This window comes from Balaenoptera acutorostrata, chromosome 15, assembly GCF_949987535.1.
Source record: "Balaenoptera acutorostrata chromosome 15, mBalAcu1.1, whole genome shotgun sequence".
Lineage (NCBI taxonomy): Eukaryota > Metazoa > Chordata > Mammalia > Artiodactyla > Balaenopteridae > Balaenoptera > Balaenoptera acutorostrata.
The window spans coordinates 85,126,768-85,359,636 of NC_080078.1; the positions used below are offsets into that span (position 1 = coordinate 85,126,768).

Consider the following 232,869-nt stretch of genomic DNA (forward strand, 5'->3'; position numbering starts at 1 on the left):
GAAAGTTTGAGCACAGCACCTGGCAGGGAGCGAGGAGGGGTCCGGAGCAGCTAGAAGCAGCCCCAGAGGTTAATAACGAGAAAGAAACATCATGTCTGAGTCAGACAGAGAAAGGGGACGGGAGCCGCACAGTCACAGCAGAAATGGGGAGACGTGGGGCCCCGCCAGCACCCCTGGGGACGCCCCCTCCCCCTGACAGCATCGCAGGGGTCGGGGTCTTGCTCTCCTGCCCACAGTCCAGAGCTGGTGGCTCCACGGCGGTGCCCAGGGACACCAGCAGAGGGCAGTGACAGCCAGCAGACAGACCAGTTCAGGAGCACACGTGTGCCAACCCAGAAACGCAGGGGTGGAGGGCACAGGGGCTTCCCCAGGGCCCCGGGCGACAAGGGCGAGTCTCGGGGATGCCTGGACGGTCAAGAGCAGAATTCAGTGCCCACCAGGGGCGAGCACCCCACAGCCAGAAAGGGCGATCCCTGCCCCGTGGTGGGCAAAGGCACCAGCTGCAGATTAAGCCTCGTCTGCTCCTTCCCCCCACCGCCCCGCCCGGGCCCTGACCCCGAGGGCCCAGGAGCAGCGGGTGGAGAAGCAGAGCAGCAGACAGAACAGCAGAGCAGAGCGGCCGCTTCTCCAAGACACGGCTCCTGTCCCTACCTCCCTCCCCAGCCTGCTTCGTCGGGTTCTCGCCTTGGCCTCTTCCTCCTCGCCCCCAGGTTCCCTGCAGGATCTCACGTGGTCCCAAGACCCCTGTGCCTTGGAGACCCAACGTGGGTGCCACCTCCTCCAAGTCCCACCGCCTGAAACTCAGCGCGTCCCCACGGCAATCAGCACCCTCACCCCCCCACGCCGCTGCCCACCCACCGTGCCCCTCCCATCAGCAGCACCTGTTCCCCGATCCCCAACCTCCCCCTCCCACCTCTTCCTCTCTCCCGCTGGGTCAGCGGATCTCCGAGGACACGGCCAGGCCCTGGACCTCCTCTGTACCACTTTCCCCATCCCATCAGCACGTTGTCCTGTATATTCACAGATTTAGTCGACTGCTTTTCTGCAGAAGAGAATTTCCCCTTCTCTTGAACTTCACAACTTTTCATTCGTTAAATATCTGCTGGATGCCTTAAAATATACAGCTTCATTGAGATAAAATTCACATACCATAAAGATCACCCACAGAAAGTACACAATTCAATCGTTTTGAGCCTTTTTACAGAATTACCCGGCATGACCGTAATCTCATTTTAGAATATCTTCATCACCCCAAAAGGAAACTCCATTGGCGGCCACACTGCATTCCTCCAGCCCTAAGCAGCCAGTGATCTGTCTTCTGTCTGTGGATTTGTCTAGACTGGACATTTCGTGCCCATGGAATCCTACAGGATGGGGCCTTTTATGACCGTGTTTCACTCAGCAACATGTTTTTGAGGTTCTGCCTTTTAGATGCCGCCCACAAGGCTGCGGTGTTAAACCAGACGAGGTGAGGCCCTCCCCTCACGCAGCTCCCCTCTGTGAAGGAGACAGAGACAGAACAGTAAGGACACCCCAAATAATTCACTACCGTGTTGATAGGAGAGCCAAGGGGTACTCCAAGGAATGTGCCAGGCCGGTGAGGAGGAGCAGGCAGGGCTCACCGCCAGGAGACTGCAGAACGGGAGGGTGGGTGGGATTAGCTGGCCAGAAGAGCACCCCAGGCAGAGGGAACAGCATGTGCAAAGGCCCTGCTCCAGGAAGGAAATAAAAGAAGGCTGTGTGCCTGGGACACGCGTGCAGAAAGGAACGTGGCCCAGAATGAGATCCACAAGAAGTCACGGGGTGGGGAGGGGGGTACTTCCCTGGTGGCACAGTGGTTAAGAATCCACCTGCCAATGCAGGGGACACGGGTTCGAGCCCTGGTCCGGGAAGATCCCACATGCCGCAGAGAAACAAAGCCCATGCACCACAACTACTGAGCCTGTGCTCTAGAGCCCATAAGCCACAACTACTGAGCCCGCGTGGTACAACAACTGAAGCTCACGTGCCTAGAGCCTGTGCTCTGAAACAAGAGAAGCCACTGCAATGAGTAGCCCGCACACCGCAACGAAGAGTAGCCCCCACTCTCCACAACTAGAGAAAGCCTGCGCGCAGCAACGAAGACCCAACGCAGGCAAAAAAATTAAAAAATAAAAGAAGTCACGGGGTCGGTGGGGGGGAGACTTGAAACCTCCCATCAGGAGCTTTGGCTTTATCCGAAGAGCAATGGGGAGCCATCGAAAGTTCAAAGCAGAGGAGAGATATCACAAATTTGATTTGCAAGATGGTTCTGAAGGCAGGGCTGGGTGAGAGGCTGGGCGGCGGAAGGGGAGGGATGATTTGCCACAGGCCTCGGCGGCAGGCTGGACGTAGGGGTGAGTCAGAGGAAGGGGCAAGTGGGGTTCCATCCCAAGTCGGGGCAGGGGAGCTACAGCAGCCGGCGGGACGCCCAGGGCTGGGCACCATTGGCTCAGTATCCCGCACGATTCTTGGCCAAAGCAGCGGGTGGCTTTCAGGCCCCAACCTCTTTACCTAACGCAGCTCGGCAATGAACTTTCCCAGGCTGCTCACCGGCCCCTCCGTGCTGCCGGGTAATTCAGAATGCAACTGGCCCGCTCCTCCGGGCGGCGGCCACCTAGCTATTTCATGTCCTCAGCAAATGGGCACCACTGTGAAATGACGTTCCGCTCTCGGCCAATGCATTAAACCTAGGTGTTTTCTATAACCAGCGCACCCTGCGCCTGCTTTAATTCCCAAATGATTTTTCTATCCAATTTATTGCCAGGGCTCGATTCAATCAATACTGGCAGGGATTCAGCCCGCAGAGGCGTCTGATTCATGCATGCAGCTGCTCCGGGGACCCATGGAGCTTCTGCTTCTGCACCACGGTGCCCCCCATCCGCCAAACTGATGGGCCTGCCCCCCCGCAGGGCTAACCAGCACCAGTGTCCAGATGACCAACCTGAGATCTGTCAGACCCTCCAGATGCCGTAGACACCCTCTCCCTGCCCAAAGGGGCCTGCAGTCCTGCTCCTGAGCTGCCCTGGGCCAGCCCTGACCTTGGGACTCCCTGGGGGAAGAGAAGTTTCACAAACTACGAAGGCTTTGCGTTAATCTGGACAGAAAGACTCTGGGCAGGGGGAAGGCATACGTGCCCTGTATGAATTGGGTCTTATTGCACTAGGGTCAGGGTTTAAATTAGATCCTTATCTTTCACTCTGGACATATAAAAACAGGATGTGGGGTTTCTTGTTCCCAAGGATTTAGCAAAACTTTTGCTTAAAAAAAATTGAAAAAAAATGCCAGAGATCTTTTTCCCTTCCAAAAGAAGGGTCATGGGGTCTGAAACCAAATGTAAGAGGTGAAGGTCTTCCCTCTTGAACTTGCTCTGGCAAAAGTTCAATAGAATCACATCCTCTGGTTCTAATTCTAAACTTCCTGGAGGAGGGACAGCAGGCCAGCCTGCTCAATCTATAGCCTTTCTCAAAATAAATCACCAGCAGGTCACGGCTGCAGTACTTATTAAAACATGAAATTAGTTGACAGCCCCATGTTTTTCACTTCCCCTCTCTTTACACAGACTCAGAAAGGCCTTTAGGCAGGGAGAACTGTTCATCTAGTACTAGATAAATGCCTTTAGGGGCCTGGCAAGCCGTGTAAATGGGTGGCAGGGCCAGGTGGAAGAGGCAATAGGGAGCGGTAGAGGACGAGGCAAAATCAGGAAGGCGGCAGCTGCTACCCTATGCCAGTCGTTGCCTGGGAGGGGAGACCCAGACACCAGGGTTCTTGGCCTTGCCAAAGACTCTAGTGGCCCCCAAAACAGGCACATACGTCCTGTGCCATTAGGCTATGAAAGGACCAAGTGTCCTGGGACCACTGGTATCTGATCAGTGACTATAATCCCACCCCACAGAGGGGCAGAGTCCATAAGACTGACCAAAGCTCAATTTACCACCATCCCAAAGGGATAAAGCTCTGGGTCCAAATTAAATTTGCATAAAAATAATAGGTTTTCCCTCTTCTTTCTCCCTCGTGACCCTCTTCCTAGTGTGGGAACCAAGCATTTGGTGCCATTGCCTCTGAGCCAGAAGGATGCTTCAGGAAGCAGAGGAAAACTGGAGTCGGTTCTCTCTCTGTTTTGTTTCAAAAGTCTCATCCACAGAGCAGGGCGAGAACTCGGGGAGAATGGAGCTGGCAGCAGGTCTGAAGGAGAGAAAAGCTTCCTAGAAAACTTGCCCTCCCACCTCATCCATCCCTGACATGGGCAAAGTTTACCCACAAGGGGCTGTACAAGGAGAGGGTCCCTTTTACCAGGAGCCCCCTTGGAAGGGGACAAGCCCCCCACAAGGATATGGCTGCCCGGAGTATCTAGGCAGAAAGGATGTGAGTCAGCCTCCTGGGGCTGCTATGGCAGAGGAAGGGACAGAAGAGGGGTACTGGAACTCCAGGAGGTCACGGGAGTAGCAGGGCGGGGTCTTACAGCTTCCTGAGCCCCCAAGTTGCCCCAAGTGGTGTGAGACCAGCTCCCTGTGTCCACCGTCCCTGAGAACAGAAGGAAAAGGGCCAAGAGAGAGCAGGAGTCGTCAGGACCCTGCAGACATCACGAGGAAAGGCTGGGCAGTCATCGCACGGACCAGAGTCTGAGGGTCAGACAGGACCACATGTCCCAGCAGAGACCAGCTGCCCAGCCCTGACGCCCAGGCGTGCCACAAATGCCCTGGGGCAGAAATAAAAAGTAAAGTTTTCCTCCATCTCAGGCAGCTGGAGGACTTGGACCAGACCCGCACCCAGCGGTGCTGAGGCTTTCTTAGGGTGATGTTGCCTTGGTGTGAACGTGATGGAAACCTCAAGAAGAGCCGCAGAGTTCAAACTTCAATGCCCTGCAAACCCCCCCGGGGATCTCGTTAAAATGCACATGCGGATCAGATGGGTCTGGAGGGGAGCCCGAGTTCTGCTTTTCTAACAAACTCTCAGGTGGAGCCGATGATGCTTGCCCAGGGACTGTGCTGCAATGAGGAGGTTCTAGAAGGTGCGAAAGGGGACTTCCCTGGCGGTCCAGTGGTTAGGACTCCGCGCTTCCAATGTAAGGGGCGCGGGTTCAATACCTGGTCTGGGGAACTAAGATCCCACATGCCGCATGGCATGGCCAAAAAAAAAAAAAAAAAACTACTTCCTAGAAGGTGCTAAAAGAAGACCCAGAATCCACTGGCAGAATCACAGGGGTTTGCCCACAGGCCTGAGTGCTGGCCAGGGGCTCCAGGCCACCCCACTGGGTGCTTCTGGTGCCTTCTCCAGAACTGCACACCCTGGAATTGAAGGTAACTGAAAAAGCACAAAATCTCCATGTTTAAATGTGAGTCCCCAGCCATAAAAAAAGAATGAAATAATGCTATTTGCAGCAACATGGATGGACCTAGAGATTATCATACTAAGTGAAGTAAGTCAGAAAGAGAAAGACAAATACCATATTATATCACTTACATGTGGAATCTAAAATATGACACAAATGAACTTATTCACGAAAGAGAAACAGACTCATGGACACAGAGAACAGACTGGTTGCCAAGGGGGAGGGGGTTGGGGGAGGGATGGATTGGGAGTTTGGGATTAGCAGATGCAAACTATTATATATAGAATGGATAAACAACAAGGTCCTACTGTACAGCACAGGGAACTATATTCAGTATCCTGTGACAAACTGTAATGGAAAAGAATGTGAATATATATATAACTGAATCACTTTGCTGTACAGCAGAAATTAACACAACATTGTAAATCAACCATACTTCAATAAAATAAATTTAAAAAAATAAAAACGAAAAAATAAAATGTGAGTCCCGTGGATTGTGGTCATGACTGCACAAGTCTGTAAGTTGACCATCAAAAGATGAATGGATAAACAACGTGTGGTCCATCCATATAGAGGAATATTCTTCAGCCATAAAAAGGAATGAAAACTGATACATGTGACAGCATAATACGTGGATGCACCTTGAAAACATCACGCTAAGTAAAGAAGCCAGACACCAAGAGCTGCATATTGTACGATTCCATTGATAGGAAATGTCCAGAATAGGTAAATCGACAGCAACAGAAAGATTAGTGGTTGTCAGGGCCTGGTGCGACAGAGGGATGAGGAGTGAGTATTTAATGGGTCTGGGGTCTCCTTTGGGAATGATTTTGGAACTACAGAGAGGTGTTGGTTGCACAACTCTGTGAATATAATAAAAACCATTGAACTGCATCCTTTAAATGGGTGAAGTGTACGGGATGTGAACTAAAAATCTCAATAAAGCTGCTTTTTAAAAAAGCAGATGGGAGGACAAATTTGGGATGATTCCACTTATATGAGGTACTTAGAGGAGTCAAGTTTATAGCAACAGAAAGTGGAATGGTGGTTGCTAGGAGCTGGGGGAGGGGGAAAGGGAGTTAGTGTTTAATGGACACAGAGTTTCAGTTGGGGAAGATGAAAAAGTTCTGGAGATGGATGGGGGTGATGGTTACACGATGGTGTGAATGTACTTAATGCCACTGAACTATACACTTAAAAAGAGTCCAACTGGTAACTTCCAGGTTATGCTTGCTTTACCATAAGAATAAAAAAAATGGTAGCAGGAACAGGTGTTCACAGGGTGAGAAGGGATCATCTCAAAATTACTCTCTAGTCCAAAGGAGGAAACAGAACTTCCCAGTGAGCGGGGCAGCTGTCAGGACCGCAACCCCAGGCTTGAACTTGGCATCCTGATGGTGGAACCAGCCTGAAGCTGATTCCCCCCGGAGGTCCCACATCCAGTTCACAGGAAGGCAGGGGACAGGGGACACGTTAAAAGACACCACGGAAACTGGCCTTGCCAAGGACAGTTGTGTCACCAAGCTTGATGGGCTCTCAGCAGCTTTCAGCTCTGATGCCCACGCCCTCCGCCAGCCCCCAGCATTTCCCTCCTCCCTCACCAGCCCCTCCTCTCCTTGCCTGCTGGCTCCCCTTTGCCTGAGCCCAAAACAGAGGAGACCCTCGGCCTCCCTCCTCTGTTCCATCCACAGCCCTCTCCCTCCTGGTTCCCTCTCAGATCTACCTGCTTGCTGACAACCCCAGAAACAGGGGTCCGGTGAGTGTCTCTCCTGTGAGCCTACCCACAGCATCCCCGTGGGTGCTGACACCTCAAACATACCCGCTGGAGGGGGCGAAATGGTACCCCTGGAAAGATGTGTCCAACTGGAGCCTCTGAATGTGACCTTATTTGGAAAAAGGGTCGCTTTACCCCCCTCTCCCATTCCCGCACCTCCAGCACCTGCCGGCCCTACTCCATCCTCCCTGCCGTCACCACACTGGTTCGGCCACTGTCCTCTGGCACCTGGACACCAGCAATACCTCCAGTGATCTGCTGGCTCCCACTGCTACCCCCTACAGAACAAGGGCAAGACCATTTCCCTGCAGGCCAACTGGACACACGGAGGGCAGGCCAGGGGGCAGGTGACGTCTCTCCCTCCCCAAGAGCACCACCTGACCTGCAACACAGAGGCCGAGGGAACAGTCAGACGGAGGAGGAGGGCAGGTCTTAGGGGGTCAGCAGGAAATCACCACTGGGAGAGGCCCAAGTGGGGACCTCCAAAACCCACTAAGTGCCCAGTACCCGCAACGGAGGGACTTTGGGGGCCTGGGGAGAGCCACACACGGCCCCTCTAACTTCCCCCAGCATCCCGGGCCTACCCCCCAGAGACACAGAAACAGCTGGGCAAGTGCAGAGCTGTGGAGGACAGAGCCTAGAGGCCAAAGGCCCAGGGCCACCAGCCAGCCGGGGACAGCCCTGAGCTGGGGGAGGGACAGTGGAGGAGATGGTGGTTTCTACTGGGCCCAGGCTGGATTTTTTAAGACTTGCAAAAGATGGCTGTTGATCTATAGAAGTAAATAGCCAAAGGATCTAGTAACTCCCTGAGGCAGGGAGGGGAAGCCCACAGGGTGGGTGTGCAGGGCGACAGCGGAGCAGCAATGAGACCATTCCCGGTGGCCTGCGATCAGAGCGGCCTGGAGCCCTGTCACACGTGAGGGCTCAGTCACGGCATCTGTTGAACGCAGGGCTGGATGGCAGGTCAGTCACCTCGCCTCATCACCAGCACACCCATCTGTCTAAAAGTCCAGGGCTCCAAGCTGCAGGGGACCGATTCATTTCTTTTCAAAGGAAGTGGCTTTGCTCCCCAAGCCTCTGTCACTGTGGGGCAGGAATAATAACACCTCATGGGGTCTTTACAAGAAGCAAATGAGGGCTTCCCTGGTGGCGCAGTGGTTGAGGATCTGCCTGCTAATGCAGGGGACACGGGTTCGAGCCCTGGTCTGGGAAGATCCCACATGCCGCGGAGCAACTGGGCCCGTGAGCCACAATTACTGAGCCTGCGCGTCTGGAGCCTGTGCTCCGCAACAAGAGAGGCCGCGATAGTGAGAGGCCCGCGCACTGCGATGAAGAGCGGCCCCCGCTTGTCGCAACTAGAAGCCCTCACACAGAAACAAAGACCCAACACAGCCAAAAAATAAATAAATAAATAAATAATAATTAAAAAAAAAAAAAAGAAGCAAATGAGATACTTTACAGGCTGGCCTAAGCAGACCTGATGCATTTTTTTTTCATCATTTCAATAGAATTCCTAAACCATCATGAGATGAACCAGGTATGAAATATACTGCAGTCTGCTGAAAGGTGGAAATAAATCATGAAGTTCTTTGAAGGTGTAATTTGGTAAAAATAGCAATTCTGATGAGTGCTCATTTTTAATCTCAGCCCTTCTCTGGGTGCCATGGCTTACACTTTGGGGGAAATATGGAGGATCTTGAGTTTAAAGATACCTAATTTAGCAAAATTCTTTCTTGCTTTTCTTGTTGCAGACCCTCCTGGGTGATAAGACATTAATTTAAACATTCATGAGAGTTGCAAGGAAAGTCCTAGATTTTTCCTCCCTTTGGGGGGTTAAAAAAAAAATTTATCTCTAAAGCTGGCTGGCTCTTATTCCTGACCCTAAGACCATTGGTGAGCCCCTGAAGGAAGAATGTTTGGGGGGTTAAAAAAAAAATTTATCTCTAAAGCTGGCTGGCTCTTATTCCTGACCCTAAGACCATTGGTGAGCCCCTGAAGGAAGAATCTTTGGGGGGCCGTATTTCTTTCTAAAATTCTTGTACCATTAATTTTCTGTGAAAATACTATCCACATAGTTACTTTTAAAAATATCCTATACTATGCAAAGATCAAAACAGCATAAAAGAATCGAATGGAAAGTCCTTGGGGTATAATGTCTAAAGGGAGAGGAGAAAATTAAATGCAACAGGATCTACAACCTGCACAGGGGGCTCTGGACGTACTCCCGTCTGGATGGAAGGAACTTTCGGGCGCACCAAGTCCATCCGCGGTCTCGCTACGACACCTGGTGGCCGCCGCGTCCGCCCACCTGAGGCGGCAGCGCTCAGCAGCGCCACCTGGCGGGCGCCCTCGCGCTGACCCTGGGAGGCCTGGAGAGAGTCTTTTTTCTAAACCAAAGACTGAGATTGGAAGAAAATGCGCAGGCCCCCCGGGGACCTGTCGTGCTGAGGCTCTGATACAAGCCGAGCGGACGAGGAGGTGTCGGTGGGGTTTGATTACCTGCTCTCCATCCTGCGTTCTGTGCTGCCTGGTGGTGCCCAGCCCAGTGGTCTGTCCTGGTGAGGCTACGGGTGGGCACCTCTGCGGTGCTTTGAGAGAGTGCCAGTATTTTCTGCGTTTTACAAGCAGACAAAGGGGCCCTTAGAGAGGTAACCGAGGTCACAGCCGCCAGGAAGTCCTCCCAGGCCGGCTGGTTCGCGCCTGGAGAAGGATCGTGTTCTGTGATCAGGCAAGTTTAATACTGTCAGGTGCTTCTTAGAACCACGGTCTAGGGTCAGGCATTCTCACTCTGCCTTTTACATGCTGTGTGACTCTGGGCAAGTTGCTGACTTCTCTGAGCCTCAGTTTCCTCAAATGAAAAACAGGCATGGATGGACCAGACCGTGTTCAGTGCCCCTCAGCACCAGCATCCCTGGGAATTTGTTAGAAATCTCAGGCTCTGCCCCCAAACTACTGAATCCAGGATCTCGGGAGGCAACGCCCAGCAATCTGTGTCTTAATAAGCACTCCCTGGGACTGATTTGCACTCAAGGTTGAAAACCTCTGGCCCTCAGGATTACTGAAAAGATTAAATAATTCATGCGGAATGTCTGGCCCGGGATAATTGCTCAATAAATGATTGTTGTGATTCTCAAATTTTGGAAAGCTCAGGTGGGAGGTGGGTTCGCTTCTTTTCCTTTTTCCTATTTTTTTAGTTACAAATGTAGGACATGCTACTGAACACAGAACTGCTTTACGACCCAGGGATTCCCCTCCTGCGTATGTACTCAAAAGAAACAAGTATTCAAACGAATCTTATACACCCATGTTCATAGCAGCATTATTCACAATGGTCAAAAGGTGGAAACAATCCAAATGTCCATCGACTGACAAATGGATAAGCGATGGAATATTCTTCAGCCATAAAAAGGAATGAAGCACTGATACACGCTACCACGCGGATGATCCCAGAAAACATCACACTAAGAAGCCGATACATAAGGCCATATTGTATGATTCCATTTATGTGAAGTATCCAGAAAGGGGCAAATCCACAGAGACAGAAAGCGGATTGGTGGTTGTCTAGGGCTGGGGGGGAAGGAGGAGGTCAGGGGGACTGCTACTGGGTCCAGGGTTTCTTTCTAGGGTGATGAAAATGTTCTGGAACTAGATAGGAGTGATGGTTACACAACACTGTGAATGCACTAAATGTCATTAATGGCAAATTTTATGTTATGTGTATTTTACCACCATAAAAAAAAAAAAAGACAAGACAGGCCGGCTGTGCTAATTCATAGCTGTGTAGAGCAACCCCGCGGCCCCAAAGTAAGCAATGCTAAGAGTTTATGGATCTTCGACATCATTCTTTTTTGCTCAAATAAAAATGTGCTTAGGTGCACATTTATCGGATTTGCCTCCTTTTTAGAATTGTAACTCCATGAGCTCATACACATTTCCTAGGCAACTTGCTGTTTTTCACTTAATGACACATCACAGACACCCCTCGCGGCTGTCCCTTGGCCTGGACGTACAGATCAAGTCATTTTTTTTCATAGCTGCAAAACGTGCCACCATCTTTCCCAGCGGCGGGCATTTGGAGTGTTTCCAGGCACTCGCCACCAGAAACAGTCGCCACAAACATTTGCACATGCGTACCATCACGGAGTGGGGCTTCGTCTCTGTAGGACGGATTTACAAAGTGGGGTAGCAGGGCCTTCTGAATACCTACTGTCCAATCGAAGTCCGGCAAGGCTACAGGACTCTACGAGCTCCCCTCTGCAGCACTAGAGAGAGCCGTGTCCCAGACACCCGTGTACACGCGCACACATGCACATCAGCACCAGGTGTTATCAGTATTTATCATTTTTTCCAATCGCAGATTGACCATGCACATCCACCCAAGGGGTAGAAGGGGATATTGAATTGATGCGTTGATTTGATTTGACAACTGGGGCGGTTGGCCTCCCTGTTACGTGCCCAGGTTTGGGGGATCCATGGACCCTCACAGGACATGATGAATGTTCTCCCCAGAAAATGTGTGTTCTGTGGACAAGTTTGGGGGTTCCGGCACAGAAGCTGTCCGGGAGCCCCTCTGGCTGAGCCCCACTCTTGAGTCTCCAGTGGGGCACAGACTGCCGCAGCTCTGACATTTCCGATGAACACAAACAGCGGTGTTTTTCTAAATGTTAATGGGTTTCTGTGCCCTCTGCTGGATGCTCGTGTAGTCAGTACGCGCTGCAGAGGCAGAGCTGAGAGACTGGAATTTTCCTCTCACCTTAGAGCTTTTTTTTTTCTCTTCTCTCTCTCTCTCTTTCCTGCAGAACTGGCCCTGGATTTTTAAGTTCAGATGACTTTCTGGACCCTGTACTTAATACTAAAATCTGCAAGTTTCAGGGAAATTATTTATCTCCCACTCTAGGAATGATTAGTTCTGGATGGAGGCTCTCATTGTACAAGGTTTGTTGAAAATTTATGAGGCTCTCTGGACACCGGGAGTGTATTGATTCCCAGTGAGTAAACATTTTAAGCAAATTAATTGGTGGTAGTAATAATAATAATAATGGATACTATTTTTCAAGAGTCTGCTCTGTGCCAGGCATTTCATCCCTCCGATGATGACAGGGGCAGATTTTATTACCCGAATGTTACAGACGAAGAAACTGAGGCTCTGAGAGATGCAATTGCTTGGCCCAATGCCACCCAGCCAGCAGCGGAGGAAAATTCTAAATGGCATCTGCTGGACGCCAAGCCCGGGCGCTTCCCGAGGACAATTCACATTGCTCATCGCAACGGGGCTGAGAGGGAGATGATGGGGGTCCCTGTGGAGGTGACAGTTTGCCCCGAGGTCACATACTAGTTAGGAGTGGGAAAAGGAAAAGAATCCCAGCCCACAAATATACTGAAAACAAGATGATGTTATTAAATCCTGGCAAAATACTGTTGCCTGTGGAAGGCTGCTCTATTTGCGTATCTTATAAAAGCTCCCTTTTCGCAAAGGTCAGGGGGGAGTCTGACTTACTAACACCAAGCGGAGACTTTCCTCTTGTCGGAATTAAAAGGATTGAGAGCGATTTGAAAAGGGAATAACTCTCACCCTACGTTTCGGTGGCACTTACTGCAGCGTCAGGGCCGACTAAAGTCCCCTGAGGTGCCACCAGTGGGTGCCCTTCGCCTCCCTGGGAAAGTCTGGTTGGTGACCACGCTTCAGAGAAGGGAGCGTCCAGGCCTGAGATGGAGGAAGGACTCAGTGCAGCTGAAACCCCCCGGACGAGTCTTTGGAGAGAGATGGCCATGCACCCAAGCCCTGGGCGGAGCTGAGAGACCCCGGGCGGCCAGGGGTCCAGAGGGACAGCCAAGGCAGATGGAAACACGGTGGGGGCGCAGCTGTCACCGTCTTCCTTGAGCGAGCGGTCGGCCTCTCCAGAGGGGCTCCGCGGTTCCTGAGGGCTGTTTTCCAGGCTGACATAAGGCACACTGGTGAGCAGTGTCCCTGACGGAGGGGATGCTCAGGGATCCTTCTTCACGTGGCCGCCGGGAAATCCAAGGACGCTGGACAGCACTTTTCCGGGGGCACTGAGCTCAGAGGTCATCAGTCTCACGGTGATCAGAACTCGAGAACCCAAGAAAGGCACCAAACGGTTCTCCTATTTGCCCCATCCCCCGTCGATCATCAACAACTGAGCCCATGACTTCAGAAGGAGTCTGCAGTCAAGCTCTCAGACGAGAAGAGCTAGCATGTACTGAGTACTTCCTACCTCCCAGGCCCTCCCAACAACCTTAGGGACCAGGCACCATGACCACCCTCCAATCCCCTGTACCTCAGAGCAGTAGGGAACGTGCTCAAGGCCACAGGGCAGAGTCACCAAGATGCAATCTGGGGTCCAAGCCCTGTATGTCCACACTACCCCAGCAGCAATTCCACTCTGGCAACCGAGAGTCCAGCTTTACGGGAGATACACAGTAAGGAGGAGGGAGAGGGATATTATACTCAGACAACTGACAGTAGCTCCAAAGAACTTCAAATGTTGAATAAAATTTTCTGCAAAGTGTAAGATGATGGCAACCAATTGCAAATCAACTCTTCTGAGGCTATGGACATATTTTATTGAATAGGTGATACAGGCTTGTTTGAATATAATAGCTAGAATGTTAAGATTGTCTAAATGGAAGAGCCTCCAGGACCTACAGGACTGTTTTAATGACCCTGCCACAGACCGAGCAAAATGTCACCATGGAGAGTATGGAACTCACCCAATTGCCGGCCAAGTGTTTAGTTGAATTGGGGGTGACAAAGACAGAGGGCTTCCCTCCAAAGTTTTGGTGACAAATGTCAGGCAGCTGGCTCTGCTAACAATAAAGACAGCAGAGCAAAGCTCCCGGAAAACACATGACTCTGAGTCACACCACTTGTTAAGTTAAAAGGGTGCCCAGGTCCCCCTGCCAACACACCTCATTAGCTAAATGAACTGACCCCGCTGGATGAGGTTATTTAATATCTGCCTATTGACTTTGGAGAACGTCTGCCGCAAACAAGATCTCAGTTTTGACACTGTTGATGCTGAGCTGTATTTTTTTTTTCCTGACTATTATGTGTCAAACAGATTGCTGAGCTGGGTCCAGCCACGTCCACTGAGTGTAAAGCCACGTCACCAACACGGCTCTTACTTGCCATGACAGCGGGAAATGCGGCCAATTAATGTAAAAGCGGAATCCAGTTCTTGGGATGTAAGTCAGAAAGAAGGGCGGCTGGGATACAGTGCCATTTTCCAGCACCTTAAAAAACCGAACTTCAACGGTCGAGAGTCTGTTGCCACACAGACTGACTCCGGAAGCTGTGTCAGGATATAGGGCTTCAGAGAAACACGCGTGGCCACGGGTGGAAGGGTGGACAACACTTCCCACCCGGCAACACTCATGGCCATTCCCGCCCTGTGGCTTCAGAGCTGGGGAAAGTTCCAGTGAGTCTTAGGTTGCTTCTACCCGTTTCCCCAGTGAAATGAGTTAGTTTGACGATGGTCGGCAGTCCCATCCATGTGCCTCAAATCTCCTACTCCTTTTGTTCCGTACGCTGATCTTAAAATAATTCAAGCCAACGCTTAAAAATCAGGACTTAGATCAACAAGCCAGGTTTCCAGCTCTGGGAAGCTCTGCAAAGATCTAGCTGCCTTTGGCTCACCTTTCTGCTGCAGCTGAGTCGCGGTGCCCCCTTCGGACAAGGGTGCGCGTGTCAGTCCGCCCCAGTCCTCACCCCTCCCTCTCGGCTCCCACACCCAGCTCACTCACCCACAGAGAAGCTTTTGTGGGTGTCAAGCCTAGAGTTCAGCAGAGACACTGCCCCACAGTAGGGATGCTGGAGCTACCCGAGTTCTAGCAGGAAAGGAGAAAGCTAGCGGGAGGGGCGTGCTTGGACCTTTGGGGATGGGACAAAAGGATCTCAGATGCTCCTCAGGTCATCCTGGCTTCTCCCCCAGCCCCGCCTCAGACTCAGGCAGCAGACCCCTCCAGGAAGGTTCAGGAAAACTTCTGGAACATTGCTAGCTTAGGGAGCATCTAGTGCCATGAATTTTACAAACTGAAATTCACAGGTCACACTGCCCACGACCTGGTGACTTTTGCCTGCGCTGGTTTTGTACCGTAACAGCAGAGCTACTCTCACCACGGCTATTACCCCTGTTATGCCAACGCATTAGATGGTGTCCAGACGGGAGAGAAGGTAATTGGTTCCCATCACCCCAAGCAGCGTTACTGGATACAATGAACAAATAGCTCAAAATTAAAGGCTGGCGTGGGAGCCTGTTAGGTCTGTGATGGATTTAGGAAATGAACACAAACTCACCCACTTCCATCAATACCCTCCTCAAGTCATTTGCAAATAGGACAGATGGTTTCGTACCTGATTCAGAGGAACTGCCACGTTTCCCGGCCTTCCTCCTCACCCAAAGCCACTGGCCACCGTGGATCTGAACTCAGGAAAGTTACGCCAAGTCAGAGCTGACATGCAAACATTCCCAGGTGGAGCTACGTTTTGTTCTCCTTCTTGGATCCAAACCCGGCCTTGACTCTCCGAAAAGTCTTGTTCACGACAGGGTCCATCGGGTCCTTTGTCCCCAGCTCCACCATCCAGTAGAAGAGGAACATCCGCCGCCTGCTCTGGCTGCGGTTCAGGCGGCAGGCGAGGGACATGGGCGTCTCCCCCTTGGCATCTCTGTCGTTGATGGAGGCCCCATGTTTGAGGAGGAGGCTGATACAGTCCAGCCGGCTCATTGCTGCAGCCACGTGCAGGGGCGTCCTGCCCACGGGGGATCTGCCCTGACAGTTGGCCCCTGGGAAATAAGAAAGTTGGCTGAGGGAGGGCCCCCTGCTGGCAGGAGCCAACCTTCTGGAGACCCGTTCAAGAAGAGAAGCATGGGAAGGGCCGGGGCTGGAAAAGGAATGCTTGGAAGAACGAATGACCGAGTGCACGGAGGGGGGCACTGCTGCATCTCCCCCCTCCCACCCGGCATCCAGCACTGCCTTCCCCCCCACCCCATGCTTCTCTTACGGCAGCCAATGACCTTCCTACAATGCCTGTACCACTCTCCCGCTCAAATCCCATTGTTGGCATCTACCACCCTTGGGGTAATGTTCTAGGTCTTTACTGCTCTATCTCACCCACCCCCCCTTATCACTCCAGCATTACCCCCCGCCGTGATCTTCCCCCCACCCCATGCTCCGCTTACACCAGCCTTCTGGTTTTATCCCGTCAATATACCTGCTCCCTTATCCTGCCCCAGAATCTTTGCACATGCCATTCCCTTTGCTAACAATACTCTCATCCTTTTTTTTTTTTTTTTTCTCCTGGGCTAACTCTATGTTTCTTGAGGTTTCATTCACTTCCTCGTGAAAACCTTCCTTAGCCCTCCTCCCCACAAATCCCCCTGCATTTGTTCAGCAGACATTCTGCGTCTCCAGAACACGCCATGCACGACTGACCATGGAATTAATTATTTGTAATAATTTGCTGACTTCCCTTCATAAACTCCACAAGGGCAGAAAACACACTTGTTTTGATCACTGCCGTTTTCATCCCCGGCACGTAGCATGACGCCTGTAGAAGACAGGCGCCTGGGAAATGACAGATGATGGGCAGCCTGACTCATGGACAGACTTCACTTCGACTGAATTCCTCACTGCCTCCTGCAGATGGAGGGGCTAATGACAGGTGTCCAATACGGACTTGTTGAATTGAACCAAATTCTGGGTAACAAATATCATGACACAGAAAACAAGGCAATTCAATTACGTGCAGCTGACATTTTGGTAGCCAGTGTTTATGAGCTATGGCTGGTCGGTGAGGTAGTTTTAAATAGGTTCCCACAACACTTAGCCTCAGCCCCGGCACCTCTTCACAGCCACTGTCTGCAAAGGACAGAAAACTTTGCAAAGCTGGCTGTAATTTTTTAACTGGTGCTTTCAAATACATCACAGTTCCATCAGAGTAAAAATGACTTTTTATGAGCTTAACGGACTGCTGGGTTGTGAAAAGCCCATATTTCATCTTACAACAGGAGAAGTGCAGAAAGCAGTGGAGGAAGGAGAGGAGGAGAGTCAGAAAAACCTCTACCCATCACAGACGTGCGGCCCCAGCATCCTGCCCAAGCATCTGAGATGCTTTCCCAGCTTGGTTGGTGGAAGAGGGGGAAACAACACAGAGAGCCTGGGCTCAAGGCCGAAGGCTGGGAAGGAAGGGTTTAACTTGGAGGCGAGTTGATATGGGAAACCCTCAGATGAGGCCCAAACCATTGACCAAATACCACATTCTTCCTTTTTCCCGAGGAAGCCAGTGGCCTGGGATGTCTGCAACTGTGTCTACTGTTGGTGAATGATCTACACCTCAACCAGTGGGCCTCTTCTCCCAAAAATACTCTACATCCAGGGAAGATAAAATGTACTCCCACAGAACCTCATGCAAAGCCCTTTAACTCGGAGACAAGGCAGGCTAAGGCTTCTATGTCTATGGACAGAGAGAGAGTGAGAGTAATTGCCCTTTGGTGGAGGAGAGATGAAAAGAGGTTTTGGGGCAAATTCAAAGAGCTTGGAGAAAGGAGACTGGCTAGCCTGCCAACCACCAAGGCGGGGATGCCGGTTTGGGGCTAGACCCCTCGGACCACTGCAGAAACGGGACTTCGGGTGGGGAAGAAATAACAAACGGGATGGGAATATCCCCAGCGGAGTGTCTGGTCGGACGCAATAAACCAGGAAGCCCGGTGACTTGGTGTCCTGAAAGGTCCATCTTCCTGAGCCCCGGCCAAGAGAGGGGACACAGCCTCCGATAAGCATGTCCAAAGACCCCCTCAGACAGGGACTGAGAGGCCCGATGGGGACCTCGATTGGTGGTCGACAAACTTGGGTCCAGGAAACCATTACTGAAGGGACCAGAGGGCAAGCCACTGTGTCCCCCTTGCCCTCAAAAGAACCCCACTCTTGAACGTACTCGGCTGCTATCAGAATTACCGTGTTCTAGAAGGTACTGAACAGCCTCTGAGTGACCCCTGTGTGAGGCAACATAGAGCGCCATGAACGCTCTCTGAGAAATCCACTTCTTCCACTGCTTGTCATCAAAATGCTGCGAATTTGTTGTTCGGTAGAAAGAATCTTCGGCAACACCGAGGCAAGACAGCTGGGCGAGATAAACAGAGTTACGCACGTGAGTCTGGGTGATTTCAGAAGTGCAGATACACCTGGCTGGTGGGTGACGGGACGCTCTGGAGGGAAAGTTTGCTCGGATGCCACATGCAGGCTGGTGATGGAATCAGACAGCGGAGAAGCTGGAAACGAGCCAGGGGAAGACATGTAACTCTCTCTACACGTCCAGGAAATACGAATTTACCATCAGGCAGCCTCGGGAGGCAGGAAATTCTTCCTGTCCATGTTTTGAAGAGAGAAAATAGCTTTTCTGGGTGTCCAGAGGAAGGGGGTTACGGCTCTGAAGGAAGACCCCAGCCGACACGGTACGGCCTCCCCAGAGGGGCACAGGCTTCTCTGGAGATGTGATGGATCCTGGCCTTCCGGTCTATTTTTGGGCCCATTGTCTCCGTTAACTTTTGGGACACTCTGAACTCTGCTCCCAGGTGAATAACAGCCCCGGGATATAATCATCACATGGAGAATTAAGGCTCTGAGCACAGGACGACGACTACGGGCTCCGACAGAGAGGAACCGGTCGCAGATGTGCAGCATCCGGTGCGGGGCGAAGCGGGATGTGAGGGGCCCCCAGCGGGGTGACAGCAATTCTGGCTCAAGAGAGGAGGGACTCACCCATCACCCATGTCCAGAGCAAGAGCCAGAAAGTCCAGGCACGGACACAGAGCCAGAGGGGAAGCAAGGGAAGGCAGGGGAAGAGGAGAAAAGCAGGAAGGAACCAGAGGGTTATGCAAACAGCTGGATGGGCCCCGCCCTTCCTTCTAAGGCTCAGGCTCCAGGGCAGCAGGGTCCTGGAGCGGTCCTGGCCCCGCCTCCCCCGAGCCCACTCCCCCTTCCCAGACCTAATCCCAACCCTCCTCCCACATCCAGCCTTCCCTGATGCCCATCCCAGCCAGAAGTAAACTCTCTCTCCTCCACAAGCTCATAGCTTCTCATCCGAATTTATTTTCCAGAAAGAACACGCACTTGCCCCCTTGTGTCTGAATGATTCATCTTCACTGTTGGGTAGACACCCTGATTTCCTCCTCTTGCCTTCCAACTCCCACCCCAGAGCCCAGCTGAGCACCCAGCTCAAGGCCTGGCCAAGAGTTAACGGCACCCACTGTGTTTCCAAGTCTCTCCCCCTTGGGTGAGGGCAGACCCCCCCGGAGGACTTTTTGCAGCATTGAACACTCTGGGCCACACGTTTCCAAGTTATCTGGCATTCTCCACTGTTAACTTAGGTTTTCAACTTTACAAAATAGATACACGAATAGAAAATGTGCTGCCCTGGTTCCTTTTGGGGCGGGGTGAGTGGGTTACAAATCACAGCTACGTGGATACAGTGAAATCGCAAAAGCCAAACAGCAAATGGAAACACTCGATTTGATCATGATGACATGAGTCCTTGTTATCTTTTTTCTCTACTCTGAAACTTTTACCCAAATATTCATATTAAAGACTAAGCGAATCCCCCCCACACACACACGCCCACAATTTACAGCTGGTTCATGAAGTATAATATCCATTTAAAGAAGCATGAAAACACCTTACTGGAATCCCCTTCCACGGCCGCCAAAACCAGTTCCATCCATCCATCATAATGCCAGATACGTAATGAAATAATTCCACCAGGAACAACATCGTGGAACTTCAGCGTAGCGTTATCCATCAAAATTCCTGCAGGGAATGATTATTTTCTTTAAAAAGAAAAATCGGGCATTAAAGATAAACTGTTAGGGCTTCCCTGGTGGCGCAGTGGTTGAGAATCTGCCTGCTAATGCAGGGAACACGGGTTCGCGCCCTGGTCTGGGAAGATCCCACATGCCGCGGAGCAACTAGGCCCGTGAGCCACAACTACTGAGCCTGCGCGCCTGGAGCCTGTGCTCCGCAACAAGAGAGGCCGCAATAGTGAGAGGCCCGCGCACCGCGATGAAGAGTGGCCCCCGCTTGCCACAACTGGAGAAAGCCCTAGCACAGAAACGAAGACCCAACATAGCAATCAATCAATCAATAAATAAATAAATCTTAAAAAAAAAAAAAAAAAGATAAACTGTTACACTGGTTTAGTTAAGAGATTATCTGACCTTGGGTATCACAAGGATAATTTGAGAACCTTGAGCACTCTCATTTGATGACCCCGCATTTGTCTGTTTGGGGTTATTGATGCTTTTTAGAAAATTAATTCGGCTTAGCTCAAAGAGAAGCCAAACCAAAAGAAAAAAGAAAAAAAGGCAACGATTTATAAAATTCTGTAATTGTAACTTGACCTATGGCAAAAAATTACATGAGTGAATAAAAGTCATTTCAGGAGGCAAACCCTAAGTAGAGCTACTTGACCTTGAAGTAACTATATTACAGTAGATGTGGCACAATGCGGTTATACAAGTTATAGATGTTAAACTAAAATACTAACTAGTTCTAGTTAATGTTGTCATCAGTTAGCTTAAAGAGGTAATAATGACAAAAATTTGTTGGATCTTTCAAATTGTACTCTGTGGCAGCATTTCTCAACCTTGGAGCTCCTGACATTTGGGACCAGATGACCCTCTGCTGTGGGGTCTGTCCTGGGCATTGCAGGGCGTTTAGCAGCAAACCAGGCTTCTACCCACGAGATGGCAGTAGCCCACTCACCTAACTGTGACCACTGAAATGTCTCTAGATGTTGCCAAATGGCCCCTGGGGGACAAAACTGCCCCAGTGGAGACCCTATGGTAATATAAGCATCTCAGTGACTTGGGATGGAAGAGCTCCTTTCTCTGTTTGGGAGGTTCTCCCCAAACAGCCCCTTCCTCATACGAAAGAATGGGGGCCGGGGGGTGGATCCACTCACACTTCCTAAATTCAGACCCTTTGGGGAAGACCATCAGAATTAGTAGAAGAGGACTGTGGAACATTTTAAGAAAAATGCAGTTGTTTTCAGTTTACTTTTTTAAATACACACACTTCTTCCTACATGGCCACCTGTAACCTAGCTGAAGGATAACACAGTCATTTGTTTTCTCCAATAAGCAGTGCCAAGAATGGAACCTCTCAACTCTGCCCAGGTTGGATTATCATGTATTCCGAGTAGAATTCATGAGTTTTTTGGTGTCATGATTGAGTGATTACTGAGTGCCTGTACCCAGCACCCACATTCTTTAATCCTCACGACGAGCCAAGTTCGTCCTCTCCGTTTGCCGCAGGAGCGGACGGAGGCTCGCGTGGCCGGCGAACGGCAATGCTGGGACCCCAGACCTGCCTTTCCTCGGGCACCATGTGACGCTCACTCTAGATTCTGTTGGCACCCTTTGGTGCCCAGCAACTCCAGACGGTGGATGTAAACGCGGAATAGCGATTAGCAAATCTGTTAATTAGGGTCTTATTTGTGGTTCTAACACAGAGAATAATCAGTAATTAGTCTAAGTAAGACAACTCGAAGACTTGCTAACAACTTTGAAAAAAATGGAGCAAGGCTGTGTTTCCTTCCCTGAGAAAGACAAGAGCACAATGCACACATGCTAAACAGCTCTTAGAGAAATCAGAGCACATTCTCCTTTTACAGGCAGGCAGCAACTGCCTTCAGCTTACACGGATACTAATTATCACCAGCTAAATAAATTATTAGAGTTGACAACAGACGTGGAAAAGTGACCCGCCCCTCCAGGAAGATGTTCACCCCCCCTTTAGACTTGTGTCTCTCAGGGTTTTCACACACATTATCTCATTTGATCCTCCCTGGCAACCTTTGAGGTGGGTAAAGAGGCATCAGGCTGGCTATTTATCAGTAGAAGCCCAAATTTCTTCTATTGACGTAGTGTACCTTCTCTCCTTGTTTGCCGTCAGCAGTAAGGATGGCAACCAAGCTTGAGAGAGGTCAAGCTTCTAACAGTTGCTAAGTGCTTGCTGAGTGATAGGATTGTGACATCAGTGTAAAGCCACCCCATCCCTCTCATTCCCTCTTAGCTTTCTTGAATTTATTGCTCAGCATAGCTCATCGGCAAAAATAAATTAACGGAAGGGGTGCCAGACATCTGTAGTTCAGGACACATAATTTTCGAATTACTTGTTTCGGAACTCTTACTAAGTTCTTCCATAGCTCACTTCACTTTTAACACATTAAGTACAGGAACATCTCTTTCCCGATAAAGCCTCGAAAATGCTCCGAAGCATCTTCCAAATACCCCTATAGCAAAGCAAATACATCATGAAAAATGCTTAACCGATTTCCAAGAGGGCAAAGGAAAGGATTTTGGCCCTCAATATACCTTCTGAGTCTCCCAAGTCACTTCTGCCTAAAGGGGGACACGGTACTGAGAATCCTAGAGCTAACGGGGCTCTGCTTTACAGATTAGGAAACTGAGCCCTGGAAGCGCAGGGCCTGGGAACACGATCCTCATGCAGACAGGCTGCTGTCAGACCTCTGTCTCCATGGCTTCCTGGCCCCTGCAGTATAACGGCAGTCTCTCTGCAATATCGGCTGTTCACTTTCTCTGTGCAGCAGACCAGGGAGTTTTTGATATCTTCGTTTTTTTTGAAGTGTTTTCGCATTGATTCCAGCCGGGTGGGGAGATGTCGGAGCCTGGGGGCTTTGATCCTGCTCTCATGTCCTAAATCCTGTAGGGGTCGGATCGGGACAGCCAGGTCCCCAGGCTGAGGGAAGGAGACCGATGGAGGGAGAGATGGGGCTCTAGGGCCCTTGCCCACCACGGGGTGCCTCCCCCATGGGATTTGTCTGGACAGGGGGCCTTGGGGTCTTGATTCAGTCACAGTGAGCTTTGGGCACTGGGTTTCGATTCCGGTTGGGCTAGCTTTGAGCTCTTGACATCACAAGGGCGCAGCTTGAGATCGAGGTTCTGATACGGACTGGATCAGTGCCAGTATACTTGGGTTCAAACGTGGATAGGGTTTGTTTTGAGATTTGGGGTCCCAATGAAGGCAGAGTTTGCTCTGGATTGGGGTTCTGATGAAGGCAAGGTTTGCTTTCTGTCTGGGAGTCCTGGTATGGGAAGGGTCTGTTCTGGGATGCAGAGTCCTTCTGTGGGCAGGGCTTGTTTTGGGATTTGGGGGTCTGATGTAGGCCTGGGTAGTGTGGCAACTGGGGGTGAGGAATCAGACAGGTCTGCCCCTGAATTCGGGGGTCTTGAGGATGACAGGTTCGGCTCTGAGACTTGGAGTCCTAATATAGGTGGGGTTTGGTCTAGCATTGGGGGGGTTCTGGTGCGGATCAGGTTGATGAGGGATTTGGGTTTTCAAATACAAGCGGAGTTTGCTTTGAGTTTGGGCGCCCTCGTGTAGGCAAGGCTCGTCTTGAACTTTGGCTTCCTTACACAGATACGGCTGGCTTAAACCTTGGAGTGCCAGTGTGGACGTGGTTTCTGTGGAGGTTGGAGGTTCAGATATGGGTAGACTGGACTTGAGTTTGGGGTCCTAGAGGGGGCAGTTTGTCTCACGTCTTGGAGCCCTTCTGATGACACTTGGCTTCGGGTTCTGCTGTCGTCATGGTGAGCTTGGGAACTAGCTTTCAGATGTGGGCAGAGTTAACTTTGAATTCAGGGGTCCAGATGTGGGAGGAGTTCACTTTGGGCCCCGGCATCCTTACATTGACAGAGATGGCTGATGGATTGGGGTTCAGATGCACAACTAGTTGAGCAGAGTGGGGCTCAGCACTGGGTGTACCTGCTCTGGGATCTAGGGTCATGATCTGGGTAGTAGGCTTCATGCCCTGGGATTTAGGTTTCTGTCGTGAGCAGGGGTCACCTGAGTATTGTATTTGAGGTTCAAACGTGCATATGGTTCGTGGAGAGATGTGGGGTCCTGAGGGCAGAGTTTGCTTAAGGCTTTAGTGTCCTTGAGTCTACACGGTTGCTGGGAGGATGGCGGGTTCGGATGGTCACATGGTTAGCCTGGGGATTGGTGGGTTCAGTCTTGGGCAGGTTTGTTCTTGGTTTGGGGGCCCTGAAGTGGGCAGAGCTTGTTCCGAGCTCTAGAGTCCTTGCGTGGACACCGCTGTCAAAGGATTTGGGGTTCTGAGGTAGTCATGGCAACCCTGGAGAGTTGGGGTTCAGTCTTGGGCAAGTTTGACCTGGACTTGGGGTCCTTGCACGGATGTGGCTGGCTGGAGGGCTGGGGCGTCTGGTGTCCCACAGCCCAGCACAGGGACTTGACGTTTAATTTCATCTGAGGTCCTGACACGAGCAGCTTTGCCCTAGGCTGTGAGGTCCCGCTGAGGACAGGCGTTTCAGGCTTGAGGTCTTGTGTGGCACTGCTGGCTTTGGGACTTGGGTCCCTGATGAAGACGTGGGAGTTTGAGGGTCTGGTGTTGGAGGGTGCTGCGGTGGCAGCGTCTGTTTCGGGATTCGGGGTCCTGACGTGGACAGGGCTGGGCTCAGGCTGGCAGGCCAAACCAGACAGCTGGCTTTGGGCCTGGAGTCCCAGCACAGGCACGATTCGCTTGCCGATTAGGGTCTTGCTGCGGACACGGTCTGCCTGGAGATTTGGGGTCTAACGTGAAGCTCGGCCTTTCTGGAGCTGGGAAGTCCCTCTGTGTCCAGGGTTGGCCTTTCCACCCGGGGTTTCAGGGGGGTGGGGTGTGACATCTGGGGGTCCTCCTCTGGGCGGGCTTCCCTTCCCCCACTGCGGGTTCAGAGGGGCCTGGGCGCCCCGGGTCGAGGGAGTACACGGGGCCAGGAAAGGGGTCGGGCAGGGGCCACCTTGGTCCAGGTACTGGAGCCGCTGGAGGTTGAAGGGAATGCCGGCTATTAGGTCCAGCTCCTCTTTGAGCTCCCGCACCGTCATGTCGCTGCGGCAGCCTGTCACTCGGAACATCTCCCCGGAATCTTCCAGCAGCACCCGCAGGGCGAAGACGTCGGAGGCCAAGCCGAGCGCCAGGCTCACAGCCTGCGGGTCCCCGACGCGGCTCCGGCCTCGGGCGCGGGCGCGGGGCTGCGCGGGGAGGGGCCGCGGAACGGCCGAGTCCGCTTCCCGCCCGGCCGGCCGGCCCGCAGCGGGGTCCGGGCGAAGGGCGCCCCCCGGCGGCCTCGCCGCCTCCGACGCCGCCGCCGCCGCCCGGTCCCGGCCGCCCGGCATCGCCGTCCCCGCCGCGGAGGCCCCTCCGGGACGGCCGAGCCCCCAGCGCCCTCAGTGGGCCGACGGGCCCGCCGTTAACCAAGGCGGGGCTCCACGTGGACGCGGGTGATGCGTCTGCGATAAGGCGAAAGGGCCCGGGCGCTTCTAAAACACCGGGAGGCTGTACTGAGATCCATCCAGAGGCCTGGCCGAGGCCGCGCGCCCCGCAGACCCAGCACGGCCGCATCCCCGACTCCTCCTCGCCGCTTCCGAGCTGCTCTCGCCGTCAGTGCCTTGAACCTGGAAGACGAGGCGGCTCGTGGCCGTTGTTAGGCAACTGTGACCTCCTCTCCATGTCTGTTTAAAATACAATCATTGCACAATTCGGGGCCAACTGCCTGTAGGAATTATGCGTGAATAACGCTCTAAATCATCTTTGCATGCGTCGTCTACAGAGGGTGGTAAAGTGCAGAGTTTAGCCATGCTTAAAAATCGTTATTTCTTAGCATGAAGGAAAAACCCAACATTGCAGAAATATGACCCCTTTCAAGCCCATCTGGGCCCAACTTGATAGTGAAAAAACCTGATATTTGACCCCTCTGGAAGTGGGAGACAGACCTTCCTGAAAATTTGCAAAGCTACATCAAAATCCGTCCATGTTGAAAACGTTCTCGAATTCTTGAAGTGAGAAAGGTGCTAATGAAAACACTTAGCAAGGAGGAAATGTCCACTTGGGGAAAAGCTGAGATGGTCCTATTGTTGAGACGCCTCTCAAGGCAGCTGTACCTGTGAGAAACTATCTCGTGCTTTTCCATTAATTCACCGGAGGAGGCAGAGTGCTCAAGAAAACAGGAAGCTTACCTTCAGTGGTCAAATCAGACACTCAACACTGCACCTAAGAACAATTAATACGTGAAGACCTAAACTGATGCAGAAGCTACAGGTGAGAACAGCAAGGGCAACCAGAACAAGCTTAGAAAAATCTCAGTTGTTACCAAAGAAGAATAAAATGCAAGCTTTCAACATACTTTTTGCAGAGAAGTTAGTCATAAAAATACCTTTCCACTGGAAAGGCATTCATATTAAATTATAGAAGAATTTTAACACATAAACTGAACATTTTAAGGTTAGATTATTTACCAAAGAGTCTCAACAAACCTCTACCAGCACATCTGACTCAGCAGGCAAATCCTACACATCACAACACCAACTGACTTTTTTTTTTCCTTAACGGAAGATGAAGCTCTGCACAGAATACAAGATTCCAGTTGAGTAATTCTACTTGCTGCTAGATCAACAGATTTTAACAACACGATAATCTCAATTTCTAGGCAATAAAGAAAAATTAAAAATTGCTTGTTACTGAAGCAAAATACCTCCATCTATTTACTTTAGGCAAGTACTAAATACAAGATAGATTGATTTTTTTTTTTTTTCTTTCTGTCTTAATATGTAGTCTCCAATGTATTAACTCACTCTTTGCTGAAGTTGTCAAAATGCTATCCTGGGTTGCAATGTGAAATTCTCATACATGTGCCTTATTTTCTTTGGCACGGTATAGATTCCTTCCTTTCTTTTTAAAGAGTCAGCCCAGTGGAATTTGGGGGAGGGGAAACATCCTGTATACCAGGAAATTCAATATATAGCTCCAGAAATTTTATCTTTAAAAAAAAAAGAAAAGAAAGATAAGAAAAAGGTCCAAGGGAAGAATGGAAACAGCTAGCGTGCCCTCTGCAGCTAGCTCTTGGACCCCGAATGGGCTGCTCTTTCCTTCCCTTATGCTTGCCTTTGAGAAGATAAAAATATAAACAAGAAAAATAACTTCAGCATACATGTGTGCAGAATTTAATCAACTGTCTATAGAGCCTTGGGTTATTAATTAATGCAAAACCTGTTTAAATTCTAATTCTCTTAGTCTACATTTTAAAAGCACGAAATCTAAGTTCTGTGTACTTAGATTTGAAGAGTATCATAATTTAACCTCCCAAATCACCGGTATTTGTGGCCAACTATATAGAGTGATCAGAACTATGATTTCCTATTTTTTGTTAAGATTCTAAAGCATCAGATATAAAGTCAATATCCATGCATCTCAGTGATCAATTTCCCCCCACTCCCAAGTTCTTAAACAAATGATAATATATCCATATAAGAATGAAAATCTGGGCTTCCCTGGTGGCGCAGTGGTTGAGAATCTGCCTGCTAATGCAGGGGACACGGGTTCGAGCCCTGGTCTGGGAAGATCCCACATGCCACGGAGCAGCTGGGCCCGTGAGCCACAACTACTGAGCCTGCGCGTCTGGAGCCTGGGCCCCGCAACGGGAGGGGCCGCGATAGTGAGAGGCCCGCGCACCGCGATGAAGAGCGGTCCCTGCACCGCGATGAAGAGTGGCCCCCACTTGCCGTAACTAGAGAAAGCCCTCGCACGAACTGAAGACCCAACACAGCCAAAAATAAAGAAATAAATAAAGTAGCTATAAAAGACCTTTAAAAAAAAAAAAAAAAAAAGAATGAAAATCTTTCTGCTTTATGCCTTTATCAAAGGCCAGTACCTATCTCTATGGAAACAGTTCCCGCAAGAAGAGGAGGGGGTGAGTGCTTGAGGAAAAGTTCCGAGTACAGTTTACAACAAAAGTACGATATTAGAAAGATGGCCATAAATCAGTCGTTAGTAGATTTCTTTAACTATCACATTTTTCAAAAGTAAACACATTGGGCTATATTTGCAGCAACTCAAAGTGGAGCATAAATTTAAATGATGTATTTGCTCTGTTCACTGATAGGAGGCTAATCTTACATTAATATATTTTCTTCCTGTCAAGAGTTATTTACATATGTACAGTATTTCAGTTAAAAATAAAATATAATACCATAAACTATATTTTATAGGAAAGCATGAGGGAAGCCAAATATACAAGTCTATCAAAGACTTAAAAGCTTCTAATAACGTACTTTATTTTGGGGGGGGAGGTGTTGGCTGGGGGTTAAATAATATAGTCTGTAATAGAGAAAACAAACCGCTCACAGGCAGTCTGATGCCATGGAGGTCCCCCCCACCCGCCCCCTCAGTGAGCCACCTGGTTCTACAGCCTTTTCACAGATTTCCTGATCAGGCAGGTAGGGGCACAGAAGTGCAGCACAGGCCGGGCCACCTGGGGCTCCTGCCCGTCCCAGCAGAAGTTCCTGTGAGTGCAGATGGGAAAGGGGTCATTTGAGCACACAACATCAGAGTTTCAGAAATCTTTCCTCCCTGGGCAGGTACGATACAATCAGTTCCCCTTCAGGGAGTGGTGAGCAGCATATGCCACACATGAAATGACCAGATTGTGAGTGATCGCAGACTGGTTAATTCTGGTTTTCTAGCATGGTAGTGTCTATACTATTCCGCCGCTTTGGTTCTAGGGTGGCAAAAAAGGAAACATCTTGGTCCCAGTCAGACTGCAAAGCTAAGACAGTCTCTTCAACGACTTCAAGATGAGGGTTACCGGCATTTCTAAAATACACTAAAGAGAGAAAAACATGAAACTAAATCACATGTGCCGAGAACTGTGTTCAAAAACACACTCTGGTTTGGGCTTTTTTTTTTTAAACCACGTCTCAGGACAATAAACCATTTTTCATAGAGTAAGTCCTTTAAAATGATAAAATTGCTTGAATCAAAGAGTATTTCCTAAATTTTAAAGACAAACTTCTAAGAATAGGCATGCATATTTTTTCAACTATAACTAAAAATCTTTTAATATTATCTTTTCTTCCCTCCAGTACAAAAGAATTGGCAAGATAGAACACAGGAAGCGGGGAGCAGGTTGCTGGCCAGATGGGGTGGAGGATGGGAGGGAAGTGGCAACAGAGGGATATGCAGGGCGGGAGTTAGGCTGTTCTCCTGAATATGTGGTGTAGAAGTCAACTATCCAAGGGACACAGTCTTATATTAAGTCCTGTTCAGGTTTAAAATAACTGACTAGGTTGGGGTATAAACTTTTTCTGACTGACTACAAAATTAATACCATTAAAACCTAACCATAGTTAATGCTTAAATTGACTACCTTTCATAATCTGTCTCTGTCATAACTTGAAGTTTATAAAAGCTTCCCTCATTTCTAGAAGACTATGTAATATTTTGCATTTCAGCATGCTTATTAAATATAAAACTGAGCTATCTTAATTCTTAGTCATTTTATAAATAACATAGTTTATGCATAAAAATTAACATATCAATTTATATAATAGATCTGAAGTACGCTACCACACAATTTGCCACAATTCCCTAAAGAGGAGATTTAGCTGCTGCCTGATGAAGTTTAAAATCCATAAGCTCGGGCTTCCCTGGTGGCGCAGTGGTTGAGAATCTGCCTGCCGATGCAGGGGACACAGGTTCGTGCCCTGGTCTGGGAAGATCCCACATGCCGCAGAGCAGCTGGGCCCGTGAGCCACAATTACTGAGCCTGCGCGTCTGGAGCCTGTGCTCCGCAACAGGAGAGGCCGCGATAGTGAGAGGCCCGCGCACCGCGATGTAGAGTGGACCCCGCTCGCCACAACTAGAGAAAGCCCTCGCACAGAAATGAAGACCCAACACAGCCAAAAATAAATAAATAAATAAATAAATATTTTTTTTAAAAATCCGTAAGCTCAGAAAAATGGTCCACGTACCCTTTTCCAACAGTGTCTGTCTTAGAGCTTTGGCGAGCAAAACCCTTACATTTGGCACAGGATCTGATGCAAGGCTTAAAAGGCTGGGGAGTAAGTGTTCAACAAACTGGTCCACAGGGATACACTCCTCGCTCACCACTGCCTGTGATGAAGAGAAAGCCAGAGCCGAAAGACGGACCTTTTTCAATAGTGACCAGCACAGTTTTTCTAAAAACATACACTTCTGTAATTCCAAAGAAGTAATTTCAGGATCTTTTGGTCTGAGGAGTGTCTGTGTGTGTCTGAATTTTAAAATCTCAACCACCGAATTTGGTTAGAAACATAGTTAGCACTTTTATAATTCATTACCAAGCACTGGGGTACAAGTGGTGCAATATTTGGTGGGGGAGGCAAAGGCTTTGGAGTCAGACAGGTCCAGGTTCAAAACCTAACCTGGTCACTTCTAGCTTCGTGGCCATGAGTAAGTGGCTTCACCTTTCTGGGCCTCGGTTTCCTCACCTGTACCATGGAGTAGCAATGGGGATGGCAGATCATTTTTGCAAAGGCTAGCGTAGCGCCCACCAACAAGGGTTGGGAACCTTCACCCCTGTTACTCACCAGAGCTCAGGCTTTGAGGGCAGGGGCCACGCCTATCACATGACAGCAAAATCCCAGACCCCAATTCAGTGCCCGGCCCTCTGTGAACAAGTAGCATTTACTGCTGCTCTACTTACAAAGAGTCGTACGTGGATTCTCCCATTTCATTCTCATAGCCAGCCACGGAAATCAGACTGAGCCTAGTTTTACAGGTGAGTCCAATGTTGTGGTCATACCCAAAGGCCCAAGACCCACAGGCAGCAGCAAGGTGGAGGTTCCAAGGCAGGAATGTGGATTCTAAATCCTGTAGCTCTCCCCACTACAGGGTAACAACAGCAGCTGACATGTACTAAGTGCCTTCCAGGTTCCTGGCACCGTGCTCGGTTACTCAGACGCGTCAGCTCACTAAAGCCTCAGGGCCACACCAGGAGGCAGGCCCGTGCCACAGGAACTCCATTTCACAGAACACGGAAAGGCCGTGCAGAGAGGCTGCTTTGCCCAAGGCCACCCAGCACGGAAGCAGTAGACTCAGGCTTCAAAGTAACAGGTTTTGACTCCAAAGTCGGCCCCCCTAACCTCCAGGTTACGACCTCTCCCTGCATTTAAATAGTAATCCATGTGCCCAACTGGGAGGTTCTCTTGGCTGAGGACACTTTCCTTTTGTTTGTGTTATTGTAGGTTTTCTAAATCTTTAATGAAGGCACACCAAAAAACGGATTTTTCTTGAACAAAATTAGTTGGTGCCTTTTCCTTCTGTTTCATCGCAGACTGTCTAAATCTCAGAAAAAGAATTTAAAAATAAAAGCAAAAATATCTCATTTACCCTTTCTCTGCAAAATAATGGGCAGCACTGACTTCTTCATAAAAGTCTGTGGTATCAGGCCTGTGGTTTGTGACTTTGGCACTTACCCTGCCCCCCACTGCCCTTCTGCAAGTAGATGGCCAAAGTACCCCTGTGATACCCCTGCAGGCCTACAGGGGGCCCTGTTGAGTTCTTCAGTAGGGAGGCCGGGTGGTTCCAGGGGAGGGAAAGGGGGCTGCGGAGCCAGGGGTCAGGCAGAGCCCGATCACAGCTTTACTGTGTTACTGACAAAGCCGGGTGACAGGTACATGCAGGTTCATTCTACTGTTCCTCTACCTTTGTATATGATAGACCGTGTGCATGAGGAAAAGTTAAAACTGCTAAAGTAACACTTTAGCAGAAAGAAAATCATGGCTTTACACTTCCTGGGTGATCTTGAGCAAGTTACCTAACCTCTCTGGGCTTCAACTCCTTCAGCTAAAAAAACTGGTCTAAAAGTACATGGGGGGCTTCTCTGGTGGCGCAGTGGTTGAGAATCTGCCTGCCAATGCAGGGGACACGGGTTCGAGCCCTGGTCTGGGAGGATCCCACATGCCGCGGAGCAACTAGGCCCGTGAGCCACAACTACTGAGCCTGCGCGTCTGGAGCCTGTGCTCTGCAACAAGAGAGGCCGCGATAGTGAGAGGCCCGCGCACCACGATGAAGAGTGGCCCCCGCTTGCCGCAACTGGAGAAAGCCCTCGCACAGAAACGAAGACCCAACACAGCCATAAATAAATAAATAAATAAATAAAAATTAAAAAAAAAAAGTACATGGGTGTACCGAGCTCAACACCTGGCAGACCTTACTATTAGGAACAGATGTAGGATGAGATGCCCGGCACACAGAGGCAATCAAAAATGTCAGCCATCCTCCCCAGCCAAACATAAATCACGCCCTCATTTCCGAGATGCTAGGTAGAGAGGGTGACCTGAGGAGTTGACCTTCACCTGAAAGAGGTGAAATGGTCTCCGAGCTGCCCTACTGCTGTGCTCCTCATGCCACCTTCCTCCTTCCCTACTGCGGTGGGTGCAGTCAGGATGAGTGCACAGAAGGGCTGGGTAACCCTGCGCAAGTCCCTTTGCCAAACTGGGTTGTCACAATCTCCTGTGAGATAAGGGGGTTCGGTCCGCTGCTCCCCAACTTGCTCCCGAAGTTCCTGGCTAGTCCTCCAGGGCTGAGATCCTTTGCCTGGTGCTGTGTGTTGATATCACACGGCAAACATACGCGCAGGGTAGATGCTCCCCCCAGGCCCTGCTAACCTGACAAATGAAAGCAAACGCTTGCCTTCCGACCCACTTAGAACAGTGCCGGAACCTTAGGATGAGTTCATTGATGAAATTTAACCCCATCGCACTTTCACTGTTGGAATAGAACTTCTGCAGAATTGCTACAACCTGTGAAAAATATTAGAAGAGCGAATTTAGAATGCTGTCATCTACTTGAATTATGAATACTACTCTACATGGAAACTAGACATTTTGATGCACCCTTCCACCTTTAAAACGAATTTATAAGCACGGGAGAAAGTCATTTTTGTCACAGTGATCATTAGAACACAGAGGAAAAAAGATGTTTAAATATATGGTGATACACACACACACACACACACACACACACACACACACACACTCACACCCATAAAACCCTTCATAAAAATGAAATGTAAGAAGGGACTGGTGTTAGAAAAATACATTATTAATCTTAAGATTCCAAATTTTAGAAAATGTCCCCTTGCATAACAACTAAATCATTACCTTTCAGAACTTGTCATTTTTATAAAATTTTAGCACCATCATAGTACCTTAGTAAATATTTTCAAATGAGATTTTTTTTTTCCTCAGTATTCAGCTGGTATAAGCCCACATAAAACAGGATCGGCTTTTCTTTGCTGGAGTTTTTGCTCACTAACTACTTTTCTACAAAACAGTGCTGGAGAGTCAACCCAATCTGTGTTGAAAAGAAACACTAAGCCATTGTTTAAAGAGTTTCATACACAAGGTGATTTATCCACAATTTTCATCTCTCAAGCATACTGCTTAACAAAAGAGCTATCTTACATATTGATAAAACTATAATAAGGTTCCTAATTTCAAAACTTAAAAGTTGGACAAATTAAGCCCAGAAAAAAATAAAGAAGTTAAAATGGAAGAAACATAAATATTCCTTTTTCTAAAAATCATAAACAGAAAAGGTCATGGATTCCTTACTAGCTTGAAGGAGATCCACCGAACTTCAGAAACTTTATCTGCACACAACTTTAAGGCAATATGCACTAAATAATCATAAACATCATTAGGATTATAGAGTTCCAAAATCAGTATCAGCTGTCTGAAATTTAAAAAAAAAAAGAAAGAAAGAAATTGTTTTGGGGTGAAAAACACATTATCAACCTCTCTTTATTCTCATTTCATTTTATAGATAAAAATAGCCAGGCTGGGAGATCAACGGAAGCAGAAAGCTGAGTGAAAATGGCCACGCAAAGAAAATTGGGGGGAAAAAAATCTTAATTCTTCATCTCTCTCTCACACACAAATCAAACAGAAAGGAAATAAATTAAACTTTGTAAAACAGAGGCTGAGAAATTTATGAATAGGGATTTAATATTTCAACTTTAGGTTATCAGTTCGAAAGCACATAAAACTTTAAAAATCAGATAACATAAAAATAGCCAGGACGCTGAAGTTCCCAAAGATCAACAGATCAAGGGAAAACAAATGAGATTTCACTGTCTCCACAGTGTTCCTGAAGCTGCAAATTAAATTTTCTGCTTTTGCTGGCCGGCTCACGCACTGTTCACGAGCCTTTTTCAATCCAACAAGGTCCACCTGGAGAGAACGGGAGCACGAGCTCTTTACTCCCAGGGAAAAATTCATAAGATGGCTGGTGGGAAAAACCTACTACCAAAGCTTTCACTGTTTTCTAAACGGGGAAGGGGAGAAGGGTATGAAAATAAATGGCATTATTTCCACACTGGCAAAGAAAGGAAATGAAAAAGAGATTGGAAGGAAGCTAGAACCAAAAGCCAGGAGTGCCGGTGAATACTTTCATATCAAAAAGCACTGTTTTCAGAAAAATGATACCACTATCGTGGGCATGGAAGCACAGAATTCATATCAGTGGCTTTGGCTTCAATAACCACCGCAGAGATGTTAGTTAGATAGCCCGCGCTCGGAGATAACGCCGTCGGGCGAAGCGAGCTGAGCCGAGCCGAGCCGAGCCGAGCCGAGACGGCCCGGCCCGGCCCGGCTCGGCCCCGGGAAGCAGGTCACAGCAGCCAGCACCGGCTCCGGCTCTGGCTCCACACCGTCCCCGTCGCTGGTCCCGGGTCCCGGGAAGCCCGTCAGCCGGTCCCCAGACCCGACTCCGTCCCCAGTCTCCGGTCCCAACCCCATCCCGGGGTCCCCAGTCCCCGGTTCCATGCCCATCCCTGGCCCCGACCCCATCCCCATCCCTGGCCCCGACCCCATCCCCATCCGCATCCCCATCCCCATCCCCATCCCCATCCGCATCCGCATCCCCATCCCCATCCGCATCCCCATCCCCACCCCCAGGAAGCAGGTCAGCCCGGGCCGAGACGGACCTCGCCGAGTTCCCACACTCAGCCGCTAGAGGGCACTATGCTTTCATGGAAAAAACGTGGGCCTGTTTTTTCCTCGGTTCTCTGAGAATATACGCCGGGTACATGGCATAATGACTGAAACCTCAATCTCTCAAATTAAGCATAATGATTAAGGATCACAGCAAAGAGGAAATCTTTTAGTTTGCCCCTGGCATCGGCCAAATCATAACCTGAATAGCCGCAAAAGCCTGATGGATTTCTACAGGGAAGACAATTATTTGAGAGATTGCCAGTTGAGGGCAAGAAAAATGAAAACTAGAGATACTGAAATAAATCTCGACAAGGTGAAAACTAAAACCCAAACAACAACACCACAAACAAATCCACTCAATACTGCGGAAAGCACATTATACACCTCGGGATGGAGAATTATTTAAAGTGACACTTTCACTCTTAGAATCACTAAAACCTTGAACATTCCTCCTGCTGGCACAAAATGGGGAATGAAATAACTCCTTCACACACAAAATGATGTACAGATCTGAGCCATCTTGGGGGACGTTTTTATTAAATAATCGCTTCATCTGGGTTAGACCTTTTCATATCTCTCACTGTAACATTATTTTCCCTAGTGGCTGAAGTGTATAAACTGCGCTGTGCCCTTACACAGAGGGCTACACTCAGAATGTTCAAGAAAGCTTTGGCAAAAACTGCTCCTATTAATAGGAAAATACTGAAGAGCGGGTGATTCATCTTTCATTGGGTCTGAATAAATTGGCTTACAGAACAGCACGAGGCTCTAATTCCAAAGTGACTCTCGCCCCGCCTGCCTCTGAAAATGAATGTCTCCCCAGAGACTGTGGTATTTGTGACTTAGAGCTTTGGAATTCAGTTTATCCCTTAATAAAAACATAATCTCTTTATCCAAAAGAACACTCCTACTGCTACTTTAGAAATCAATTATAAGGTAGGGAAATGAAGAATTACTCCGTCTAACTTGCCTTCTCATAACCCCAACCAGGCTTTACTTACTCTGCCAATCCGTATCGAAACCTCCAATTCCTGCTGTTATCGGTCACTACAAATTCTTGAAGCTGATATAGATATTCTCTCCTCTTGTCTCCATGAAGCAACTATTTTTTTAAAATGTATATATAAGTAAAAATACATAATCCTTCAAAATGTCCCCAAATAGACTGCTTTATTATACTTCAGATTATACATTTGTCACCGGCCAGAACCGCGCATTTCCCTGACGCCTTGTACTCCATTACCCAGTGTGGCTGTGAATTAGCTTTGCTGTTAACAGACGTCCAACGCATCCCTGACTGCTTCCAACCTTTCTCCCCTGGTTCGTGTATGTGCTTGTGTGTTTCTACACACCCCCTACTCATCCTTCTTTCACAATTTCCTGCCTGAAAAAAAACCAAGCATGTGTGTGCTCAGAAGATAATGCCCCGGCTGCTTCCCAGGGAGGCGGCACCGCTCGTGTGCTCCTGCACCAGACAGGAAAATCTCCAGCGGTGCGGCATGCGCCAGACTCCGTCAAGGGCAGCTCCTGGTCATGTGGACGCGAGTAATTAGTTTCTCTAGGTCATTTTTAAACTCTTAGTTTTACGCTCATCATTCCTCTGGGGTGGGGGCAGGCGGGGGGGAAGGCAAGAAGGGAAGCAGCAACATCTTGCAAGAAAGAGCCCTTCATGCAGAACTGAGATTGGATTTCAGCTGGGCTCTTCCCTTAGGTGACCCCGGGCAAGTCACACGCCACCCGGAGCCTGGTTCCTTCTTTCTCAGAGTGTGCTGGGCCATCTGTCTACCATCCTCCATGCAATCAGAACTCTAAGGGGCAGGAAGATTAGGAGGAAAAATAAAAATATTTACCCATCACTGAAAGAATGCCCACTTTAAGATTTTGGATGATATGCTTCAACTGAAGAAACCCAGACAGCTGTTTCTGGTTTTTTTTCCACTGATACTTTACATATCCAGGGTTTGAAAAAATTGTATTGGGACTTCCCTGGTGGTCCAGTGGTTAAGAATCCACCTTCAAGTGCGGGGAACGCGGATTCGATCCCTGGTCGGGGAACTAAGATCTCACACGCGCAGGGCAACTAAGCCCACACGCCGCAACTACTGAGCCCGCGCACTCTGGAGCCCACGTGCCACAACTAGAGAAGCCCGGGCACTGCAACAAAGAGCCCGCACGCCGCAAAGAAAGATCCCATGTGCCGCAACTAAGACCCGACGCAGCCAAATAAATCTATAAAAATTGTATTGAAGAGGGGAGATGTTTTTGTTTTAATCCTTCTTCCTACCTTTAGAAAGTCATACAGGTGTTTCAGAACTCCTATTCGTACTTCATCCAGGTCCTTTAAAAATCCATTGAAGATGGGCAGCAGGTCGGCAGCCGTTAACTGATCCCCAAGGATCACAGCCAGCTCGTGGATGGAGAAGGCTAGGGTCCGAAGGACCTTCCACTGGGGGTGCGCAGAGACATACGGACCACAAAAGGCAAGCATAGTTCAGTGTTATCAAGAGCGTAAGTGGCATTTGTGGAGCCAAACTGATACTGCCAGGGGTTGACCACTTAAAGCTTCATTTCATCAAAGACCAGTAAACAAGCCAATGGCGGCCACATAAAATACAGCTCAGCGAGCAGCCTTGCCGCAGCTTCCCTTTCTGCCTAATTAGATGACCCATCCTATTCTGTGCCTGCCCCTGAAAAGGCTCCTTTTACCTGCACGTCGGAAGCCAGCGTCTCGTACGTATCTTTCAGGCAGTGCCAATTCTGCCTGCCCAGGGTCAGCGCCACCCCCAGGAGGCTGTAGGCACAGTGTTTGGCTATGTCGGTATCGACAGTCTGGGCTCGAGCTGGGTCGGTCATGGACACGTACTGATCTAGCAGGGGCTGAGGTATTATATCCTGGGAAACAGAAGAGAAAGGGAACCATCATGCTTGCAGTAGAGAAGGAGAACACTCACGAAAGACGAGGACATTGGAACTTGGAGGTGAAAACAGCAAAGCGGGAGTATAAGAGGAACAAGAGGCCTTCCCAAAGCTTGGGGCTCTGGATCGCACGATCTTCTTGTTCGGCATGTAGTGAGTTTTCAGCTTGGTCTAAAGTTAATGAGCAGTGGCCCCGCTCATCTTTTCTAAACTGGTCCAACACTGGATATCACAGAGCACAGTCTGGAATATCAGCGTTTGGCTGGTCTGGTACACGTGGCTCTGGAGGATGCAAATTAGGTCCTCTCTTCTTATTAACTGCCCCCAGCACCTGTGGCCGGACCCCCTACACTCTGCTCACTGCTACCTTTTTCCAACTGATGGGATACTGCCTTCATAAGACATCACCCACTTACCTTTTTGCTCTGCAAGGACAAGGGGATACAATAACGAAAAACCTTTACGAGAACTTCCATAGCACTAGAAGCTAATCCGCAAGACAGAACAAAACCAAACACAGTTCAACAAAGGAAGCTGTCGAAAACTTTTCAGACAAAAAAGGAGCTAAATGGCTTGGATAAACAGACACTAAATATTAATGTATACATGCCAAATTCTTTTCTCATATTAGATTTGCTTTATTAAAATACCTTCGAGATTGTTCAGAAGACTTTAAACAACACTTGAGAATTTACTTTTTTTAAGTGGGAGAGGAAGTATCAGCGCACAGATTATGTCATTAATATCGAGGGAAGAAAAACATTCGGTTCCAGCAGCCGTTCTTAAATTTAACTTCCAGAAAATGTAGTTTTGGGTTGCTTTTCTTTTCAAGGAACGAACCTGTAATTTAGATTTATCCTCTTCAAGTGGGCTGCAGCCATGCCTCTGGTCAGTCTCCAAGCGGTCACTGGTTCCACTGCCAGGTTCGCCTGGACCCTGCAGAGTTGATCGGGCACATTACCAATGTAGCCCAAAGAAGGAAGCTGTCCTACCACTCCCCCTTCAAAGAATCCTCTTTCAAGGCCAAAAATGACTTCTGCAGACCAAGACCAGAGCTCCCCTGAAGTCAATGGTATCCCTCCAGGTGTGAAAAAATACATTTGCACAGTTGTACATGATACCGTACAGGTCAGTCATTTCAAGTGCATTTTAATTTCAAGACTGCTTGAGGCCCTTACAAAAGACAGGCTCTTGCTGGTGAGTACCAACAACTCGAGTCTGTATTTACCCTTCTTTAGGCCCCAGGGTCCCGGGTGTGGTTAGCTGATGCCCTTAGGTAACGGTCGCATGTTTAAGGCAGAGGCCACTCCAGAAGACAGGGCGAGGTCTGCAAGAAATGGTGAAGAGCGCCTCCAGCATTTCTCAGGGATGAGAGAGTACAGCGCTCTGGACTCCAGACAGAGGATGGAGAGGCGGCGGGTTGCGGGGACCCATTTAATATGAGTGAAAAGATGTGGCTGATGAACGGGTATTTACTTAGAAAACTGTTCTCAATTTTCACAGGTACAAATACCGCTAATGTTTGCTGATGAACCTTTACATTAGGTTAACAATTAAAATGAGCAGGGCCATCCAGCGGTGACATATTGGTCTCTGGTCGTTGATTAACATTAACTGAGATGGACCTGACCTTCTCCTTCAACCATAACATGGATTTCCCTACTTGCACTTGAAATGTCATACTGTCTACCAGCTTAATGGATTCTGACAAATCAGCTCAATATATGATCCGGGAAAGTCGATTAATACACCAATAGATGCTTGGTTTGCTCTGAGGCACACTACCAGAACCTTCAATTCCCAAGGTTTTCACTGAAATGTACTGCTTATTTTAACAGAGGACATGATAAAACAGAAATATTTTGGTATGATGACCTAAGACCCCAATTTTTCCAAGTTCATAAATTCATATAGCTTAATAAATAATAAATCGTTATTCTTCTTCTAGGAATTAATTTTATTCCAGAGTCTTTAGTGCCATAGTTACATACAGCACTAATTCCAGGAGCCAAGTTAAGGTTTAAGTAAACCACCCCAAGTCAAGGCAACCCCAGAAGGAATTGGGAGGTCATTTCCCCAGAAAACCACCTGGCAGCCAAAAGAGACAAGTGGGAAAAAACAGGCCCCACCTTCCCCTGGGCATCTCGGGACCCAGTTGGTGCACGAAGATGGCGGAGTGGGAGCTGGGCCAAGGTCAACGCAAGGGCCGAGGGTGACCAGCCTCCCAGCCTCACCTCCTCTTCTGTCCTCATTGCTTAAGCTCTGAGTTTTTTTGTTTCTTTTTCCTTCTTTTGCAACTAGAAGCATCCTGACTGATCCCTTAGGAACCTAAGAGTCAAATTCAAGAGCCCTGACATCCCTCGCCATAAACCAAAAGCCCAACTGTACAGGCCCTTTTAAGATCCTTCACTCAAGACAGCCAACTTGGAGGAACCTGTTCTCCCTTCTCCTTTTTCGCTTCTGTATATGACAAAGAAGCCCGAACACCATCACGTCTCCCACCAAGGTAAACGTGACCACGCCTTTCCACTTAACACAGGTGATTTTTATACTCCAGGTAACAAAGGTAACAACGTGAGCTTTCTTGCCTATTTTTTGAAGCAAATCAGCAAAACAGGATATCATCTCATTCCCTACTAATCAAAGGCAACCTTAATAACCCTTGAACATTTTATATTCAGGCTTTTTTAATTCGTCTTTTGTTTAGCTTCACTGGAGCAGACCAAGGGGGTAAAAGGAGGCGATAAGTTAGTTTAATCACGGACATCAAAATATAAACTGTGTGAATGGAGAAACAATTGGTATTCTGACCTTGGAGACCACAAGTTTGAAGAGATTCTCCATCGTGGCACACGAAAATGAGAGGGTGCCCACACATCATGACTTTATGATCACAGACCGCTTGCTACTTTTAATTCGCTAGTCTCACCACTACCTGTGAAGGACCCCAGCTCAGAGGGGTCCACGTGCGAGTTTAGCAGGAATTAGGAAGGCATCAGAGCCTCCTACCACGAGCGAGCTGGAAAGCTAGAGACACTCAAGGTGAGAAATAAGTGCCAGGCTTCCTCCTCGCCCCAAACACGGAGTCCCAGCCTCACGGGGGTTGGTTCCAGACTAGAGGAGAAAACGTAGTGAGCTACTTGGCTTCTCAAAATCTCCCCTCCAAGAAACGGCATCCAGCACCACTCCTGAGCAAGCACGGGTTAAAGGAGGCCCACAGGACGGGCTGGAGGTGACGCGCAATCTCAAAGGTCACCGTCAACTTTACATTCTAGGAGTTGCATGAATTCACCTTCCCTTGCTACTAGAAGATGTAAGCGTCGGTTTAGCAGTGAAATGGAGCATTTAGACGGTTAATCCCCCCCAAAGAACCAGGTTGTCTTTGGAGACGAGGGAAGGTGCTTTTGGTCTCCCCACGTTTGTTTTGTGGAGGAGAGTCGGGGTTATCAATCACCTGATTGATTCGTTGTCTAGTTATCCAAAACATGGCCTTAAGAATAAAATTAAATGTGCCATTTATCATTTCTGCCAGGATATATTAATAAAAGAAAATGCAGCTTTGTGATTTCCGTCACCTCCTCAGCGGCTGAGGGCGACGGCAAAGACTCACTGTGCTTTGTAATGTCCTGGCCGCGGCGAGCTCGTTCCGCGCTGGTGAAGCCGACGGGGCCGGCTGACCGCCAGGGGCTGGGCTGGGACCTGAAATGGACACCTCCTTGAGCCCTTCTGTCGGCGGGCGCTCGGGCTCATCCACAGAGTCTAGCTGTGCGGCTCTCAGTGCAGCTGACAATACCTGAACTTGAGCTGCAGGAAGAGAAGTTCCAAGAATTTTAATAACTTTATTTGGTTTGCAGGGATTCACTCACAACAAGACAGGCTGGACGTGGACGCACCGCACAAGCCCTCCCCTTCCGGATGTCAGTCGCCCGGCGCGAGCTCTCACCGAGGTGCTGATGTTCACGGCCATTAACTTCATTCCAACTAAACGCCAGCCACACACAGAGCATCCAACCTGAACTTGAAAAGCCTCAGTTAGGAAAATCAGAGTTCAATTCCATCATCTTTCACAGAAAGACAACACGATGTTCCTGAACGCTGCTGTCTGGGAGGCCCAGCAACCGGCGGGGCGGGGGGGGGGGGCACCTCCCATTTATAAACCAGGGCGGCCGTTGCTCTGCCACACGCACACACGCGCACGCGCATGCTGGGATCAGTCCATCCCCGTCCACACCGACGAGTGAAGACCGTGTTCACCCAGCCCGGAGCGCTACTCGTTCTTTCCGTCCACAGCACGGCTATTCGAGACCCTCCTAACAGTGAAGACGACATGGTTCACGTGCCTTTCTGTAAAAACAAACCGATGTTTCCATGTCTCCAGCCTCCAAACACACACACACACACACACACACAATACTGCCTGCATCCTGTTTTCTACTAGTTCAATTCAACAAGAGTCCTTAAAACGTTTAGAGCTTGCAAGGGCTCCCCACTGGGCCCAGGGCAAGGTGCCACCTCCTTGGTGCACCCGAGGCCCTTCCCAGGGGTCTGAGTGACATTTTCAGCCATGGCCAGTTCACAAATACCCAACGGGTAGTTTACTTCTCAATCTTTTGGGGTCCCAGATCCCTCTGAGTGCTGATGAAAGCTGCGGGTCCTTCCTCACAAAGAAATTAAGTCTGCATATGCACACAAGATTTTACAAACAACAATTTCAGGGAACTGGAAGGAACCTCTGAAACTCAACCCTCGACTTCTCGAGATGATGGAGTCCTGGCCGTCGCCTAAAGCCCGTGTCAAATGTCAGCTGCTCTGTGAGGTCTTCTCCCAGATGCTTCCTCCGCCCCCAGGAGGGACCGGCTTCCTGCCCTGTGCGCCCACCCCTGCCCCAGCCCGTGCCACTCCCTATGCCGGGTGGTTGTTTCCATAATCCCCTCAACCAGACCCTAAGGGCTTCACGTGTCGGGCATTACTGCCCCAGCACTCAGCCCGGGTCCAAGCACTGAACAATGCAGCTTTAGAAATGTGTTTTCCAAAAACAGACCTTTGTCTGTAACAATTAGAAGCGATATGTTACATGTGCTCATTCCTTCAGCAAACACTGACTTAATTTCCTTTATAAATTTAAAGACAAAGAATAATCACAGGGCTAACTGGATTTTCACATTTCCTTTCCCGAAAGCTTCACAAATCTTTGCCCGGCAACAGCAGCAAGTGTTGTTTTTTTCCAATTTCCCCAACTCAAGGAAGAATACAAATATAGCCCTGTTTAGAGAAAGAAGAGGCATGATGATGGGTATGGACCGCAAGGCCTGGCTCCCGGATCAGACGCTCGGTGGGAACACTAGTCACAAAATGAAAAACACCCCAAAGAAGAAGTTGTGCTTTTCCTGGCTGTACAAAGGCAAAAACCTTAACGGTTTAGGGGAGTTAATAGGCTCCAAAAGGAGCACCATCCTTGGCTGTTCGTAACCAGAAAGGGCACTGTAACACGGCAAGAGATAGAACCGTGTCCAAGGAGCTAATAAAATTTCCACTGCTCCAGACACGCCCAAGAACTAGCCGCTTTTATGGGAGAACCGGTTCGCACGGCTGAAAAGCAAGGAGGCGAAACCCTTGCAGAGACCTGCAACAGCAGGATCCCGGTGTGAGGGCTGTGCGGAGACTGGGCCAGGCACCCCTGTGGTGGGTGCGCGGGGTCGATCGAGGGAAGTACGCACACGTGGAAAGCCACACACGGGCCCGGGTGACACACAATCCGGAAAGATCCCCTTTTCTCTTCCATTACCGCGGACAACAGTTACCCTGCACATCGGATCGTTCATCATACGCTCCTGCAAACCATCCAGGACTCTCTGAATCTCGCTCCTAGCCACACAGCTCCGGTGCACGGCCTCGGGTGTGCCGCCACCTTCCTGCTGCGGGCCAGCCTCGCTCAGGAGCAGCTCTAAGTCCTTGCTTATGTCAGGGAGAGGAGTCCGCCAATAAAGGAAATTATTGAAAACGTCCTCAGGACCGCCCGGGCGGGCACCGGAGTCTGGTCCAGGATGGCTGTTGACGGGGAGGTCGTTAACACTGGGGAGCTTCGTGGCCTCGGGGGGGAAGCCTGGTCAGCTCGCCTCCAGCCAAGACAGAGTCTTCCGTTGGGTTCTCCACCAGGCCACTGGAGGAGCTACTGACGCACGGGAAATTGCTGGTGTCTGTGGACGTGCCTTCCATGGGTAGAGCTGGCTCTGCCTGGCCCGGCTTTGTGGAACTGGTTTAAATTGAGGGAAGCAAATTTTTAGCACCGTGTAACAGACCGGAAGTAAAATGGGAAAACATCAGATCCCCATCCTTGCGAGGCCGGTCCTCCTCTCTACCTGGCTACCCAACCTCCCGTGTCTTCCGGTGCCGGAAGTTAATAACCGCACAGAGGATAAGAGGTCCAATCAGTGCCCTCTGCCCCACTGGGAGTATTACAAGCACTGAAAATGCCACAGGAAGGTTCACCCCATCCCTCCATTACGTGCAAGCGGTGCATTAGCCCTGGCTTCGGCGGGCACCCCTTCCGTGGCGAGATTTCATGCACTCACTGCTCGTCAGTACCTCCACCAGGGGGCAGGCATTAGAAAATAAAAGGTGCTAGAGCTGCTAAGAACTGGCTATTTGTGAACCGCTTGGAAAGTCTTGATGAGGAAGATGCGGCACACGGGGCCTGACCTTCAGCAAGAACTCAATGAATTTTGGTGGAGAAAGATGGAGAGAAGGATGCACCAATCTTACGAAGCATCCGTGCCATCCGAGATGTGAATCGCCTCCTCTCACACTGCTGAGGAGGAATGTTCGCAATGGAGAGATGCTTGTAAAACTACCTCGAATGGCCTGCTTAGTACACACCCATCGTCTTCTGAGGAAACAGGAAAAAACCCGAGATCAATCACTAGAACTTACTAGAAGAACAGTGTGGGCCTACTAACGGTGAGTCAGGAATGTCACCATCAAGTGCATGAAAAATCCTACGGCACAAAATTCTATTGGGGAGACTTCACATTTTCCCTGTGTAAATTATCCAAAGAACTTCATTAATCAAAAAGTAAGAGAAAATTTTCTTTATAGGTTATTTAATCACGACTCTGAATGAATATTTTATCTAAATTTAGGAGACACAGTAGCTTCATTATTTATAACCCAGTAGTCATGTTTCAAAATCATTATTGCAATTACTTTTTGCTTCTTTACATAATTAAAGCTCTAATATTCCATCTTGCCCAGAAGGTCACTGTTACTAAAACTCCAGACAAGATAATTGCTAGAATTTTAGGTGGATGCTTGAGGTGAAGCCGGGATCCTGATAATTATCCCAGCCGAAACTTACCAGGCTGAGGACATGTTACCATGGCTGCCTGCACCCGGTGACCCGGAGGTGAAATCCGAGTCCGAATCCGGAGCCGGTGGTGCCGTCTTCTCGAATATAAAGGCCAGCCCTGGAGGGGTCGGCAAAGGTGAAGATGAAGGGGCCCAGGGACTCCAAGGCAGCCTGGCGCACCTGAAGCCAGGGAAGAAGGGCGCGGCGGACGCGGTGTTGGCCAGGTCTGATCCCAGGCTGAACAGGTGGCTGATCACCAGACAACTCACCGTCCACCACATTACGTCTAAGCAGATGTATTGCTTTCTAAGGCAGTCCCTAGGTTCCAAATAAACTATGTTTCAACAGAAAATCAGGAAAAATTTAGTGCCATCATGTAGTTTGTATGCTTCCAGAATATTAATTCTACATCAAATAATTCCAGACTTTGTAAAGCACCTGAACAGACCTTATTAATCATTACGGGCATGTTTATGATCATAACAGAAAAGGTAACAATGCAGTTACAGCTCTCTCCGTCTCATTTCTCATTTCTGTGATATTCGTTTGCTATGAATGCCGAGGTGTGTGCCACTTTCTTACTGCACACCAGGCTTCTGAGATTTTAGGTGCCCTAATAATCCTCACAAAGTCTAAATACGCCAATCCGTTACTGAAAAGACACAGTACACGGTGCCAAGGCCAAAGCCACACCCAGGCCTGCCAGTGGCCGCATTCACCCATCGACAGGGGTCGCTGATCAGTGTGATAAAGAGCGGCGAGAGGGCTTCCTGGTGGCGCAGTGGTTGAGAATCTGCCTGCCAATGCAGGGGACACGGGTTCGAGCCCTGGTCTGGGAAGATCCCACATGCCACGGAGCAACTGGGCCCGTGAGCCACAATTACTGAGCCTGCGCGTCTGGAGCCTGTGCTCCGCAACAAGAGAGGCCGCGAGGGTGAGAAGCCCGCGCACCGCGATGAAGAGTGGTCCCCACTTGTCGCAACTAGAGAAAAGCCCTCGCACAGAAACAAAGACTCGACACAGTCATAAATAAATAAATAAATAAATAAAAGAACGTGAATTTCTTTAAAAAAAAAAAAAAAGCAAAACTAGGCTATTCATTAAAAAAAAAAAAAAAGAGCGGCGAGAGCCTGGCCCGGCGGCCCTCGGGGGACGTGTTGTGGGACACGGCCATGAAGCACTCCGCACAGGCTTTCCTCATCCCCCACGCGTTGTCCGAGCAGAGCTCAAAAAACTTCGGGAGCTACCGAAGCAAACAAAACCATGCCACTCAGACTTGGTCACCCGAAGGAAGGGCACACCTGTTTCAATGATGTAGTTAAGGCAGAGCCGTAAGTTAATGACACAAAAGGGAACTAGATACGAGTCCAAAAGGAATCGTCTGAAACAAACAGAAATTAGGATAAGTAACTTCCTTTACCTCTTAATCCTAGTAAATGACTTCTTTAAATTCAACAGGATAATACAGAAAACCTCCCCCAGGGCTGAATGACTGATATGCGTTCTGTGGACTGTAGAGAAGAACTGTGAATGACTTTGAAATTGTGGCTTCCCCAGCTAGCGGCCCCACCCAGGCACCTCGGTCTTTGGCTGGGGCACTTAGTGGAAGAAGGCAGACTGTTAAAACCTGATGGTACCACAAATAGCTCCAGGCCACGGAACACAACCTGTGTGCAGTGGAATGCAGTGGATGGCCATCGCCCTGGATATACACGGTTGTGAGTCCATTTACAAGTTCACGTCAGTCCTCCTCGGTGTGACCGTAAACGTGCGGCGCTTCAGTTAAACTAGCTGTATTCCAGCCACGCAGGCAGTACGCCCTGTCACGTAAAAGTGGCAAGTGCTTACTTAGCACAGTTCTCTGGGGGCCTGGTACTGGGTGGGCAGTGGAGGAGCAAAGGTGAACGTGATGGAGTGAAGGTCCCTGTCAGCAACACAGCAATGAGGCGTTGGGGGGTGGACATGCAAGTACTCTGAACAGAACGCCATGGAATGCTGAAAAGGGAGAAATCAACTCTCTCTGACCCAGCGGGTAGGTGAGTCCAAGCAGGGAAGGAACTTGACAGAGGCAAATGCACACGCAAGCTGGGTGTGAAGTATGAGCAGGGTCCCTCCGCCAGGCAGGGAAGCCTCTGGAAGGGGACGGGCAGTAATGAGCAGGGGCAGGGAGGTGCACAAGAGCAGAGAGCTGCAAGGCCCTGAAGAGCCCCCAGCTGCCTGGTGACGTGGTTCTCCAGACTGCCGTGCTGAGAGTCACCAGGGACTTCAGCGAAAATACAGACCCCGGCCGTGCCCCCTTTCGCCCTCCCTGCGATTCAGATGCACGACCGAAGGTCAGGGCGGCGTTCAGACCCGAGGGAGGCGACTGGAGGTGAGGCAGGAAAGGTACTTGTGAAGGGAACTGAGGGGTCAACAAGGGTCTGGATTTTAATCTGTAAACCAAGAAAACAATCCCACGGGTTCTGAAACCCAGGAGCAGTGTTCTAGAAAGAGCAGTCGAGAAGGGACAGAGAGTGGCTTAGACAGTGAGAGGAGACCAGGGGAAAGTGACCGGTGAGGAAGCGACAGCAGAAGAGTCCCCAGGAAAGAGGACGGGGCCTGCTCCCGCTCCATCCCACACACCAGCTGCCTGAGGCTCAGAAGACATGTTAGCTTCAGGAGCCAAGAAACCGGAAACGGATGGATGCAAAACTGAGCTGCCATTCCAAAGTAACAGACTCATAAATACAAAACGTCACCACTAATTTCAAAAGTGCCCTAAGAAGTGCATCAGCAAGTACAGTTGGCATTAACGTCACATACCAAAAATTTCTCAGTGGTTTCTTGTCTGACAGCATGACAAATATCACCAAAATTTGTGGCACATACCTTAAAAAGGCAAAAGGCGTACTCATTATTCTCAGATTTCCTTTTGTCTTAACAAACTGTGAAAACTAACAAGCAGGAGCCTTGAGAGCAACGACTCCTCTGGTCGGGCAGCGAACCAGCACTTCCCGAGCCGGGTGCCTCCACTGCACTGGAAGCGGAAGATTTACAATAGAGCACCACACGCTAGGACACTGTGGCTCCTAATCATCTCAATGCGTAATGCTTTTGCTTAGCACTAGAGCAAAGGAGACCCTTAAGGTTCTCTGCATGGTAAGTGAGACCTAGCTCCTTGCCGCTGCATCACGAGGGGAGACCGCAGGGAAGGTGGGCAGCTGCACAGCAAGGCGGACGGTGAGGCTGCTCGGGGAGGGGGCTGGCAATGGTCTTCAGAAGGAAGAATATGACAACCGAGTGACGAGCGATAAACGGGGAGGGCAGTGCAGGGGGTGCAGTTGGAAGGTACAGCAAACATGCGAGGGTCCTGGAGCCAGTCCGCCCCAGTGACAAAAGGCCTTGCACGCCTGGGCCCCGGCATCGAAGCACAAGCCAGCAATGTCTCTTCCTCCTGCGCCCAAGAGGATTACCCTCATGGAGCCGAAACCCTACATCTCCACAGATGCCCAGATGGCAGGGAAAACTGGCGACAGTGTTCACTGTTTTCCTTACACAGTTCACACTGGCCACGTTTTTCATCCGGACTGTGTCTACTGAGGAAGTCCGGGCACTTTAAAGGAATCAACTTTGAATCGTTTTTAACTTTTTGAATTTTTCAAGTTTTGAAACTGCACGTTCCCACCTTCCAAACTGGAAAGAGCTTCCCATCACCACACAGCTCACAGAACTGAGGGAGCTGCAGGCGTTCAACTGTGCTCTTGCTCAGCACTGACGCCAGCTTACAGATTATCTACAAATAACAAGAAAACTTGGGTCACTTGGAATACCAAAGCATAAATATCCCACGTATCACTAACTGGATTCCGAAAGCTAATCTTAAAAATATTGCCAAAATACCCAAGAGGTCAAAACAGAGAACACCTTCTTTTGCATTTTGTCAAGTTATATCAATAGAAGGCCAACAGTTTTCAAGTTTTACTCAGATATGGTTTGTCTAAAGCTGAAGAGTTACCATTTGCCAGGTGCCGGCCATGTGCCTGACACGTGAATGAACAATTTACGTTGTGCATTACCTCTTTCACGTTCCTCAAACCCTATGACATGAGTATCATTTATCTTCATTTTTCCAGATAAGAAAACTAACGCTCAAAGAGGTTAAGTCATGTTACCAAAACCAAAGAGTAGTGAGGTGGGACATACAGTAACAGCTGGACAAAGCATAAAAGACGGCTCACAGGCGATCACTGAAGACCAACCAAACGCTGGTGGGGACTAAAGGGAAGCAGACCCTTGACAGGGGAAACCACACTGGGTACAACATGCACTGCTTGCTGCTGCCCTTCTGCCTGGGGCATCCTTCATTCTGTACAGCCACACGGGGTAGCTGGACTTCCAAGTAAAAGCTACCGTTTTACTGGCTTGAGAAGTCAGAGGACAGAGACAGAGGTGGCCAGGGAGGCTGGAAAGTGAGGGTAGAAATCCTGGGAGGGAGGGAAGGATGGAGGGAGGGAGCTAAAGAAGGGAGAGCCCCCACCTCCAATTAAATCCTACTCTTATCCTTGGCTGAGCTCAGCACCACGTGGGCACAGGGGAGATGGTGAGTTTCACAGAGCAAAGCAATAGCTTGAAGGCAGAAGGAGCTGTGTGGTTTCAGCTGCTGAGAAGTGCAAAGGAAACAGAATCTGAACTGTTTGCTAGAACAAAGTCAACAGTCTTCAGAGGAAAAACACAGAATCCAGAGTTTCTGCAATGTTTCAGCGAGAAGATATATTAGTCACAGACGTGAGAACAAATGGGAAAATGTGACTTATATTCAAGAAAAATCTCAATCAGTAGAAACAAATCCACAGAAGATCCAGATGTTAGAATTAGCGGACTTTAAAAGGACTTTAAAGAGCTATTATAAATATGTTCAAGAACTAAAAGGAAAATAGAGTCATAACAAATGAACAGATAGGAAATCTCACCAAAGAAATGGAAACTATAAAAAACAATCAAGACTTCTGGTAATAACACAGTAGCTTGGTCAGACCTATGCTCTTACAGATAACAATTACAGAATATTGAAAAAAACAATCATTTAAGAGTACTGGAGAGCAACCAAAAGGCAGAAACTGGAGCGGAGGCTGTCCTTAGAAGATGAACTGCAACAGGAGAAAGTTGCAAGTAAGGTCCAAAATCTGTGTCTATATTTTGCTGAGGTCTTTGGCTGCTGCTAAACTACACATATATGGGGAGACCCCAGGGACCCAGCAGAAAAGCAGCAGCCAGAAACTAAACAGACTGAGCAGAGGCGTCAGCTGCTGCTCACCACAAAGGAGACAGCTGGGAGCTGGAGATCAGACAAGATTACTGCCTGCTATGTAAAAAATCACTTTAGAGAAATAAAACAGAATCCAGAATCTCTGTAGTGTATCATTTTTAATGTCCAGTATTCAATTAAAAATAACTATGTATTAACAGGAAAAAGTGACCCATAATAAAGAAAAAAGCAATCAACGGAAATCAACACTAAGATGATCCAAATGTTGCAACCACCAGACAATCACTTTCAAGGAGCTTTTATAAATATATTCAGGGATGAGAAGAAAATACAAGCATAAGGAACATATAGGGAATCTCTACATCACAGAGATATATAAACTTTAAAAAAAGGTCAAAATGGGGACTTCCCTGGTGGTCCAGTGGTTAAGAATCCGCCTTCCAATCCAGGGGATGCAGGTTCGATCCCTGGTCAGGGAACTACGATCCCACGTGCCGTGGGGCAACTGAGCCCACACGCCGCAACTGCTGAACCCATGTGCTCTGGAACCCGTGTGCCACAAACTAGAGAATCTGTGCACCACAACGAAAGATCCCGCCTGCCACAATGAAAGATCCCACGTGCCGCAACTAAGACCCAATGTAGCCATAAATAAATAAATAAATAAATAAATAAATATTTTTTTTTAAAGGTCAAAATGGAAACTCTAGAGCTGAAAACCACAATAACTGAAATAAAAAATTTAATGGATAGGGCTAATAGCAGATTGGAGATGACAAAAAGAGTCATCAAACTTAAAAATAGATCAATGAAGATCACTAAATCTGAACATCAGAGACAAAAGTTACTTAAAAAAACAAAACAAACAAACAAACAAACAAAAACAGAACCTCAAAGACCTATTGTTGGGACAATATCAAGGGTCCCAACTTTATAAGGCCCGGACTGAAAGGAGAAAGAGAGAAAAAAAGCACCTAAAGGAACAATAGCCAAAAACTGCCCAAATTAAGTGAAGGGCATCAGTACACATATCCAAGGAGTTTAATAAACGCAAAGCAGGATAAGCATTCACTCTGCAAAGATAAGGAGAAAAATCTCAAGAGCAGAGAGAGAAAAAAGGATATTTTCTACACAGGAGTACGATATGAATGACAGCTGACTTCCCCAGGAGACAAGAGGATGATATCTTTAAAGTGCTACAAGGAAAAACAAAAACAAACCTCAATTCTATATCCAGTAAAACTATCATTCAAAAATGAAGGCAAAATAAAGACATTTTCCGATTAAAACTGGGAGATTTCATCAGCAGCCAACCAAATTAAAAAAAGGTATTAAAGGAAGTTCTTCAGGCTGCAGGGAAATGATACCAGATGGAAACTCAGACCTAGGAAAGGAAGCAAGAGCACCAAAAATGGTAAAAATGTGGGTATAAAGGACTATGCATTTTTCCTCTTTTCTTACTTTCTCCCAGAGATAGAATTGTTCAAATCAAAAATTATAATACCACATTACCAGGATCATCATGTGATGTACATGTCATAATGTATATGACAACCACAGCACAGAGGAGGAGGGGGTGAGGGGAACTACGATGTTGCAAGGTCCTACATTTTTGAAAATCCTCAATAGAGAAATTAAAGTGCAGTATACAAAAATATCCAATTAGCCCGAGAAAAGGCAGAAATAACAGAAGAACAAATGACACAAATGGAAAAACAAATAACAAAATGGCAGAATTAAATTCAAATATATCAATAATTACATTAAACATAAATGGAATAAACACTCCAATTAAAAGGCAGAAACTATCAGACTGGCTATAAAAGGAAGACCAAACTCTATGCTAATGAAAGCAGGAGCATTTTAAATGTAAAGACATATAAGGTTTTGAGTAAAGAGATGTAAACAAATATACTATGATGGGCAGTAAGCATAAGAATGCTGGAGTGGTTATAGTAATATCACAGTGGACTACAAGATACAGATTGCTACCAGTGATAAAGAAAGTCACTTGTTAGTAAAAGAGTCAATACATCACAAAGATATAAACGTTAAATGTGTAGCTTTAAACCCTTAAAGTAGACAAAAAGGTAGGCTGAAAAATATTAAGCTTCCTCATTAAGAAACTGGAAAACTACAAGCAAATTGAACTCAAGTAAGTAGAAGGAAGGAAATAATAAACAGTAGAAATTACCAGTATCATAAATGAAAGGGATAAAACTACAGATCTTCCAGGCATTAAAGGGGTACGGGAATATTGTAAGCAACTTTATCCCAACAACTTGATAAATTAACAACTTAGATGAAATTAATAAATTCCCTAAAATATACAACTTACCCAATAACCCAGGTGAAATAACAAGTCTGAATAGCCCATATCAGTGTTGAATCTGTTATCAAAAACCACCTCACAAAGAAAACCCTAGAACCAGAGGTTTTACTGCTGAATTCTAACAAATATTTAAGGGAAAAATAACACCAATCTTAAACAAAATCTTTCAGAAAATAGAAGAGCAGGGAATACTTCCCAACTCATTTTTTGAAGCCAGAATAACCCTGATTCTAAAACCTGACAAAAACATAACAGGAAAAGAAAATTGCTTACAATAGTCCGCTTGAATATAGATGTGAAAATCTCAACAAAATGTCAGCAAATAATGGAAAAGGGAACGCTCTTCACAGTAGAATGACAGCTGGAATCATCAGTGGACGCTAATACTAGTGGGTGAAAGTTTGATGAACAGCAAACTTGTGTAGCTGCAAAGTAACTCCCCTTATTATGTCCAGAGGGGAAAAGCTGTGCAGAGAAACTTGGCAGACAACACCTCTGTCTAAGTCACCAGAGTTAACGTCATCAATATCAGGACGAACTGAAGTCCTGGGCCTCCTAACGTGACACATAAGGACACAACATTACTTCAAGGGCATCCCGCCAGAAATGCAGAGCCTGAATCTAGTCATGAGGAAACATAGGACAAACCTAAATTGGGAGACGTTCCACCAAAGCAACTGGCCTGTCCTCTTCCAACATGTTAATGTTAACAAAATTCAGAGAAAGACTCAAGATCTGCCCCAGGTTCAAGGAGACAGAGGAGATGTGACAATTCAGCGCAATGTGTGATCCTGGACAAACGACAATATTTGAACATGAACCATGGATGAGATATTAGTATTGTATCAGGGTTAAAATTCCTGATTTTGATCAGTGTACTATGGTTGTTTAGGAGAGAATTTCCTTGTTTTTAAAAAGGAAATATGCACTGAAGTATTTAGGAGTAAAGGGGCACAATGTCTCCAATTTACTCTCAAATGGCTCAGAAAAATACACACACATATGTGTATGTATATATCTGTGTGTGTGCACAGATGTGTAAAGAGAGAGGATGTGATTAAACAAACAGAGGTAAGTATAAACCACTGGAGAAGTGGGATAAAGTGTGTACAGGAGTTCACTCCTGCAACTTTTCTACAAGTTTGAAATTAAGACAATGAAAAATTACCCCCAAAAATGTTTAAAGAACTCTCCCATCCCCCCTCCAAAAAAAAGAAAAAGGGAAGAAGAAAGGAAAGAAGGAAGGACTTCCCATCCCTGAGGTCTGCTCTGCCCACTGCACTGCCTTTTTTTTTTTTTTTTTTTTTTAAAAACAGCAGAGCAAGCTCCTGGTTAGCAGTTCACCCACTATTGTACTTGGAATCTGCACATAGCAGACAAGAGGGAAAAGAGAACCAACTGGGGTGGGGGAAGAGGAAACTATCCCCGCAACACAAATGAGGAAAAGGCTGTTGTCTTCCGGATTTAGAAGACACATATTTCTGATCTGATTCTCGGCAGAACCGCACAGAGTGACAGCCACATAAATGAGCCGCGAGGCTTCGTATCCAGGGTAACGGGCAACTAAAGAGGGCCCGGCATCTCCATCCACCCTCTCCATCTGCCACGCCCACACAACCTTATCACTACCCGTGTGCAACAAATCCAGGATCGTTAAAAAGTCAGCACGCCGAGTGACAAGAAATGACATTCCCGTGGCCCTGGGAACCACTTGTATGCAATGCCGATCTCTGCTCGGTTGCTGGGAACCAACTATTCTTTATAGCACACAACCACAACATTCTTTTTAAATAAATGCACAAATAAAAATGAGCTCAAAACTAGGAATGACAACAAAAAATGAGGAAGCCTTCATGTGAAAACGTGTTGTGAGAGAAAAAGAGGCTTCTGACAATTAGTTATAATCTCAGAATGCTAATGGCCTTCCTGCAAGCGAGAGGAATTATAATTGGTCTCCGGTGGCCTGTTTATGCTGTCTAGATATAATTACAGGATACAGAGCTTCCAGGTTTTACCAATTCATTCATTCAACAACTAACATTTATTTAGTTCTGACTCTGGGCCTGGCACTGTGCTGGGTGCCGAGGGCAGAAAGACACCTGTTGTTTAAGAAGCACACTACTTTGAAAGAGAAATAAACAAACAAATGAAGTTCGCAGTTCGATTGCTAAATGACAGAAGACAGATATGAACCAAGCCTCCGGGATGCGTGAAGGAGGGAGTCGCTAATGTCGCCTGGCATATTAGACAGACTTCACAGAACAAACCGCATTTATCTGAGAAACCAGGACATAAGAAACCAACACATAAAACACATAACCTGCACTGCATAACTCAATTTTACAATGCCCAGGACATGTCCAGTTGGCTAGCTGCGATTCTCTCAACCATGTATACGCTAGGGTTGCTGGCATCAGAATCGACTGATTGTAACTTCCAAAGGGAATGCAAAGGCTAACGAATAGATGCACATTTTGTCTACAGACGCACGCCGTTTCCTCGGAGCAAGAAGCAGTTCCTTCAAAACGGCACTGTTCCGAGAGTGTGTGCTTATGGACATATGGACGTAGCAACATTCACACCATATGGCTGCAAAGAAAGCCCAAAATACAAGGGCCTCGGAGCAGCGCAATTTGCTTCTTTTCTCACCTGTCACCTCCTCACACATACATGTTGGTTGCCGCAGTGTGTGGGGTGTCACTCAGACCAGCTAAATGAAAGCGCTGTCCTCCTGGGGAAGCTCTGCCAATCCCACACGTGGCCTCTGCCCCCTGAAGAATGAAATCCACTCCCTATCGTACTGTCATTTCCGAGCTGAAAAGAGAACAGCACCCTCCCTACTCCAGGACTCTGGGGGCCCAAGGAGTGAGACCCCCTCCAAGACTCCTTGACCTCCAGGAAATAAGGGAAGACAGAACAGCTCTGGGTCTGACGCAAGCACACACGGGCCAGGCAAGGAGCCCCAAATCCTGCTTCCCTTGGGGACCTAAGGGAGGAGAAGTGGCAATCTTCCAGAAGTGCCCTGAAACGCAGATGTGCCTCTACCTGGGGAGGGTTCAAGACCATTTCTGTTCTTTGCAGCCACATTTACAAGCTTGCACATTTCAAGTAATGAAATCGGCAACCCACTTTGAATAAAAAGTACAATTTATGTGAACTAATTTGTTCTGCAAGTGAAATGTGAAGAGAGCTTTTTGAAGACTTGTTGTATTTTCCAAATATTTTCACCAAAAGAAAAGAATAATATTGCTGACAAGAATGGAGTGGTTGGAAACAAAACAAAATAAAAATCATGCAAAAACGCCTTTAAAATTATTTGTCATGGTATTTGGCAGTCTTTAGGGATAAGATATTTGGTTGTCAGCTGTAGCTTTGGAAACTAGCCTAACCAACTTTCAAATGAAAAAGAAGATCTAGTTGGCAAAGTTTACCGCTCAACTGCCAAATATCCCAACTAAATGATATTATCCAGGTTCATTCTGCAAAATGAATTTAATTTCTTACAGGGAAACTTGAAATTTATCAAAGAACCCTGGAGAATTTGAATTTTAATAATCAATTATTCTTCAGCCTGATTCATCTTATAAACATATGGAATATGCAAAAAATTAAATTAGTTAAAAAAGCCAGACCTTTAACTCATAGTTGAGGATAACTTTTACATAAATGAAGAATAATGACCAAATGTTCTGATGCTGTGTTACAAATTTTTAGCTCCATGGTGTATAATGTTTCCATTTTGAAAAAGAAAAGAATTCCTTTTTCGAACATCATTCTTTCTCAACCAAGAAAACGACTGTATCTTATTGTACTCACAATTAAGGCTTAAGATTTTGTAAATCCTTATGTATTCTCCTAAAATGCTGGAACATTCCTGGAGCTGTTTAGTTCTGTGACGCCAACACAAAGGGCCGGGCGGTGCAGCAACCCCTGCCTTGGTCCCTGGGGAGGCAGCAGCAGCCACGGAACACAAGGTGGCCTTGGATGACCTTCCCCTGACCCACGAAGGAGAAGCCCGAGGACAAGCTGGGGTCTCGGTCTAAGGGCGGCACGTGAAGGCCAGCACTGGATCGTCAACAGCTAGTTTGTGAACAAGGGTTCCAGAAGCAAGTAGAAAGTCCTTGCTTGTATAATCACTTCATAATGGGTACAGAATCCTACAAACCCAAGGATACCACAAAATTAACTACTAAAAGTAGAAGACATTCAGTACTTACACTCTTCCTTTCATCGTCTACCTTTAACTGACAAGAGCACAGAGACTTGAACACAGCATTTCCCAAACTGCTGTAAACGTGATGGGCACATTCTTCAGATACTCTCTTATTTGCTGACATACCTAGTTTAGTCTCATCTTAACTTATAAAACAGACACACATGTCCATTAGATTTCTCTTTTTTAATTGTCCAAGTACCACCTAAAAGCATCTCACATACCACACTCGGTTCCTTACTTTGGGAAACAGGGTCCATGACCCAAGCTGGCTCAAGGCTTTACCTAATAAATCTCAGCATCTTGCCCAGCAGAAGTCCAGGCCAGCTGCCTCACCTCTGCCCGAATCACTCTGATTTCCCAAGCTTTGCCTTCCTGAAACAATTGGATATAAGGATAATCACTTCCAGGACAAGCTTGGATCTGAACTGAGAACTTCCTCTGACGGAGGCCACACCACCAGCTGCCTTGTTTATGGGAACAGCGCTGCTCAGCACTGAACGCCCGTGACGCTTCCCCTCCCGCACACGCCGAGTTGTGGGACAGTCTGCCGAGCTCGGGGCTGTCGCTCCCCAACGGACTTACACTCACGGCTTCTGCTCTGTACTCATCGTCACTGTCAGGGGCGGAGAGCGCCAGCAGGACTGGACACACTTTGCTTTCAGTATCGTGCTGGAAAATTAGATCTTGTTCCAGAAGAATCAACAGCACCTCCTGACTTGATTTTCTAACCTGGAAGAGGCAAATGGTGAAACACAGCATGAGCCAAAGTGTTTTCAGGATCAAGACCAAACTCCCTACGGTGAGTGCCAGGCCGGCCCTGCCTCCTTCCCCCGGCCCTGCCCCCGCCCGCCCCACCACATGGATCTTCTGGCCCTTGGGTCACTTCCTCCCCCAGGCCTTAGATGAGGCCGCCAACGGCACCGACTGTTCCTCTGCGCTCAGGCCACACATCCCGTTCCCCACTCGGGTCGGGTTCCCCATCTACACTCTGACGGCGTAACCAGGCTTGCGCTTTGCCTTCACAACGCCTACCCCAGATTTCTACACACACACACACACACACACACACACACACACACACACACGCGCGCATTTTTCCTGTATGATGACACGTTGCTGTCTGTCTTCCCACCGCAGAGGGTGAACTTTGAGAGTGGGTACCACGCAGGCAGGGGGTGGGAAAATGCGGCGCTGTCCTCCTGACACTCTGTAAAGCCCTGGCGGGAAGGACCTGCCCTACGAGGCGGGACACACGCACAAAGGCTGCCGGGGCCAGAGACGGAAAGCTGGGGAGCTGCCTGCTCCTCACCGCCTGCACCGGGTGAGTGACCACCGGAGCTCGAGGGCTCCTAAGAGGCTAGAGAGAGAACATTTTGGGGAAGTGAAGGCACAGGAAATTACAATTTGTAGAGCAAGTAATGAGACTGGCAGCTCGTCGCAGTGATGGGGAGGCAGGAGAATAGCAACGGGACCCAGAAACGTGTAGGCAGAGTCGCAGGTGATGAGACAGGAACTGGTTATGAAGAGGCGAGCCTGGGAGACTGGAACCCCGGAGGCCTGCCAGCAGAAAAGTTTCTGAACAGGTGGTGTTGTTCTAAGCCACCCAGTTTGTGGTACTTTGTTCTGGCAGCCCCAGGAGACTAACACCGCAAGCAGGAAAAGGGGAGAGGACAGCGTGCTCATGAGCAGAGAGATGAACGCTGGGGAGAAGTCCCGGGTGACAGCATGGGGGCGGCGGGTGGATGGCGGAGTGTGAGCCTGAAGGGCCAGCGAGGCTGGAGTGGGAAAGGCTTCCAGGTCCCACTAAGACTTCTGGCAGCTACTCCGGCACCGTGGGAGCCCCAGGGTGGAAAAGCAGAGGAGTGACAAGATCGTCTTGGCCTCAGTGAGGGTGACAGTTTAGAAATCTCGAAGGGTTCTAAATGCTGAGAGCAGACAAGGGGCTCCTGAGCAGCGACGCTTCCGGCTGTGACCAGGCATGGGCTTGGGGGCAGGGGACAGAGAGGAGAGGGGGTCCCTGCACGCATGTGGTCACAGGAAATCAAAGATGACCCGGGATCTTTGCCTCCAGGCACCAATAAATAAAACAGAGAAAATAAGACTGAAGGTAAAGAGAACAGGTCTGGGCGCTGGAGGAGTTGAGCTCTGCGGATCTGATGCAGTAGATCTCTAGGGAGAGCCAGCCACTGGGCTTTGGGGGAGAAGGTCAGCGACGCACCAACTCCGGAGGCCTGGCTGAGATGCGGCATCTAGTGTTCGCACGCACAGGGACCTCCCCAGGCCCAGGGGAGCAGACGAGACCCGGCACGGTGAGAGAAGAAGACCAGACAACAGCCTGAAGGGCGGGCGAGGACCAGGGCTGGTGATGGAGACTGGGGAAGACGCAGGCAGGGAGGGAAAAGGCGGGGGGACACTTCCGAGCCCAACAGGTGACACTGCAGTGGTGCGAACGCTGTGCCTGACCTGCGCTGTGCGATGATGGCCAGTGGGGCCTCCTGGGCAGGGGATCAGCCTCTTGGAGGCGCAATCTCTTCACCTGTAGGAGTGGGCAACGATAGTACCTATCTCACAGGTGGCTGTGGGGATGAAACGACCTCATATACATAAAGGACAGTGTCTGGGGCATATCGGGACGGAGCAACGTTAACTGCTGGGTGGGCGTCCAAGAAAGGTTTCTTCAAACCCGCAAAAGCAGCTATAACAGTGGCAAATGGGGCAAAAGCATCAAACAAAGGAAAAAGGAAGTCACTGGACCAATAAATGGTGAAAAAAATAGAAATGCAACACCATAAAATAGTCCAAATGAGTGACCAAGAGCTCTCTGGATCAACGGGGATAGATCTTAAAAACAGGGAGAATAAAAGTAGGTGGCAGAAGGGAAAGTACAGCCTGATGTCATTTATGTAAGGTTTTAAAGCACCCGAAACAAGACACTCTCTTATTCAGGGCCACTTACACAGGCGGTGTGACTATAAAACCCAGCATGGAAGGGACACACCAAGCCAGGGTGGCAGGTTCCTACAGAAAAGGGAGAAGGGAGAATGGGATGGAGGAGGGGCCCAGTGCAGTTTTCACCATATCTGCAACCTATAAATAAAAATAAAAGGGTTTGAAGCAAAATTGCAAAATGTTAACATTTGTCAAATATGAGCAGTTAGGGATATGGGTGTTTATGACATAATCCTCCCATGTGATTAAAATATTTTATGAAATTTTAAAAATTAAAACTATTTTTGAAAAAACCCAAAACATCAGATTTCACAATGAGATTAGTTGAGTCCATGGCAAGATACCTCTCACTGGCTTCGGGACCACCAGGTGCAGTGCAGCGAGCTGACCCCTGAACGGGAGCCCACTCAGGGTCAAGGCCACAGTGCAGACACTTGGAAAAGGAGTGATGGTGCGCTCAGGGTCAAGGCCACGGGACACAAAGATGAGGGAGACTTAGGCATGATTATAACTGAAAGAGAAAAGCCAACGAGAGAGACTGGAAAATAAGCAAGCTATGAACGAGAGATGGGACCAAAGAGGGGAAGGAAGACATCAGACTGGAGAAGGAGGTCGGACGGCCGTTCCCCTAAGACAGAAGGCAAGGAGCCTAGGACAGCTATGTTACCAAAGGGAGAGTTTACAGCCAGTGCAGTTCCAAATACCTACCAGCTACCAGACCCTTTGCTAGGTCACAGCGATAAATAAAGAAGACCCAGGTCCTAGTGTCAGGGGCTCAGAGTCTAGAATGGGAGAGAAACTATTGGTTACAATGTCCAGTAGACCTGGGCAATCCCAAAACATACACCAGATGAGCCTCATGAGCCCGGGCTCCCAATACACACAACCACGCTTCTCTGCACCTCGGCTTCCTCAGCTCTAAAACGAGGATGAACTCACCAGCATGCCCACTCTTCCCGAGATGGTTAGGAAGAGGAAACAAGAGCATGGTACGTCACACAGCGAGAGCTCAAGAAATCGTAGCTGTTAGCCATCGAGGCAGTCATGGTGATAATACTGCTATCGTGCCCAATTTCGTGAATTTTATACCTCACAGGAGTCACTGCACGTTCAATGGTCATGAAAAGTACCTGATGGTGAACAGAGAAAGACAGCCTGTCCCGAAATGCAGGTGCTGGATGGGGCCTGGCACACCCACTGCCTCAAGCAGCAAAATCTTCGCCTTTGCCAAATTACGAATCCTATCTCATCGGGGACCTTCAGGCATGCCGAGCAGCCCACACAGTGGATATGTGAAGGGTCGGCATCTGTCAGAGGGAGGTGGGGACCGATGGGAGTAGAGAGGCGTTTGGAAGGAGCCAGGAGACCAGCAGGAGTGGAAGGAAAGGACTGGGCGGATGCCCGCGGTGTCCACGGCGGGATGGGGACGGGAGGCCCACGGAGGAGGCCGGGCTGTGCCTGAGGGCGTTAAAGAGTCTGGAGACTGTTCAGTAAGATGTGACTTCATCATATGTCTGTGTTTAAAGACGACAGGAAGGGCAGAGGGGGTGTCTCAAGAGGTTATGTGTTTGTTACGGAAACAAAGGAGACTTGGGTCTAACTAGCTGTAGGAGATGAGAGAAGGAAGGATTTGGATGGTTCCCAGGTTGTGGCTCTGGGGAACTGAATAAAGTGGATGGTCGTTCCATTCATTGAGAGAGGGGATGAAGACTGAAGGCCTCTATTTTCTCTGGCACGTAAAATGCAAGGTCACCGGCTAGGCGCAAGGCAGGGCGAGGTGAAGAGGCTTGATGAAAGTGGCAAAGGTCTAAAAGAGCTGCCAAGGATAATGTGAAAAGCAGCTGACGAGGGACAAGTAAAAGGATTGCCAGGCAGCACTGCAAGTCCAGCGGCGACTGGAACCCATAAATTTGCAATGGCCCCGATCAGTGCACGATGTGACTCCCCTACCAAGATGGGAACCCAGGACGGAGGGGGCCGGTGGGCTGGGGGCAGGCGGGCGGGAGCATGGTCCAAAGGAAAGAAATGGAGCGTGATGGTGGAGCCGGCCAAAAGGGCAGGATGAGAGAGGGAGCGGCTGAGGAAGAACAGGAAGCAACAGCAGGGCACAGAGGGAGTCGGGGAGCCAGAGGTCTCCAGGGCAGGTGGGCTCAGGGTGGTGGGAAGTCAATGGTGAGAGAGTGGACGACATCTTCAGGACTTCAGAGAAGGCAGCTCTGGAGACCCCAGGAAAGGAGCGACCGAGGTACAGCAGAGCGGAGGCGGGCAGTGGAGGTGCGTGAACAGCACAGGCCGACAGCGGGGAGAGCCCGCTCTTGGCCACGGACACGACTCCTCAGCAAACACAGGCTGCGTGTCAGGAACCACGCCAGAGCCTGGGACCAAAACCACGGCTCCTGCCTCCCTCCTCTGGGATCGAATGTAAGACAGCGATACACGACAGAGGCCAAGGACGTGTCAAGTCCCCCAACCCAGCATAACTTCATTTTTAAGAATGTATCCAAAGGAAGAAGAAAAGCCAACAGAAAAATAAAACTGCACCTTTTGTGACGCTCACTGCATCTACGGGACACAAAAGCTGAAAGGAAGCTAAGCATTCAAAAAAATTAAAAATATGAAGATTATGAAGGTGTGAACAACATCTATGACACACAGACGAGCTTCCTCGGGTAGAAAAATCCGTCCTACTCATCTCTTCATCCCCAGCACGAAGCGTCATGCTCAGCTCATAATGGGCACTCAGAAGCTGTCTGAACAAATGAATGGATGGAGGAAACCGCATCGCATTATGATTAGACCTATGTAGGAAAACATGTAAGCACCCGGAGAAGAAAATGCGAAAATAATCAAAATACTGATGACAGGACAGGGGAGGCAGGATGACTTCTTTCCTTATTTAAAACCATGTTTAATCCCATCACACTGTCGGATAGTCAAAAGTGAGTATTTGTTCTTTTAAGAATGCTTGGACCAAGGGAAAAATACAAGTCAAAATTGTAGACCTTCTTGGCAATGACAATACAAAAACTTGGCATATCATAAAAAAATTAGTGGAAATCCATCCCCAGAATCAACTGACAGAAATGACACAAGGTTACTTGTTGCAACAATTTTAACGTGGCAAAGGGCAGACATGACCTAAGGTCTACGGATAAAGTACAGTGGAGTGAGTGCTCTGATGCTGGGAAAAGTAACGAGGACGCCTTTCCTCGCCTGTCATGGGCTAATCTCCGGGACACCAAGATAATGGGAAAAGCAAGGGACAGAGCACCAGGGACAGTATGCCACCTCACATCTGAGAAGGGAACAAGGCGGTACAGGATACAAGGACACACGTGTATTTGCTTAGAGTTATTTGTGCATGTGTATTTTTTAAAAGCAAGAACAAACCAAAAGCTAATAAAAATGGCCATCCATAGGGGAGAGAGAGAACGGGGAGGGAGACAGGAGTAGAAATCAGATTTCTCTAAATGTACTTTCTTTTACAGTTCTGCCTTTAGAATCATGTAAAAACATTTTAAATAATTACAAGTCTAAATTAAATCAAAATGTAAAAGCTAAAGCAATTCTTAAAAATGAAAAATAAATGAAAACAAATGAGCCTGTGTATCAAGATGGCAGCTTAACCACAAAAAGAAGGGTTAATGCAAGTGACTTTAAAACACAGTAATATTAATATGACTGTGCATCTCTACTGGGAGATAGCCTAAAAGCAAAAAGAACTGCAAAGAAATCTTAAACTATATCCAGTAATCCTACCATGTTGTTAGTAATAATACTGGTATTTTTATTTTAGATACACACACATACACATCACACATTAATACCATGAAGAAGGAAGATTTATACTGTGTAAAAAACAAACAAATAAAAAGATACAAATATAAAAATCAAGTAAGTAAAAGCCCTATAATCCTAAATTTGAGTTGGAAATATCAATATAAACTCATGAGGAATTTTTATTTTTTTAAGAAACTAAATTGCTCTGTCACTAGAAGCCATGACCACTCTTGCAGCAATGAGCATCCCTGGTACCCACATTCTGGTTTCTTATTATTATTTCCCTCATAAAGGAACCAGGGCTCCTTGGAGAAATAGCTGATTCCAGGTAAAGTGAGCTAGCAAAGTCTACTGGATCACATTAAGAAAATTCAGGAGCCAGCTTGAAGGGTTACCTCTGGTCAAAACTAGGACAATTTGATTATTAAAAAGAATAAACTCTACAGTGGCTTAAAACATATCTAATATGTTAAAATTCAGGAGTTCATAGTAGTACTCAAAATAAAATTTTAAAACCTAATTGGTAACCTTGTAGATTATTAGGATACCAACTGATTATTCTAGAAACTGGTAAATAAAGGGGAAATGTAAATCATTTAACCTGTCTCCCATAGACAGTTTTTCAGAGTTACCAAATAGCTGAGGGGGAAGTTCTTTATGGAAGAATTCCAGCTATTAAATTAAGAAAGAATGATGAGGGATTCCCTGGTGGCACAGTGGTTAAGAATCCGCCTGCCAATGCAGGGGATACAGGTTCGAGTCCTGGTCTGGGAAGATCCCACATGCTCTGGAGCAACTAAGCCCACAACTACTGAGCCTGCGCTCAGAGCCCGTGAGCCACAACTACTAAGCCCGCGTGCCACAACTACTGAAGCCCACACACTTAGAGCCTGTGCTCTGCAACAAAAGAAGCCACCGCAATGAGAAGCCCACGCATCACCACAAAGAGTAGCCCCCGCTCACCGCAACTAGGGAAAGCCCGTGTGCAGCAACGAAGACCCAACACAGCTAAAAATAAATAAATAAATAAATTTATTTTTAAAAATGAAGAAGAAGGAATGATGTTGATAACAGATACACACTACTATATATAAAAAAGATAACCAACAAGGACCTACTGTATAGCACAGGGAAATACACTCAGCATTTTGTAGTAACCTATAAGAAAAAAGAATCTGAAAAAGAATATATATACATATGTATGTATGTATATATAACTGAATCACTTTGCTGTATACCTGAAACTAACACAACACTGTAAATCAACTATACATCAACAAAAAATAGAAAATAAAAGAAGGAATGACGGAATTAGAGCATCACAATTTTGCAACCTCTAACAAAATCCCAGATCTAGGTGATGATCACCAATGGTTGATCACAGATTGATGAGGAACTCTGTCGTAAACAGATAAGGCTGACAAAACCTAATCCAGTGACCACACTGCTTTCGTGCTTCCTGATTTGATGCAGCAGGAAAACACAGCAACACCTAAAAAGTGTTCTCACTATACGATACAAAAATCTGAGTCTGACTGAGCCTCTAGACTTCACCAGTTTGGAGGAAATGCTGGGAATAGAGGAACATCTCAAACAACACTGGAAATGCAATCAGCCGGATCCCAAATGTGGGAAATCCTATAGGACTAATGACCTTTTTTCCTCAACAAATTCATAGCAGAGGAGGAAGAACTGTTACAAATTAAAGGGGATTTAAAAGACACATCAATCGAATGCAATGTGTAGACCTTGTGTGTATTCTGATTTGAACAGACTATCTGCAAAAAGCAGATTTATGACAAAACTGGGAAAATTTTAACAGTCACTAGATGTCAGATGATATTAAGGACCTACTGATAGTTTTTATACTTGTGATAATGGTACTGTCGTTATGGGGTTTTTTTAAGTGTCTGTATTTCTTAGGGAGCAATACTAAAGCGTTTACAGTTGAAAGGTCTGGGAAATGCTTTTATCTGGGTTGGATTTATCTGGGTAAGATAAATGAAAAACGACTGGTCAAATGTTAATGATAGTTGGAGCTGGGTGGAGAGTACATGGGCATTCATTTTAATACTCTCGCCACGGCTAGGTGTGTTTGAAAATTTACATAATAAAAAGTGAAAAAAAAAGAAATATGACAATAAGAATGCGTGCCACCTACCTTCCTACGTGATTAAAGAAACTGGGCACAAAGAGACCTTTCGTTCTTGAGTCGCTTAACTCTAAGCAGCTGTTTTCTGAATTATGAATATCAGCTAAAATAAGACGAAAGAGAATTTGCTACAAAGACCTTAAGGTTATAATTTTTCACACCTGGTTGTCTGGATCTGTGAGGCAGCGCACCACGATGGGTGCGAGACGTTCAGATAGCACCACTGGAAAATCGGATCTGTTTTCCTGGAGAAAAATGGCAACAGGAGGAATTTGTTCCAGCAGCTCAGCCCGCACTGTGGGCTCTGCAGCAATAAAAAAAGGAGACAAAGAATTATATAAGAAGAAGCCAAGCATCTTATACAGTATATATTGATAGTTTTCTAGCTTTTCTTACTAAAATACTTCATCAAGGAAATTAGACAAATGCAGTTTAAAAACCATTTCCCATTTAGAGTATTTATGCTACAGACAAGCTTAAAAAGCTGATAAGCTATACAGCAATATAAAAACATAAAAAGAAGAGAGAATGACAACTCTATTATAACAAGCCATATATAAATCAAGGAGGGAGCAAGAGGTCTGCATGCCGGGCCAGCGTCCAAAACCCATTACAACTAATGGCATATATGTGAGACCTATGGGTTGTGCTGATTTAAATTCCAGCCAGAATGTATACATTATAAATAGTTCTTTCATAAATGCACTCCCCCACAATCCACGCACCCCAATTATTTCTAAGGCAAAGCATTAAACAAAAGAGTGGCTCTAGCTCCAATATACCACATTAAATTTAACACAAATATATAATTGCTTCAGCACTGTAAATGGTGACTCATTTACAAAGAGAATCCATTTAAGGACTCAAAACATTCACTTGGGCCTTTTTAAAAGCATTGTGTCATACTCATATGAATATTTTAAACTAATATGGGAGCTATATGGAAGAGCTTATTTTTCTATTTTCGGTTAAAATGATCAAAATCCAAAGCAAGCCTAAGATTTTGGAAACTTTCTGAAGCTGTTCACCAGGCATCATAAATGCAGGGTGGTTAAGGGGTGCAGAGCAGCCGTCAGTACTGGCAACCCCACTCATCACTCACGTTACTCATCTCGACTCTGTGTGTGTGTGTGTGTGTGTGTGTCTGTCTGTGTGTGTGTCTGTGTGTGTGTGTCTGTGTGTGTGTATCAGGTGGTGGGGGGATGGACAATGTCTTAGTGTCTACCATAAGGCAGTGTGCTTTTCTTCCAAGACAGCAATCATGGAGAGGTATAAAGAGAAAGAAAAATCAAGATTAGCCTACAAAGATCACAGGTGGGGGAACTAATGACTGGGATTGTTCTAATCCAAAGGACTTCTTTTGATTTGGTATTTCTTAGCAACCAACAGTCTGGCAAAACTCACAAAATACAAAAGGCCTAACTGCCAGGGCAAACAGCATTCATAATCCTTAGTCATTCTAATTTTCTAAAAATAAGGATAATTTGATGCCAAATAAGATGTCCATTCTTCATGACAAAATCCATTCATGGGTAGACACTGCTTAACGTTTACCGATTAACAAACAGGTTTTATTTTAATCAGCTATCAAAGCTTATATACAATTTCTTGGAAATGTACAACTTAAAAATAAAAGTATACAATCCTTGTACAAACCTGCATCTTCTGACAATCTGACCATGATCTCCACTACCGTTATGAAGTCTTCTTCATTGTTACTGAAGTCCCGGAAGAGATCAAGCAGCCCTCTGGCAATAATCTGACTGTGGAAGCGAGAAAGGGTCCATACAGTTATGTGTGCTAATTCCGGCATGTGCTACGAGCAGGTAGTACAATCATGGGGGAAAGGAAAGTCAGCCACCTCCGTCCAGAGGGAGAAGACACGGTCAAGGAACATCCAAAGGTGGTCAACATCCTGTAGGAAGGGGACCCATATCCTCCAGTCTGGCAGTCACTGGAGGTAGAAACTGTCCACCTGCACAAAAGAAAACCTTTTTCTCCTTTTCTGACTGATTCTTCAGGCCTAGATAGACTTGGAAAAGAGGTCCCATGACAGCGGGAGGGAATTAAGTGACCAATAAAATGCAGAAGGAAAAGGTCCAAAGGGACACCCGATAGCCATCTCAATCTCGAATGGCCTCTACCCTCTAGGTGTCAGTAGCAGCCTCCTGGCTGCCCGCTCCCCATGATGTGACAATCAAAAATGTCTCTACAGGGCTTCCCTGGTGGCTGGTGGCGCAGTGGTTGAGAATCTGCCTGCCAATGCAGGGGACACGGGTTCGAGCCCTGGTCTGGGAAGATCCCACATGCCACAGAGCAACTGGGCCCGTGAGCCACAATTACTGAGCCTGCGCGTCTGGAGCCTGTGCTCCGCAACAAGAGAGGCCGCGATGGTGAGAGGCCCGCGCACCGCCATGAAGAGTGGTCCCCACTTGCCGCAACTAGAGAAAGCCCTCGCACAGAAACGAAGACTCAACACAGTCATAAATAAATAAATAAAAGAACGTGAATTTCTTTAAAAAAAAAAAAAAAAGTCTCTCTATATGGCCAAATGTCCACTGGGGGCACAATCACCCCTGGTTGAGAACCACTGCATTAAAGGATGCTGGGCAAAAGGCATAGGGAACTCTCTGTACCATCTTTACAGCAATTCTGTAGATCTGAAGTTACTTCAAAATAAGGTTCAAAGACAAAACAAAACACAAAGACCAAAAAAAGCCACAATGGGGTAACACTACCCCCACTAGAAAAACTAAAATTATAATAACAATACCTAGTGCTGACAAAGATACGGAGCAACAGGAACTCACAGATTTTGCTTGTGGGAATGCAAAATAGCACAACTGTTATTTGGAATGCAAATTGTTATTTGGAAAACAATTTGGCAGCTTCTCAAAAAGTTAAATGTACACTTATCATTCAACACAGCAATTCCCTCTTAGGTATGTACCCAAATGAAATAAAAACATATGTCCACACAAAGGCTTGTACACAAAGGTTCATATTAGCATCATTCATAATAGCCACAAGATGGAAAAAAACCTCAATATTTGTCAGTTGGGGAATGCACACACAAAACACAGAATATCCATACAATGGAACATGACTCAGCAATAAAAAGGAGAGAACTGCTGGTAACAACAGGGAGGAATTTCAAACGCATTTTGCTAAGTAAAAGAAGCCAGCAGAAAAGACTGCACATCACATGATTCCATTTATAGGAAATTCTTAAAAAGGCAAAACCTTAGCATCAAAAAACAGATCAGTAGTTGCCTGGGCCAGCGGTGGGGAGAGAGGGAGAGACTGACTGCAAAGAGGCAAACAAGGAAACAAGGGGCTGATGGAAATGTTCACACTTGACCATGGAGATGACTGCATGAGTGCACACCTTTACCCCAAATTCACCTCACTGGACGCTCTAAGTGGGGGGATTTTATTGCATGAAAAGTATGCCTTGATAAAGGTGTTTTAAACAAAGGCACTGATGAGGGGAAGAGTCAATGGGATCAACAGTGGCTAATGGTGGCCTGGAGGCCTTGGTGTGCCCGCAAAGAGGGACTGGCGTTCCTGATGGGTGTCTTGGAGCAAACGGAAAGGAGCCTCTGCCTGCCTGTCTGCTCCTCTGGGTACCTGACAATCTAGAAATAATACACGTCTCTGTGTCATTTCTGGCCAAGCATCAGGAGAAGAGCTGAAGTCGAAAACCCACCTTGATTTTCAGAAAAAGATGACTAGAAATGTGGAATTCAAAGAGGCATCTTTTGGCCCAGCATACTACGGGAAGAAATCCATCAGCTCAAGCCTGCCCGTGGAGAGACTTATACCACCCCTGGGATGAAAGGTCGAGATCTGGCAGCCAGGAGGTTTGGGGAAGCCGGAACAGACACTGTAAAGTCCCTGATTACATTTCACTGGACCACATTCATGGCAGCCTCCCGGGGGAAATCAAGCAACTAAGATCCCCAATCTGCTTGTAAGGCCATAGAACGGATAGACAGAACTGCATCCAGCCTCAAGTGGTCACAGGAGGCTTGCCCTCTTAAGGAAAGCAAGGAAAGGGGCAAGAGAGGGCCCTGAAGCAGGGACACATCCACCGCTGTGAATGCAGAATGCGAGAGAGCTAGAGACGCAAACAGATTGGTGCTTTGGCGCCAACACTTTGGCTGCTTGATGTTGGAATGACCTGGAGAGGTCACAGCGGGTGAGCAGAGTCCAGAAGCATCAGAGTCGATACTTGTGTCAGCTGTGCTAATGACATGTAAGAACAGTGGACGACTGTGCGCCTCGGGCAAGTGTGAGGAGCCTAAATGAGATCACGAGATCGTGCACGTGAAGCTCAGAGCGTGGCACCTGGCACACGGCGAGTCCTCCAGCGCATCAGCCATCAACCACGTTACGATACAAGCAAAGAATTGCAATCAAAATGTCTATCAAAGGAGGGAAGCTAAAATAAATTATGACGTAGCTATACACTGGCATACCATACAACCATTTTTAAAGGTACCTATAGAAATGCACTGAGTTAGAAAGAGGCCCATGATACATAAAATGAAAAAACAAGAGGAAGAATTTTACATACAGTATGAACCCATTTCTTAACAAAAATTATGTTTATGCATATGTGTGCAATACATGTACATATAAACACACTCATATATACGTACACTCATTTAGGAAACGTGTGGAAGGATATACACTGAACAGCTCGTGGTTACTATCTAAGATTATAGTGGGGAAGGGAGGGAGACTCTCACCATTTAACTCCTGAAATTGCTAAATTTCAAAGAGCATGTATTATTTCCGTGAATTTTTTTTAAACATAAAGAAAGAGGATGGCTTGATTTCACATGGCAATGTTCCCTGGAAATGTCACCATGGAAGGAACCCTTGGTGTCTCTGTCCCTTCTTTCCCTCACCCACTTATGCAGTTACGACCATGAGTTTAGCCCCACTGGCTCTGGACTAGGGGCAGGAAGCCTGGGGTACAGAGACCAGCAAGTTCCAGGTCCCGCTCTGAAGGAGCTCACAGTCGAGGCCAGTAAGGAGGCAGGAAAATTGATGATGACCAACAGTGATGAGATTCTAAAGACAGAGAAGAAGGACGTGGAGGAACGAGGCAGGGAGATGAGCATGAAGATGAGCAGGTGTTGGGCAGGGAGACGCAGAGGGGCGAGGTCTTCGGCCGCCGATGTCGGAACCATCAGACGAGGACTCGAAAATAAGTCTGATTCACGTGCTGCAGGTCACGGGAAGAGCTGGACATGCTGGGGCAGTTAGGGAATACGGGGACTCTCTGTACTTTCTGCTCAGTTTTTCTGCAAACCTAAAACTGCTCACAAAACTAAAGTCTGTTAATTAAAGAAAAAATTACAGTGAAATAAAAACCTTCCAACAAACAAAAGCTGTGAGAATTCATTGACAGTGGTCTTGTGCTAACAAGAATTGTTAAAGGAAGTTCTTGAGGCAAAAGGATATCTGACAGAAACGGACAGTTTACAAAAAGAACTAAAAAGCACGAAAATGGTAAAAATGATAGCAAATATAGAAAATATTTTTTTCATTTTAGTTGCTTTAAAAAGATAGTTGACTCTCTGAAGCAAATATAGTAACAAGGTATTGTAGGGTTTGTAACTTGTGTAGAGGTAAAATGTAGGAAGACAATAGGGGGCGAGGAAACAGAAGTCCACTGCTGTAAGGTTCTTATACTGCATCCTGCACTGCATGAAGAGTGGAATAATTTTACTTGAACAGTTGGAATAAGCTAAAGAAATATACTATAATCCCTAGAACAACCAATAAAAAATTTTAAAAGAGGTATAACTAATAAGTCAATAGTGGAGATAAATTGGAATTATTAAAAAACTCCTTCGATTTTTCTTAAAAAGCAGGAAAAGAGGAAAATACCAAGAAGAATTGAGACAAACAGAAAACAAAGTGCAAATAGAAAAAAGTGCAAACAAAGACAAACAGAAAACAAAGTACAGTAGATTTAAACTGAACCATATCAATAGTAACAAATGTAAATGAGGTAAACATTCAAATTAAAAGGCAGATTGTTAAACTGAATAAGAAAGCAAGACCCAACTATATGCTTTCTACAATAACCAGGCTTTAAATATAAGACATAGGAAGGTTAAAAACAAAAGTATGGGCAAAAATATACTATACAAACACTAATCAAGAGAAAGTGGGAGTATATATATTAATATTAAACATAGTAAGCTTCAGAAAAAGGAATATTACTAGAGATAAAGAGGGACACTGCACACTGATCAAGAGATCAATTTATTCAAGAACACAGGGCAATACTAAATGTGTACACACCCAAGAACACAGCTTCGAAATACACAAAACGAAAACTGTTAGAATTGAAAGAAAAACAGATAAATCCATGATTATAGTCACAGATTCCAACATTCCTCTCTCAGTAATTGACAGAACAAGAAGACAGAAAATAAATAAGAATAAAGAGACCTGAATAATGTTTTCAAACAACTTTTCAAGTTGACATTGATAGGATACTCTTCCCAAAAACGTTTGGATGCACGTTCTTTTCAAGCACACATGAAACATGCAACAAGTTAGAGTAGATTCTGAGCCATAAAACAAATCTCAGCGACTTGTAAAGAAGAGAAATAATACAAAGTATGTTCTCTGACCACAAAAGACTTAAACTAAGAATCAAATAACAGAAAGATACCTGAAAAATCCTCAAATATTTCTAAATTAATCAATATACTTCTAAATGACTCATTGGTCAAAGGAGAAATCATTATGGATGTTAAAAATACTCTATACTAAAAGGTAATGAAAATACTGCCTATCACAACTTGAGGATGCAACTAATATAATATTTAAGTATTTATAATAATTAATATAGTACTTAATAGCAATCTTAAAATGTAAAATGCAGATGTTATAAAGGAAAGGCCAAGAAAGTAAAATGTTAAGCATTCCTCACAAGAAGAAAAAGAACAGCAATTAAATTCCCCCCCCCAAGAAAACTCCAAGGAAGAAAATAATATAGATTAAAAATTACTGAACTAGAAAATGAACATATAACAGAGGAATTCAAAGACAAAACTTGATTCTTCAAAATAACTAACAAAATTGATAATCCTCTGGTAAGAATCATCTAGGGAAAAAAAAGAGAAAAGGCAACAAGAGCCAACAACAGGATGGAAAATGGGGCCATACTACAGATTTCACAGACAATAAAAAGAAAATTACCATTTTCCAACACACAAAAGAAAATTACCATTTGCCAACAGACAATGAAATAACAGATCTAAGTGATGATTATTTGTGACCATTAAAATCATTAGAAGAAAGGTTGGTAAGGAATTTTGTAGTGAAAGAATCGAACACCTGAGCCCACTGCTCAATATTAACATCTCAACCAGCCCTTGTCTCCCGATGTTTTGTAATAAAAAGTACACAAGACAACATATGAAGTATTGTTTAAAAGAAAATTGAAGCAGAATCTAATCAAGTCTCCAAGTTTAATTTTCAGTTTACAGAAAATACAGAGAACAAAGGAACACATGAAATTACACCATGAGAATAATAACCACCAAATCCAGAATGTGGAAAATTCTACCAGACTAATGACCCCTTCAAGAGGGACTTCCCTGGTGGCGCAGTGGTTAAGAATCTGCCTGCCAATGCAGGGGACACGGGTTCGATCCCTGGTCCGGGAAGATACCACATGCCGCAGAGCAACTAAGCCCATGTGCCACAACTACTGAGCCTGCGCTCTAGAGCCCATGAGCCACAACTACTGAGCCCACGTGCCACAACTACTGAAGCCCATGTGCCTAGAGCCTGTGCTCCACAACAAGAGAAGCCACCGCAATGAGAAGCCCGCGCACCGCAACGAAGAGTAGCCCCTGCTCGCCGCAACTAGAGAAAGCCTGTGTGCAGCGACAAAGACCAATGCAGCCAAAAAAAAAAGACTAATGACCCCTTCAACAAATAAATGATGTAGGAGGAAGATGACAGGGAGAATCAATTAGAGAGTAAAAGAGATTTAAGATCAAAAGGAAAAAAACTATGAACAAAAAAAGACTTAAGAGACACATATACCTAATGAAATGTGTGGACCTTATCTGGATCATGATTCAAACAAACCAACCATAAAAAGGCATTTTGATGGACTTCCCTGTTGGCACAGTGGTTAAGAATCCGCCTGCCAAGGCAAGGGACACAGGTTTGAGCCCTGGTCCGGGAAGATCCCACATGCTGCAAAGCAATGAAGCCCACGAGCCACAACTACTGAGCCTGCACTCTAGAGCCCATGAGCCACAACTACTGAGCCCGCATGCCACAACTACTGAAGCCCGCACACGCCTAGAGCTCGTGCTCTGCTACAAGAGAAGCCACCACAATGAGAAGCCCACGCACCACCACAAAGAGTAGCCCCCGCTCACCGCAACTAGGGAAAGCCCGTGTGCAGCAACGAAGACCCAACACAGCCAAAAATAAATAAATAAAAATAAATAAATAAATAAATAAATTTTTTTTTTAAGGCATTTTGAGACAGTCAGGGAAAATTGAGCGTAGATCAGTAGACTGGAAGGCATTATTAATTTTGTTGAGTGTGATAATGATACTGCAATTAGACTGCAGTCTTTAATGGATAAAATGACATAATATCTTAGATTTCCTTTAAAATACACCAGCAAAAGAGCACAAAACTTCTACAGAGAAAATTTTATTGGGACATTAAAGGAAACCTAAATAAATAGAAAGATATACCATGTTTATGGATCGGAAGTCTAAATATTGTAAAGAGGGCAATTCTCTCCAAATTGATGTACAGATTCAATGCAAATCCAATCAAAAGCCTAATAGGTATTGTTTTTGTTTTGTTGTATTAGAATCTGATGAGCTGATTTTGAAATTTATATGGAAATGCAAAGGACCAAGAAAAACAAGCATGTCAAAGAATGAAAACAAGGTGAGAATTCTTTCTCTATCAAATATCAAGACTTCCCACAAATCTATAGTAATCAAGACAGTGTGGTATTGGCTGTGGGGAGACAAACCAGCCACTGGAAAAGGAGACAGTCCAGAGAGTCATGAATAGACACTGGATTATAACAGACAAGGCACTGGGGAAAGGACATATTTTTGGTCAGTGGTATTGTGACAATTAGGAAAATGAAGCTGGACTCCCCCCCGCCTTTCACACAATGAACAAAAATCAATTTCAGATGGGTTACAGACCTAAATGTGAATGAAAGAAAAAAAAAACTAAAGCCTTTGAAGCAATATAAAAGAATACGATTATGATCTAGGGGTAGAAGAAGACATTTTAAAGACACTTCAAAATGCACCAAGGATAAAAGAAAATGTTGATAAATTTAACTACATTAAAATGAATAGCTTCTGGTCACCAAAAGAACACCACAAATAAAGCTAAAACATAAGCCACAGAATGAGGGAAGATGTCTACCATACACAACTGACAAAGGGTTGAAATCTAGAACAAACCAAAAAACTCCTACAAATCATTAAGGAAAAGACAGGCAATCCATCTACCCCCTACCCCAACAAAACATTTAAACAGACACGTCACAAGAAATTCAGATGTCCAACAAACGTATGAAAAGGTGTTCAAACTCATAAATAAGGAAAGTGTCAATTAAAATCACAAAGCGATATCGTTATATACACTACATACTACCAGACTGGCCAGAAGTTTAAAATCTGGCAATATCAACTGGCAGATAAAATGTGGGGCAAAGGTGGGCGTGTAAATTGTGGCAACCACTTTGGAAAACTGGTACCGTCTACTAAAGCAGGAGATAAGCCTACCCCATCCCAGAGTCATTCTTCCCTGCAGATATAAAAGCAGCATGATATAAACTTCAGACCTCACTGCGGATTTTAAAAAACTCTTAGTGGTTTTTTCTGTAAAATAAACGACCTATACTCTTCAAAATGTCAACAATACCAAGAGAGGCAAAGAAAAGCTGAGAAACTGTTAGAGATTATAGGAAACTAAAAAAACACGAAAATTAAATGCACTACATGATGCGGGCTTGGACTCTGGACCTAAAAATCAAACAAACAAAAATCCTGATATAAAGGACATTATTAGGACAACTGGCAACATTTGATTAAAATCTACATATTAAATAATAGTATTGTATCAAACTTAAATTTCTTGATTTTGATAATTGAACTGTGATTATGTAAGTAAATGACCTAAGTCCTTGTTCTTAGAAAAATGCACACTGAAAGATTTAAAGGAAAAGTAACACTAAGTGTACAACTTACTCTCAAATGGTTGATAACCAAAAAGGAAAAATACAGAGAGAGATGTAAATCAAATGTGGCAAAATGTTAACAAGGTGACAAATCTGAGTAAAAGATATACAAGAATTCTTCCTACTCTTCTTGAAACTTTTCTAAAAGTTTGAGATTATCTTTTAAAGTTTAAAAATAATCTCCTAGCAAAACAGAAATATAAACAAATATAACCCAGAAATATAAATTTTCTTAAGCTGATGAGAGGTAGCTACTAAAAAAATAAAACAAGATAGGAAAGGAAAATATAAAACCATCATTCTTCACAGGCAACATCACTGTAGTATGTAGAAAACCCACAGAATCCACAGGGAAGTTATTAAAGTTAATAAGTGAACTTAGCATAATCAATGGAGACAAAATCAAAATATAAAAATCAATTCCATTTTCATATGTCAACAACAATTACAATATACCTTTTAAGAAATGATACAATTTACATTAGCCTAAAAGATCAAATACCTAGAACTAAATCTAACAAGATACAAAAGATCTCTACAACAGAAAACCATGTATTATAGTTTTATAGTTATTTATATGTATGTTTATACATGTATATGTATATATGTGTATACACACACACACACACACACACAGGGAAAGTGAAGAAAATCTTAAAAAATGGAAGGAGTAGAAAACTAGATATTGTAAGGATATCAATTCTTTACATATTGATTTATAGATGCAATGCAATTGCAGTGAAAATCCCAGCAGGTTTTTTTTTCTAGAAACTGATAAACTGGTACTAAAACACACTTGGAAATGCAAAGGGCCAACAGGACAATCTTGAAGAACAAAGTGGGATAGCAAGGTATCAGGTAATCTCTCTGATACCAAGACTTTGATGACAAAGTTGCAGTAATGAGGACGGTGGGGTCCTGGTGCGACGACAGATACACAGCCAATGCAGCAGACTAGAGGGTCCAGAAACAGACACCTGACTGAAGACAAAGGTGGCAATGCAGAGCAGAGATCAAAGCGCTCTCCATAAACGGCCCTGGGTTAACTGGAGACCACAGGAGGGAAGTGAAACCTGACTTCTCCCTCACATCATACCAAACAAGAAAAGCAATTCCGGGTGGACCGTGGCTCCCAGTGTGAACGGGAAACAACAAAACTTCAGGAAGACAGTGTAAGAAAATACGCTAGTGGCCTGGGGGGAGGCAGACGTCTCTTACACAGGACATGAAAAGCACAGACCCTAAAAGAGAAAGCTGCTAAATTGTGGACTACATGTCTCAATGAAGAGCGGCTCATTAAAAGACGCCGCTCACAGTACCCTCACTTCCCCAGCGGTAGATCTGGGATAATAATGGGGCTCGCTCAGTAGCACTTGCTGCGAGCCTTCTATGATTTAACAGATGTAAAAGCAGAGACTATAATTTTTTAAAGGAGTAGTAAGAATAGACAGTGAGTAGGAACCGGTCTTAACAGAACCTGTCCTTCAGGGAAGGGATGCGGGGCGGGCCGGGTAGAGTCCACAGGACTGTCAGGGTGAGAGGGGGTTTTTAAGTGGAAGGAAAGGGCTCGTAGAAGGGGTGACAAGGAAGAGACAGAAGACGGAGGGAGACGAGAGAGCGCCTCCTCCTCTGAGGGAGGAGGGAAGTGCCGGCAGATGCAGGTTTGGGCGGATTGGGAACTGAAAGGGATGCCTTAGTCTCTGCTCTCCTCCTGAAGGAAGAATCATGGTCGTCTGCTGAAGGGAAGAGGCGCGGGCTGAGCCCGGAGGAGGGTCCTGCCAGCACCATGAGCAGTGACCGCAGAATGTGCAGGACAAGTGGCACAAAGGTCCCTGAAGCCCAGTGCCATCAAGACACAAGACGGGCGCGCAACGCACTGACCCATGCTTCTCAATCGCGGGACACGTTTTACTTTTCTGAGCACCGTACATGTGAAGGAAAGCCAGTTAGCAATCCTAATTATTTAAATCCCATTAAATTTCACCACCGTCTCCTTCCTGGCTTACCGGGTGGCCAGTAAAACAGCAACAAGAATAATGGGAAAGCCTAATAACGCAGTGTTGTTCAGACAGACTCCCAGCATCCAGGGAACAGCCCGTATTCCACCTCCTCCACGCATCCTGCAAGGCTGTCACAGACGGGTGGCCGCCAGTGGCCCCTTAACCGTACACAGGCCAGGCACAGCTTACCGGCTGAAGATGTTGCCGCTGAAAGTGTACTTCTCCAGGCGAGCAAGTGCAGGCAGGTTGTCCTGGCCCAGAACGTCCAAGAAGGCTGTCACCCTCATGCCGTCGCACGAGGGACCGTAGTCCTCAGATCCATCTAGAGGGGAAGAGGGGAACCACACTCGTAAGTGCGCACCAGCTGGGACGGGTCACACCTGGGCAAGACGGGGCCAGTCGCACGCCTTCTACTCTCACAGGCCCTCCCGGCTGAAGCCCCTGAGTACCGCAGACTTGACAACGCGTGGAAAATGCAGGGGGCGGGCTTATAAACCAAGGGAAGCATGATGAGACCAGAGCCTTCGAGAAGGGCCAAACGCCCTCCCTTCAGGGCTGCCAGTCTGATGCACTCTGACCACCGCAGATAGGACCCTCTCCGCCATCTGGGACACAGAAGCAAGCGAACAAAGCACTCGCCCCTATGAAAACTGGCCACCGAGCTCTACGCGAACACATTGAAAACGGTCGAAAGAAAAAGAAGTTTGACCCCTAAGCAAGGATCTGATGGCAAGTCCTCGGCGCCGTATCTTGTCTTGGCCTAAATGTCCTCACTATGCAGCTTCACCCACTCCGTGACAGCGAGTCCCATCAACCCTCAGCCCCGGCCTGGCAACGCCCGACCTGACCCCTCCACGTGGATGTCTAACGGGTGCCTCCAACTCACTCTGGCCAAAAAGGAGCCAGCTGTCATGCTGCCTCTTCCTCTCCAAGCCTGCTCTCCCCCGTACCCCCAACCGAGGGCAGGTATCCCCTCCCTCCAACGTAACGCCAAACGTCCCTGGAATGGAATGAATCCCCCAACTTCTATGTGTTAGCTGCGTGACCAGAGTAAGTGACTTAACCTGTCTATGCTCCCATATTCTAACATGTAGGGTGCATACAAAACCCTACCCTTGCCCGGTCCAGATGTGGGAACAAGGGAGTTCGTGCATGGCAAGACCAGCGGGATCTGGCCCCTCATGATCTGGCCTTGACTCTGGCCACCACCCTCTACGCACCCACGCGTCAGGGGTGGAAAGGCCTCCCTCCTACCCCCTGCACTGCAATAGCTGGGCGAGAAGCACTACTGCAAAAAAGCAGAGGGTTCCTATGTGGCAGATAGAAAAACCACGGTTAATTTAGGCAGTAACTGATAACAGCTGAAAACAAGAGATGACAAGTTTGCGCCTAGGTGCTTACTCTTCTTTGAAACATTAACCACATTTTTTTTCTCAACGAATTCTTTTAGGCTAGTAATTAGAGCCTATTAAAAATGTACAGTGTATAACAGTTACCCAGAGAATTCTAACACAGAATTAGACGTTTGTAGAAACAAATGTGTGTGCCACGATCAACGACGTCATTGTCCTGCAGGGTCCCTCCTGGGAGCACCAGGCCCCTAACCACAGTCACGTGGCATGGGCTATTCTCAGTACCTTTCAGGACCCAGGAAGAATATGCAACCTCCAACCCACAGACAGTCACGCAGCACTGCGGGCCCGGCCTGGAGTGGGCTTTAGAACACCGGGTTCAAAACAGACAGCTCTGGGACCTGATGACGTCCACAGACATACATGCCCTTTTCACACATACAACTTTTCATAAGGATCAGGTTTCAAAACATCCTCTGAGGCCCAACCGTGTACTTCATGGGTTAAGAACTCCTGTTTTAAAGTAACAGAAAATATTTCTTCAAAGAACTCTGCTTATCAGAGACCTAAAGAACTTAGCAATTCATTCTACAAAAGAATAATCGTTATTAGAGAACATGAATGATTCTACTACACTAACTGTAGAAAACTACACTAACTATATACATGGAAATAAAAGCCATAAGCCATAAAATACTGGATAATAACTAAACTTTATAGGTTACTTCCTACAGGCCAGGAACTGTGCTAAGAGCTTTCTGTATAGCAGTAGTTCACGAAACCCTGACAATAACCACATTAGCCCATGTTTCCGTTAAGAGAATTGAAGCTCAGAGAGGTTAAGAAGGTTGCCGAAGGTCACGCAGCTACAGAGTGGCAGAGTCAGAATCTGGACGCAAACAGTCGGACTCTAGATGTTGCACTATGCCGTACTGCCAGAAAGGAAGCCGAAATTTTAATTTTAATTTTCAAAGAAGTCCCTCCCTCCTCCCTGCCCGGGATTCAGCCACAGTGGCGTTCGTTCCCTTAGTTCTTCAGACACACCGAAAGCCTTCATCTCGATGATTTTGTACGTGCTGTTCCCACTGCCTGGGACACTGTCACTCCTTAATCGCTACGCCCTACCCCAGCCTGGGTGTCAGCGTCCAACAGAGCCTTTCCCTGACGTTTGGGGGAAGGCCGGTCCCTGGTTACAGCCTCTCCCGGAGCTGTGGCTCTCCCGCCCGTCCTGACGCCGCCACAGAGGTGCTGGCACCGGCTTTTGTGGCCGCTCGTGTCTGTCTCCCAGCAGCTCTGCCCGCTGCGTGGAGGGGCTGTAACCCCAGCACCCAGGATAGTACCTGACAAGTAACAGGTGCTCAATAAAAAGTAGTGCCGTGAAGGAACACCAAAAGAAACTTAAATGAATGAAAATACTGAATTAAAAAAAAAAAAAAAGAATGTTATAATATAAAATCATAAAGAAGCAAGAAGGAACCTTAGCACATGCCTTGATAAATTCCCTCATTTTATATTCAGAGCCCCCAAAGCCAGCAGCAAAACCTGGAATTCTTAGAACCTAAATGTTCTGCATTCCGGCCCAGCGCTCTTTCAAGAGATGTGCAGAAAGACCTACTGAGATGGAGGCTGAAAGCACAACAAAGCCAAAGGCAAGGGTTATGGCCGCCAAGGCAACTGAAGGAAGGCGAGAGAGACTTCTGTTTCCAGGCGAGAAGGGAAAAGACCTGCAAGGTTTACACAACTAGAAAACCAGGAAAAATATCAATGACACAAAAGCTTCCAGGCACTAGACAACAAGCAGCCCAGCACTAGGACGTCCCAGAGAAGATCTCTCCTTGTCACAAACAAGGAGAGCCCTGAGGCGGCAGCGGCTGACCGCCTAGAGTGTTCTCAGCTGCAGAGCAGGAAGCGTGAGGAGGCCAGGGGACGGGAGGGAGCCAGAGAGACCAGCACAGCAGCCCCCGGAAGATAAACCACTCGTGCGTTGCTAGGAAACAACTGCTTTAGCAGAAGTTGACACCCTATGGCCAACATTTAAGACCTACATACAGGTAGGGCTAAGGCACTAGATTTCTGATGCTTATACGGGGATAAAAAATATGGGTGGTGAATTTGAAACCAAGACCCCAATATAAGCCAATTGTGGAAAGGGGGTTACAGTTAAGGTGGGAGTAGGGTAAAGGACAGTCACCCCTGAGAAATCAGAACCACAGCCTTGCATGACCTATGGGTGTAGAGACCAGATTTACACGACTTGCAAAGTGTAGGCGCCTCACACTGAGCAACTGGGAGGACCACTGTCCAGATTTATTCCAATTGCAGGCATCCCTGCTGAAGCAAACAAGCTGTTCAAAAGAGACTTACAATCCAATAAGCATGCACCTTCATAAAACAATCCCTGCTGAAGATAAATATGCAATAAAAAATTTCAAACTATACATGGTTACAAACCATCAAGAGGAAGGGTTAACAGACACAACAAATGAGAATTTGCACCCCAAGATTAGAGATATTAGAAAAAATCTGAAGTACACTGTCAAATAATTATGCATAGAATGAATAGGATTTTTAAAGTAGATATCATAATGAAAAAAGAGGAGAGTGCAGGGTGGGAGGAACAGGCATATTTGAAAAAGAACCAAGTAGAAATGAAAAACAGAGACAATTTAATTAAAAATTCAGTAGCTGGCTTAAATAGCAGTTTCGACACAGCTCAAGAGAGGGTTAGTGAGCTGGAAGATTGATCTGACAAATCACCCAGAACACTGCACAGAGAACTAAAGAGTTGGAAAATACGGGACAGCAATTGAGGCACATGAAGAATGGAATGCTAAGGTCTAAGATAAGTCCAGTAGGAATTCCAGGAAGGATTAGTGAAAATAGGAAGATGCAATATTCAAAGAGATAATGGCTAACAATTTTCCAGAATATAAAAGATGAATATTCAATTTGAAGAAGTACAAATCCTGAACTGAATGATTAATAACAAATCCATACTTAGAAGCACTGTAGAACACCAATGGCAAAGAAAAGCATCTAAAGAAAATGGAGAAAAATTAAAGATTAAACCCCAGACCTCTCACTTAAAAGATGTCAGAGGCATAACGTATGAGTTGAAATAGCTGGTTCTGAAATCCAGCTCTGCCTCTTAGAAGGTACCTACTCCAGGTAAATATCTCACCTCTCTGATTCTCAGTTTCTCACTCTAGTAAAATGGATGCCTACCTCAGGTGACTGTTGTAGGGTAGGTTAAATGACAGTAGATGGACAGATAGATATAGTTATACAGCATGCAACACACATAAGCGCTTTAGAAACGTCAGCTGCTGCTGTTCTTATGGCTAAGCCACTGAGCGCATTATGTCACTGGTATTGTTTATGCTTCTACCCACCCCCCCACCCCCAGAGTTCAGAGCAACCACAGCAACTAGAAAGTGTGTTGCTGGGGTCGGGGGGGGGGATTCGAGAGGAAGCCCTCGTATTAAACTCATCCCAAACACTGGTTGACCCCTAAACCATGCTCCTGTGTGGTAAACTCCAGCATAGCTGAGGCTAGGAGAACTGAAATGAGATTTGGGGTGCTATCCACTACAGGAAAGACAGTGGGAACAGCTGGACCTCAATTTAAACGCCTACTGAAATAAAACAAAACAGAACAAAGAAATCCACACTCTTTGGAGGCACATAGCAGAATTCAGAGATTTTTACAGCACATGATATTCACTATATCCAGGTTACACTCCAAAATTACTCAGTAAACAGAAAACTTGAACTAGCTAAAAGAGAAAACATCAAAGCATATTGAAAGGATCCAAATTTTGGAATTACAGACAAGGATTTTAAAACAACCATTATAAAATGCTTATGGATATAAAATATGCCTATGATGAGTGAAAAGATAAGAAATCTCATCAAAGAAATGTTAACTATAAAAAGACACGAAATAAAAATTCTAAAATTGAAACAATATCTGAAATTTTAAAATGCACTGAGCAGACTTAACAGAATGGAGATGACAAAACAATGGCCAAAAATTCCCCAAACTCAGTCAAAGAAACAAATATATAAAATCAAGGGTCTCAGCAAACCTCAAGAAGATAAATACAGTTGGCCCTTGAACCACACCGGGGTTAATCCAAGTATAACTTATAGTCCGTCCTCCAAATGCGTGGTTCCTATGCATCCACAGATTCAACCAACCACAGACCATGTAGCACTGAAGTACTTCTTACTGAAAACAGACCTGTATATAAGTGGGCCTGCACAGTTCAAGTCCAAGTTCTTCAAGAGTCAAGGGTACACAGAAAACCACACTTAGACACATCACAGTCAAACTGCTGATAACCAAAGAGAATCTTGAAAGCAGCAAAGAAAAACAAAAATTACATACAAGGAGTAATGATCTGAATGTCCCCTGACTCCTCACCAGAAATAGTGGAAGCAGAAGACCGTGGAAGCACACCTTTAAAGGACTGAAAGAATAAACGTCAATCCAGAACTTGACATCCAGTGAAATATCTTTCAGGGAGAAAGATGAATGAAAGACACTGTCAGACTAAAAAGAAACCAAAAAAGCACACACACTAAGAATTTATTTTTTAACACACCCTTTTAAACATTGCCAGCAAATGTGGACTGCAAGAAATGCTCGATGAAGTCCTACAGGCTGAAGAGGAGTGGTACCACTTGGAAACTTTACATTCAAAAGGAATCAAAAGCATTGGAAACAGTAAACATGTGGGTAGATGTTTTAAAAACTATTTTTCCTCCTGATTTCTTCAAAATACACACAATGGTTTAAAGCAATACAAATCAAAACTTATAACTTCGTATTGGAGAATTTATAGCACGTAGATGTACTATGCAATAAAAACGGCAACATAAAGTAGGAGGGTAAGAAATGGAACTATACAGTTGTCAGTTTTCAACATCTTACGTACAGTGGTCCATTATTAACTCTAAGTAGACTGCTTCTGTCTCCACGGCTAGACTTGGAGGCCCTTACGCCCTGGGACTACGTCACATAATGCCGGGTACATAGCCTACACTTAATACATAGCAGTTTCTGTAGAAGTCAGTCTCCCAAGACTTTGACTACCTGGATTTAATTCATGAGAGTCTAACAGCCCCTGAGAAGCTGAGAGAATCTAGCTTCCACCAAAAGAAACATGAGGCGCAGCAACTAGCCTAAAGCCACCTGGAGCCGCACGCACAGCGAGTTATCAAGAAACCAAGACGTTAATTCATTCGCCTCTGCTTGCAAAAATTAGAGGTCTTAGTTTCAGCAGAACGCAGGTCAAAACTATCACATAACTGCTACGATAAAATGAATACATTTCAACATCCAATATAAAGCGCATGAGTTCATCAAAAGTATTCCACCATCCTAACGATGAATATAGTAGAATTAAATTTTGGTAATTCATATTAAGTAGGTAAAGAGGGGCAGAGGGAAGAAAGACGTGTAAAATTCACTGGAAATAGTAAGAAATCTGAATTACAGGGATTTTCGTTTTGTTTTAAGAAGTGGAATTACAGTTTTAGTCCTGTACGGAACAAAGAACCAGATGATCGCACAGTTACCTCTCTGGGAGAGTTCTGCCAATCAGAGCCAAAGAGGACCGGCCTCCTTTACATCCCTGGTCGGTCACATACTCTCCAACTGCAGCTCTGACCTCACCAGCGAGGCTGCAAATGCACAGCCGTCACCTGGCCTCACTACGGACGGCTCAGGACGGCACGTCCCCCAGTGTGGCACAGGGAAGGGACGTTAAATATCACTAAACTACACAGTGGGAAAGTTATTCTCGTCTCAATTCTCTGATTAATCAAAGAAAGTTTCATTTCGACTAGTGTGTCTTCAACCCTTCCCTAAAACTGGTTCATCTTCCTTTCGAATACAGAACAGGGCTCACACTCAGAACCCTTAGCAGACAACTGTGTCTACCTAGAATTTTATCATGTTATTTTACTTCTGTCTTATGATATTTTGGTTAAGTTTCATGTTGAGCAATTCATACAAGTTCCCCAAAATGTGTTTAAATAAAAGAAGTTATTTGATACAAAGAAAAATACAGGTGGTATATAGATACAGCAGAAATAGGAAAAGCGGTATACAAATGACAGACTTCTGAAAAATACTGGATTGGTATAATCCAAAGGACAATATTCCCCACTAACAGCATCACATTCATATGTGAATAATAGTGTCTTTTACTCCGAATTCCAAATATAGGTAAACATTGTCCTTTGTGTGGATCAACATCCTGGCCCCTTTCAAAATCCCACTTGAATCCAAATTGATAAGATTATCAGTGAGACTATTACTATTTACTTGTAAATGATGTATTAAATTTTTTGAACTACTCCATAAAAGCACCAGCGTTTACTAAAATGTACATGCAAGGCAGATTTGGAGCCCCTTGCCACAAAGGGAATGAAAACAGCCAGCATTATCTTCAACGTCAACTCTGACAGCAGTCTGAACAGATACCATGATTAATAACCTCTTCCCATGACATTTTAATGTTGTTTTTTTTTTATTAAGTCTTCAAAGACAAACTAAATCAATCAACAGCTGATGAACTATATAATAACAGAGCAGGGTTTCTCAGCCTCAGCGTGACTGGTGTGATCACTCTCCGACGCGGGGCTGTTCTGTGCATTATAGGACGTTCCGCAGCCTTCCTGGCCTCAACTCACTGGATGCCAGAAGCATCCTCTCCCCACTTTGTGAAAATCAAAAACGTCTCCAGACACTGCCACAGGTCCCCAGCTGAGACCCACTGTGAAAATAAAAGCCAGGTGCTACCTGAGCAGCCCCTGGTGAGTGGATGGTCCCATAAGGGAAGGGGCTTCATGTCAGCAGGAATGACCTGGCCCCCCTTGGCCTCTCTGACCTCATCTCCCACCCCCCTGCCCTCTCCTCCAGCCACGCAGCTCCTTGCTGTTTCCCCATGACCCCGGTCACGTCCCTGGCTGAGGGCCATCACACAGCCCAGCACTTCCCTCTGCCTAGAAGTCTGCTCCCCAAGATGTCCTCTTTGATAACTTCCTTCTTCTCAGTAAAAGCTTTGCTCACTCATCCTCTCAATGAGGTCCACCCTGACCACCTGATTTTGAAATTGCATGCCTCCCACCTACACCCCACCGTACCCTGATCTACTTTTCTGTTTTTCCAGCGAATGTATCACCTTCTGACACACAGAACGTTTTCTTCCCACGTCTGTTTATCAGCTGGGTCCACCCCCCAATCCTCCACCATTGCACCCAGGGCAAAACTCTTTTACTGACTCCTCAATATGCCTGGCACACAGTAGGCAATCAGTAAAAGCTGCTGAATGAATGAATGAATGAATAAATGGTAAAGATCTGTCAAGCTAGCTTGCTATGCCTGACAGTGGCAGTAACACATAAAATGACTCCTGCTCCCAGAAAGAATTTTCTAGAATTTACATTTCTAGCCACCGCTAAGAGGGCAAACAGGCAACTGTTCATGGAATGAGGAACAAAGGTCTATGGACACGGTGATATCAGGAGCAGTCGATTATCCTGAGGAGCCACAAGTCCAGGTCATCCACAAACATCAGGAATCTTAAGCATTCAAGCTAGAAATAAAATATGAAGTAGGGTATGAATAATGCCTTGTTCAAATTTTTTCATTATATTTTCTTACATTTGAAAAAAAAAAGTTACCTACTCCACTCAAGAAAGCTTAATATAATACAGAAAAGCAAAGCCTTCTTAAGAAAATAGTCTCTAATACCTTCAAGCCTTCTTGGCTCACTTAAAATATTTTAAAAACAATACTGATCACGATCGGCTTCATTTGCTGTCTCCGCGATGATGGACTTTTGGCAGCAGCTGCTTTCTAAGTTTCTGCCACGTATGAGCTTCACTGGCAAGTGTGCACAGGACATCACGGACCCTTTACCAAAAATGACTAATAATTTAAAGCTAACAAAGACCAGCACGGGAAAGGCTGAGAAGTGCTATTTGACTTGTAAGGGTAGGGGCCCCCTCCTGCCACACCTTGTGCTCAGCACCCCGCCCCCAGCTGCACACCCACGTGTCCACATGTTCCCCGAACCGTAGGGTCCACGAGCCTGTGGCTCTGGGGCATCTCAGGCAGCAGCTCTGGCTGCCGCCTACCCTCCAGGGGGATGGTCCAAGTTAGAAAACCCAGCCAACCAGCTAAGAGGTATAAAGCTCACCTCCATCCAACCAAAACCAGAGTGGTCCTGAAGCAGTAGCCTTAAGCTCACCCAACCGAAGATGAGGCTGGCTCTACTTCAATGAGATACTGACCAGTTTACAAAGTACAACAGAATTATTATCCTTTGACCCTGATGCTAGACGACTAAGTAAAAAACAAGCGAACGGACAAAACCCTCTTCCCTCATTAACTGTGTTTCTGGAAGCCACAACCGTGGGGGGGAAAACGTCTTTCCCTTTCCCAGATCCTCCTCAACACTAACTGGTTACTCAAGGGTTACCTACCAAACATAATGCACACTGTCAGTACAGTCATCATCTAAAACAGGCTGGGGGGGCTTCCCTGGTGGCACAGTGGTTAAGAATCAGCCTGCCAATGCAGGGGACACGGGTTCGAGCCCTGGTCCGGGAAGATCCCACATGCCACGGAGCAACTAAGCCTGTGCGCCACAACTACTGAGCCTGCGCTCTAGAGCCCTCGAGCCACAACTACTGAGCCCGCGAGCCACAACTACTGAAGCCCGCGCGCCTAGAACCCGTGCTCCACAACAACAGAAGCCACCGCAATGAGAAGCCCGCGCCCCACAACGAAGAGTGGCCCCCGCTCACCGCAACTAGAGAAAAGCCTGCGTGCAGCAACAAAGACCCAACGCAGCCAAAAAAATACATTAAAAAATAAAAATAAAAAATAAATAAAACAGGCTGGGGCGCAAAATAAGTTGGATGAGGTTGCTCTGGCGAAAACACACAGGGGACCCTGAGCACGTGCCCGTGTGTCAGTGCTTTTCACAAGACACCAACCTGTCTTAAACCAGGCTAAGTATGAATTAACGCTTTAAGTATAATGTTAGGTGAATGTGCTTTACAGGTTCAAAGTACAATAGATACAATCTAATCAAAAGAGAGAAAGAAAAGAAATTTTACAGGTCATTCTGCATCACAAAAAGGATCAGAAGATCTCGTACAAAAAACAGAAGGCGTGTTAACAGCAAACCCATCACAAGCGTCCTCTCCCCACCCACCATGGTTAATTTCAGGTGACAACAGTAAACCATAATTCAACATTCGACAAGAGTACTGGCGGTTCAGAGATGACAAAGGCATGGTCCCCAGACTCCAAAAGCTCCCAAGGGAACAAAGATCTTCCCACACATAACAACCCACGATACCCCGGTGGCAAGAGCCATAGGGTACAGGTGTAAACAAGCCAGGGAGGAGACCAGCTCTGCTTGGAGGAGGAAGGAGGTGATGGGAGATGCTTCCCTAAAACAGCAGTGATATTTGAGTTGGGCCTTGAAGATCGAGTAGGAGTTTACCACACAGGAAGAGAGAGAGGATCTGGGAAAGGGGAAAAGAACATTCCAGATGAAGGGAAGAACACAGCAGAGGAAAGTACACTGGCTGTCTGCTGCCTTTGAGGGGTTCGGGAAGCCAGAGATTTCTCACGAAGCCACCAAGCCCTAGCTGAGCAGCCAGCCCAGAACTGGTCTGAAGTGGAAAGGTGAGAAAAAATAAACACAATAAAACATGTCCAATGAGATAACTTTATTGGCCCAGACATGAACAGAGGTAGAGACGGAGGCAGAATGTTAGAGCACGTCTATCCCAGCAAGCATTTTCATTAAGAATCCGTTCTCCAGGCATCCCCAATATTTACGATTCTCCATTCAACATGTCATCCTGTCACTATAACTCTGTGTGAGATACGCCACCCTGGGCCAGCCCAATTATCCATACGATCCAATATTCTGTCTCTAACACAGCACTAGGGGACGTTGGTTGGGAGAAAACATGACAGATGTGACCCACTGTCTGTGTCCCCTTCAAAATGTTAGAAGATTGGTGGATGGTGGCTGGGAAGGAGCCTAGCCTTATTTGCAAAATGTGTACTTAAAAAAAAAAAGGGAGAGAGAGAGAGAAAACTGTATTAATGTAGAACTTACGTAATTGATAATTCTTGGCGCTTCTCATTAGCCACTCTTCGATGAACAATAACTAAGTCTCTGCAAGGCCTTATATGATTTGGGGGGAAACTAGAGTAAACCATCCATTAATGTATTATTTAAAGTGGCTTCATCCTTCTTGCTAACAGGCTTATAAATACTAATGCAGATTCTTAAATTGGGACTATTTCTAAAAGCTACACCAGACAAACCCAACCCACGTGAAAGATAAAGAACGTTCTTGCTTCTTCACTGACTTTGGGGGGGGCGGGGGGCGGAAGGTGGAACTGACCCCTGCACACGGCAGGTCTTTGCTGACTTAACTAAATATCAATGGCAAGCTGCGCAGGCAAACTTTCTCCGTATAAACGCCACTCTCTAACGAGACCCACGCTGATTTATTAGCTCCTGTATGAGCGGATTGGTCCAGCGCAGAATGTTTTGTATCGCAAATCTTCGAGGGCTACTGATGGCTATTACTAGCACTACGCAGTGGGCTGGCTGAAAAGACCAGCCCAGCTCACGAGCAGCCATCCTTTCTATACTATGCATACATGGAAATTCCTCTTTGATTTGTGGCTTTAATCACAGCTTCCAAAACCCGTCATTATTTATGACTCTGACTTTTACACTGACGGTCAACGGGAAACACTGACTCGGGTTCCCTGATAGGCAAGCACTCTGCAGCTCCAAGCCGCTCGTGGGCTCCACTGTGATATTATACATCTCAATTTTCCTGCCAACCCACCCAGCTGGGGACAGAGCTGGAGGAGGTGTGGGTGAGGGGGCCAGACTCTACTCAGTCTGATGGATGGAAGAGCACTACTGAAAAATGCAGCGACTTCTCCACTCAGACTTGAGGCAGATTCGAAAAGGAAAAAAAGGTTGCAAAACAAAACCCACAGCCCCTGGGGTGAGTGTATGTGCGTGGGGGGCTCTATTTTCCTACTGTTCAAAGTATTTGAGACAATCAAGCAACGCTGGCCAACATTACACCACTTTTCTAATGACCACCTTGGCCAAACTGCCAAGAAGGTCGCCTTCCTCTTTCTGGAAAGAAGCAAACTCCTCCGCGGATGCACCGAGTTCCACGCCTGTCTTACACAGTCATCACCCCGCCATCACCCTCTCCTCCTGCCCCCTGCCGTCTCCCCCTTTGCACGGACTCCTTCCCCCCATCCATGGTTATGCTCTCCCCTGTGCCTTGATCTTAAAAAGCAATTCTTATTTTTTTAACTGAAGTATGCCATTCGCACAGAAATGTGCACAAAAAGTGTTCCACTTGACTAACTTTTTAACTGAACATGCCTGTGAAACCAGTCCTCAGCTCAAGAAAGACAATTTAACCAGCATCTCCAGAAGCCCCCCACACTCCCTCCCACTTACTGCCTTACCCAAAGGGGACCACTCTCCTGCCTTCTACATCAGATCAGCTAGATTGCTGTGCTTGTTTCCGTACTCTGTGTAAACAGAATCATCCAATCTATACCCTTTTGTGTCTGGCTTCTTTCACCAACCACTATGTTTGTGAAGTTCATCCATATTACTGAGTGACGCTGTAGATAATTCACTCTTATAACTGCATAGTTTTCCATCGTGTGAACATCACCACAATTTATAATCCATTTTACTCACGATGGACATTTGGGTGGGTTCTAGTTTTTGACTATTAAGAATAGTGCAGGGCTTCCCTGGTGGCGCAGTGGTTGAGAATCTGCCTGCCACTGCAGGGGAAACGGGTTCGAGCCCTGGTCTGGGAAGATCCCACATGCCGCGGAGCAACTGGGCCCGTGAGCCACAACTACTGAGCCTGCGCGTCTGGAGCCTGTGCTCCGCAACAAGAGAGGCCACGATAGTGAGAGGCCCGCGCACCACGATGAAGAGTGGCCCCCGCTTGACGCAACTAGAGAAAGCCCTCGCACAGAAACGAAGACCCAACACAGCCATAAATAAATAAAAATAAATAAATAAATAAATAAATAAATAATAAAAGATTAGAAACTGGGAGACAGATTAGAGTTTAAAAAAAAAAAAAAAAAGAATAGTGCAACTATGACCCTGTCTTTTTGAAAATATGTGTTCACGTTTTGTGGGCAAGTAACCAGGAGTGGAACGGTTGGGCCATCCAAATCCTTTTTCTTTTTTTTGAAGGTTGCCGGAGTAGATATAAATAATGCAAAGGTGTTCTGGGCTCTCTTATCCAAGAAGAAAAGCAACTGACTTCAACCCCTCCAACCCCTCCAGCTGCTTCTTCTCAAAAGGGTCTGTTTTCCCGGCTACGCTGGGAGCTCCCAAGAACGATGACCATTCCCCAAAATGCCCAATGGCCAGCTAGTGTCTGGAGTACAGTGGGTGCTCGATGCATGACCACTGAGCTACAGGCAACATATCCTCAACTTCCCAATGCCACTCATTCTGGCCTGGCTTCTGCCCCCTGGCTGCACTGGAAAGGTTCTCACTGAGGTCACTCACCCACTGCCCTCCTTGGCCTGACCCAACTCAACCGGCACCTCCCATCTGTGCCATCTCTACGCGTGCCTTCCCTCTAGGTGGGGGCAGCTCTGGGATGGAGCCCAGGACTTCTTCATCCCTCTGTCCCCAGTGCCTCCCACAGGCTGGTGCCTGGGAGGAGCTGGAGAAACATCTGTTACCTGGATGAATGCCTTTCCAAACAGGGAAAGCAACCACTTGCCCTCATCTCTTATTTTTTTTCCTCATCTGGGTTAAGGCTAAGTGGTGTTCTGAAGCTCAAAACCACTTTCTCTTTCATTAGCTAGGTTTTGTTGTAAAATTTCTGCTTAAAAAAATCTTCATTCGTGAGGTAGAAAGCCATATAAAACTCTCTTTTTAAACAGAGACAATTTCAGGCAATCTCTGATGTTCATCTGTTTGTCTCATAGGAAGTGGAAAATACAGAACAACAAAAGTAAAATGCATTACGATGATCAGCCGGGAAGCACAGTTGACTCGGCCCACACCATGCTGACTCTCCTGTTCCTTGCTCACCCTCATCCTGTTGGGAGGAGACAGGTACATGCTTTTAATCCCCAACACACCAACAGGAAAAGGGAGACGTGAAGGCTGAACAACTTGTCAAGGGCTCCTCAACAAAGCAGGGGCTGTGCCGGCCAAAGTCAGCTCTTCAAACTGAGCCCAGTGGGAAACGCAGCCTTTCAGGTTGGCTCAGCTAAATCGACAGACTTCTGGGTGCGGACAGAATGAAATCAAGTTTCAGAGAAAGACAAATATATGATACCACTTATCTGTGGAATCTAAAAATATGATACAAATGAACTTATTTACAAAACAGACTCACAGGCATAAAAAACAAACTTATGGTTACACCAAAGTGGAAAGGGGGGAGAGAGAAATTAGGAGCTTGGGATTAACATATACACACTACTAAATATAAAATAGATAACCAACCAACAAGGACCTACTGTAGAGCACAGGGAACTATACTCAATATCTTGTAATAACCTATAATGGAAAAGAATCTGAAAAAAGAACATATATATAATACATATATAATAAAAAGAATATAAATATATGTATACACAACTGAATCAGTTTGCTGTATACCTGAGCCTAACACGACATTGTAAATCAACTACACTTCAATTAAAAAAAAAAAAAAATCCCCGCCCCCCCCCCCCCCAAAAAAGGAAGAAAAATGAAATCAAGTTTGATTTAGAACAGAGGGCCAAATCCAGCCCTGTGTTTGTAAATAAAGTTTTATTAGCAAACAGCCATGTTCATTCATTTATGTATATCTGTGAGTGCTACCAGGCTACAGTAGCAGACTTGAGTGGTTATAGCAGGCCTTCTGGCCAGCAAAGTCTAAAATGTTTACTATCTGATCCTTTACAGAAAAAAAAATTTGCCCATCTCTGACTTGGAGAATAGTCTGATGTCTGGATTTTGTTCTATTTCCCAACTATTAGCACATTCAAGTTCCTGTTCAAACTATTCCACTCAACAGGGAGGTCTTTACTTTAAAAAAAAAAAAATTGACAATCTTTGATTTGAGTTTATATAATAGTTCAGAGAGAAGGTTCAATGGTTTGGTTTGGGGCTAAAGTTAGTCTATTTTCTCTGCTTGGCTGTGGTCCTCAAGCAGAACATTTTTACAAACCTGGACCAAAGTGGGCAGGTGAAATGGAATGCATTCTGCTCTGGAGGATGTCTTTTATTCAAGCTTGAACATACACCACTCCTTCTAGCATTAAGATTCAAAGAGTCTATCTGTATCCCTCTCACTTAGCTAATCCCATTTTCAACAAAGGTCCAGATATTATTTGTTGGCACCTACCTTTTCAACATCAAGTTGGAAGAAGTATACCTTCTTCCAACTTCTTTCATAGATACCTCAAAAACTAAACATTTGAAAAGAAATACACAGTCCCCCAAATACTAATAGATTCTCCAAGTCTGTCTTTTGAAGCTAAATGCATCTTACAGTAACATGGCAGCTGACTTCAGAATTGAAATCCAGCTTTAAACTCTTCATGTAGATGTTTGATCATATATGAAACTTTCATCTCATTTTTAAAAACTTTCTATTAAGGAAATTTTCAAACACATGCAAAAACAGAATAGTATAATAAACCCCACACCCCTAGCAACCAGTTTCAACAAGTATAAACATTCTGCCAATTTTTCCCACTCATCCTTCTTCCCAACTTTTTGATTATTTATTGCTTGTTGCAGCATTTTCAAAGCAGACCTCATACATTAAATCATTTCACCCATAAATGCTTATTTGTTTCTGTTAGATAAGGTCCTTCTCCTTTGAATAAAACTGTGACACCACTATCGCATCTGACAAAATTAATACTGATTCTTAATATAACCTAATACCCAGCCCAAGTTTAATTTTCCCCAACTGTCTCAATAATGTCTTTTCTTTTCCTTTTTTTTTTTTTTTTTTTAAAGATTTATTTATTGATTGATTGATTGCTATGTTGGGTCTTCGTTTCTCTGCTAGGGCTTTCTCTAGTTGCGGCAAGTGGGGGCCACTCTTCATCGCGGTGCGCGGGCCTCTCACTATCGTGGCCTCTCTTGTTGCGGAGCACAGGCTCCAGACGCGCAGGCTCAGTAGTTGTGGCTCACGGGCCCAGTTGCTCCGCAGCATGTGGGATCTTCCCAGACCAGGGCGCGAACCCGTGTCCCCTGCATTAGCAGGCAGATTCTCAACCACTGCACCACCAGGGAAGCCCAATAATGTCTTTTCATAGCTGATTTGTTCAACTAAGGATCCAAATATGACCACATATTGTATTTTGTTGATAGGTCTCTTAGGTCTCTTTATATCTGCAACAGATTCCCCTCACTTTTTTTTCACCCACCACTGGCACACACTTAAATTCCAATTGGCCAAGCAAACCTTACCAGGAGTAATACCTCTTCAGCCTCCACCTGCTTTAAGCAACCCAGACGGTCACAGGACTTTAAGCCGCTGAGGCACAGACGCATCCAGCTCCACCTTCTACGTGCAATCCACCACCGGGACCACTGTGCCAGACCATCCCACATACTTTCTGCTCTCAAGAGAAGGAATTTAGATTGCTTCAGCAAGCTAATTCACTAAAATTAAATCTTTTCTGTGCTGCAATGACCCGAAGACTCTGAATGATTTTAAAAGACAAGGCAGCCTTTCATTATGGCTTCTTTTTGAAGTTAGCCAATTTAATCAAGAAATCACAAAGTAAATCGGACAAGACTCCTCATCCATTATCACTACCAGTAACGACATTAATTGATCTCCTAGATTATGGAGGACACTGGGTGATAAAAAAGGATGACCTATGTTCCTGCCCAAAGTGACTTAGAGCCTAAATGGAGCGGTTATCCCATCGTTTAGACAAAAAATGCCCAAGAAGGACAACAGACGGAGAACCACCCCAACCAACGTCCATGCTCCTACCATTAGCTTAAGAATATTTGTGAGGTCAATCTGTGTGATGGAATAAAAAAAGCAAGACTCAGAGGAACAGAGTTGGATTGCTAGTTCTATCATTGATGACCTGTGCCATACTGGATAAGTCAGTTAACCTCTCTGATTCTCAGTTTCATCATTTGTAAAACAGGAATAACCCCACCTACTTCACAGAGTAGCAGCCCTTAACACTGAATCAGAAAACCGTATACGAGTGCCTAGCAATAATGATGATGGCTAAAATAATAACAGTAATAAAATCATTGAATGTAATACTCTATGCCAGGCACTGGGCTAAAATGTTTTATGTGTATTGTTTCATCTAATCCTCATATCAGTCCTATGAAGCATCTCCAATTCTTATGTCATTTTCCAGATGAAGAATGTGAACAGAGTGACTGATCTGCTCACACTGACTCAGCTAAAGGCAGGAAGTGGGTTACAGGACCTCAGGGTTCTTGCTATCAATCACAGCATGATAATGCCTCCCAAATACCACCCCAGTAAAGTGCAAAGGTGGGACCCAGGGCTGCATAAATTACTGGGGGGGGGGGGACAGGCCCTCCTATCATGGCTATTAATCATACCAATTATATTGTAATTTCATAGGAACAGCACCCTGAAGCCCCCACCCCTGCTCAAGAAAAGAAGCCCCAGGAGGCTCCCAGAGTTGCCCTACCCATGGCATGGGTGTGTTCAGAGCCATAATGCTGGTGTTCTTCCTTACTGGGACGAGTCTTCAGCAGTCTGCTAAAGAGTATTCATGGCATTCTTTATTACAAGTCTCAAACACCCAATATTTGTACAAACAGGGCCAAAGTAAAATCAGAATTATTTTTTCCTATATAATCTCTTCCTTTTTGTACATATATACAAAAAAGACAAAAGGAAGCCAGCTGCCACAAAAGAAGTCCAAATGCCTGCCGTCACCACGCTGTGAGAAGCCCAAGCTAACCAAGTGGAAGAAGCTCCTGGAAGAGAACTGAGGCCTTGACCTGCAGTGCCAGCAGATTTCCTGGCCAAGAGCCATGTGAGGAAAGCCATTTTGGACCTTCTTATCTTCCCAGAGTTCAAAGAGAACACACGAAGCTTCTGTATCACCCAATGCACAGAATTGTTAGAAATAACAAAATGCTGTTGATTTAAGCCACTGAGTTTTGGGGTGGTTTGTTAGATAACTGAAATAGCCAGAAATCAGCTCTTCCAGCCAGGCCAAATATCGAATCTATGAATGAGAGGTGCCTTAACAGCAGCCTACTGTTGTTTATCAGGAGAAAGGCTACATTCCTTCCATTCAAAGATGCCCGCTGGCCGAAACATTCAGCTCTGTAAACCTGGGGCCAACACTGTACTTTGCCCCACAGTGTTAAATAATTATGAATAATGATCACAACAATAATAACGGCAGATAATATTTACCCAGCGTGTCCTATGTACAAGGCTTCACGCTAAGCCTTTTATTATTTAACCTGCGCGGAAGCCTTTTGAGGTGGACTTCTATTATGCCCATTCTACAGATAAGGCAATGAGGCTCCAAGTGGTACAGTGACTTGGCCAGGATCACACAGCCAGTAAAGAGTGGCTCAGGACTTCACCCTCTGGCCATCGGACTTTAGGACCCATGCTCCTAAACATTGGCCCCTTCAAGTGTCATTCTACTTTAATAAAGTTGCCTCCTTCTAAAAGAAATAATGTGTATAAAGGGTTTAAACTGTGCCTGACCTATGGTGTTTTCTGTAAACACCAGTTCTTGTTAGTAGGAAACTTGTAGATAGGGAAGGGAAGAGCACAGTAAGCCCCCATTAATGTTGGCTATTGTGATGGTTTGTACAGGCCTCCATCAGCAGGCAGCCCGGCGTTTGGTAATTGTCTGTTTACAAGTTGGCTCTCTCCCTGTACTGGGAGCTCCCTGAGAGTCGTCACCGTTTCGGGTTCGAGTTCGTAGGTCCCGGGCTCCACGCATGGCCGGCCCAGAACCCGCAGGTGCTCAAGAAATGTTTTTTGAATGGAAAGGAAATGCTTCAGTCACCATAAATGCGAACTTGCATTTCCAGGAACACCTTCCCCAGCCATCAGTCCTTAACGTGATTCTAAAGGAAAGGGCAGGAAGGGACAGGTGAAGGATACCCACCCAATGGGCTCCTAGGGATGAGACGGAGCTGGGCTTGTGGCCCAGACACTGGAGAAGTCTGTGCGAGTCTGTGGCCGGCCACACGGGGAGCCGGACCTCCCAAACTCCCCAGCACTCTGAAAAGTCCCAGGGAAAAAAGTGGAGACCCTGGGTGGAAGCCCCCGACCCCCAAGGTGGCCACGCCTCCTCCCGCCCGGAATCACTAGGAGGAGGGACTACCCCCCCCCCGCCCCTCCCAGGACGCCGAAGGAGGAGGAGGAGGAGGAGGAGGAGGAAGAGAAAGAAAGTGACTGGAAGTCAGAAGTTTCCCAGCAACAAAAATCCTCCCCATCCTCGGCCGCCCCGCCCAGTGAGGAGGGACCGCCACAAGTGAACAAGGCAGTTGGGGGTCCCGCTATTTTGGGCCCAACACGGAGAGCCCAGCCCGTAGGTCCGAACCCGGCCTTTCGTGCACCCCGAATTCTATGAGAGGTTCCCAGGGAGGGGCGGGACGCCCCAACTGTTACTTACAATCGTCTAAGTCATCCTGCAAGTCCACAAAGTACAGGGGGATCCCTGAAAACCAAGAGACACATAAGGAGTTACAAGGGGGCTGCGGCAGGCGGGCTCAGGGGCGGGCGGGGGGGTCCCCGGGCCTCGAGGGGTGGTCCCGGCTTGGGGGGAGGGGGGCGCCCCGGGAGTCCAGCCCCACTCACCCGCCATCTTGGAATGGGCCTGGAGGCGGGGCCGGCGCGCGAGGGGCGGGGCCATAGGGAGAGGGGCGGGGTATCTGGCTTCGGGCCCCGCCCCTCGCCGGCGGCCCCGCCTCGAGCTTCGCGGCGCCAGCTGGCCCCGCCCTCGCGGCGAAGGTGGCTGCCGAGGTGGGCGGGGAGGTCAGGTGACCCGGCCGGCGTCCCAAGATGGCGGCAGCGGTGGCGCTTGGGAACCCGCGGCACCGTCCCGGCTACTGAGGCGGGCCCCGCACGGCTGGTGACGGACGGGCCAGGCCGAGGACCGGCGAACGGGCGGCCGCCGCCTCTACGCGCCCCGCGGCCGGGGCTAGGCCGTGCCGCGGCGGCGCTGGGGGATGCTCGTGCTGGGCCGGGCCTCTCCCTCCTCAACTTAGGGCGGCGGCGGGCCCGCGCCCCTGGCTCCCAGGCCATGGCGCTGAGGGAGCTCAAAGTGTGTCTGCTGGGGGTGAGTGGCGGCGGGCCGGCTGGGAGGGCCGCGGGAGGCCGGGCGGGCCGGGGACCCGGGCGTGCCCACAGCCCCTCTGCCCCTTCTCCCAGTCTCCGTGCGGGACGCCGCCTACCTGACCCGGGACCCTCCCTCCAGCTCCCCCCGCCCCGGGCCGTCCCGCCCACCTGGCCGCACCGTCCTGAAGGTTTTGCTGGCGGGAGGGACCTTCCCCCTCGTCCCTCCCTGGAGCCCAGGGTCTCTTCCCGCCCCGCAAAAGGTGAAGAGCCCTCCCTGCCTCTCCATTGCATCTGGGTTAAGGGCAGCTCTTAAATAGCTTCCCCAGGTACTCGTTAGGAGTTGGCCAAGTCTTTGCAGAGTACAGCCAGTAACAGGTCTTTAGGTTTTACGAGCAGCAGTAGTCTCCTTTGCCGTCTGCCTGGTGTTTTTGAGCTTGTGGGATACCTCTGACACTTCTCACAGAGTTACTTTCCTTGGGGCGGGCGGGGGGACATTCAAATCAGGAAGCCCCAAAGACCAGTTTGAAGCTTCAGCTTCCTGACTTGTCAAGGCAACTTTGCTATTTCAGAGCATACTTTCTGAAATTGGTGTTCTCTTGCCTCTGAGTTGCTGCTTTAAAGACTGAAAAAGATATCAATAACTAGTCTTCCCCCTTCCTAGATAGGGTGGGGCTGGGATTTATCAGGGGTTACTCAGAAGTAGTTCAAGAGTTCATAGTTCACTTAGACTTATTATAAAGCAAGTGAGTTTGTCACTTTGCACAGTAAGCAGAAACTTTGGATCTTTCAAAAGATCCTGTCTCTTAAAAACTTGGAACCCCTCTCCTACAATACATTTTGAAATCTCCTAGTTACTCCGCTGAATTTTTATGAAAACCTTTTTGTGTTTCTTAACTTCTAAAATTTACCTATCTGGAATGATTTTTGCAAAATCCTGAACTTAGGGCACAAGGTAGTTTTTGGTGTATGCAAGCAGGTAAAACTTTTTCTTCTTCACCTCTCTCATTCTCTTTCAGGATACAGGTGTAGGTAAATCAAGTATTGTGTGGCGGTTCGTGGAAGACAGTTTTGATCCGAATATCAACCCAACAATAGGGTAAGAGATCAAGTTTATTGAAATGTGCATCTAAAGGTGTATTGAAAAGTCCATTCAAATAAAGGCTGTGTTACAGGGGTTAGGCATCCCCATTTTAAACTCTAGTGAATTTGGAGACAGTGGTTCCCATCATCTCTAGAAGAACTTGAAATGGTGGAGTGAGGAATGATGTGTTTTAGGAAAATTGTCTTTTGATTTGTGAGGAATGAAAACTTCAAAATGAAAGTATGAATTAAAGTTTTACTTGTTAGGATATACATAGAGCCTTCGATCTATGAATAGTAACAGCAATTACCCCTTGAAATAAGGCAGAAGAAAACAGTTCCTAATACTTTTTTTTCCCCCGGCATGTCACCTAAAAGATATTTTAGGTGGCTTTAGTTCTTCGTAAAAAATAGTTTGGGGTCCAAACCCTTCTCACACGTTCCAGCACTGCTACTACACATTCCACTAGCAGTAAAGAATTAACAAAGTAATGTCAAAATGGAAGCTTTTTTCCGGGTATCTGGGTCTTAGAATAAGTGCAATTGACTGGCGGTCGGTTTTCGACTCTGTGAGAAAACTTTTCAGGCTGTTTAAATATCATAATATTAATACTTTCTCTGTGAGAAGTTGTGTTTGGTGGGTTTTAATACTTTGTTAGGCTTGTAAGACTAGAGAGCTGCTATGCAAAGCCCCAGTCGAGTGGTTTCTTCCACTTAAAGAAAAATTCTGTTCTGCCTAATCGGGAAATATTTTACAGCATACACATACACACTTGAAGGCATCAAGATGAAACAGCCCCTAATTCTCTGAAATTAAAATGCCTTTCAGTGTCCTTCAGGAAAGAACTGGGTATGTCTGCATGTTTGAAGTGGGAACTCATCCTCCTCTGGGCCTGCCTGTCACTGCCCGCGTGGGAAAGTGAAGGGGCAGGAGGTGATAGCAGGTGGTGCTGGTGACTCAGTGAGTGACACACCTCACACGAGGCAGCACTAAAAACCCAAACGCCAGCTCGGTTAGAAGCGCTGTCTCACCAGAGAAGAGGGGAGGTGGAGGGTCTCCCTCAGGCCTGTGGCCCGGTCCTGGGTGGCCAGCCCTCCCCGTCCCACAGGCGCTGGGGTTCTTCACCTCCCCGAGCCCCGCTCTCTTCACCAGGCGGTCCAGGCGCACGTCTCACAGGGAAGAGGATCCGAGGCTTCCCCCTCGTCCCTTCCACCGTCCTTGTTTCTCTGTCCTCAGCAGGTGTCCTTCTCCTTCAGAACCAACCCCACGCACACCTGAGCTCTGGAGCCCTGCCTTCATCAGGTCTCCCCTTCCTTCCCCAGCCCTGCCTTCTTGTCGGAGCCTGCAGACACGCTCCCCGAAGACAGGGCCGTCCCCCAAGCCTGCCAGGCAAACTGGGGGCTCCGGAAAGAGGACTTCCTGGTTCCTCATCTGCTGCTTCTCAGCCCCTGCTGTCTCCGTCCCACCCCACCGTCCCACTGAAACCACCCTCCCTCAGTACCTGTTTCCATCTCATTGCCAAAGCAACGGCTTTTTTCTTTCTTTATTCATTCACTGAGTGCCTGCTGTATGCTAGACTGGGGGCTGGTGATTTAGGCCAGGGCTCAGCAAACCGTGGCCGTTTGACCCACCACTTGATTTTATAGATACAGTGATACGTGACACATCACACCGTTCATTTATATGTTGTCTGCACCGCTTTTGGGCTACGATGGCAGAGTTGAATAGTTGTGACTAAGACCCTGTGGCCCGCAAAGCTGAAAGTATTTACTGTTTGGACCTTTTCAGAAAAAGTCTGCCAGCGCCTCCTGCCCTCGTGAACCTCTCCTAGGAGGAGAGAGCCATATTCTGTGACTAAAGTACAGGAAGTGATTTCTTTGACCATGTTCTGTGCTCCGAAGGAGGAATGTGGAGCGCCTGTGAGAGCCTGTAGCAGGGCCTCGCCCAGGCCCCAGGGCATGACTGGCTCCTGAGGGGAACAGTGAGGGGGTGAGGCACTTGGAAGCCCTGACATTTCAATATGGAGAGATGAGTGGACTGTATTTCAAAAAACAGTTTTTGAAGAGTGGAAGGTAACTGTCGGCGGTGTTGAGGGCAGTGAGTAGCACGGGGGACGGCAGGAGCTGTGAGGGTGGGGGACAGGGCACGTTGGATGGGTGGCCCAGAGGCTGGGTGGGCAACAGGGCCAGGCCGCGGACGTTCTTCCTCTCCCTGGGTCCGTGACATCCCCCTCAGTCCTCTCCCTGCCCCCGCCCCACACTGTGTCCTCCTCCGTGCCGTGCCTTTCCCAAACACTAAGGGGCTCTGCGTATCTGTGACGGAGCTCATAAACTCCCCATCAGAGGCCCGGCCCTCTGCTCCTCTTTCCGTGGACCTTGTGGAAGAGAAAAGGACCAACGTGTCCTCAGGTACCCAAGCCAGCAACCTGGGCATCCTTCTCAGATCCCCCTCCTGATGTCCCCTCCCCTCCCTGTAGCCAGCATGAGTCACTAGCTCCTGTCCAGGGCTCCTCCTGAATATCCTTCCATACCTGTTCTGTGTTGACTTCTAGACCTTCATCTTCCCTCGTGGTGGTTCCGACATGGACTCTGCCGCCTGCCAGCTAGTTAACCCTGAATCCGTTTCCCCATCAGCAAAATAATAGTAATACTGGCACCAATTCCATATTGTTAGGGGAATTCCATGAGATACTGTATTTAAAATGTTTAGCTAAATGCCGGGGACACTGGGGCTCAATACATGATAGCATTGTTGTTTTTAAAAATATTTACATCTTTTAAAATTATTTTTATCAAAGTAATGTGCATGTAGTTTTTTTCTGTAACAATAAGGCTTATAAGTTAAGTATAACAGTCCCCTGGTCCACTCTGACTCACTCCCTAGAGGCAACTACTGTTGTGATGTTGTTTAGCTGTTTTTTCTGATCTTTCCTCCAGATTTTTTCATAACATGCATATACTGCTAATTCTTGATCCCTTCTCTCTTCTCCCGCACCCCATCGCCCAATTTTAGGCATTATCTACTGATTGTTTTCTTGAGAGATGGGAATTTAGTCATCCTACTTCTCCACCTCCCTCTGCTCATCTGCCCTCCCTCCATCTTTCCAGCAAAGCACTACCACTGAGCGTCAGTGTAGCGTTTAGAATGCAGGCTCTCAAGCCCGGCTAGCTGCCTTCACATTCCAGGTCTAACACGTAGTCGCTGTGTGTCCTTGAGCAAATTATTTAACCTCTTTGTGACTAAATTTGCACATTTGGGAGAATAAGTTGCATCTCATTACAGAGTTGTGAAAATTGAGTTAAACACATAAAAATTAGTTAGAATGGTACTTGGCATATGGTAAGCATTTGTTGTTTCTTAGCAACTGTTATTTTTTAATAAGCCTCTAACACTATAGGTTTTTTTAGACTTTATTTAAATGGAATTAGACCAGTAGGTATTGTTTTGTATCTACTTATTTTATTCAAACCTCGTGAGATTCATCTATGTCATTTCATGTAATAATAGTTTATTCTTTTTCACCTCTGTATAGTAAGTATCTCACTGGATAAATATACCACAGTTTATTCTACTGTTGGATATTGTGGTTGTTTCTAGTCTGAGGCTATTACAAATAATTCTGCTCTGAACATTTTCGTACGTGTCTTTTGTGCCCATATGTATGGAATTTCTTTGGCAATTGGCAGTGGAATTCCTGGGTCAGAAGGAATATGTATCTTAACTCTAGTAGCTACCTTGTAAAGTATTGCACCAATTTACATTCCTCCCAGCAGTGTTTGGGAGTTCCGGTTGCTCCATATCAGCTACAACATTTGGTATTATCAGTCTCAAATTTTAGCCGTGTTGGAGGGTGGGTGGTAGTACCTCATTCTGGTTTTAATTTCTGTTTCCCATATGACTAAAGCTATTGAACACATTTTCATATGTTTATTGGTCATTTGGATATGTTGCCTGTTTGAGAATCTTGTTCATTTTTCTATTGGGTCATCAGTCATATCCTTATTGATTTGTAGGTGTTGTGTATGTATTCCGGATACTAGTCATTCGTTGGTTCTGAGTATTGCAGATATTTTCTCGCACTCTGTGACTAAGGTTTTCACTCTCTGAAAGGATCTTTTAATGAAGCGTTGTTGCCTTTAATATATCCATTTGATCAATCTTTCTCTTTATGGTTAGTGCTTCTTATGTCCTTTAAATAAACTTTGATTTACCAAGGTCATGAAAATACTCTCCTGTTATCCTATAGAAATTTGGTTTCACTTTTCAGATTTAGATTTAAATTTTACCTGGAATTAATTTCTGGATGAGATGTAAACTAAACGTTAAGTTGTGGGGCGTTTTGGCTTTTTTTTTTTTTTTTTTTAATTCCAACAGGGTTATCCAGTAATCCTCATCCCCTTTTTGTTTTTTTAGACCGTCCATAATTCAGTGTTCTATGCTGAGCCGTGATTGTCATAAATTGAGCATCTGTATTTATAGTGCGCTTTTTATGGATTTTGTATTATATCCCATTGATCTGTGTTTTTAGTTGACTTTACTGAAGTATAGTTTACATGCAATAAAATGCACCCATTTTTAGTGAACATGTTGATGAATTCTGACAGATTTATACACCTGTGAGATCACCACTGCAGTAAAGATGTAGAACACTTCCATCACTCCAAACTGTTCCCTTTTGCCCCATCCTGTACTCATCCCCACCCCTACCACTGGCTCCAGGCAACCACTGATAAGCTTTCTGTCACTATAGATTATATGGAATTTTAAAATTTCAATTGTTTGTTACTAATATATAGACATAAAATTGATTTTTACGTATGGACCTTGTGTTGTATGACTTGGCTAAATTCAGTTAGTTCAGGCACCTTTTTAATAGATTCCTTGGGATTTTCTTAGGTGCACAATCATGCCATCTGTAATAGGCAATTTATTTCTTTCTTTCCAATCTGTATGCCTCTTATTTCTCTTACCTGCCTTAGCACATGAGCTAGGACCTCCAGTACTGTGAGAAGTGGTAAGAGCAGAAATCCTTTCCTTATTCCTAATCTTGGTGGGGGAAGCATTCGGTCTTTTGCATTAAGTTAGATGTCTAGGCTCTACGTTTTTTTTATACGTGCCCACTATCAGGTTGAGAATGTTATCGTCTATCCCTAAATCAGTGAGTTTTTTTTTATCAAGAATTGTGTTGAATTTTGCCAGGTGTTTTTTTTCATCTTTTGAACTGTTCTTATGCTTTTTCTTTTTCAGTCTTAAAATAGTGAATTACAACAATTGATACTAAAATATTAAGCCAACATTGCATTCCTCGGATACATTTCACTTGGTTAATATGAATTTTTTAATACATTACTGAATCTGATTTACTAAAATTTTGCTAAGCATTTTTGCCTCCATGTTCATGATGGATATTGATCTGTAGTTTTCTGTAATATGTTTCTCTCGTTTTGGTATCACGGCCTCATAAAATAAGTTGGGAAGTGTTTTTTCCTCTTCTACTTTTTTGGAAGAGTTCATGTAGAATTGGTATTTCTTCCTTAAAAGTTTGGTATAATTCATAAATTATATCCATTTGATCAACGGATGAAGCCATCTGAGCAAGGAGTTTTCTTTGTCAGAAAAATTTAGCTACCAATTCAGCTTCTTTAATAGATAATGGGCCTATTCATTTCTTCCTGAGTAAGCTTTGGTAGTTTGTGTCTTCTTTCAAAGAATTTGTCCGTTGTATCTGTTTTTTAATTTATTGGCATGAAGTTGTTCATAATATTCCTCTGTTATCTTTTTAATGTCATTAGGGTCTGTCCAGCTATAAGTTTAGCAATTTTAATGGTCTTCTCAAAGAATCAGTTTATTTCATTAATATTTCACTCTTTTCCTTGTCATTGATTTTTGCTTTTATCTTCATTTTTTCCTTCCTTTGCTGATTTTGGCCTAACTTCTTCTTTTTTAGTTTTTTAAGGTGGAAGTTTGTAATATTGATTTTTTAAAGGCTTTTTTTATATATGCATTTCCCTGTGAGTACTGGTTTGAGTGAATCCCACAGATTTTGATACATTGTGTTTTCATTTTCATTTAGTTCAAAGTATTTCTTTCCCTTGTGACTTGTTTGACCTGTTAGTTGTTGGAAGTATGTTTTCTAACTTACAATTATTTGGGAATTTTTCCAGATATTTTCAGTTAGTACTGATTTGTAGTTTAAATCCGTTGCAGTCGGAGAACATACTCATTATTATTTCAAACCTTTTACATTTGACATTTGTTTTATGGTCTAGAATGTGGCCTTCATGAATGTTCCATGTGCACCAGAAAAGAATGTATTCTGCTGCTGCTGTGTGATGTGTTCTGTAAACGCTAAATAATCAGCTTGGCCAATAGCACTGTTCCTCCTCTTCGCATCCTTGCTGATTTTTTTGTCCCCTATTTGAAGTGAAAGGAGTGTTTGAAATCCAACCCTAATTGAAGATTTGTCTAGTTCTGTTTTTAGTTTGATCAGTTTTTGTTGATGTTTTGAAGCTCTTATTACTGACTGTACCTACAGGTAGCGCTGTTATTTTTCTTGATCACTTGACCTCTTCACTATCATGAAATGTCCCTCTTTTTCCCTGGTAACAGTCCTGATTCTGAATTCTACTCGGTCTCATATGAATACAGGCTCTTCAGCTCTCTGTTGGTTAGTGTTTGCATATCTTTTCCCATCCATTTACATTTAACCTATTTGTATCTGTATATTTAAAGTGAGTTTCTTGCAGACAGCATTATGCGTACTGCCTTTTATTTGGAGTGTTTACACTTAATGCTGTCTAATACAGTAGCTGCATGTGGCTATCTGAACTTAAGTTAAAATTTAAAATTCAGTTCCTCAGTCACACTAGCTACCTTTCAAGTTCTCATTGTAGAAGGCTCTGTTGTATAGTACTGGTTTAGACCATTTTTATTTTTTGTAACTATCAGTATGGTTTGGCTTAAATCTACCATCTTGCTGTATTTTTCTACTGCCCATATTAATGGTTCCATTTTATCTTCACTAGTGGCTTGTTAGCTGTACCTCTTCTATTATTTTAGTGGTTGTGCTAGGATTTACAATATACTTCTTTAATTTGTCAGCCTACCTTCAAATAATATACGGTTTCACGTATATAGTATTAAGAACCTCCTTACAAGAGTATACTTTCATTTCCCCTCGCTCATCTTTTGTGTTATTATTGTCATATATTTTACTCCTGCATCTTATAAAGTCCACAATACACTTATTTTTTGCCTTAGTCAGTGATCTTTTACAGAGACTATTAGTCTTTTTTCTGGGTCCTTGTGCCAGTGTCACAGTTTCTTAAATCCAGTATCTTTGTAATAAGTCTTAATGTCCAGTAGTATGAGTAGTTCTATTTTATTCTTCAGTAATTTCTTGGCTGTTCTTGGCCTGTTACATTTCCATGTAAACGTTAGTGTTATCCGTTTTCACACACACCAACACACTAATCCCCACTGTGTTTTTGATTGACATTCCATTGAATTTATAGATTGGTTTGGAGAGAAATGACATCTTTATGATACTGCATCTTCAGTATATGCACATAGATTATTCTTCCATTTGTTAGGCTTCTTTATTTTTTCTGAGCATTTTTTTCTGCTTTTTTGTATAGTGGACTTGCACATCTTTCGTTAGATTTAATCCAGGGGGTTTGATGTTTCAGTGCAGTTTTCTGCTGTCAATGTGCTAAATGGTATTGCTTTGAAATAGCTTTATTTCTAAAACTTAAACTGTTTGTATCTTTTATTGAGTTGAGTACGGATCTGCAGTACAGTGTTGAATAGAAATGGTCATACTGGGTATTCTTATCTTATATTAATCTTAGCAGGAAAGCTTTTTCTGTCATACCATTAAATATGTTTGCTGTAGGGTTTTTGTACATACAACTTATCACATTACAGAGTGTCCTTCTTTTTATCATATGCTGGAGTTTGTTTGTTTGTTTGTTTTTTAACATGAATAAGTGTGGAATTTACCAAAAGATTTTTCTACATTTATTGGCTTGATCCTGTAATTATTCTTTTATGATGTTAATGTGGTAAATAACATTGTTGAATTTTCATGGAGTAAATCCACTTAGATTGTGATATATTTTTCTTTTTACATATCACTGGCTTTAGTTTACTGTGTTTTTTTAGGACCTTTGTGTATGTTTATGAGTAAGATTATCATGTAATATTACTTTCTATAATGTACACGTCAGATTTGGTAGGAAGGTTTTGCTTCCCTTATAAAGCTAGTTGAGAAGCTCTTCTATGGAAGAGTTTGTGTAAAATTGCTCTTATTTCTTCTTTAAATGATTAGTAAAATGCATGTGGGCTTCAAGTTGTCCTTGTATAATATAGTTTAAGGAGTCAATTTCTTTCTTTTTTTTTTAATAATTTTTATTTTATTTTTTTATTTGATTGCGCCGGGTCTTAGTTGCGGCTCGCTGGCTCCTTAGTTGTGGCACGTGTGCTCCTTAGTTGTGGCCAGTGAGCTCCTTAGTTGCAGCCAGTGGGCTCCTTAGTTGCAGCTTGCCAAATCCTTAGTTGCATCATGTGGGCTCCTCAGTTGTGGCAGGCGGGCTCCTTAGTTGCAGCTCGCCAGCTCCTTAGTTGTGGCATGCGAACTCTTAGTTGCGGCATGCAAACTCTTAGTTGCAGCATGCGAACTCTTAGTTGTAACATGCATGTAGGGTCGAGTTCCCTGACCAGGGATCAAACCCGGGCCCCCTGCATTGGGAACGTGGAGTCCTTAACCACTGTGCCACCAGGGAAGTCCCTCAGTTTCTTTCACAGTTGTGAGATTATTGATTTTCAGATTTTCTATTTCTTCTTGTATTGATTTTGATAGATTGTGGTTTGGGGTTTTTTTTAAGGATTTTCACTATTTTCATATACTTTTCCCAATTTATTGGCATAAAGATGTTAAGACTTTATACTTTTTATATTTTACGTATATCTCTTTTACATTTCTGATATTAGTTTTGCCTTTGGTCAACTCTACAGTATTTCTCTTTTTTCATTAATTCCTGCTTCTATCTTTATAGTTTCTGTTCTGTTCAATGTGCTATTCTTTTTCTAACTCCTTGAAAGAGATGATTATATAACTGATTTTCAGTCCTTATTTTCAGTTGTATTCCTTATGTTTTAATACCTTAGCCATGGCTTTTGCTGGATCCAAGTTTTTGTATATCATCATTTCATTGTCATTCATTTCAAAATATTTTCTGATTTTAATTATGATTTCACCTTTGATCCCAGTGTCATTTAGATATGCGTTCGTTGATTTCCAAATATAGGGAAATTTTCTAGTTAACTTTTTTTAGTGATTACTGGCATAATTGTATTGAGGTCAGAGAACATATTTAAATCCTTTAATTTCTGATGCAATTTGCAATTTACCCAGCATATGTTGATTTTGGTAAATGTTTCATATGTGTTTGAAAAGATTGTATACTTTGCAACTGTTATTTGCCATGTTCTGTGAGTGGAATTAAGTCAGGTTTATTAATCGTGTTCATGTCTTCTGTTTTTTCGGTCTACCCAAATCCATCAGTTACTAAGAGACTTAGTGGGTTAAAAATCTTCCACTATGCTTGTGTATTTGCCTGATTATCCTTTTTGTTCTGTCAGTTTCACTTTATCTGTTTTGCAGCTACAGTAAGTACTTACAAATCTGGAATTTTGTATCTTACTGATAATACAAACCTTCTAACATTCTGAAATGTACTCTTTAGCTCTGGGAATGCATTTTGCCTTGAGGTCTAATTGTGTCTTAATATAACAAGACTATTTCCTTTGGTCAGTATTTGCATGGTGCAACTTTGTCTCATCCTTTTGTTTTCTAACCTTTCTGTATCTTTCTGTTTAAGGTGGGTTTCTTGTAAGCAGCTTATGATTTGAATTTGATAAAATACATTCCATATAACCACCACCTAATCAAGATCCAGAAATTCTCATCACCTCAGAAGGTTGTTTCTGTGAGTCCCACTTCCCATAAGTGACCACTGTGCTGACCTCAGTCACTATGGATTAATTTGCCTGTTCTTGCACTTCATGTAAATGGAATAATACAGAAGGCACTCTTTGGTGTCCTATTTCTTCCCCATAAAACGATGTTTTGGAGATTCAACCATGTTGTTGCATGTATCATAGTCCCTTTTTTTAATTGGTGACTAATATTCTCTTATATGAATAGATCACAGTTTGTTTACCCATTAGTTTTGGGCTATTATGAATATAGGTACTCTGAAGATTCTTTTAAAACTCTTTTTGTACACATAGGTTTTCATTTCCTTTGGGTAAGTGACTAGGAATCGAATTTCTAGTTCATAGGATAGGTGCATATGTAACTTAGTACAAAGTTGCCAAAGAGTTGTCCAAAGTGGTTGTATCATTTTACCCTCCCACCCGCAAGGTATAGAAGTCCAGTTGCCCTACATTCTCACCAGCAGTTGTTTGTCTTTTTAACTTCAGTTATTCTAGTGGATATGAAATGGTATCTCATTGTGCTTTTAGTCTGCATTTCCCAGATGACTAATAATGTTAAGCATTTTTCATGTGTGTATTTGTCATTCATATCTCTTATGAAGTCAGTACTCAGGTCTTTTGCCCATTTTTACTTGGAGTTTTTGCCTTATTTCTTACAGACTTGTAGAAATTCTTTACATATTACAAATAGAACTCTCTTGTCAGGTATATTTATTGTGAATATTTTCTTCCATTCCGTGGCTTGCCTTTTCATCTTCTTAATGATGTCTTCTAATGAGGAGTTTTAATTTCAATGAAGGCCATGTTATCAGTTTTGTCTTCTTGGGTTCATGCTTTTTTGGTCCTCTCTAAACAAGCGCTGCTTGCCCCAAGTTCGCAGTGGTATTCTCCTATGTTTTCATCATAGTTTTAGCCTTACTTTTAGTTCTCTGATCCATCTCAAACTAATTTTTCTGTATTCTGTGAGGTAGAGGTAGGAGTCATTATTTTCCCGTGTGATTATCCAGCTGTCCCAGCATCATTTGTTGAAAGACTTTCTTTTCCCCATTGAGTAGCATTGGCGTCTTAATAAATTATAATATTGAGGCTTCTGATCCACGAACATGGTGTCTTTCTCCATTTACTTAGGTCTTCTTTAATTTGTCTCTGCGTTGTTTTGTAGTTTTCAGTGCAGGAGTCTTAAGAGTATTTTTGTTAAAAATTTTTCCTAAATATTAATGTTTTTTAAACTATTGTAAATGGAATTGTAATTTTTTTATTTTATTTACAATTGTTTGTACCTGTATATAGAAATACCACTGATTTTCGTATATACTTTAATCCTGTTAAATTCATTTATTCTGATAGCTATCTTGTAGAGTCCTTAGGTTTTTTTTACATACATGATTATGTTGTCTGAGAATAAAGTCAGTTGCTTCCTTTCCTTTTAATTTTTTTCATACCTTGCTTCATTGGCTAGGACCTCTGGTACCATATTGAATAAAAGTGGTGACCAACATCCTTGCCTTTTCCCAATCTTAGTGGAAAAACATTCAACGTTATACTATTAAGTATGATGTTAGTTGTAGGGTGCCCATTATTAAGATAAGGAAGCTTCCTTTTTCTAGTTTGCTGAAAGTTCTTTTAAATCAAGAATGGGTCTTGAATTTTGTCTTAATACTTTTGTGCATCTATTTAGATGACAATATGGTTTGTTACCTCCTTTTTTCTGTTAATGTGATGGATAACTGTATTCCTTATCAATTGCTAAGTAACAAATTATCCCAGTACTTAGCAGCTTGAAACAACAAACATTCATTATCCACATTTTCTGTGGATCAGAAATCAGAGTGGCTTAGCTGATATGGTTCTGGCTCAGAGTCTTCTGTGGTGTTGCAGTCAAGATGTCCCAGTCAAGGGGCTTCCCTGGTAGCACAGTGGTTGAGAATCTGCCTGCCAATGCAGGGGACACGGGTTCGAGCCCTGGTCTGGGAGGATCCCACATGCCGCAGAGCAGCTAGGCCCGTGAGCCACAGCTACTGAGCCTGCGTGTCTGGAGCCTGTGCTCCGCAACAAGAGAGGCCGTGATAGTGAGAGGCCCGTGCACCGTGATGAAGAGTGGCCCCCGCTTGCCACAACTAGAGAAAGCCCTCACACAGAAACGAAGACCCAACACAGCCAAAAAAATATATATATAAAAATAAATAAATATATTTAAAGAAATTGCCAAACTATTAAAAAAAAAAAAAGATGTCCCAGTCAAGTCAGGGCTGCAGTCATTTGAAAGCTTGGCTGGGGTTGAAGGATCTGCGTCCAAGGTGGCACACTCACACGGCTGTTGACTGGAGGCCTCAGTTCCTCAGATCTTCACCGTGTGGGCCTCTCCATGGGGCTGCGTGAGTGTCCTCACAAGAGGACAGCTAACTTTCCCCAGGGCAAATGACCCAAGGGAGAGCAAGGAAGAATCTGTAGTATTTTTATGACCCCTTAGAGGGGAGTTACTAAGCCCATCCCAGACTCGCAGGGTACGGAATTAAGCTCCGCTCTTGAAGGAAGGAGTATCAAAAGGCAAAAAATGAACATATTTTGTAACTACCACAATTACATTAATTGAATTTCAAAAGTTTAATCATCCTTACTGTAATAATGTTGTGAGTAAACATCAGATAAACTCGGATTGAGAAACGTTTTACAAAATGACGGGTATATAATCTTCAAAAGTCTCAAAGTTTAAAAAGTCAAGGAAAGACTGAAAAGCTAACCCAGACTGAAGGATACTAAAGAGTCATGACAGCTAAATATAGCATGTGTTTTGAAGCAGATGTTTTACCAAAAAGGGATTTTTGAGTTTACCAAAACTCAAATAGGCTCTGAGGAATAGATGGTAGTAATGTGTCGGTGTTAATTTCACAGTTTTGATTATCTTATTCTGCTTAGGCAGGAAGATAGTCTTGTTTGTAGGAAATGTCCACTAATGTTCAGAGGTAATGAGGCAACTTACTCTGAAATGGCTCAGGATAAATAACTTCTGTACCTGTAACTTTTCTCTAAATTAGAGACTGGTTCAAGTTTGTTTGTTTGTTTTTAATGATGGCTATTTTACTGTAAATAAAGACATTAAAAGACAACCAACTTTTATCCCCCCAAATGTCATTAAAAGACAGCTGGCTGCTTGGTGTAAAACAGTATAACATTGAGCTGTTGACGCACTCTTCACCTTACACGCCAGCTCTGTGAGCCTGGGTCACCCCCCCACCTCCACCGCATGTACCTACCTGCTTGGCCCACCTAATTTAAGCAATTCTGAGATTGAGTAATTATTCAGGGTAGGAAAAAAGAGGAAATGCAAAACTCATTTCTTTTTATTTTACACCCATATTACCATTTCCATTGCTCTTCCTTCCTTCCTGAAGAATTGAGTTTTCATCTGTTGTTATTTCCCTTCAGCCTAAAGAACTGTTTTAGCATCTCATGGATTCTCAGGGCTACTAGTGACAGATTCCCTCAGTTTTTGTTTATCTGAAAAGGTCTGTATTACATCCTCACTTTTAAAGGATATTTTTGCTAGGTAAGGATTTCTGGGGTTTTTTTTCCCCTTTTTGTATTTTGTTTGTACAGCGTAATGATTTGATATGGGACCATATTGTGAAGTGATTACACAGTAAGTGTAGTTAACATCCGGTCACCACACACAGAAAAATTTTTTTCTTGCTATGAGAACATTTAGGATTTACTCAACAACTTTCAAATATACAGTACAGTATTATTAACTATAGTTACCAAGCTGTACGTCCCATGGGTGAAATGAGTGAAGATGTCAGAGGTACACACTTGGAGGTGTAATGTACAGATGGTTTTCTTTCAGCATTCTGAATATAGTGTTCTACTGTATTCTGGCCTCCGTGGTTTCTGCTGAGCGGCCTGGCATCGTCCATAGCACTGTTCCCCTGTAGGTAACATATGTTTTTATCATCTGGCTGCTTTAAGATCTCTTTATCTTTTTTTTTTTCTAATTAATATTTATTGGAGTATAATTGCTTTACAATGTTGTATTCGTTTCTGCTGTACAGCAAAGTGAATCAATTATTCATATACATATACCCACTGTTTTTTAGATTCTTTTCCCATATAGGTCATTACAGAGTATTAAGTAGAGATCCCTGTGCTATACAGCACGTTCTTATTAGTTATCTAGGGTCTCTTTATCTTTCATCTTCAGCAGTTTACTGTTGTGTGCTAGGTGCTTGATATACTCTGGGGTAACTGAGTTGCTTGGATTAGAAATATGATTGTTTGGGATATTTTCAACCATTATTTCTTTAAATATTTTGTCTACCCCATTCTCTTGCTCCACCTATAGGATTCCAGTTACTCCTGTATTAAACTGTTGGATATTATCTCGCAGGTGACTGCGGCCTGGGTTTTGTTTTGCTTTGTTTCCATCTTTTTCTCTTTAAGGATCGTGTTATTTCTGTTGATCTGTCTTTAAGTTCGATTGATCCTTTCTTCTGTCTTTTAAGCACATCTAGTATATTTTTTTCACTTCAAATACTGTCTAATTCTAGAGTCTTTGTTTTTTATATTTTGTAAGCTTATCTGTTCACTCAATATGACTCTTTGTCTTTAAGTCCTGATTATATTTCTAATAGCTTTTAAAGCACATGTCTGCTAGTGCCAACATCTGGATCAGCTCAGGATCTGTTGCTATTTACTCTTTTTTCTCTTGACCTTGAGTCACATGTCTTTGTGTATGTAGTAGCTTTTCTTTAATTACTATTGTATACTGAATGCTGCAGAGGTATGTTGTAGGGATTTTCTATTCTCTTATCTTCCGGGCAGTGCTGAGTTTTGTTTTAGCAGAAAGTTGAACTGTGGGCTAATCACCTTGAACTTGGGGAAACATGCTTTTACACTCTGTTAGGATGGTTCTGTTGGATTGTTGCCTTCAGCCTCATGGCAAATCCTTATTCCTGGGACACAGTCTTTACTTCTGAAGGGTGGCCTACCTGGCTTTTCACTCAGGGTGCTCACTGGGCCCCTGTAAGTCGGCAGGATTCAGACTTCCAACTCTTTCTCCTGCAGTTGGCAGCAGCTGAAATCCTGCTCAGCTCTTTCAGCCTTCCATCGGCACTGTCCTTGGAGTCTCCCCCACACATGTGCGGTTCAAAGTCACCGTGGGTCTGAGGGGCCTTGATGCATAGACTTGAGGCTCCCTCTGCAGCATCTTCCTGCCCAGGGCTTCCCATCTGCATTTCCAGCCACACTGGGAGCCCCAAACCCCGTCCTCCAGCCAGCAGCACTGGTTTTCTGCTTGACAGGCTGGTGAGGGTTCTCCCAGTGCGGGCTCCCACCACCGTGCCTGGGCTCAGAGCTCCCTGACTTTGACTTTTAATTTGAGTATTTAATTATTTTACTTTTAATATAATTACTGATGTATTTATGTTTAAACACTACAATTTTACACTTTGCTCTTTATTTACCCTGTCCTGTGCTCTTGTGGGTTGAATTTTGTTTTGTTTTGCTTTTAATGCCGTATTTCCCCCTTTGTTTCCTTGGAAATACATTCTTTAATTGTTCCTCTAGCCATTACGTTACGCATCCTTGACTTACTTGAGTCTAATATAAATTACTTTCACTACGTTCCCACAATGCAAGGATCTCAAATCCAATTTCCCTGTTTCCTGCCTTTTATGCTTTTACAATGCATTTTAATTTTAGACCTTATAGGACCTTTATTATTGTTATACAGTCAACATTCCTGTCAGTTTTCTCCACATGTTTACTCTTCCTGCTGCTTTACATTCCTGCCTGCATTTCTGACGTTCCATCTGGGATTATTTATTTCATTCTGAAGAATACTGTTTCATATCTCCTTTACTGTGCTCTTCTGGTGCTGGGGGGTTTTTTTGTCTGAAAATGTCTTAATTTCATCTTTTTTAAATAGAGCTTTTATTTACATACAATAAAATGTGTAGTTCAGTGCATTTTTGCCTTGTACTTGTTTAAGTGCCATCAAGCTATAGAACATTTCCATTACCCCAGAAAGCTCCCTTCCTGGTATACCCACCCCTGCCTCATCAACCTAACCACCATCAACCTAACCTATCACAATAGAGTAAATGTGTGTTTTTAAACTTCGTATAAATGGAGTCTTATTATATCTACTCATTTATGCTGCCTTCCTTTGCTCAAAATACTGTTTTTGAGGTTCATCCATGTTTTTGCACATATCAGTAGTTTGTTCCTTTTTATTGCTGAGTAGTGTTGTATTGTATGAATATACCACAATTTGTTTATCTAGTCTCCTATTGATGGGCATTTAAATGGAGTCCAGTTTTAAGCTATTATGAATAAAGCTGCTGTGAATATTTGTATACAGTTTTTGTGTGTGGATATGTACACGTGTCACTCTTGAGTATATACCTGAATATGGAATTTCTGGTTCAAAGGCATGTTTCCTATCTACCATTGTGTAACAGATTACCCTAAAGCTTAGCAGCTTAAAACAACAATGAACACGTATTGTCTCACAGTTTTTGTAGGTCAGGAATTCATGAGCAACTTAGCTGGACGATTCTGGCTCTTGCCATACTGACCTCTCCATAGGGCTGCTTGAGTGTCCTCACAACATGGGAGCCCAGGATGGAAGCCACAGTGTCTTTGTGACCTCACCTTCATTTCCATAATATCCTCTTGGTTACACGGGTCAGCTCCATTCACTGTGGGAGGGGATGACACAGGACATAAATACCAGGAGTAAGGATCCTTAGGGCCATCTCAGATGCTGGCTGCCACAATAGGTTTTATGGCATGTTTATAAGAACTTGCTGTTTTCCAAAGTGGTTGCATGCTCTTTTCCATTCCTACCAGCAATACATGGCAGGTCCATTTGTTCTACATCTTCAACAGTTGTTTTTAATTTAAGCTATTTTGGCAGGTCACGATCATTTTTTAAAGTCTATTTTCATTGGATATAGAATTCTTGGTTTTCAGTTATTGTCTCTTAGGTCTTTGAAAATATGTATCCCATTTTCTTATGACTTCATCTGTTTTTATTGAAGTCAGGTGTCAGTCTTGTTGCTCTCTGAATATTAATGCATCATTTTTTCTTCTGAGTGCCTTTGAGATTTTCTTTTCGTCTTTGGGTTTCACCAGTCTTACCTTGATGTGCCTAGGTGAGACTTTTGTTGCATTTATGCTGCTTGAGTTCATAGTATTTCTTGAACCTGTGGTTTGATGTCTTTCAGGTTGGAAAATTCTCAACCATTATCTCTTCAATATTGCTTTTGCTCCATTTTCTCTCTTCACATTCTCAGACTACTATTACATATAGTTTAGAATTTGTGTGTGTGGCTTTTACACTCTTTTCTACATTTTCCATTATTTTTTTTCCTCCATGCCTTAAACTAGGTATTTTCTCCTAGCCCTTCATCCAGTTTTTACTCTTTTAAAATTTTTCAACTAATTCTAATCTAATTTTAAACCTATCTTTATTCTTTATTTCAGTTATTATTTTTCTAAAGTTCTAGAATATCTGGTTGGTTTGTTTCTTTTAGTGTTCTTTTCTTTGCTGAAATAACCACTCTAATCACTATTACCACATAATATTTTGTTATCTTCATAGTAAATATTAAAATCTATTATCATTTATCTATTTATTTACTTACTGTCTGACCCCACCACTCCATAGTTCTATGAGAAGAGGAACCTTATCCAGAGTGACTACAGATGTATCCCTAGTGCCTAGCCCTTAGTCATGTGCTCAGTAAAAAAAAAAAAAGATTGTTCTTTAATTGTAAGATTTTTACAATTGTATACAGTCATCATCTCTATTTACCAATCTCTGATTCATTTCAGATCCTCCTCTTATCGGCATCTGCCCTATTATTCCACTGAAACCACTGTTGCAGAGTTTAACATCAACTGGTGAATGGCCAAGTATAATCCATTTTATTGTATTTCTCCTCTCTAGAAGTACCTAGCATTCCTTTTTTTTTTCTGCAAAGCCTCTCGTTACCTGGGATACAGTTCTTTTTTTTTTTTTTTTTTTTTTAAGAAAGTGCAAAGGCTCTGAGGCCAGGGTTCAGTTTATTTATTTGTTTGTTTATTTTGGCTGTGTTGGGTCTTCATTGCTATGCACGGGCTTTCTCTAGTTGTCGCGAGCGGGGGCTACTCTTCGTTGCAGTGTGCAGGTTTCTCATTGCAGTGGCTTCTCCTGTTGTGGAGCACGGGCTCTAGGCGTGCGGGCTTCAGTAGTTGGGGCACACGGGCTCAGTAGTTGGGGCACACGGGCTCAGTAGTTGGGGCTCGTGGGCTGTAGAGCGCAGGCTCAGTAGTTGTGGCACACGGGCTTAGTTGCTCCACGGCATGTGGGATCTTCCTGGACCAGGGCTCGAACCCGTGTTCCCTGCATTGGCAGGCGGATTCTTAACCACCACGCCACCAGGGAAGTCCCTGGGATACAGTTCTGATTCTCCTCCTTCCTACCTCTTGGGATAGTCCTCCTTTTTCTGTTTCTTGGCCTTGGTGTCCACCCCTAAAATGTGGAAGCAGGGAAGATTTCTGCCATGGCCCTGGGTCTTCCCAGGTGATTTCATTCACACTCACAGCCTTGAGGGCCACCTTTCTCCAGCGACTGCAGATGACTGCTGTGTCACTGCAGACACACCTGGGACACCACATATCTGCTCCTGAACTCCTCTCTCCACCTTTCATCCCAAAGACCTCATCCTCCTTGTCAGTGTGTCCACTACTGAGTGTGAATTGATACAACCACTCCAAGCTCCAAGTTGCAGTGATAATGTTGCTCATATTTTATACTTTAAATATGATAACTTAATCCTTAAAACAACCCTGTGTGCTTACAATCCAGATATAAAAAGTCACAAAATTCTCATCCAAAAAAGAAACAAAACCAGCAGGATAAATTTTTAAAAGCCCATTAGACATCTGAGCTCACAAAGAAACCTAAATGAACTAAACTTCAGAAAGTGACCAGCCACTCACAAGAGAGAAGTGATCCATGGCTGCTCTCCTTCCCTGCAGAGACGGGGACGGGGAGAAGCGGCCGTAGACGGGGCCTTCAGGCTGTCAACTGCGGAGACTGGAGGCAGCTGGTGAGCCCAGAGGAACATCTGTGAGGGAGTCCCCGCCTTCACTGGACATAGGGTGGCAGCAGCCAGGGCACAGGGATCCAGGCGGGGAACTGGAAGGCCAGGAGAACGCCTCAGAATCTTGATCATGTTTGCTGATCCTTCCTCTGCTGCGGCCAGTCAGCCACTAAGCTGATCTAATAAGATTTGTATTTAAAGTCGGGTCAGTAGACTGAACCACAAGGGGAAGAAAAGAGTTAACAACAACAACAAACGGACGTCTGAAATCTGTAGGACAATATCAAGGCATTTTCACTGTAACTGTTTTTACTCATGACACCTCTTCCACCAAATGTGTGGGTTTTTTCCACACCAACAATCAACTCTCCAACTCTCCAGACAACCACTGGACATCCTTCAGTTCAGTTCGTTTCTGGCACTACCTCCCCAGAGTTGTGTCAGACTCCACAGGTTCACAGCTCAGTCCCACGAGACTGCTGGCTCTCCCGGTGCCAGTCATCAGTGTCACGTGCCCAGGGCACCCATACTTCTGTCTGACGTGGTTACAAAGTTGAGACTTCCCCCCACACACACATACCCCTCCACCCCTTTGAGGTTTGATAATTTGCTAGAATAGCTCACAGAACTCGGGAACATACTTTACTTACATTTACTGGTTTATTGTAAAGGATACAAATGAAGAGTGAGACAAAGAGGTCTGTAGCACTGGAAGGGTCCCAAGCACAGGAGCTTCTGTCCTGTGGAGTTGGGAGTATGCCACCAATCCAGAAACTCTTCAGACCCCATTGTTAAGGACTTTTTATGGAGGCTTGATTGCTAGGCATGACTGACTAAATCATTGGCCATTGAGATTAACTCAGTCTCCAGCTCCTCCTCCCTCCCCAGAGGATGGAGGGTAGGGCTGAAAGTTCCAACCCCCTTATCAAGATCTGGTCTTTCTGGCAACCCGCCCTCCCACCCCACAATCTGGAGCTATATAGGGGCCTGCCAGGATCACCTCATCTGAACAAAAGACACTCCTCTCACTCAGGATATTCCAAGAGATTTAAGAGCCCTGTGTCAGAACCTGGGAACAAAGACCAAATACATATTTCTTATTATGCCACACTCACATACACATCATTGGCATCCCAGAAAGAAAGGAGAAAAAGAATGGCACAAAAATATAATTCAAGACATTAAGGACAAGAACTTTCCAAAACTGATGAAATTGATCAATACACAAATCCAAGAATATCTCCAAACACCAATCAGAATAAATACAAAAGAGTTTATCTTAAAAGCAGTCAGAAGGGCATTAAAAAACACATTATATACTGAAGAACAGTGATAAGAATTGTCACCGACTTCTAAACAAACACTGGAGGTCAGAAGATAATGACATGGCATCTTCAACACAGTAAATAAAGGTGGGGCAGGGACCTGCCAAGCATGAATTCTATATCCAGCAAAAATTTTCTTCAGAAGTGAAGGTGAATTAAAGATATTCGCAGACAAAAACTGAGAGAATTTGCCTACAGCAGACCCATATCATGAAAGATACTAAATGAAATTCTAAGAAGACTGTTGGCTTTTAAAACAAAAATAACAATTGTATTACTGTGTTTATAACGTTTGAAGAAGCTAAATATAAGGCAACGAGCACAATGGGTGGGAGGAATACATGAAATTAGATTGTTGTGTATCTTCCATTGTTCATGAAGTAGCACCATATTATGTGGAAATAGACTGAAATTTAAAGATTCATATTGTAATCTCTAGAGAAACATTGGAAAAAATAGGCACACACAAAGTGGTATCGCTAAAAAGTCAGTACAAGAGAAAAAGTAGAATACAGAAAAAAGTGTGATTTATCCAAAAGAAGGCAGAAAAGGAGGAGCGGAGAAACAACAAACAAATGCCAAAATGAGAAACTTAAAACCAGTCATGTAAATAATTACATTGAATGTCAATTTTCTTATTTCTAGCATTCACATATTTTATAGACTCCACAGAGCATTGTGCATTTCTACATACACTATATTGATGTCTATAAATATGGTCTCTGTGACAGTTTTACTGTTTTTACAGTCTTGGTGCTTTTTTTTTCTTATCGTATTGACTCAGTCCTCCAGTACAGTGTCGAAAACAAGTGGTGAGAGTGGACATCCACGCCTTGTCGTAAGGCATGGCTGACATAAAGCATAACAGCCAAAATGCCGGTTAGAATGTGGAGCAGCTAGAACAGGGTACATTTCTGAGGGGAGTAGGAAATAGTGTGACTGCTTTGGAGGACTGTGCTCTGTTTTCGTATCAAGTTAAACGTACACCTAACTTATGGCTCAGCACTTCTACCCTTACGTATTCACCCAAGAGAAATTAAAATATATGTTTAGAGAAAGACTTGTAAAAAAAAAAAGCCTTATTCATAATAGCCAAAAGCTTGAAACAACCCAAATATCCCTCAACATAATGATGGGCAAAGTCTGATATATTCATACAATGGAATACCATACAGCAATAAAAGAAGAATTAGCTATCAAATAATATAGATTCCTTTCAAAAACGTCATTAAATGAAAGATGCTAGACACAAGAGTATATATGAAATCCAAGGACAATCAAAACTAATGTATGAAGTAGGAGTCAAAAAGTTTTGCCTGGGGTAGGTACAAGACTTAACTAGAAATGGGCAAAGTTTCCTTAACTAAGGAAACTTTGGGGGTTATAGAAATGTTCTTTATCTTGTTTGGGGCAGTAGTTACAAAGCCCTGTGTTATAGGTACTGAAGGTATTCCTAGTTTTCAAATGAGAGAACTGAGGCAAAGAGAGGTTAATTGACTTGCCCAGTTGGTGGCAAAACTAATAAACAGAGCTGGGTAGTCTGGCTGAAAAGCCTGCACTCTTAGTGAGAATGCTGTTGTCTCAGATCCTTGCCCAGAAATTCTACTTCTAGGACTTTATCCTTCAGATAAACTCACAGAAGTTCCAAACATCAAGGTTAGTAACTATACAGGGTTAGTCATTGCAGCGTTGTGGATTAGCAGGGGGCTGATTATATTATTTATAGCGTAATCACTTGATATAATATGATGAAGGGGAAAAGGCCAGCTTGAGAAAACTTTATATACTTATATTGAATGACCTCCTAGGTGTAGTGTAGAGTGAAAAAAACCAAAGATACATACTATATTCTACCTTCTGGGTTAATAAATAAAAGAAGATGCAGGGGAAACTGTATACACATATGCTTGTATAAACCGCAGGTATATCTGAAAGGAAGCCTAGGAAATGGATGAGATAGCTTCCAGGGAGAGGAATTGAATGGCTGGGAGAGAGGGGTGCGAGGGAGACGTTTCAGTCCAGTATACCTGTTCTGTACATCCTGGGTAGTGAAGCCTGTGAGTGTATTACCTATTCCAAAAATTAATGATATAGTAACAATTTGGAAATGACTGAAATAGCTCATCACACACATAGTTGTCTGAGCTGACAGAAGCCTGCCTCCGACTTCTTAGAACTGTCCCTCTCACCAGTCCATACCCTGTGGCCTCAAAGTGTCCCTTCCTACCCATCAAGCCTACCCCGTCTTTCTCCAGGATCGTTTCAGGGCCTCCTAGCTCGTTTCCTTCCCTGTTTCCCTTTTGCGTCCCGTTCCCTCCATCTGGTCCAAGCTCTCACGGTGCTTAGTATTCCCCAGGTTTTGCCTAGAAATCCATTTCCACTTCTGCCCTGTAAGGTCCTTAAAAATAGATATCCATCTCACCTATCCATGGGTTATTAAGGGCTTGGTATCTGGCAGAAGGACCCCAAAGGCCTGTTGCTTCCAGAATTCAGCTTTCAAACAGGTCTGGTAACACTCTGCCTTCCTCACCCTCAGGGGCTCCTCCCACTTGCAGCCGTCCTGCCCAAAACTTCATCCTCCAAATGACTTCACATGCTGCACAGGTGGACGTTTTAAATTTATATTGTTAAGTATTTTATTGTCTGTTAAAAAAATAAACTAGTCCATGAATCATGTGGGATTTTAATTTTACCAATATTATTGCTCAGAGAAGTTTAAGTTAAAAAAATAGAATGATTTTTTTACAATATTCAGTAGTAAGTAATACAGATGGAACATGGATATGGCAGAAATGGTGACAGTGAGGCCCTGGCCTTCGGGAGATGCTGACGTACAGGAAACAGGGCCTCACGCAGAGCAGACACTCATCCGTGTGAAGATGCAGCGTCTCGTTGACCTTCACCGCCTGTCCCCGCCCTGCCTGGAGCCTTTTCTGTGGTTACCTGAATGCGCTGGCCACCCCACCCCACCCCACCCAGGCTCACTCTGCAGAACCACTTGGATTCCTCTTGCACGTTCACCATTCTGTGCTTTTGTTCCTGCTGTTTCTGTTTATAGAATGTGATCCCCCCACCTTAGGTCCTGTTGCTGGGCAAACTCTCTCCTGAAGGAGGGTTCAGCAGGGTTCAGCTCCAACTTCAACTCTTCTCATGAAGTCCTCCCTAGTGTATTAGTTTCCTGTTGCTGCCGTAACAAAATATAGCAAATGTCACTTGCAAGAGCGCAAGTTTATTGTCTTATAGTTCTGGAAGTCAGAAGTCTGAAATCAGTTGCACTGGCTTAAAGTCAAGGTATTGGCAGAGCTGGTTCCCCCCAGAGGCTCTGAGGAGGGAATTGGCTTCCTTGCCTTTTGCAGCTTCTCGGGGCTGCCTTTCTTCCAGCCTCCCATACCTGGCACCGCTGCTGTCTCGGGTACTTTCTTTTTCAGTGTAGACAGTCTTTATTGGCAGGTGTTAAGAACGCAAAATAGTAGCAAGTCCAGAAGGATGGGAAAGGAAGCAGGGCATGGCTCTCCTCCCCCACGTGAGGACCCTGGGAAACCAGGCCAGTGGGGTGGGGCCTTGGCCACTTCGAGCCCAGCACCTTCTGGAGAACAAGCTCCCATGCAGGAGAACGCCTCACAACACAGGGGAAGGGAGCAGAACCCCGGAAGATGCCTTTCACCCATCTTCAGGGCACATTATCCTGGTCTCCACTTGCATCTTACATCACCTTCTCTGGCTCCAGCTTCTCCTCGTCTCCTTCTAAGGACCCTTGTGATTACATTGGGCCCATCTGGATAATCCAGCACCCTCACCCCATCGCAAGATTCTTAACCAAATCGCGTCTGTAAGGCCCCTTTTGCCATGGAAAGTAACATATTCACAGGTTCTAGGGTTGGGGTGTGGACATCCTCCCACACCTGGAGTCACCCTTCTCCTGGGAACTCAGATGTGGCTTTACCTCTGTGCTCCCACAACTCTCTGTCCATCCTTCAGCATCTCGTTGAGTATCTGCCTTATAATTTTCTGTCATCTGACCAGTCCTCTCCCTGTGAGCCTCCTGGGGGCAGGGGTGGGGTCGCAGCCATCCTGCCTGCCCGGACTTCCTGCCGGACAGAAGAAGGCATGTGTTTGAGGGAGTCGACCGCCCAGCGCACAACGGCCCTGCGGTGCTTCGGTTCCCAGGCCGGGCTCAGGGCCCGGCCGCCTGGTGAGGTTCCCAGCTGTGCCACTCACTTGCCCCGCCCCTCCATGCCCTGTCTGCAAAATGGTGCTGACGGATCGAACCCAACCCAGAGGCTAACAGCAAGGACTAAATGGGGTCACACGTGTGAAGGACGAGAAGAGCACCTGACCGTCATGACCACTCAGGGCAGCTAGCTCCATCCCTGTTGTTGTTGATTTTATTGTTTATGTTGTGAAAGGTTTTTCTGTTGTGTAAGTTATCCTTGACAAACTTAGGAAACTTAGGCTACACTCTTTGTTATTAAATCTGATTGTCTTTAGGTTTAAAGTAATGTTTTCCTTGATTTTACATATTTTTGCAAAAGTTTTTAGAATGACAAAAATGTAGAAAGTACTAGAGAATTTGCTTAGGGTGACCGTGAACCTGTGGCCTAGCCATCTCGTGTGCACCCACCGCTCTGGTTCAGGTGGGCAGGGCTGCCTAGACTACAGCCCTGTGCAGAGTGGTACGCAATGGCACGCCCGGCCTTAGCTCTCTGAGAGGTGGTAGAGTTCAAAGACGCGCGTGACCGTGGGACCTACATAAGGAGCTGAGGTTCTGGATACTCAAAGCCTTCCTTACGAGGCACCACATACCGTTATGGGGATGACAGCATCCGTGTGTCATTCCAAGGAAAGGGCTTGGAGGTACTGGAGTGTGATGCAGGGCACACGTATGTCCTGAGAGCTGAACAAGTCTACTGCAGTTAGAGGAAGGGCGTTTTTAAAACACCTTGTAGCAGGTACTTTCATTGGGAACACGTGCTCCTACCAAAGATCCTGACTACTTGGTGCCCATGAAAGTCATATTTTTAGAATGTCATGAAAAATGGAGAAGTATATGAAAGGCATTCTAGCTTTAGGAAATAATGCTAGTAGGGATCTTAGATTAAAGAGGTAATAAGATCTGCCTAGGCAGAGTGAGGAGAGATGGTTCAGCAGTGAAGAATAAGGTTATCAGACAAGTAAATGGCTTGCTGGAAAATAAAAATATCATTTGGATGGCAGGAAGCCATTGCCTGTTTTTCAAAAAGCAAGCTATTGAAGTTATCATACCGTCTGCATCATTTAACTTGAATGTTAAAGGAGTGGTCCTGGAGTTGGAGTGATGGTGGGAGGGAGAAACTGTAGTGGTCCCGCTCGAAGAGTAGGGTCTAATTTATGAATTTATTTCAGGGGTTGAGGTTCAAATGTAGATTAAATGTAAAATGAAGAACCAGACAGCTCTCTCAGAGTGGATAGAAGTAACAAAGGACAAAGAAGAGTTGCAGACCAGTGTCTGTTCCGTGGAAGGCAGACACCATGTTCTGATTGAGAACCTGGAATTGGGGACTGTTGTGGGAGTGGAGTGGAAATAAGCCCCGTCTTCACCGCGTCATGTGTGAGATGGGGATGAAGTGTCTAGATTGTGGAGCTGAGCTGAAGGCGGTCAGATTTAGAAAAGCGCTGTCCCCCACGGATGAAAGCCTGAAGCTGTGGGACAGGATTCACTCTGGTGAGCCGTGCGGGAGGCCTTCTGCCCGGGGCCGGCCAGCGCGCAGGGACCTTCGGGAGAGACAGTGGGCATCACCCCCTGCCGTGTTTGGCCCGAGTCAGGGTGTCGTCACTGTGTAGACTCACCAAATCCAAATGCCGAAGAGGAGGAAATGTCCTTACAGGTGTGACAGGCCAAGATCTCAGGTTCTCAAAGATCAACAGAGATGCCTGTTGCAGTGAAGAGGCGTCACGGGGCTCGGGAAGGAGAGGACAGGGAGGCGTGGTGGTCACGCCACAGCCACCTGAGCTGGGACCCGGCGGCTGGGGAGACACTCGTGCTTCAGCCGGGAGTGCCACCGCCTCTTCCTTAGCATGGCTCTGGAAGTCGGGGCGATGGAGGGACACAGGAGTCGGTCACTGCTCGAGACGCCTGGCTGTCGCCGGGTGCCTGTTGGCTGGCCTGGAGGTGAGAGCTGGCGGCCAGGCAGGAGCAGGTCGTGAGGACTTCCCCGGGCGTGGTCAGCCCTGCTGGTGGCACCCACCCCACCCCCAGAGGCCACGCACCTGGCTCAGGAGCCCCCAAGGCTCCTCTGATCTCAGCTCTCTCTGTGCTCCAGAAGCACTTCTCACTTTACGCTTTGGGGAGTGCTTGGCCGAGACTCCCTGGAGCTGTGGACGTCATGGAAGGCGAAGTGGCTTATGGCAACATGGTAAATGCTTTGTCAGAATTCCAGGATAGCAAGGAGGGAGGTGAGGAAGATACGCCTATCACAGAGAAAGACGTCCAACAAGGTCCCTACCTTCGTGGCGCTTACATTTCTCATGGGTGAGTTAGGCATTGAACAGGTAGATTTAAAAATAGATAAATAGCCAGGCAGATATTATACAGACCTTGTAGCAGACGCCCTGAAGACAAAATGGGATGATGTGTGTGTGTTGCAGGGTGAAGTTGGGGTGCAGAACTGCCTGGCTTGGGGGGACCACACCAATTTTTGTGATTGTTGGCAGCTGAGCTAAGACCTAAAGCCTGAGGAGCATTTGGCCAGGGAGGAAAGCATTCAAGGAAAAGGAACAGTCAGCATGAAGGTAGAAACAGAACAATTGGGAGGATTTGAGTCTGGGAGGAGGAGACCAGTTCGATGACTGCAGTGGGCCAGGCAGGGTGTGCTGGGATCATATCAGAGCAGTGATGGCGGGTGAATCAAAGACAAGACATCTCTAACTCAGCAGAGTCAGAAAAGTGGAAATCGTAGCTGGTGTGAATGGAAATGTGTTTATTCTCAAGTTGGGAGGGTTGATGGGGGAACATGTGGGGAAACTTTGGGCTTATAACCTCTGTCTTCTCTGAGAAGGCCGAAACAAGCTGTTGCCCGGGCAAGAGGGGTCTCAGGCAGTGGATGGGAGCTGGAAAAAAGTCGTAGGAGTGTGGGATCGTTGCTGTGTGGTAAGAGAGGCCTGGGTGGGTTCAGCTGAAGTGGGATAGTCTTCACACCGGTCCTCACAGCTTTGTGACTTTCTTCCAGCAAGGCAGCCACCCCCGCTCTGTGCACAGGAAGCAGGGAGAGAGGCTCTTCCAGGTGGTTGAGACAGAAGGACAGGCAGGTTCCTAAAGAGCTGGCGCAGTATGGCGAGTGATGCTGGCGATAAAAGGACAAGAGGCCAACAGATGTGGAGACCCAAGGAGACCTAAGTAGAGAGCTTTGGACATGACAAGACCTCAGTGCAGACGGGAAGGAGTTGTCTTGAGAGCGACCATGGGGGAGAGGTGGAAGGATGGCCTAGGGTCGCAGACAGGAAGTTGGGTTTAATCCTTTTAGATCCCTACATTACATTGCAGCTGCCATTTTGTCTTTTTTCCTCCTGTCTGAGTGATGAATCTGGGCTTTCATTACAAGGGAAATGGTTGGCAGGTTGGTTGGATTTCAGTGAATTCTGATCTAATAATGAAACATTTCCTTTTAATTGTTGTGTATATCTTTCTCAGCTTTTTCTCTACGTAAAGCATATTTCTTCTCTTGTTCTTTGAGCAGCCAAAACGGATGTGTTGGATGCACTGGCTCTGTTAACAAGCCTCTACCAGGTGTCTATTGTCACTCTTACATCTAACACCACAGCCATAATTGATGGAGAGTTGAGTTGCAAGCTCTTAGGACTAATCGTAGAGTCTAAACTAAAACATTTCCTGCAGCTGCCTTTAAATAACAATAATAACAATAGTAATAATATTTTGTATAGGGATAGTACTTTACAATTTGCAAAGCGCTTTCACATACATCATATCATTTAATCTTCACAATAAATAAGGCTTTTTGAATGCTTAGATCTTTCCTAAAGTGAGAAATCATGGTGCACATCTTGATTTAATCATGGTGAGTTGCCAGAAGTTCTTGACGTGATAAGCATTTATTGAGCACCTTCTGTGCCTAAAGCACTTTACTAAGGACAGCACGGGGTAAACTTCCAGTAAGGAGATACCGAGTAAGTAGCTCCGGCCCAGTAACTGTGATCTTGCTCCTGGCTCACTCCCCCTTCCGCATCACAGTCACTGTTTTGGCGGCTGCTTGCTAAACCATAAAGTTATATAAATATTACTAGGAATTCATTGTATCAGAGTTTAAGTTTTTAAAACTAGGATTCTGATACTTATCTAAGCTCAGTAATACTTCAGGAAGTCATTCTATCGATTTCAGCTTGAACTTTCTTGAAAATTATGTATCTGTTACTTGAATCTCAAGGATATTTCAGATCCAGCATATTTGAAAATGTCTAGCCATTGAGTTGGTTGTCCTGATTAGGATGATTAGGCTATGACTCCAAGAGTACAACTTGACCCTCAGCCCCAGAAGGCTTATTCAGTGGGAAGGAAGACATAATCATCTCTGGGTTCTTGAGCCAGACTCGGATGCACTGAGGAGACTGGGAGAGAAAGGGCTTCCCAGGACGGAGCTTCCTGGGTGAGATGGGGAGTAGAGGGTAGCATTGGAGCCGAGCACAGGCCCAGGGCAGGACTCCTGAACCTTTAGCCAGGAGGCCCTAGAGGGCCCAGGCATGTGTTCTGGGCCACCACAACTCCTCACAGAGTCTCCAGAAAGCATGAGACCCCCCAGCCCCTGCCTTCAAAGGCCCCTGGGCAGAGTGGCGCCTCACAGAGAGCAGTAAGACATGCCCATCAGCATTCCTTTCCCCATGGAGGGCTGGGGCGGCCGCTGAGGCCTGATGTGGCCCATCAGGACCACCGAGGGGCTGCTTTGTTACTGAAACACAGAGGAGCCAGCTGTCTTCCTGCTTCTCGTTTGGCATCTTAGTTTTATTAACTCTAGTATTACACTAGCTCTTTATGTGGTCACGTGGTTTAGGAATGGGTGAGGACACACCTAAATGGCCTAATGCTTATAAGCACACTGATTTCCTGGACACAGTTTTTTACAGAAGTTTTCCCACGATGCCATCTTTTTAAAGAACAGCTTCTGTATGTTACAAGGGAGGCTAACGTCTGGGTTATCAAATTATCTCTTGGTTCTTTTGATGTGGCGCTCAGGCAGTCACAAGCCAAAGAACCCTTCCTTTGTGTTGGGCAGATGTGCCTGACGCTTTATTTTGACCCAGAATATGCAGCCAGCATCTGAGCCTCTCGTGAATACTCCGGAGAGGACCACACTTAGGCTATAGTGTGGAGCGGGAGTTTGAGCGTGAAGTCTAAGTGGTGTTTCCAGCTGGGGCTGGCGACGTGCTTTAAATAATTGTATTCTGATCATTTAGGTCTCTCTTTATAGGGCATCTTTTATGACCAAGACTGTCCAGTACCAGAATGAGCTGCATAAATTCCTAATCTGGGACACAGCTGGACAAGAACGAGTAAGTCACTCTTTAATTTACTGTGTGTTTTTCTGAGGCCCAGATTAAAGCCCCGACAAAACCGCCGGTTCCTGTCATTTCACGTCACTTGCCTCACTTCTCTGCGCTGGAGACATGTCTTTCCATTTGCGTGGGCCAGCCTTTCTCTTTTCAGTTAGAACCACGGAGTCCACCGATGGAGAAAGTGATATGGGCACTGAGGACATTTTTATACTTTTTAGTGTCTTCAAGTAAACGCTGACTAACAGGCCTGGTAAAACCCTGCTCAGAGTATTGTGTGTAATTTGGGGCTCCATCCTCTAGCAAAGATATAAAAGAATTAACGGTAGAAAGGGAGAGTTAAGCACCTCCCATTTATAGTCGCCTTTTAAAAGCTAAGGAGGGAACTTTACAGCATATAAAGTTCGAGATTTAAGTGAAATGGATGAGCTAACACAGTGCCGTGCAATAGGTGCTTAATAAACGCCTGATGATGAAGTTGTCCAGGGTGGGCATCTGCCTCAGGAAGGGCCTGGACCAGAGCTGGGGTCGGGAGCACGGCCTCACCGTGCAGAATGGCATTGGGCAAAGCCCGCCCTAGTCGGACGGGGTGGGAAGGCGGGGAGGGGGCCAGACGCTGCTGCCACCTCATTTACCCTCTGGGCCCGGAGTCTCGTTTCCCTGTTGAGGTGTGTCTGGCAGCTACCCCATTATTCAGCTGCTGTTTAATTTTGTTTTCAAACACTATTATCAAAACAACATGTGATGGATGCACAGTGCTATCTTAAGCTCTTATAAGTATAGCAGAAGTGATCCGGAGAAATAGTCTGTCCTCACAGTCTTATCTGAGACAGCATAGATACCGCGAATGGTATAAAACCTGACAAGAATCATCACAGACACGTGGAGGAAAACACAACAAGCCATTGCTGTTGTCCTAGATGTAGACAGCATACATTTGTACAGATTTAATGTCTAAAGTTTGCTCTGTTTGGTTTTCTCTGTTTTTTTAATGCTGGATATCACATCCTGTGTCCATTTCCTCACCTTAGATGCGTCTGCTAAGTCTCCGGTCCCTGCTTCTCCCACGTTGTTTGGGCCGTGCGTCTCCAGTGGGGCTAGGCCTTTGCTAACCACCACTCTGCTGTCCTTCAGAAGGGCTGCTTGCCACACAGTGTTCCTGAATATATCCATGGACACAGCCCTGGCATCTAGCCTATTAGCCACGAACTCGTGGCTCTTCATACAAGTAATATATGTGCCCTTTCACTGAATCCCAAGTTTCGGTTACCCCCTCCCATATATCTGATGACACAGCAAAACCCTCATTATAAAGCATCATGCTATGATATAGATTCCATTGTGCTTTGAATCAGAGCCTGTCCTGGTAGACATGGTGATATATAACATCTCTTCTTTCCAGAGCATAAAAGAAGAATAACACAAGGGTTTATGCCTCTCTCTCACTGCTACCATAACAGCAGGATTCTGTGAAGTTTTGTAATTAGCTGGTCTGCATGCCTCTTGTTTCCCCATTTCTAATTGATTCTGCACCAGGAGTAGTTGCTCTGAGATGCAAATCTGCCTCAGCCCTACCTGGAGCTCTATCACTGAACCAGCCAGGGGCTCGCGCAGGGAATGCAGATGAGCCCAGTGGGCCCGGAAGGCCCGCCCCTCAGAGCCCCGCGCCGAGGAGACCCTCAGGAGAGGGGTGCCTGCAGTGAGCCCTCGCTCCAGCTGGTTGTTGCCAGATCACAGGGTTTAAGAAGAGCGAAACGTCTGACAGCTAATCACAAACTGTTTGAAACGCTGTGCAGATCCTCCAGGGCGCATCTGTAAGCTTGTCCTTCCCGTTTGTCCCGGGCACGGCCTTCAGGGCCCGGACCGTGCCAACCTCGGCCTGACTCTCCACCTTCACCTCCTCCCACCAATTCATCCTCCAAGACCAAACTGCATAGGCTTCTGCAGTGCGCCAGGCCAGTCCACACCCTCATACCCATGGCTTGCCGTTCCCTCTGCACAGAATACCTCCCTGCCACCGTTAGCCTAGAGACCGCATGCTCAGCCTTCAGAGCTCGCGTCTGATGTCGCCCCAGGGAGCTTTCCTCACCACCCCTGCCGTTCTCAGATGGCCACGTGTCCGCTGTGCTCAGGCGTGAACGCGGAGGCGCTCCTTGACTCCCTCCCCGTCAGCCTGCCACGTCGGCGAGACCGCGTGTCCCGGCAGCTCCGGCTTCTACATACACCTCGGATCCACTCAGTTCTCCCTGTCTCCACTGCCAGCTCTCTGCTCTCTGCCACTTTAACTCTCACCTGAGAATTCCTTTCACCTTTTAACTTCCCCCTTCCCAGCCCCACTTAATACCTTATCCTCCCACTTAACTGCCCTCCAGTAACTGCCCACTGCTCCTCTCCTGGGAGCCACGCCCTGCCCACTGGCCTGCACAGCCCTGCACGGCCTGTTCCACCTGCTCTCCAGGGCCCTCCTGGTCCGTCCACGCTCTCACCCGCTGAGCTCCAGCCCGCTGCCTCTGCTCAGTTCCTCAAACTCTCCAGAACCAGACCTTCATACACGCTGTTTCTCGTACTGGAGCTCTCTCTTCCCTCCACTCAGAGCCTGGCCAGCTGGCTCCTTACCAGCCTTTTCGTCTCAAGTTCAACGTCACACCTTCACAGTTTTCCCTAACCCCTCTGTACCTAAGCACGACCCCAGCTCGTTCTCCATCACTGCCCTTTATTCATTTCCCTCAGGACCCTCATTCCAAGTTGTAATTAGATATCTTTCTACACACTCTTCCTGACAGGCTGTGCCCACAGACTGTAAACTGTGAGAGCTGGGACCACGGGGTCGTATTCCCAGGGCCCAGCACAGAGCCTGATCTGGGGTTGACGCTCAGACATTGGGAGGACCAATTAGCAGCTGAACTCTTCAGTGTATCTCTTCGGATCCTGAACAGTCTTTGCGATTGCCCACATCCGTGGGATTGTCCCCCGTTTCCTTACTTGTTTATCTTCTGTTAGACTGTGAGCTCCTTGGGGGCAGGGACCGTCCTCATGTCTGTGCACTCAGCCCCTGGCACACAGTATTGACGCCAGTGGATTTAGATCAGTTGATCGTCAGCCTGCTTTGGCACAGGTAAGGAGGAACAGGTCCTCTAGCTTCTTTTACCGTGTGAGTAGTGCATGCCTCAAGTTATACATTTCTGATATTTGCATATTTATCATTCAGTTCTCTGTAGTAATGACATTTATTATGGAACCAAAAGTCATCGTAAAATGGCACCCCTTTATGAGGAGCTGACCATTCAGACGTCCTCCCCACTTGACCCTCGCGTTTTCACACATGGATCATCTTTCTGAGGGTCCAGTCGCAGTTGGTTGCAAAGTAATCTCATTAAGTCAATGAAAGTGATTTTGGAGAACTTCGCAGATGTCATGCAAAGCCATGGACGGTAAGGGGTTTGTTACATTAAGTGAGGAGAAAACTACGGATCAGAATGATGACATAAGTGCTTCAGAAGGTAACGATTTGTGTATCAAAAGGTTGAGAGGCCTCGGGAAAACTGATGGAGTCCTCAAATATTTTGTAAAAATCCCTTTTTTATGATAGGACTAGGAAAGGCAGACGTGAAATGAAAGATAGACCCCATATTGTGCCAGCGTATGGTTTTATCAAAAGAATCACAGTCAAGTTATCGACCAACTCTGACTCAGCCTTCATTCAGGAAACGAGCTCCTGGTTGCAGTAATAAACCTAAGTTTTTTCTAATACCAGATAAAATGAAACTCGTTTTCATAATTTTTTTCTCAAGATAGAGCCTTTGTCAAACCTTTTCATTCCTATTTGCTATCCTAAATGAATTCGTTTTAAGTGATCTTTTCCCACCAGTCACCCTTCACTAACAGGGACTCCTGCAGAAGCATGGAGACAGACCCAGCCCCTGCTCAGACGTGCACCTCAAGTCCATATCAGAAATGCACCGTAACTGTAGCAGCAGCATTTCAGTTACTTGCCATCTGTCTGTGATCATGTAAAAGAAAGCTTCTAACCAAAGTCTAATAGACACTGCATCCAGTCCTTGAAGATTTATGTCCCTGCATCTTACTGTGGTTTCTCCTAATGACTGTTTCTAGAGGGCAGAGCGCCGGGAAGACACGGACTCATCCACTGCCACAGGGGCCACAGAGGAGCTGTTCTCGTGTCTGAAATCAGGAGAACGTGTCGTGGCTTAATATCTAGAGCCAGGGTCCACACTGTGGCCCACAGGCCAAATCCAGCTTGCTTCCCGTTTTATCAGAACACAGCCATGCTTATTTGTTTACATATTGTCTACGGCTACTTTCACACTTCCGTAATAGAGCTGAGGAGTTGCGACAGAGATCATATGACCCACAAAGCCCCAAATGTTTACTGCCTACCCCCTTCCAGAAGAAGTTTGCCAACCGCTGATCTAGAGCCAGATTGGGAGCAGAGCTGTGCGGACGTCCTGTTAGTCTCTTTTTAAGCTACCACCTTCTTTCTTTACACCAAAAGGACATGGAAAGAGTTTCAGTGTCAGTAATGGTGGAGTGGCTTGTAACAGACTAACCCTCCCACAGATAACTATTATGTGTAAACTCTGGACAAAACATTAAACAGCTCTCTGAAGGTACTGCCAAGCAACCAGATGCAGTTGGGGACTGAAAAGGGAATGACATTGAGTGAGACTCACATTTTCATGGCTTTTCCCCAGAGGGCACTCCCCAGACCATGCAGCACAGGGTAGCTAGGACTCCAGCAGAAAGACTGTCTTTTTAGCTTGCAGTATTTGAGGACAGAGTGCAAGGTTGCTAGAGCAGCTGGGAAAGAAGGAGGCAAATCCCAGAAAAGATGGATCCAACAAGGAGGGAAGCCCCAAAAATCTGCTTGTAAATTCCCTTCAAGGCTTTGCTTAACCCCCAAATTGTGAATGCACAGGGGCGACACTAAGAGACCCAAGAGAAACCAACAGCTGGAGGGGTGACAAGACGGAGTGGAGATTCGGCTGCTGCTCATCACAGGAAAAGGAGAGTTTGGAGTCCAGTCCTGCCCTGTTAGAGGGGGTTGATAAACACGTTGGGCTTCCCTTGAAACTTCTGAAGGGCCATGTCTGAAGAGTAGAGACCCAAGTAGACCCACCCTAACCATGTGTAAAACCAATCTCAGGGTGATTAGCCAGTGTTTTAACACTCTTCAGAGAAGATAATGGAAACCAGATGGTTTAGAAATGTTCAAAGATTTAAAGGAAAAGTAGTCTTTTTTTTTTTTTTTTTTTTTTTTTTTTTTTTTAGGAAAAGTAGTCATAATCTACTTAACTACAGATGGGGAATCTTACACAGAACGGCAACTAATAATCAGACGGAAATGCTAAAACTGAAAACTGTAATAGTTAAGATGAAAAGTCCACTGGATAAGTGACAAAACAGAAGAACAGAGTGGAAGAATAGGAACATAGTCTTAGTACCATAGGGACAAGTTCAAACAATCTAACATATGTGTAACTTGAGACCCACAAGTTGTAAAAAGGGGGGAAGGAGACAGAAAGAAAAGATATTTTGAGAAATAATGGCTGAAAATTTCCCAAATTTTGGTGGAATATATCAACTTGCAAATCCAAAAGTTTAGCAAACTCATAGGTACAAAGAAAACCACATCTAGTTCCATCATAATCAAACTGCTGAAAACCAAAGTTAAAGAGACAGATCTTGAAAGCAGCCAGAGATAATAGTATAGACACATTATGTGTGGGACACAACAGTATGAATGAGGGCCAGCTTCCCACAGAGTCAGTGGAGGCCAGGAGACAGTGGAGCAGTGTATCTTTAAAGTGCCAAAATTATCCATCTGCCAAAATTATCTTTAAAATATGAAGTCAAAGTCATGACACCATTAGAAGAAGAAAAGCAGAGAGGATTTAGCAGCAGTGGTCCCAGAAAGGTTCTCAGGCTAGAGGAAATGACACCAGATGGTAACTCAGATCCGTAGGAAGAAATAATAACCACTAGAAACAGTAAATAGAAAAATCTGGTTTTTTTCTTCTTATTTAAGAGACTACTGGCTATTTAATGCAAAAATTATAATATTGGATTGTGTGGGTTATCACATAGATTTAAAATATTTGACAATAGCACAAAGGACAGTGGGATAAAAAAAATCTTGTAAGGTTCTGATCTTTTACATGAGGTGGTGCATTTTAAACTCTAAGTCAACTGTGAGGAATGATATTGTAGTTACAAGAGCAGCCACTTAAAAAGTAATCCAGGAAGGTATAACTAAAAAGCCAATGGACAAATTAATAAGTTAAAATTGAATACTAAAAAATAGTTAATGCAAAAGAAGGGAAGAAAGGAAGAACAGGTTGGTTTTTTTTTTAATGGAACAAATATAAAGCAAACAGCAAAATGGTAGAACTAATATTAGTAAAAACCAAATATATCAGTAAGTACATTAAATGTAAAGGAACTAAACATTCCACTTAAAAGGCAGAGGTGGTCAGATTGGATCAAAAGTCAGGATCTAACAATGTGCTGGTTATAAAAGGATTACCTTAAATGTAAACCCAGACATTGCTTGAAAATAAGAGAATGGAAGAGGATATTCTATGCAGATCTTAAGCAAGAGAAAACCATTGCGGTTATATCAATATCAATAAATATCAATAAAATAGACTTGGATATTCAAGGATAAAGAAGGGGCATGAAAAGAGGAGCATTAGGGAACTTTCCATGTTGATACAAACGTTTTATATCTCGGTGGGATGGTGTTTACGTGGTTGTATACCTACACATTTGTTGTTTTACCAAAACTTAAGACCTTTTATCAAACTTAAGATCTTTGCACTTCTCTAAATGAATTTTACCTTACAAATTTAAATGCAAAAAACAAAACAAAGCCAAAGAACCAACAATCTTGTAAAGCATGTTGCCAGAATAATGCATCAGAAATGAAAGCTAATATTGCCTTTGCTCCTGTGACTCTCACCCCTTGGAAGACAATCCAGAGTCTTTTCTACCTAATAATCTAGTTTCCTTAAAGTTGCTTACAGGCTTTATTATTGTTTTTTTTTTTTTCTTCTCCAATACTTAACATATTTTATCGGAAGTTATCAGGCTTTGACCCCAGAAGCAGGGATCTTTCTCACTGAGACTAGTAAAACTTCACCTGGATGGTCATCTGGGTTTGGCATTTAGTTTGACCTCCTCCTGCACCTAAACAGTTCTTATTCCCTTATTCCCCACTTCTGGCTTACTACAGTGTGCCAGGCGCCTGGCCCAGAGATAAAACGGGGTACTGAACAGACATGCTCTCTTCCTCATGGAGTTTACAGTCATAATTTCACTTTCATTTGTAAAACTCAGATTAGCATGAAAGTTTAAAAGCCAAAGGTTAAATCATTGGGTAAGAAGTTGTGGAGTCTGTAATTCTGTATATGGAATGTATTCAGATGCTCACTTCTGATGACAGTTCCTACCTGTGTTTTGTGGGGAAGCCACAGAACAGAGAGCCAGAGGAGAGTCCAGTGGTATCTCTCACATATGTAGGGGTCAGGTTTCAAAGTCAGGGTGTAAGACAAAGGTCAAGCGTAGGTAAGAGTCTTGTCTTTCAACACTGGCATCACATTCACTGAGCAAGGTGCTCACACAGATGCCCAGGAACCAGGGTTGACTGGGGCGAGAGCTTCCCATTTTCCATCTCACACTCTATCAAGAGAAATGGCCCACTGAATCAGCCTCGCTGTTTAAATTGTTATTCCTCTCCCTTTCCTTCTCTTCCCTCCCTATTGTATTGGGGCAGGGAGGTGATTGGTGGGAAGGAGCCCTGCACACACAGTTAAATTCATGTAAATGAAATGAGATCTGTACCTGCATTTGGGAACTGCCACGTGTGTGGAAGATATCAAAAAAGCGAGTTACAAGCCCATCCAAGTCGTGAATGTAAATGTGTACTCATTTCTGTAGCACAATCAGCATTTGGATTACAGGGTTATCTTTTCAACACCCCAATGCAGCCACTTCTCTGGAGAACTATTTACAGCATTATTTTTATCTCTTTGATAGTTTGGGAAGCCAAAGTTTAAAGGACTATTAAACAAATGAATTTGGGAATTATAACGTTGAGTTCAACTAAAAATCCTTTTTAGCTGAAACAATTGTTTATAGCACCATATTTAATTCCTATAAAACTGTATTCTAAACTACCTTCTGAGAGACATTTCAGTGTTACATTAAAAGTTTTTGCCTTTGGTAATTATTGGTTCATTTGCTTTAAAGCATCATGTCATCTTCTTTGGCTTAAGAGAAAGATTACCTTTTGTGCAGGGATAATGGGCTTAAAAGTCTAGTAAAAAACATATTTAACCAGTTTTCCCGATTTTGTTGTTTATTTTTCCCTCTTTGCAGTTTCGTGCCTTAGCGCCAATGTACTATCGCGGCTCGGCTGCAGCTATAATTGTTTATGATATCACAAAAGAAGTAAGACTTACATACCGTTTTCTTTAGACTATTTTGAAAACTCTGTTTTGGTTGCTTAGATCTCCAGTTGCTTTCCTCCTCTGTGTTACAGGAGACGTTTTCAACATTAAAGAATTGGGTAAAAGAGCTTCGACAGCACGGCCCACCCAATATTGTAGTTGCCATTGCAGGAAATAAGTGTGATCTTATCGACGTAAGGTAAGTTATTAGAACAGGAGATTACAGTGCTGATTATGTGTTCCTTTTCTTACGGAGCAATATCCAATATAAGAATCTTGCTTTTATTTTATCTCTGACGTTGAAAAATTCCTTTTTGTTGTTTGGTTGGAGTCCTGAAGTTTCAAACTAAAATTTAAGAGTTCAGACATTTGGAGCTAATTAGATTATGTATCGAGACAGGTGTGTAATTTATTTAAATGTCATTTGCATCATACTTGACATTATCTGGGATTAGTGTAGCCCTCAGCTCTCATGACATAGGATACCTGAATGGGGAAGGATATTTTAAGGAAAGCACGTTTATTGGCAATTTCTCTGGACCACTTCCACGATTCCCCAAGCAAGGGCTCTACTTTGAGGGGAAGAGAAACCCCGGTGATTCTCTGGCCATTCCATTGGATGCATTGCTAGTAGTCCCGAGTTCTATTCTGTTCTGTTCTGTTTTCTTTAACCGTAGAAGGGGTGTAATTGGGAGGACCACGGCGTCAGGGCTCATTCACCAGCCATTCGTGACATCCTTTATCATCATAAATCTGGTTAATTACTGGGTAGGTGGGGATCACATTAAGCTCTTGATGGGCAGAATTTCTGATTTGCAATTCGTTGCCTTCCAGAGAGGTCATGGAGAGAGATGCTAAGGACTACGCCGACTCCATCCATGCAATTTTTGTAGAGACCAGCGCAAAAAACGCGATAAACATAAACGAACTCTTTATAGAAATTAGTGAGTATCTCTGTGCCTTATGGGTTTCCTCTGTGCAGAGCAACTTAAAACAGAATTATCTTGCCGAGTAGAATTTTCTCCTTACGTAGAGTGGTCTAGTCTCTGATACTGTTCTCAGTGGAATGAGATTTGAGAATTTAAGAGTGACGGTGGGTTTTCATATCATGCTGTAAGTGCTGGAGAGCTGCTGCCTGATGACTGTAGCCCTTCTAGAAAGAATGTTGCTACTGAATAAATAATGTGCAGGGCCTAGAGGTCCTAGAAGCTGTCATCTCTCCCTCTTTCTCTCCTTAAATGTGTTTCAATTAATTGTCCAGAGTCATTGAAAATGAACAAAATAAATAAAGGGAAATGAAATGTGTGTGTAATTCCACTATAAGACAGCCCTCAAAAATTAATACTGGGCACTCGCTAGTGAAACGTAAGACCACTTTTTCCCACCCTTCCTCTTTCCCTTTCCCTTTCCAGAAGTGTTAATAGGATGACACTAGATAGGAGAGAGGCTGTTGCGTACCTTTGGGATCCTCTACAGATTGTATCTGTTTATTCATTTCATTCAAATTCATCAGTATATTCATTGAGAACTGTTCCAGGCTCGGGGGAGACAGCGGCGAACAAGATGGGGTCCGCCCCCGCTGTCCTGGGGTGCACGTTCCACTGTGGGAGAGACAGTGAACACACAAATAAGTGAGGTCCTTTCAGATGATGAGCAGTGATAGGAAGAAAATAACGTAGGCTGAAGTGAAAGGGTTTCTGCAGGTGGTCAGGGAAGGCTTCTCTGAGAAGGTGATACTGGAGCTGAGACCTGACAGAGCAGGTGTGCAGAGCCCTGGAGTTCATGTTAACTGAACAGGTCAGACTTCCCGTTGGAGGACAGGAGAAAGCCAGCAAAGCACAGTGAACTTATTCATTCAGATCCATCCTTTGGGGGAGGTCTGAGAGAAGTGGAAGGGCCCTTGGCCAACATGTAGAGGAAGGGCCACCGGGGCCAGGCAGGGACGGCCCAACAGAGGAGCAGGCCCGGGGCAAGCGCCAAGACCTGGGGGGCTGCAGAAAGCCCTGGTGACCCTGACAGCTGGCAAGGGCAGGCCCAGCTCCAGCAGGTGGACCGCACTGGGATTTAGGCCCTTGGCTGCTCAATTGTTGGGGTTATTTTCGGTGTTATTTTTATTTTTTGATGTTTTTAGTTTGTTCTGAGAACCAGAGATCTGAATTTTATGTAACGTGTCACACTGTTTAAATCTGGCCACTTATTCACATATTTTCAGGACCCTGTGCAGGCGTGCCAGGCGCATCTGCTGCCTGGGGCGGCTGGTAGAGGCCGGTGTGCACGCTCCAGTCCAGCCCCTGCCTGCCAGCGTTGAAGAGTCATGATATTATCGTCTTCCTAGATTGTAAATAGCAGTTACCCAGCATTCTTGAAAGGCAGCGTGAAGCCAGTCGGGAATTTTTCACAGTTCAAGCTAAAATAGCTAAGTGTGTGGTGTCATGAGTGCTAAAATTATCGGTATTTCTTTAAAGTGTTCTTTACTCCAGCAGTATTAAAAAAACAGGAAGGTGGTGAACTATACCAATAATGAAAATTCCTGTATAAAACTAGCCTGTACATACTCATTTTGACTGTGAAAAATAAAAAATATATGTTCAAAAAGATTAGAAAAATTTAAAGAGATGTAAATTGAGTTTATTATTTACTGGGGTGTTGTAAAATTGCATTAGCACAGTGCCTGGTTTGCTAGCTTTTCAAGTCTAGTATACATGCTGAAAAGTGCTCATATCAGAAGTGTAAAGCTCCAGGCATGTTCACGGACTGAGTAGACTCCTGTAATCGGCACTCACTTCAAGACCCAGCGGCGTCCCGGCAGCCTTCCCCCCCCTCCCCACCCCCAGGGAGGCACCATCCTGACCACTAACTCTTCTTGTTTTGCCTGTTTTTATATTTTATGCTTTTTAAAACATACTGGGTTTACTCTCCCGTGTGTGGCGTCTTTAGCTCTACAGCACGTTTGGTAGATTCGTCCACATCAGCGCGCGATTCACCCTCATCGCCATAGAGTGTGTGGCTAGGGCGGGCGCGGCGAGGAATACCCACAGTGTGGATAGGCGTTTGGGTAGTTATGTCCAGTTTCGAGCTGTGACAGGTAGAACCTCTGTGAACATTCTGCTTCATGTCCAACATGTACACAACAGGTACACATTTTTCTTGGGTCTGTTTATACCCAGGAGAAGAATGGCTGAGTCTTCAGGTATGCGTGCGTTGAGCACAAGTTTACTGTCAAACAGTCTTCAGGGTGGTTATATTGGCACGGACACCAGTGGGGTCTGCGAACCCCAGTCACTCCGACGCGGAGGGGCAGGGTAGTGACCTGCACCTATGGCAGTGAATGAAGTCGAGCACCTTTCCAGTGTCTGTTTACATTTTTATGATATCTAGATATCCTCTTTTGTGTAGTTTTGCCTATTTTTCTGTTGGGTTTATCTGCCTTTATCTTAGTATTTATAGTTTATTTTGACTATGAGTCCGTTGTTGATTATGTCTATTGGAGAGATGCACTGTGTGCCTTGACTTTCTTTTTTTTTTTAATTAATTAATTAATTTATTTATTTATTTTTGGCTGTGTTGGGTCTTTGTTGCTGCGCACAGGCTTTCTCTAGTTGCAGCGAGCGGGGGCTACTATTCGTTGCGGTGCGCAGGCTTGTCATTTCAGTGGCTTCTCTTGTTGCGGAGCATGGGCTCTAGGCGCGCAGGCTTCAGAAGTTGTGGCATGTGGGCTCAGTAGTTGTGGCTCTCAGGCTCTAGAGCGCAGGCTCAGTAGTTGTGGCTCACGGGCTTAGTTGCTCCGTGGCACATGGGATCTTCCCAGACCAGGGCTCGAACCCGTGTCCCCTGCATTGGCAGGCGGATTCTTAACCACTGTGCCACCAGGAAAGTCCCTTGACTTTCATTTTTGAATCAACTCCTTTAGTAACTTGGAGCTTTTAATCTTAATGTAATCCAATTTATCCTTATTTTCCCTTACGGTTAGCATTTTGGGGCTCCTGTTTAAGAAATCCTTGCATATTCTCAGGTCACGAAGGTGTTCTCCTCTGCTTTCTTCTAAAAATATTTCAGAGATGGCTCTGTAATACCAGCTGTGTTTTCAGTATCCATTTATTGAGAAATAAGTAATGACAAGAAGAGTCAGTAAAGCTTTTAAGTAAATGTGCACTGTATTCACAGCAGGGCATATAGGCATTTGAAAGTGCTTGTAGGACATACTGGAGGACGCTTCCTAGCCATGCGGGCACCGTGCTGTGTACTGCCCTCTGCCTCCCCAACCCCAGATTTGCAGGCTGCTGGATGCGCCCGAGGCTTCAGGCTGGGCACCCGAGGCTTCAGGCTGGGCACCCGAGGCTTCAGGCTGGGCACCCGAGGACCTGAGAGCTGGCAGATTCCCGCTCAGCCTCATTCATGCCAAAGATGCAGGTGTCAGTTCGTTCCATGTTTTCAAAATACCTCAGTGCCAGGTGCTATGCTAAATAGATATTGGAAACATAAAGCTGGAGATCTCTTCCCTTGAAGAGCTTTGGGCCTGATTAGAGGGAGATAATGGAGATAGTTGCGTAAACAAATGTGTAGTAACGTGCTTCTGGCTCCTGACTTGATTTTAGCATCTGAGATACTGGACAGAGTTAGGAAGTGGGAGGGTGTCAGGAACGCCTTTGTACAGGAAGCAGCCCGTGAGTTATCAGTGAGGTAGGTGGGTGGGTGATTTAAGGTTGCTCTCGAAATGGACATTATGAGTCACAGAGCAGTAAAGTGAAGCCTGTTCATTCTCATGCATTGTTGGTAGGAGAGTAAAGTGGCACAGCCTCTTCAGAGAGCAATTTGGCAGCATCTGTCAAAATTGAAATTGCACGTCCTTCTTGCATTTGTGCTAGATAGACACTGGGAATACAGTGTCGGTGTCAGATAAATACCCAGGAGTAGAATCGCGTGACCCGGCTCTTCCACGCCTGTTAATTTATCCCACACATGCACTCATGGGTTCACAAACACAGTCTTTGCATTGTTTTTAATAACATCAAAATATTGGAAACAGACTTAAATATCTATCAATAGGGGATAAAGAACGGTACATCCACACAACGCGGTATCACAGAGCTATTTAAAAGAACGCTCTGGTGGAGCAATCCCCAGGATATATTAAGTGAAACAGTATTTGCTCCTGCCCTGGTTTTAAGAGCGTGTGTGTACCGTGCATGTGTGCACACACCTGTCTCTGGAAGGTGGCCTCTGCCGCGACACAGAGCGACTGGCACATTCTGATGCAATTTTTTTAACATGTAATTTTTTTTTAGTTAAAAAAAATGTGTACTAAATGCCATGTGATACCCTTCTTTGGACCCTGGAACAGAAACAGGACATTAGTGGGAAAACTGATGGCATCTGACAAAAGTCTGGAGTCGGGTTGATAGTGATGTTCCAGTGTTGAGTTCTTCATTTTGCCAAATCCCGTGGTAATGCTATAAGATACCAAAATCAGGGGAAACTGGGTGAGGGGGATACAGCAGTGCTCTGTGTTATCTTTGCAACTTTTCTGTAAATCCAAAAGTCTTCCAAAATTAGAAGTTTTTTCAACTTTTTTAATTTTAATGAAAACTGTCAAATTGCATCTGCGAAATGGTTGTGTCTGGGAATGAACAGATTGAGAAAGTGAAAGCTCATTCCCTTCCCTCCCCTCCTGTCCTCTTGGTTCAGGTCGAAGAATTCCATCCACTGACGCCAACCCGCCTTCCGGTGGAAAGGGCTTCAAACTCCGAAGACAGCCTTCGGAGCCGAAACGGAGCTGCTGCTGACTGAGCCTCGGCCTCCAGGCTCAACGGTGAAGTAGGTGGTCCTGAAGGTTAGCGGGAGGGCTGGAGCCCTGTCGCCAGGGGTCGCCTTGCCGGTCTTGGATCTTCTTCGGGCAACAAGGATTCACAGGAATTGACCGGTTCTGTTTCCTCTTTGGAGACTGCAGCAATAATATTTCAGTCTGTGGACTTCTCTTCTGTAAACAATCTCTGGTGTACAAAGGGACTACTACATCATTGGCTTTTGACCTTGCTGAGAAGGAGTGTATAATTGTATGGATGGTAGGATTAAATTGTTGAGTAGTTTTGTAATCAAGATTTTATGTAACATTTGTAAAGGGAAAATTAGCACTTTTGTGGTTCTTAAGGGAAAAAAAAGATCTTGTGGAGATTATCATTTCCTTGGTTTCCCATTGATACCAATGATACCATTTCCTTGGTATCATTTAGAATGTGGTCGGTTGTCATAAATGGAGGGATGGCAATTATTATTATTTGAAGCTAAAATGGGTTATTTATAGGGCTGATGGAGATGGTTTCCCCCCTGCCGTCTCTAAAGCACTTTCCGCTGGGTACATCAGCCCAGGACACGCACAGTGAACTCCCAGCCGCAGGTGCACGCCTCACCCTGGGTTTGCATCTGGACCCGGTCACGTGCGTGTCACCAGGCACATTATTGGCACCTTTTTCAGGAAGCTGTCACGATCAAGGTGGTGGTGGTGGTAGAGAAGCTGCCTGGAATAAATTGAATTGCAGATGATTAACTAGCAGTGGTTTACAAAGAGAAGAAGAGAGGAAGTAAAGAAAGTGGTGTAAATGCTGTCAATTTTTTATTTAACCGAGATATTTTGGTGGGGGAGACAATGATCTGTTGCTTAGCGTATGTAAAGTTGTAGTCTATATTTACGAGACCATTGCTTACAGATTATAAATTATGTAAATACATTAACAAATTCTGTGTTTCATTCAACACTCCATTTCCTCTCGCACTGTGCCCGCCCGTTTCTCAGCCTGTGCACAGGAGGCTCCTTGAAGCACGCTGACATGGTGCAAAAGCTTAGAGCGCGAGGCTTGCGATCGGTCAGGATTTCTCTGCCTTCCCTCCCACCACCCTCGCCCCTCCAGTCCCATCTGGAAATCATCGTGAAGACGTATGCCACTTTGACAAGCCTGACTAGCCCTTCCTAGCTTTGGGGCAAAAGATTAAGGTCCCGAGCTCTCGGCATTTACCTACCTGGTCTTGGGGGTAAGTTTCTCTTAGCTTTTACAGCAACCTCAGGCCAACTGTTTCGAGAGAGCTTTCCTTGTTAACAATTTAGCCTGCCTTTCCGTTTCCCTTGTTTTCCCTGCCTCTGTTAGTGGTTAACGGCTCTCTTCCCTCAGGGAGCCTGCTGAGGTTTTTAATGTAATCTAAAAATAAAGCACTGAAGTGAAGTTGGTGAAAATTTGTTCCTGGGCTAATTTGGCACCCTTCCAACCTGAGTATTGTACGGGAAGGAAATGTACAAGATTAAATAGGAAATGAAACAGTTTGAATTTCAAACCAAATTGTGCTTTCAGAGCTATCCTTAAACTGAACAGTTGAAACTTTTAAAAATAATGGTTATTTCTTTGTGCCCCCCCCACTTGATACGGTTAGATTGTAATGGGAAAATTATAACTCAGATTAAGTAAAAAACGATTCCCTTTCCCCTGGTGTATGTCTTAAGCATTTGGAATTGCTTATTCTCTTATCGAAATCATATAGAAGGAATGTAGGTAGTGAAAATTCTAATGTTGTTTTGTTTAAAATACGTGTGGACTTTGTGCCCCTGCAGCATGTAGCTTGCTTCCCAGCGTGAAATTAGCAAGCTTTCAGAGAGAACGCTGTGATTCCAAGGGCTGGGCTCTTTACACCTGAAGGTGGTTTGGCTTTGTTTCATATATTTCCAAATGGATCGGGCCATCAGGCCACTGCCCTGGTTTGTCCCTAACATTCCCACTGCTGGGCCTCTATCTCCATGACAACAACATAAAACAAAGGTTGCTGGATTCACGAAGAGGCGATGCATGTGTGGCCCTTTCCGTCTTTTTTCACCAAAAGATGACACAAATCTGTGACCTTCACATGTTTTCAACCAAAGCTGTCAGTCAGCTGTGGATGATTTCATGGTGTCTGGGTGCACAGGGAAAGGCATAGTGCCTCGGTGCCTCTCTTATTGGTAAGGCCTCCGAATGCCTCTCATCCTATTGTGACATTTACTGCACGGAGCCCAGAACGGGTCCATCCTTCAGCCCTCCGCAGCTGCTTTCTCATCCTGATTTCTCGTTCTCCTTCCCATGTGTTCCTCATGCGTTTCAGGGGCCTCGCTTGCTCTCATTTTCCTCAGTCTGTCTCAGAAATTGCCATGTCTCTGTTTCTCATGTGGTGTCTTTTTAATGCTTAACAATAACAACTACACATTGCTCTCTCAGAATTCAGAATTCATACTTGATGAGAACAGGGGAAAAATGTTTTCAGTTATCTTGTTTGCTTCTCAAATGCAAAGATGAATATTAAAGTCAGAAACAGTGTTTTATTTTGAGCCCACTTTGGATTATTCACCTGACTAAACGGTGATCTAGTACACGTTTTATATATTCTTTATTCTTATTTCTTATTATGAGAAAATGCTAGATTGTAAAAGAATTGAGTCATAGCCCATCTATAAAAATCTTTTGGTTCTCTTATGACGCAGGGACATCTTTAAAAACTTTGGGGACTGAAAAGAGAAAAATCATTAATTAGCTCCAAGTGTATATTGATTCCTCTCAGAGAAATGGAAATCAGCTCTTTGCAGGTGTCCAATCTTAGTAACCATTGGTCTTAAGAACTCTCCTTTCACATAAGTGTTTTTCTGATTCTGTGATAACTCATTAACTGTCATTTGGTGATTAAAAGAACATAAAGTATGAGTATGATTAAGTGTCCTTCATTTTAAACTCTCTTTAATAAGTGATTAGGGAGAAGTACCTATTGCAGGCCCTTCTGGTTCCAAATGAAACCTCCATCACCTGCTTTTCAGCCACAGGCCACGTTCTACACACAGCGAAGGAAAGGTTTGATTCCTTTAGAATAACACACTTTCTGGTCCCCTGTGTGTGATTTTGTTTGAGGTGCCTGCCTCCCGTTGTACACAGGCTTCCTGGATTCCTCCCCACGTCTGAGAGGATTGACCCTCCTACATTGGAGGCCCGACCTCCTCTAAGTGGGCTGGTGCCCTTCTTGAGGTTATATCAGGTTTTATTATTTCTAAATATATAAAAAGGGAAAGAAAACCACATTTAATTTCAGAACTTCTCTTTACGTTTTGTGTTTATTTCTTTTCTATTCTCAAGAAGGAAAATAGGTCTAGGAGACCTTCTAAATTAAACTCTGGGAGATAGAATAATGAAAATGTCCTCAGATGACTATTCCATGGCTTTCCTGGAGGCGTCAAACCAGCATATCTGTACTGTTACGTCATTGTGTTAAAATAGGCAGATTTAATTCAGACGACACTGCACTAATTGGCATGTCAGCCTCAGAGCTTGAAAAGGCATTTGTTCACTGTTATATGCATCTTTTTATAGTCTGAGAGTAAGTTGCAAAAGAAGTTGTATAAATTCTTATAAGCATTTTTTCACTTGTTTTTTTCAGAACACGCTGAGAATGTGATTCATGGCCCCTTAGTGTATAAGAAGTATGCACACAGTGTGTTATATATGTGACAGACGAGCCCCCTACACATTCGGATGTCTTTGCAAGAAACTGTATAAGTAATGAGAAAATCCTTTCCTTCTGGGGAAAAGTTATTAGAATCCCCTTAACTCTGATCTATACTAGGTACCTGCTATAGAACATCTGGGGGGGAAATGACAGCCCACAGACTCAGGCTGGCTCTTCTCTCTCAACTCATTAGGCTGCAAATGTTCCTCCTGTCTCTGTAATGAAAGTTAAACAACAGTGATAAGCTAGAGAGTGGAAACCTGTAAAAATTCTTCATTATTTAAATTTGTTTTAAAGGGACTATAGCAGCATGACTTGTTTGACTGCAAGAGATCGTCTACCTCTTAACAGTTAATATTTTTTAAAAGAAGAAGCAAAGTGTACCTTCAAGGGTCAGGCTGTGACTATATACCTGCCCTCAGCTTGGTCCATCAAAAATTTTTAAATGATTCAAGGTAATGCTTAGGAGATGTGTTTTAACTCCTGTGGTACTATGATTCAAACAAACAAACAAAAAAACAGTCCAAGCACCAGATTTATCCAGGAGACAAACATGATAACTGTATAGTTTTAGCAAAGGGAGATGGAGGTGGAATTTAGCCTTGGACTGAAAGAAATGACCTCTGCCCATTTCTCTTGACAGCAGAGTTACTTGTCTTGACTTCCAGTAATAGAAATCCAGGCAATGTGGTTATCCAGTTTTCATGAAATATTAATGGAATTCTGGGGCATTTGTCCTGTTTTATGTGCAAATGAAAGTCTAAAAAAAAATCAGGAGGGTATTACATTTTTCAGGAGCCTCCACTTTTTCAGTCCAAGAGAATGATAAGTGAGCAACCTGTTATTGATGAAGTTTCATTAGGCATAATGAAGAAAGGGAATAAATAGAACCAAGAATCTCCATCTTTCTCAGTTTGTCCTTCAGGATTCTCCTAGCATGTAAGGAAAATGATTTACTTCCCAAATCTAGAAGGACTTCCAGTGGCATAGATCAACTTTTTTTTTTGGTCTGTACCATCAGAAATAACTAATATCTGTGTTCTTTCTTCTTAGAGTATAATCAGTTCCAGATAGGCTAGAATTGTTTGTGGCTTTCAAACAAAAGATTCAGAAGTTTATTAAAAAGAAAAATCCAAAATCTTCCATCTTTTCCTTTCATTACCTTGAACATTTTAGATAGATAGTAAGATTAGGATGTGTCATCAGTAGATACTAGAATTAAAACCATGGAGTCTTAACGAATTAAACAGAAATTTTAAAAAATTCATGGCCAGTTCATTTTCAGATTGGTGTGCATGGTCCTGGCATCCAGTGCCTCATCAAAATGCTTCATAATTGAAACAAACAAGATTCTAGATAGCTTTCCACGAACAGGAATTCAAGTGCCAGGAATTCAGCCAGTTAATGGGAAATCCTCAGATAGGAATGATTTTTTGAAAGAGCCTTCTATAATTGGCAGTTTTAAACTGTTACCTTAATCACCTCCTTAATCCTGCAAAAGAAAATGCTCCGGTTTTGATGCAACTTCTTGATTCAGGAACTTTTTCGTGTTTCCAGAAGCAAATTGTTTAAAGCGGTGCTTCAGAGGAAATCATCTTTAAAACAGCATTTCACACACAGGGCTGACAATCTTTACTCAGAATTGCAATTATCCAGGAAGCTCCCCATCTTATGTCACGGAGAAAAGCCGAGCACCCCTTCTTCCCCAGGGCAAGCACAGCACCCACTGAGCACCAGCTGGCGTGGGACAGGCCGGGGGGCGGGGTGGAGCATGCCCCCTCCCACTTCAGGAATCTTCAGCACCCAGCAGCGTGTGACATCAATTGGAGCTTAACCCTTAATTCATCGTTATTAATTTTTTCATGAAATTTATACTTGAATAATCAGTTTCACCCACTGGAAAATGTTGAAAGTGGGGCTTAGATGTGTGTACTTCCGGTGACTGCCTATGCGGTTATTACCTAGTTTAGGAAACTTTCTTAATGTGGTTCATGCACGTGATGTCCAAGTGACTGGTCGAGTCAGCATGGGGAAAATTAGCAGCAGCTGGCCAGTCAGAGCAACTGATCGGTGGCTCTGTTTCTTAAACCATTTGTTGTATTGTGTAGACGGAGCTTTATTGCCCTGGAAAAGATTTTTTTTTTCTTTTTTTAACTCTCATCCAGCCACTCAGTCTTTCCATCATCTCACTTTATGAGTCACTCACATAATTGTCAATCATGCCTCGGACCTTCTTAAGAACGGACGTCTTGCCTTCTCTGCGATTGAAGCCAACTTCTTGGCCTTATTTCTCCTCTTCTCATTTTGCTGTGGGCTCTCCCTTAAAGACGCAGGGCACCAGCCGCCTCAGCGCGTGTGACATGCCTTCCCGTGCCGCCTTACCTGGTCGCAGCAGTAAGGTTTGCCCACCGCATCCGACAGGGAAAGCAACAGGCAACCAGTACTGTCAGATAACACAAAGGCTAATTTTAGGGGCCGAAGTCCAGTATTTCCAACGAGGAAAAGGGCAGTACTAGCTTACAGTGGCAACATGACTGCGGAGCAAAATGTTTCTTACCGCCGGCGATGAGGCAGTTTAAGTGTCAGCACCTCGCTTAGTTTGTAATAGAACATTTGTGAAAGTGTGTAAAACCCCAAGTCTAAAGTCTTGAAGAGAAATGGCTGTGGAGATGAGCCTAGACATTTAAAAAAAAAAAAAAAAGCTAAGCCGTTGTACCAGCAATTCTTATTTCTCCTAAGAATGTCATGCCTTTTCAAGACCTGATGCAAGGAGTAAGATTTTTGTGCCTTTCTATAATAGCGTCTATTATGAAAAAAATCAAATTAAGTTGCTTACAGATTAGGCCGCCTTGTTGCACTATAAACAGCCCAAATTTATAGCCGTGGCTTCCCTGCATGACGCATCGCTTAATTACCTGTGATGAAATATTGTAATGATGGTTTGCCAAGCTTAAATGGATGTTTGAAGACTTTATTTTTGCAGTCTTAACCTTGGGCTGGACCTAAGTCTATATATAAACCGTATGATGTCTGTATTGTTTGTAGATGCTGACGAAAGAAAACTTGATCTTTTGATCTTTGTTGTAAGATTTTTCTTTTTACATTTAGGCTGGTAGTAGATGGTTTGCAATGGTGGTTGATTTGGCATACTTTTAAACTATATTGTTTTAGCTTGAATATTCTATACTAAACTTTTATAGAGTATAACATGCTAAGTCACTACAAAATTTGTTGTATTGTAAGGAGAGTGTAAACATTTTGTTAATAAAATGCTATGTTTACAGATATATGTATTTGCCTTTCAAGTGGTTTTTCTTTGTGATAGTCTTCATCACATGTTTGTCTTAACCAAATCTCCTGGAGTCATTTTAAAATGATATTTGAAAACTGGAATGCCAGAACTTGGATAGCTGTAGTGTCTGGTGAGCAGCGTGGTATTTGTATCCATCACTCCAGCTCCCAGCAGCTCTCTCTTAGACAACTCCTTGCTGTCCGTGTCCTTGCAGAGCTCAGATGGGGAACGATGATGCAGGCAGGCCTGCAAAGCCTCCAGCGAGCGTTTGGAGGGAATGTTGCTTCCCTACCTCGTGAGCAAAAAGTTTCACACCATCTTCTGTTACCTGGTGGATTTCGTCAGCGACGCCAGCATTTCCATTCAGTGTGGACTTCAGCCCTGGACTCCCTCAGTCTGTGCATTGCCCACAGAAGCACAGCTTCACACATTCGTTTTCCCTTTGATATCCCTCTGCGAGAGAAGCACAGTTGTCTATATGCTATGGTTGTGTTGACAGGACAGATGTGTGCTAACGAGGGAACCAGAGAGAGCAGCGAAGTCTGGAGATGGACAGACTTGGGTTTGAGCTTCAGCTTAACCCCCTTCTAGGCTGGGTGGCCTTAGACAAAGTTGTTAACCTCTCTGAGTTTCGTGGTCTTCATCTGTAAAATGGGAAGATAATAGAGCACCAACCACATGTGGCTATTTGGGAGAGATAGCTACATAACTGGCATTCAGCACAACATTGACAAAGAGTAAGTGCTCGCATATAACTTGTTTTTAAAGCCATCTCCCTGATCATCTTTATCTATTTCAGTTAAAATAACTATTGGTCATTAGTTTGGTTTTCTGTTTGTTGTCATTTTTTTTTTTTGAAACGTAACATACAGAAAGTTCCATAAATCTTGTGTACACCTCAATACATTTTCACAAAGGAGACATACCCACGTAACTACCCCTCAGCCCAAACAGCAGGACATCATCACATCCCAGAAGCTCCGCCTTGTACCTCTCTGGAGGAGATTAATTTTGAACTTTACCACACATACCATTTGGAACTGTAGTGTATGTACTCCTGGGTCTGGCTTCTTTTCATTCAACACGGGCTGTAATATTCACATTCATTCTCACTGCTCTGTCATATTCCACTGTGTGAATAAACTACTGTTTATCCGTTCTGCATTGATAAGCGTTGGGTTGTCTCCAGATTTTTGCCATTACGAATGTACCACAACAAACATTCTTACACGTGTCTTTGGTGCCCGTATACAGATTTCTGCTGGACATATACCAGGGAGTGGAATTGCTGAGTCATGGGAGAGAGATATATTTGTAGATTGGTTTATTCATTTTTGCTTCAGCAGATGCAGTTTTCCTAACGTGGCATATCACTAGAACTCCCACCCACAGTGTATAAGAATTGCAGTTGCACAGCACCCTTGCCAACACGTGATATATTCTTCATTTTAGCCGTTCTTGCAGGGTGTAGTGGTATCATACGGTGGAATTTGCATTTTCCGATTCGATGTGTGTTTCTTAGTCCATATCCTCCAGTGTTACAGTACATACACCCACAGCTAGAGCTGCGTGTGTGGGGAGATGAAGGGGATGATGCGAGGTATGGTGGGGACCCCCAAACCCAGGGTCAACTCCCAGGTCCTTTATCTGGCTACTGGAGAAGATAGACCAGAAAAGGCCATAGGTGAAGTTGAAAGGTGAACCAAAACCTGGGGGGGGGGGGGGGGTAATGTTTGCTGCATATACGATGGAATGGATTACTATCTAAGTCTGCTAAGAGTGTCCAGAAAGCAGAAAGAACCACCCTCAAGAAAGGAAATAAAAGGACCCATTACATGAAAAGACAACTCACAAGAAAGAAAATACACATAGCAAATTAACAGATTAAAGAGGATAAACTACACTAATTCACATCCAAACCAGTGAACTAGTGTTTGGCCTGTTGGTGAGAGGGAAGCACACCAAGCCCTCTGGGGGGGGACCCCTCCCTTGGTCCCCATCTAAAGGCATCACCGCCTGGAGATACTGTAGAAGGATTCACACAAAGAATAGTCTTTGCAGCCTTGCTTATAACTTCTGGAAAAGGAGCATAAAGGAAACAAAACTGTCACATACAAATTAACATGGAAAGGTGCGCCCAATATATTGAGTGAAAAAGATCAGAATGTGTGTAGAGTATGAGTCTATTTGTATAAAACAAATTATGCACATACACACATTTATATGTGTGCATGCTTTCAGAATCTCCTCCCTGTGGAGAGAGGCTTGGATACAGAGCTGTTACCTTTTTTTCACTTTCTGCTTTATCTGTACTTCTATAGTTTTAAATTTTTTTTACTGTGTGTTAGGTGTGGATTTTTTCTTATTAAAAAAAAATCAGGGGGACTTCCTGGTGGTGCAGTGGTGAAGACTCCATGCTCCCAATGCAGGGGGCCGAGGTTCGATCCCTGGTCCAGGAACTAGATCCCACATGCATGCCGCAACTAAGAGTTCGCATGCCACAACTAAGGAGCCTGCCTGCCGCAACTAAGACCCGACACAACCAAATAAATAAATAAATATTCTTTTTAAAAAGTCATGAACTCCTGCACCCTAATTCACTCTTCAGATTCTTCATGAAAACTGGCTCAATACATACACTGAAGTTGCATTGGTCTTATTTTTCCTTTTTAAAACACACACACAGGGACTTCCCTGATGGCGCAGTGGTTAAGAATCCGCCTGCCATTGCAGGGGACACGGGTTCGAGCCCTGGTCCAGGAAGATCCCACATGCCACAGAGCTACTAAGCCCGTGTGCCACAACTACTGAGCCTGCGCTCTAGAGCCTGCGAGCCACAACTACGGAACCCATGTGCCAGAACTACTGAAGCCCGCGCGGCTGGAGCCCACAACAAGAGAAGCCACGGCAATGAGAAACCTGCGCACTGCAACGAAGAGTAGCCCCCGCTCGCTGCAACTAGAGAAAGCCCGCACACGGCAACGAAGACGCAATGCGGTCAAAAATAAATAAATTAAATAAATTAAAATAAATTAAAAAAAATAAAACACACACACACACACACACACACACACACACACACACTCCTTCAATTTGGTTAGTAAAAAGCTTAGAGCCGGATTGGGGTAAGTGTTTAGAAGTTTACAGTCCACATTTATTTTGATATCTTTTCAAGCTGCCCTAAATCCTCCTAGAAGAAAGGGTGGTGGGGAGAGTATCAATAAATATATGTTAGGAAGAAGAATATTAGACTATCACCTGTCAAAATAGTACCATTACAGAAGCCAGTCTCATTTATAGATGCCAAGAGAAAGAGAAGACTGTCAAAAGGGAAGAAACAAATTAGCACACACCCGAAACAAACAGGGATGTTTTAAATGCAGACACAAAACAACTGGGCTTTATTTTTCCACAAGCAACTGGCTGTTGCCTTAGAGCATATAAGAACTAAATCATGGACCCAGGTTTCTAAGCAACCTTAATGTTTATTGCAGGGTTTTTTTTCCCTTTAGAACTTAAGAACTAGATTTCCATTAAGATGGCATATTATAAAAATAAAATGCAAAGCCTTTAAAATTTTCCAGTTGTTTGGCTTATAATAACACTAGCCAAAAACATGATTCTCCACTGAAAATGTCAGTGTTGGTTGGGAAGTCAAGCATCCTCAGCCTTCTAGGATTTACCAAGAGTATTAAATTATCAGTTCTCTTTATACCCTTTCTGAGAGACTGCTGGAGCTTGTAAGGGAGAAGAAAGGAAAAAAAGACTTTACAGCTAACACCTTGTCAAAATGAATCACTGTGTTAGTAATGATTTTAATCAGACCTCTGGTCACTTAGATTTTTTATTTTCAACGTAACCTTTCAGCATCTTCCAGGAAACAATGTAAGAATGCAGAGATCACCTTTTAAGATGTGTTCATAAAGCTGATATAACCACAGGTATCACTGTTAAAGGGGTGGGAAAAAGGACAAGAGGGTCAGAATTCTCTTTATTAATACACAGTGTAGAATATTATTACCTTCAGGCGTCTGTTAAATAAAATATATGGAAAACATAATGGGAAAGCTACCAAGGCTCCACTCCATTAGAGAAAGGTCACTTTTAAGAAGAAAATTGTAGGGTTGTGAACATAAGTTGTGAGGTTAATGCACAGTATTAGGGCACAGAATCCATACCCGTGGTATACTATCATCAACATTAGAATTTCAATCAGCTGCTCCAGCGATGGGGTCAGGTCACATCTTCTTTGCATATAAATGGAACACATCATAGTTTTTGAAAAAAGTGGAAAAAAAACAAAGGAAAAAATGAGCAGACGCTACAGCAATGACATAGGAGATCTTTACCACCAGGGTGATATGAGGTCTGAATCACCGGTTATGAATACACGGGGCCATCAAATCATAAAAGATCCCACTAAGAATGTTTTGCTTGAATGTTTTAAATTTTATTTTTATGCTTTTTATGTCCAATGTGATAACCCCATGTTAGAGAAGTAGGATCCCTGTGGGTTTTCTTTCCCTGGTCTTAAATTACTTCTCCCCAAACGCATCTCCTTCTGAATGTAATAGGAGATGGGAACATGGGTAGGTAAGCGGCAGTTTTTATAAATGGGCTGTTAACAACCTCGCGGTGCTGAAAGGACAGCCTCTTATGGTACAAATATGGAGATGATTATTGTGTGTATCAAATTACCACCACCCCCCCACCTAAAAAAAAAACAAAAAAAAAAAACCTCAGCCACCTTGCATGGAAGACCAACCTGGAAAGTCTCCTTGGCATTAGCTGGATTAAAATGATGTACAGGCTTAAGGGATCCAGTAATCTTGAAGAGAGAGCATTTCAAGACGTGGAGTAAAATTACATGTACTTAGGCTCTTCTCTAAACTGAACGACTCCGGGGTCATTTTTCAAAGGGTGTTCTAAGGCCAACCAGAAGACATTTAGTATTTTGCTGACTCAGTGACTGCTTAAACTTTGGCTACCTCCTCTGCAAGTCAACGTGTGATTTTATTTGCTAAATGATAATGATGCCGACTTCATGGGGCTACTGTGAATAGCTAATGATGGCAAGCCGTCAGGCTCTATAAATCAATATTATTAATCGCACCAATAATAAACATACAAATTCCATTATTAGCCCTAGCATCCGACAGCCTGTTACAAAAACCACACACATTGAGTACCTGCTTTTTTTCACCAAGGTTCGTTTGGGGACTTCTTTCTTGTGTCTATATTACAGGCTAAAAAATATCAGAGTTTTTCTTTGTTTTTCATAATGCTGTAGTTTAAATAAAAATACACCCACACGTGCCTGTGAGTACACACACAAACACAAAATGGAGCAAAGGCAATGACTTAAATTGCAAAGTACCATGAGAAAAAGACAAAAGATGTCTTGCAGCCACAGCTGCAGAATAGCACAGGATGAGAAGGGTTTGGACCGGAGAACTCTGAGGCTTGGGGTGGGGCGGTAGGGGATGGACAAGAACAGCTGAAGGGGCAGAGTGCCTGTGCCCATGGGCACTGCTGCCCACAGCCGTGGCGAGACAAGTGCCACCCCTTCCCCTCCCAGGTACCAGCTTGCAGAGGCTGAGCCATCATCATCTATTATTTGTATCGTCAAGTGCTAAAACACTCCTGCCACTGCAAAGCCCTACATCTCAGACACGGAGGAGTAAATAGATGAAAAATCACGACAGGGTTTTATGACCCCTATCACACACCATACGTTATCACAACACAAATACATTAGGACCTCACGAGGGAATTAATCTTCTGAGAGATAAAGCTGGTGATACCTTTGTGATACCTTTCCCATGGGAGGAAATAACAGCAGGTATCTACTACATGCCCCTTTTTCCAATTGTTGTGAATGAAGAATCGCTTGCTTTTATTGAACAAAAGATGGGGGGATAGGGGATGCCTTCACCAAGTTACACACTGATGATGAAGAGCCAGTTTTTTGTTTGTTTTTTTTTTTCACAATTTGTCCCAGATTTTTTTTTTTTTTTTTTTTTTTTGGCTGTGTTGGATCTTCGTTTCTGTGCGAGGGCTTTCTCTAGTTGCGGCGAGTGGGGGCCACTCTTCATCACGGTGTGCGGGCCTCTCACTGTCGCGGCCTCTCTTGTTGCGGAGCACAGGCTCCAGACGCGCAAGCTCAGTAATTGTGGCTCACGGGCCCAGTTGCTCTGCGGCACGCGGGATCTTCCCAGACCAGGGCTCGAACCCGTGTCCCCTGCATTGGCAGGCGGACTCTCAACCACTGCGCCACCAGGGAAGCCCAAGAGCCAGTTTTTAATGCCCTGTTTCCTGGGTGTGCTGTATTTGGGGTGAGAGGGATTTACCTATGCGATGAACTCATTTCCTTCACAATGTACCAAAAAACTCGCCCTGCAATAAGTAAAATCTCCAGGAACATAACAGCTCCCAAGCCCACACAGCATACAAGCCTCCCAGATGCAACACAAGAGACCAGGAGAGCTGTCTGAAATGCCACCCTCGTGGTCATAGCTAATATTTTACTGAGGAATTACCATGTGCCAGGCACAGGGCACTAAGAACTTTACTTGCATTCGTTCATTGCATCCTCCCCAAACCTTAGAGAGGGAAACTTTGATTATTCCCCACGTTACAGATAAGGTGTGGGCAGGGAAGGAAAAGCAGCTCCTGGCAGCCAGGAGCTGGCCTGGCACTCACAGCTGGTCCTGATGTCCTCTCTCCTGTTGAACAGAATTGCCCAGGACACCAGCATCCCACAGGGCCACTCCGTGACCAGGGTGGGTCGAGACAATAACAAGACCCCTCCGTCATCCTTCTGAGCCCAGACAAAACAAGGACATTGTCCAAACCCCCCAAACTGACCTCTCCCAGCTAATCTGAGTGATGGGTAGGGTGAGCTGCCTCTGGTCTGCCCTCCCTTGCGTCTAACCCAGAGGGAAACCCTCCCTCAACTCGCTCCCTTCGGGTGTTCTGAGCTACCTCCTCTGCACTGCAGTAAGCAATGACGCCCCCTCGGTCCACTGCAGCTGCGTCCCGGGGGCCCTTGGCTGGAGGGCATTGCCCACAGCTCAGGAACCTGTTGGGGGGGTCACACACCTAGTACATCTCAGAGCCGCTAAACTGGTCTGTGGCCCAGGCAGCAGTCTCCACCACCCCAGATAGGATCAACAAGGCCTTTCCCAGCGTGAAATGATGGGGTCTGCTGCAGCTGTTTGGATTTCCCGAGAACGCTGCATTTGCTTTACATATTGTGATCGCTTGTTTTTGTTTCCCCGCCCCCAGACAGAAATGCAAAGTCGTGACAGTCACTTGAAAATCTGTGGCCCTAAGCATTCCTGGGAGCAGGGCGCAGGAACGTGGAAATGGATAAACCAGACCTTAAAACACCTCCGCTGCAACACCTCTCCTTCCCTCCCTCCCTCCCCAGTGCTCTCTCCTGCCGACCCCTCCCTCCCTCCATCCCTGGGCCCTCCCGGGCCCTGCTGGGCGGGCTCCGCCCCCGCGTTCTGGGGGTCGGTCCGCAGGGGACTCCACTTCTTCTGATCCTGGTGTCGGGGCTGCAGCAAGGCGTCTATTCTCACAGGGCCCTGGGGGTGGCCAGTGTGGGTCAGAAAGACAGCGGAGGTGGGGGCGCTCGAAGCTGCATTCACAGAGCAAGCAGAGTTTTTAATCAGATCAGTAAAAACTGCCAAGTTTTCTATTGATGCCTTCCTTCACCGGTGGCTTTTTTTTTTTTTTTTTTTTTAATGTACTAATGTCATCTCTTTGGAGTGGCTTGGGAAAGAGGCCCATAGAGATGACAGGGAGGGTCCAACACCTCCAGCCCCCTGCCACCCCGTGGCGGGGCCACTGGAGGCTCTGTCTTGCTTGGCTTTGTCTCCGGCTGGACCTGGACGAGGGGTCTGCGTGTCTTTTGTCCCTCGGTCCCCACGCTCGGGTGGTGTACCCCCTCCGTGAGGGGAGGCCACTCACACGGTGGAAAATCACTCGGGCTTGGGGAAAAGCGAGGTTTGCAAATGTTACACACACACACACACACACACACACACACACACACGAACTTGCAAATGCACAAATGGAGGCGCCCCCTGTCCCCCGAACACCCCAGACACACTGGAAATGATCTATGGGGCCGCTATCAGCTCTCCCCACAAGGAGACCAGGCTCACCCCCGTCTCATCCAACGTTTATCACGTAGCTCCTCTCCTCACGCCGCCGGGGGTGGGGGGAACAGCGAGGTAAATATGCCTTCCTAACCCCTAAGGAGCTTGGAATCTAATTATCTTCTAGAGATCCTTTGGGGATCTGCTTAATAAATCAATACCAATGATTTGTAATTAGAATATCAATTATTTGTATGCAAATGTGGCCTTCTGGGTGCTTGGGGACAAGGCCTAAGGATGGAAAAGACTCTTTCTCCCCACCCCCCCTTCAAATTCTTAATTACATTATTTCGTTCATTCATCAAACATGTATTGAGCGCAGAGATGGGGACCACAAATCCATCCCCCACCCCCAGGTCGCTCCCAGTCAGGAATGAGGAACCCAGGCAGTTCAGGGGAGCGGGGAGAGCTTGCTTCTGGGTGGAGAAGGGAGAAAGCGTCGGTCTCCTTCGCCTGAGCCTGGAGGGCCCCCCTCTTTGGGCAAGGGTTAGGCCACCCTGGGCCACACGAGTGCACCCCTGTTTGCAAAGAAGTGGGGTGGCTCTGAGTCCATGACCCCACCACCACCATCGAGGCCGGTTTGGAGCTGCTGGGTCCACGTGGGTTTTAGCACATCGTATGTATGAGCTAGTCCTGAAATTTCAATAGCTGGTGACCCTGGATCTCCTTCCCTCCCTCCCTCCCTCCCTCCCTCCAGCCCTCCCTCCCTTCCTTCCTCCCTCCCTTCCTCCCTCCTTCCCTCCCTCCCTCCCTCCCTTCCTCCCTCCCTCCCTCCCTCCCTTCCTTTCTTCCTTCCTCCCTTCCACCCTCCCACCCACCCTCCCTCCCTTCCTTTCTTCATTCCTCCCTCCCTCCCTCCCTCCCTCCCTCTCTTCCTTCCTCCCTCCCTCCCTCCCTCTTCTACTGATTGCTGTGCTTGGAGTCTTTGCTAGGAGCTCACATCCAGCCCAGATCCTCATGAAGCTTGTGTCCTAGTGGGGAGAGGGGCCGCAGATAAATAGATAAGTAATTCCATGTTGACAAGCGCTGGGAAGGAACAGCCTGACTGAGAAGCTGGCGTCAGGGAAGCCTCACAGAGCAGGCTTCTCAGGCGGGTGTCCCGTCCAGCTCACACCCACCTGCCTTTGGACCTCCAGCTCTGCTCTCACAACTCCCCTCCCGAGGTTCGTTTACGCCTGTGCGCATGTGTCTCCACATGTGACTGGGACCTAGCCCGGTGCTCCATGCACAGCAGGTCAGGAAGTGGTCGAATGACGGTGACAGTGCCAGGTGGCCCTGGGAAGGCCACCGCAGGAGAGGGAACAGCCAGTGCGAAGGGCCTCGGGCAGGGCCACGGGATTCTGTGGTCGTCCCCCAGTCCCTCACCGTGGCCTCCACTTCTGAGAGATGCACCCCACCCCCACACCTGTGGTCCCTTTCATCCACGCCGCTGTCCTCCAGCTCCAGTTTCTCACTCTTCTTGGGAGAGTGTTTAAAGCTCCCTGTGCCTTGGTTCCCTCAGCTTCAAACTGGAGAAAGTAATGTTATCACTCATCGTTTTGAGAACGTAGGAGAAACCCGTGCCTCTCAGGATGATGCCAGTCACGTGGCACTTCTGTCTGTCCTCGGAGGCTACAGTTGATGTTGACATCACTCCATCCCCCAGTCGGCTTCCAGAGCATCTCTGTGAAAAATAAACTGGCTAAATGCAGTGTGGTATCCTGGACTGGATCCGGTAAAAGTAAAAGGACATTTGTGGAAACACTGGTGACGTCCAAAAACAGTCTGGAGTTTACAGTGATACGTGTTCCAATGTTGCCACCACAGTTGTGTAAAATGATGTAAAATGATAACATGGGGAAAACTGAGTAAGGAGTAGACAAAACTCTTTGTACCACTTTTGCAACTTCTCAGTAAGTCTAAAATTGTTGCAAAATTAAATGTTTACTTAAAAACAATACATTTTACTTTCTGTTTTTGTTTTTGTTTGTTTTGAGCATTTTATTTATTTGTAAGGCTTTCTAACTATTGGAATGGTTTTATTTATGTATTTATTTTATTAAAGTATAGTTGTGCTACACAGTAGATCCTTGTTGTTTATCTATTTTAGGTATAGTAGTGTGTATATGTTAATCCCAAACTCCTAAGTTATCCCTCCCCCGCTTCTCCTTTGGTAACCATAAGTTTGTTTTCTATGTCTGTGGGTCTCTTTCTGAAAAACAATGCATTTTATACGTATAACTGAATCACTTTGCTGTACACCTGAAACATTGTAAATCAACTATACTTCAATTAAAAATAAATAAATAAGTAAAACAATACATTTAAAAAACAAAAATGAAAAAAAATTTAACAAAATGAAACAAACCAACAAAACCAACCAACAAACAAAGAACCAATGCGTTTGGTCATGTTACTCATCTGGATAGGACATCCTCTAGGATAGCCAAGGGTGACACCTAGACTCTATAGCACAACGGAAGACCCGTCACCCCGGCCCTTGCTGGTACGCTTCTCAGAGCTTTGGTCTCCTCATCTGTAAAGTGGGGCTAAATCACCCTCTTGACATGGTGATGATTAAACAAGTTAATATAAACAAAGCACTTGGTGCAGTATCTGGCCCACACGTACACACTCAATACAAGGGAAGTAGAGGTCCACAGAAGATGAAGGTCGAAGATGCTATGTTGCTGGCCTTGAAGATGGAGGAAGGGGCAAGAAGCCAAGGTCTGTGGCCAACCTCCAGGAGCTGGAAAAGGCAAGGAGCCTGCAGATGGAGCGCAGATGGATTTTAGCCTCGTAAGACCCATTTTGAACTGCTGACCTCCAGAACTGTAAGATAATAAATGTGTACTTTAAAAAAAATTATTATTTTTATTTATTTATTTATCTATCTATCTATCTACCTACCTATCTATCTATCTATCTATCTATCTATCTATCTATTCTGGCTGCGCCGGGTCTTCGCTGTGGCATGTTTAGTGGCGGCATGTGGGATCTTTAGTTGTGGCATGCGGACTTCTTAGTTGCAGCATGCAGACTCTTAGTTGCGGCATGCATGTGGGATCTAGTTCCCCAACCAGGGATCGAACCCAGGCCCCCTGCATTGGAAGCGCAGAGTCTTACCCACTGGACAACGAGGGAAGTCCCGTGTGCTGTTTTAAGCCACACTTTTGTGGTCATTTGTTACAGCACTATAGGAAACAAATACATATGCTAACCTACTGCCGGACACAGAGCAGGAGCTAAATAAATTTGAGAAAGTTTTATTACTCCTTGCCTTTCCCCAGATAGGCCCTGGCAGGCCGTGTACCCCAGGGCCTTTGCATTTGCTATTCCTCCACTTGGAGAACTCTTCCTTCTCTTTTCTGTCTGGCAAGATCTTTCCTACTGTTTTCCCAAGATTATTCTCTAATACCCTATGAGCTTTTAAGTTTTCTCCCAGTCCCCAGAGTAAAGTTCAATGTCTCTTGGTATCCTTCTTCTTGACTCCCCTCACTAGACAGTAAGGTCCTTTGTAGCCAAGGTTAAATCTATCCACTGCAGGATGCTGATGCAGTGGATCCTGGGAAATGCTGCTTGGATGAGTGAATGAATGAAAGAGAGAATGAGTGAGTGACTGACTGAGGCCAGGAAGGATGGGTGGGATTTGGACAGCCAGGGGTGGTGGCATTTCCGAAGCAGGAAAGGGGGTGAGACACCAGTTCAACAAAGCCACCCATTTCTTCAATGTGCTTCAACCTTATGCATTCTGGTTATCAAAGAATTTGAGGGTCAGAGAGCAACAGTAACTGATTGCACTATAGAGAATGCCAATTTAGGTGTTTGAAAATCCAATAATAATATTTTAAATAAACTTTTAAATTTAGAATAGATTTGGAGTTTCAAAAAAGTTGCAAAGCCCAGGGGGAGGGATAAAATAGGGATTTGGGATTAACATATACACCCTACTGTATATAAAATAGATAACCAATGAGGACCTACTGTAGAGCACAGGGAACTATACTCAATATCTTAAAATAACCTATAAGGGAAAAGAATCTAAAACAGAATATGTATATGTATAACTGAATCACTTTGCCATACACCTGAAACTAACACAACATTGTAAATCAACTATATTTCAGTAAAAATTATTTTAAAAGGAAAAGTTGCAAAGATAGTAAAGAGAGTTTCTATGTGCCCAGCACCCAGTCTCCTCTATCTCTAACGTCTTCCGTGTGATACGTTTGTCACAACTAATGAACCACTATTCATATGATTACCATGCTACTGTTAACTGAAGTCCATATTTTACACAGATTTCCTTGGTTTTCCCTAATGCCCCTTTCCTGTTCCAAGACCCCACCCAGGACACCACATGACATTTAGTCATCACATCTCCTGAGGCTTCTCTGGGCTGTGACAGTTTCTAAGACTTTCCTTGTTTTTGATGACCTTGACAGTTTCAGGAGTGCTGCTCAGGTATTTTGTAGGACGTCCCTCAGTTTGGGTTTTTCCGATGTTTTTCTTGTGATTAGACTGGAACTGTGGGTTTATGGGGGGGGGCGGGGAATACCACAGAGGTGAATTGCCCTTCTCATCACATGGTATCAAGGTCCATGCTCCCACCATGACTCATCGTTGATCACCTGGCTGGGGTACCATTTGCCAGGTCTCTCCTCATAGAGTTACTATTTCCCTACTTTCCATCTTGTACTCTTTGGAAAGAAGTCACTAAACATAGCCATCACTCAGGGGGTGGGGGGTTATGTCCCACCTCCTTGAAGGAGGAATAGCTAACATAAATTATTTGGAATTCTTCTGTCTTTTCTACTCTATTTACTCAATAAATGATTCATATCAGTATGGACTCATGGATATTTATTTTATTCTTCAGGTTATAATCCAATACTATGCTATTGATTACTGTTGCTTAAATTGTTCCATTGGGAACTCTTTCATTGGCTCCTGTGTCCCTTTGACATACCACCTAGTTTTGTCTTTTGAGCACTTCCTTACTTCCAGGCACTCCAAGATGCTCCAGGTCCATTTCATATGTTCCATGCTGCCTTCTTAGAATCAGCCATTTTTCTGTGGCATCCTGGTTCCATTTATTGGGAATGATATTAGAAACTGAGATCTGAGAGCTGGGTGCAATGAAAATATTTTAACATGATAAAATAGATAAACGACAAGGACCTACTGTATGGCACAGGTAAATATAAATATATGTGTGTGTATATATATATATATTTATATATTTATATATATATATAAAACTGAATCACTTTGCCTTACACCAGAAACTAACACAACATTGTAAATCAACTATACTTCAATAAAAAGTGGTTTGTTTTGGAAAAACAAGATAAGAAAGTATTTTAACATGAAAACTCTCTCAACGAGACTCCTATTTCTGGCAGTATGGTGGATTGGATATTCTGCGTGACCCTCCCAATCAAAACAACTCATGTTCTAAGAGCATCAAGCAGCTGGAACCAGGGGTGCTCTGATGCCAGAAAAGAAAGGGAGGATGAAACCCTCGTTGAGAAGCTGAGTCCTGGAGCTGGGTTCTGTCCTGGAAAACTGAAGTTGTGAGCAAGTGTTTTGATTTTCTCAGTCTTTTGGGTTTCATAGGATGAAAGACAAAGTTCAGGGCCCACCCCAGGTAGGAAGTCTAGCAGGGGCCTTCAATGTACAGTCAGCTGAAAATACTGCCCCCAGCTCCAAAGGGAAGGGAAAAGGCCATTTCCTCCGAGACTCGTGAAAACAGGGCAACTTTCCAAAGGTTTGAGGTTACCCTGGCTGGTGCCCACCCCTGCCCCCTACCTGGCAGAAGACTGGATATTCCACAAACGGTGGCAATGATGTTTCCTACCCCACATGCTCTACTAGGACCTTGCCACACCCCCATCCGGAAGTAGAGTCTCTGTCCCCTCCCTTTGAACCTGGACAGGCCTCTTGACTGCCTCAAAGGATAGAATGCAGTGGATAAGTGGCCCTGGGTGACTTCTGACACCAGTTTACAAAAGGTGACACAGCCTCTACCTGGCTCACTTGTTCTCTGTTTCTCTCTCTCTCTCCCTCTCTCAGTGTAACTGAGCAGGACCCTATGGGGCCTTCCCAGACCAGGACCCGACCCTCTGCTCCCCGCCATGTCCTCCACCTGCCTTTTGTCTGTAGAAAAACTTTAGAAAAAGAATAAATTTAATCAGAGAAGTGAGAAAATGCAGAAAGAAAGGAAAACAGTCAAGCAAGACAAAATAATAATGTTTAGCCATTCAACAAAGTCAAGGACATTTGGTTCCTCCTCAAGGGCTAGAGATAATATTCTGAGCCACGTCCTGTGAGCTGTTTTGTAGATTCTGAAACCCCCACCAGGTGGAAGAAGTTAACTGTATGCTGCCCACAAGCATGGAGACCCCAGACCAGTTAGAACCAGAAGGTTGATGATGTTGACTCCCAATTACCTCACCTCCAACCAATCAGAAGAAAGTTCACGAGCTGATCACACACCCCACAACCCCTCTCCCTCACCCTGTCTTTAAAAACCTTTCCCTGAAAGCCCTTGGGGAGTTTGGGTCTTTTAAGCACTAGCTGCCTGGACTCCTTGTTGGCGCCCTGTATTAAATGTTGCACTTTCCTTCACCACGACCCAGTGTCAGTAGATGGGCTTTACTGCGTGCAGGCAAGTGGACCCAAATTGGGCTCAGTAACATCAGGACACTGGCTTTCAAGCCCTGAGCTGCCATGTAGAAAGTCCTGCCCCCTGCAGCCTCCATGTGGAGGGACTATGTGGGCAAATGTGAAGTCAGAGGGCAGTGGCCATGGAGCCCCAGGTGTTCCAGCTGCTGCGACCTCCTGGCCAGGTGCCAGACATGTGAGCATGTGAGCCTTCCTGTGATTCCAGCCTGTAGAATGGGGAATTTGGACTTGCCCAAATCAAGGTCTGGACTTTGTCCAGGCTTCTGGGGGGTGATCTCTGGACCCTTGGGATTTTGTGACTGATAGGAGTATCTGTTTGCCTGAGGATCTCAGGTCATACTGGATAGTCTTCACAATGTGATTTAGGGCACCGGAGTGGGGAGGTGCATATGCAGATAGTCTGAGAAAGGGGACTGGCCACACCAGAAAGAGCAACAGTGTGACTTAGGGTCACGTGATATCAGTTGAACCTAGAGACTAAAACAGCCCTATGGGCAATCGGTGGACCAATCGTGCCTATGTAATGGAGCCCCAATAAAAACTCTGGACACAGAAGCTCAGGTGAGCTTCCCCGGCTGGTGATGCTCTGTGCACATTGTCACACGCTGACCCTGAAGAGTAACACTTCCCAACTCCACAGGGAGAGGGCAATGGGAGCTCCACGTTTAGAATCCTCTGCCCCATGTGCTTCCTCACTTGGCTGATGTGAATCTGTGTCCTTTTCCTGTAATAAACCATAACCATGAGTATACCAGCTTTCATGAGTTCTGTGAGTCCTGCTATTGAATTGTCACACCTGAGGGTGATTTTAGGAGCACCGCCTCCCCTGACACTGGCCATTGGTGTCTGAAATGAGGGCCATCTCAGGGGCCATGCCCTCTAACTTTGCAGCTGGTTCTAAACTCCCTGCACAGCCTCAGCCCTTCTCTTCCTGTCACCCCATGAGAACCCAGGCACCCCCCCCCCATGCATGTGAGGGAGACCGACAGTGTGTGATGTCTGAAGCCACTGGGCTTTGGAGTGATTAGCTACGTGGTGATGGGTGAGGGCAACACCAGACCTCAAAAGATTCCCGTAAATAAGGTGAAAGATCATCAAACACACAAGGAAACAGGACGCCCCGAGCCAGCACGAACCACAGCGTTGAAAGTGCACACGCTTCAGCTACTGAGCAGGTTGTAAACAGATGTATGTCCTCAGTGTTTAAAGAAATCAAAGCGGGTGTGGGGATTAGGAAGCCGTTTCCCCTCAGCTCTAAACCAACCCTCTGTTCTCTGCTCTGAGGTGCTGGGGCTGGAGGCCTGTCCACTCACTTCTCCTCAGGCAGCTGCTTTCCTGTCTGGTTCCCTCAGTACAGACGCTTGAGGAAGACCCAAAGGCAGGAGGGCTGGGAAGGGGGTCTTGCCCCTCCTGTCTGCTGGGTGTTCCTGTCACTGTCACCTCAGCAGCCATCCTCCACCTGGCAGCAGCCTGCTACTTTTTGGGGGGTGATCCCAGAAGTATACGCATTGCATCCCCTCAGAGGCCCCGGCACTGGCCTGTCTACTCCCACTTGCACAAGCCTCTCCTCTGAGCTCCTGGGGTCTAACGACCCGACACCTTGCCTATGTTCCCCTGCCCCCCGCCCCACTACCCTTGCGATACCTCGGCGTCTTCCTCTTCTGGCTTTTACAGTTCCCCCTTACCTGATTACCCATTTCCTCATACTAAATTATCTTTGTCAAAATAACTGCTGTAATTTCTGCTTTCCTGGCTGGACCTTGACTGATAGAGTACTTTGTACCAAGAGTGGTCCCAGGAAACAGACCCTCAAAGAGGGGATTCTGGGGCTGACTTAGCCACATCCTCATGCTTGACTGTGGTGCCCACGGGGTGTGGAACAGAGGCAAGGGTGTGCTGGGCTCGGACCAGCTCGCAGAAGCCAATGGTGCATCTCTTTTAGCTCTGTGTTCCGCGATGTCCCATAGGTGGCTTAAAATCGGTCATGGGGGGAGTGTTTGCATCACAGAAATCTGCCAAAACTACAAATCAGTTATTGTTATCCCAGAGAGTCAGTTTAGCATCCAGCGTGGGTTACAAGTAATATACAATGGCATCACTACTACTTGCCTTCACATCTGCATCTGACTGTGATGTAGTGCCCACAGCAGCAAGGGCCCGGGAGAGCCGAGGGGCTGCTACCCCTGACGTGGCAGTGATGACCACGGGACTGTGTGTGGGGGGGTGGGTGGCTGCAACTGAGTTCCTGGAGCTTTTTTTTTTTTTTTTTTTTTTTGACCACATGGCTTGTGGGATCTTGGTTCCCCGGCCAGGGATTGAACCCGGGCCCTCGGCAGGGAGAGTGCGGAGTCCTAACCACTGTGGCCAGGGAATTTCCTCCTGGAACTGTTATGGAAAGAAAATGACAAGCTCTTTAAACTCTCCGCTTAAGTCACGCTTGGAAAGCCAGAGAGATTCTACAGAGCCCTAAAATAATCCTTTATTTCTTGTAGCTATAGGTTTTCGACCTTGCTGAAAATCATAGCCCAGATTTAATTGTTCAGGTTGCAGAATTACAACATAAATGGAATCCATAGATGTTCCAGAATCTCAGGCAGTACATGTAGATGTTTACTTTGTCTGGCTGAGAGATGACCAGAGGCACAGATGTACACTGACCCCTGGGGAGTGGGTGGCCAGGAACAGATACAGCAGAACCGGATTTCGTGAGAAGGAGGTGTGGGGAGGGGTTACGTGGATGCCCCCCAGGAAGAGCACAGTGTGAAGGTATTTCCAGTGTCCCGTGTGAGTGCCCACCCAAGGGCATCAGTGACTCGGTAATAATCCACTGGACAGGCTGACACATTCTGGGCCAGCCCTGCCATCGCTTGTACACTGAGTTTACTTAAAAGTGTTCGTGGAAGCTCTGCATGGGCCCGAGAACATGGACTTCCCCTCATCAAGCTGACCTGGCCACTGCCACCGCCTAAAGTGACAACAGTGGAGGCCAACACTAAAACCCCAATAAGGCACCATTCCCTGCATGGAGGGGGGCCTGGAACCAATGTTAGAGACCTGCCAATGTGATCCTTAGTTGTATAAAGGCACAAAATAGAACTTAGAGGCTTAAAAAAAAATAACGGAAATGAAAAACTCCTAGAACAGGTTTATCGGCAGTCTAAGGGAAAATTACTGACTGGAAGAGAGATCTGAAGAAATATCCACAATACGGGACACAGAGATGAGAGATGAAGCTATGACAGAGAGGCAAAGAGACACGGAGAACGGTATGAGACGGTCTAATAAATGCATTTTATTTGTAACTCACTACATAGTTACGTGTATAGGTATGTTAGTAAATACAACTGAAACAAAAGTTTCATGAAAAAATATAACACACTCTGATAGTTTCTGTTCATTTTCTTTCTCAGTGCTGGTAACAACCTACTAAATTGATTTTACGTCACCTTTGGGAAACAACCTGCAGTTTGAAAAATACTGGTTGAATAAACTACTAGTCAGACTTCTGGGAGAAAAGAGTGAGAGGATGGACTAAAGTAACATTTAAAAGAGACATTGTCACACATGCTCCAACATGGGTGAATCTTGAAGACATTATGCTAAGTGAAATAAGCCAGACACAAAAGGACAAATACTGTACAATTCCACTTACTTAGAGTAGTCAAAGTCATAGAGAATGAAAGTAGAATGGTGATTACCAGGGGCTGTGGGGAAGGGGAATAAGGACTTATTGTTTTCTGGGTGTGGAGTTCTAGTTGCAAGATGAAAAGAGTTCTGGAGATGGATGGTGGTCATGGTTGCACAATAATGAGGATGTATTCAATATCATTGAACTGTACAGCTAAAATGACTAAGATAGTAAATTATATGCTATGTGTATTTTACAACAATTTAAAAAATTTTAAAAATGTTGTTTGAGAATTTATCAGAACCATGAAAGATACAAGCCAACAAATTCAGAAATCCTCGGGAATTCAAGCACGATAAATGCTATAGACTGAACATTTGTATCCTCCCCAAAATTCATACGCTGAAACCCAATTCCTGAATGATGGTATTAAGGACCTGTGGTCTTTGGGGTGATAAGGTCATGAGCGGGGAGACCTCATGAATAGGATTAGTGCCCTTATAAAAGAGACCCCAGAGAGCAAGAAAATAGCTGACTATGAACCGAAAGTGGGCTCTTGCCTGGCACAGAATTTGCTGGTGCTTTGATCTTGAATTTCCCAGGCTCCAGAACTGTGAGAAATAAATGTCGTTATTTAAGCCATCCAGTCTATATGGTATTTTGTTACCGTATACAATGGGCTAAGACAATAAATTAAAAGATACATTGTGATAAAACTGCAGAACCCCAGAACAACATGAAAAAACTTTTTATTTTTTATATTTTAAAAAATTTATTTATTTTATTTATTTATTTTTTGCTGCTTTGGTTCTTTGTTGCTGTACAAGGCTTTCTCTAGTTGCAGCAAGCAGGGGCTACTCTTAGTTGCGGTGCATGGGCTTCTCATTGTCGTGGCTTCTCTTGTTGTGGAGCATGGGCTCTAGGTGTGCAGGCTTCAGTAGTTGTGGCATGCGGGCTCAGTAGTTGTGGCTCGTGGGCTCTAGAGCGCAGGCTCAGTAGTTGTGGTGCACGGGCTTAGTTGCTCTGCGGCATGTGGAATCTTCCCGGACCAGGGCTTGAACCCGTGTCCCCTGCATTGGCAGGTGGATTCTTAACCACTGAGCCACCAGGGAAGCCCAAAACAGATTATTTTTGAAGGAATAATGAGGAGATTGTCATCTGAAACCTCAGCAGTAACAACGGGAGCTGGAAGTCAGTGGTGGCATCCTCACAGCCCTGCGAGAGAACAATTGTCCCTCTAGTAAACCAGCCAAAATATCTTGCAAGAACAAGGGAAAAATAAAGTAATTTTCAGATGAACAAAAACTGATAGCATTTGCTCCAACAAACTCACTGAAATAGAGTTTAAAGGCTCTACTTCAGGCATGAGGAAAGTGATCCTGGTTGTAAGTTCTGAGTTACAAGAAGAAAAGATGAGCAAAGAAACTGGTAACTGTGTGGTTGAGTCTAAACTAACATTGACTATATAAACAATTTAGTAATGACTCACTGGTGAAAAAGGAAAAGGTTAAACTTAAAATATACTATAATTAAGGCATATAATTTAGGGGATGGGTGATTAAAGTATGCTTAAGTGCTTTTATTTTCAGGGAGCAAAGTAAAGAGTAATCACTAAAACAACATAAATAGAGTATATAAGAGGAAGAAAAGTGGAATGAGAAAAAAAAATCAGCCTTAAAGAAGCAAAAGGAAAGGGAAAAGAAAAAACAGTCATGACAAATAGAAGGCACAAAATAAGACTGTAGAAATAAATCCATATATATCATAAATATAGTAAGTATAAATGGACCAAATGCTGTAGTTAAAAGACAAAGATTATCTTTAAAAAAACGTTTTTATTATGAAGAATTCCAAGCATACTGAAAAGTGGGAAAAATAGTACAAAGAATCCCCATATGCCTGCCATGTAGGGTCAGTGTTAGCTATTTGCTGTGTTTCGTCTATATATGAAAAGGAGAATATTAATACATATTTTATGTAGTAAACATTACATAACGAAGTAAAATTTAAATGTCAATAATGAGGTAGAGTGCTCACTTTTGAGGCCAAGCAGATATGGGGTTTCACTAATTTTCTTTTTTTTAAAAATTATTTATTTATTTTTGGCTCTGTTGGGTCTTTGTTGCTTGCTGCGAGCAGGGGCTACTCTTCGTTGCAGTGCGTGGGCTTCTCATTGCAGTGGCTTCTCTTGTTGCAGAGCACGGGCTCTAGGCACAAAGGGTCAGTAGTTGTGGTTCGTGGGCTCTAGAGCACTGGCTCAGTAGCTGTGGCTCACCAGCTTAGTTGCTCTGTGGCATGTGGGATCTTCCCAGACCAGGGCTCCAACCCATGTCCCCTGCATTGGTAGGCGAATTCTTAACCACTGTAGCACCAGGGAAGTCCAGGGGTCTCAGTAATTTTTAATTGTGTACTTTTTTTGTGCAGTTATTTATTCAAAGGCTGCCTCTCCTATGGGCTCTAGTGAGAGGGTAGGAACCAGGTCAATATTTCTGATCATTGTATTTCTAAATATTTGCTGCATTTAGTAGCACAGGATTCAGCACAGTGCTTGTTACATAGTAAACATTTAATGTAGAGTAGCTTTTATTTATTATAATTGATGCTGTTGTTATCCAAAGCGTTCAGCAGAGTGGTACAAAATAAGCAAGCAATAATTGGTAGCTTACTAAATTTATATTTATTGTTTACCATACATCATCGTGCCTAGCACACATCATTCACCCATAAACGTCATATTTATAATAAGAATAAATAGTACTTTCATTATTATTCAAAATCTCTAAATGCCTGGCACCACATTAGCAGGGGAAAGTGGAAGTTCATTCTTATTAATTATTATTATTGAGTAAAGCACTTAACACAAAGCCTGGCCCCCACAGGCGCTGAAAAAATAATCTTCATGGGGACGGTCCTCAATTCTGGGCGTCCCGCACCCGCCCCTCCCCCGGACCTGCGCAACGCCCCACCCCCTGCCGTCCGGCAGCCCCGCCCCCGCGGCAAGCGCCGCGCCTGCGCACTGCCCGATAGGGGGGCTCGGCGCGCTCAGCTCTCCACCGCCCGAGCGCTCGCCGGGCCGTGGCGGCCGGCCTGCTGCGTGCGTGCGTGCGTCGCTGCGTGCGTGCGTGCGTGCGTGCCGTGCGCTCGCTGGGCACCGCGGCCTCACCCTCGCCCTCCGCCCCTGCGCCTGAACCGCGTAGGCCGGCCCCCCTCGCGCGCACCCCGTAGGCGACCCCCGCCCGCGCCCCGGCCGGCCCCCGCCCCTTTCCAAATTTAAAGTGGGCGCAGCATTCACGCCTGCCGCCTCAGGTGACCTCTCAGGGGTCTCCCCGCCCGAGGTGTCCCGCCGCCGAGGAACATGGCGAAGGTGGAGCAGGTCCTGAGCCTCGAGCCGCAGCACGAGCTCAAATTCCGAGGTAAGCCCGGAGGCCCGCCGCCCCGCGCCCCCGCTCCAGCACGCGCTCCGGAGGGCCCGGCGGCGCGGTGGTGACGTCGGCCTCCCGGCCGCGGCGCCCGCCCGCCCGCGCGCCCGCGCTCCCCGGGCCCCGAGGGCCCGGCGTCCGGCGCGGGAGTCCAGGGCCTGCTCCTCCGCAGCCTCCCGCGCCTCGCCCTCGACACAGTCGCCTCGTTGCCGCTGTGGCCGTTCCTGTCCCGTATGCGGCCTCCTCACTGAGTGTGGGCCCCGGCGGCCGCCTGTGCCGAGGAGGCTCAGGTCCCGGGTCAGAGGTCGCCTCTCGCTGACCGGCCGTCCCCTGTCGCGTAACTGCTCGTGGCAGCTCGGCACTTTATCACTCCTTGAAAGGACCACTTTACGCACTTGTGTACCGTGTCTGTATGATAGAAGGGAAGCTCCATGAGGGCAGGACTTTGTCACGTCTCTGCTTCATGCCCCGCACGCCTTAGGAGCCTAATAAGTACCTGTTGAGCAAATGAACGAAAGGAACGTCCGCAGACGTTCCGACGGGACGTGTGGCCCAGCTTTCCTTCTCCTGCCTTCGTCGTGCCCGTTGCTCACGTCTCTGCAGCCGTGCGGGACTGTCAGGGTGGCGAGATCTTTTTTCTCCCCGGAGCCGCCTGGGACTGGAGCCCGAGGAAGCCCAGGGGGCCACATGTGTTTGTGGCGAGCCAGAGCCCCTTGAAATGTGTACCTTTATTTTTAATCTTTTCCCCCTACCTTCTCCAGCAAAACATCAGCGCCGGGGGATTTCATCTGACTTGGCCATTCCTTCTTTCCAAAGGGACTGAGTAACTGTGTAGCAGACATCGCTTGGCCCTTGAGAGAGAGGAATGGACAAGACAGACAAGACCCCTGCTCTTGTGAAGCTGACCTTGTAGGGAGGGGCCACAAGCCAGCACACGAGAGTGTTTCAGGTAGTGGTAATAAGTGCTGTGCAGGAAATAAGACAGGCTGGCGTGGTGAGACTATGCTTGCGTTGGACGGCCAGGTCGCCGCTGTGTCGCCAGCACTTGGCCCAGGGTAGCCGCTCGATAGATGTCTGTGGCATTGGAATGCCTGCTGGCCACAAGGCACCCCTCTTTAAATGTACCGGCAGGAGGTAGTGTCCGGTAACTGACCCAAAGTTACTCAGTTGGCAAATGGTACATTTGAACCCAGACTTCAGAGTTCACGCTCTTTAACGGTTATGCTGTCCGACCCCTGGGAAATACTCCAGTGCTGTGGCTGTCACTTAGCGTCCCAGGTTAACAATCTCCAGTTTGTCACATTTGGAAGTGACTCCAAATGAATAAACAACTGAAGGTTTCCCAGTTAAAACAAACACCCCAAAAACTTAACATGGATTATAGTTCCACAGCCGTGCTGTAGCTTATGTGATGTTCTCATGGCCTTCTAGAGCAGCCCGCCTGAGAAAGGAATCCAGGTAACTCAGGTGAACGTGGAGGGTGATGGTTTCCACTTGAGTTGTCTGAAGACCTCTACCCTGGAAGCCTGGCTTAGCCACTCCTGGGGACTGGCACGTTCATTCCTTTAGTCCACAGGCATTTCAGTGCCTGCTCCACGTGTCAGGTGCCAGGAGAAGATGAGTCACATCACGTGTAGGCCCCTGCTCTCCCTCAACCCCCCACCCCAGAACTTAGGTCTAGGGAAGAGAGCAGATGACAGAATCAGCCAGAACAGTGCAGTGATACAAGGTAATGCAGAGTACTCTGAGAGCTCTAAGGAGGTCAGCTCCTGAAGGAGGTGTCATTTGAGCAGAGTTTAAAGGTCGAATGGAAGCAGGTGAAAAGAAGAAATGGTTGGGGAGCATGTCAGGTGGAGGAAATTGCATGTACAGAGGCACGAAGACTGAGATGATTGGGCTCCTTTGGGATGCCAGTAGTATTTCGGAATGACAGTGACAAAGAGCATTTGTTGGGGTCACGAGGCAGAGGAGGAGATGAGGCTGGCTAGTAGACAGGAACCAGGTCTTCTAAGGCCTCTGTGCACAGACACAGCCAGTGTCCAAGTTCATATTGGTGTCGTGTCTCCTCGGCTAGTTCTTCCTTGATTGATCCCCTGCAACCTTAACCCCACCCCTAATACATACACTCTCCTCTAATGTGATGTTATAGAAAGAGGCACTAATTGGAGAAAATTAAAGTTTTTGTCCCATTTCTTTTACTTAGTGATGTTTGACCTAGGGCTGGCCACTTTGCTCCCCAAAGCCTGGGATTACTCTTTACTCCATGGGAATGGCACTCATATCTCCCTTGCCTCTTGTAGAAAGTTTTGTTGGTATTATGGCTGTTCAGCTGCTTTGTAAATGTGCAATATTATGCAGAGATTGGTTGTATTTACACCACTGGTTTCATCATTTCAACTTCTTTACCTGAAAGGTATGGCAAAGAAGAGTGATCTGTCTCTGGCCCTGGGGTGACCAAAGTAATGATGGCCAAAGTCACTGGATATTTTTGCTAGGGAAGTGATCCAGGAAAGTTACGGTGTCAAATTGTTGAAGGCTGTTGGCTTGTGGCTTCAGAAGAGGCATCTGCAGGCATATGTAAACCACTTTATGATTTATTTGTTGGTTAGTTTTAAACTGAGGACTAAGATTGTGAAATCAGAATAGAGGCTCAATACCCTGTTTTGCTGTATAGACAGCCTTCGTTTCAGGATGAGAACTGGCACATTTAACTGGTGTCTTCCAGGTTACTTGGGGTGATGATTCTGACTTCAGACGGTTCACTTAGGTGAATCAAACTTGTAAGCTGACTTTTCTTAAGAAGATAATAATTAACATGCCTGTCATCCAGAGGAAAAAAATTAGTCACTTAAAAGTGCAGCCTAAAATGATATGGGGTTGTATATGTTGGATTCTTTTTCGTCTTGGGCATTTTGTGTGATTCTTTTGAAGTTAAGGATGTTGCAGAAGAAAAGAGGACAAAGACTTACAGGACCTCGTTCAGTCTTATAGAAAGTGCTGTGTTAAGTGTCAAAAGGAGAAAGATTCCTGGCCTCCTGAAAGAAGCATGACACTGTGACATTTGCCTTGGTGAAACAGTAGGATCTCTTTGGATTGGGGACACCTTTCTGAAAGAGTTAAGGGCTTTTAAAACCTGTGAAGTGTGTGCTTTGCATTGTTGCCCTTTCTGTTGCTCTTACCTCTTCCAAGGCCAAATCATTTTCTTTTTCACTCTGAGGTCCCACTTGTTGCCCAGCTCAATGAGAGCTTTTTGAATGAGTCACTCTCAGGGCATTTTGTATCTCTTTTCTTTCTCCTCCCCTCCCCCTTCCATTGATTCCATCCATGGTAAGTAGTATGTCTTGTATTTTCTTGGTCATTGCCCAGGACTCTTAATCCTTCACATCCTAGCATTCTCCCCCATCTCGTGATACTGTCACCTGAGAATGGTCAGTTAACTGTCCTCATGAGCTGATTAGTTAAGATTTAAACCTGCTGTGGACCCATTACTTGTGCTTTGTTGTGTGACTAAACCAGTGGCCTTCTAGAAGTCTCAGGTAGTCCTGCTGTTGGTCAGTGTGGGTCACAGGTGGGGTAGCACCACTGGATTGGTGTGGTTGATTACCACTTTGGGGAGGAAACAGGAACTTGGGTAGATAGGTTAGGGACAGTCTCTTTTGTATAAGGAAAGTGTGCTTAGAATCATTAGTGCACCCTCTTAAGTTAACGTGAAGTTTAGTATTTAGGAAGCTAAAAAATATAACACCTTGTAGATGTAGTCTGTTCAATGCAGTAATTATCTTTCAGATGCTAATTACAGCATTAATTCTCTAGTTTTAACATAGCACTGATTTCCTTAACATTTCATGATCACGTAGAGGAGACTGTGTTTTACAGCACAACAAAATGTCAGCAGTGTGCTTAAGATTCTTTATGGTAGTGGTTTAAATCCATCCTGAATAGATTATCTTCATTTATTTAATTATTAACCAGCTTGCTTATCAGAAGCAAGTGGCATTAAACTTACCAACCTTTAGTCAAACTTAAATCTTCATAGATTGTGTTATTTACTTCTTGAGTTTTTGTTCCTGGGAGAAGAATGTGAAGTAGAAGTTAACTTACTTTTACCCACTTATTTACTTCTCTTCTTCACAGTTAACTCCTTAAGGAAGAAATGGATAGTTCTCGGCTATGTGCTTATATGGTGATAGTTCCTTGTTGTGTGCGGTTGTAACATGAACACAGTTTTCTTCATAATAAACCTGGTAGCTTTGCATCCAAGTGTGGATTTATTAAAATAATTAGTCTGAATTGATGCTTATTAAAGAGGTGAACTCTTAAACATTATTAACACTATCTTTTATTTATTAAAATTATATAGCATCTTTCCTTCCAGTGCTGAAGGCAAAATACTGAGAACTTTGACCCTGTAATATTACCACTAAGTAGCTGAAAATTAGGGGAGGAATCAAGGGAGTAAACTATATTGGTTATACTCAAATACTACCCTTAGGCTTGATCTTTAGAACCTGAAACTTGAATTTTGACATAAGGAATTATCTCCAGGATTGCATCATATATCTCCCACTTGTATTTGAAAAATTTGCCATCTGAAGGATGACCATGATTTGGAACAAATGAGCAAAGCTTTCAGCAAGATGACAAGAAAGACAAACACAAAGAGTGCTGAGTTCCATTAGTCAAGACAAGGTTGCCATTGAGTGTCTTTAATAAAATAAAAGCCTTCTGAGCAGTTATTTTGCACTGGGGATTGTGTTAAAAACAAAGTTGCATTATGGTTTCCAGGCTTGCTTCCTCCTTTTCTATCATTCTAGGCCCCTCTCAGGCTGTCATCAGCATAGCATATCCAGGATTGCTTTGGCCCTTGCTCGGTGGATGTGCACATTCTTTGAAGTTTTTACCTGACAGACCTAGGCTGCTAGCTTTACAAAAACAACAGTTGTTTAAAGAACTTCATTATGGGAACAAAATTACTGAACTTGACAGTCATTTTAAGACTATTTTTAAAAATACCAGTGTGGCAAAATAGTATCTCTAGAATATCTGTTTTTCAAAATGTTAAATATGTTGTTTTAACAAAAGCTGTTGATGTCTAGAAACAATGCCTTAATGTGTTTTTGGATTTCCCCCCTTGCATGGAAAAAAAAAATCGTTGAGAAAATGCCATAGTCCCAAGGGAAAAATCTTGAAGTGCTTTCTTTTAATAATTTAGCATGAATGGCACAAAACTGTAAAGGTATAGAAATACCTTCCTAGAGTTTTCCTTCGTCCTTTCAGAGGGGTTGTTATCAGTTTTTGACTAGCAGGTTACTGTTTCTTTTCATCTGTGTCAAGTAGTGTCTTCAATCAGGCTTTTGGCTGTGTTTGTGTGTGCACGCCCATGTGGGCACCTAAAGTGTTGCTGGTGTGCACACATTCTCACAGGTACCCATGATGTGTTTGAATTAGTATCCAGTTGGCATTTCAGTAGGATCTTACAACCTTAGCCTATTTGGGAGGGGTGTTAGGGAAATAAATATTTGGGGGGAGAAAGAGATTGAGACTGTTTTGTCTTTTGGATTGTACCTGAAGACAATGTTATGGCCCCCTGGGCCGTTTACCTAGAGTTGAATTGCGTGTGACGTGGCTTGTAACCTTTATGACTCTAAGTTCCTTGGGCTGCCTTCAAAGGCTGGAGGGTGCTCAAGGGTTGGAGAGGCACAGAACCCCGTGCCAAGGGAGCTGGGAGCAGAGGGCATATTTGTAAGGGGCTAAGTGGTGGAGGTCCACCGCTTAGTAGACCCCGCAGTAGGGTGGGTCTGGAGTTAAAAGCAGTGGCCATAGTGGAGCTGACATTTCATTTTGCAATATGAGAGGAAAGAAAAAGTAAGGGAAGAATGAACATTTCTAGAAGATAAATGCTTAGTTTCCAGAAGGTAGACCACGAAGTCTAGGGACTGTGGTAGATGCTTTAGTTCTTCATCTTATTAGTTAATCTACAACACAGTCCTGTGATGTGAGTTACTCAGTGGTTAGGGAGCCGGCTCCTGGATGAGGCCACTCTGGTAAACAGTGGTGCAGGGATGCAACGCAGGTTTGTCTGGCGTCAAAGCCCATTTCTTTCACATAGACTCTAGAATGAACTCATAAAGGGCTTCGTTTTGGAGGGAGGGAGGCAGAGAATTTTTGACCATTAAGGAAGTGTTAGGAGCTGTCAGGATAATTTCTTAAGAATGTTAATTAATTAAGAATTATTATTTGTGGAATGTTTAGGAGGGATTTCTCAGCATACTTTTTAAAAAGTTCATGCTGGTGACTCCAAAGCATTCTTTGATTTACCTTGTGAATATTCACTTTTTATAACAGATATTGTTGGTGTTTAATGATTCTGTATATTTAGAACACATTTAACTTTCGAGTAATTTGCAAATCTGCTCTGGAGTCTTTGGAAGGTAGGGTGAAACTTATAGGTAGAGATTTCACAGGTTTGTACATTTGTAAAGTGGGAATTTAGAGTTCAAAAGGGTGCTTATTAAGATAGGAAGGTCTGAAATAAGTGACCTTCATAGGTGCTACCTTAAACCTTACAAGTGGGGCTACAAAGGCAGAGAAACAAATAAGTGTGAATTAACATATAACAGAGATTTCTCAGATGTTGAAAGAGAAAAACTCAAGGTGAATATCAGAAAGTGCTGTTTTATTCTGTAGGAGGTATACTTTGGGAAGTCATCGTTCCCCCAAATGATGACATCCATGCATATGAATCAGATTGGAGAGGGTTTAGAGACATGCATGGGTATGATGATTGTGTGCGTAATAGATGATTGTCCGATTGGGAGTATTTGGGGTTTCTTCCTTTTCCACAGCTCATCCTTTGAGGTTTACTTCATGAACAGATGACCCCCCTCTTGTCTGACGGAGTATAGCATACCTGTGACTCAGGGTTGGTTTGGTCGCCGCATCCTGAAAGCTTCCTGTGGCCCAGGCACCGGAGTGGGGACTGGAGAGGAGTCCCGGCCCTTAGAGTTTCCAGCCTCCAGGTGGTGGAGGGATGGAGGAGAACGTGGAAATGGGACACTTATGGGCTGTCCCTCCCTGGGAGCTTAGAAAAAACTGTTAATTCTGCTTTGGGGTTTGAACGTCACAGGAAAGGTGGGATTTGGGATCTGTGACGTGTGCTAGGCGTTTTTCTGTAAGTGCTCATTTATTCTTAAAACAGGTCTGGGAAGTAGATGGATATGATCCTCAGGTTCATAACCTGAACTAGAGGTAGAACTGGGGTTGGAACCAAGATCTGACTGCAAAGCCCATGTTGTTCATCATTACGTTGGCTGTATTGCTCCCTTTAAAAAGTTAGTGGGAGTGTGGCTCACTAGGAAGGCCCGGGATTTTCTTATTTATTATGTTGTTAGGAAGATGAAAGGAGGGCTGGAAATAGGACAGTGGGAATTGAGAAGGAGGCGTGAAAGAGAAACGAGATATAAAAAGGAAGGAAAGGTGCTTAATTGTCATTGTAATCTAGTAACGGCTTCTTTGTCACTGCTTCCACGAAGTGCAGAGTTGTTCTGGAACGGTAAAGCGACTGATTAAAAAAATCTTTGTACTAATTCTGTTTTCCTCTAAGAACTTTTGTTCTAACTTGATCACTTCTGATTGTGTCATTCATGTATTAATGTTGAAAATTATGTGCTAATGTTATCACCACACCTTTCCTTCTACCACCCACTCCCCACTCCAAGTCCTTTATTACCTCAGTGTCTGTCATCACAAACAGTGCAGGTTGATTGGGTACTATTTTGCCTTTTAATTACATCACTCAGCAACATTTGCAGTATAGTAGAAAAAAGGGAAGGAAAGGAATGGTACCTAGGTCAGTTTTCTCTTCCTCTCCATTCTCGGAGCCCCCTCCAGCCTTTAGAGAACCCAAGGAACTAAGTGTTCGAAGCCACGTCACAAGCAGTTCAAATCTAGGTAAACAGCCAGTATTATCATCATCTCCATTTTAAAAATGAGAGAAACTGGGCCCAGCACTTGGTGGAATGCATAATTTGCACCTCGGGCTTTCAAGCCTCTACGGCTTGTGTGCTTTGTATTACAAAGGGAGGCTTCCGTTCCTACTCTGGCCGTCACTTAGAGGCGCTCAGCTCACCTCCCCACCCAGCTTTGATTTCCTCTTCTGTTGGATGAGGAAGCTTGAACTCAGTGCCGCTTGATGTTCCTGCCAGCGCTAGTCTTGAAAACATGTGATTAAAATTTATTTTCGCTGAAGAAGAAAGATGGAAAGCCCATGAGGGCAGAAACTGGAGTTTGTATTTCTCTTAGAACCTACCATTGCTTTGCACTAGTGGGCTCTCAAATCTTTAATTAATGAGCCCTCTTGTTCCTGTTGCAAAGCTCACTATATTCTAGTAACCTTTCTTGAGCATTCTTGGATATTCTTATCCAGTTCCAGTGTTTTCTGCATCACCTCAAACTGTACAAATTGTGTACCACTGCATGTTTTGTTTATGTTATCCTCTCCTTGTGCTTTATTTACTGATTGCTTTGTCTTCCATGCTATAGAATGCAAGCTCCTATAGGTTTTGTTTCTTTAGTTTTCCCCAGTGGTAACTAATAGAATATATTCTTTTCTTAATTGTTTTCTTCTGCTAGTAACGCCAAAGAAGTTGGACTTGGTCATCTTTTCAGTGTTTGGTTTGACCATTTGAAATAGAAGCATACACATGAAGAAAAAGAGGGATTTGCTGAAAAACCAAAAGTTTGTCCTTGTGGAGGCTTATTTGAATTCTCATTCTGTTGGTTGAATTGATTTGTTGGCATATAAGTGTATCCTGATGGACTGCTCTGAAAATCTAAATCCGTGCTTTTTGACCTTTTCTAAGTCAGACACTGCTTTACTAATTGGATGAAGAAAAACCATGAATCACTCCTTGGAGAATCTGCAGATACACTCATTCAAAACTTCTCATGTAACTTGGGGACAGGAGGATCACAGTTTACTGTGGGTGCCTAGTTGACCTCTAATCTTGCTGAGAAGGCGGAGGTGGAAGAAACATGAGAGGTCATCTGGAGAAATCCAGAGAAAACTTGGTCAGTTTATTTGGGTCTCTTTATTTTATTCTTTCAAAAAATTTTTAAATGAATGCCTTTGTTGCCTTTGCCCTTCCTAGTAAGATTGTTTCTTTTTTTTCCTCTATGTGCCTCACTTTGAGCACAGCGCTTTGGCAATTAGTCCTCTTCAGTAAATGTCTGAGTGCTGTCCTGCCTGCCTTTAAAAAAGAATAACTGCTTTCTCAGTCTCGTTTGCTCTCCCTAGCTACTCCCTTCTGGAAGTAGCTTATCCTACCAAGCTTCTGCAAATAGTCTTAATCACCTTTTTCTCACTACCCATTCACTCCCAAAGTCATTGCCTGGGAACTTTATTGCTTCATTACTGCATCTGTTGTTGTATTTTTATTCTTTACCTCCTGTGTACCCTCTGTAGCATTTGACACCTGTTGCCATTGGGCTACTTGACACTTTTCCCTTTACCTCCTTAATCACCCTCTTTTGGCTTTCTTCCACCCATTTGGCCATTTTTACCCACTCCTTATGGAGTCCTGTGGATGAGGCTGAGGGGTACAGGTTTTCCTTCCTCCCCTCTTCTTGCTCCTCTTCTCTTTGTCTCTCAGTGTCCCCACCCGTCTTCCTTTTTCCCCGTCCAGGAGCTCTTCTGCCAGTACCCTTGGCTTCTAACAGCATTTACGAATGATCCTAGGCCTGACCCGAGCCCATATGTAGGGCTGCAGATACTTCAAATGCAGCATGCCCCAAAATGTATTCTTCCCCACTCCCTTTTCCTTTTTTCTCCAAATCTCCTCTTCCTACACATACCTCCTTGAATGGTACCCACGTCCACACAGTGGAGCGACTCAAACTCAGAAAGTGCATGACTCAGCTCTGTCCCTTCTTCCTTGTCCCCTCTATGGCTGCCTCATTTTTCTCCCAGATGACTGTAATAGTTTCTTACCTGGTTTTCCTGTCTGAGTCCTCTTTCTTCTCTCCATATTGATGGCACTTTCAAATGTGCAAATCTCAGCTTATCTCTTGCTTTTTTTTTTTTGAAGTTTTGAATTTTATTTTATTTTTTTTTTAAATTTATTTATTTATTTATTTATTTATTTTTGGCTGTGTTGGGTCTTTGTTTCTGTGCGAGGGCTTTCTCTAGTTGCGGCGAGCGGGGGCCACTCTTCATCGCGGTGCGCGGGCCTCTCACTATCGCGGCCTCTCTTGTTGCGGAGCACAGGCTCCAGACGCGCAGGCTCAGTAATTGTGGCTCACGGGCCCAGTTGCTCCGCGGCATGTGGGATCTTCCCAGACCAGGGCTCGAACCCGTGTCCCCTGCACTGGCAGGCAGATTCTCAACCACTGCGCCACCAGGGAAGCCCTTGAATTTTATTTTGTTTATTTTTTATACAGCAGGTTCTTATTAGTTCTCTTGCTTTCTTAAAATCTTTAAATGTCTACCCATTGCCAAAAGAATAACTTTTAAATTCTTTAACAAGACCTGGAAAATCATTTGTGCCCTTGACCTCTCCAGCATCACCTTTCCTCATGCTTGTGCTCTGGCCTTTGGTCCTCCCTGGTTGTAGAGCTTTTGCATGTGTTGTTTCCATCACTCAAGGTGAGTTCATTCCTCCTCCTGTTGCACTGCTCCCCCCTGCACTTTGAGGTCATTTCCTGACATTCCACTCACATTGTGCCTGTCCCCTGTGCCCGTCCCCTGTGCCCCTGCACTTACCGTGGTGAGTTGTGTTTGGTTACTTGCCTGCCTTCCCTGTTAATCAACAGGGCCTTTGCCTTTTCTGGACTATGTCTTTTATCCCTGATCCCAGTGCTTAGCATAATGTGTGGCACGAGGCACGTTCTCAGGGAGTTAATGTCCAGGTTGAGAAATGTGAGAAGGGAAGAAGAAAAGAAAACTTTCTGTGGAAAGGAACGGTGAAACCCATCAACAAGGCCTGCTGTGTGCCGCTGATCGATGTGGACATAGTGCCTTTCACTCAGAAAATAAAGATATTCTACCAAGTATTGGTCAGTTTTCTCTCTTCTGCAAACTTACGTTTTCACCATCCTCCCCTCCTGTTTCAGAGACTCAGCACCACCTCCACCACCTGTTCACCTAGTGTGCTTTACCCCATTCCTTTTCCATCACTTGTGGTATCTTGCTCCATTAGTCAGCCTCTCTATTTCTGGTGTCTCAACTTTCTGTTCTACTTGATGCTTTCCCGGTGCCTACAAACATGCTTAAGTTTTCCCATCCTAAAAAGAAATCACATTCCTCCAGATCTTCCCCCACTTAAGCAAATGTCTGGTCTTACATCACAGGTAAATTTTTGGAAGCAGTGAATCTCAATGACTGGTTTACGTCTTCACTTTCCTTTCAATTCTCATTCCTTACCCCTCCACTGAAGCCCTTCTCAGTTCACCAGGTTTCTCTTTGTGACTTTTGTCTTTGACTTTTCTGGTGAACTGCCCAGCCGTTTATCATCTTTTACTGGATGTTGACATTTCCCAAACTTCTCTCCTCAGTTTTCTCCATTTAAGCATTCTCTGTGTTGTCTCATTAATAATTCCTTCAGCTCTCACTTCTACGCAGAAAACTTCCAAATCTCCATCTCCAAGCAGATCTTTTGATCTCTAGGCTATCTGCCTACCCATCATTCCTGCCTATCTGGTGGTCGTGAAAACACCTCAGCAGTTGCCATATTCCGCGCTGCATTCATGGTTTATGCTCTCGTTCCCCACTGAACGTGTCTGCCATATCTTGGGAATGGCCCTTGCACCCAGAGGGGTAAGCCAGAAATCCTAACCTCGTCTTTCCCTGCCCTTATCCCACACTGCTCACATCTAGTCAGTCCATTTTCATCAACAGCGTCTCCTGCACCCCTTTGCTTCTGTTTCTGCCCACTGCCATATCCTGAGTGTAGGCCCTCTCTCTTCAGTATTATTGCCCCATGTCCCAACTCCCTGTTTCTAATTTACTCCCTACTTCCCTCACCCTTCAGGCTATCCTGGATACACTTTTCAGAGTTATTTTCTAAAAATTGAAATTGATCATGTCATTTCTTTATTTTCGTTGGCTCCCTCAATACTACAGGTTAGTGTTCAAATTCTTAGGCCAGCATCGCAGCCTTTCAAAACTGGGTCACACTTCTTTATTTTTAAAACAATCTCGGCTTTTATTCTCCATTTTAAACAACTAAGATATTTAAACACTCACACACACACAGATGTGTGAGTACATCTCCTCTTATATCTGGTTTCTCCTGAATGCTGGCAGAGGCAGTGAATACTTTTCAGAACCCATGAGGAGAAGGAAACCCATTTTCCTTCCTCATACCTGCCTTCCTAGAGTCATTTTTAATATTCTTCCTTTCATTTCCTTCCACAGAACTCATTACCAGACTTGTGTAAGTTTACGGTTCTACAGCTTATTTTTACTTAAACTATAAACTTTTAAAAAGCATAAGCAGACATGATTTCCCGCCCCCCCCCCACCCCGGGTTCTCAGTTCATTCCCTTCTCTCAAACCCGTTCTTCTGCAGCCATATGGTCTCCCTTACAAAGGCCTCTTGCACTTTGATCACACCACACTGTGCTTACACCAGGGCTCTTCCTCCGACTCAGAATGTACGTTCCTTCATCTTTTCAAACTCTGGGACTTCCCCTCAGTGTTCAACTCCCCACCCTCCTGTGTTTACACAAAACTTTATATATTATCTTTCACATGGTATTCAGTGCCATGAGAGGTAGTGTACAACCCAGCAGTTAAGAGTGTGAACTCTGGGGCTAAAATGCTTGGATGTGAATCCTGGATCTACCAGGTAAAAGTTATATGACCTGGGATAAAGTATTTAACTTCTGTGCCTCAGATTCTTCACTTTGTGGTATGTTAGGAGGATTAGTGAATTAGCACATGTAAAGTGCTTAGAATAGACCTGTTAAGTATTAACTAATGTTACTATTGTTTGATAATTTTTTTTTCAAGATACATCATTCCAGAGCCTCAACCCTAGAGATTCTTATTCATTAGTTCTGGATGGGTCCTGGGATGGTTCTCCAAGTGTGTTTACTCTGTGTTTTCAGGGTTCTGGCCGGGAGCAGCAGTGCCATCTCTCTAGCTTGAGAGCCTAGCACAGTACCTGGACTCTGCCGTCGTCAGTTACTTACTGAATGCCTGCAATGTGCTAAATATTGTCCCGGCTACTTGAGGCACCGAGATGAAAAAACTGACAAAACCTTCTAGTGGGGAAGATGGGCAGTACATAAAAGGATGGGAAATACGTATAATATGGTAGCAGATAATGGTAGGTGCTGAATGGGGGGTCGGGGTGGACGCAGGATAAAGGGGTTTGGTTGGGAGTGGGTTCTGTTTTAAAGAGGGTAACTGGGGAAGGCTGAGTTTCCGAGAAGGTGATGTTTGAACTGAGACCTGTGTAAAATGAGTGTGCAAGCTGGGGGAAGAGCATTAGAGAGAGAGGGGACGGCAAGTGCATGGCCCTCGGATGGTGATGGGCTTGGTGTGTTCAAGGAGCAGCACGTCACTTTGCCTGCGTTGGAATGATGGAGTGGTGCAGTAGGAGATGGGCTCAGAGAGGAAGGAGGAGCTCTTGGTAGACAGGCCACGGGAAGGACTTTGGATTTTGTTGTGATGTGGGAAGGCATGGAGGATTCTGACCAGGAGTCTTTAAAAGACCATGGCCGGTGTGGGGAAAGTAGGCTATGGGAGATGTGTGGATGGTGGTATGTGTGGAAGCCATGAGGCTGCTACAGTTATCTGTAACCCGTCCACCCATCCGTCATCCATACAGTTATCCGTCATCCATCCACCCATCCATCATCCATACAGTTATCCATAATCCATCCACCCATCCATAATCCATCCACCCATCCATCATCCATCCACCCATCCATCATCCATACAGTTATCCGTCATCCATCCACCCATCCGTCGTCCATACAGTTATCCGTCATCCATCCACCCATCCGTCGTGCATACAGTTATCCGTCATCCATCCACCCATCCGTCATCCATACAGTTATCCGTAATCCATCCACCCATCCGTCATCCATACAGTTATCCGTCATCCATCCACCCATCCGTCATCCATACAGTTATCCGTCATCCATCCACCCATCCATCATCCATACAGTTATCCATAATCCATCCACCCATCCATCATCCATACAGTTATCCGTCATCCATCCACCCATCCATCATCCATACAGTTATCCGTCATCCATCCACCCATCCGTCGTCCATACAGTTATCCGTAATCCATCCACCCATCCGTCGTGCATACAGTTATCCGTCATCCATCCACCCATCCGTCATCCATACAGTTATCCGTCATCCATCCACCCATCCATCATCCATACAGTTATCCATAATCCATCCACCCATCCGTCATCCATCCACCCATCCATCATCCATACAGTTATCCGTCATCCATCCACCCATCCATCATCCATACAGTTATCCGTCATCCATCCACCCATCCATCATCCATACAGTTTTCCGTAATCCATCCACCCATCCGTCATCCATCCACCCATCCATAATCCATCCATCCATCCGTCATCCATCCACCCATCCATCATCCATACAGTTATCCGTCATCCATCCACCCATCCGTCGTCCATACAGTTATCCGTAATCCATCCACCCATCCGTCGTGCATACAGTTATCTGTCATCCATCCACCCATCCGTCATCCATACAGTTATCCGTAATCCATCCACCCATCCGTCATCCATACAGTTATCCATAATCCATCCACCCATCCATAATCCATCCACCCATCCATAATCCATCCACCCATCTGTCATCCATACAGTTATCCGTCATCCATCCACCCATCCGTCATCCATACAGTTATCCATAATCCATCCACCCATCCGTCATCCATCCACCCATCTGTCATCTATACAGTTATCCGTAATCCATCCACCCATCCATAATCCATCCACCCATCCGTCATGCATACAGTTATACGTAATCCATCCACCCATCCATCATCTATACAGTTATCCGTAATCCATCCACCCATCCGTCATCCATCCACCCATCCATCATCTATACAGTTATCCGTAACCCGTCCACCCATCCATTATCCATACAGTTACACGTAATCCATCCACCCATCCGTCATCTATACAGTTATCCGTAATCCATCCACCCATCCATAATCCATACAGTTATCCGTAATCCATCCACCCATCCATAATCCATCCACCCATCCGTCATCCATCCACCCATCCATAATCCATCCACCCATCCGTAACCCATCCACCCATCCATAATCCACACAGTTGTCCATAACCCGTCCACCCATCCGTCATCCATACAGTTATCCGTAATCCATCCACCCATCTGTCATCCATCCACCCATCCGTCATCCATACAGTTATCCGTAGTCCATCCACCCATCCGTCATCCATACAGTTATCCGTAGTCCATCCACCCATCCATAATCCACACAGTTGTCCATAATCCATCTATCCATCCATAATCCATACAGTTATCCATAACCCAGGCCAAGAGACTGTGGCTTGGACCAGGGTGGTGGCAGTGGAGAGAATGGAATGAGAAGTGCTCAGATTCCAAATGTCTTTTGAAGGTAGAGCTGGCTGAAAGGTTAAATGTGGAGCAGGAGTGGAAGAGAGGAAACCAGGGTAACTGCTTTTGGCTCAAGCATTTTGGTGAATGGTGGTTTCTTTTCCTGAGATGGGAAGCAGTGGGTTTGGGGGTGGGGAATGGGAGTCTGCTCTTTGGCCATGATAAACTTGAGATGCTTAGTACAGCTGTAAGTGGACATCAGGGGAGAGGGTCAGGCTGTGGATATAAATTTGGCAATTCTCAGCTTATCGTTAGAACACAGTATAGGGAGGAATAATTTTTTCCAACATAGAGATGAGGTCAGCCTTTCCAAAAGAGAGGACATGTGAGCAAAACTTTGAAGAATGAGTATGATTTCCAAAGTCAGAGAAAGGGGAAAATAGAAGATATTTTTCATCCAAGTGTCACAGCCTTTTTCCCTGGCCTCTTGTTGAATTTGTTTAAGAAGCTGCTGACCTGGTTGATAATCTCTTTTCACTTGTGTAGCCACTTAGTTTCTCTATTGAAAAGGAAACCAGAGCAGATTACATACTAACTGATAAACCACATTCTGCTATTTCTCATTGTTCACAAATTGAAAATTCAACTTGGACCATAGAGGTGCAGAATGCTAAGTGTGTTTTTGCTTCACTCCTCTGTGTCTGCTGTGAATTGGGATGTGTTGATTTTGGTGTGGAGGTTTTTCATGTGTTGTCATCTCCACTGAAGGTTGAACATTTTGGGGAAGTTTTTACTTCTGCTGATACTGACTCTAGGCACTTGACTTGAACTGTTAATTTATAACTCAGTCAAGTTCCAGCCACAACCATGACCATGAGAAATTGGGACCCCTTGCTCTCTAATCATGCATATAACTCATTTGGGCATAATATCTGTCTTGATTCTTCCTGCTTTGTGTGAAAAAAAATGTCATGTTTTGCCACTCTCCTTTACAGGTAGAATTTTAATAGAAGTAGAATATTGCTTATCTTTTTGTTTAATTTCATGATCACCCTAATCACAAATTTGGTCTCCTAAATAAAGAAAAATTACTAGATGTTTGTTAGTCAATGGGTCAAAGATTATGCATTGGAAAAAAACTGAGTCTAAGATACTTTTAGAACTGATATAAAATTCACACTAGACAGGTGTCCCATTACCTAAAATAATCTGTTTTAGTGCTGGATATAGGTAGAATGTACGAAACTTCAGCTCTTATATAATACTTTTAGCCATTTTTCTATTTAGAAAAGAAATGTTGCATTAACGAAAGTAGTCATAGAATTTATCTCTAGGGCTTCCCTGGTGGCACAGTGGTTGAGAATCCGCCTGCCAATGCAGGGGACACGAGTTCGAGCCCTGGTCCGGGAAGATCCCACATGCCGCGGAGCAGCTAAGCCCGTGCGCCACAACTACTGAACCTGTGCTCTAGAGCCCGTGAGTCACAACTACTGAGCCCACGTGCCGCAACTACTGAAGCCCACGCGCCTAGAGCCTGTGCTCTGCACCGAGAGATGCCACTGCAATGAGACGCCTGCGCACTACAATGAAGAGTAGCCCCGCTCACCACAACTAGAGAAAGCCCACGCGCAGCAACGAAGACCCAACACAGCCAAAAATAAATAAATAAAATAAATAAATTTAAGGAAAAAAAAAAAAGAATTTATCTCTAGATGGGTAAAGGCTTCTAGTCTTCAAAGTTTTTACAATAGATTTTGTCAGAATTTTGGGTTTGGGTCTTTGTCTTGAATTAATGAGACCACTTCTACTCTAAACGTGTTTTAAATAATAACCTTGATTTTTATAAAAATTACACAAGAATGGCTATTGATGTATGTGTATTGGTTTTCAACAACTCCACAATTCAGGATTCTAGTATTTTTATGTATACAAAGCATTCTGGACAAGAAGAAAATTCTCTCAGAACATTGTCTGGATCTTAAACTATTGCTTTTTTCCTGTGGAAAAAAAATGTAAGTACACAAAAATACATATAATTTAATAAACACCCAAATACAGAATAATTAAATGTTAATAATTTGTTAGACTTGTTGTAAAGTTTTTCTTTAATAAATAAACCTTCACCAAGAATTTGAAGACATGTCTGTCCTCCACATCTGCCCATTCATGCTCCAGATCTCTTCTTCACTTTCCAGAGGAATTTAGTGTGAACTATTTCCATTTTTTTTCTGTATCACCTAATGTGGTATTGTGGTGTATGTATCACTTAACATGTTTTTTGAGACCCATCTATTGTTGAAATACAGATCTAGTTCATTTTAATTGCTGTATAGTATTCCTTCATAAGAATTTAGCACGTTTGTTTTATATATATATATATACATATATATATATATTTTTTGGTCTGTGTTGGGTCTTCATTGCTGTGTGCAGGCTTTCTCTAGTTGCAACGAGCAGGGGCTACTCTTTGTTGCGGTGCAAAGGCTCTAGGCCCGCGGGCTTCAGTAGTTGCGGCACACGGGCTCTAGAGCACAGGCTCAGTAGTTGTGGCACACAGGCTTAGTTGCTCCGCGGTATGTGGGATCTTCCCAGACCAGGGATCATAACTCGTGTTGCCTGCATTGGCAGGCAGATTCTTAACCACTGTGTCACCAGGGAAGTCCCAACACATTTGTTCTTAATAAGAGTTTTTTGTATATTCTAATAGTAATTGCTTATCTGTTAACATTAGCTCCAAATATCCTTCAGTTTCCTAAGGTGTTCCTTGCTGTCCAGCTTTATGTCTTTTGCAGGTAGCTTTCCTCCGTTTGATCTTACACTTCCATAGTACTTTATCCATTAGATTCTCACACTACAGTAGGGTGCCTTTTGGTCTAGTTTTTCCCACCCATGGAGTTGATGGGAGACTGAGTTTTATTTCTTTTTGCTCCAAAGGAGCTAGGAAACTAGTGAGTTGAATAAGCAGCCTTAAAGGTTGGTATAGTCTATCTCAGTCAAGCTGGCGTCTAGTGTGCCTTTGATGGCGTCATTAGTGGGTATTCTTGGGTTTTGATTTTTCTTGCGATAATAATGGGTGTGATGTTTCTCAGTAGCTGGCCTTCTCCGAGGATATCAGGTAGGTTACTTTATTAATTTAGAACACTTTGCATTCTGAGATTTCTTTGGGAAAGTTATGTGTATGTGTAGGGTTCTTTATGTGTGGTTCTTTCAAAATAAGAGATACATAATTAGGCTTTCAGCTGAAATATTGGAATCCACTGTCTGCCATTAAAGGCACATTGGTTGCAAAGCTTTATTTTTGTTTCTAAAGCTTTGAATTAATGTGTGAGCTAAGAATTAAATCAAGAAAATAGATTTAAAAAAATTATCTCCCAGTGTCCTTACTCTTGAATTCATGGTTATTTAAGAGCTTACCGTCTTTGAATAGCTGTTACTATGAAATCTGCTTTTCATTTTTTTAGAGGGGGCAACTTTAAACAAAATTATCATAGAATAATAATGACGAAGGCATTATTGACACAAGTGAACATTTTTAGTACCTTCAACCTGTGTATGAACAAAAATATATCATGATTTCAGATCAGAGTTATGGACTAGGCGTTCGTTTATAGGAAACGTGTCAGAATCAGAGTTGAATCGCCTCTGAGGAAGTCTGGTGTTCGTTTGTGCTGCACACACTTACTGAGCCCTTTAACGCAACAGTGTGTTGCGCTGTTCTAGGCTCAGACCTTCCAGTGCTGAATCATGTGGAGGTTCACTCCAGGTGGGAAACAGGCAGGAGAGGAACCCATGAGCTGTCCGTCAGTGGTGAGTCTTATGTAGAAGGCGGAAAGGGGGATGATGCTGCGGAGGGAGCCGGAGCCAGCTCGGCGCGCGCTCACCCGGAGCCGGCGGTGCATCCAGGAGGGGGGGCGCGGGAAGACCGGAAGCATCGTTGAGAGTAGGTAGAAGTGTGGCATGGCCGTTTTACCCACTTGTTCAGCGTAGTTATTGCGCATGTGCGCTGTGTCTGGAAGTGTTCTGGAAACTGATGATCAGTGGTGAGCAAGAGGGACAGGAAAGTCTCTGTGTTTTTGGAGTTTACATTCTGAAAGTGGAAGCCTTACATAAACAAAAATAATGTGAGGATTGGTGCATTGCAGATGGTTAGGGAAAGTAGGAAGCAATAGGATACCTTTAATGAAAATAGACTGTCAGAGGATAAATTTTAAAGACGTCTATAAAGATATCCAACAGATTTTCACTTTACAGTGTCCATTTCTCCCATCTTAATATACTTTTACAATAGACTCTGTGTATCAGAGTCTATTGTATTGAAACCTCAAGCATAATTTCATTGTCTTAACAAAATCCATCATCAGTCCTGGGCTTCTGGAGACAGATTATTACCTTCCCAGAAGGTAATCTTTTCAGAGTTGAAATGAAATATGGTAACTTGTTTTTTAGAAGTGTTGAAGAAAAGAGAGATATTGTACCTAAATTGTGTTTATAAAAGAGTATAAAATAATATAGCTCTTTTTATGCAGAGTGGAGAAAACCGTTATGGAGCTAATAACTTTAAATTTATACCTGGAAAGCTGAGAGCTGATAGGTTATGTATCAGATTGGCGTATACCTTGCTTGGCAACACGTAGTTCGAGCTCCAAAGTGTTGTGGCCACGTCAGGACACATGTTACAAAGGAAGGACGTGCACTTGCAGCACCAGAATTTCATGAACTCCGGAAAATGGAAGACAAGCAAAACAAAGCATCTTTATTCATTTATTTACTTATTCAATTATACATACACAGTATACTAAAGTCAGTAATATTAACTGTCTGAAACTTCGGGGGTGCCACCAAAAGTGAATTAATATAAAGACCAAATACTTTTTTTTTTCCTTCTTTTTTTGGGGGAAAAGAAAAAGCTTTATTTTTTTTAGAGCGGTTTTAGGTTCACAGCAAAATTGAGCAGAAAGTACAGAGAGTTGCCCCGGCCGCACAAATGCACAGTCTCCTCCACTGTCAACGTCCAGCACTAGAGTAGTACGTGCGTTACAATTGATAAAGCTGCATTGACACGTCATTGTCACCCAAAGTCCGTAGTCTGCATCAGGGTTCAGTCTTGGTATAGTACATCCTGTGGGTTTTGATAAATGTATAATAACATGTATCCACCATTATAGTATCATACAGAATAGTTTCACTGCCCTAATAATCCTCTGTACTCAGTCTCTTTATCCCTCCCTTCCCTCTTAACCCCTGGCAACCACTCTCTTCATAGTTTTGCCTTTTTCTTAATGTTATATAGTTGGAATTATACAGGTTATAGACTTTTTAGATTGGCTTCTTTAACTTAGTAATATGCGTTTAAGATTCGTCTGTGTCTGAATTTTCATGGTGTGATAGCTCATCTTAGTGTGGAATGATACTCCATTGTCTATATTTACCACAGTTTATTTACCTACTAAAGGACATCTTGGTTGCTTTCAAGTTTTGGCAGTATGAATAAAGTTGCTATAAACATCTGTGTACACATTTTTGTGTGGACGTGAGTTTCCAGCTCCTTTGGGTAAATACCAGGGAGTGTGATTGCTGGATTGTGTGGCAAGAGAGTATGTTGGGTTTGTTAAGAAACAGCCACACTGTCCGCCAAAGTTCCATACCATTTTGAATTCGCAGCAGCGAGGAATGAGAACTGTTGCTCCACATCCTTGTCAGCCTTTTATACTGTCAGTGTTTTAAATTTTGGCCATTCTAATACGTGTGTATTGGTATCTCATTTGTTGTTTTAATTTGCAATTTCCTAATGACATATGTTGAACATCTTTTCACTTGTATATTTTTTCCATCTGTATATCTTCTTTACTGAGGTGTCTGTTCAGATCTTTTGCCCATTTTTTTAAAATTTCGGTTGTTCATTTTCTTATTGTTGAGTTTTAAGAGTTCTTTATGTATTTTGGGTGACAGTCCTTTATTAAATACTTTTAATATTTTGCATATATTTTCTCCCAGTCTGTGACTTACTTGGCTTCTCATTCTCCTTAACAGTATCCATTGCAGAACAAACATTTTTAATTTTAATGAAGTCTAGCTTATCGATTATTTCTTTCATGGTTTGTGCCTTCCATATTGTATCTGAAAAGTCATTGCCAAACGCAAGGTTATCTGGATTTTCTTATGTTATCATCTAGGAGTTTTATAGTTTCGTGTGTGTGTGTGTGTGTGTGTGTGTGTGTGTGTGTGTGTATGTCTATCTTTGTTTTCTAGTTGAATTGCAAAGTAAAAATAATACCCCTTAAATTCTGCCCTGTGCTTTACATGTGGGGTGATACGATATGCTTAAGGTTACACAGAGAAGTAAGGTCAAGATTGAGTTTTGAGTTCACTTGGAGTTTCACTGTCATCTTTTACAGTCATTGGGACCTGAATGCTTAAGTTATTCTTTTGTGAAAATGGTTTTTTGCATTTTCTGAAAGGAAGGGTTTTGTTATAGTCTTCTTCCATGGATCTTGGAATGAACGATTACAAGAAGGAAGTACTCTTGAACCGTGTATAGATTGCTAAAATGTTTAAAAATTTAATGGAATACTTTTTCCACAGAATGCTCTTGTGTTTCTTGACTGATAAGTTTATCTAGCCATTTTTGATGAAATTGTCCATACATGCAACCTGATGTCTTACTGTTGAGAATCTCATTTGCTGGATTATGACCTTCTTTCCTTGACCTTTAAAACCAGCGCTTTATAATTCTGAGACTCCATTTTTGTAAGTAAGACTGAAAAATTAACTGTTCCTGCTTTTACTTTTAATGCTATGCATATTTCTGCTGACATTGTATTATTTACTTTCTAAGGCCAATTCTAGATCTTCTTACTGTCTTAAAATACACACTTTAAAATGACAATAAGCCAAACCTGGGTGGAGGAAATAGTTTATACTGTGCTTAGTTTTATCTTAGTATGTTTTAGAGCATGTCACGGAATTCATTTTCACATTAGTTAATGCTATTCATGAGCATCTATCAAACTCACAAGAATTTTCACAGATGAATATGCATAATATAGGGCATGAAGAACATTATTCAAATTGTTAAAAAGAAGAAAAATTAAATCTTTAAGGAATATTCCTAATTTCTCCCAAATTCATGTTGCTTCATTTTTTTGGATCTCCTTTTTCACGTTAGATGTTAATTCTTAAATATCTGTATAACTATCTGAAATGAGGACTAGAAGATTAGAAGAAAAATGCTTAAAAGGAGGTGCTGCAGTACTAGAGATCCCAAATCATTTTTTTATCTTTTAAAAGAAAAAAGTCTAATTTTTGAAGATTTCATTTGTAAATTGACTCTGTACTGTATAAGCAATGTTTAAGTTCATTGGTGATAAATATGCATGTTGGTATAGTAAAATCCCATTTTTTACATAATGCTTTAATGGAAGTGGCAGTTTTATGAAATGAAAATGACTAGTAAAAATATGAATGATTCTCATAAGCCCTTATTACATCATTTTTATTGAGGTTTTTGTGTATTGTAATTCATTAATACAGGGGAAAGGAGAACACTAACATGGTTTATTTCCTATAATTACTCAAATCGAATAGAATTTGTTTTCAATAAAATTCTTAGAGTAAATTGCCCAGGGTGAGGAGAGAAGGGTTGGCCTGTTTTTACAAAATGTCGTGATTTTTACACATGAGACTTTGCTATTTTATCAATGATGTTGTTCACTTGCATATATTTTTAGTATAGTTTCCTCCAGATTTTTAAAAATAAAACCTACTTAAGCCCAAGAAATCTCTAACACTTAATGGCTCAGGATTGAGTGTTGAGGGAGAGATCTGGGATATTTATTTTATTCTGCTTACTACACAAATATCGTTTGTCTTTCAATAAATTAGACTACTTTTTAGGAGAATCTTATAGGCTGAAATATTATTTAGATTGCTATGTAATGGGTTAACTGGTGGAATTTCCAAAAGCAGATTAGTGTTTACAGTTAAATTTGCTTTATTTTTGTGGAATACCTAGAAGAAAAGGTCATTGTAAAGGATAAACACACTTAAACTCCCCCCTCTGATGAGGCAGGGTGAGGAGGAAGAGACAGGAGAAACTGGGCTGGAAACAAGTAAGTACTCTTAATTTCATCACAGTGAAATCTTGCCAACATCCCTATTTTCTGCTTAGTATACTTCAAACCACCTTAGAAAATCCTCTATTTTTTTGGATGTGTTTGTGGGCCCTTATGAATTCTTGGCATTCTGATCTGACGATGTTTCCATGTTCTTGAGGCAGAATTTTGTTGAAACAAATAACTTTAAGCTTATATCTGGAAAGCTTTAAGGCCTGTTAGTTTATGAAGCACCTTCAGATTGTCAGTGAGAGTGCTGTTTTCCCCCGTAGGCCTTATATTTGAAAGCACACCCCTTTTTCAGGTGTCTCACAGTTTTTGTCTGTTTTCTTCTCCTTTCCCCCCCAGCATTGTGGGGTCATTTGAGCTGGAGCTCTGCCTATATGATTGGCATGTAAGTCCTTGTGATTGGCACCTTTTACGTGAGGGCCAAGGAATATATGTACATCGTGATTGTGCCCGTGTAGGTCTGTCTGAGCTTGTGTTTGTGTGTTTGTTTAATTGCTTTCTTTGACTCCAGAAAACTGGAGTTGTGTTTAGTTGTTCTTTTTTTCTTTTACCATTGCTGAAGTGATACCCACTTCAAGCAAAGAGACTTAATGGGAGATCAGACTTTCTCCATCTTCATTCTGAGCCAGACTGCATGTGTTGGAGAGTGGAAAAGGGTAGAGTCATGGAGAGCTGCTGCCTCCATAATCCCGAAAAGACTGCCTCAGCACCAAGTGTCTTTTTTCTCCCTGGAGGCCAAAAATGTGATACAAGGATGGAGCGTGGTCAGCATCTGGCTGTCCATCACTGTGGCTGAAAATCCTCTTGGGCCACAGCGTACCCACCCTCCTGCGTAAGCTTTTAGTTCTCAGTAAGGAGATGACTTAGCATTTCAAGAGAGGGTTACGTGTGATGGAGTCAGTAGGCGGGATGAGATAGCAGAGGCCTTGCCTTTCCCCATGCCTGGCCACAGTTGGACCTACAATGTGCCTCCCTCTTGTGGTGTCCAGCTTGACTGCCACGGGGCCAAAGGCAGGGCTTATTGGAAAGGTAAGCAAATGGAGAAATTCTGTCTAGGCATTTCATTCTTTTTTTTGGGGGGGGGGGCTCTGCCACGTGGCTTGTGGGTTCTTAGTTCCCCAACCTGGGATTGAACCCTTGCCCTTGGCAGTGAAAGCGTGGGGTCCTAACCGCTGGACCACCGGGGAATTCCCTAGGCATTTCATTCTTGAAGGTGTCATTGCTCAAAGAATGGGAATAGCTTTCAGTATAAGAAACTACAAAACAATAGATAATCTAGTAGTATAATCAGTCCTGCTGTAATGCAGCATATGCGTTCCTAAAAATCGCCATCCTATGCAAAATAGCACAGTAAAAACCATAGGACTTAAGAGGAGGAAATGAGGTTAGGTGCATAACACTCAAAAACTTTGTTGGTCACACACACACAAAGATAGGAACCTAATACAAGCAGAAGCACAGTTTTGCACACATTAAATGGCTCAGAAATATATACATACTATAATAAATATGGCACTTTACCTTGAAAAAGACCTGAAGTTTGCCTGTGGAAGTGGGCGTTGGAAGAGTTGCAGTTTGTGAGGTATTGAAATGGAGGAAGGAGGGTTACCTGAAATCACAGGGAAGGTGACACCAGGTGAGGATGGGTATGGCCCCTGTCCCACACGGTGAACGGAGGTGCTGGTGGGTGATTGAGGTGTGTGTAGTTGTGTATTTTGTGTATTTCTATGCCACTCGGTGCAGCTGGGTGCAGTTTTCTGTGATCACTTAGCGTTTCTCGCAGGCAAAATCACACATAAGCAAATGTGAAATTCATTTTATGCTCAGATTGTCCCCATAATATGCACATCAATCACATTGAAACAGATTCACGTTTTCAAAATAAGCTTTCTAGCAGAACTGGCTGTAGTTTATTTTATTGGAATTGAGTCCCTTTTCCTTTCTTTCTTTTCACCGTTATTGATTTCTTAATTTATATTTGTTAAGCCCATATCGGATTGATTTTTCATGCCCAGAGCACCTCCAGAGGCGAGAAAGCAGCCTGAGATTTTAATTTTGCTAGTGGTAATCCACGAGGTACTTTCCTCCTTGGTGAGTGACTCTCAGTCAGTCTCTGTCTCTGTCTCTGTCTCTGTCTCTGTCTCTGTCTCTCTCCCCACCCCCTCTCTCCACACACACCCCTTTACCGCATGCCAGGCACAGTGCTGGAGACATAGAAACTGGTATCATGTTTCTAAGGTATCATTCTTGTCCTCAGGAGCTTAGAGTCTCATTGAAAAATTTTCAAGGCACAGATTTAAACGTCTTGGTTGTGGATCTTCTTAGGGAGCACATGAACCAACTTCGTGTGTGTCTTAGTTTGTGAACACAGGCGCACACACACCTCCCTGCCCCACCTCTTACTTCCTTGTGAATGTAAAGATGGGGTAAAGAGCTTGCCTGGAGGAAACACAAAGACATCATTGATTTACATAGTGAAAAGATGTGAATTTGAAAAGGGGTTGAAGAGGACCTAAGAGACCTTGTAGTTCACCCCGCCCCCCGCCCCCCGACTTCTTGATAAACCCTAGTGGTCAGGTGTTGGAGAAGTTTCAGAGTAATGTAAATGGTATGATCCCATTTTTGTTAATCCCCCTCCTCACTCATGTATGTGTGTACTGCTTGTGTAAGCATACGTGATGTGGAAAGATCTCCCATATTGTGAATATTAGTTACCTCAGGGGACAAGGGAAAGCTTATTAATAACTTCCTCTTTATACATCCTTTATTATTTGGCTTGTTTTAAGAAGCATGTTTTACTTTTTTAATTAAAAAATCTAATAAAGTAGAAAATGAATAAATAATAATCATAAAAAATACCCTCAGGGCACTTTGTTTCAATCTTCCTGGTACCCTGGGTAGTTAAAACTGAACGTGATGTTTCAGGTGTGGGCTGCCCAGCAGGACGCTGAACTTGCTGTAACCGAAGATGATGTTAGCTTTTCCTCAGCGACACTGTATTGCTGTGGAGGCAGTTTGTGTGGATAGACCATTAACACCTCAACGTGTTTCTTGCATCTCTACCACTGTTGGCACACTCTGCCTTTGATAATCATTTTGGACCCAGGTCTAGTCCCTTACATTCTCCCTGTTAGATTTCATCTTGTTATTGTGGAAATCAGTGTTCAGCATAGGCTAGGAACTGGCCTTGGATTCAGGCTGCCTGGTTACAGATCCGAACTACCACTAACTAGCATGAAAACTTTAGACAAGTAGTGTGTCCTCCCGAGCCTCAGTTTTCTCCTCTGGCAGTAATCATGAAGTTGGGAGGTGTCACGGAGATACTGTATGCTAGAACACGCACTAGGCCAGGTGCCTGGTGGCGTGGCGAGAACCTGGTGAGTGTCAGCTCTTACTGTCAGTGCGTCAGCCTCAGCCGGTCTCTCCTATCCGTCATAATGAGATGGTTTTGGATTAACCATATTCCACATCCCTCCCGACCCCAGACCATAAATCAGTCTTTCTTCTAAACGATCCTCCTGAGATCCCCAATCAGTCTCTTGTCTCATTCCACAGGTCCCTTCACCGACGTTGTCACCACCAACCTAAAGCTTGGCAACCCGACAGACCGAAATGTGTGTTTTAAAGTGAAGACCACGGCACCACGTAGGTACTGCGTGAGGCCCAACAGTGGGATCATTGATGCAGGGGCCTCTATTAACGTATCTGGTAAGTTCTGAGAATGAAGGCCAACAGGGTGGGCTAAAAAGGCCCCCTTCTTAGAAGTAGTGGGATCTCTTAAAGCTTGTATGTGCAGTATAGCAAAATAATATGGTCGTTTTCTCCCCCACAAGCCCCCGCCCTCTGATTAAAAAGCTCTGTGGGTCCCACTCACCTGTTGTTCTTCCATAATTAAAGTCTCTTTAGTTTAATGCTTATGGCCTTCGTGCCTCAATAGAGCAAAATTAAAGTGGTAACTTCAGACTTTGCTTCAGAATAAGTTTGGTTTTCACTCCCTTGAAATTAAATCTGCCCTTTGGCAGTAAATAAAAAAGGGCTGAACAAACTTAATTTTACTTTGTGGGAGAAAGCTAAATGGAGTTATTTTCTTATTTAAGCTAAATGATTTCTGACATTAAGCTCATGTCATTTCCAGTGATTGGTAACTGCACTTTACTGATTGTGAAAGGGTAAGGGAGATGAAGGCTGAGGAAATTGGAATATATTCAAGGGTGCAAGTTTTGTGCATGTCTGATGGGTTTTTTCCCCTTCTGTCTGAGAGGGCATATATTTTCCAAAGTCCAAATTTTGAAAAGATGCTGGTAGAGTGCCCAAATTGAGAATTGGATTTCAGAATTAAGGAGATGTAAGTGATGGGTTTGAGTTTAAATGTATTTTAGAAATGGAATAAACTTTTAGCTCATTAGAACTTCTGGATCCAACAGTGCTTTTTGTATTTGTGGAGGAGCTATGGAGGAGTGTGTGTTAATCCTTTAAGTATCAGGAGACTGTCACAGAAGGTTCTGCATCATTAGAAGCTACTACTCATTTGAAATGGGTACCTGGCTGGCTTTTTTCATGACAGATTTTGATTGTGATACATGTGGCTATTCATTTGACACCTAAAAGAAAATGACTCACCTCTTTGGAAAGATATAAGGTGTTTCATTATCTGATCATTTCTGCAAACTCTTGTTCCCTGCATCCATTGGTCTCTCTCATTATGGTGCGCCCACACCAGCTGTCCCCTTGTGTGTTTGTCTCTGAGGCTGCAAGACCTGATTTGGACTCTCGCATCGGGTTATTATCCAGGAGAAATCAGGAGGGTGGCAGCCAGCATTTACTGAGGGTCTCCTCTGTGCTGGGCCTGCACACATGTTATCTCACGTAATTTCTGTTATCTGCCCTGTGCAGAATGCACTGTTACCCCATTGTACTAAGAAGGAGGCTGGTGGCCACAGGCTCACAAAGCTGGCCAGTGATAGAGCCAAGATGTGGACCATCCTGTTTGGCTCTGATGCCCAGACTCTCTGAACTGCAGCATGCTGGTAAAGGAAGGGGCCCAGGATGTTGGCATTTCGGTGTTCCTTGGATCCATATGGTTTCAGTTTTTCCGCTGAAATCAAGGGCAGCTGATATCTTTTACTGCCTTTTTTAAATTGACTTCTTTTTTACCTCTTGATTTCCTTGCCCGTGTCAAATTTGAGTAAGGTTGTCAGTAGATGAGGCTTAGAAGTTTTCACAGTAGACATGGGGCAGCAACATCGTTTTCTGAATAGTCTCAACAGGCAGTTGTACAGTGTAGGTGTGCTTTCCAATATGAAGTATAAACGTGTGTGAGTATATGTGTATCTCTTTCAGAAAGATTCACCCCTCCCCCATCAGAGGAATTTTTTTTAAAGTAATAACTAACCCTGGGCATTTGTTTCGATTTATGTTTGCCTCCTTAAGGAAGACCAAGATTTTGTGGTTGTGGCCTTCCTTTTGCAGATAAGAAGGTAAGGTTCAGAGAGTGGGCGTGAACACCTACAGGCACATGGGTGATTAGTGGCCGAGCTAGTATTTGAAGCCAGGTGTCTGTCCTGATCCGGTGGCTCTTTGGTGACACTAAACTGCCTCAGCAGTGTTAGGGGATGGCCCCACTTACAAATGAATGTAGAACAAAATACCTTGGCTCTCAAAATGTCACGTACTTGGGGAAAGAAGCCACTGAATAACAAAATGTCCATGTGTCTGCAGGCCTTCCTCCTAACGAGACAAGATTATGTTTACGCGTGAGAAAGGGCTCCTTTGTTTTTATTTGCTGTGTACGGGTCTCAGTGCTTGGGGCGCACCTGGGTAGAGCCGGGTTGTACTGCGTTTTCGGGACAGCCTCATCAGTCGGCAGAGGAGGCCAGCCTCCACTGGCTGTCGTTTTCCGTGCTCAGGGGCCACTGTATCATTAGACACTCATGTCTTGGGGTAAAAGCACTGCACTTTTCCAAGGGTCCTGTTAAAATGCAGCCACGTGATGGCATCTAGGTGAGGACGTGGAGTTCCCAGGTTCCTGCGGGTGAGAGAGAGACTGTCCTCAGGGGAAGGAGGAGCCCAGCAGACGCGCAGTGCGGAGGGCTCAGAGGCCAGCCTTCCCTTCTCCCGCCTGCGAGAGTGGCCGAGCTTGGTTGCACCCACTCTACTCAGATCATTAGATCTGGGGTTCGGAAATCTGAACAGGAAGCCCAACCCTGCTGTTTCACCTGTCGGCTGATCTTTGCCAATACTCTAACCACTCTAGGTTCTAGTTTTCTCATTTGTAAGGTGGAGAGAATGGTATCCGCCTCACAGAGTATTTACCAGGGCTGAAGAATTTTAACGGGAAGTGTGGTACAAGAGTGGGATTGCATTTTTCTTCCACTAGCTTTGACAAAAACTGGCTAGTTTCTGTTGAAGGTGGATCGTACATATTTGAATTGCCTTTTTAGAAATAAATCAATTCTATACATTTTACTAACTTATGAAATTTTTCTAATTCTAATTTAAGAAGGAATTTTTGTTTTTCTTCTTTCTATAATATGCATTTGTTTTATAGTGAAAAGTCACTAGTAAATTTTCAAATACAATCTATAAAAAGGAGGTCATCAAATCAACTGAAACTACTACCAGCATTACCCTGCCCACCACACAGAATGTCACAGCATACCTGAAAAGGACATGACTAGTACATTATTTTTTTCCCATTTCTGAAAACCCTTGGGATGTGCTAGCTGATAGGAAAGGTTATAAATCATTCTTTGAGAGAGGGGGGCAAGGAGGAAGGGAAAGAGGAGGAGGAGGAGGAGGAGGAGGATGGTATGTACCCATGGAGCTGGCAAGAGAGACTGAGGTTTGAAGGCACACAAATCAGGGTTTTGATGAGGGACTGAGACTTTCTAGCTGTCCGATGTCTTTCAGACACACCCTGTGAAACTCTTCTCGGCTCTCAGCGTAATCTGATAGTCACAGGACCTTACATTAGGCATCGGAAGTCCAGACGCTGACCCGTCGTGTATTTCCTTCAGAAGGTGGCGCAGCACTCATTGGGTCCTTAAAAACAACAACAACAACTCTTGTATAAACTCAGGTGGTAAAGTTACAGTGGGAAACAGGTATAACCTAAACTTCTTGTGTCGGTAGGTGAAAACATGTGGACTTCGCAAAGGGGTGTCTTGGGATCCGGTCACTCGGGTCTCTGATTGACTCCTTTTCTTTGTCCTTTAGATAGGTGCTCCTTGCATCTCTTTCTGACAGCCCCTTCTGGGATCTGTGCCTGTTGGATGAGGCAGGCAGTAGGTGGGAGGGTGCTGGGTGCTTTGTGTTTGCATTAATTGGCCCAGAATGCCATGGTTTTGGCCCCTTGCCCCTTGATACACACCATCTGCTAGAGACGGTTTTGAATTATTCAAATCTGGACCTCAGCAAAATAGGCACACTTAAATGGAGATTGGAGAAGAGGAGATTGGATTTTTTCCTCTAGAGATTTTAAATGCAAGGAAAATAGAACTTTTTGAATTAATGAATTGTTTGAAGCAGTGGGGGGTCTCTCCATTTGTTCTAGCTTTACAAAATTAAATCTGTTTTCTGAACTGTCTGGTGGGAAAATATTTTTAAGGTAGATAATTTCTGAAAATGTCTTCGTGGTAAGCTGTTAGTGGTTGTGGATTTTTTTTTTAATACTGCAGTTTAATAATGAGGGAGTTTTCCATTAATATTCCAAACCATGTTTGCCAGCGGATACAGCAGGTGAAGTGGTAAAATTATGGGCCTATCAAAAATACTTACGCTTCCTGTAATGTGATATTAAGTTTAATATTTTTATAACCTTCACTGAATTCTAATTTCACTAAAGTAGCAAGCACGCTTCCATTTGCAGTTGTTATGCATATTGGTTGCCTTTGTACCAAGGAAATTAGAAATGCAAAATATCTGTTTCCGGGGCGGGGGGGGGCATTGGAAAGAGTCATTAAAGATACCAGTATTTAGGTACAGATACACTTTACTAAGTGTACCCTGGGAATTGAAAATGGATTAACGACAAACAAACACAAATCTTCTAGTGTCTGAATCTGTGTTTTAAATGAAAATTCAAAGAATTAAGGAGCAGTGTTTATTCCTGACATATAGCCCCTTTCAGCACTTATTTCAATCACATTTAAAGCATAAAGTTCTTCCAGTAAAATCCCGAGGACAGAGAATGAATATCAGCAACTCTTCTTGGATGGAAACATTGGTCAATTAATGTAATTGGGTAGTACTGCAATTGATAATTAATCCTTTTAAGATTTTGCTGACTGAGTTTAAAGGAGCTGCTTGCTTGCCCTGGACCAGCCAGCCTTGGGTTGCAGCTTTTAGGTGATTAGCGTCCGAGTATAAGTGCACCGCCCTTAGAGAAGGGAGTCGGGGATTCATCCGCCAAGTGCTGATAGTGGTAGCTAAATTTGGAGGTTTGGGCATCTTAACAGCCACATTCTTCTTCGTTTGATCATTTGCTTTGGAAGTCTCTGATAAACAGAACCTTTTTATAAGTGGTTTTCATGAACCAGCTTTATGACTCTCAGATAAGGACAACTCATATTCATATTTGAAAGATGTCTTTAATCTTTTTCACCAGATGAGATTCTGGTTTTACAAAAAAGGGGGAAATTCCCAACAGTAATTAAGCTTAATCGTGCTTTTAAAGATTTTTTTTAAAGTTTACTGTAATATTTAAGTTTCTTAAGGAGAACCCTATGTTTCACTTTTTATGAGTGTAACACAATTTCCTTATTCTTTACATTTTTCAAAGATCATGAGCAAGAGGACTTATCCAAGAACATTCAGCACCCCTCACTCAGCTGAAGGTAGCTTCAGCTCCTGCAGCGTGGCTGAGGAGCAAAAACCAAGCGTGACTTCGGAGCAGCCAGAAGTCACGTTCCTTTCCCTGGTTACGGCACCTTGCGCATTTATACACTTAGGCTCCCTAGTCTTGACTCTCCTGTTTATACTCTTAACCTTAGACTTTCTGTTAACCTTGTTCTGATGTCCAGCCCATCACAGACCAGAGTGAAGGGCAAGGGCTGCGAGCGGTGGCCACAGTGAAGGCCTGGACAGGAACACCTCAAAGAACAAGGATGGGAGAGAGAACAGTAGGGATCTGGAATTGCCTAAGCCTCAGGGCAGACCATTCTCCCTGTGCAGTGCATCAGTCCCAAGAGACCTCGCTTGTGGGTCATATTAAGGTGGCGTGTAATGGATGTTGATAATCACGAGAGTACTCAGGAAAGGCTGTGTGGTATTCCAGTATAAAGTGTTAATGGAGATAGGAAAGTGTGTTGGAGCTTTGAAAAAAGATGTGCATTTTAAAAGATACTTACAAAAAAGAGTGAGCCAGCCATGTTCTTTGGCCAGTGCTTGTATGTGGCACTCCTCATTTCCCAGTGATACTGGGGTACGTTTGTACTGTAAACTCTGCACAGATAAATTAATGAGACTCTGAGGAGTTTGTCATCTAAGATGGGCTATACTGAACTGGAAAATCCTGTAGAGAACACAAAGACAATTCAATGTCAACTAACCTATAAATAGATACAATTAATTATTTACCCTCTAGACTCTTAGTTCCATCCATGGGTCCCTGAATAGGCAGAGGTCCAGGAAAGTAGTCATGTTTTCAACATTTTGAGCATCCTAAAGGAAACAATAAATTTACTCATGAGAAGGGCACCCAGTCTAACTAAAATGTCCGCTTTGCTTTAGGCTAGAATTCTGTCACCTCACTGTGGAATACTGGTTATCATAAGCTGATGGCAGAGTTCTGGTTTGTCTCTGATTAGTTTCAAAAAAGTGGAGCAGTGGCATTGTAAATGCAGTTTAGTAGAGAACAGTCTTCTGACAGAGGCATGAAAGCAAAGACAGAGAGTGAGAGAGCGCAGTGGTGATGAGAGGATTGGAAACCACTGTCTTAAACCACGAGATGAAGAGTGAGTGGCTCTGGGAAGTGGGGCGGAAGAGAAGACAGCTGGTTGAGGATTAAAGAGGGTTTCCTCTCTCTGTGCTGCCCAGGGAGATTTCTGGAGGGAGCGTGATTCTGGAGGGCTTTGAATGTTGGAAGGGAAGAAGGGGCATACTCTTCAACCAGTGGAAAGCTGCAGGTTAGTTCCCAGAATGTGAGGTAGCAAAGCATGAAGTCCTGGTCTCAGCTTAATTGGGTAGAAAAGGCGAACATGTGGGGAGAGCTCTGTATCAGTAGTGTCCGCTGATAGAATAGGATCCCCAGGAAGAATGAGAGAGTGAAATAGCATTCCAGTAGGAGCTGCGGCGTGAGGAGGCGTCGTGCAGCACGTGTTCTCCAGGTAGGGCGCCTGGCCCAGCCGCAGCAGCTGGGAACAGGTTAGAAATACGTGTTCTCAGCCCCACCTGTTGAATCAGAAACTGGAGGTGGGACCCTGCCACCTGTGTTTTAACAAGCACTCCAGGTGGGTCTGATGCACGCTGAAGCTGGAGACCCCCTCATGACAGAGTCAGACTAGTGGCAGGTTCAGAGTCCGAGGAGGCCGGGGAGGTGTGACATACTGAGATGTGAGTAGGGCAGGGGGACCGAGAGGTGTGCCAGCCTCCTAGGCCCAGCGTGACAAGAGGAGACTTGGGTAACGACAGGAGAACCCCTGCGTGCGGGGGTGTGGCCAGCACCACGTGTACGCCTGTTGGACCAGCAGGGAAGCCTATTGTTGGATCATATCAGTAAACTGAGAGAACCAGGCTGTGGACTTGAATTGATTGTTTTTCACTTGGGAAATAGGCTTTTTTGTAGCGGGTTTTTGGTCGGAGGAATATCGTGATGGTGAGTAGGGTGTTTAGGGGGAGATTAAATTTGTAGCGTTACAGGGCTATGCAGGGCAGCTTGTCTGAGAGAGACCGGGAGGAGGCGGGGACATCTAGCTGGAGAAACTTAGATGGGGGGTGGGGCTGAGCTGAGATCGCGGTCATGTGAACAAGGAGAGGGACATTTTAAAGATAAAATTCTGAGATTAAAAAAATAATAAAGTGTGTGTCGAGGTGCTTGTTAGATTTTTATTCATTTGCTCTGTTGCCATTATGATGCAGATGAAAATGATCTGTGACTTGCTCGGGTTCTCATAAGCTTTTATGCCACATTTAATCAAGTCATTTCTCCGAGGGGTGTGTGTGTGTGTGGTAAGCAGCATATATTATGCATTTCTTCTGAAGAAAGTCTGATCTTATTGATCCAGTGTTTTATGACCATGAAGGCCCTTTCCTAACAGGATCCCACTTTCGCAGTCTGCAGTATAGCAGACATTGTATCACAAAGCGTTAATGCTGGTGAGTGGTGACCTGGTCTCCAGGCCGTCTCCTGGTAACAGGCTTCTTTTTAGTGTAGTATCAGCAATACATTTTAAAAGTAGGATAGATGGTTCATTTAAGAGGGTTTTATCATCAGTGTCTCTGGTATTCAAGTGAAATAAATTAAGTTAATGGGACACTCTTTTATAGCCTGTCATGGAAAAAAGTACATAATTTCTGTCACAATTTGCATGTATGCAGCTGAAAGAACAAACGTTTAACAACATTTATTCTGTCATGTTCTCGTAAAGTTCCAGCTAATAGGGTATAACAAATTGAATTCGACATGAGATGATCGTAACTGAGAAATACAAACTTTTGGACATGAGTTGGGGGCTGTGTTAGTTCAGCAGGGTGCAGCTGCTGAGGCCCAGCGAGGGTTTATGAAATTTCACAAAGTCTCGGTGCCACTTGACCTCCTCCCTCTTGCACGCTGATTGGGGAGCCCACAAGGAAGGAGCGATGGTAGGTGGCAAACGCCTTCTTTCCACCTACTGCTCTAGGTGGAAGGAGAGTTGCTGCAGAGGGGAGGGGCCGAGCACCCGTCTCACACCCCGCGCTTCCTGAAGTTCACCAGCAGCCACCATTTTCGCTCAGCTTAAAGTTTTCACCTTGCCAGTCTCACCAGTGCTTCGGGCATCTGTGTTTCTATTTCATGAGTCCCTGCCTTTGCAGAAGGGGTATTTGACCTGCCACCTCTGCTGTGTCCAGTGCTTCTGTAAGGTGACTAGTTACCACCAGTACCCACTTCTTTGTGTGCTTACATTCTTGTTGAGCTCGGAGGTCTAAATGTCAGTTACATCCTCTTGAGGGTCTTCTAGCTCTGCACTCTGGCGACTTGGCAGGCAGCGTGCTCTAGGCCTGGAGTTGGGCTGATGCCACCTGCAAGGTCCGAGGGTGGCAGGGGGTCTCAGACAGCACCCTTCTCCAGAGGTGGAGCAAGAGGTTGCAGGGTGGTTTGGTTAGCGGAGCCCAGGGAACCCCAGTCCCCTCCCTGTAAGGGACACGTGCGCATGCGCGTGTGCTTCTGTCTCCACCCGAGGCCTGGGTACATACGGGACTCAAGACTTGGTTTGTGTGAGGCTGCTTTCTCTTTCAAACTGCACATTCTCGCAAGAAGGGGACTACACAAAGCCACCAGTGCCTTCACTTGAATGATTAACCAGAGCGTTTTCCTCCTCGAGAGGCCTGCGAGACAGCTTGATGTAGAATAACGATGGTCAGACCTTTTGGTCTCAGGGCCCCTTTACACTCTTAGAAATAAATGACCAAAAGAGCTTTTTTTGATTTGTGGGTTGTATCAATATTTATTGTATTGCAAATTAAACTGAGAAATTTAAAAAGTATTCTTTAATAACAACTTTAATAAATACAGTTATGCAAACAGTAACATTTTTAGCGGAAAATAACTTTTCAAAAAAATTATGGCTTTATTCAGTATGTTTTGCAAATCTCCTTGATTTCTGGCTAAGTAGAAGACAGGCTGGATTCTCTCAATTGGCGTTTGCATTTCGGTCTGTTATAATGTGTTGTTTTGGTGAATATATATGAAGTAAAACCACCTTTACCACAGATATGTATTGGAAAAGGAAAGAGTATTTTTAATAGCCTTTTCAGGTAATTATAGACATTATTCTTTGATACTGTACCGAAACTTGACAAGTGACACTTTCTTAAAGTTTAGTACAGTGTAGAATCTGACACCCTGTCAGTGAACCGTTTGAACTTTGTTTCACTAAAATGCATTGGTTTCTCTTGCACTTGATGGCTTTGGTAATATTATGCTAGCTGAGTTATACAGATCTTCCAACTGTTGACGTTTCATTATACAGTATCAAAAAAGTACATTCGTTACTATTCCCACTGATCTCATTGGAAAAGTCCTTAAATCTTTAGGAAACTGTGAAGCTCTTGGTGGCAGAGAGAGGTTTTCCAGTATTCTAACTTTTGTGTGAATGCCTGGTTTTTATCACTGGCAACAACTATAAGTTGTTTTCCTTAAAGTGACAGGCTCACTTCATTCATTTTTCAGGAAAATATCTGCCATATACCCAGGTGTGAATAACCATAGTTTTTCTGTCGGTTTTTCTTTCAAGTAAGTGGTTCCATGAGAAAGCGTCCAGTTGAGCTCACAACCCGAACAGTTGCACAGGTGCTTTTCCCAAGGCAGCAGAAATGCTTGATGTGTACTTGTCAGTTCATTGTACAGAGTGCTACGATGCATTGTCAAGGGTTGGAATTTAGTAAAGCCTGCGCTCAGGCACTAGCAGTTTCACCCACCGTTGCTTTTGTGCCGATCATCACTTCGAATGTCAATGCAGTGGAAAAGGCATGTAATATGTAACGTCTTGGTATTATTATGAGCAGTTTTGACTTTATGGACCACCTGAGGGGTGGGTCTCGAGGTCTGCGAGTAACGCTTCGAGAACCTGTGGTGTGGAAGTTGGACTGTGGACACAAAGCCAGTGCGGAGCTCTGGTTCCATCAGTTAATACGCTGTCCGTGGGACCCGAGGGAGGCCACTTAGCCTTTCCAAGCCCTGTCTTCTCATCTAGAACATAAAGACATGGCCATCTTTATGACTGTTGTGGGGACTGGTGGGAGAACTAAGGAAAATATTCCTTCTTTGGTGCCTAGTCTGTACTAGGCCCTAGTAAAAGTTATTTTCCTTTCTTGGGACATTGCGATGGCATTGGGGATGGTAGCTTGGGGCGAGGTAGAGAGAGAAAAAGGAAGGGTCAGTTTGCTTTAGGACGTGCCTGCAACCCAAGCCCTTCTTTCTGGCTTGTACCTCCTGGAGGAAGGGGGAGAAGAGTGGAAAGGGAACAGCAGGTCTTCCTGGGGCTCTTTATGTGGGGTTGTCTTAGGGTCTCTGGACCCATCCATTCTCTGTGTGTGATCCAGTGTCATTGGAGCTAAAGAGCCAACTTCTCTGAAAATTAGCAGTGTCTCTGATTGCTGTCATCTGCTGGGCATTGGGCTCTTTACAGAGAATCCTTGTTCAGCCTCAGAGCCCTCCATGCTTCACAGCTGGGAAAGCAGAGCCTCAAGGATGAGGCAGTTTTTCTACTAGAGCTGTGCCCTACTGAAAATCTAAGTGTAGTCTAGGACAAAGTTCTTTTCTTTCCAATTCTAAAAAATACTAGAGCGTGATTTTGTCACAGCCAGGTGAGATCTGAAATCCTTAAAACCTAATTCACTTTAATTTTTAAAAATCAATATTAATCTGATAGTAGTTTGAAGACTGTGACCAACTCCAGAAAAAGGTGACAGTTCCTGTCTGGGGAGGACACAGTGCACGTGAGGCACTGGCTTCTTTCTTATCACATGCCTCTTCCTTACTGCAGTCTTGCAGGTGGAGAAAACGCAATGGGAATTTAGCTTTCAGAATAAGAGTCCATGGTTTTGACCTGCTCATCTGGTCATTTGTCCCTGAGGTTAAATGTCAAGCCCAGGTGTGTAGTGATGTTCCAGGCCTGTCCACAGGAGAGCTCCTGCTAGCTCAGTGATGCCAGAGGCAGAGTTGTCTCCATGCCAGGTCCCAGGCCACCAGCAAGGACTGCTTTTCCAGGATGGAACTGTGCCTTTACATCTGCAAGAATAAAATTTCAAGTAGAGTGGTCCTGTGTTTTAAACAACCTTTTGTTCTCCCTGCTTATGGTCACACTTTGGATTTGGGGTCCTCAGACTGAACATATTGATAGACTTTCTCTGTCCCCAGGAGAGAAAGGACCCATGCATCTCTGAGACGGAGGGGGATGTTTGTATTTCTCTTCCTCATCATGCGTGGTTCTGTAAGATATGTGATGGTGGGTCTGGGGTGCGGGATGTGACCCCGTCTCGAATTGGAGTGTCCATGGTGGCTGAAGGGGTGCTGACGGCACGTGGCTGCTTGTGGAAGTTTTGCTGCTTCCCAGCACAGTGACCTTGAGCAGGTCCCTTCACTTTGTCGAGTCCCAGATTCCTTTATAAGCTAGGGCTTAGGGTAGGTGCCCTTCCTCTGCTGCAGGGGGTGGTTGATTGTGAGGCTTTAAGCACCTGGGAAGTTCCAAGTGGTGTTCAAGGGCAAGAGAACGCTGCTGAGTGCCCAGCAGCAGAGGTGCTGGTGGAGAAGGACAGGACTTGCACCGTCAGAGCACAGAGGGCCAGCCCCTCGTGGTGCCCATGAGCACTGGCTTTCCAGTCAGACCACCTGCGTCGGAGTGTCCACTCCTCCACGGTGTGACCTTGGGCAGGTTAGCTAACCTTTCTGTGCTTCAGTTTTTTCGTCTGAGAAACAGCCATCAAAATAACTTCCACAACATTACCTGCCTTTGAGGTAATGATAAAGCTGAAGTGCAGAGCTGAGCTTCTGGCCCAAGGGAGACGCTCAGTCCCGGGGAGCTCTTTATCAAGGTCAGGGCTACAGCGGGCTTTTCCTGTGTATGAAAAAGTTAGTTTTCAGGGAACTTAACGAGATGTGTGGTTTAGTCAAAGGCTTGTAGCAAAACCTGTATTTTAAAGCAGCTGTCATTTAATATGGGGTAGGGCGGTAGGTCCTAGGGCAGCGGGTCGGAACAGGACGGCACCTCCCTCAGCGCAGTGGGTGTGCTCAGTCAAGGGGGCCCTTAGGTGAGACTCCCCTAGGTTCTTAGGGAGAAAAAGGGCGTAAGCTGGTGGTGTCTTCTCCATGCTCTGAGGGTGCTGGTTGTGAAAATTCTCTAACATTCTTGGCAAAATTGCATTTGAAGCATTACTTTGATGACCTTGACGTGGGAAATGGGACAGAGAGAAGCTAAAACAGTTCCTTAGATGTCTTGGATTACTCTGTTTTAGTTCCTGAAGAGACCATTTGCATGTGTCTTCTTGAGCAAAACAGGCACAGGTGTTTCTACCTGGTTGACCTGGATGTAAGGCCTGTAGCAGATGTCTGGTCAGGTGTGCCCTAGCGAAAGATGAGTGGACTGGGGATCAGAAGACCTGGGTCCTAAGCCCCAGTCCTAGCTCTGCCACGACCTGCTGTCGGACCTGGGGCAAGTCCCTTCACGTTCCTGGACCTCAGGTTTGAGACCTGCAAAGTGGGGGAAGAGGCTGGTCATCTTGACCTGCTCGCTTCACCTGGGGCTTCTTAAGGCTCAGATGAGAGGATCCTGGTAAACTGCTTTACAGCCAAACTACAAGTAATTAACGTAACAAATGGGTGCTGATAACCAAGCTCTGACCCTCCTAATGAAATATTTTCTTTCTCAGTGATGTTACAGCCTTTCGATTATGATCCCAATGAGAAAAGTAAACACAAGTTTATGGTTCAGTCTATGTTTGCTCCAACTGACACTTCTGATATGGAAGCAGTAGTAAGTACTGAATGCTTCTTATTTTTTTCAGTGATTAAAATAAATGATTAGGTGCAGAATTGTGGGTGCATGCATTTCAAAATGTGTCAAAATTGATTTCAAAGGGGAATGGTGCCTTCAAGGTTTGTGCTTTGACTGCCTTTATGGTTTTTCTAAAACTTTGATTTTAACATTTCATGTAACTTTTTAGAACACTTCTTTTCTGACTTTTGTATCTGGTTTCCTTCAGCAGTTCCTTGTTCTGGTGGATTGTGTCTTGAATGGTCTGAGTATTCTCTCCCTTCACCCCCCTCCCATCCCCCCACAGAAAAGGACAGTTTTCATTATAGAGAACCTTCCTACCACATCTTCCCCATCCTCCAGAACCCAGAGGGATGGGAGAGAGTTGAATACTAAATATCCTTCACCCTTTAGGCATTTTTTTTTTCATGCTTGGTTCTGGTAAGCATGATTCTGGGTTTTTTGTCGTCGTTGTTGTTTTCCCCAAGATTCCTTCATTTTTTTTTTCCCCCCTGCTTAAATACATGTTTAACTCCGTCTCTTAATTTTTGGTAAAAATAAGATGACTTCATTTTCATAAAATAAATAATTGATATATTACAGTTGGCCCTTCATTTCTGTGGGTTCTGCATCTGTGGATATGGAGGGCCAACGGTCCTAGCATTTTATGTGAGGGACTTGAGATTTTGGTAGCCATGGGGGTGGGGCCCTGCAATCAATCCCTCGTATTGATTTTTCTAGAAGAAGATTATAATGGTAGTTCTTCCCCAAGGTTTCACTTGAATAAATCAACAGGCATCCTGTGCTGTGAGTGTGAATCACAATATACTGATAAACCTTAAAATCCACAGCACCAGTGAGAACAGACTGTCTAGCCCTCACAGTTTGGAAAAGAAGGGCAGGACTGCCTCAACGTTTTCACCGCTTTGCAGTTTGCCAGCTGAAACTAAGAGACTGAAGTCATCCGAGGAATGCCTGCAAACTTGAGTTAGCTAGGAGTCACACTGTACTGCTTCTTTTCTTTCAAAGTTTTGTACTAAGCGCTGTTCCGTGCACAGCCTACCTTCATGTCCCCGTGCCACCGCACAGCCGCTTCTTTTCATCTTGGAAAAGCATAACTGACCACCTTCATGCATGTTTAACTTCGGGGTAGGGAATGAAGGGTAAGCTAGCTATTTGGGGGTTTCAGAGAGATCAGTGAGAGTAGTCTTCCTTTAAGATTCCTTTGAATAGGAATGACTATTGAGACATTCACTACTTTTATTTCCTGGAACATGATGTGTCACTTCATGTTACTTTGTGTGATCAAGGAAATGTATGGCAAATGCAAAATATGGGATATCCAAGAATATATTCTGTTTGGCTTTTGCTGCATGGCTTGGTGAAAAGAGCATGGGCTTGGGTGCCTTGGGTGTGAAGCTGAGTTCTGCCTTTTACTAACATTGTGGCCTTGGGCGATGTTCATTAACTCTCTTGAGGGTTTGGTCACGTGTAAAATGGGGATGAAAACCTAGTTCACATGGCTGTTGTGGGATTAAATGTGCTGTGTGTGTAGAACACTTGGCATAGTGTCTGGCATCTGGCAGCTGTTTTATCTGGGCACTGTTATAGGCCAGGCACTCTATATACAATAAAGGCGAATTTTACTTCCATGATAACTTTTATAACAGTTAAAATTTTTTTATATGAAATGTACATTGTTGGACATTTTGGAAATATACAAACGAACAAAAATAAAACTAAGTGACCTGTAATTTGTTTATACTAAACCCAACCACTGTTAATGAGAGCCTTGTGCTTTTTCTTTACTTTAAAATATTTTTCTTTATATTTTGATACACAGAAAGTTGAAAAAATAGTAGTGCCTACTCACCTAACCTTTACTAAGATGCACCGTTTAACATTTTGCCACGTTTGCTTCGTTGCTGTCATAAACTTCCTTTTTTTGCTGAACTACTTGACTGTAAGACACAGACTTCATGACACTTCACCACCTAACTGCTTCAGGCAAGGACAGTCTCTTAACATAGCCACAGTCCTATTATCACAGCTAAGAAGCTTAACGTTAATTCAGTAATGTTTAATAGAGAAACCCATACCCATGTTCACCATTTTCCAGTTGTTCCAGAAACGGCCTTTAGTTTTTCTTCTCCTAGAGCACCCTCAGCCTTTTTACAGTCCAGGCCAGCTGATGTGTAGAATGTCCCACATTCTGGGTTTGTCCAGTTATTTCCTCATGATTAAATTCAGGTTAAATGGTTTTGTTTTCTTTTTTTTTTGGCAAGAATATCCCCTAGGTGGCGTCATGTATGCTGCATCATATCAGAAGGCCTTTAATGCTGTGTTGTCCCTCTTTTGGTGACACTAAGTTTGATTACTTGGTTAAGATGGTGAATGCCAACTCTCCCCAGTGTCAAAGCACATTTTCCCCTTGTGGTTAATAGGTAATCTGTGATACTCAGAGGAATCAGGTACTTGGAGACCACATGAACATCCTGCTTGCCAGCAAGCAGTCTTTCACGTGGTGATTTTTGGCGCCCAGAGATGATCCTTGCCCGATGTTCTTTTGACACACGCATGCAGGCACACGTACACTCTGTGTGTGTGTGTGTGTGTGCGCGTGCGCGCGCAGAGGAGCAGACTTAAAATATTGCTTGTAGTTTCTTCACTTAATATCCTGCGAATTTTCCCCATGTAATTAAACCCTCCTCAGTATCCCTTGAATGGCATGCTATTCCATTGACTGTACCTGCCATGGTTTATTTGGTGGTTCCCTATTGTTCGACATAAAGACTATTTCCCATTTTTGGCTCTTGGTACTGTGTTGCTCTCGCTGCCTCCTGCATGGTTCTGGGGTGAGGGTGGGGGAGTTCGTTCCTTTTTCTGTATTGCAGCCTTCCTGCTCTGCTGGTCTATAATTATCAGAACACCTGGAATTCCTGTCCTCCCCTGCCAGGGGGAGGAGGAGTAAGCCGGAAGTGCCTCATCCCAGAACATGGATTTAGTCAGGAAGATGTTACTACCAGCAGGCTGGGGCAGTGGGGGTCAGCCCAGACAGCGGTGATCACAGAGAGTGGCCTGCCAGTTCTTGTGCCCTGTTGGTAGTTGGCAGTGTTCTAAAACCACTCCCAGGTAGCACGCGCTTACTGTCTCTTAAGAAGGACGTGCCCTGCGAAGTAAGTTGTGTTTTCTTAAGGAGAGCCCAGATGTCCTTAGGCCATCCAGTTGCAGTTTAGAAGCTTCCTCTTGGTTCAGAGGTGGTCTCCTCTGTCCCGCGTGCTGTCCGTAGACGGGCGACAGGAGGAGCCCTGGTGGACTTTGAGGAGTCAGGCGGCAGGACGGGGGTTTGTGAAGAGTGATAAGTATTCGGGAGAGCTAGTGTATTTAATCTTGTCATGTTAAAAATACTGAAATCTCAGCAGACTTAAGTTCTTTATTTGATATACATCAGGGCTTTCTCATTAAGAGTATTTTTCTGGAATTGTCAGTTATAGGAAGAAAATTATTCTTCCAGCAGCTTTATAATATCCTGATTATTAAATTTAAATTGTTTTAGTGGAAGGAGGCAAAACCGGAAGACCTTATGGATTCAAAACTTAGATGTGTGTTTGAATTGCCAGCAGAAAATGATAAACCAGTAAGTATGTTTATAGTTAACAGTAATTGAATGTTGCAAGCTGATGCTTATTTGCATACCATCTCCCGCAAAACCAAGATTTAAGTTGGCAAATTATTTTCCTTCTGATGTATGAAGAAAAAAATAAGCTGAAGTTAACAAATAAGTGGGCCTTCATGAAATCTGCCTTTGAGAGACTTGCAGAAAGACAGCTAATTGAAACATTTTTTCCCTTTGAAAAGTGCAACCTGTTGGCTGTTGAAATGTCATAAATTCCAAAGAGCTTCTTTGACTTGGCAAGGTTACAGGTTGCTATTTAACAGTGGGTAAGACCAAAACGGAATAATTTGCCGTTTATCAGGGTGCTTGGTGGGCAGGTGGTGGTGAGCTCTGAGGTTCTGTTGTTTCACAAAGTGCTGCCTGTAGGCTTCCCCGTCTACACTTTCCCTCAGCACCACCTCTCTACCCCTTGAACCCCACCCACCTCTTCAGTCAAAATATGCTTTTAGATTAGGATTTCTCAACCTCAGCACTGTTAACACTTGGGCGGGATAATTCTTTGCTGTGGGGGCAGTCCTGTGCCTTGTAGAATGTGTAGCGGTATCCTTGACCTCTGCCCACTAGATACCAGTAGCACCCCCTAGTTGTGACAACCAAAAATGTCTCCGGATACTGCCAAATGTGCCCTTGCTGGGGCAAAATCATCCCCTGTTGAGAATCACCCCCTTTGCTTTCCGAGCTGGTGAGGGCAAGGAGCGACTTCCTCCAAGCTGTCAGCTCACTTTTCTGTGTGTGAAACCCAAGGGATAAGCCTGTTGTGGCCCTGGCTTGTGACCAGTTGGAGAGAGAAGACTGTATCTGTAATGCTAACGTGGACCTCCCTTCAACCTAGTCAAAAAACTTATAATAAATTGTATCAAAAACACAGTTTAAAACACATGCAGAACATTCAACCACCCTGGCTGTTAACAGCTGGAGGTGGGAAATAGAAATGCTCACCTTCTCAACATTATCCATAGCCATCTCCAGGAATGCTGATGCTTTGTGTCAAAACCACGTAGCATTTTCTTTCTGCTCAATAATTGACCACTAGCATTATCCTGTTGGTTTGAATGGCACTGGTCTTTTTTTCTTTTTTTCCTTCCCCCTTCCCATTACGCGTTCTGTCCTGGGAAGGTCAGTTGTGGACGCTGTGAGATCTGTGTTCTGGCCCTAGCTCTGCGCTAGGTGATTAGCTCTGTATGTTGGGGCCTTGCCTTTCGGGGCCTCGCTCTTCTCACTTGGGGGACGGAGGGTAGAGCTCCTAGTTTTCAGTTTGCTGCATGGAACCCCCAGGGCAACGGTCCCCAGTTAATTTATTTTCCCGACACACCTGAGTGCTCCCATGCCCTCCCCCCACTTACTGATTCATCCCCAGCCGGTCTCCAGAGTGTGTCACAGCACAGTCTTGGCCGAGGAAATGGAGGAATGTGGTGCTTCCCCAGACTGAAATATTGTAGACACTGAGCTTACTGCACCTTCATTCCATCTTCAGAGTTTTCTAAGTTCATGAAATAAATCGCCCTCTGTGTTACGTCCCCTCTGGCCTTCTTCCACCCCCGCTCAGCCAGTCCTGGGGGTGTTCAGATCTTCGTGGTGACAGTAATTTGTGGCTGATAATTCCTGAGCTTGCACAGTTACAGTATGCTAATTTTTGCATGGCAGGAATTTGATAGTGCAGTATGCACGGCCCCTTCTCTCTTTCTTTGAAGTGTTAGTGTCAGCTGAACTTCATTATTTGCCCTTATCCATAATTTCTGGAGCGCAGTTGCTTTAGATTATTAAGATACTAGATAAAGTGATCCATTTTAAAAGTAAATGTCACATTTTACAGTGTGGATGAAACGCTACCACGTGTGGTGTTTGCTGAGAACTACTTTACTTTGCATAAAAAAGTCCTTTATTACATAGTTGGTGACACTTGGGCTTTCATTTATTTCTGAACAGCATGATGTAGAAATAAATAAAATTATATCCACAACTGCATCAAAGACAGAAACACCAACAGTGTCTAAAGCTCTGAGTTCTTCTTTGGATGACACTGAAGTTAAGAAGGTGATGGAAGAATGTAAGCGGCTGCAGAGTGAAGTTCAGAGGCTGCGGGAAGAGAACAAGCAGTTCAAGGTAACAGCGTTTTATTTCTGATCATCTACAGGGAACAGGGGCTTTTTCACTGGGATCTTGGGTGGGGAAGTTGATGGACCCCTGAATTTGTAGAGCTGTTTTATATTTGCACAATATAAACTCTTGTCACCTCGTAAAAAAAACAACAAACAAACAATCCATTAGTGTAAATTGAAATTCAGTTCTGAGACTAAAAATAAAACAGCAGTGGTTATCTTGAATTCACATGTTCAAACCCCACTCCATCCCCACTGGATGGGAATCTTTTTTAAGTGGGTAAATACTGACCTGTACTGTGTTTTAACACAGGCATAATTCTGATTCATGAGGATCCTAAATAGGTCTAGACAGTAGGGTCTCATCCTGCTGTTAACGCGGTGAGGAGACTGGAGGTGGGAAGCTGTCGCCGTACATGGGTGGAAATTGCCGGGAACCAGAGTCTCCAGCTTGTGGCCATTGACCCGGCGGTTGGCATTGGCATTGGAGGGAGGCAGGTGCACTTCTCTTGACCTTGGAGGCCTGCGGTGTTGTGGAAACGACCAGCCAAACTTGGACTCGCTGTGAATCTTTGTTAGTCATGGTGGCTCCCAGGCCTCTGTTCATAAAACCCCTTTAAGGCCCCTTCCAGTGTTAAAAGTATGTCTGTTTCATACACAGTATTAAAGAGAGCATTTCTGAACGTCTGATCATAGGGTCTTTTGTTGCAGCTTAAATCTCGAGGCCGATCTGTTCTCTTCATTGTGATCATGTCCCCCAACCACATGATAGGCTTTTTCACTCTTTCACTGCATAGCACCAGGTACACGTCATAAATTCGTGGCAGTTGACTTTTCCTTCTCTTAATTCTGACAAGGTAGTAGATACAGGAGGGCTGACAGAGTTTGGGAAATGGCATCATCTTCTTTCTTTGCAGTAATCTTGATTTGCCTCATTCAGTGACTTCTTTTAGTAAGGAGTAAATTATGAAGCTGACACACGACTTTTTGGCTAAAAACCTAAGATACGCCTAAAGCTTCTCCTTGAATGTATTGCTCTTCAGAAACAGACTTCTGTGCCATTTAAAGTGATAAATAGGTAGAAATAGCTTGTATATAAACCCAATAAAATAAATGCTGTATTGCTGTGCCCATTTTTTTTTTGAAGTTAATCTAATAGCGCCAGTCATTTATCACCGTGCAGTCGTAGTGGCCACGCCCCATGAGCAGAGTGTCCTTAAAATATTATCAGACCAATCTTGACATTAGGAGATTCTTTATCTTGCCAAACGCTGATTTCTTGTTTTGTGTTGTTTCATCCTTCCGTTTGGCCAGCACGTTTCCTGAGGCCCTACCGCCTACCCCGCTCGGTGGCTACAGACACGGGCAGTCCCTGCCCTTAAGATAAGCTTCCCGTTAACCAGGGTAGCCGGGGAGGCCCCGACACGAGTACTGATAACCAGTGTGATGAGCGGTGCCTCTGAGATGGCCATGAGTGTCACGGAAAGTCTGCTCGATGGGTGGGAGGCCTGTTGTCTTCAAGACCTGCTAGACACTTGGTGAATGCGAACGAACTGAAGGAGAAGAAGAGAAAGTGCAGCTGCTGTGTGGGCGTCAGGGATGAGTCGAGGGGTGACTAGCCGGAGTAGGAAAGCCTTGGTGTGCGCCCCGTTTGGGGACGTGGAGAAAGAAGAAGTTTCTGTTCTTACAGGTCTGTGTGTGCGGGGGATAATGGCCACGTTATCTTCATGTGTATGAGAAAGAGCGTCACTTCTTTGGTGGGAATTCCATGCGTTAAGTAGAAAATATTTGAGATGCATGTATCAAGCTCAGTTACATCTTGATACTACACACATCACAGTTTTGATCAGCAGTCTACCTGTAACTCATCAGATTTCAGCTACATACAGAGCTCTATCTTCGAAAGCTTCCAGGTCCCCCACTTGGTCGTTTCTTGGGATTCTTTTCTCTTAAGAGTTTTTTTCTGTAAATCATGGGGAACCAGGGAGTCCCCTGCTTAGATGTGTGATATAAAATGGTACCCAGCAGCATTGTGTAGGATGGATGGGAGAAAAGAGGGGCTCCTGGCAGTATTTTCCTGGTGGCCTCAAGCCAGTCTCTTCTTCTCTGTAGGCTTGTTTCTCCATTTGCAAAATGAGGAGGTTGGACCTTATCACGTGATCGAGTCTGGGCATCACCGCCCCCCTCCCCCCCGCATCCCCCAAGCTGTACAGTTGACTGCTGCTCTGGTGCCTTGGACTGTCTTTGAAACGTGTGTTTGCTCCCGTAGGAAGAAGATGGACTTCGGATGAGAAAGGCAGCTCAGAGCAACAGCCCCGTTCCTGCGTTAGCCACGGCTGGGAAGGAGGAGGGCCTCAGCACCCGGCTACTCGCGCTGGTGGTTTTGTTCTTTATCGTTGGTGTAATCATAGGGAAGATCGCCTTGTAGAGGCAGCAGGCAAAGGATGGTAAATTGGATTGATGGCTCCGCCATATCATGGGATTTAAATGTATCATAACCGTGTGTAAAAAGAAGTTAATGTATGATGACATCTCACAGGTCTTGCCTTTAAATTACCCCTCCCTGCGCGTGTGTGCTGCCGCACGCGTGCACACACACACATAGAACATAAAATAACAATCTTTTAGAAAGTTTAACACGTATAGTAAATGATTGGGGGAAAAGAATGATCCTTATTAATGACAAGGGAAACCGTGATTAAACGAGACTGGCATGTTGTACATGTCATTTTAAACACTTGTAGCCTTGGTCCACGTTGCCGATCACCTCTCTTCCAACACGACACTCTTCCTTGCCTGTTGGTGCTGGCCCTCGGGGAGCTGGAGCCCAGCGCGGTGGGGAGTGCGTCCCCCCCAAGGCGTCCTCCCCACGCGGCTCACTCCCTCCGGGCTGCTCCTCCATGTCCGCCCCGGCCGTCAGTTCCCTGGGACTGATGGACAGAGTCTGAGGCCGAGAAGACCGGCGCTGTGGCAGCGTCGGCTTTGCTCGTCACGAGTGGGAGGTGTATGTTGCCTGAGCGACCCAATACTCTGGAAGTAAAAGTCAGTGACGGCTTTGTTCTCTTAAAGGGACCAAGCTAGATAACCATTGGTTCATGTCGTGAGATTGAATTGTTATTCAGAGATGTTTAATGCATATTTAACTTATTTAATGTATTTCATCTCATGTTTTCTTGTCACAAGATTATAATTAACTCTGTGACCTAAAATCACCTGTGCTACCTAACACTGCTGGGTGAAGCTGGCATTGCTGCTGGAGGTTCTGGGCTGTACACACATATGGAGGTGCGGCTCATTGGAATGTTGGAGAACAGCTGCCAGGAAGTGGTTTTCTGTGCAAATAAATAACAGCTCTCATAGGGAGGGACGTGCTTCGTAGCGGCAGTCAACTCTAGGTTACGCTTTCTGTGGGGAAGGGAGCCGGTCTCTGTGCTGTTCTTCCTTCTCTGCTCCCCAGCCACCACTCACGCTTCCGCGTACGTGCCCCAGTGTGGCCCCGACCTTCCCCGTGTGGCCTTAGCTGGGGGTCAGGGCAGGTGAGTCAGGCGGCGGAGGGGTGAGGAGGCAGGGAACCGGCTCGGGGGGGTTGGGAGGGGCTGGGAGAGAAACGTCAGATAATCCATCAAGTAGTGATTGAGAGTTTGTGAATTAATTTTATGCCATAAAAGACCAATCCAATTCTGTTTGACTATGTAGCATCTTAAAAAGAAAAAAAAATTAAAATAAAGCCCCCAAATTAAGAGTTCTTTTGTCATTTTGTCACTTTTGCTAAATGGCGGGGGGAGGGAGACATTATTTTTATCATCATTATTTTGTCATTGGAAGGTTGATTTAAAAATGAACCCTATCGATGAGAAATAACATGTTTACTGTACATCCTGAGAACTCGCGGTGAATGTTGAACAGACCTAGTTCTTGACCACACACCCATGGCGTGAAGCTGTGGAAGGCCGGCTGCCCGGTTATAAATTAGTCTCCAGCCTCTATTCCGTGTGGACCCAGGTACTTAGGAAAGGGAGTTGAGAAGACTGAGCTGGGAAGCATGTGCTTTCTGCTGTTTTCTCTAAGTGGAGTAAAATCCATCTGAGTGTAGGAGCTGCAACAAATTACTCTTTATGTGGCTTCTAATACCTCATGATCTTGAAAGGAGAGTGATTGCGGGGGGGGGGGGGGCTCAAATAGTGCCTGGGGGTGCAGTACAGTCCCGTTCCTCTAGAGCAGGAGTTGGTAAACATTTTCTTACAGGATGTTGCTGTGTGTGCCATTAAAACTTTATTCACAAGAACAGCTGCTGGGATTTGGCCCGTGAGCCTGGAGTTTGCTGGCGCCTGTAGTCGAGTGACTAAGTGCTCAAAAAGAGTACCTGGGACACTTGCGTTTTAGGTCTTTGGAAGTGACTTAGTGTTTCGTGTACACCTAGAAGGAATTCAGCTTCTCCGAGGATGGTGGCATTTTGTGTGTAGCTAAAAATCAAAATCTAAAATCCAAAGTTGTCTCTTAAAACTAATCATCCTGTGAAACCTCTTTCTGTTTTAGGGGCTAGGACTTGGTGAGCACCTGTTGAACTTTTTGACTGAGTGGAAGAAGGGAACATCTCCCCCCTGCCCCAGGGAGAGGAGGAGGGTGGTGATGGGAAGACCGGACACCATGCCAGTGACCCTGGTCAGTGAAGAGTGTGCCAAAAGAGGAGAATGTGTGTGGAGCAGGGGCCGCTCTGGTTCAGGGACCATTTTAAGAGCCATAATAAACACTCAAGATCTCGAACCTGAAGAAGCATGCACATTTTTTTTAAATTTTATTTATTTTATTTATTTATTTTTGAATGTTTTGGGTCTTCATTGCTGCGCGCAGGCCTTTTTTAGTTGCGGCGAGCGGGGGCTACTCTTCGTTGCGGTGCGTGTGCTGCTTCTCATTGCGGTGGCTTCTCTAGTTGCAGAGCACGGGCTCTAGGCTCGTGGGCTCAGTAGTTGTGGCGCAGGGGTTTAGTTGCTCCGTGGCATGTGGGATCTTCCCGGACCAGGGCTCGAACCCGTGTCCCCTGCATTGGCAGGCGGATTCTTAACCACTGCGCCACCAGGGAAGTCCCAAGCATGCACATTTTGGGTGTCTTTTCTGGAGAATGAGAGTAAGGCAGGTAGATGGATGTGCGGTCCTGCTCCGTGGTCTGTTCTGTCCTGAGAGGGTGAGAGTCAAGTCACTGGAATAAACTGGCTTAGAGCGAGCCAGGCTGAAGCTGGTTAGGCTGCTGGCCGGGAAGGGAGCCTGGGCGGGCGCAGTCAGGCTGCCCCGGTGCCTGCTGCTCTGGTGACTGGCTCACGGCACCTCGGAGAATGGTGCCCTTGTTTTAGAAATACCCGCCACCGGGCTCGCAGATACGGGAGAGATGCAAGCAGTAACAGAGTCCTGTGAATTTTTATTGATTGAATTTAAAAGTTGATAATTTAAGCTCCCTCGGCAGCTTACAAAATACCTGAAAGACCAGCAGACTATGTTATTTGTAGGTATGAGGACCCGGCTTTTTTTTTCTCCTCCTAGTTTGCATGTTTTCCTTCTCTAGTCTTCTAAACTGCTGGCTGGCACCAGGGCTAATAAATACTGATAAAATCAAAATTGATTTTTACCAGTGGACAGTTTATGCCTAGAGAGACGGCTTATACCTACATAACACAGAAGGGGGAAAAATGAAGAACCTGCAGTGATCCGTGAAAACCTAAAAGCTTTCAAACAAATCCCAGGAACAGAATTGCTATCGGAAGATATCAGCACTGGACTTGCAGGCTGTGTTGAGTCAGATATAACTGAATGAGGTGATAGCTCCAAGCTAAATAGCTGTTCAAATTAATTTGAGAACAAGCTGTGTGTGTGTGTGTGTGTATATATAGCATATGTACCATATGTAAGTAGCTTAACATTTTTCAAATGGTGCCTATATTTTTTGCACACAAAAATCTTTATATTTGCAAACTCAGAATCCATGCCAAAATAGAATGCCTTTTGTCATTTTCAGTTCCTTCTCCAAAGAACTGGCCCAATTACAAGTTTCTAGTTGTGGGTTGTTTGTGAAATTCTTGATTAAAAAAAAAAAAAAAAAAACGAGCGAGGTGGGATTTGGGCTCGGAAGCCACCTTGAACACTTGAGTGACATTTAACCTCCGAGACCTTGGCGGGTGGAGAGGCCGCTGCTCCCCTGCTGGCGATGGCAGTTCACTGACTCGCGTCTCGCTGGGGCCCTGGGGCGGGAGCGGCCTCTTCCTGTTGAGACGGTCGGGCTAGAGGAGGAGGAGCTTTAAATAATACAAGGGATTATCAGAGTTCCCACTCTGAGGAGGCCTGGCTCCGTGAAGCTTGGGCCGAGGCTGCTGCTGCCGACAGATGAGCGGGAATGGGGTTGTATTTAGAAGGTTCCCTGCGCGGTAGACGGAGGACTCCAGCTCAGGACACGTGGATCCGATGAGACCCGAAAGGGCAGCCAGGGACCACGTGTGCCCCACGAGAAGCGGGGTCCCTCAGAGTTCCTGGCCCGATTGGGTTCGGAGAAAACTTACCAGTCTTTTTAAAAGCCTTCCTCAGCCAGAGCTGCTTTGACAGTAACCTCTCAGAGAAGGTCGCTGTTGTTAGGACGCCCTCCCACCCCGTGCAGAGCGTCCGATAGGTTCACTCACTGACTTAGTGCTCACGACGACTGTGATGGGGGTGGGGGCGTGAGGGCTCTGGTTTTGCACATGAGGAAATGAAGCCTCCAGGAGGTTAAACTGGGCAGCTTTTTAGAACCTCTCATTTGGAATGAAGTCAGTCTCTGGGAAGCCTGCTGCGAGGGCCTAAATCGCCAAGACACTGTTTCAACCACCAAAACCACTCAGAGGAGCAGCGAGAAAGGCCTCGGTGAATTAACGGGGGCTGATCTCAGCAGCGCTGACCTTCGTACACCTTTCAGGTGTTTGCCTTCATCCCTTCTGCGGTTATTTTAAAGATAAAGTAGACAGAATCAGGACTCTCCTTCCGATGCTTTTTATTTTGCTTTCTGAAACTGAACACACTTCAGACAGTGAAGCAATGTGTGTTTTCCATTTTCTCACTGCCTGAAGATCTCTGCATGATGCTCCTGGGCAATGAATTTGGGAGCTTGAGAAAGAAAATTACTAGCTTGTCTCAGCGAGGTGATGATGAGAAGGCTTTCTAGGGAGGCTTTACACAACTTGTATATTAAATGGGAAGCGAAGGCAGTTCATTAAAATTGGTATCACAGAAGTGGCCTGCTGAGGTTTACAGCAGCTGAGCCGCTGATCTCAGACCTCTCCCCGAGTTAGCGCTGTGCTTCTCCGGGAAATCGCCGGAGGGAGCCAGTAATAGCGGACCCCAGTGAGGAGCCATCAGCGGACAGGCAGGCAGGGCATGCTGTGAAAATGGATCTCCAGCGAGGTTCACGGACCCTTTTCCTCCCGCGCCCGAATCTCACCAGCCGCGTACCTAGCACACGAGGCTTGGCCTCCAGGAACAGGAGTTGGGGTGCACAAGGCCCTACACCCCCGTGCCGACCGACACAGACCCCACTCTGCTAGCTACGGCCCCGCCACTGAAAAGCGAGGTGTCCTTTTTATTGTCATTACAGAGGTATTCTGAAAAATTTAGAAGACACGAGCACACACAAACAGTTGTGTGTAAGAGTTAAAAGTGAAACCAGTAGAAGTGGATGAGAGGTTGTCTCAATATAATTACTTCAGGTTTCTTCTTAGTGGAAATAATTCATTAGAAAATGTCTGCATCCGATCAGTAGGAAAGGAAGAAAGAACTAGCAACAAAAACATAGCTGTTATCTAACATGCCATATACATTTGCAATTATGAACCTTGGAGTGTTGCCACAATATGGATCGCTTTGATTAAAAGATGTCAGTTGCATAAAACAGTACCGTGGGGTAATAGTTTTCTGCTGCTAAGTAAATGCTCATGTTTGTTTTTAAACCAGGAAACGTTGATCCTGTGACAATACCCTATTAGAGTTACTGTCTTACACCGCAGGGTTGATGTGTATTTAACCATCTGGCTCAGGGAGGGTGGGTGCGACTGATGCTCGCTCCCTGTCCTGCTCACTTCTGCGTCCTGAGCGGCAGGAGATCCGCCCGGCTCCCCCGGGAGGTGCAGCTGCCGTCCCGCAGGGTTTCGTTTCGCTGATACCCAGTGCCCAGTCTGGCTGAAACAGAACAGGTTACTGTTTGTTTGTTTGTTTCCTTCAGCAACTGCCAACTAGGGGAGACAAATCAGATATCTTAACCCGATTTCATGAAGGCTTAGTGCTAACAAGAATGCATAGCTTTTTGTGATTTAGGATGATAAATTAGCGTGCATGTTTCTCACATCGACTCGACGGTTTTCCATGGAATACGAAGAGGTCTGGTTCTTTTTATGAACTGGCTGCCTGCATTCCCATCTGTCTTTTGTATTTTAGAAGTAACTTAAATTCAGCTGTTAACCTCTAGTGCAGCATTCATTTAAAAATACTTTTTTCCCTTTGACAATTTTCTTTGGATTCAAAGGTCAGAGTTTACTGTCTGTCCTACGGAGACCGTGTGTACAAGAACTGCTTCTTGCTTTTCACCACTCCCTCATTCAGCAAACGTTGATCGATTTACCTTCTCTGTGTCTGATCCTGAATGAGATGCTGAGAAATTACTCAGTGGGAAAGATTGTGTTTTTGTGTTTTTCATTCGTAAGCAGCCTCAGTAAGGTGACTCACGCTGCTACATAGAAAAACGCAAAATACATTTGGTTCTTTCTTTTGCTAGTGTTTCGGTTTTTTTAAAGACAATTTATAAACTGCTGCCATTTGGAACTTCTTATAGGAAACTCAAAATGATCTATTTTTATTTAAATATTCCCTTCACCTCCTCTCAACTTTTTTGAGTAGAGAAGTAGTTTCAGTCACACGTGCTGTTCTTTCCATGCTTTGTATCTCACTCCCTGTCCTGAAAAAAGATCTCTGTGGCTTGTGATCGGGGATTTTATTCTGACTTCAGTGTATGTTAACATTTTGGGAATTGAGTATTTTAAGAGATGTCTTAGAATGCTTTCGTTTTCATAATTTTTCTTTTATATATTTTAAGTTGTATGCCCTGTTTTGACATGGAATTCATTTAAAAAGTTGGTGTAGGAAAGGACTCTTTACCATCGTGCGTGTTGGTTATCTGATATGTAATAAATTCACGGTTTTATGGCTAATTTTCTGTTTCCCGGAGGGAAGGAGGTGTATTTCTGCAGTGTCCAGCTCGAAGGAGCCGTTCACAGCATGTTCTCACATGTTCCGTGTCAGCCTGACGAAACCTGCCCTGCTGAGGCATGAACTTTTGTACTAGCCATCTCCATATTATGTTCAATAAATTCTGTGCTCTGAATATGTTTAAAGGATGCTTCAGTGTACAATTATTTTGAATGGATGGCCTATGAGCAATTTAGCTGTGCTTTAGAGAAGACAGTACAGCCCTCTCTCACCACTTCTTAGGAACATGAAATTGGTTTAAGTGAACAATCAGATATTTTGTGCCCAAAAACAGACTTATGGGATGACTTAGGTCAAGCTTCTCATTTAACTGATGAGGAAACTTTTGCCCAGAGAGCTTCAGCATGGGGGCCACGCCTGCATCCCCGTGTTTTCCTGTTGAGGGAGGCGTTTGTCATGGATTTACTGATTGCTCACTGGTGTTAAGTTGCCTCCAAGCCTGCAAGGTGGGGTGGTGCTGGTCTTTAAGCCGTGGCTGATAGGCTCCATCTTCTGATGTTATCTTGTTAAAACATTACTGAAAACATTTTAATCTCTTTGGGGAAAGTTACACATGCAAACAGTAAGACTTCATACAAGACCAAAGGATAGACAGCTCCAAGTCAGTGCCCCCCAGGCCCAAGCCTGCTCCCCTCTCCAGGGGCTCCTGTGCCCCATTCTTGTTGGACTTTCTCCAGAGAGCCTCTCCCTGTGCGCCTGTGTACACAGAGCCCTCGTGTGTTCTTGCACACAAGCGGCAGCACACACGCCGCGCCCCATCCTGAGTGCTGCTTGTGGACTTTGTGATGCATCTTGGAGATCATTTCATGGCCACAACACATCTGAATGGTTCTGTAGTTCTCCTCTGGGTGATGTACCCATCATTTCCTTAACCAACCCTCTGTGAGGTGCACTTAAGTCATTTCTAGTCTCGCTGCAAACACAGCTACAGCAGACTCCCCTGTAAATGAGACAGTTCCTGGAAGAGAAACAGGAAAGGGCGCCTGCACGTGAAATTGGTCATGTGACTCCACCTCGTCTTCCAGAGGACGTGGCAGCACGTGGTCCCAGCACCGCATCCTTCCCTGTTCCTTCACCAGCATGTTGCATCGTCCACCTTTTTGATCTTTGCTCATCTGAAAAGCGCACTTGGTTTCCCAGCTTTAATTTGTGGTTTCTTTACATGAGGTTGAGCAGCTTCTCATACGGTAAAGGATCTGCAGGGACATTAAAAGGCCACACAAAGGGCTGATGACAGAACAGCAAAAATGATTCTGAGGACACACATTTATGAATGTGCAAATAGGAATCTATACATGATTTTACTAATAGGAAAATCACATGCAGCAAAGGGTATAGAAGTGGATTGGGCAGGGGGAGGAAATCACCCTTTGTGGCCAACGAATTGAACTTGGACTGTTGACCTGCACTAGGCAGCCTTACTGCTGCACCGGTCCGAACATCTGTGTCACATTCCTGGGGTCCTTTGACTATGGAGTCCACAGAGTATGCGAATGAGGTGGGATGTTTCAGCCTCCCAGTCCCTAGGGAGCTTCTGTAAGAGGGACTGAAAATGGTGGTAATCCTTAAAGGGTTAAAATCCAAGCTGTGAAATGGAGGCCTTTTTAAACCACAAAAGGTGCCATTCTGAGGAAATAACCACACCAATTTGCCATGAGCTTTCGTTAGTGCATTAGAAGACAAATCTCCCTGAGGATCTGCCAGGGTCCTGTAACGGGAGTGACATGCCCCGTCAGAAACTGAGACTACCCTCGGAAATTGTACTCGGAGTCTAGACTTCCTTTTTTTTCCAAGTAGAACTTCTGTTTCTTAGCAATGTTTAACTGCTAAGGTCACATCAAAGAAGCAGAGAAATAGCAAAACTTTGGAGAAATACAAAATTGGTGTTATGGACTTTTGGAAAAATGTACTTTTATGCTATTTCAAAAATGTTAGGAAAATGTGTGTGCAAGGCAGGACTCTTTTTTAAAGTCAAACCAAGACCCACCGTTATATTTTAAGCCCCTCCTCGCAGTCACGTTGCCAGTCCTAAACGTGATTCCAAAACATAGGAGTATCTTCCATTAGTAAAGATAAAACCATCAAAGAATAGCTATCCAGTCCCTGTGGCCCTGTCATACTTTGGGTATTTCCCTTCAGTCTCAGGCATTGAGGATAAGCCCACTTTGCAGACTGAAGATGTTATCTTCTCTCATCATCTGGCACTGCCTGCTCTACAGCACCCTCCCTACCCCACCACCCCTGCCCCCCCAACTCTCTGTCCCTTTACTGGATTAAGAGCAATTTGAAGGGGTGTTCTAGGTTTTGTCATTGGATTTGGTCATGTGGGATTTTTAATTTTGTTTTTTAACCGAAGCATTTCGTGTACATGGTGTAAAAAGCCAAATAGTTGTAATAGGCTCATAATGAATACCAGCACACCCCCATCACTCCCAGCTTCCATTGCCTAGAGACAGCTGTTTTAGCACTAATTTCTTCTGGGTATCAACCTCTATATTTCTGAATAATGTGCCTGTATTACTTTTTCTTGATTTTTCATGTCTAGATACTATCTATTGATTTCCTTCTCAGGAAGATAAGGATTTAGCTCCATTAACCTTTCTCTCCATCCCTGTCTGAAGCAGAGTCTCCTTGCCTGTCCCTCTCAGAGTGTTATGTCATCATTTCTAGCTGTGTCGGTATCCTTTTGCATGATTAAGACTACTTAAAATATTGTTCACAGCTCTGCCTTGTATGTTCTATGATTATATTTCCCTTTTATCCACAATCCTTTTCTCCCCGGAGTAACTAAATCTCAGTGCTTTGTTTGCTTAGTTTCTATGATAAATTCAGCCCCAGACTCTGGCAGAAGTATAACTCTCTTTAGTACATTTGCACATTGGGTAGTCTGTGATGTTTTTCTTAGAAAGGTCCCTCCTTGGAGCTCTGCATTCTCTTGCTACTCTCTGGGCTGACGGCTTCCTAGGCTTGCTGCACAGCTCTCATCCCAGGAGGGCTCCTCCCTCTCTTTCATCTTGGGAACTCCCTTTGTTCTCTTCTGGGCTGGATTTCTTGTTTCCTGGATCTCTAGCTTTCTCTTCTTTTACTACCTCCTTTTGGTGGAGCACATCCTTTAGCAGGTTTCTGACGGAGGAGTACGTGGGAGATCATTTTTCTGAGAACTTTGCATTTCTGGAAGTGTTCCATTCTGCCCTCCCACTTGGTTGATAGCTGTACTGGGTATAAAAATCAAGGTTGGCAATCATGCAGAGGATTTTGAAGCATTGTTCACTGATTGCCACTTTCCAGTGTTGCCCATAAGAAGTCTAAGGCCATTTTAATTCCTGATCCTTTTTCTATTTCTGGGGAAATTCTTCAACTTTAATTTCCAACTTTCTTTTGATTTTTTTTTTCTGCTAACGTATTTATCATTTTCAAGAATTCTTTCTTTTCCACTTACTATTATTTGTTTATAGTACTCTGCTCTTGCTAGATATATATATAATTTTCTTTTCACTGCTCCGGATATTATCGTTCTTTTGTTGTAGAAGCTTTCATTTTGATGTTCTATATGAGGGACTAAAAAATGGTTGTGGTCTTTAGAAGGTTAACATTCTTTTCACCGAGGAAAGTATAGTTTTTGTTGTTCTATCTCCTGCATTATCTACTACTTACTACTCACTTTGGACTAGGTTTGTGTCTCTATCATTTTGGAGGTTTTCTCAAATGCCTGGTTATCCTTGACCATCCTTAGGTATTTATTAGTCAAGCACTAAAAAGCTGATGGGAAGCTGCATGGGTGAAGGTGGGATTTGTTGAATGGTGGGTTTCTATGAAAGCTAACTGGGTAGGGACCTAACAGACACCTTTTTGGGGAGTGTCTAGCTGTCAGTATCTGTAGTTGGTTTACCTTGGGCTCATTTCTCTAAAGAGGAATCTTCCAGTCTCCTTCCTGGCAGCATTAGTCCGGCCATCATCTCTTAAGAAGGAAGAGACTGTACAACGTCACTGTTTCATGTGTAGAGTTGTCTTTACTCCATTTTCAGCTTCATACCTGACCTTGCCCTGGGTGGTCTCCATGTACCAAGATCCCCTGATTAAACTGCTGGTTGTTAGAGGGGTTAGGGAGAGAATCTGGGGGCAAAACTCCTTTTATAGACTTGCAAATGGTCCTCCTGTTTTCAGCCCCAGTGCTCTCCTGTCTCTGAGGTGCCTTGGGCCACCAATTCCTAAGCCTTCAGAGCATGAGTAGACATGCTTCTGAGCTCTACCCCTCTGACCAACCTGCCAGCCCTTTTCTTTTGCTTTCTGTAGCCTGCTGTCCATGATAAGTGGCCCATCAGCTTTCCAGATGCCAGAATTTT

At 45.0% G+C, this 232,869-nt stretch overlaps 4 protein-coding genes across 4 annotated transcripts; 2 read left to right on the forward strand and 2 right to left on the reverse strand.

Moving 5' to 3' along the window:
* Positions 1-13,735: 13,735 nt before the first annotated feature.
* ANKRD60 (ankyrin repeat domain 60) lies at positions 13,736-25,509 on the reverse strand. Its single transcript, XM_007185248.2, has 4 exons — positions 24,956-25,509; positions 19,813-19,943; positions 18,096-18,261; positions 13,736-15,925 (listed from the first exon to the last, which is right to left on the reverse strand). The coding sequence occupies exons 1-4, from the start codon at positions 25,329-25,331 to the stop codon at positions 15,621-15,623; spliced, it is 978 nt and encodes a 325-aa protein (XP_007185310.2). The 5' UTR covers positions 25,332-25,509; the 3' UTR covers positions 13,736-15,620.
* Positions 25,510-28,380: 2,871 nt separating this feature from the next.
* On the reverse strand, positions 28,381-98,476 carry LOC103015046 (serine/threonine-protein phosphatase 4 regulatory subunit 1-like). Its single transcript, XM_057529730.1, has 23 exons — positions 98,453-98,476; positions 98,268-98,312; positions 78,369-78,501; positions 67,562-67,668; positions 66,067-66,209; positions 57,607-57,753; positions 48,896-49,003; positions 48,034-48,099; positions 46,367-46,474; positions 45,951-46,001; positions 45,260-45,411; positions 43,672-43,841; positions 43,447-43,509; positions 41,830-41,898; positions 41,497-41,690; positions 38,727-38,822; positions 37,677-37,862; positions 37,255-37,416; positions 35,972-36,072; positions 33,588-33,708; positions 32,640-32,774; positions 29,961-30,102; positions 28,381-28,813 (listed from the first exon to the last, which is right to left on the reverse strand). Exons 1-23 carry the CDS (start codon positions 98,457-98,459, stop codon positions 28,656-28,658), a joined length of 2,664 nt encoding a protein of 887 aa, XP_057385713.1. The 5' UTR covers positions 98,460-98,476; the 3' UTR covers positions 28,381-28,655.
* A 122-nt stretch (positions 98,477-98,598) lies between these two features.
* On the forward strand, positions 98,599-151,225 carry RAB22A (RAB22A, member RAS oncogene family). Its single transcript, XM_057528888.1, has 7 exons — positions 98,599-98,933; positions 99,949-100,028; positions 129,882-129,963; positions 138,361-138,432; positions 138,524-138,630; positions 139,266-139,375; positions 144,117-151,225. The coding sequence occupies exons 1-7, from the start codon at positions 98,898-98,900 to the stop codon at positions 144,212-144,214; spliced, it is 585 nt and encodes a 194-aa protein (XP_057384871.1). The 5' UTR covers positions 98,599-98,897; the 3' UTR covers positions 144,215-151,225.
* Positions 151,226-172,789: 21,564 nt separating this feature from the next.
* Positions 172,790-228,651, forward strand: VAPB (VAMP associated protein B and C). Its single transcript, XM_057528896.1, has 6 exons — positions 172,790-173,105; positions 200,367-200,519; positions 213,375-213,478; positions 217,035-217,115; positions 219,081-219,257; positions 221,523-228,651. The coding sequence occupies exons 1-6, from the start codon at positions 173,048-173,050 to the stop codon at positions 221,679-221,681; spliced, it is 732 nt and encodes a 243-aa protein (XP_057384879.1). The 5' UTR covers positions 172,790-173,047; the 3' UTR covers positions 221,682-228,651.
* Positions 228,652-232,869: the final 4,218 nt, after the last annotated feature.

Coding starts and splice junctions, on each gene's coding strand:
- LOC103015046 (XM_057529730.1), bottom strand. Junction 67,669..78,368: donor AGCGGCAACATCTTCAGCCG/GTAAGCTGTGCC, acceptor TCGCTTCCACAG/TCAGATTATTGCCAGAGGGC. Junction 66,210..67,561: donor CAGATTGTCAGAAGATGCAG/GTTTGTACAAGG, acceptor TTATTGCTGCAG/AGCCCACAGTGCGGGCTGAG.
- VAPB (XM_057528896.1), top strand. CDS start 173,048: ATGGCGAAGGTGGAGCAGGTCCTGAGCCTCGAGCCGCAGCACGAGCTC. Junction 173,106..200,366: donor GCACGAGCTCAAATTCCGAG/GTAAGCCCGGAG, acceptor CTCATTCCACAG/GTCCCTTCACCGACGTTGTC. Junction 219,258..221,522: donor AAGAGAACAAGCAGTTCAAG/GTAACAGCGTTT, acceptor TTGCTCCCGTAG/GAAGAAGATGGACTTCGGAT.
- ANKRD60 (XM_007185248.2), bottom strand. CDS start 25,331: ATGCCGGGCGGCCGGGACCGGGCGGCGGCGGCGGCGTCGGAGGCGGCG. Junction 19,944..24,955: donor GCTCCAGTACCTGGACCAAG/GTGGCCCCTGCC, acceptor CATTCCCTGCAG/GAATTTTGATGGATAACGCT. Junction 15,926..18,095: donor TCAGTACCTTCTAGAACACG/GTAATTCTGATA, acceptor CTTATTTCCCAG/GGGCCAACTGTCAGGGCAGA.
- RAB22A (XM_057528888.1), top strand. CDS start 98,898: ATGGCGCTGAGGGAGCTCAAAGTGTGTCTGCTGGGG. Junction 98,934..99,948: donor TCAAAGTGTGTCTGCTGGGG/GTGAGTGGCGGC, acceptor ATTCTCTTTCAG/GATACAGGTGTAGGTAAATC. Junction 138,631..139,265: donor TGTGATCTTATCGACGTAAG/GTAAGTTATTAG, acceptor GTTGCCTTCCAG/AGAGGTCATGGAGAGAGATG.